Source organism: Nipponia nippon, unplaced genomic scaffold, assembly GCF_047370975.1.
Source record: "Nipponia nippon isolate SJK-2023a ecotype South Korea unplaced genomic scaffold, ASM4737097v1 scaffold_31, whole genome shotgun sequence".
NCBI classification, from domain to species: Eukaryota; Metazoa; Chordata; class Aves; order Pelecaniformes; family Threskiornithidae; genus Nipponia; species Nipponia nippon.
Window position 1 is genome coordinate 4,186,994 of NW_028262349.1, and position 277,932 is coordinate 4,464,925.

At 50.7% G+C, this 277,932-nt stretch overlaps 9 protein-coding genes and 2 long non-coding RNA genes across 31 annotated transcripts; 5 read left to right on the forward strand and 6 right to left on the reverse strand.

Annotated features, from left to right (window-relative positions):
- The first annotated feature begins 292 nt into the window (after positions 1 to 292).
- ACSBG2 (acyl-CoA synthetase bubblegum family member 2) lies at positions 293 to 24,871 on the forward strand. Of its 5 annotated transcripts, XM_087768909.1 has the most exons (22): positions 293 to 676; positions 760 to 812; positions 1,844 to 2,141; positions 2,325 to 2,509; positions 2,592 to 2,815; positions 3,132 to 3,235; positions 3,342 to 3,476; positions 4,122 to 4,372; positions 11,523 to 11,652; positions 14,148 to 14,227; positions 14,813 to 15,054; positions 16,070 to 16,158; positions 16,765 to 16,885; positions 17,340 to 17,420; positions 17,921 to 18,070; positions 18,262 to 18,438; positions 19,042 to 19,223; positions 19,509 to 19,742; positions 20,458 to 20,675; positions 21,593 to 21,732; positions 22,683 to 22,929; positions 23,312 to 24,871. In XM_087768909.1, the coding sequence occupies exons 9-22, from the start codon at positions 11,528 to 11,530 to the stop codon at positions 23,425 to 23,427; spliced, it is 2,202 nt and encodes a 733-aa protein (XP_087625035.1). In that variant the 5' UTR covers positions 293 to 676; positions 760 to 812; positions 1,844 to 2,141; positions 2,325 to 2,509; positions 2,592 to 2,815; positions 3,132 to 3,235; positions 3,342 to 3,476; positions 4,122 to 4,372; positions 11,523 to 11,527; the 3' UTR covers positions 23,428 to 24,871. The 5 variants fall into 5 exon arrangements, with proteins under 5 accessions (XP_087625035.1, XP_087625036.1, XP_087625038.1 ...); XM_087768912.1 differs by lacking the exons at positions 293 to 676; positions 760 to 812; positions 1,844 to 2,141; ... (3 more) ...; positions 3,342 to 3,476; positions 4,122 to 4,372 and adding exons at positions 6,891 to 6,960; positions 8,761 to 8,883; XM_087768911.1 differs by lacking the exons at positions 293 to 676; positions 760 to 812; positions 1,844 to 2,141; ... (3 more) ...; positions 3,342 to 3,476; positions 4,122 to 4,372 and adding exons at positions 6,898 to 6,960; positions 8,764 to 8,883.
- Positions 24,872 to 25,396: 525 nt separating this feature from the next.
- On the reverse strand, positions 25,397 to 57,778 carry MLLT1 (MLLT1 super elongation complex subunit). 7 transcript variants are annotated; one of them, XR_015707267.1, is made up of 13 exons: positions 57,631 to 57,778; positions 54,379 to 54,559; positions 51,543 to 51,625; positions 42,551 to 42,694; positions 40,834 to 40,959; positions 38,549 to 39,095; positions 34,799 to 34,894; positions 33,873 to 33,984; positions 32,494 to 32,593; positions 32,200 to 32,271; positions 30,309 to 30,380; positions 27,585 to 29,797; positions 25,397 to 25,900 (listed from the first exon to the last, which is right to left on the reverse strand). XR_015707267.1 is itself a non-coding variant. In XM_087768914.1 (12 exons), the coding sequence occupies exons 1-12, from the start codon at positions 57,640 to 57,642 to the stop codon at positions 29,669 to 29,671; spliced, it is 1,665 nt and encodes a 554-aa protein (XP_087625040.1). In that variant the 5' UTR covers positions 57,643 to 57,778; the 3' UTR covers positions 26,515 to 29,668. The 7 variants fall into 7 exon arrangements, 4 of the variants coding, with proteins under 4 accessions (XP_087625040.1, XP_087625039.1, XP_087625041.1 ...); XR_015707266.1 differs by having other exon boundaries at positions 25,397 to 25,958; XR_015707265.1 differs by lacking the exon at positions 25,397 to 25,900 and having other exon boundaries at positions 26,515 to 27,754; positions 28,856 to 29,797.
- Positions 30,391 to 33,866, forward strand: LOC148054350 (uncharacterized). The gene is made up of 3 exons (XR_015707268.1): positions 30,391 to 30,861; positions 32,699 to 32,861; positions 33,116 to 33,866. It is a non-coding gene; the product is annotated as an uncharacterized LOC148054350 (long non-coding RNA).
- Positions 57,779 to 72,371: 14,593 nt separating the features above from the next.
- ACER1 (alkaline ceramidase 1) lies at positions 72,372 to 82,500 on the reverse strand. The gene is made up of 6 exons (XM_009471936.1): positions 82,408 to 82,500; positions 75,893 to 76,007; positions 75,376 to 75,514; positions 74,093 to 74,230; positions 73,358 to 73,495; positions 72,372 to 72,540 (listed from the first exon to the last, which is right to left on the reverse strand). The coding sequence occupies exons 1-6, from the start codon at positions 82,498 to 82,500 to the stop codon at positions 72,372 to 72,374; spliced, it is 792 nt and encodes a 263-aa protein (XP_009470211.1).
- Positions 82,501 to 91,773: 9,273 nt separating this feature from the next.
- On the reverse strand, positions 91,774 to 96,678 carry LOC148054351 (uncharacterized). Its single transcript, XR_015707319.1, has 3 exons — positions 96,446 to 96,678; positions 94,883 to 94,966; positions 91,774 to 94,759 (listed from the first exon to the last, which is right to left on the reverse strand). It is a non-coding gene; the product is annotated as an uncharacterized LOC148054351 (long non-coding RNA).
- An 807-nt stretch (positions 96,679 to 97,485) lies between these two features.
- Positions 97,486 to 106,002, forward strand: LOC104018766 (acidic leucine-rich nuclear phosphoprotein 32 family member B). 3 transcript variants are annotated; one of them, XM_087769035.1, is made up of 7 exons: positions 97,486 to 97,642; positions 100,169 to 100,318; positions 100,843 to 100,965; positions 102,104 to 102,302; positions 102,629 to 102,750; positions 103,186 to 103,240; positions 104,099 to 106,002. In XM_087769035.1, the coding sequence occupies exons 1-7, from the start codon at positions 97,589 to 97,591 to the stop codon at positions 104,185 to 104,187; spliced, it is 792 nt and encodes a 263-aa protein (XP_087625161.1). In that variant the 5' UTR covers positions 97,486 to 97,588; the 3' UTR covers positions 104,188 to 106,002. The 3 variants fall into 3 exon arrangements, with proteins under 3 accessions (XP_087625161.1, XP_087625162.1, XP_087625163.1); XM_087769036.1 differs by having other exon boundaries at positions 102,632 to 102,750; XM_087769037.1 differs by lacking the exon at positions 97,486 to 97,642 and adding an exon at positions 98,469 to 99,440.
- Positions 106,003 to 108,212: 2,210 nt separating this feature from the next.
- On the reverse strand, positions 108,213 to 116,968 carry ZNF414 (zinc finger protein 414). Of its 3 annotated transcripts, XM_087769032.1 has the most exons (10): positions 116,854 to 116,936; positions 115,996 to 116,043; positions 112,063 to 112,196; positions 111,517 to 111,618; positions 111,324 to 111,431; positions 110,972 to 111,077; positions 110,219 to 110,742; positions 109,800 to 109,850; positions 108,943 to 109,101; positions 108,213 to 108,638 (listed from the first exon to the last, which is right to left on the reverse strand). In XM_087769032.1, exons 3-10 carry the CDS (start codon positions 112,130 to 112,132, stop codon positions 108,562 to 108,564), a joined length of 1,197 nt encoding a protein of 398 aa, XP_087625158.1. In that variant the 5' UTR covers positions 112,133 to 112,196; positions 115,996 to 116,043; positions 116,854 to 116,936; the 3' UTR covers positions 108,213 to 108,561. The 3 variants fall into 3 exon arrangements, with proteins under 3 accessions (XP_087625158.1, XP_087625157.1, XP_087625160.1); XM_087769031.1 differs by lacking the exon at positions 115,996 to 116,043 and having other exon boundaries at positions 116,854 to 116,968; XM_087769034.1 differs by lacking the exons at positions 109,800 to 109,850; positions 115,996 to 116,043 and having other exon boundaries at positions 116,854 to 116,968.
- A 753-nt stretch (positions 116,969 to 117,721) lies between these two features.
- On the reverse strand, positions 117,722 to 134,656 carry MYO1F (myosin IF). Its single transcript, XM_009471946.2, has 28 exons — positions 134,224 to 134,656; positions 130,168 to 130,305; positions 128,173 to 128,262; positions 127,606 to 127,700; positions 126,876 to 126,963; positions 126,556 to 126,645; positions 126,261 to 126,392; positions 126,049 to 126,183; positions 125,841 to 125,973; positions 125,259 to 125,455; positions 125,045 to 125,125; positions 124,742 to 124,828; positions 124,490 to 124,576; positions 124,074 to 124,241; positions 123,906 to 123,991; positions 123,437 to 123,518; positions 123,223 to 123,329; positions 122,793 to 122,891; positions 122,575 to 122,719; positions 122,275 to 122,389; positions 121,422 to 121,591; positions 121,145 to 121,290; positions 120,667 to 120,813; positions 120,437 to 120,585; positions 120,053 to 120,136; positions 119,713 to 119,914; positions 119,215 to 119,381; positions 117,722 to 119,121 (listed from the first exon to the last, which is right to left on the reverse strand). The coding sequence occupies exons 1-28, from the start codon at positions 134,224 to 134,226 to the stop codon at positions 119,045 to 119,047; spliced, it is 3,300 nt and encodes a 1,099-aa protein (XP_009470221.2). The 5' UTR covers positions 134,227 to 134,656; the 3' UTR covers positions 117,722 to 119,044.
- Positions 134,657 to 135,590: 934 nt separating this feature from the next.
- ADAMTS10 (ADAM metallopeptidase with thrombospondin type 1 motif 10) lies at positions 135,591 to 214,455 on the reverse strand. Of its 5 annotated transcripts, XM_087769049.1 has the most exons (28): positions 214,412 to 214,455; positions 213,918 to 213,978; positions 196,288 to 196,566; positions 195,042 to 195,177; positions 183,357 to 183,695; positions 177,616 to 177,980; positions 172,532 to 172,691; positions 170,206 to 170,423; positions 168,872 to 168,955; positions 168,348 to 168,493; positions 165,312 to 165,355; positions 163,970 to 164,075; positions 163,654 to 163,800; positions 161,612 to 161,753; positions 158,005 to 158,112; positions 154,665 to 154,810; positions 154,163 to 154,226; positions 153,217 to 153,319; positions 146,246 to 146,379; positions 145,255 to 145,378; positions 144,614 to 144,694; positions 142,988 to 143,151; positions 142,430 to 142,556; positions 141,337 to 141,466; positions 140,583 to 140,787; positions 140,181 to 140,357; positions 139,293 to 139,449; positions 135,591 to 138,878 (listed from the first exon to the last, which is right to left on the reverse strand). In XM_087769049.1, exons 5-28 carry the CDS (start codon positions 183,442 to 183,444, stop codon positions 138,769 to 138,771), a joined length of 3,330 nt encoding a protein of 1,109 aa, XP_087625175.1. In that variant the 5' UTR covers positions 183,445 to 183,695; positions 195,042 to 195,177; positions 196,288 to 196,566; positions 213,918 to 213,978; positions 214,412 to 214,455; the 3' UTR covers positions 135,591 to 138,768. The 5 variants fall into 5 exon arrangements, with proteins under 5 accessions (XP_087625175.1, XP_087625173.1, XP_009470222.1 ...); XM_087769047.1 differs by lacking the exon at positions 195,042 to 195,177; XM_009471947.2 differs by lacking the exons at positions 195,042 to 195,177; positions 196,288 to 196,566; positions 213,918 to 213,978; positions 214,412 to 214,455 and adding an exon at positions 192,941 to 193,027.
- On the forward strand, positions 201,561 to 230,320 carry ZAP70 (zeta chain of T cell receptor associated protein kinase 70). Of its 2 annotated transcripts, none has more exons than XM_009471948.2 (13): positions 201,561 to 201,728; positions 219,199 to 219,655; positions 221,000 to 221,160; positions 221,795 to 221,933; positions 223,509 to 223,587; positions 224,327 to 224,367; positions 225,569 to 225,617; positions 226,205 to 226,385; positions 227,077 to 227,283; positions 227,547 to 227,739; positions 228,279 to 228,419; positions 228,952 to 229,064; positions 229,423 to 230,320. In XM_009471948.2, the coding sequence occupies exons 2-13, from the start codon at positions 219,254 to 219,256 to the stop codon at positions 229,544 to 229,546; spliced, it is 1,830 nt and encodes a 609-aa protein (XP_009470223.2). In that variant the 5' UTR covers positions 201,561 to 201,728; positions 219,199 to 219,253; the 3' UTR covers positions 229,547 to 230,320. The 2 variants fall into 2 exon arrangements, with proteins under 2 accessions (XP_009470223.2, XP_087625178.1); XM_087769052.1 differs by lacking the exon at positions 201,561 to 201,728 and adding an exon at positions 217,785 to 218,322.
- An 18,126-nt stretch (positions 230,321 to 248,446) lies between these two features.
- Positions 248,447 to 266,489, forward strand: NFILZ (NFIL3 like basic leucine zipper). Of its 2 annotated transcripts, none has more exons than XM_087769596.1 (3): positions 248,447 to 248,582; positions 262,135 to 262,288; positions 265,568 to 266,489. In XM_087769596.1, the coding sequence occupies exon 3, from the start codon at positions 265,590 to 265,592 to the stop codon at positions 266,487 to 266,489; it is 900 nt and encodes a 299-aa protein (XP_087625722.1). In that variant the 5' UTR covers positions 248,447 to 248,582; positions 262,135 to 262,288; positions 265,568 to 265,589. The 2 variants fall into 2 exon arrangements, with proteins under 2 accessions (XP_087625722.1, XP_087625723.1); XM_087769597.1 differs by lacking the exon at positions 248,447 to 248,582 and adding an exon at positions 254,364 to 254,482.
- Positions 266,490 to 277,932: the final 11,443 nt, after the last annotated feature.

The following is a 277,932-nucleotide window of genomic DNA, read 5'->3' on the forward strand; positions in this document are numbered from 1 at the left end:
AAGCTATTTACGTGATTTAAGCTGTATCAGCTGCTTTTGCCTGCAATGATTTAGCAAACATTTATGCATCAGCAAATCAACGGGGCTGACAATCAGCAGATGCGGCTTGGGATGAGAACTTTGCTCCTCATCTGCTGGACCTGCCAGCAGTGTGATCTGCTGTTTAAGATGCCTGACTCTGCACTCAGGTAGGTGGGAAGAGCTGCTGGGTTTCTGTCCCAGCGGCCTGCCAGGAGAAGGATCGCAGCAAACAGCTTCAGCTGTATTTAAGGGAGGTGTAGCCGAGTCTTTAAGGTTGTGAGGGACAGGCCGTGTTTGTCCTCACCTTTCCATTCCAGCTCTCTGCCAAAAGCCATCATCTGCCCAGCAATGCCAAGAGAAAGGGACGTGTGCTTTGGCCACCTCCATGCAAAGCCTGGCTTCGTAGCCTCGACCAGCAGAGAAGCGAGTCTGAGCTGTGGCACTGTGAACGGCAGCAGCCAAGGTAAAGGGGGGGCAATGAAAGGCAAGAACTGTTTCAACGAGCCATCGGATGAGGGAGAATTTTCTTCTAAAAAAAAAAAATCACTGTTGGGAGTTGTGTCCTGTATGGGCATAGCTTGCTGTCCTGTGGGACCGACGAGCAATAGGGCGACGACCACACGGCTGGATATAGTGTAACTCCCACGCTGGCCAGGTAAGTTGGGGGGGAATTACTCTGCAAACCAGACTGGGGGAGGACAGCCACTTTCTATCCGCCTGCCTTGTGAATGTTTTCAGTGTTTCAGGTCACTTCTTCCATCCTGAACTGGAATGAAAAGTTGAAGTCTTAGGTAAGTTTGGAACCCGAATATTAAACAGAAAGGTTCAGCTTGTTCCTATGGGGAAGTTCAACATGCTCATGACTGTGAGCACTTTAAAGTTCTGTCACTTTTTTACTATGATGAGTTTATGTTTAAAAACCACAGAAAAATATTAAGTAGCCCTGTGGATTATTAACATTTCAGACTGAATTGCAGGTGCATAGGTCTTGCACCGCACGCCAGCTACAGTCAACCATCATCAGCAACTTCCCTGCTCGTATTGTCTCACCGCGAACGCAACGGTATCTGGGCTCGGCGTAATCAAGTGATCGAGCCTGTTTCCGTGTTGCTATCTCTTACTTTGGTTACACATTCATCCCTTTCCTGGTTACAACACAGTTTAAATGGGGAGGACAGACAGTGAACAGCCTTGTTCTGCTTTGGGCTAGATCTGCCTGGTAAACATTGTGACACCGTTGCAACAAAGTCCCTTGGCTTGGGAACGTGGAAGCGAGCCCGCTGTTCTCATCCTACAGCAGCAAGAGAAAAGATATAATTCTTTCGTTTATTGAAATTCTGGAGATGCAATTGGTTTTTTTTCTGAGGTGCTGGAAACAACTCTTCTACGTGTAACTTCTGTATGCATCTCATTTTGGAGCAAATGGCTTTCCATCAAACTCTTCTCAAAAGTGGAATTACCTGTGGGCATAAATAGCATTGCAATTTGGTTTTAGCTTTAATGGTCAGAGGATATAGGCAATGCCTCCGAAGAGAGGTGATATCTAGCATCAAACTAAATTAATACAGAGGCTAGAAATTCTAATTCTCCACTGCCTTTCACGCTTTACAAATGTGTATGCCACATATTACACTTTGCATGTTGTGTAAAACAACGGACAGCCTTTGCCTATACTGCGTTGTTTCAAAATCCACTAGCGTGCAGGTTTTAATGAGTATTAAAAAAATAAAAAGGTGTTTGTGCCTACGACAGACAGGGCAAATACTCCTTGCTCCAGTTTTATTGATGAGAACAAAACCGCAGAAGAGTCATGTTGTTACAGGCTGAGGCAGCAGAGGTCAGTTATCCGCAGGCGTGTTCTGGCGCAGACTCCTTGGCGTTGGTGAAGCTATGTTGATTTGTGACAGCTGAGCGTCGGATATGAATCTAGAACTTAATTTGGTATGGGATTTTAGCATGCGTGTGTCTTTTTTTTATTGTGTGGAGGTTTTGGGGGGTTTTGTGGTTTGTTTTTTTTGTTTTTTTTTGTTTGTTTTTTTTTTTTCCAGAGGCACCTACACCTATTTGCTGTAGACCCTTTGACATGACCAGAGAGATGCTGCAAGTCCTTGGTGGGAAAGGTAACATAACCTGTTTAAGTTTAGAAATGACTATGCTATAAACAGACTCTTCTGTCTCCCTTTGTTCCTCGTGACTGCGTGTTTACCAGCATATTTTCTCAGAGCGTTCGTTCTCCTCTTGTTGCGCTTCATGTGGAAATTTCTAAACTAGTGTATTGCCCCCCCCCGGCTGTTATCTTTCAGGTCAACGTCCTGAGGTGCAACTACTTCTCGGGTTGAGTCATTTGCTCCCAGTGACTCTGGAGTTGGAAACTGGTGAGCGTTGTCGGAGGAATGCTAGCCCAGAATAGCTTACGGATCCAATGCCAGGGCTGGTTGGGAAGGGGGACAAACGTGAAAAGTTGTGTAAACTGTCTTGGGTCATTTAGGTAGGCAGATATGACTTGCTCCATACGGGGAATGATGAAGCTGAAGAAGAAACTTATTTCCACTCTCTCTCTGTGTTCACAGCTGTATAAAGAGATGATTCTTTGCTTGAGATAGGAAAGAACTTGCAAATGGAATTTCTTCTGTCTCACCAGAAAGCGGAGTGATGTTCTGTAGGTCACAGGAAGTTTGTGGCCAAGATGAAGAACGCGGCTCTCGGCAGCAGCCAGCCTGCGCCTCACCAACAAACTAACCCCTGTCAGGAAGGAGCGTGCTGGCTGTACATCAGCATTTCTAACCACAGTCAGGTGATTTGACACGCACAAGCCTGAAGTACCACGGCCCCAATCTGCATTTATCCTGGGTCTTGTCAAGGCACTTATCCTACTGCTCTTGTCTTGTGAGGGACGCCTCTGTCCTCGATGGCATCTTCCTCCACCTTAGTCTTCTGCCGCAGCATGTTAAATACCTGCAAATGTCCAGGCAGGATAGAAACATGAAGGAATCATAGAATCGTTTAGGTTGGAAAAGACCCTTAAGATCATAGAGTCCAACCGTTAACCTAACACTACCAAGTCCACCACTAAACCCCGTCCCTAAGTGCCACGTCCACACGTCTTTCAGATACCTCCAGGAGTGTGGCTACACTCAGGAAAAGGTGCCATATTGCAGCAGTCGACAAGCCGTAATGTCCCAGGCACAGACAACCAAGATGCTGCTGTCCTACTGTAAGTGATCCAAGCAGACCATTAAATGGATCGAAATCATGCAATGTATCTGCATTTTCAACTCCCTGCAATATCTGGGTGTCCTCACCATAAAATTTACCAACAGGAACAAAATGGGTTCTGTGGAGTTTTTGGTCCCCCCTTCGAGGTCAAGCCTGTCTCATCAACAGAGCTCGAGGCCGTTTAACCTGCAGCCACCTCCCCCTCTCCCACGATCTCGTGTCACAAACACGATTTAAAGGTAATGTCAACCTTTGATTGCTAAGAGTGACTCTAATGGAAAGGCATCTTCAAAGGGGAAGGTGTTTTAGTGTTTCTTGAATGCTCCACATTTGCCTGGTATCTTCTGGAAGCTCCACAGGCAGACTCTGTAGCCAAGAACTCTTCCCCAGCTCTCACACTTCGTGACCTGCCTTTTCTAAGGGCAGCAGATATGACGGTTCTTCAAACCTGTCTCAAACCACAATTATAACTTTATACTAGTCTTTGACAATTTATTTTATTTGGATAATCTATATTAACACTCTAATGTGGGCTGATCATTTAGACAACGCATTTCATTTGTTAGGTCTGCTTTACAGAGCCAAACACCAAGGCACTATGCTCGCTTCTCTGCTCCTTCACTGTAAAATACACAGGTTTGCTTTAGATGTTGATCTTGGCAGGACGCACGCCACAGGGCACGACTTCTTCTGCAGAGCTATGCTGATTGGCATCAGATGAGAAACTGGCCTTTATTCCCTTTGAAGTCCCAGAGACTGAAAATGTCTATGCAGAGAGCAGATATTATTATACTTTTCTTTACTTCTCTCCTCCCTGTAGCCAACAAATGCAGGACTAAGACATGTATTTAATGCTTTTTTTTCTCCCCCCCCCCCCCCGCCAGTATACATAACTTATGCTGGTTGCAATTTTCATGGCATGAAAGTTCAGTAAGATCCGTCATGAGCCAGTGACTGGAACAACTGATACCTGCAAAGACTTTCCAGTCCTTCCTGGCCTAGCCAGCCATTGCTAAAATTAACCCCAGAGGAGCGATTCTGTACCGCGTTAATAGTTCCTGGAGCTTCTTGGGCCACTCTGTTCTTGGTGCCTCGGAAAGTGAGAACCCTGGGACTCCGCTCGAGTTAATTGCTAGTAAGTATAGAGCCAGCAAAGGCGATACTTGACAAAGAGTGCAGTCACTCTGGGGCATTTGCTAGTTCAAGCTTAACTCCATGTTTGTTTATAAAGGGCTGGGCTGTGCTATCACCAATCAATAATAAGCGTTCTTGTAGTTACGCCAAGGTATAAGCTGATCCCCTGCAGGCAGTGAGAACGGTCCCTCTCCTCCCCGTGGCAGAGCTGCCTGAGGACCATCTGCGCTTATCTTTGCTCTTGTCTGGTCCTTCACCAGTAACGCGGTCCTTTGGTCCCGGAACCGATGGGAGTTTTGCAAACGCCGTGGCAGCTACCTTGGTAGTGATGCAACCTCAGTTTGATAGACAAGGACACCGGGAGCACAAAAAAGCAGCTTGCCCTAGGTAATTTGTTGGCTCAGGGCATCACTAAAAATAGAACTGGTTACTCCTGCCACTTCAGTTAACCTTTGGGCTGTGTCACTGAATCTTTTCTTGGTTCGCTGAGAATTACATGCCCCTCGTCAGCACAGCAGGTACTGGCTAACGACCAAGGCATGACTGGAGTAAGAGGGTTAGCGGTCTGCTAAGTTTACAGATCTCCCCGACTTTCCGGATGCCATCTGTATCCTTGGTCTTCAGAATAAATTTGCCATCTGAATCAAAGCAGAGCCGTAGATTGGCAATGGATTTGGGCAGGCTGCAGAGAGGAGCAGATGAGATAGCTGGGGCAGGGAGAGGAGTGCAGTGAAGCTGCAAGGGAAGGCTCAGACTGAGATAGCAAACAGCTGACAAAGCAAGAACTCTTGGGTGCCTGGACCTGCAGACAGCACGGTGCAGGGCTCCTGGGGCTGACTTAGAATCACAGAATTGTTTAGGTTGGAAAAGACCTTTAGGATCATCAAGTCCAACCGCTAACCCAGCACTGCCAAGCCCACCACTAAACTGTGTCCCTAAGCACCACATCTCCCTGGCGTTTAAATCCCCCCAGGGATGGGGACTCAGCCCCTGCCCTGGGCAGCCTGGGCCAGGGCCTGACAGCCCTTTCGGGGAAGAAGTTTTTCCCAGTATCCAACCTAACCCTGCCCTAGCGCAGCTTGAGGCCGTTCCCTCTCGTCCCATTGCTTGCTCCTGGGGAGAAGAGACTGACACCCCCGGCTCCAGCCTCCTTTCAGGCCGTTGCAGAGAGCGATGAGGGCTCCCCTCAGCCTCCTCTTCTCCAGGCTGAGCCCCCCCAGCTCCCCCAGCCGCTCCTCCCCAGCCTTGGGCTCCAGCCCCTGCCCCAGCCTCGCTGCCCTGCTCTGGCCACGCTCCAGCCCCTCCGTGTCCTTCTTGGGGTGAGGGGCCCAGCCTGAGCACAGGATTCGAGGGGCGGCCTCCCCAGTGCCCAGCACAGGGGGACGATCCCGGCCCTGCTCCTGCTGGCCACGCTGCTCCTGATACAAGACAGCAGTCACCCTCTCTCTGTGCTGTTGCTGTTTTGCAGCTGCAATATCCTCAGTGTTGTTCTGTCCTCTGGAAATGCCGCTGCTCCAGCTGCGGCCCCAGCCTTCTGGCAGGAGCTTCTCTCATGACATATTCCTTAGGTTTGCTCATCAACTAAATGGCGTGAACCATACCCTCCCCACCCCGTGTGAGTGGGGAGTATCTGGGGGGGGAGGGAGAGAAGAATTTGCAGGAAAAAAACGTTTGGAAATTCTCGGTCGCAAAAGTCATCTGACGGATACAGCTGTTCTGCTAACAGGATAAACAAAATTCTGGCTTTTCCGCAACTTTTATCAGCTAGAAACAACTGAGGACAGTTCGATGATCTACCTGACCATAACCTTTAAAAAAAATAAATTAAAAAATGTGCCATGGGACTTCAGTTTCAATAAGCAAGACCCAGGGAGGGCAGGAGATGGTGGAGCTTCTGCCCCAGGCCTGGTAACGAGGTTCCCGCTGCCTCCACAGCCAGAACCGCCCGACGCTGGTGCCCGCGATGCTGCTCGGCGCAGATCCAGCCCCTTTCCTTCGCTTGTGCTGAACAGAAACCAGCAGTGCACCGTTTCTCTTCCTCTCGCTTTTATTTCTCCTTGCTGGGCAGATAAGGCCGCCCAGCAGCGCGCCACAGGCAGAAACGCCTCACGCTTGCAGCGGCTTATCGATTTCTGAGGCGCAGAAACCGGTTGCGGGGTGACCGTGAGGCGATTCACGCCTCTCCCACCGCCTCGCTGGCTCAGCCCGTCCTGCCTTCGGCCTGCGGGAGCCGAGGGCTGCCCGGAGGGGCCGCGGTGCTCGGCCCGGAGCCGATAACCGATGCTCGGCGGCGGTCGCGCCTCCAGAGGCGGCCCGGCGGCGGGGCAACGACCGCGGGTGACCTCCGCCGCCGCGGGAAGGGAGGTGGGCGGGGCCTCGCCGCCTTCCGACGGCCGCCTCGCCCAATGGGGCGGCGGCGCGGGGTCTTTCGAGGGGGGGAAGGGGCGGGGCGGAGGGGGAGGGACCCGCCCTTTCTGGGCGGTGGCCCCGCCCCTCGCTACGAGCGCTCTAAAGGGCCCCGCGTGGCGGCGCGCGGCAGCTGCTGTAGCGCCGCGTGGGGGGTTCGCCGCGCGCCCGCCGGCTCCTGAGGTAACGGCGCGTGCGCGCGCGGGGGGCGGCGGCGGCGTCCCACGCGCGCCGTTCCCGCCTTCCCCTCGCGGTCGGCTGCGCGTGGCGGGGGCGGTGTTCATCGCGGCGCGGGAAAGGCAGGGCGGGAAACGCGCCGGCGCCCACGCGAGTCGTGACGGGCCCGCCCAGGGGAGGGGGGCGGCGGCGGGGGGGGGGGCTTCGCGGGGGTCGCGGCTCCGCGGGCCCGGTCTGGCCGTGCCCACGCCGTGGCCCCGGGAGCCTCTGGGTGTCCCGAGCGGGAGGCTGGCACGGGTGCCGAGCCCGCCCGTCTCGGGGGTTCCGCGCTGGAATTAACCTTTCCGCCGAGTTCTCTCGACGCCCCTGTCACGAGTGGGGCGGCCTGGCCCACGGGGCCAAAATACTTGGAGGTTTTTGGTTAAATAAACCCACGGTGCGTTGGGGGCCCGCCTGGGTGTCAGGGGAGCAGCGCCGTGGGCCGAGGCTGCACGAGTGGGCCGAGGCGAAGGCCCGTCCCTTCCCCGCGGGCCGCTGCCACCGGTCCCACCCCGGTGAGATACCGTGAGGTGGCTTGGGATGCTCCGGTACCGCTCCGAGCTTGGCTGGGCTTCAAGTGGAGAGAAGGCCTCGGGTGGCGTGGAAGCTGGCAGAAACACGGGTGGTGCGTCTCCGAAAACTCATCCCCGTGCCCTCTGCCTGGGGGGATTTCCCACCCGCGGGCAAACGGGCACAGATGGCTCGGTAAGGCGAACAGCTGTGTAAGAAAGAGGAACTTACAACAGCCTCCTGTGAGTCACACCGCTCCTCCGGGACACCGGGATATTTTAGGTGAATTCCCCAGCAAACGGTGTAAAATTTAGAATAAGGAGTTACCGCGGTGGCCTGCGTGGCTGAGGAGCTGCACGGTGCTGAAGCCTCTGGTGCCGGCCCACGCCGGTGCCCTTCTCCAGCTGACGAAGCGATGGTCTGTGGGCAGCTGTGCTCAGCCGAAGCGCAGCTCTGACGGCGCTGCGGCGGGGTCGAGTATCTGCCTGCAGTCCTGTCGTTCGTTTAAGATCTTCGGTATCATCCTTAGAGGGGTTTGGGTTATTTTTCCTCATGTTCTCTCTGCTCCTGCACCAGGAGGGCATCGCATAATTTCCCAGCACAGCCGTTCGCTGACCTGTGGTCAGTGGTGCAGCCCAGGAGAAAACCTTTAGTGCTTAGGAAGTTTTTTATCGCTGCCCTTTTCAAAATGGAATTTATCTAAAAGAGGAAGAGTGGGTTGCTTGGCTTCTGTTTCCTCACTTAATAAATCTTTAAAGAAAACAAAGGAAGAAAGAGGCCAAGTTTCAGTTTTGGTGGAAATGTGGAAAGGCAGCAAGATAATGTGGCAGTCTCCTAAAGCTGATCTGCGCAGTGCAAATTGGACCGGATCAGAGGTGGTGGATTTACCAGTAAAAAGAAAAGAAATCAGCAACAGGGAGCGAAGCGGGCCGTGCTGGAAAAGGCCGAGGTGGCTGATGAACACATGCAGTAATTGAAATTGGAACTGATGTTTTTGAAGCTCTGTGTGTGTTTTAAGTAAAGGCCTGTTCAGAGCCTAGTATAAATGAAACCTTCACGCCTGTCCCGTTGAGTGTCACGAGTTTTCACGTAGTCAAACTTCTGTTTTGTCAGTGAGGCTCCGCAGCGGTTTCAATGAAATCGTTCACGAACTTCCACTTCTTCTAGGGAACAGCACTCCCTCAAAGCAGAAGATGCTTTGTATTTCAATGGCTTAAATTGTCACACAGGCTTAATTAAAAGGGAGGTTTCTTTCAGCAGGTTTTTGTTTGGGTGTGTGTTCTTCGCGTTCCTGAACTTCTGTGGTGCATCGCAGTGTGTTAACTCCCCTGGAAACGGCGTGGGGCAGGAGAGGATCGTTCGTGATCCCGTTCACCCCCGGTGAGCTACCGTGAGCGTTAAGCCGGGCTCTGGTGAGCGCGTGTGGGTTTTCCAGTGGCTTGTGTAGCATAGCTTTGCTTGGAACTGAGCTACAGGGAAGGACGGGGCCAGCTGCAGTGCTCAGCAGAGCTAGCCAGAGTATATATATTGCCACATTTTTGTTTCTAACCTGAGTTTATTATGTAAAATCCATGACTGACTTGGGATTCCTATGACCTGTGTTCACAAGGAAGCTTGTATAACCAGGCTGCACTTCAGCTTTCTGGTCCGTGGTGCAAGCGTGCCTTGGGGACCCCAAAAGCTCTGCTGCTGCATGTGCAGGGAGGTGCTGTTGCTCTCCAGGTGCCAAGGGCCGTGTGGCATTGACATCTAGATTCTCCTTGCAGAACCCATCCCACTGGATGTGACAGTGATGTCCTGCTGCGTCTCCTTGCACTTTCAGCTTGTGCAGCCTCGTGTCCTTGATCTTTGTGCCGTACCTGGTGTGCCCACACTTGGGAACCAAACGCCCATCAGCAAGAGACCCTGCTGCCAGGGTTTTACCCCATGCAGGGGTCTCGGTGAAGAGCACATGCGCAGCGCAGCGAGGGCAGCATGCAGTTACAGTCTCCGCTGTGAAATGCTTTTTCCTCCTGAGTGACTGGGGGTGAGGCACAAACCCGCAGCCTACCAGCTGAAACGCTTGTCTGGGAGATGAGGCTTCTGCCTTTCTTTGCCCAACGTGTTTCCAACCAACCTCTGCCTCCCACGAGCTCGCCAGGCTGTGGTGCGAGATAGCTGGCGTGAGGACACCTCCACCCTTTCCCTTGAAACTTTCTGGCTGCATTCAAGAGCAGACGGCAGGAGAAAGGCTGTAGTTAGTGCAGAGAGAAAAGCCTCCTTCAGGGACACAGGGGAGCCTTAAACCCCTTGGTGTGGGGCGCTGGGAAGGAATGTGGGTACGGTATTGCGAAAGGGGGTCAGGCCTGATGACAGCTTCTACGGTACGTTCCTCCTCGCCTCGTGCCTGGGTCTCTCCTTGAGCAAGAGAGGCGGCGGTGACACCTCCAGCAGGCACCACGCAGTCTGGTAACCGGCGTGCTCTTCTGGATGTGGGTTTGAGCTCCTCCAGGCTGGGGAGGGAACTAAACCCAGGTTTCACAGGTCTGGGTGGCTGCTCCTAGCACAGGGCTGCTCTGCAGAGAAAATGCCCTTTTTTTCACAGCTGTCTTATTAAAAAAAAAAAAAAACAAAACCCAAAAAACCCAGAATAAACCACTCTGGTGTTTTAGCCTAGAATGGGGCGTTGGGCGACGTCTGCTGATTATCTCAGAGCTTCAGAGATGGGACTTCTGGAGACATCCTTTTCTCAGCTGCTTGTGAATTAAAATATTTTTGCATTGTGGATTGTAGGCTGTGGCAGAGCGTGGTGTGAGCAGCAACGTGTCCTTGCGTAGACGAGGAAGCGGAAGGGGGGGACGTGCTTTCCTGGGCTGGAGGCAGGTCTGCCTGCTGTGAATTGTGGCTGGGCACGGCTTTCCCCACCCATCAGGGGCAGAAGGCTGCCGCTCGGCTGTGTCGGATTCGTTAGATAAAAGGGCTCTTTCCTTTTGCTCCTGTCTGTCGTCATTCAGACAAACACGCTCTTCACGTTGCCTGCTTTAAATCGCGTCTGTCTAAGGCAGGTACAAAATAGCAAGCTAAAATCCACTTTTTAAAAAGATCAAGGATAATGAGATTCATCTCCAATCAGTTAGAAATTCCTTGAAACAAAGCTCAGCCTGTCAAGTCATAAGCATCAAACTCTTTTGACAAATGTAAGCCTTAAATAAACTTAAGTATAGTAAATATACTTAAATAAACCCAAGACTGCTCTCAGTGTTAGACTCTTCATTTAGGTGCTGAAATCCCCTAACGACAAAGTGCTGAGAGCAGCGTAGGAGCCGCGGAAAACACAGCAGCTGCAAAAGCGCCGATTTTTACGCGAACAGGTTAAATCCCCGGGGTGTCCTGGGGCCGTGTCCCCCAGGGGGGACCCCAAAGCCCTGGCGTGCCCGAGGCTGGTGGGCAGGCGCGGAGCCAGAGCTTCCTTAAGAGGCGGCGGTGTGGGGTGACGAGCCGCTTCCAATTGCGAGGCAGGCACCACATGACATAAGATGCTCCAGATCTGCCTCCTGGGCGCTAGTTTAAAAATAAAAGATATTACACGTCGTCGTCCTTGGCGCTGGTCTGGAGCGGCTGCGGGAGGAGAGGCTGCACAAAGGCGGAGGCGATGCGTTGTAAGGCTGGGCCCGGAGCCCGGCGGTGCTGGGTTTTGGGGGGGTGGGGGGTCTGAGAGCCGAGTGGGAATATTTGGGACAAAGGGAATGTAAAATTTAAATTGTTAGGCTCGCGGTGTTCTTTCAAAGCTGTAATTGTCACGCTCATTTTTGGATGAGGGAATGGATGTATCATCTACCGCTGATCAGGTTTTTCGAATGAACCGAGCGCGGTGCGGAGCGCACTGCGTCCGCTGTTAGGATTTACCGTATTCCATGCAAATACAGGAGTCTCGAGTCATGCCTGCTTTGGGATTGCCTCGGTCAGATAGCTACATCAGCAGAAGCTGATTTTACTGTAGCGTTTGATTGCATTTTAATTTTTAAGACCTGTTTTTACAGGGACAATGCTGTGTGAGTCAGACGCACGTATGGCACTTGCGGAACCGGTCCCCACGGCTTATTTTAATTCGGATCTTCAAGGGAACCGTGAGGTGTCACTGGATGATGTACTGCTCAACTCTTCAACGAGGTTTGTGTAATTTAAGATTTTATTTTCTGTGGTGACCTGTGTACGTAGGATAGAGTGTGTATTCTATCGTGCTTACTTAGATTAATTAAGATTTTTTTTTTTTGAAGAAATTTCAAGCAGTTGTTACAACTTCCAAAATCCAAAAGCTGAATCTACCATCTCACCCTCTCAAAAGAGGAGGAACAGAATTAAATTTGCTGTGCATAGCTACCACACAGAGTACAGAGCTTGAAGTAGCGTGCGTTTAACGTAAACTTAAAGCACGGGAATGGCAGAATATATTCTGCATAGTCAGAAAGATCCCCTCTTACAAAGGAACTTCACGTGATTGTTAATTCTATGAAATTGGGAGGGCCCTGACCAAACACTTAGAACACCCAGCAAGTACTACATTGTTTGTGAAGTGTTGCTGTACTGTAAACAGAGAGGTGTGCCTCTGTAAGGGATAGTTTGTGTGCGGTACCTATGCTGATTTTTATCCAACTCCTGTTAGTCTGCCTGTAAATCTAAGGAGCCTCTTACTAGAGAGCAGACGGGAAGCTGAAGGTCTGTATGTCACCACAGGGTAATGGGATATGGCTGACAAAAAACTCTTTACCTCATTTTTTTCAGGCTGCATTTGAACAATGTGTAGTAAGGGGGAGAAAAAGATGACGTGATTCACTGTAAGGGAAATAGCTGGGGCTTTTTTGCTTATATTACTGGGTCGCTTGCATGCTTTGATCATAAAAGCTAGTGGAGAAATGGTGCAGATCTGTTGCAACTGAGGATTAATTTGTGCTGAAAAATGTTCTGAATAATGAGGAGGAAACACGTAGTAGGGAACATCTTGTAATCCCTTTGTGGGAAATAAAGAAAAAAAAAATATTTACTTCCCTCTGGTTTCTGGCTTGCAGATCAGTTAGGAGAAGCAGTTCTGCTTTTGGACAGTAATGGGAGTAGCAATGTCAAATCTTCTCTGTGCCTTAAACCCTCGCATCTGCCCGAAGCAATAAGAGCTGACTCTCCCCTAGAAATGCAGAGAAAACATAAAGCAGAGGGAAGCGATTGACCCCTTACGCTGAAATTCCCACAGTGCCTTGTGCTGACTTGTCTGCTCTCTGGTCTAGTAGAAAGGGAAGACAACGTGGGGCTCGGCGGGAACCCTGCTGGGATGAGGCCGAGGAGGTTGCATGGGACCAGAGGAGCTCCTGCCTGTCTGCCGGCGTGGTCCGATGGCGACAGGCAGAGGTATCGGGGCTTCTTTTTGCCCCGGAGCTGCCCCTGCGGAGGGCTGGGGCCGTTGTGATGTCAGGGGCCTGCAGCCCTTCTAGAAGACCTGGGGGTCAGTGCTAGAGAGAAACCTTGCACCAAACATTGCCATGGGGAAGAGTAAACACCTAGCGCTGGCATGAAGAAAGAAACACCTTCGTGATGGCCTGGAGCGAAGGGCCCCGGGAGGGCTCTTCGGCAAGGCAAGATGGGAGCTTTGGTTCTCTGGAATATAATCCTGGGTCGACTGAACCTTGGACCTTAGTGCTATGGTGATGGTACAGGCAGGGTACTGCCCAGGGTAGGGGAACAAGCGTCATCTGCCTGTGGGTTGGAGGAGGGTGGGGTGCCCTTCCAGGGAGCAGAGCACAGGGGCTCAAATACCGAATCTCAGGGGGTCTGGTTTCCAACCTGTGGTCTGAAGTGGGACGTGCGACTTGATTATTCCTTATCCTTGTCACTTATGGCTGTGAGAAAGTCTGTCTTGGAAAGGGACGGAGGAAGAACACTGTTCTACAGATGCAGGCAGGTGGCACCTCACCAGATCTTGCAAGGATGAAAATAAAAGGGGCAACTTTTTGCTGGCCCCTGGTGAGGAGCGTGGCTGAAGCAGACGGGGATGGGCCTGTTTGTGTTTCTTCACAAACATCTGGTGGGAGCCCGATGCACTGACTTTACTGGGAATACCTAAGAACAAGATTTCCTGTTAAATCAATTTCCCGCTCTTCGGCTGGCCCAGCCTTCCGCAGGAAAGCTCTGCGCGTTTCCTCGCAGGGTGACTGGCGGGGGGGTTGCTGCTCCGCCGCTGGGGCCTCCCCTTCCTTAGGCTCGCACATGGCAGGCAGGAGATGAGCACCAGACCCGTGTCCCCCTTCCTGCCCTCCTCCTCCTCACCACTGTAGACTCTTTGTTTCAGGCACCTAGAGCAGACCTGTGGTATTAAATTATCACTGTTTTCTGGATGACGTGTTATGGATTCTTCTGCAGCTTATCTGAAATGATAGCTACAGTTAGGACAACATACATGCGTTTAAAAGCAGTGCGGGCAAAGCTTGCACACTCTGGGAGCGACCTGTTTCGTTGCCGTAGCCATGCGGGCTAGTAAAATTAATAAAATCATCTGCAGAACATCGGGAACCACTAATCTTTGTTTGACATCCAAGGTCTAATATAATTAAGTGATGGAGCAAGAGTGCCTGAGGTGTTCTTCAGCCTACCCAGGACTGATTGCTTTTGCCTTGCAGAACTGTTGAGATCCACAACACTGAGGCAGTTGAAGATATTAAGACAGAGGGATGTCAGGCAGACACGCTTGGCTTCAAAGGTAAGTGGAAAGAATTTTTAGTTACTGTGGTGTGCATAAAATTATTATTGAAATGAGAGAGGAATTTATCAAACCGTAACAATGGAAGAACCACCTCAAATTGCAGGATGGTTTGTCCAGAAGCCTCTTGAACTTTGACTTTAAAGCACAGATGTGCTTCAAGGAGTAAAATAGGTAGTGTCTCCGCCTAATGTTTATCTACCAGGCAATAATGTGCAACTGTCAGTCCTCCTTAAAAAAAAAAAAAACCTAAAAGAAAAAAAGCACCGTGTATGTGATTGTTGCAGGAAGCTGCCACCTTACCAGCACAAGAGCTTTAGAGCAGCAAAGCAGGTTAGAGGGGGATGCAGAGGGGAAATGTTTAACAAAATTTTGAAAGTGCTTTAGAGGCTTCATCTGTTTGTCCTGGTCTAAAATACTGGGAGTTGTATGGCAAACTGGCCAAGAATAAAAGGTCAAAAAAGGGGGGCGGGAGGGGGTATACTAGCATTTGCTTTCATATGTTTGATACTTGTATTTATATTTCTGTTATGGCAGCAGGCAATTTCTAAATATAAGATGCTGAACACTTTTCTTTCAAACCAGCCTCTTCCCCTCCTACCTCCAGCGTGTGGACAACACAACGAGATGGAGAGGTCAGACTGAGGATGGACGAAGAGGGCATAGGCAGTGAGGCACCGAAGACCGTTCACGACCTTTTCCAGGAAGCTGCTAGTAAATATGGTGATTATTACGCCCTTGCATCCAAGAAGGGTGGCCAGTGGATAAAACTAACATACAAAATGTACTATGACGAGTGCTGGAAAGCAGCAAAAAGCTTTCTGAAGGTAAGCTTTTGATGAATTCTGCTCCTCCTTCAGTTGAGTCTGTTTAACTGCTGAAATGGCTGTGGTCAACTATATCTTAAACATGGAAATTTGCTGAGTGAGTCTTAAAGTGACAGGGAAATACCTGAACATGCCGTGAACGGCTCAGTAATTACCGCAGGGTTTTTGTTTGAATTTCTTGCAAGTTGCTTCCACATTCAAGTAAGAAAAAGTATGTAAGGAAACATTTAAAGAGAGGTGTTTGAGGTATATGTCAAACCTCGACAACACCCCTCATGAGGCATGTAAATTTTAGTCTTTCTAAGAAAAAACTTGAAGGGATGCTTCTGAATCACTTAAATGTCCAAAGTGGCTGAGCCTTTTGCCTGTACTGTTGGGAGTTAAGACACTCAGAGAGAGAAACCAACATTACATGCACTTACTGTTACATTATGAAGTCCTATTTCTTGAAGTTAAGGCCGCTCTGTTTTTACTGCTACGATGGGATCTTCCAGTCTCCATAATTCCAATCTGGAACAAAACCAGAGAATGGCTGAAGGAGATTTAAAGGCTGGGACTTCAACAGCTGGAATTTCATAGCAAAGTGCCTCTGACTGCCATTGCAACCTGTTGCTCTTGTCATTATCGATATCTGACGTATCTAACCTGGACTAAATGTCTCAGTAGGTGTGGTCTAACTTAACCTCTTACCTCCTCATTCCTGTCCTAAAGGGAACCAATAACTGCCTGGGTTGCAGGTTTATAATACCGTTAGTGTCAGTGAGGTAGTCCTACTGAGTGCAGACCTAAGCAAATCCTTTTTTTCTTGCCTGCTGATAAAGTGGTGGGACAGTGTCTGATGTGAAATTTAACTGGTTCTGTGTTAGGTCTTAGGAAGTTTTTCAGTGTGAATTACTGTGTATAATAGCGTGAACTTTTCCCTTGACGTTATGCTCGCAGCAGAGATCTGTAAATTAACTCTAAGCATTCTTCAAAGGAAAAACAAGATTGCTGTAATCTCCTCTCTTGCTTACAGCTGGGACTAGAGCGTTTCCATGGAGTGTGCATCTTGGGATTTAATTCCGCAGAGTGGTTTATTGCTGACATTGGAGCTATCCTTGCAGGGTAAGAATGAGTGGTGTGTCTCTCAATGTGCATTTTGCTTTAGCACTCAGATAGCAATTTCAGTATTCATGTGAGAAGCAGGTTTTGATTAAAAAAAAAACCCAAACACAACAAAACAAACCACAAAGAAGCAGAACAAAACCAGCTGCTTATATTTGAATTTAATGAAGATAGCTATAATCTAAACTCTCTCTTTACTTCATTATGAATTAATGAGACAAAAATTAATTTTTTTTTTTTAGCCAGGTGCTTCTCTCAAAATAAGATGAACAGTAGGTTAATCCAAAAGCATGCTTACTTACACTGTCATTAAAAATATGATGGGAAATGCCAGAGAATCACAGCGCTGGATTTTGATGGCCTTCTTCCACCTGAGACGTTTTGGTTCCTTACACCATTCTGCCATTTCCCATGCCCCAGAACAGAGCCTTTGCTCTTGGAATTAAGCCCTCCACTCTTTGTTGGTGTTTCATGGGATATTCTTCCTAAAATTTTTCCTCTGTAAAGTTTGAAATGGTCTGAAATTTGCCAGCAACTCCACTTATTCTCTAATTCTGTGTTCTGTTTTTCTGTTTTGGTTTTTTTTTTTTTGCTTTTCTTTTGTAGTGGATTTGCTGTCGGTATCTACACTACAAACTCTCCTGAGGCCTGTCATTATGTAGCAGAGAACTGTAGTGCTAACGTTCTGGTTGTGGAAAACCATAAACAGCTGCAGAAAATCTTAGAAGTAAGTATACTTTTTAAATGGCTGGGGGCTACAGCGTCTTATTGACAGATGCGGGAGGGTGATAACCTGAGGGAAATGCTGGATCTGAAAGCAGAGGTGAACTGATTTCAGCCTACTTGGTGGGCTCCCTGTTCAAGCCAGATGAGGAGCCACTAGTGCTAAATCTTGTGAGAGGCTGAATGGTGGCTCCACAGCTTAGCAAAGCCTCGAGCTTCAAATATGAGAAGCCAAAACGAACAATGGAGCATCCCCTAGGTTGTCTGCAACATCCCAGTCAAAATGATTACTGTCTCTAGTGAGGCTTCCCGGTTCTCTTTCAGTAACAGAGATGAGATTCTCTTAGTGTTACTTTAAAATGGCAAGTAGCAGTAGCCTGTTAAGTGGTGGGTTACTTAGGCTTAAAAGGGACAGGCAGGATTTGCTCCTTCTAAACAAATCTCCCTTCTTAACACAGATTCAGGATAAACTACCTCATCTGAAAGCTATTATCCAGTATGGGGAAGAGCTAAAAGAGAAGAGACCAAATCTGTACTCTGTAAGTACTGGGCATCTTCATGGCTTGTAAATACTGGCTGTGTTTAGCTGATGGCTTGCAAGCAATCTTCCACGGGACTGTCATGTGAGCTTACATTGGTTTTAGTGAGGGATCACTTGCCTCACTGAAGCAGATGTCTACTGTTGTGCAAACCTCAATAATCCATGTTGCAAGGGAGGGTTTTAGCGTATTGCCCTCTGCAAGGCAGCCTCGGGTCCCACAGTTACTCCAGCTCAGCACTCCCAGTGAATATCAGGGTTGCTGCAGAGCTATAAGCTTCCTCGGGGTGGGTCCGTCTCCTTTTCTGCCTCTCGCCATGCCTCTTGTGGCAGCCAGAAAACATTGTGGGGCTGACAGTGCTTATGTACAGCCTCTTCCAGATTCTGCCAGAGGTTTGGATGTAGGAAACTGTTTCCTTCTCTTCATGCGTAGCAAAGGGTTTAATTTCACGTGTGAACGATAGCCTACAAAGTGACTGAGCTCCTCTCTTACATATACAGTGGAGCGAGTTCATGGACCTTGGCAAAGATGTTCCAGATACTCAGCTCCGACAAATCATTGAGTCGCAGAAGCCTAACCAGTGCTGTACACTAATATATACCTCGGGGACAACTGGACAGCCGAAGGGAGTAATGCTCAGTCACGACAACGTAAGTATCCTTTTGGATAAACGCCCGTTCTGTGGCCTTAGGTGGGTACCGAGGGAGGGCAGAGATCAGCTGAAAAACGTGCCTGATGTTAAGATCAGGGGAAGTCATAGACTTGTTTTGTGAGCTGCGTGTTCGGTGTTGTGCCTGCTCGAAGAGCTGTCACCTCATACTAATGTGGGTTCTTGTTACAGCTGACGTGGACGGCATCGGCGGCGGGGCGTTTCATTATGCTGACAGATGCTAAAGAAAAGCAGGAACTGGTGGTCAGCTATCTGCCCCTCAGTCATATTGCTGCACAGATGTCAGATATTTGGTCGGCAATGACATTCGGTGTGCAAGTTTTCTTTGCTCAACCAGATGCATTGAAGGTAAAAACATAAGAGAATAAAAATCGTAAACCCATCCACCTGCTTGTAGCTGAGGTGGGTGCTTTGAAATGAACGTCGCTGACTTATCTCGTGGTTCTGAAAGCTGTGCTAGCTCAGTTTATTTGTGTAGTGAGTGATTGCTCCTGTTTAAGGATCTGTTGGTTTGACAAATACAGCCACTCTGACCTTTGCCTTTTGACTCTGTATTGCAAGCTCGGATGAGCTGACCACGCACTTCACAACTAGGAGCTTCTTGGTGTCTCACCTGACACCAGTCCTCCACCCTGACGGCTTGGTTGAGCAACGGCTTTGTGTTTGCTCTGTCCACATTGCAAAATGCCACCCCCATTAAATCTGTGTCCTGAGAAGAGAACGTTTCTTCCCTCGGTGCTGTGTCAGCGCTGGCACTGAAAGCATCGACCCTTGCTGTCTTCTCAAAACCACTGTGGCATTTGAATGCTTTCTCTCGGTGGCACTGCAGTTGAAAATGAGCAATTCCTCAAAATCGGTGGCAGAGTCCTAAGCTTCGGCTAGTGACCAGTGCTGAGCTGAAGGCTGCAGTGAAGCACTCCTGAAAGCTGTATTAAATTCTGCTTTGCTCAGGGCACCTTGGTAGACACCCTGCGGGAAGTGAGGCCAACGGCTTTCCTGGGAGTTCCTCGTGTCTGGGAAAAAATGGAAGAAAAAATGAAATCCATCGGCGCAAAATCGTCAGCGTTCAGAAGAAAAGTGGCGGCGTGGGCCAAGGGAGTCGGGTTGCAGACAAACCTGAAGTGGATGAATGGGTAATGGTGAACTACGCTTAAGGGACGTTACAAATATCAGGAGAACTTTACTATCCGATCAGGAATTACATCCCATGTAAAAGGCCAGGCTTGTGGCCAGTAAAAGCCAAAGGTAGCGCTTGGACCAGAGGGTGAGCAGCAAGGGCTGGAGGGGGAAATAATTTTTTTTTACTATTCAGTAAAATATTTTTATTTTATTCAAACTAAAATAGGAGGAGGATGAAAGGAGGAAGGGGAGAAGTTCTATTTGACGACTGAGCTCTTGTAACCATTTTTCTCCTCCAGGTATTCTGAAGTCCCGATGAACTTCCGCTTAGCCAGGCACTTGGTGTACAAGAAAGTGCGGAAGGCCATTGGGCTGGACCGGTGCACAAAGTGCTACACGGGCGCTGCTCCCATTACCAGAGAGACGCTGGAATTTTTTTTAAGTCTGAACATTCCTGTGTTTGAGCTGTACGGCATGAGCGAGAGCTCTGGGCCTCACACAGTCTCTCTACCTCACGCGTTCAAGCTGACCAGGTAAAGCTCTTTCTGCGAGTAGAGCGCTGCTGGCTGGGAGGAGGAGTTGCTTTAAGGTTTCTCCTGCATCTGGCATCTCCATCTCGCCTGCTGCAGCTCATCCCCAGAGCCTTGTGGCCAGTAAAAAGTCGCTAGGGAGCCAGTTCCTTTGGCCGCATCTCGCAGATGAAGAGATCTGCCAAGGGCAACAGCAGCATTACTTAAATGTAACTGGATCTGGATTCTCTAGAAACTGAGGACCAAGCGAGGGATTGATGGGAAGAAGGAAGAATTACTAACTCTAGCCTGCAGTTCACTTTAATGTCAAATGAATAAATGCAGTAAGAGTGTGCCGTTGCTTTGAACGGCTTGTTCAGTTCCCAGGGGTTTGGTCTGCAGAGTAAATACCACCATCAGTAAAAGTTTGCTGCCAAGGACATAAATCTTCTAATTCAAAGCTCAGGTGTTTGAGAACAATGAGTGGAAAACACCAGGTGTGTGAGCACTGATCTCCCTGCAATAACAGCTGCTTCTGTGCATCCCCTTACATAAGCAGATGCCTTTTAAGTTTAGAAGTTCCTTGCTGAAGCAGTTGTAACAAAAAGCTGCCTGGCTTTGTTCAAACACTTTAGCTTGAGAGGGTGCTGCTATAATCTTACTCTGCTGCTCAGCTATTGAATTTAGAAAAAAAAAAAAAAAAAAAGCGCCACGGGTTTGTGTTTGTGCTCTCTCTAAGCTGTGGAAAGGAAATCACGGGCTGCCGGACACTGATTCACAAGCCAGATGGAGATGGCAACGGGGAGATCTGCTTCTCAGGAAGGCACATCTTCATGGGCTATTTGAACATGGAAGAAAAAACCAAAGAGGCAATTGATGAAGATGGCTGGCTGCATTCGGGGGACCTTGGCAAGCACGATAAAGATGGATTCCTCTACATCACTGGCAGAATTAAAGGTAATGCATCCCCTCACTCTGTTGTCTTGAGGTTACGCGGTCCTATGTGTTCAGACCCTGCCAGTTACGTGGTTGTGGCTTGCACAGAAGAATATTTAAATAACTCTTCTGAGGTTTTTAATGTGAGTATGGCCGCAGCGTGTCCTGCCACTGAGCCTGTGACCTGGTGGGTGATGGGCGGAGAGGGATGACCTCTGAAACCACTGTGTGTTTACAAAGCAAGGAAGAAATCCTCTGATCTCAGAAGCAGTAGTTAATGCTTTGTTGCTTCTTTTACGGTGCCAGACCTGTCCAGGTCCCTCCAGCTTCAGCTAGCTTTGCTAGGTAGCCTCTGAGAAAACAGTAGCTTGACACTGTTGTGAAAATGGCTCGCAGCAATGCAGTTCTTGGGACAGCGCTTTGGCCAACCCCAAACAAATCCAATTTCATGCAAGACTTAAGACATCAGAGAGAGAAATGGTCACGCAAAGGGGCTGCCTTAAGAAATCTGTAGAAGACAGCCAAGAAGGGCAGGCCCCCCTCTGCTCTGTATCGCACCGCCTAACTTCAAAAACTCCGCTTTGCCTCAGCAAATTTTTTACTTAAAAGTTTCTGAACAGCTCGGGAACCAGCTTATGTGCCTTAGAGTCTCGGGTGACCGTGGCAGGGTACCGAGGTGCTCGCACGCCACACCCCGCATTCCCAAACTGCAAACCTCTCTGCAGCATCGGAGCAGCTTTTGCAATGCTGGTTGTGTGCACGCCCCCGGCTCGTCTCTCCTAGCCCGACTGGAGTCCGTCTGGTTTGCTGCCTTCCCCAGGTGCGGGGGCACAGACTCACTATTTGATCTGGTAGACACAAAGGAGCTATGAAGTCATTTCAGATTGTGAAGGAAGGGGGAAAAACTAAGCATTAATCGAGATTTGGCTGTTTTCCAGAGCTCATCATTACTGCAGGAGGTGAGAACATTCCTCCCGTTCCGATCGAGGATGCTGTAAAAGATGCTGTCCCCATCATCAGCAATGCAATGTTGGTTGGAGACAAAGCAAAATTCCTTGCTATGCTTCTAACGCTGAAGGTAAGGGAAACCAGGATGGGAATCCACCTGTGTTGCTAAACGTTTAATTCCAGCGAGGAAGATATCGTTACACATTTTTACAGTGTCTTCTAGAGACAGGAGGCATCATGGAGCATGACTTGTAGCTGAGTTGCAAACAGCAGTTGTAACTGTACAGAAAAATGAGCGTTGCCACTTGATCAGGCGATCAGGTTCTCTTGCTCAGGGCAGCTGTTTCTCTCTGTACCGGGTAGGGCAAGAAAGCAGAAAGAAACAGAAGTAAAAGACCTAAAAGACTGAAAAAAGAAACCCTTCTGCTCTTCTTACCCCTATTTCAGTGTCTCCCGGAGCAGTCTGGGCAGTAACGAGCTGTCAGTGATTTAAGACACTGGCTTTAAACTCCACAGTGACGCATCTGGGGTGGCCTGTGCTGGCTTCTGCCTAGCGACCCTGCAGGCTGGCGGTTTTTCAGGACAGTGCTAATTGCTCGTTAGCGAGACCGGCGGCCAACCTCCTCGCCCCTGTGCGAGACACCGAGCCAGGCCCTGGAGGTGGTGGTCGTGCGCTTGTCTTGGTCGGGTGCCGCACGTGTTGACGTCCAACAGACTGCTGCGCTCCTGCGGCGTGCAGGGAAGTAAAGCTGTGGTCCAGAAAAAAGGGATCGACGTGGGATAGCGCGAGAGGAATTTGGAAGATGGGCTCTGTACCCAGCTTGCTCCTTGGTATCGACGTGGCTGTTGAGCACGCGGAGAGCTGAAGGGGTTTCATCTGCGTTTTGCCTCAACGAGCTTTTATTTGAAGCAGTGGTGGTTTGCATCAAGCATATGAAGATTGCAGTGGTTGATTAATTGGCCAATTAGTACCAGGGTGGGGAAGGAGGCAGGCAGCTTCCCGTGGCTGTGAGGCGTTTTAGTACGAAGGGAACTGAGTGGCTACCGCTGTAAAGTTCCCTGTTCTGACTTGTCTTGCAGTGCAACGTAGATGTAGAAACTGGCGAGCCGGGAGACGATCTCACTCCAGAAGCTATTGAGTACTGCCAGAAACTGGGCAGCAAGGCTACGAAAGTCTCCGAGATCATCAGCAGCAAGGACAAGGCTGTCTACGCGGCTATCCAGAAGGGAATTGCGGCAGTCAACGAGGGAGCTGTCTCGAATGCTCAGAAAGTCCAGAAGTGGGTCCTTCTGGAGAAGGACTTCTCTCTCTTCGGTGGAGAGCTTGGTGAGTGGCGGGCGGGGCGCTTGGGGTCACCCCCTCACCCCGTCCTTGGGTGGCGAACGGACAGCGCAACCGGAGCTGCCCGCGCCCTTCCTCGCCGTGGCTTTTCCCTGTCAGAGTTCTGGGGAGGGCGGGATGAATTCCCACTCCCGCCCGGCAGAACGGAGCTGAGCAGCGCTTACCCTTGGTTCTGTCTTGTCTGCTGCAGGATGGTTCTCCGGTTTCTATTCACAGGGGAAGGAAGGGAGATTTTAATAATCATAAAGAGAAATGTAGAGGTCAATGTCTGTTCAGTCTTCCTCCAGGCTTGCTTCACTCACATATTGAGCTACGTCTCCAAACGGTACCGTCACCATTAAAACCTTGTGCTGTATTTGTCCCGCAGGCCCGACGATGAAGCTGAAGAGACCGGTGGTGGCCCAGAAGTACAAAGAGCAAATCGCTCAGTTTTACGCGGATGCGGATACACCTACCACAACCGAGACGGCGCTTCGGCCGTAGCGCCCAGGCTTTGGGCCGTGGACTGAAGCGAGCCTGGAGGCCGATTCCCCGGCCGCCAGCCGGGCGCCGCAGGAAGGGTCCCCTGGGCTCTGCTGAAATAAATGAGGCTGGGTCACCACGCAGCCCTTCTGCATCGCGTAACTGTGCGCGTTTTGGCCCGCGTACTGCCGTGTGGTGAGCGTGTTCGTGCCCAGTGTTTGCCTGTGTCTGTGCTCTAATGCTGAGACATTCCTGAACGTCTCTGCTATTTCGCTGTTTTTTGTCTTTCCCCTTCTGCGAGGGCAGTACAATGTTTACCTTCAATCCATGTTACACGTCACGTTTTAACCAAAGTTTTCTTTTCCTGCGCTGAATGTAAAACAATCGGGAACTGCAATTTTCCTGCTGAGGGAGCAAGGCCGATTTCTTTTTATAGCGGTGCCCTTCTCTCCCCCCGATGCACGTTTAACTGCATGCTGATGACATCCGAATCATTTTACATCTCTCTACCTGCAAACTGTCTCCTCTCCAAGGTGAGGAACGCTGTGTGACTCACACGCTGCCTCGGCGTTTGCTGGGTTTGTCTGTGCAATATTTTGAGTCTGTTTTATTTTCTTGAGTTATAATGAAGCCATAAATTGTGGTGTTGAAGTAGTGTACATGGCCTGTGTTCTGTGAAGCGTTTTACGCAAGGGATTATTTATAAGGCTGTATAAAAACGGGTGTGAAATCTGGCTGTAGTCTTACAATCACAGAAACGCTGTTCTGGGGTGGAACTCCGGGCCGGGCTGAGGCTTTGTCCCTGCGCTCAGAGAGAGGAGACGGGGTCGGGGCTCCAGTCGCTCAAAGGGCCGCGGGCACCCACTGCAGCAGCTGTGGAGGCCCTGTACGCCAAATTCACTGAAGGCAGGATGGGGGGAGCCGGCCCCGGAGCTGGGGGAAAGCTCCTGAACGTCTCTTCTGAAGGGTTCTGCAAGGCTTGTTCCAGTCTGCCCAGTGCCTGGAGGGACGCTCATCCCGACAGCGAATGAAGGATCGCTTGTCAAAGGGCTCGTTTCAAACTAGGAATCGTTACCTGGATGCAAGTGGAGCTGGATTCGGGTGCCCGTGGCCAAGGGAGGGGCCCCAGGAGAGGGCGAGAGGCACCTCCACGCTGCCGAACACCGCAAACGGCTCCAGCGAGCCCCGGCCCCAGCTCCCCGCGGCTCTGTTCTACAGCACGGCCTTGTACCAAAGCCTGCTGGTGGGGGGCATTCGCAGTGCCTGGACCCGGGCACCTTAGGCGGGGGTTTAACCTAAAACTTGGTGCAATCCCACTCGCCCGGGTGCCTGCAGCAGCTGTACGGAAGGGGGGCAGCGCGCTATCAGCGCCGCTGCTCTTGTGCGAAGGCGCGTGCTTGGCTGTACGAATATGAGGTGTCTCCGCTGTTCAGGGCAATGCCGAATAAATAAACTCTGCCGCTTGCGTCTCCGCACTCCAGTGATTTCTGCAAGGTAAGGTTGAGGCCAGGGTCCAAGGCGACAGGGGGGCGAGCAGCAGGAGGGCTGTTGGCCTTATCGCAGGGTGAGCAGCAGCCAGAGCCGCCGCCTCGATTGCTGACGAGGCTGAGGATGCTCCCCGCCGCAGCAGCGGGAGGAGACCGGGGCACACAAAACCCCACGGAGCAGAGCCTTAGGCCGAGCTCAGCTTGGGGCCTGCTCGCTCCACCTTGCGCTCGCGGCTCCCTCCGGCGAAGCGCAGGGAACCAAGCGCGAAGCTGCAGTGGCAACAGGGTTTAAGCCACCGACTTCAAGCTCCAACAGCCAAAGGCGAGCCCCGGACCGAGCCCGCCTCAAACATGTTTCCTTTTCCTTTGTTTTTCACCTCGGCAGAGCCGAAGAGCAGCCGAGTGCCGTACCGCCTTCCGTATTCCTATACGGAAATAACGAGGCGCTTCGGGAGAGCCTCGGTGCTGTCCAGGGAGAAGCAATACAACAAACAAACACACACACTTGAAGTTTTACTTTTCCATCTTACTTTATTTCACTTTTTCTAGAAAATTCCTCCATAGTTCCACAAATTTAACAAAAAGTTTAAAATTCAGGACAAACAATCCTGTAACGTATTACAAACATGATTTTTTTTTTTTTTTTAATCTTGAAGTTAGTCTTGGGCCAGCTGAATTTCTTACAGCTGAGTGAAGAACTCATTTCCCAACACAACTTTTAAAATCCTCAAGTGACAAGGTATTTAATACCTCGGCTCTAGGCAGAAATACAATTAAAAATTATCTAGAAGTTGAAGTACTTACATTTTTCTTTAGGAGTGCAAACTCATCTCGTCCGTTTTTGATGGCTATTTCGCGCCCCCAGGAAAGCACTACCCCTCGATTTTCCTCGTTTTGGAAGCAACGCTCCTACAAGGTGCACAACGGTTGTCTACGGCATCGCCACGAGCGCCGGGCGCGCGGAGAGAAGCGTCGTCCGAGAACGCCGCCAACGCGACAGCCGAAACCTGCAGAACCAGAGCGACTCGGGCCTCTGCTGGCGGAGAACGTGACGGGGCAAGCTCCCTAAGGGAAGTTTAAACCTCTCTCACCATCAAATACGTTCAAGATCGGACAAAAACTGCTTCTGGATTGTTGCATCAATTGCTTTGCTAGTTCTGACGCTACCACCGCGCACAGCAACAGAAGAACTGGTGGCAAAATCATTGCACTTCCATGTTTTCAGCCTGACCGCGGCACAGCCAGCCTCGCTACCTCCGTGTCCAATACTCCTCAGCTGCTGTTTCGGGATCCAGCCAGCCTTACTAGCCTTTTTTTTTTTTTTTTTTTTAATAGTAAATGTCAGTAATCAAAGCCTCAAGGCTTAATACATACGCAGACCAAGACGACAGGAAAATGCTCCCGACCCCTCTTTTGCCCTTCAATGCAACGGCCAAGGACAAAGGAAAAGCTGTGTCCTGATCTCACCTCCAACACGGTTCAGTTCAAAGCAACTCTGAAAGCCTTCGGACTGACCAGCACTGGCTCGTGCCGTCAGTAACAAGATGAAGGACACTGAAAAGTAACAGAATTCTGTCCATTTTCCTTGGAAAAACCATTATGGCTAGAAGTCAATTTTGGATATTTTTTTTTTTCCTTTTTTTTTTTTTTAACAACGCAAGCTACTACACATCCTCGAAGACCTGAAGCAATGCTGACAGCAGCACTGCCACCTCCTTCCTATAGAACAATAATCCATCCATGCTCTCAAGAGTGACACAAGAACAAACACTTTATCCACAAATACCTGTACACGGCATGTTCAGAACAGCATTCAGCCAGCCTAGAGAATCTACACAGGGAACTCGTTCATATGTAACTAGAAGGGGACACAAGATGAGGCCCAAATGCGACCATTCTTTGTTTGCAGAGTCATTCCTCCTGTGGTCCCCGACGCTACCACATACCCCAAAAAACAACAACTCTGTAGAACAACTAAGTACTTGCAAGAAACCTTGTAGTAACAAATCAGCATGTGCACACAATGGAAAAGAACTATTGCTGGGGGAACAATCCTAGTTCAGGTTTTCAAGGACATTATAAACAGTCTAAAAAAAAAAAAAAAAATCCTTGTGTAAAATACTTCTTATAAAAACCAAACAAAATTCCTATCAATGCTCATTAGACTTCACGAAGAAAGTCGGTTCCAGGACAGGACGATGCCACAGCCGCGGGCGGGAGCCCCAGGCGCTTCCAGCCAGGGTCAGGAACACGCTCCCACACGTGTTCTTGGAGTGGCCAGGAGCAGCGTCACCATTCAGATCTTAACGCGAGAAGGGGGCAGAAGGGAGGTGGCACCTCCGATCCCTCGTGGGGTAACTCTGGAGGCTACTGCTAGTCCCAGGAGAAATGCTGCCAGGGTGGGTGGCTCGGATGCAACGGCTGTGGGGACAAGTTACCCGGGTGGAGAGAGGAGGCAAAGACCTCGGGAGATCTCAGGCTGAGGCTGGCTACCGCCGCTGCTCCTACTGCTTCGGGGACAGGACAACGTCACCCACCTCACCCTTCGCAGGGGGCAGCGGGCAGGAGGCACCGCGCGCCAGGGGCCGCTACGCAAGCCCAGGGAGCCAAGTTTGGGGCCGTAGCGACCGCACAAGGCTTGCCTCCTCCACGCCACAGACCCAACAGAGACCATGAGCGGTTCGCACGTACCCACCACGCCTAACACAGCACAGGGGCGAGTCTGCGACACTCGTGGACCGCGTCTGCCGTCCTCCGCCGCGGTGCATCCCACGGCCAACCAAGACAGAACCGTAGCTCCTCCTCTTCCCGCTGTCCTCCACCTTCTCCGTGTACGTTTGCGCACAGGGTTTCTATCCAGGCTTGGCGTTGTCCATCAAGAAAGAAAACAGCTGAGATCACTGTCATGACAGGGTTTGCACCTGGCATGAGCTTGATTTTTTTTTTTATATATATATATATATATACACACACACACACACACACACAAGACACATGAAAGATGGTACAAAGACAAAATTAATGGGAATCGGGTCAACATGACCCAACTCAAACAAGCTTATCATCATATTGCCACTTAAGTTGATTAGTTGCAACATTTCCATGATAAAGAAAGGGGTAACCCAAAACAAGGGACTGCAATTTCATAATGGAGAAGGGACAGCAAACCCTGGAGCGATGCAACCCCCCCAGCTCCCACAGGTACGGAGGTCCGCTCGTGAGCGGAGGGCTCCTCCGGACCGCTGCTCTCCTCCTCGCTGCCTGCAGCCCACTTAACATTTGGCAAAAGCTTACACGCTGATTGGAAAAACTGAGCAATTCTTCAAAAAAATACTGAGTTTAGGGAACGGGAGGGTAATACAGTTTTGATGAAAGCTACAGGACTTTCTTCACACCCACCTAGACAACACCTGGAAGTCAATACTAGTTGAACTAGAAATACATGAGAGGTTCTGGATTAGTGTTTTCCGTTTCCTGCCGTTTCTTGAACGGGCAGCGGGGCGGGAGAGGGAGGAGGAAACAAACCTGACTTCACCTGGTTTTTACATCAGCGTTTTCCAGGTATGTCCCAAGACAAAATTCTCCCTTGTTTTGGTTTTCCCAAAGTACAGCCACTACTATAGGGGCCACTGTAGGAGATTCCTCTTTGAGAACATAGAACAAAACCAATCACGTATTTTGGCAAAGTTATTAAACACTGACAAATGAAAAGACGACAGGTGAGCCCCTTCCAGAGCACAAAATGCTTTGAAGATTGCTGTTCAGCTTTCATACACTAAAAATTGTCCACAAGAGGCATTTTAACAAACAAAGTCAAATCTTATTAAGCGCCCTTCCCCTGCCATAGCCATTAAAAAACATAACAGAAAAACACACCCTTAAGATCATAAGACCCAACTAGGCCCTTCTTATACATACAGTACATACATATATATAATATATATATAAAATATACAGCTTACAGTTTTGTAGTCCTATTACAGTTAAAGCAGACTGAAAGGAGTGAGACTTTGTTTAGGAGCTCAGATCAACAAACAAGACATCTCAAAACCCCAGCGGGAGACAGCAGATTCTAGAGGCCTCTTCAAAGAGCACGAACTGTCTCTGCAGGAAGCTGAAGGCCCTGCGCGTGGAACGATGCCCTGGAGGAATCGGGAGCCAAATTACAGCAGTGCTCTGTACCAAACCGCGGCAGAACTAACTTGCGAGTGATCAAAACTGGAATCTGTCCACTTTCCTCTGCAGCAGACCAGCAGGACCCCTGGGAAGCCTCCTCTGTCATCAGTCTCTCGGCTAGCTTTGTAAAAGCCAATCTTGCTTACACAGCACGAACGCTTCTTCACAGAGCTGGAGGAAACGGGACTCACTAGAGCTCTCCGCAGGCAGGCTGGTCCCTAGATTTGGTGAAGAAAACATCGTCCACACTTCTTCGGATCTCAGAGACGCCTGAAAATGTGCTCTTAAAACACAGTTTCTTGAAGTAAAACCAAAAAGGTCACGCTGTGCAGCTAAGTGCAGCACGTCTTTTGCTCTACTTAGGACCTGTGCCCAAGCGTACTTATGAAGCTAGGGAGGACAGACTCAGCAATACGGGCGCTTGTTTGAAGCCTACAAGAAAGTGCAGCTGGCTGTGCATTCATAGAGCATGGCTGTTCTCTAAGGCAGTGCTTCGGGTGAATCAAGAGAATAAGAAGGCCTAGTTCCATGGGTTCGTTTCCTGGTACCAATAAACGGGATTTCTGGTTTCAAAAGCAGCCTGCTTCTAAGGCCAAGCGTCATGTTGCTACTGCTTCCAAGTAGCTCTGCAGCTTACGGACGGTCGTCTCATCCAAGGAGAAGAGGTCAAAGTCAAAGGTTGTGTTGGTAACATTAAAATGCCCGGTTTCCTCAATGAGATTTACAATCTGTACAGAAAGGAGACAAGCAAAGATGTATACAGAGACCCCATAAAGATTAAGTACGGCAGAAAGGCCAGCAGATACAGAGCAACCCATCCAGTCCTCTTCTCATCCCTTTAGAGTAGCTCCAGAGAGGAGGATGTCTCACAACATGACGGGAATCTCCCAAAAAAGCAAACCAGCTCCGCCTGCATGCCTGGCTAGCTCCGTCCCAAAAGTGACATGGGCACATTTCTTTCCTTTTAAATTAGACCAAGAGCGCCCAGCTTTGGGACCACTACCAGGGTGGCAGAGGGAAGATGCACAAACCACAGTTCTGTATCTTTTCCAACAAAAATGTTGCATGCACATCTGATTTCTTTTTTTTCTACATATCTTTGCTTTCAGACTGAACCAGACCCCTCGTGAAGGAGAGGCCAGTGAAAGGTCAAGCATCTCAGGGGTCCGGCTGAGACCCTTGGACACAAAGATTACCAGGGTACAACGGTTTGCCAGAAAGCTGACAAATGATCTCTACCTGCTGTAGCACATTGCGCTCTCGTAGTGCCATTAGTCGCCTGTGAAGCTCCACTAATTCATCAGTGTAGGCCTGTAAAGGAGGCATGAACAGAAATAGTGACATATGTGGCATGTTGGTATGACTGCCAAAGTGACTTTCCTAGTGAGGATCAGAGGAACTTGAGGCCCTTTCAGACATGTTCCTATTCCCAATTTTTCCCTAAATTTTTTACTGCCTCCTCCATCCGTATCAAGTAGTGGGAGACTAAAGACTTCACATAAATATGGATGGTCTGAAGACCATCAGCAGGACTATTTAATGACACCATTAAACAAACAATTAACCCGCTTTAAGAAGTGGTCAGAACTTTTGAGCTTAGAGGACCTCAACAAGGTGAAGTTCATCTCTGTGAACTTCAGTGTGGGTTCTTCATCAGCGGGTTGTACTAATAAGCTACTCATTACCTGAAAATACCTGCACCGCTGCTCAGTGACCAACGCCCCAGCAACCTGCTGAGCAATGATCTGTGTTTCAGTAAGGAAAAAATTCTTCGAGTGCACTGTATTCCCAGGTAATTTTACATACACCACAATGGGAAGCCCAGGATTGTTTACAAGCTCAACATTTTAATTGTTCTTGTATAAGGATGATTTGGTTGTTGGTTTTGTTTGGGGTTTTTTGGGGTTTTTTTTTGTTTTTTTCATTTAGGCAGCCAACAAGGCAAGCTTCTGTTGGCACACTATTGCTCACAGGGGATAGATTCTTATCTGTAAAGCTGCCCCAGAGTTGTTCACGTCTGTATCAGCAAAACTGAACTCATTTAAGTAATTGTACCAAGGCAAAAAAACCACCAAACCCCCAAAAAAACCAAAAGATCCAAACCCCATGAAATATACCCCTCCCCAGCACATTCATGCAGAGAAAAGCATTCTTCCCGAAACACCCAAACGGTACTGAACGCTATGCTTGCTGGGAGAGCTAGTATCTTTTGTAAAACCTCTGGCAGCTGGAAAAGCTGATGGTATTTCAGGCGCTCTCTTCAGTGGGTCTCAAGGGTGTCCCCTTCTATCTATATTAAGTAGTCTAATAAAAGATACTATTACCTACAAACCTTGCCTCAGCTAAGCCATCTCAGCTATGGTTAACAGTATTTAGTGGTCAAAGACTTTGTAGCTAGCAGGAGGCTCAGACGCAAGTATCTCAAGATCACACTTAAGACCTAACGTTAAGGGATTAACCTGTGCTGCATTCTCCTGTTGAAGAACTATTCAAACACACAAGTGAGAGCTGCAGCCTGATTCTTTGATTACCTCAAGGACCTCAATGATTAGACTAAGGAAAAGTATTAAGCTCCCATTTGATTGATTTCTTTAAAAAAAAAAAAAAACCAAACACGGTGGGAGAACCTTCTGGACAACTGGGGGGTTTTGGCTATTTGCTTGTGAGTTAGCCGTGCTTTAGGAGCATGTACGCTGCTCACCTTTCCTTGGAGGCAAGGAAGAAGGGAATTTCACTGAACAAAGGTTTCAACTAAACCAGCAAAGCAGAACATCAAACAATCTTTAATTTGTAAGATCAAAGACAGTTGAAAATTGCTGTTTAATGAAGAGGCACTCGCCACTGCAGCAGCAGCCAGATCATTGGTTCAGACAAAGGGCAAACAAATAAAACAATTTTAACATTTTGCATGTGGAAACGACCTGGGGGTCCATCTATTTAACAGACACACAGTTTCTGCAGCGTCATTCTCCAAATTCTGTCCTTTCAACATCTGGTTTTCATTATACTCAAGCTTTTAACCTGTCAAGGCAGAACCATCTGAACAGGCTAGGCTGATTCAAATTGTTTTCTACACAGAAATGTTAGTGAGCATCCCACAGTTCTATGATATGTAAATCCTCAAACATACCTTGTCATATGTTCCCTTCTTCAGGATCTTCTCTGGCTTGTTACAAGACTCTGGGCTTTTTCTTCCAGATGCCTGAGGGTAAAAGAAATCAACATTAGGGCCAAAACGAGCTCAGACAACATGGTGGCTTAATGGTTTGGATGCACAGCACTGAGCAGAGAAATTACCTGTCTGATGAAGACAGTGAGATAGGGAAAATTTGGTGCAAGTCAGAACTAACACCATGGACTGAACACAATGCAGGAACCAAGAGTGGTGGAAAGCAGCATTGTATGGGCGTGTAGGATGCAATACCTTATTATTTGCTGGGGGCAGTTTCTGACCAGGAGGTGGCTCTCGACTTGGCAGGCAGGAATCTGCACTGTTATCGCTGTCGCTGTCACTAAGGCTCAGTCTGAAAAACAAGCAGCAGAGAATTAGCATCACCAGGTAACAGGAAACTTACTTAGCTGTCAACTGAACCACACAGAGTTAAGTGAAATTCTCTTCTTTATTATAGACTACTGAATTGTCTGGGAGAAATGGTCAGTCTGCAATTTCCAAGATTTCTTTTTTCCCAGCTGACGTCGCCTTTGCCATCTTCCATTCCCTGAGCAGGCAGAGGAGGGAGCTTTAGTTTACCCATTACAGCCAGTAATGTCCAAGTCCCTTAGGACAACTGAGTAAGTACCACCTGATTTTCATTTTGGGGATTCATTCCAAGGTCACCGAGTCCCTGCATGAGGCTTACCAACACCTCCACTGAGAACACAGGCAAAAAAAAAAAAAAAAAAAAAAAAAAGGCATTTAGTGTTTCTGTTGTGACCTTTGAGGTTTACTGTTTATTCTCATTCTTCTTGTGGCACTACAGATGTATTATAGCAGGTATCCTACTTCTGATAAGCCTGAAAGACTGTTTATTACCTATCCCCTAAAGGTCTAAAAAGTATCCTTCAAAGTCTCTCGATTCCTCTTTAGTTGGATATGACAGAGCGCACCAACAGATTTTTTTGTTTGGTTTTTTTTGGTGAACGCAAGCATCATTTGAAATTTGCAGCTGCTATCTGGGCCAAGCATTTGGCTTCAAATATTCAGCCTGAGACTCGAGGTTTTGGCTACAACAGCATTTCCTGAAGGGAGAAGGATGAAATTCAACTATTTCCACTGACTAAAACAGGAAACAGCTGTTAATCAAGTCCCATAGGAGTCAAGTAACCAACTGTCAGCACGCGCTATTGGCAAAGGCTAAGACTTCTCAGTGTTGTATCAGTTGTGTGCAGTAAGAGCAGTACACATGCTGACAGCCTCCACAACACTTCTCTAATCTCGACAGATCAAAGGTGTCACACACCCTTCAGCCCAGCAGAGATCTGAAGATGACAATTAGGTGACTATTTTAAGGGGCACAGTCACCAACACCTGCAAGCTCAACACATACCCAGTGGCTTCCTCCCTTGGAGCTCCGGTGATTCCTCCACATCCAATTCTGTTCTCACCCTGCTGTTTTCATCAGCTCTGTCCCCCCACCCCGTGCTAAGTACTCCACACATCTGCCCTCTCTCCTTCTCTCACACTTTCCTCTCACGCATAGCCCCCATCACTTTGATTCCTCCCTCCAAATGGAGGGCACACAAAAATACCAAACGTGGAGGACAAAAAGACAACAAACATCTTTCTTCCTGATTTGTTACCACCTGGAATCCCGGCTGACTGGGTTTGCTTTGACGGCTGCCTCTTCTCCAGAGGAGCTGTCATCATCATCTGACTCCTCCGACTGCAGATCTTCCACCATGGAGCGCAGCGGGCCTGGGATCAGAGGGGAGAAAGCAATTCAGCACTAGGACATGTGCAGCAGAACTCCGTCCGAGCCAGCTGATCTAAACTGGATTAGTTATTATTAAGATACACCAAAATTTCTCATTAAAATGTCACTGGTATTTTCATTTTGCACAAAGATATTGCTAAAAGACACTGTATTCCAGTCTCAAAACTAAAGCAGAGTTGACAAACTTTACAACTGCTGTAAAGCCATCCTAGCCTCCCCCCAAATCCTCCCCCTCTCTTCCGAAATGAAAGCAAAAGGACGCATTTTTCATGCATTTGGGGACTATTTTAGATGTCACTCAAGAGACAGTACTTGTAGCAACACAGCATTTGCTAAGGTTAGAGCATTTACTATTGCTGCAGTATATCTCTTTGGATTATCAGTGTCTGAAAAAGAAGCTATGGTATGCACTGACAAAGTGATGAATGTCATGTTTATAATTTTTAATAAAACATATATGAGACTGGAGGAGAAATATTCTGGTGACACTATAGATCAAGCAGCAGCACACACATCTATAAACCAAGGCAGAAACCAAAGTCAACAGGGAAAGAACCAAATCCAGAGAGATACCCTACTCATAAATCAACTGCCAAAACAAGAAAAATACTTGTTCATGATTACGCTGTCACATTATTGCCTTTTCTTGCTGAAGCGTCACAGCTTCAACACATGGCTGCATACAAGAAACTGTATTAGCCTTATATATGGTGCTGGGGAAACAGATCTAATTCTCATGAGCCTTTTAAGGTTACGCACGGAAGATTTTAACAAAATTTATTTCTTGCAACACACCTTGACTGTGGTTCTGAGATGGCTCGAAATCAGAGTCAGAGCTGGAGTCGGAGCTGGAGCTGGAGTTGGAAGGGCTGGACTGGACAGACTTAACCCCCCATAAAAGGGAAAAAAAGAAAAAGAATCTTAACCTTTCTAATCTGGAAAACCAGCGCAGCGCACAAAGCACAGTGAGACAGAAGCATTTGAATGCCCTACAACATCATACATCACTGAATACAGTTCTTGGAATTACAGAAAATATACAAGATGCAAGGTGAATAAAAACGACATTGATGAAAACTTTGGCACGCTGTAGCTCAGCACTCCGGGGCAGTTTCAAATAGCCTCAGGTGATGAAATATAGCATCTGAAAAACGTCCAAGTGAAAAAACCCTTACTTTGAAATGTGAAAGGTGACCAGCATACAACCTAGAACAATTACCAAAGCCCTCTTAAAAAGTGTATTTATTGTAACCCACCAACATTCCCTCTGAACACCTCGCACTGAGCATGAAACATGGAAAGGATGCCTAGCCTAACTAGCTCGCTTGACTCCAAAATTAGCTCTAATTTATTACTATACCCTCAAAACAGTTGTTTCTACACCAATTTGAGCAATCCACTGTACTGTTTCCAGTTTATTGTGAAAACGTAACGGAAAACAGATATACTCTACCGAAACCAACTCCACTGACTGCCAGTATTCAGCAGAAATGCCAGGAGCATACTATGCAGTACGAGTAAAAAGATATGATGAACCACTGCTAATAACAGCATCGAGAAACAAAGTTTTCGTGCTAGGTATGTTTTTAACATAAAACCAGATATCGTGCGGCAATCACCTGCTTTAGCTTATAGGACCACGAGGTGGCAGCGAAGGCTAAATCAAGGACTTCATCCCTAATAGCTGCAGCGACTATTACAATACTCTTAAAGGGGGTTTTGTTACTCAGTAGGATCTAGTTTAAAAGATTCTCAATAATATTATCTTACCTTTTTAAAAGTAATTCCCTCGAAATTTAGCATTTCAATTTCATTGCACCATTCCTGGGAATCTACCTATTACTTCCACTACCAAATCCTAGTAAAATCACACATTCGCATTGATCAATCAACTTTATTGCAGAAATTGTTAATACTATAAAAACATTGTAAACAGACAGAAAGAGGCCCATCAGCAGCTTTGGGCATTAATAAGTGAAAGTGGTGGCAGGACTTTCATCCCTTCCCTATAATTTGTCACCCAAGTACTGTTAAGAGTTTCATTTATTCGACTGTAAGAAGGCAGGGAAAAATGTCAAAAAGGGGTATTACCACCCTTGTGAATTATTCAGTAGCAAAGGAGAATAATTTAATAATTCCAGCACCTGATAGATTGGCACATTGCAGCAGCTCTATTTGTTTAGAAAAATTACAACACGAAAGTAAAGAGCAATATTTTCGAGATAAGGGAGCACAGCTCTTGTGTCTTACCCACAGATTCAATCCTAACATCCTTCATTCCTGATAATCTAGCAGGTGTTCCCTTAAAATGACTTAACAGGACCTAAGGAGCAGAAGTTGGAAGTCGTACAGACCCACGTCCCACTTTTTGCCATTAACCCTATCAGCTATTTCAACCGTTTCGGAGGCACCCAGCTGGACATGCTCTGCATGCTCAGGCTGCAGTTACTGTCACCGTGATATGACAAAAGCACATGCCGACAATGGAAAAAAGCAATCCTGCCCTCACATCTCAGCCTCTCCCTTTTGTCAGCACTAGCATTAGGCAGCCAAGCATGAGGCCAGCTCAGGGAATTGGACTTGATGGGGGAAGGAAAAAAAAAATAAAAGGAAAAAAAAAAAGAAAGGACAACTAACTTTCAGCGGGAGCTGAAATGGAAGGAGAAACTCCTCCAGCCCATTGCAAAGTCACACGAGCTCTCGTGCCAGCAGCACAAATGAGAGCAAGACTGTTCCTTTCAACAGCAGCCTGCAAAGATGTCAACTCAAAGCAATCGTGGAGTTGCAGCCTCAGAGCATGTTGCACAATACGTTGGCTGCAGCAGCAAAGCTGATTTAAGAGTTTCCGGGCCCCGGTCCACCTCCAGCTGCTCATTCGCTTTAGTGATGTGGCTTACCACACAGATGCACAAACAGCTGTACCAGTACAAACGATGGAGTAGCAAACTGCAGCATTGGGAGCAAAAAGAACCCCCCGGGGTGGAAAAGGAACTCAAACAGTCTTCTCTGCTGATGCCAATGCATTATACAGTTATACCCTTAAGCTTCAAGTTCCACAGAAACCTAAGCTGATCTGACTGCAGCTGCCACAGTTCCCCCTCCATCACACCGAGTATTCCTACCCTCCTTCTGGGCTAGCACTCAAATACCTCTGTCAAGCATCCAAGAGACACGAGCGCTGGTGCAAGAGAGGACACAGAAGCATACAAAGCTTGGCGGGGGCAGGACGGGACTGCAGCAGACACCGTGGAACCACAACCAGAGTTTGTGGTTTCACGGAACAGTCTGAACAGCGCTATCAGCTTACAGCTGCATGGCGACTCCCGAGGGGATGACGACACCTACGAAATACTGAAGTACAAGACACTCGGGACTTCATAGAGAGCAGCAGAGTACCGAAGCCTGCAGTCAGGGCCACATATCTTGTATAGAAACGAGGAGCTTGCTACAAGCGATGCGCTTCAGGTATAAGGCTAAAAGTGGAGAGGAGCCGCTTCTTTTTAATGCGCAAGCTACACATTTAATCAATCTGGAAAAAAATCTTTGCCAAGTAACTTGAATTAACGCTTCCCCAATAAACTCTTCTACTGGGAATCTTTTGCAAAAAAATCCTTTCTGAAATAAACACATCAATACTTACTGGATCGTGGTGCTGATTAAATCATAATACGAATTGTCCCAAGAAGATTTATTCTAGTAAAACAAATCTTTCTAGAAGTGGTCAGTAGGAAGTAGTTCAAAAATTCATGTGATATTATCCTGCAAATCCTATTAAAAGATACATGGCTTCTTTATAGCAAATACAAAATATACAAGCTAAAAGTAGCGAGAGTCCGGATTTAAGTTGTGTCCTTCCCCTCCTACTTTTTTTTTTTTTGCCTTCTTTTGGAAAACTATTTTTAGAGGACAGAGGGTGAGGAATGTTCTTAGTTGTAAAAAGGAAAAAAATATTTAGACAGCTTTTAAAAATAGTAGTACAATAACATAATTTGTTTTATATTTTACAACACAACTTATTTAGGTTTAGTGGCATGTGGTTGTATTTTGAGCTTTAGCCAATAGCACATTTCTTACAGACCATGTCAGGAACAGGGTTTTTTATTTACATTTTAATACTGGGTTTTTTTTTCAGAAACAAAACTGAAATTCTTTCCTCCTGTTCTGATTTAAGATCACGTTCAAAACCATTATGTTATCATAAGCAGGTAGGAAGTGTATCTACGCCTACTATGCTCTAGCTCTATAAATGTCACTGCACTGCAAGGGATGAACGAGAGACCAGAACCTTAAACTCAACCTTTAGGTAACTCTGCCTACAGATAAATCTAAATAGAACTGCATATCTGAAACAGGAGGTAAACCAGGTAGCAGTAATGATTAATACTGATAGGATTTTCCAAGATTTTTATTTGAGATACAACCCAGCCTAAGCATTTGCTGATCTGGTTCTCTGTCTCATCTGAGGGAATATTTTTCAACATCTTTTTCATGCCGAGATTTAAGCAGCACACTTAAAAATTCTGGTAAAGGACAAATCCCTACTCACCTCTGACTTGAAAGAAGTTTCATCCTCTGAATTTGACTCCTCCATCTCCACAGGCTTTTTGATCTCCTTGGCCTCACTTTCAGATTTTACCTTTTCCACTTTGGCATTCATCTTCTCCTTGGTTTGTTTCTTCTCTGGGTATGAGGAAGACGAGGTTCTGGGAGATGTCCCTAGGATATTCTTTACCCCTTTGGAGCTACTCTTTTTTTGTTTTTTGGCACTAGGCTTTGGTGACTCCACGTTGGAGGGCCTCTTGCTGGAAGACTTTAACTCCGGCTGTGGCCCACCCTTTGGAGAAGTGTTCTCCAGTTTGGTCTCCTTCACGGCCAGTTTTGGTTCCTTGAAAGCAGCTTTTGGAGGTGCCTTCTCCTCCTTAGGCAGTTTGTTCTCAGTTGGTTTTCTGGAGGAGTCCTTCAAAGGCTTGTTTTGTTCTCTTTCAAGGTCTTTGGAGGAGTTTTTACTCTCAGAGTCTTTTCTTGGCCTCTCTCTGTGCTCCTTGGTTACTTTGTGTGGCTTAGATGCCTTGCTACTTTCCTTGTTTGCATCCTACAATTCAGTAACAGAAACATGCAAGCTAGGTATGAAATTGAAGCTCTGCACAGAATTATAAAACACATTCTCATAAATCACACTGAAGCATTTGTTTCATGTAGACATCCACCCACAGCTGCCTAATGCACTTATCTGCCTCTGAGTATCCAGATTTCCCTGAAGCTGAGGGACAGACATTGACAGTAGGCACTTAAACATCTACATTAGGACAGGATGAAACACATCTCGAACGCCTGTTCCTTTCCACGGCCTATAGAAGGAGGCCTATAAACACCTATAGATGTTTAGTTCAGATTTAATCTGCAGGGTTAACATCTGAAGCCATATAAGAGGAAACTAGCTCTAGCCGTGTTACACAAAGCTATACTTCACACCACGTTTTAGGGGAAAAAAACCCCAGCAACTAAAGAGATTTTTTTTTTAAGGTTAAATCACATCCATGGCAAATGCAAGCTATGTGCACAGCGTAGCCCCAACTCACCACATCAGCCACACCAGAGCTTGACAAAAACCTGAATGTCCCCACAACCACAAGAGAGCCAAAGTCTCCGATATCAGCAGGCATTTTATCACCTTTAATAAGAGCTTTAAGACACCAGTCATTAGGACCCTGCCTATCCTACGAGTCAGGTACGCATGAAGGCAAAGGAGCACTTCCCTTTGCGAATTACATGTGAACACAAAACACTTCTAGAAGTGGGTCTTGTGGGGAGACACTGGAGCATGAACTGGAGACGCTGAGGCGCAAACCCACGTGCACCTCTGAGGGCAACCTGGAGAAGAGCAGCAGGAGACTATTGTCTCTTTAGCTACTGGCAATTTTCACCAGAGCTTGGGTCAGAGCCCTTTATTTCTCTTCCATCTTCTCTGTTTTCTAATGCTTAATTCCTGACCAAAATTAAATCCACCACTAATAGATAAGTCATCTTTATTCTGTTTCATAACATCAACATCAGAAGACACGACCGAAGCGCCAGAAGTGTTTAGAGCCCTGAACAAAATGGATATCAGAATTGAATTACACCATGAAATGAATTACCGTTAATATTTGTGACTGTTCAGGCTGATAAAGTGTATCTAATCTGCTTCAAAACACACTGCCTGTGGATTGTTTCTCTTATGTAGAATCACACAAAAATAGCTTCATCACACAAGTGAAAAAAAGAAAACTTAAGCTGCTTCTGAAGTCTCAAAAACTAGATACTGCTGGATGCAAACATCACATCTTGCAATCACTAGTTTGACCAAGTGCAGTATATTTTATGTTCTTTACACCACTACGCTAAGTTGTCCTAGTGACAGAGGAAGTGCAGACTCTCTACTCAGCCTTGCTGCTAAGAGAAACAACGACTTTGAGCACAGCTTTACGTGAGAGAGAGAGAAAGATCCACATAATTCATCCTCAGCATCAAGGGTACAAGCCAGAACAATCAGGACTTCATTCAACTTTATCTGCTATAGCAGATCAGGAGGAAGATATGGTTCACCAAAAAATGCCAATCTCGGACATTTAATTTTCTTTTCAAAGTTTCCCTGGAGAGAAGTCTAGCAAATCATAAAAAGGCCTCCTAAATTATTATAAGTTCCAGACCATTAGCTAGTGAACTACAGAGTAAAAGGAAGACGTTTGCAGCATTAGAAGTAGCCAGAAACAGCTGCTAAACAAACTCTTAGCAGCACATCCTAAAAGACTTCTTCACCTCAGGGTGACACAAAAGCATGCTTCGCTGACCTTTGACCCATGGGATGGTTTGGTCTTCTTGGGATCAGAGAAGGCAGAGAGCGGTATTGTGGGTAACATCGGATAATCGGGACTTGGCCTTGAAACAGTTTCTGCTCCTTCTGGCATTACCATCACCTAGTAATAAAGAGGAGAAAAATTATGTATGAGTAACGCTGCATGGACTGTTAACACATGATTATGTTAAGTCACTTGCTCAATTAACACACTATTATTCATCTTCTGAATGTTTTTTCCCCTGCTTAAAGGCCATAAAAAGATATTGTCTAGGTAATGCTCAGTTTCAAGGCGACTCCTCAAATACAGAACATTAAAACCACAAAAAAATGAAAGGCGACATGCAATATCAAGTATCTTTCCCAAAGGGAACTCCAATATTCTGAGCACAAGCAGGCAATAAAGCTCTGGTCAAGAACTGTGTGTTCTGCCGCAAATGGTCTTATCCTGCAAAAGGGCAGCAAGGTAAATCCGGAAGGAATGAGCAAGACTTCATCAATTTAGGAGAAACTGAAATCACTCATTCAGGGGGGAAAAAAAAAAAAAAAAAAGCAGGCCTTGGGTCTCTCCCTTGACAAGATCTTAACACCAAGCCCTGAGCTCCATGAAACACTTTCTTCTTACCTCCTCTATATTCTGTCAGAATAATCACAGATGAAACGCCTCAATCCATAAGGAATACAATAATATACTATGAAAGTCCTAGAAAGCTAATGATGTTCTAGCCATCCTGTGGCTGAAATAAGCACTCTCCTCTTTGTGCCCAATATGGAAAAGCACTGGCACACTGAGGAAGATCTGGACAGACCCGCTTGGAATACTTGCCACTCTTGAGATTTATTATTGACAAACTTACCCACAGCTTTTTACTTTAATTTTTCAGGCTAGAAACATGGTTTTTTCAGAAGAAAATTTTGCCAGCAATTAAGACCATCTTGAATAAAGTTCTCAAACAGAACATAATTATACATTACCATATATGGGGGTGTCTCAGAATACAGTCTTGACATTCTCTGTCTGGTTAAAAACTTCATGCACTTTGTGGCTTGCACTAATTTGCCTAGATCTTGTAGACATCGCTTATTGAGTCTGTCACTGCATATTACTTTCCCAGTAGTAAGACTGCATCCACTGTAGCGACCCGTATCTTATTGTGCCTTCAAGAGTATATCTGGTTTTTCCCTCCCACACCCATTTTCACTCTAAATTCTAATGCTTTTCCTTAATTTTTTTATTATCTAAGCCACAAGCAGCCGACCTCAGGTTTAGAGGATATTTAGTGACCAGGAAGTGCTAAGTATTAAGCTCTCCTGTGGCAAAAATGAGCAAGGAACACACTGGAAGCCTCTCCCTTTTCTATACTGATACAGCTCACGACACTAGGAAGGTCACAGATAACTGTAACTGCCTGATGGACAGCGTGCAACATCCACAGAAGATTTCCATTTCCAGAGGGGTTTTAGTGCTTTGATATTAATGGTCACATTTAAATTGAAAATGAAGTACCACCAATCACATAAGCAATGGTTTAGTTCTGCTTCAAGTGCTGCAGTCGTATAACCGGGCGTAAAAACTGCCTGGGTCATCCTTTAGATCAACACAGAAAACTGCAGCCTGCTGGGCTGCAGCTAAAAAGGAACCCCAGAGCCAAACGAGATCACTACACGTTTTAGCAGAACCTCTTCGAATCTCCAGTCCCTCTGGCACTTACCCCTCCAGCCCTAATGAGCTTGCGTCTGAATTCCTTGGTGGGGTTGTTGAAAGTCAGTTTCTCACAACGAAGGTGGTTCACAGGTGGATTTCCCTCCAAATTTAAGAACAGGTCGTATGTGAAACAAACCTTTTTCGGCTCCTCCTAAAAACAAGACAGACATTCGGAAAAACGGAAGAAGCTTGGCAAGCACACTAAGGCAGAGGATTCAAACACTCACTGCTGAAAATCCCAAATAAACCACGAAGTGTTGCATTCACAGAGTTTTTCATCATGAGATCAGAGAGCTAGAAATTAAACTATTTGTGCCTGAAGTGCCCGAAGTTACCATACCGTTAATCAGAAACTCACGCACAGCTTTTCACTGCAAAAGCAACACACGGACAAGGACACTGCCTGTCAATTGTCTGTTTAAAGCCGTTCAAGTCTTCCTAGGAAAGCAGATTCACAAGCTTTATCCACTATTCTGTTTTCACTGAAATTCAGGTCCTGTCTCCTTTGGGAAGCAACTGAACTGTAAGTATCAATATTAAGAAAAGCATAATCCTTTATTTAGAGAAGGAACAACTTCTGAACTCACAGGATTTCTGCGGGTACTGAGAAAAGATTAAATGCAATGGTAAAAGGATGACTCGTTTTGTAAAATCCTTTTCAATATGCATATTGCAGGGGCTGAATGGGAAGATATCCTAGGCTTTTGAACTTTCCAAGGGCACTTTCACTGAAGAAATCTGGAGTTTGTATGCATGTTGGGGATCATCTGCGCCTCACTGGTTTTGTTCCACCTGCTGCAGAAGCACAGCAAACACTCTGCATTTGCAGTACAGAATGGAAGAAATCTCTTCCTTTTTTTCCCCTCCCGAAATTGCAAATATTGCATCCTGCTTGTATATTACAAATATCGAGGTGATATTTCCCGATATTATCTTGTATTCTGCATTTCAAGATGAAAACTCAAAATGTGGCAAAAGAGACTCTCCTGCAAACCACACAGAGCCTTACAGTATGTTCCGTATTTACATGAATGCATCCCACATGCCTCATTCAATGCGCAACATCAAGCGGCTGCACAGCAGTCTTTTCCACAATTCACATCCAGCAGCTCGATTTCCTGGTGTAGTTGCATTGTTGTACGGGAACAGACGCCGCAGGCTTCTAGCCCAAGCCATTAGATTTGCTGAAAATAGGTTGAAGCGTCAAACAGCTTCAGACCACACTGATTCCTGCTGTTTGCTTGGTGGATACTAACGTCGCTAAAGAAGCCATTTCTTGTACAAACTATACCTCTAATAATAAAAAGTATGGTAGTCACACCTTGTTTACATCAAAATCAGTACCCTATGCCCACCTGGGAGTCAAGTTCTTGGGTCTTGACTCCCCAAACAGGGGAAGGCAGACATCTAAGCAGACACATACAATAGAAGAGTCTCACTTGTTAAAAGCAAGGACATGCTACCAACACGAGGGTCTTCAGACCCTCTTTTGGCAAAGTCCTGAAGAATCCACGCACACTTGAAAGGGTTCAATGTCTACTGAAACAGATGAATGGGAAGAAGAAGAAAAATACTTGCAAAATACACTGCATTGTCATTTTCCTCTTGTGCTACAACCACTCTCATTAACTGAATCATTAGCGAGCTCTGCATGTGCGTGCTTACACTGGAGTTCAAACAGCAGCTGTAGAGGGTCCCTCAAAGTCTAATAAACTTAAATGAAGGATGAAGAGAAATCCAAATGTGGCCTAAGAACCGTTTCTAAAATGCTTTTCCTAGTTTACAACACAGAATAAATTGATCTCGGATATATCAGCAAAAGAAGGCTTTAGTCAAAAGCTGTTATGCCATTACATTGTCAGAGCTCTGCTTTGTCATTTGCCTGTTCGCTTTCAGAGCGGGAGAGGGGCAGCAGATTAATTTCCCTCCTATTTTTTACAGAGTCTCAAAAGCATCAGAGAACCTCCCAAATATTTATCGTACCTCTGTTGACAAGCTTCCACTTTTTGTAAAATTAAGACAATTTTTCAATGTGATTTTTCTCCAACTCAGAGATCACGACTGCCCTGGGAACCGAGCCCTAGCCAAGTACCGTGATCATTAAAATATCCTTTGTATTGTCTCAGGCCATCAGAAACCCCCCACCCAAGTGAATAGTTACGATTACAGCACTCCTAAAAGAAGGAGTACAAAAGTCTCAAAGCAAAAAGCTGCAAATAAACATTCTTTCCTTTACTGCCTTCGCTGACAGCTAATGATTACGGCTCAAGACACTCCAAAGCTTAACCCATCTGGTCCTCCCTAAAAGGTTCTTCCCTCCAAACAACCATCAAGGGGGGGGGGGGGGGGGGGCGGGCATGGGAAAGAAGGAAAGAAAAAGAAAAAAAGAAAACTGAGGAAAACCTCTCTCAATTGACCTGGACCTACACATCCTCTAACTTTAAATGGAAAGCCACACTGAATCCACGGTGCCACACTTCAAAGCCTTTCTAAATAACGTCTTGGGATCTACACATCCTGCTGCTTGGAGTCGCAACGGAGCGTAGGTACTTTTTCACTCTACGAAATTAGGTCCAGGCAGTCTGTTCTCATACTGTAACAGCACTTTACATACTCCTCCTTGAGTAGCAACTACATGGGCAAGCCAAGCTTTACTCTTAGATGATTCCACCTCCTGACACTAAACCCTCGATGCCAACAAGTAAAACTGAAAAGGGGAGAGGCTTACTTTCTGTGGGTATTTTATTGCTCTCTGAGACCATAAGCTTTTCTAAAGGGCCTTACTGCCAAGAAGGGCTTTAGAAAGGATGGATCACCTCCATTTCTAACTGGGAGATATTGCTGTCATTCAGATTAAAATTCAATGGTCAATTTGCAGACGAAATGGTTAACCTGATACGGCATCTCTGAGCAAGCCACCTTAGAACCTCAGTTTATACCTGCCCCTTAAATCTCACGATGCCAGAGAATTCAACTAGAAGCGCGTACCACAAAGCTAGCACCAAGCTTCATTTGCTGTGAATTCCCCCCCCCCCAGTGAATCCCCCCAGTCCACCTCCAGCCTCCAAAGCAGAGTATGTTACGCTTTATTTTTCCTGTTTTCCAGCTTCCTGTCCCCACTGCACTGTTAAAAACAGCGAAGTTGCTTCATTTTTCTTCTGAGTTCTGAAGTAATGGGTTAAAGTTCTTTTGGCACTTTTCGTAAGAGGAGGAATTTTTCAAAGTCTGTTGTTAAAATTTCCTTGTCCTGTTTTTAAGGCAGGGTGTGCCCTTTGCCACTTAAACACAAATCAAAAGAATTTCACTGGTAGCGTGCACATAAAGCTCATAAATCACTTTTAGAAAGCCATAAAACAAAATTATCTGCAAAAATCTAGCACACCAAGGAAGCAGACTCATGGTTATTCAATAACTATAACATCTAACACTACTTCCCTTTTGCCATAGATCCAGCCTGACAGAGTCATTTATCCGTGACCGGTTCATAACGTCTGTATAAATGAAACCCCCTTTCCAGGCTCGTACAACCCGTTTGACTAGTCTTCCACCCCGCTTAGAGACAGGACATTTAAAAGTGAATAGCCCAATATTCATTTTTTGAAGCAAGTAGCCTTATGTTACACTCGGCTAACAAGTCCATGGAACACCCCTATCTTTTATGAGATTCTACAGGGTTAAGTAAAATAGCAGAGAACAGCATTTTGGAACTCTCCCCCATCTGAAGCCTATTACTTTGTTTGAAAATTAGGAAAATATACTCACTGCTCAAAGACAAGCATGTAATAGTCTACTAGCTCGTATAAATACATGATATATGATGCTGGCATGGCTAATAAAGCTGCTACGTTCGACAACGCTTCCTTGCCAGGCACTGCGACCTATTCAGCATATGGAGATGCCTATCAATGTGCCACACTGAACGGCTACTGAAACACACACAGCCCAGGTGTTTTGGCCAGGAAAACAGTCTGCTCAGATAGAAGAATGGGTAAACTGATAATACATATGAATTTAGGACAGAAAATGGTAAAAAAAAAAAAAAAAAAAAAGATTCACCACTCAGCAGCAGCACAAAAGAAAGTGCTGCAGGTTTGGTAAGACAATACAGAACAGACCTAAAAAATGTGAGCAACAAATGCTTCCACTTAAAGGCTAGCCAAAATGACAAGTTTTACCCCTCCCTCCACAACTTTCAGCAACACTGAATAAATATGAACAGGTTAAATCTAGTCGTCCTTTCCTCAAACCTGTGCAGACTCTGCCCCAATAACACGGCAATTTGTTAAATAAAATCAAATGTCTCATGCAAACACGGCCTCTTCAGCACCCTTCCTTAGCAGTATTTCACAAGCCAATACCTTCCTGACGGCACAGCCCTGACGCGCAGTTCTAACCGACCCCCAGTTGCACCTTCCCTGCCGTATGTGCACCCCACGTACAATGTCTCCACTGAGTTCCCACTTTGAAACACAAATCATTTTTCCCTTCTCTAATATTTTTCTATGTATTTTATATATCACACCTATAAATACTGCAGAAGGGGTAAAATATGCATGATTTTATTTTGAACCTAACTGGAAAAATCAAACGGATTTCTCTGCTTTCTTTGCTTATCTCCCTTTTCACTAATAGAAAAAGCCTAAGTTACATGTATCCATTATGTAAATACTGGAAGCCTTTTATCTCTAGCAGTGAAACTGGGAGGTAGTATCTTTAAAGAGACTTTAATACAACATCTTATCCATGTTGCATTAATATCATCTGCCTTATGTCAGAATAGCATGGAAGTATACCAGACCTTTAGCTTTTGTTGGAGGGGGGAGGATTCATCTGATTTGATTAGGATGCAAAAAATGTAACAGGGGATGAATACCAAAGTCATACCTGTATTACAGTCTCCGGATTACACCATATGCCGCTATAAGAGATGTATCTGGAGACAACAATAAGGCCATGAAAAAAGCCTCAAGACTGTTGAAATTGAGTGGGGGAGAGGGAAGGGGAAGAGCAGCAGAAAAACAGCAATGCATTTATTGTGCCCAGTTTGTATTGATCCAAGCACCAGAAGCCACTAACAGCAGCCCTCATTATAGGAACACAAAGGATTTAAAAATAAAAATAGCATACTAACATTTTCAGTCCAACAATCCCAAATGATCCACTATCATTAGTCAACTGTGCTTTCAAACGCTTTATCATTCGACCTACTGAGACCCTGCCATTTGTTTTTCTGGTTCAGTTACAGAAGCAAAGGCTCTAGCAGGCCACCAATATCAAACGCGACTGCAAGTCCTGGGCTCTATACAGGCCACTGCGGCTCTCTAGAAAGCTCAGATAAACAAACCGTCCAGGTTCCCAGCAATACGCAAAATACACATTCTGTAATTCATATGACAAGACTAAGAGAGCACGCACTTACTGAGGAACTGAATTACAGCACAGGAAGGACAAACACATGCCAACAAGGCATAACTCTGTTTGTAGAGGATAACAACAGGCTCTTGCGCCTTTTTTAACACTCTGCTGACACTCCCGTGTCTTGACAGAAAGGCACCAAAAGCTTCAGCAGGGCCAAGAGCACTGACTGCTACCCCAAACAGCCAACAACAGTACCAAAAAGAGAGCACTCCAGCACAAAGAGTTCACGGGCAGTTTTATACAAAGTTGTCCAAACAAAAATCCCTGATGCAGTTCATTAAAACCGTTCTTAAGTCGTTCTTAGTAAAACTGTTCCTTAGCAGTGAACAGGCTCATGTTTCTTTAGCCAAAGCAAAGAGTACACTGGCTCTGACAACCACTATTTATCATTCTAGTAACAAATTAGAACAGGGAAAGGAAATGGCTAAGAAGGAGGCTTAAACTGTGGAAAAAAAAATTTCAGCCAACCATGGCAAAGATCAACCTCCACGGAGCAGTTCACTCCTCCTTCAAATCCTCTCTCTTCTCACCTTTACAAAGCCAAACATGCATCGATAAACAAATCCCAAAGCCTTTGCAACTCTTGTTTCAACTGACAGGACGCACATCAGCAAAAACGTGCTAGAATGCAGGGAGCATATGGCCAGAAAGACCCACCCGACTCCCCCTGCCCAGCCACCTACGAAACAGCGCTTTCTACCCAACCCCAGAATCAATCCGTAACATCTACTTGAAAAGAGTTATTCAAGGATGAGTCCCAAATGCTGGAATCAATTCAGGCAAATTCAGAACAATATATGCTCTACACACAACAGCTGATCCCCACCAGTGTCAACAGGTTTACAGAGATCAGAGTGAGCATATGGTCTCCAAGTAGCAAAGACTTATTTATTTGGTGCTTTAATGTCACATTCTTTAATGCAGGAGAAAACAGGCTGTGTTCTAAGCCTTTGCCATTCCTCCTCTTTCCCAGTCTTCTTCATTTCTACTACATCCCAGCCTTGGCTTATCTTTTGTCTTTGCATTTCTATCTCTGCAGAAGAATTTACCTCTTACATTTCCTTCAACTCCACTTACTGAAAATAATCATAGCTCTTAGTATTTCAAGACGGCATTATCGCTGGGCAATAGCAGTCAAAGGAGCCAAATTCCTCACATCGTCAGGCAGCTTCTAAGCTTCCAGCAATCATCAGTACCGTGCTTAACTTCCAAATGTGCAGAGAATAGAACATTTGCTGACATAAGGATGGAAAAATTACTTTTAAGCAGTAAAAGCAAATTTCAAACAACTTCAGCGTAGCTCACGGATTTCAAGTTCACGGTTGAACCTGGGAACATGTCTCTGTTCAAATGATGCGCTGAAGGACAGAAGCGATCACATCTTCCCTCAACCACCGCTTGCCCCAATTTAATAATGGGAGGCGCTGTCTGTAACTCCTTAATTAGTCAATTTATCAGTCAGCTTAAAAGTGGAAAAGAACTTCTCCACAATGCATGCATCTAAAAAGCAGGGCAAAGATGAGTATTTTGAAGATTCGTATTTTTGAAAACAAGTCTGCAACTAAAACTGTTTTCTTATTTATTTTTCATCTTTCTGAAGACCAAAATGCCAAAACCAGACGGCCTTCTCCTAAACTAACTGCTACTTCCATTGTTTCCACTAAGAAGAGACCACCTATTTCCCTTATTTATAAAAGCCACCCTACCCCTAACGCTAGAAAGAACAAGTATGCAGTCACGTGTTTATAGAAACAATGAGAAGCGATGACCCCTGTGGGTGTGAAACCAAGCTATACTCAGAAAAGCTGCCGGGTCCATATTCTGTGAGGAGCATATGAATATAAAGGACAGAGAAAGAAATCATACAAATGCAGATGACAGTCATCGCTAACAAGTGCACCTACAAAAAAATACAGGAGAGGCAGAAATGAGAGAGAAAGATCTGAGGACTTGTGAAAGACAAAGCCATCGGAGACCTGCAGGGAAAAGGCAAGTGTGAGAAAAGACTGGGGGAAGGAAGGCAGGAAAAATAAAAGGTAAGAGTAGAAACAAAACGTAGTTCACCCATCACAGTCATTCGAGATTCCCCTCACAAGGGGTCGGTGTGGAGGAGATGACATTTTTTGGTCAGGAATGTAAAGGTAGATTTTGAACCTGAATTAAGCCAACATACAGTGCAGATGAAGAGTTTCCTGACTTCCATCCAAAACCTCAGAAAAGCCACCAGAAGACAAACTACTTTTAAGCTTTTGAGGTTTTTTCCCTGCATTCAAGTCGTAGTTTTCAGTGTTTGCCAAAAAAGCTGCTTCTATCAACAACTTTCGTCCCCTGCCCTCTAACTGCCATTTCTCTTCACATCCTTTTGGCTTACCCCACCCACCCAAAAGAAAGTTGTGGGCAAAACGTTCCCAGGTTTAGAAGACAAGTCTTCTTGTGGTTCAGTCTCATTATTTGGCTTATTACTCAGACTCATAAAGTGGGGTAAGAGCAATGCGGTAGGCCAAAAAACCAAACTGAAACGGTAATTATTCATAAATGACACTGCCAGGAGAGTATTCTGTGCTAGACTGGGGTGAGAAGGAAACGATAGACGGATACGTTTGTGGGAGGTATGATGGAAGGGATGCTGCGAAGCTAAAGAGAATTAGGTTGTTTTATGTGGTCTGCTGTCAACAAAACCTGGGGTAACGGCTTGTGCTTGGAGGGTTGAGGGGGGCAGGGGTGAGAGCATACATTATAGTGATGCGGCTTAATGGTCAAATTTTGGTTTATCTAGGTTCCCTCTTAGGGATAACAGGCAGAGCATTTTTTAAATTTTATTTAAGTAGTGATCAAATCCAGAAAGATTCGGTATTCATGTTTAACAAAACAGTTTAACTGAAACTGACTTAACATGAACACAAGTGCCCAAGTGTCTGTTTTCATAACCTTCTTCAAGCCATGTAGCATGCGACCTCTGCGGTAAGACTTAAAGCAAGCAATAAATCCCAAATTTTAACTTTCGTATACTTGTTGGCAACACATCTTAAGATCTAAAATATTTAGTGTTTTCTTTTTGGAAGAGTACTGAATCAGAAGGACAATATTTTTAGCTGTAAATTCTGTCCTATATATGCAAATCTTTGTCTTGGGCCTATACAAATTTTATACCTCTACAGCTAACATAATAAGATTGCAAATAAAAAATGGATTTTTTTTAATATATTGCCCATCAACACAGTATTTACAAATGTTTATAAAATCAGTGGTTTATGTTTATTTACTTCCCTATTTGCATAAAATATTTTAAACTGCTTTATTATTATCCATGCTAGAGAAGCTTGTTACCCATGGTACAACCTCTGTTCAGAATCTCTAGGACCATCACACTGTCCTGATATTACCTTTCTATACAATTCCATTTCTGCCAAAGCTTTCTTTTGAAGTCTGGCAGGAGCTTGCAACTCCCAGTTAAATTCTATTTATTAGACTAATAAAAAACACACACATAAAACAGTCACATAATTTAGAGTCTTTCTGTCAGGCAGTTTCAGGCTCTGGCACAGCTCAAAACAATTAGAAGACCAGAAATCAGATTCTACCTTATTTTTGAAGTACACTTCAATAGGCATAATGAAGCCTGCGTAGCCAGACTCTTCCACTTTGTAAGGGGGCTCCTTGCACACTGAAAAGAGAACAAACAAATGTTAACTTTGAATATAACGCAACTTAATCTGAGCCAAAAAGGAGTTGCAGGATGAGAAATGGGCCTCTGACAACTCAGGACACATTTAAAGCCGTGACCTTTGTGGAAAAAACAAAATAAGATGGTGGTCATGAGCTTAGTTAAGAACATGAAAATCTGTTCTTAGCTCCTCCCATGGAAAGGAAACATAAACCACGCCATGCCAGAGTCTCAGTGAGATTCTTCCCCCCCCTTTTGCAGTGAGATACAATTACATTTCTGTGCTGTTCCACAACAATGCAAACTGCCAGTTAAAGCTGTCTTGAAAAAAAAAGGCGAAGACCCAAAGGGGGGGAACTTGAACAGTACAGAAAGGTAAAGTTTACTTTGATGCCAACATTTATTAATCAAAACACTACACCGTGCGAGCGGATATTTTTTTTTTTTTCCCTTGAAACACTCTCTTGCAATGCTCAATCTTCATAATTACATAACAGCCATACTACAAGCTGCTGCATCCAAACCTCGTAGCAAACCTGAAGGGCAGGTAAGCGCTGCTATTTACTTCACATACAAGGAAACGGAGAAAGGTTAAATAGCTTGCCACTAAGGTCACAGTGCTGCCTACTGCAGAAACATCGATTACAAAAGTTAATCGCTTCTAAGAAATTAATCTACGTGTTTCCTGCCTCAGTTCCCCCATCCCGCTACCTGTTGTATCTTCATGCTACTGAATCCTCCCTGTCATCTACCGCTGCATTTCAGTAGGGTGACAGCCAACTCAAAGGATTCTAGGATCATTTCTTTGCCCATGACATAGCTACACATAACAGCTGCCAGAAGAACCATGAGACCAACACAGATATTCTCCCTCTCAGGAACCGGATGCACTTGCATATAATTTATGCACTACAATATATGTAAATAAAGTCAATTAAGTAATTAGAGGAATTCAGTGCAAATCTTTTTACTTTCTCTAAAGAATTCCAAGTAATTAATATGATTAGGAAACAGTACCTCGAACCTAAAAAGCACACAAATTATTTTCCTTTAATGTAGATATATTATCCTCAGCTCTAAGCACTTCTACCGTCATTAAGGTGCTAGAAAGCAGTACTCAAAATTCCACTGTGAAAAAAGAGCATATCTAAAAATAACAAAAATCTCTAGACTTGCTTTAACTTGAATTTCATATAAGAACCCTATCATTAAGGGGGAAAAGCCCAAAACCAAAGAACAGTGCCAATATGGCAGCGGGAATCTTAAGACTATCTGCCAAGCAGCCTTTGTTCCTTTGCCGCTCTATTCTAACAAATTAAAATTACTACACAAGCAATCTGCTAGCAGCACAAGCCTACCTTCACCAGTAGATTTTGCTCCAAGTAAGAGCGAACCATCTGAAGAAACCCTTCAAACAAAGCTAGAAATAGTATGCGTCTGCCATACGATTTATGTACAACGCAGACACACTTTGGTCAAAAGCAAGCTGGCATTATGAGCAAGCTTAAGAAAGCACGCAAAACCTAGAGACTGGAAAACTGTCTCTTTAAAGGTAGATGATATAGCAACCGACTGAGCAAAGACCATGTACTATCCCAACACGGTTGTTTGTAATAAAGTAATTACACCAGATGACAAGAATTGTAGCACAGCAGATTGTAACTTTTATTCTATAAATTAGCTTTCAGCTCGGCATTGCACTTGCTTATCATACATCAGTTTTACTACATCAATTCGAAGGAGAGATTATTAACATACAGACTAGATTCACATCCTTATGAGCTGAACACCTTTGAGTTACTTTCCACCGTGGACTCTCACAAATAACCAATGTAGTAGGTAGTCCTAAGACATCCTGCGTGACCAGGAGTCTTCCAAAGAAATAATTTCAAAGAATGCAGATTACGAAGTAATTTACAGCAATATGCTTAGGCAGCCAGCATTCCGCGTAACACTACATAATAATAACACTGCAGACGCAGTTACACAATCTTAAGCAGACCTAAGTCTTTGCTGCTGCCGAAAAGGGCAATTCCTGCTCCTCCACCTCAACCATGTGTTCCTGCTGCCCCGTGCCAAGAATAAGGTTCATGTTGCTGCACAGTCAGAAAGAGCAATGAACAGATCCAGCAAAAATAACTCCACAATTTGTATGCTCTCCCCAGCCTTGCTGACTGCACAGTGCTTGCACACATATGTGCAGCTGGAACACACAGCCAGTGGCAAAACAACCACCACCCCTTTGGCATCATTGATTTCTGCTGGCTTAAATACTACCTGAATTGGCATGCGAGACTAGAAACTGCAAGAATCCTGACGGCTACTTAATGACCAATGCAAAAGTCTGCATGCTCCAGTATGTATACGAGCCCTGTATGTGAGCATCCCTCACCCATCACATGCTTCCAGCTTGTGTTGGCAAATATTAACAAACCGAACCCATCCTTCCCATTTTGCAACATGAATTATCTTCTGCTGTCACTAACTGTCTGGAGAATCTGCATGTACTAATGCTTAAATAAGAGGAGAAAGCACCTCACCTCCAGCCCTTTTGTCAGAAGAAAGGTCCCATTCTTCCTGACCTTCCTCAAACAAAGATGGTAAAGGTTAAAGCTGAAGCGCACGCAATGTACATTTTGTTCTTCTTTAAAGAGATATTTTACAGAAAAGCGACAGTCCAAGACAACCTTGACTCGCACAATGCTCTTTCATACAGAGGAGACCTAACAATACATCTTCAAAAATACACTCACCTCGCTTGGGTTTTGGGAAGCTCTCATGTAGCCGAAAGACCACCCTTTCCACAAAATGCTGGATGTCGCACTGCTCCGGGCCACGGACAAACACCATCCAGTCATGAGTAAACCCTTCGGTGGTGGGCTTTTTCCGCAGTTGGGCTCGGTGCCCCAGCTCCAATTTTACTTGAACCGTGCACTGTTTTAGGATAGAGGTAAGACTATAAGCAAAATGAAACAGCTTACATGTTATGCATACTGCTGAGCCCCACAGACAGAAGACGCTAGATCACCACGGGGGGGAATACAACAGCCTCCACAGACAGATTAGTGTAATTCTGAAAACTACAGTGTCGTCAACAGAAAAGGTATCATAAAAATAGCTCCTAGCACCATTTCATACCTATCTTCTTCCTAATATTAGCATTGCAGAGAAAACAGCTTTAGAAGAGGGATAGGTTTATCTGCCTCACTTATCAACTAAATTGTCAGCAAAGTCCTAATTGCGGAATCTTTATTTCTAGCAAGTGTCAGAGACAGAACTTGATGTTCACAGCTTACAGAATTCACAGCACTGACAGAAAACTAATCTTAAACCAGGAAAAATTAGATCATGAATTGGTGGTTTATGATATTCCCTGGAATATGTAATACATTAGAATACAGCTATGATGCTCCTTGTATTCTTTTAAATGTATTTTATTAACGCACTTTCAAAGACCAAGCCTAACATATAGCATGCCTGCACAATACCCAACACTAAAATGACCTAATTCTGATTCGCACTCCCAAATCCTACTCTAATTGTAGAATAACAGAGAGGGTGTATTCAGTGTCTCACCCAAAGCACAAAAATCCCATTAAATATCTTAAAAATGAGATTAAATTAATTGTGAAGATCCACATATTATTGCAGACTTCACAGTCAGAAGAAAGCAAATGAATTAAACAGATGTAACAGAGGAAAGGCAAACATGATTCAGACACAAGTTAAAGCAAGCAAATCTTAGATTTGTAGAAACAGGGAATAACACCTAAAGTATCCGACTACGTACTAATTTTGTGCATATACATTATACAAACCAGACCCGTAGCATATTGATCTCAAACTAAACCCAACAAAATCCAGCTTCAGCAACTGGAAGCTTATAAAAAAGGGGGCAGTTTTTAGTCCTTACTCCCGTCTTCACCTAAGACTTGAAAATAAGCGTGTTGTTCTTTCCAGCAATTCTCAATTACCATTGGGAGAGGCAACATTATTTGTCATTGCCTATATTAGAGGTGGACACAGACCCAAACTGAGGGCATGATGTTAGACAATGAATATAGAAAGAGCGAGCTTCCCGAGATCTAGACAAACGTTTAGGAAAAGTATTATCCTCATTTTCCCATTGAGGAACTGCAACAAGGAGTATGACCGTGATTAACGCTCAAAAAACATTTTGCATATCCAACCTGGCATTTTATGGGAATGTGATTTTCAGAGCATGGTTAATACTTGCTGAGAAAGCGTAAGTCTCTCAATCTCAGTATTCTTTTCTTTGTAAAAAGATCACACAGGAGGTCTACAGAGTACCAGGCATCAAAGCTCGACCTCCCAAATTGCAGTCCAGTTCTAATTTCCACTATAAGCCTTAGCACACTCTTTCAGGCAGTTATCTTTATGGCAAAATACCTTCAGCTGCCATCCAACACATCAATTCTCAGGGACAAACTTATCTAATTAATTGCTTCACCTGTTTTCCTACAACATTTCTTTATGTTACCTTCCCCTGCAAGTTCTCTTGGCAGGCCATTTTTTCCCATTCTGCGCTTTAGGGCTTATCTATGCTGGCTCCATCTCGCTCCTGCGCTAAAAACGAAGGTACGCGGCCGTCTGTTCTTTCATGTTGTATTAAGGCATAAGAAAAGAGGCAAGGTGTGTTTCACTCAAAGCACAGCAACCTCTCCTACGGTGGAAGAGCATTATGTGGAGACAGTCTGCCGAAATCCCAAGCTCGCACAGGAGACTGCTCGCAGGCCTGCTTTATCTGGGATACTTCCCACAGTGTTCACACAAGCGTTCACATCAACTGAGCCAGTCTGTTCGGCAGCTTCACGTTATCGATTCCATAATTACCCTTTAAATTGTGCTACTGTTGCCAGTTACTACCCCTCTCCAGAGAAGTGCAAATGACTGTCAGTCTACAGAATTTGCCTTTCTAGTTGAAACGGCTGAGAAATTTTAGCTGAGAAACAGATGGGATTATGTGGAAGAGAACAAAATTAAACATAAAAGAGAACTGTTTAACTGAGAGTGAAAGTTGTACTTGCTATACTCCTCACATATCGGTCCAATTAACAATCGCTACGAATTAAGCCAGAAGTTGAAACACATTTGAAAATAAGATCTCCCAGCATAACAAACATCCGAAGTTGCTCCACTGAAAATGGAGGGTTTTTTTTTTTTCCAAGCGTGTCTCTCAACAAAGGGAAATCAGGATCCTATTCAAACAATTTGTAATAATACAAAGGAGTCTGCTTTTCAACTTCTCAATAAACATTCTGAAGGCTGCTCCGGGTTTTTGTTTGATGTGCTAATTGCCTGAAAGCCATAACCAGCTTCCATTCGCTCTCCTTTGGCTGATTATTCAAAGGATAGCGGGGCTCACCTCCTGAACCTCAGGCTCGTAGGTAACCTGTTACCAGCTCGCCTGCACTCGCACACAAAAGGCCTGAGCCAGCCTGCTCCGGATCACCTCAGGTAAACTTCCAGCATCCATCCCCGCCCGCTGCAGCGCCGCAGCGACCCGGCCGCTACCAGGCGGCTTCCCACCGCCTCCCGGCGCGGTAATAACTCTCCCGGTGGCATTAACCCTTTGCAGCGCGGCTGATGGGGGTAATAACGCCGGCACCACCCCTCCCCGTAAATAAGCCCGGGCAGGAATTTGCGGGAAATGCTGCTGCCACCCCCCGCCGCGGGCGAGGCTGCAGCGCGGCCGCCCATGAAGGAGCGAGGGCTGCGCAAACCCCCCCCGCCCCAAAAAAGGGGGTGCGGGGTGGGGAGGAGGTGTGCCTCCCCAAAGGGGGGGCGATGCCCCCCAACACCACCGGGGGATCAACCCCCCCCTCCTCCAGGACGGAGGTGGGGGTGCGCCCGATACAGCCCCCTCCCCCCCCCCGGTGCAGGGGGGCCCGATCCCTCCCCACGCGTGCCCCCCACTGCGGGGGGGGGGGAAAGGGAGGGGCCGAGGGGCCCCACCCCCACGGCGGCGCGGCCGCTCCCCTCACCTGATTGTCCATGGCTGGGCGCAGCGCCGCGGGCCCCGCTCGCTCGCTCGCTCGCTCACTCCCGCCGCGGCGGTTTCGCTGGCCGGTCGGCGGGGAGGGGGGGTGTCTCTTCCCCCCCCTCTCTTCCCCCCCCTTCTACGACCGAAGCCGCTCTCCGTCCCCCCCCACCCCCCTCCCCGCCGCCTCGGCCGCCGCCGCCTTCTCGGTCGCGGCCCCTCACGGCCCCGCCGCCGCCGCTCGCCTCATTGTGTGTCACTCACAGGCACCAGCCCCGCCACCCCCCCGGCGCCCGCCCCGCGGAACCGGAAACCGACGCCATCAGAGAGGCACCCGCCCGCCGCCAATAGCCGCGTCGCCTCACGCCTGGAGGCGGGGCTTCCGCCCGGGCGCCGCCGATCTCCCCCGCCTCCGCATGATGGGCAGCAGCTATGCCCAATCGGCGGCGGGCGGGCTGCCGAGGGGGCGGGGGTGGGGCGGGGCCTGCGCTGGGTCAAGCGGGTGGTGGGAGGGAGCGGGGCCTCGCCGCCTCCTCCGCCCCCCCCCCCCCCCGCGGCGGGCGCGGCGCTGCGGCGCGCTCCTGCCCTGCGGCGTGGCCGGGCTCGGGCTCGGGCCCGCGCCCCGTTCCCGGGCGCCCTTCCCGGGCCTGTCCCCCGGCCGGCACGGGGACCAAGCGCTTGGGCCTTGTTGTGCGCCCCGGCCGCGCCAACCCGCCCCTTTTCCCTCCCTCGGCCCACGCTTCCCCGCCGCTGGCGGCAGCGAATCTCACCCGTTTATTAATTTCCTACACAAATGAGCTGGGAACAAGGGAAACCACAGCTCCCAGTACAGCGGCCGCGGCAGTCTGGAATGGCTGGGCAGGGCTGAGCCTTGGCTGGGGAGGAGGCTGGCGGCACTGCTCGCCCTCGGTTCTCCTTGTTCTCCCTCAGCCTCTGCTCACTTCCCCTCCATCTCTCCCCCATCGTCTTCCCTCGGTCTCATTCTTCACCTCACTGTTCTTCATTTTCCCTCAATACTCCCCGTTTCTCTCTTTATCCCTCATTTCTCAGTTTCTCTCATTTTCTCCTCCCTTGTTTCCCTTTGCTCTCCTTCATTCTCCCTTGTGATCCCTCATTTTCCCCTTGCTCTCATTTCCTCTCAACTACCCTCAGTCTCCCTCATTTCCCCCTTGGTCTCTCACATTTTCTCTCCGTTTCATTTCCCCCTCAGTCTCCTTCATTTCCCCGCAATTTCTCTCATTTTTCCCCTCAGTCTTCCTCATTTTCTCTCAGTTTCCGTTTCCCCCTCGGTCTCCCTCATTTTCTTATTTTCCTCTCAGTTTCAATTTCCCACCTCAGTCTCCCTCATTTTCCCTCAGTTTCAATTTCCCCCCTCAGGTTCCCTCATTTCCCCTCATTTTCTTATTTCCCCACCTCGCTCTCCCTCATTTCCCCCCTCAGTCTCCCTCATTTTCCCTCAGTTCCTCTTATTTCTTCCCCCCAGTCTTCCACATTTTCTCTCAGTTCCCATTTCCCCCTTGGTCTCCCTCATTTCCCCTCATTTTCTTATTTTCCTCTCTGTTCCCATTTCCCTCCTTGGTCTCCCTCATTTCCCCTCATTTTCTTATTCCCCCCCTCGCTCTCCCTCATTTTCTCTCAGTCTCCCTCATTTTCCCTCAATTCCCATTTCCCCTCAGTCTCCCTCATTTTCTCTCAGTTTCAATTCCCCCCCCCCCCCCCGGTCTCCCTCATTTTCCCTCAGTTCCTCTTATTTCTCCCCCCAAGTCTTCCACATTTTCTCTCAGTTCCCATTTCCCCCTTCGGTCTCCCTCATTTCCCCTCATGTTCTTATTTTCCTCTCAGTTCCCATTTCCCCCTCGGTCTCCCTCATTTCCCCTCAGCCTCCCTCATTTTCTCTCAGTTTCAATTTCCCCCCGGTCTCCCTCATTTCCCCTCAGTTTCTCTCATTTTCCCCCTCAGTCTCCCTCATTTTCCCTCCGTTCCCCTTTCCCCCTCGCTCTCCCTCATTTCCCCCCTCCGCTTCTCTCGTTTCTCCTCTTGTCCCTCGCGTTCCCCCCATCCTCCCGCAGTTCCCCTCACCTTCCCGCCTCTCCCCGCTTCCCCCCGGGCTCTGCCCGCCGCCCCCTCCGGCCGCCGCCGCCCTCCGGCCCGGGCCTCGCCCGCCCAGCGGCGCCTTCCCCGCCGGCGGCCGTGCCGCGATGGAGACGGCGGGGGAGAGGGGTGTTCGCTGCAGGGGAAACAATATCTCGTTTTCTGGTCTGTAGCGGGGGGTATTTGCAATGCAAATGGGCCCAGGGATTCCTTCAGTGAGGCGGTGGTTATCAGCCGCAGGCTCAGCTGGGTGACGAGCCCGGAGGTCACTGTCCTGGCTGAGAAAGGAGCTGCTGGCTGCGACGGAGGCATCATTAAAAGCCGCCCGCCCTGCAGACGCGGTTTTCTCAGCACCGCTGCTGACTCTGAGCGTGACATTTGCATCTGAAAAGTGGGTTTTGTTTACCTTTTCTTCGAGCTCTAAATGACAAGTTATTGCGCTCGATTTTTCTGAGCCTTAAATTAACGGCGGCAGTGTCGTTACAAGTGTGATTTGTGACTGTTTCGGAGCAAATTTTCTTTTAGATGCAAGGCAGGATTTTTTTCTTCGCGCAAGTTTCTTGTTCGAAATAGTTTGTTGATCTCTGTAAGGCAGCAGAAAAATGCGTGTTAGCCAATAACGCTGCGTGTGTTGCTAACTGATAGCCACAGGCAAGGATTAATCGGTTCCCAAATCATTCTAAAGAGCCAGTTTACCTCATCAACCTGATAGAGGATATTAGTAAAGCAAAATGCTTAATCGCTTCAGTTAACAGCAACAACAACAAAAAAGAGCCTGATTTGGATTCTTTTAAGTGCCCCGGTTTTAATTTTCCATGTTTCTGTCTGATGCGGTCCCAAGAGATCTCCTCGGACAGTCTCTTTTCTTCTCCATTGAGACAGGGCCTCTTTCTCGTCGAGTTCTCATTGATATCTTTAATTGTGGACATTATTCCCATGCACATGACTCTCAGGTCTAAATCTTTTATTTTCTAACTCCCAGTGCTAGCTATTCACCCACAGCCTCCTCACAGTCCTTGGTGGCTACGTGCTCCCGGGCCTGAATCTTTTCTGGAAATGTCTTTGTCTTTCCCAGGTTTGACTCCGCTCTTGCTCTGTTGCATTTCTTCCTTGTGCAAGAGATGTTGCACAGACACACAAGACCCTGAACTTTTCCCTTGCCTGAAAAATTCCTGTTACTTCCTCTGAAACATCATTAGAATTTGCTTTTTATTTTAATTTCCATCGATGACGATTTTTCTCTGCCTTTATTTTTGCCCAGCCTGGTGTTAACGGTTGTTTTCATGGTTTCCCGATGCAGGACCTGGACTGCCCTCCCACCTCAGCACACCCGTCTTTACTTCTGCTGCTTTGGACACCAGTCGCTCCTCCGGCTTTCAGCTGCTCTATGGCCTGGGGTGGGATCCGAGCAAGGACTCAGACACTTCCAAGTCAGGGATGGGAAACCCAGAGTCAGCTTCCACGGCATCTCAGGCGGGCAGCGCAACGCCCCGCCGTTAAACCGCGCTGTACTGAAGAAGCTGTGGTGCCCCATTCAGAGTAAGCACATCGTTATATTGACGCCTGCTCCAAGCCAGCACCCCAGGGCTCTGTGCTGGGACAAGTGGAGTGGATTAGTTTAAAACATGCTGGGGTAGCTCTTTAGATTCAACTGCGAAAATACTCAAAGAGAGAAATTCCTATAACCAGCCTTTGCTCCACTAGCAGTTCCCAGTTCTGAATGGTTTCCAGCCCAAGGACTGATCAAGCTCACCCCCGATTTTCTTTTCAAGCTCCCCCCCAAAAAAAAATCACAGCCAAGGGTAGAAAATTTGCCAGGCTCTATGGGAGCGCGTTGGGAGTTTCAGGTGCCGGGGAAGGTGGAGCCAGCAGCCATCCAGGCTCCTCCAAACTTCTAATTTTGCGGGGACATCTCAAGCTAACGAGCTGTCAGCTGAGTGCCTTCGCACCCAAGGCAGCCGTGGGCTGAGCTCCTGTTTCTTTATATCTATTCCAGCAACTTCTGGGTTTTGCAATAAGCGTCTGCAAATCCAATTAGCGTCTTTCTTTGTGGTACTGTATGCTGGCAGAGATCTGCTGTGTTGCTGCCATCTACAGTAGGGCCAGTGCCAATGGATAAGAAACAGATCTTATTTGCATATTCAAATATGCAAATGAAACATGACAGCTCTCCCTAATTTTTGTTTGGGCTTTTTATTTTTCTTCCCAGAGCCTTGCTTCAAAGATCCTTGTCTTGGACTGAAAGGTGTGTGTTTAATCTGGCTTGGCCCACGGTAGGGGACTGTGCCAAGGACTGGTTCTGTCCCCTGAGAGTTGGGGATGGTGGAAAATAAAGTGGAAAAAAGACTTTGCACTGCGCTTGTCCCTGCCTTGGCTGGGTAAATGCAGGGATGGGAAAGATTTCTGGGGTGTTTCCCCCAGCACAAGCTAAGCGACAGTCTTGGGAGGGTACAACACGTCCTTTCTCTTTCCCGCTGGTACACCCCACGGCTGCTGTACAGGCCAAACCTGGCAGGTCTTGGGGAGCATGGCTGACGGAGGCAACGACCGCGGTGTTGGGGAAGGGATGAGTCCCAGTGCTTTGGGGGGGGAAAGTCATGGTGAGTGCAAGCTGGGGCAGCCCAGCCCACGCTGGGGCGTCCGCAGACACCTCCTGGGAGAGGCCTGGCCGGCAGGCGCTGAACTGCGACAGAGCCCACTCCGGGTTTTCCGAGGCTCTGCCTGGCAAGCAGGCAAACTCGAGGCACCTCTCCTTCCTCCCGTGCTGCTCCCCAACTCCTCCTCGGCTCCTCCTCTCTGCGGGAACACGACATTGACCCCCGAACACACACAGCTCCCCCAGACAATCCCACTTGCCGTGCAACCCAAGGTGCCCAAACTGCTTATTCGCCAGCCTCCGTGCAACACCTCATCTTGCAGCAAAAGTACTTTCCTGTTGGCTTAGCATGGCTCATTGGGGTGGCTGGCTCTACGTCCGCTGTGAGGCCCCGTCGCCGATTTATAGGTGTGCGTCTGTATGTTTGCGGCTTGCCCTTCCTATCCCTGGAGAAACACGTTTGTTTCACCGTTTGTTGTCATTTATTATTATTTTCTTGTTACCGATTTAGTTGCCTCTTCCCTTTTTCCACTCTGAACTGAGGACCACAAGTTCTGTGGTCAGCCTGTGCTTGGAGTGGCTTGGACACCAGCCAGCCAACAAGCAAGGCTGTCTCCAGCACTTAAAGAGTCAGGCAGTGTAGAAAAATGATCATCTTGTAATAGTCCCAGGGATTTAAAGAATAAGACACAAATCTTGCATTTGAGCAGCATTTCTCTGAGAAAATATATGCCTCCACTTTGTGTCCATGTGCAACGTGACTGAGTGGAAAGACCCCTAAGCTCTCTCCTGGACGTGTGCAAGTCACTTCTGCCTTCTCCTACCGGCTGCAAAGTGATTATAGTGATCTTCATCTACTTTCGTGAAGCACATCCGATGAGCAAAATACTCTGTGGCATTTCCAAGATGAATGTACCTGCAGTTGAAACAAAAAACTGATGATATTTTAGGTAATAAGGGGCAGATGTCTTTCTCCTGGTACTTACCATGGCTTTGCCAGCAGCAGCCCTTACTTACAGCCGCAGAAAATGTTCTGAACCCGAAGTCAAGAGAGGATTCAGTTTCTCTGGGTGCACCGAGGGGAGCTGGGTGTTGCTTTGGTTTGTCTGTGGCCTTTGTTGCCTTTAGTTCGTGGCACAGGCTCACCCCAGGGCTTGTCCGTGCGGGCTGCCAGGGAGAAAACCAAACAGGTAGTGACAGCGGGAGAAGCCGTGAGTGAAGAGGAGTCAGTTCTGCAGCGATGCTTGTTCTGGTGTAGCAGGGCTTCTGGTTTGCTAATCAGCATTGGGATCCCTGCAGGGAAGCGTGATCGTTCGAATCAGCTGTTAATCCTAGCAATATTTATTCTTCTAAAAATGATTTTGTTTTGCCTGCTCTCTGCCTTCCCATCCTTCTCTGGTTCACACTCCACACTACAGTATTCACAGCACACATTTAACACCACGGTAGTACAGCAAAAGTCCAGATTGTTAATAGCCAAAAACTCTGATTGCCAAAAAGATACTCCTAGCAACTACCAGCTGCATCTGGGAAAAATTACAGACAGCTTGGAAATTCTTTAGTTCCCTTATTAATGAAGGACTTAGTAGAAAAAAAAACCGCCACACTGTAATACAGTTTAGCTTAACTAAGTTCTTTAGTGCCTGAGGAAAATCTAAATTATAGCGTACTACAGCTACTGAAAAATGCAAAAGGCTTTTAACGTACAATAACTCTCCTAACCAGAAGGAAGAGGGAAAATTTTCTTAGTAAGCGGGAACACAATGAGAATTTATTTTATTCTTTCTGTGTATTTAGTGCTGGTGAAAAGAGCCAGATGAATAGTCACAAATACGTCATGTCCCTTGCAGATGCAACATGGGCAGCACAAGCGTCCTCAAACTGCCCCGCCAACGTGCTTCAATTCTGAATGAGAAGGACCAGCTTTCTGGGTGAGAAAGGAGTCTGCCTCTATTCAGTCCCTGACCCCTCTGCTCAAAGCTGTTAATGAAGGGGCCTCATTAACACCAAAGGTGAGCTTGGCATTATAATGTAGCTCCTGGTCCACTGCAGGCTAAATTGACACCTATCAATTCGTTTCGCCTGGCTATTGAGCAGCCGTCGGATGACGGTACCTTTCCCTTGTGCTCTACAGACAGAGGTCAGGTTTGGCCAAGTGATGTAACGGGCTGCGTCGTGCCAAACCCGCCAGCCGGCTGGACCTGCCGCGAAGAGCATTTCACAGCCTGGATTTGTCCAACGCTGAATACGAGCTGCTGGCAGAAGTGCAGGCTGGAGAAGACGGGCCCAGGCACCTTATGCGCCCGTTGGAGCAAACACAATCACGGTACAATAGGAGGGAGTGAGATTCACTGCCGAAATTTGTGTCTGCTTTGCGTGGGGCTTCTTTTGGTTGATTCCAAAGTCATTGAAAGGTGCTCGTCTCAGAGGCCACCTTCTGACTGGTGACTGTCACCCTAGACGGGATAACTTTTAGGCCACTGAAAAATACCAGATGGGGGAAAAAATAGCTTGAAAAATAGGACATGACAGGAGGAGATCAGTAGGAGAGTCTGACCAGCACCAAAAAGCCTGTTCTGAATTGTTTTATGTATTGAAGAGTCCAAAAAGCAAGTAGGAAATACTATCGCAGACAAATATACTGTCTGAGATATAAGATAACCTCTTCCCAGGCATTCCCAGTGTTTGGAGTTTCCTAGGGCTCTAATGCAGCAGTCCGGTGGCCGCACACTCGTGCTTGCCATGTTTCTGAGCATGCTGAGCTCTGGCTCACATTGTGTGGTGCCTTTTCCTCTTGAGACTGGTGTTTCTGCTATTTCCAACCTCAGTAAGTCAGCTCAGTGGTTTTCAGAGCAACTGGCCATTCCCACCATCAGCAGATACCCAGCCTGGTGGTTTGCTCCTCTCTACACTCAGAGCAGATTGTGAGACATCCCAGAGCTGGCAGCGCAGCGTTTCAGAGCCTGTAACATTCAAATCGGGATGAATTTCTGATTTTTGTGGATTCTGGGTCAGCTGCTCCATGACAGATTCCAGCAAAACTAAGCTGTTACTGATTTAAGCTGTTTTGCTGGAATGATATGAAATGAGCTTTCACCTGTCTACGTAGCAACTGGAGGTGGGGTTGCCACATATGTAAATGTATGCAAACCACCTCTAATCTAGCTAACTCAGGTACGACAGCAGCTCAGATAATACCCCACACTGCAGTACGGGCTATGCAAACTTGCCTGTGACTCAGGGAATTTGGCTGGCCCTACCATGCTGAAATTTATCCCACTGAAACTTAATCATTATCGCTGATACCGCTACCTGTGAGACAATAGTGCACCTGATTGCAGCGAAGTCATACCTTAGCAGTGTGGCACGTCTCAAATGCCTCGGAGCTTATTTTTGTTGCATAAAGGCCCAGCCAGGGCAGTTTCAAGGGAGTCAGGTTGGAATATAAAGCGACGTACACATGCGACAAATACCATTTCGACCAACACAGGGAGAGCTGAGAATTGTCTCTGCAGCTACACTGTGGAGGCAGAGCTGTAACAAATTCTTTCCCTTTGTTACTCAAGCATCAGAATAAGGCGTGTAATACACGCTCATGAGTGAATCCATTACACATACATTTTATATGCCATCAATATTTTACATAGATGAAGAATACAACCAATTTGGACACATTTCATGCAATTTTGAAATGCATTATGTAAACATTGCAGATGCAGGCCATTTTCTTCCGTTGCCTGTGCATTTTTATATGCTATGAAATCTATTTTAAATATATGCGTGAAATGTGTCATGAAACATCTGACATATGTGGAAAACATATTACTGTACCGTATGGGCAGTGTATAAGGTCGCTCATGAACAGCTTGAAAACAGCAATCATTTGCATATGGATATATAGCTGTTTATATGATGATACCATCGTAAGGGAGTAAGGGGTATGTCCCAGGTCCACGTAAGTGGGTCCCAGGTCCCAACGTCGGTACTGTTGGGCTCGTGATGAGTAAAGTTACGAGAACAAATACAAATCGCTAAAGTGGTTGGTGCCTGGAAATTTTCATCCGTTCCTCATAACAGAGCAATTCATACTTTTGTGAAAGGTAAGGCACAGTAAGCAGCAGAGTGAAATCATGTTTTTAGTGACCCTTTGCTCCGCCAGATTTGGATCATTAAAAGCCATCCTTGTTCAAGGCACTTTTTGGCTGTTACAGAGCAGATCCTGTTCTCCCTTTCAAGCATCCACTTTGGACCGGTCTGGCCCTCTGGGCTGAACAGAGTTAGTACGCTTCGGGGATGGTACAAATGGGGTCAGACCCTGTCTTTAATCTATATGTATGTCTTTCCCTAAGGATGGTAAATGTTATTCAATGTTACATGAGTAAATCTTTAGGTCTGATAGGATGATTCACGATGAATAACAAATTCAACTTGTTGCCATTTTTGCTCTGTTACACAGATTTGATTTTGATTTCACTTGGCAGTGCTGTGGTGGATGTTAATACTTGGCAATATTAGGATAGTAAACAACAAAACCTCACGTATATTAATCTTTGCATTTTCACGTTACAGTTCTGTCGTGGTTTAACCCCAGCCGGCAACTCAGCACCACCCAGCCGCTCGCTCGCTCCTCCCCGGTGGGATGGGGGAGAGAATCGGAAGGGTAAAAGTGAGACAAACTCGTGGGTTAAGATAATGACAGTTTAATAGGTAAAGCAAAAGCCGCGCACGCAAGCAAAGCAAAACAAGGAATTCAGTCACTACATCCTATCGGCAGGCAGGTGCTCAGCCATCGCCAGGAAAGCAGGGCTCCATCGCGCGTAACGGTGACTTGGGAAGACAAACGCCATCACCCCGAATGTCCCCCCTTCCTTCTTCTTCCCCCAGCTTTACATGCTGAGCCTGACGCCGTATGGTGTGGGACATCCCTGGGGTCAGCTGGGGTCAGCTGTCCCAGCCGTGTCCCCTCCCTGCTCCTTGTGCCCCCCAGCCTCCTCGCTGGTGGGGTGGGGGGAGAGGCAGAAAAGGCCTTGACTCTGTGTCAGCGCTGCTCAGCAGGAACTAAAACATCTCTGTGTTATCAACACTGTTTCCAGCACAAATTCAAAACACAGCCCCACACCGGCTACTGTGAAGACAATTAACTCTATCCCAGCCGAAACCAGCACAAGTTCTTCATTGATTAATTTTTAAATTGGTCCCAGAAAGCACTTGGAGAAATATTGCAGTTTGCACTTTATTGGCATTACATGGCACTATTTCTGGCTCCAGCCCAGCAAAATATATTCTTAAGTGCAAGCAAGTGCCATTGATATCAATGGAATTATTCATATTCTTAAAATTAAACATATGCTTAAGCATTTTAGTGAACTGAGACAGCTGGTCTCTTATGGAAGGCCTATCTAAATAAATGCAGCATCGATTGCAGATTGTGAATTTTATAACCCGATGCACAATTGAACGTTGCTTTTGGTGAATGCTTCAGCATCTGAGCTAAGCCTTTGCCTTTTGTTAAATATTTGTGACAGTGAAACTAAGTGCGCCATTTCAGAACAACCTGATTCAGCTTTACGTTTAAACACATTTATAAAAAAACCATGTGCTTAAGTGAGCTCATGAATCAGGACCCAAGTGGCTGAATGTTCATAGAAAGTGAATATAAAAAAGTGGAGAATGGCCCTAATTGAAACCATGTTTTGAGCTGTAATGTGAAGGCACAGAAAAATTAATCCTTCCATTTTAGGTATTTTGATAGCAGCCATTACTAGAGAATTGGAGTTATTGGAACCACTTTGTCAGACAAATGTGAACGGCTTGTTTTTCTTCTGAAAACAGCAGTGAGAATGTTTTACTAAGTGGAACCACATCATGGGGTTTTATAGAAACAGACAAAGAGATCATTTGATCTTCTGATTAAAAATAATGTTTTTCTCAACTGATTTATTTGCCCATGTAATGGCCGTGCTTCTCCTTACTGAGAAGTGACTTTTACCCACATCTCCTCTATGATCACTGGTCAAAACCAGCCCTGATTATGTGTGCAGCCACCGTGTGAGCTAATACACACCGACATAGGCAGGGGACCTCAAGACCCTGACTGCTGCAAACACGGTGACAGAATATTTGCTGAAATACGACTTTCAGCTAATCAGGACCTGATACCTTTCATCTGTCCAAACAGCCATCAACATCTGGAAAATCCTGGCATTTGTTTATGTCCCTATGGCTGATTTTGTCTTATATGAAAAACGGATAGCAAGGACGTTGGTAAAACAGTGAAGAAAAAAAAAAGAAACATCTTTCCTAGCAGTTGCGAGGTGGGTGTAACAGACTTGCCAGCCCCTGAGCTGGAAATCCTGTGTCAAACCTCAAAAGTAGCACTTAGAGTTGAAAGGACAAGACTTTTAGAGGCAATAATTCTTGGAGCTTATCTCTTTCCTTCCTGGGTTTCTTAGCCCTTTGTGTTCGTGGTTTCCAACTTTTGATTGCAGACCTAGGAGGTTAAAATTAAAGAAATCAAAGCTGAATCAATGTTGGTTTAACATGACTCCAGCAGAGGGTTCTTTAAATCAATCGTAAAGATTGCCAGGCTGGCAATAAAATCCCAGGACCTAGCGACATCCATTCCGTGTTTCAAAACTATTATCTTCTTTCTCTTTGAGACAGTTAACAAATAAAGATCTTTTGCAAAAGGCATAAGAGACATTCCAGTGAAGCAATTTCTTCTCCTGGCATTGTTAAGAGCAAGGACTGGGTTATTATTAATTACTTTTGCATTATTTATGCAGGTCCATGAATGTGCAATGTCTTTTACAGATAAATCACTCTGCCTTGAAAAGTTTCCAGTCTGCGAGCCAAATCCTGCAGTGTAAATCTGTAACAGCAGGAGGCAATTCGGTGCAGCAGAACAGGTAAGCGTTAATGCTTGATGCTGCAGGACTGGTGTGTTATCAACACTATTAATTCATTTGTGTTGCAATTGCACCAAACAGACTCAACTGATGCCGTTGTGTCACAACGTCTTTAATCTGGCATCAGTTGAAAGGAGCAGCCTCTATCCTCTTCCTCATTCCTGCTCCTTCTCTTGCCTCTTTTCTTGTGGTTTAGGCAGCCACATGGCGAACCAAATCAGGGAAATGATCCGGGTTAGGGCTCATCTGGCAAAAATAAGGAAAGGTTTAATTTTGACCAGGCCTAACTCAGATCCCCGAGTGCAGGGTTTGCAGCTCTTCCTGCCCTGCCTGTTTTCCTGTGGTGCTCCGCTGAGCGAGCTGGCTGCGTGCACGCCGAGAGGCACTCACACGGCCAAGGGTCCCGGTGCAGAAGGTACCGTCAGAACTCCCCGCGGCCTTGGAGGGGTTGAGAAGATGCCACTGGTGCCTTTCGCCCTCTGAGGGCTCCCAGCTTTACCCGTTCAGCGTGCTGGTCATCCCTGCGGGGCCCCTTTCAGCTCAAGGCAAAAATGCCCTGACTCATCCCTTTGATAGCCCCGCTCTTTTTTATGGGGTATTTGTCAGCTCGGCACTGCACGCTGCGCCCCACGAGCTGGAGCCGTGGCTCCCTGGCAGGAAGGACAGAGCATCCCCAGCAGCTCAGGGATCTTTTGGAGGTGCCGCCCCAGCCTCAGATAACCCTGTGCAGCCCTGGGGATGCCCAGACCACAGTCACACACTGGTGTCAGGGCTGCTTCGCTTTCTCAGGCTACAGCCCCGCTTGGAGCAGGAGGCCCTGCCTCGGGCGCTGCAGTCCTTTTAAAGCTGCTTTGTGGGTTTCTTTTCTTTTCTCTCTTTCTTTTTTTTTTCCCCCCCAGGTTCCCAGGGCTGGGGATTCAGCTTCTGGCTTCATCCAGAAATCCCTGAGGGTTTCAGATCCCCACGAGGCCTCTCAATGTCTTGATCTGCTTGAATAGGCATTTTTAACACGGCCCCGGCTGTCATCAGGGCCTGTTACAGTCACTCAACTGCAGCAACATTGTTCTCAAGGCAGCGGCGCCTGGGACACCTCCCTTATTACCATACCGCACGGGGGATTTTGCTGCTGGGTTTCTGTGCCGAGCATCACACCGGCTCCAAGGCCAGAGACGGCCAATTAGCCCTCCTCGCCCATACCCCAGCCTCCATCCCTTCGTGGCTCTCAGCATCTCCGGCCCGCAGGGCTGCTGGCGCCTGTCCATCTCCGAGGGTCCTGTCGGAGGTGAAGGTGACCCCCTTTTCCTGTGCCAGGCTCCCTGGCAACGCGGCCTTTCTTTTCCAGCGGCCTCCTCCACCCCCTGACGGGGAAAGGGGCTGTGAAAGCCCCGCTGCACTTTTGAACTTGCTGCCGGCGCGCTCAGTGGCTGCGCAGGGCAGCGCCGACGGAGGGGCCGAGCCCAGCGGGGACCCGGTGCAATTGCCCAGAAGTTATTAATAGGCTGTAGAAGAATGTGATGGGCTGGGGAAGGGGTGAGGCGGGGGGGGGAGCAAGAGGGAGCGAAACGGGGAGGGTCAGCAAAAGGGAGATGGGGTGATGAGTCGAGAGGCAAGAGTGATGGCATGCAGGAGAGACAAAGAGGCAAACAGAGGAGGAGATGGGCACCAGCACGGGCACACAAAGGCTGGAGCTCTGAGTCCCCCTGTCCTGCACCTTGTGCACGTGTCTCGTCGGTGGCCGTGCTGGCAGAGAGGTGTCTGACCCCGGTGCCGGGCGACGGAGAGGGCAGGGGGACCAGGCCTGGGGGTTCAGTCCTTGCGCAAGGCATCCCTTTCCCGAAATGAAATATTGCTCGGGGTTCATGAGCCAAATTTGCCATCTAGTGGCTCCGGGGACCATTGCAGAGGGACCCACGAGGCAGCAGCGGCCACGGGAGGGCCACGGCACAGGCGCTGTGTGGCACGCTGCGCAGCACCCTCTGCCTCAGAGGTTAAGCCCAGAGTGTTTCTGCTTTTGCTTCGCTCACAGGGGCCCAAAAAGCCTGTGGTCCCTGGAGTGACATTACCTTGTTATGGCTGCATTGCGGGGAGCCGGCCTCAGCCACCCTGCCAGCTCTCCAGAGACAGTCCCCGCTGGCTGGGCGAGGACCCAGGCCCACCACATGGTTCAACTCGCCACTGTACTGCAGCAAGGCTTGGAGCACAAGAGCGTGTCCCGTGGCTGCGAGAGCAACTTCTTCACTGTTAGACTGCGGGGAGAACCTGGAAAGCTTCGCTTTGTACCCGTGGCACAGCAGTGATGTTTTTCTGAGGCTTTACATCTTCTCTTTGTTCTTGCAAAGGTACCAACCCATTTATCTAAGGTACTGGCTCCTCACCTCACTCTCTGCCACCAGCCAGCCCTTTCAGCAAGCAGAGGGGTCTCCAAGTTACACATGGCCATCGGAGACCATCAGAGCTGGGGAGGAACAAGGGCCACTGGGAGCTGAAGAAGGGGTAGAGCCTGGGGTAGAGCACCCCAGGCAGGACCTGGGCCAGCAGAGCCTCTTTTGGGCTGTCGGCCAGGAGGATTTCTCTTTATAAACAGCTCTCCCTAGGGCAGAGAGCGCTTTGGCTGCCCTGTCTGTGGGAGTGACTGGCAGATAACAGGGCATGTGGTGCAGTCAGGGGAAAGAAAGGGGCTCAGTGCAAGTCAGTGTCCATAGCTTTAATGCACAGGTCTCCTGAGCAACACCACATACGTCAATAAATAAAATTAATAATAATAATTAGAGCAGCCCCAACAAACCCAGCTGTCACCAGTTTGGCTTCTGTGTTCTCCGCTGTGCCCTTGTCAGCAAGGGGTGCCAGCGCTTGACTAATGCAGAAGATGCAGAAGCAGCACCGTCTCCCTCCCCTTCTCAGTGGGGATCTGCTGGAGGAGGAGATCTTCAGTTCCCTGGACGCCAGTCTGGGCAGAGTCTTCCAAGGCACCTGTGGGCTCCCACCCTGCTTCATGCCCAGCATCACGAGGCCTCAGCTGCTCCCTGCCCCATCCGCTAGCCACATTGCCCTTGTCTGAGGAACAGGCGCACAGCCGAGGTCTTCCCCATGCAGACGCACACGTGTGCATCGCGCACCCCGTGCCTGAGGGATGCCTGAGGGCAACCGGCTCTAGCACTGCTTGTGGGATTCCTCCAGGGCAACGTAAGGCACCGCGACAGGCCACGAGTCGCTGGGCCAAAATCCTAGCTTTGGCTTGAATGATGGCATCTCGTAGTTGACGTCAAAGTAGATGACCAGTGGGCAGCAGTATAGGAGGGACATGGCTATCAGTATATGCCTGGCAAGCAAACCAAAAAAACATGTGTTGGACAGGGGTAACTACATCTGCTCCTCCTGCACCTTGTAGCGGTGTGCGGCTGGCATTGCCACCGTGAGGCTAGAGCCAAGGGGTACGGCAGTGGCAGGCAAAGGTCCCAATCCCATGATGCACGAGGACTGCAGGGAGTGTGGGTCCTGCAGGGTTTGTGCCTATGGGGAAATCCCAGGAGAGCTCTGTGAGCTGGGGCTGGGACAATTCCTTGCGCAGAGGGGATGGGATATAGGGGACTTAAGCCCCAAACCAACCCACCCATTCCACCTTCCCTGGCCGGGCCTAGCAGCGCTGGGTGTCTGTCCCAGTCATCCCAGTGGTTTGTGAGGATGAATCTGAGCAGGCGCGCTGTGTGCAGCACTTACAGCCACACTTGGCCAGGCACTGAAATGTCTTGCTCAAGCAAATCACTCTTTCATTTTGGCTATTAAAATAATTCAAAGAACATTGCACTTCATGCAGCTTCCTGGGAGCAGATGCAGCCCTTTGAAAGCAAGCTGCTTACCTGGAGCGACTTTTAGAACAATTTCACTTGCAAAACACCGTTTGGCTGGTGCGGAGGAAGGAAGGGATATTAAACAGTGATTAGGACCAAATCCTTGGGCTGGGGCCAGGGTGAGGAGCAGCGTCAATCACAACAGAGGAAAGGAGGAGAGGGCTGGGTAGAGATGCGGCTGCTCCCTGGTCGAGTATCACATCCCTGCTGCCATCTCTCCTTAGCTGTGGCCCTTCAGCCCCTGAAATATTTGGACTGAGGTTCCTGCCTCTGCGCTGGAGCCCTTACCAGAAGCTGTGGAAGTAGGGGAAGTTGATCGCCTGCCAGAGCCCACAGAGCCACCTGTCGCTTATCCAGCTGCTGATGGCCAGTACCCAGCACACAACCATGGCTGCGGCCGTCCAGTGAACCCTTTTGTCATTGCACCTGGAAGACACAGTGAGGGAGAGGGAATGGAGTATTGTGTTGGAAGGAAAGACAGTTTTAAAGAGGGCTGGTTCCTGTCTGCAAGTGCTAATGGAACAGAGCAAAAGCCAGCGAGTTTCTTCTGGAGAGTATTCATCAGACCACAAGAACTAGAGAAGTGTGGCTCTGCAGAGGGGGTTTCTGACTTTCTGTGGGTGAGGTTGATGCTAGGAGATGCCAGGGAACTCTTGTCTTTCTTCCCAGATCCTGGGGGGTTCTCCCAACCCCACGCTGGTTCCCAAATCCCCCACAAAGGGGAAAGAGCTGCCGAGATGGCAGCTGAGGAGGAGAACATGCACTCGTCCCATGGATTGTCCCCATTCTGCGTGGCACCTGGGCCAGATGGCCTTCTTGTACCCCACTGCCCACAGTGCCGTCTATGCCTTTTCCTGGGTCCCTCCCAGGCTGCCCCAATTCTTTGCAGAGCTGATAGTCCAAACACGTGGCTGATGAAGTCTTGGGCTCCATTCACTGTTGTGCACAGAGTCACTGCCACGTGTGAGCCTGCCAGGAGCGTGCAATGGACCTACAGATGACCCCTCTCAGCCCCCTCCTTACTTTTTCAGCTCACACCATGTCAGGTACAGCAGGTGGAAGGCGATGCAGTTGAGCGCATAGGCATTGAATGCTGGTTTGATGAAGGACATCAAGGTACTGATCACGGTGGTGACACCAGTCAACCAGAAGAAATGCTTCCTAAAGGGAGTTGGGAGCAAGTGTCAATGCCCTCGAGGTTCACAGCATGGAAGGATAAGGATGGGAGAGGTCCTGCTTATTCCCAGAGAGAGGAAACCCTTCTCCAGCACCTCCAATCTGTTTGCACATGGCTGATCTCAGCCTCTGCAGTAGTCCTGGCAGGAAGGCTGGGGTATCTGTTTATATCTGTGCTTTGCCAAAAGCCCCCCAGTTAGTCCATGACGGAGCGGGGAACACAGCCCAGAAGGTAACTTGTGCACTTTCATGGTGCTGCCAGAGATGAGCATCGAGAGGCAAAGGCATCGGGAGCTTTGCACAGGGAAGGGCTGCAAAGCAGGAGTCCCAGCAGTGGCGGGCAGGGGCTTGAGCCGTGCAAACATGCAGATTTGGGCTGACTGAACAACAATAGGGCTCAGAGGGGCCTTTCACATGCAAATCCCGTCCCAAGTCCCTTCCCCTCTCCCCCAGCCAAGTCTCCACAGTGAACTCCTGGTGACCCCCACTATGGCATGGGAAGAGCAGACTTGGAGCAGGCCTTTGCGAGGCTTCTAACTGGGCTGGCTCAGAGGGCTCCAGCAAGCCTGCCAGGATAAGACCATCCTTTGAGCAAAGCCCTGCTGGGTTCCTGTTTCTGCTGATCCATGCTCACTCAGTATCCCTATCCTTTCTGCTGAGCTCCAATAGCCCAGCCAGCCCTCCTGCAAACAACCTTTGAAATGTGGGGTGCTGACTTGGATCAGCTTGTCCTATGGGAAACCCCATCAGCCTCCAGGGAAAGCTCTCTGTGGATGGCAGGCGATGCTATGACAGTTTGACAGCATGGGTAATTGAATGTCAGTGCTCAGGAACATTTAATTTCCTGATTAATTTTGAAATTCTCCATGCAAAGTTTCCTCTGCAGCTTCGCAAAGACAAGCAGCTCCAGTTGACAGGACGGCATTTCCCTGTGGGAAGGTTTTTTACTCTTCCTCTGTCAGCACATCCACCACTGAGTGATGGAGGGTCTGGTCCCAAAGCAAACTGCAGGAACCTCAACGCTGACCCCTTGCAGGGCTGTGGGCTGGGATCTGTGGGTCACATGCACCAATGTCCGTGTCCCAGCCTTCCCCTCAGGGCCTGCAACCCTGTCTCCCTGTGAGTCGTACCTGCTCTTGATGCATCTGGGGAAGTGAACCCTTGGGTACCAAAAGGAATATGCCACAGCCAGCGTCCAGAGGATGGAGAGCTCATCCAAGAGTTGTCCCACGTAGCTCAGGGTCATGTGAAAGTACATGGAAAAGATGCCTGCAAGGAGCAAGGACAGCTTGTGTCAGCAAAGCTCTGTCCTTGCAGAAGCCCGTCTGGCCTGGGGAGTTCTTGGGGGCCATTCCTAAAGACACACCGTTCCTGAAGGGCAGGGCATGGACCTGGGCATTAATGGAGACTTGAGTGAGTCAGTCCACACAGCACCACAAGGATTTACTGGGCTGGAAGCTGTGCGTCCACAGCCAGCAGGAACCATGAGCTGCAGGGCTTCAAACAGACGCGGCTGTTTGGTTTCCCACTCCAGCTTGCCCCTGTGCTTTGGCCACTAAGAACCAGCCTCCAAAGCCAAAGGTATCATGAATGAGCAGTTGGATACCCTGGCAACCTGTCTGGTCTTCTCACAACCTTGGCACCCACCTACGCAGAAGAGCAGGCCAGAGAAGAAATACAAGGGCAAGGCACGCTGCTGACGGTACTGCCGGTTCAGGTAGAGCAGGGCAGGAGAAAGGATAAAGAAGCTTACATTGCTGATCTGAAAAACAAGAGGCACATTCAGCTTATTGCATGATCTTGGGCAAGTCCCATCCCACCACGTACCTCAGTATCTTCACGTGCAAAGAGGATACTGATCTCTAATGGAAAGCATCGCGGGGAGGCAGGTATTACTCTTGGCACGGGGAGAGCGCAGAGGCGTTTCTCGAGAAGCGAGGATGGAACTGGAAGGACAGCTATTGCTGTGACAGCAATGGCTGCAGACATCTGTGCTCTCCCTCCAAGCACCTCTGGGGCCAGCAAGCCCCAGATAAGCTGGTGTGCCCCTTTTGGGTGATGGTTTAACTTCAGCTGCCCAGTGTCTTCAAGCAAGCTTCCAAAGCCCTTCTGTTTGCAGCCTCTTCTGTCAACCCAGCCCTCCCCAAAACCCCCTGGATGGCTTCTGCCCCTTTTGGTCAGCAGGCAGCCCCCTGTGAGGGACTGGGTGAGTGTGAGGAGCTGGGCCACCCCAGCAAGCCACAGTCAGGGAAAACACTGTTAACTGGGAGTGGGTGCGGTGGAGGGCAGCAGGACGTTGGTAGGTGGGAACAGGACGGAGGTGACATCCTGTAGTGTCATGTGCGAACCCTCCTGGCCTGGGGAGGGGAGGTATTCTGGACACTAGTAATTACATGAAGTCATAAACCTCCTTTAAACATACCTAGCAATTGAATGCAGCGAAATTATTCTGCCCTGATTTCCAACTCTGCAAAATTGCTCCATTGACAGACTTTGATTTGTCTGGGGAGGAGGGGATGGTACTGGGGCTCAGCCTGCTGCTGCTGCCTGGCCTGGTTGAAGGTGCCAGTGCCTCGGGGAACGGCAGATGCTGATGGGCAAAATGTGGGAGCTGGGGAGGAGCAGCGAGTGCCCAAAGCCTGGACCTGTCTGCTGGATCAGGCCTGCTCCACCCTCCAGCTACGGGGGAATGAAGTTTGAAATAATCCTTACCCTCTGTGGGTTCTTATCCTGGCTTTTTCACCTGATTTTGCAAACTCAGTAGAGGGATATCATGGGGATGCACAGCCTCCCCAGGGAAAATCTTTCTTGCTCGTGAAATGTTGGGACCACGGTGCCACATTTTACCTGCCAGGCAGCTTTTTGGGGCTTTGGAAGAGCAGGGCAGAGCCATCTGCTAAAATGCCATTTGGCAAGACACCAGGGTGACATTTGTCTCACCCTGACAATCCTTTTCCTTTCATCTTCCAGCTAGATGCTGACCCAGACCCCAAGCCTGGAATCTGACCTCCACAGCTGGAGTCTCACCCCTCAGCAGCCCTTACATGCACCAGGTAAACTGCAAAATCCATGCTTGGCTTGTGATATCCAATGGGATCTGAGTTTATGGTAACAGGGCTGCAAATCACAGGGATGTTGTCATATATATGAAACACACCCTCTCATATTCCAGAGGGAAACACAATTCACGCTTAATGTAAGGCCTCTATTCCCCTTAACACCTGGAGATTAATCTTGAATTTCACTAAGGCTTTCATGAAACAAGTTGATGCTCCCATTAACAGCAATTCTCAGGCCAAGTGTATTGGTTTTCTATAGGTGCTTAGAGCCAAATCCAGGCCTGTTCCCATTCCAGCTATGAAAAGAGAAGTGCTGGTCCCACTTGCACACTTGAGGTCAAACTGTTCGGAAATGATCGAGAAACCAAACCGTGTGTTAAAGTAACAACTGTGTTGCAAACATTTCTTTTCCTGTGAAAGGCTTTTGGAAGACAAGCAGGGATAGCAAGAAGAGAGAAAATGCTTGCAGAAAAGGCAACAGTATGCAAGTGCCAGCATGCACATCAAAGTGAGGAAATGCGGGAATTCGAGATTGCGTATGGAGAGGTCTGAATCCCTGCTGCAGTGGGCATTGCAACAGTGCCATTAATTACATGATAGCAATACTATCACTTTATTAATTCAGTACGAGATGTGCAAGATCAGATACCAGAGGGGAGTGATAATCAGGGGAACTGTGCCAATAGAGTCGAAAAGATAAGAGTGATTCCTTGCAGGGCAGCCAAACTCAGAGCTTGGGGGAGAGCCGCTACAAAACCGCATCTGTGGGGGACACAGGGTCTTCATCACTCGTCGGATCCAAGCCCTGATTTGTAAGTGCTGTCTTATATCTTCCCTTTAGGATGTGGCAAGCTCCATCTCAAATGTGGTTAGGAGGGTTTTGCTCCCAGTACTCCCATTAGGAAATTTTTCCAGAGTCTCTGCTCATGCTGAGGCCCCCCAGCATGGCTTCTACTTACACCTAGCCGGGCCATACTGGCCAGGAGGCACCAGCTCGCTCTGCCCAGGATGCCAGGGAGATAAGAGAGTGGTGATGGAGCCGAGGTGTGATTTGACCTGTGAGAGTGACTTAGCCCTGTGGTTTTCTACTCTGTGAGCTCACAGCCACGTCCCACTTCCTAACAAGTGTGAGTTATTGCTCCAGGTGCCTAAGCCAAGCCCCCCTACACTGGCATTTGCTTCTTTCCCTAGGAGAAAGGCGAGACTGGGATCAGCGACATGGCCCTGATCCTGGTGCATTAGCAGGATCATGGGAAAGGACCCAGGGCTTGTGCAACTCAGTACTTTGCAACCTAAGATGGAGGGAGAGACTTGCAGAGAACCTGTTTGCATCTCCATCCATGACAGGGTGAGAACAAGCCTCCGATACGGATTGGGATGGGAGATGCTGGTTTGCAGAGCTCTGAGCATGGCAACAGCGCACTAGCAGCCAAGGCATGTTCTGGTCCTTACTCAAGACAGGCATTTTCTGCAGTGAAAGGAGATTTCTGCAAGACTCATTGGAGTGCATTCATTCATTTAAAGGCCAGCAAACCAGCTTTAGCTGATAGAAAAGCCCACAGGGCCAAAGACAGAAGTGAATATCTCAGAGGCTCTCCAGACCTGTATAGCAAGTTCCTAATAGGCAGACCTGTGTAGCAGAAGATGAGGCTGTGTGTCCTGACATCGCAATGTCACGCCAGTGCTTTGGGGCAGGAAACAGCTGTTTGTCTAGTGTTTGCAGAGCGCCGGGCAAGGACCTGCCGTACTCCTGCACAGGACTTTCTGGGCAGGCGAGAGCGCGATGCGTCTGCGATGCCACGGGGTTGCTGAGCCCGTGCAGAGGGCTGGGGCGCATGCCACAGCTCTGACACACTCTGAAAGTGAATGCTTCTCTGGGCATATCTAGGTAATTTGCACCTGCAGTTGAGCTTATCTCCACCGATTGATGAAGCATCCGGGAGCTCTGGATACACAGCAGTGTCAGAGCTCCTGCTGCTTTGCCAGAGAGACTGCTGAGAATTTGGGTGTCATTACCAGCATCTTGGATCAGTCATTTCAGGAAAGAAATGAGGGCAGAAAGACAAGTCCCTGACTGATGACCCTCATGTAGCACAATACTGTTCTCCTACGAACAGCCAGAAGACAATAATTTTCTGGGTCACTGAGTCACTATAAATAGTTAGTTCTTTGTTGCTGAACTGCATCCAATCACGAGCCACCATGTATTATTAGGTACTTAAAGATACTGTTTACATTCTTTGCTCATACCCTTGGTGCTTATTTCTAATAAAAAGCATCCAACCCAAGCAGGCCTGCGAGAGAGTGCGGCTGGCATAGAGGAATTCTCAGCAGCACATTGGTGCTGCTGGCACAAAACTACCCTGCTGGAGTCCCAGGCAGTGTTGGGAAGAAGATGTGGAAGAAGATGCTCCGTTAGGAAGCCCTGCTGATTTAGTGATTCAGGAGTCTCCGGTAGGAGCTGGCTGGATTCCCAGCTAGTCTAAAACTCTGGCAAAGTGATGCTGAAGTCAATATTGACATAATTATCTCAGGGCAGGCCAGTGAGATGAGGCCCGTAAAGCTTGCCACAGGGAGGAAGCAATCTGAATATGGGGAACAAATGAATGGAGGAGAAAAGAGAATGAGATCCAGGCTGCTAGGATCACATCTGAGATAGCACCCAGAGCCTCAGCTGGATCTGCAACATGCTGCCAGCCAGCAGGGATAGCTAGGGATCTCAGTCTGGTCCGATTTCTGTAGTACCTTTATGTACCTTTAGGGCACAGCACAAGGAGCCTGATCCTGCGAGAGAGCCCAGAGCATGACGAGGGCTCCCCTGGTGCTGCTGCAAGGGGTGAGAGCCAGGCAATGCCAGCCACCGTCTGCAGGCTGATGAAGGGGTGATGCCCACGTAAGTGATGCTCCTGCCCGCTTTTGGTTACAAGGTCTGGCCCTGAGCACAGTGCAGCCTTTGGGGCTGTTGTCAGATGCTCAGACAGCAGCAGTTTTTAGGAAGGTTTGCTCTTTTGTCTCCCCTTGTTCGGACAGGAGATCACATGCCAGCCCTGATGCAGGCAGCTGTCAAGGCAGGTTTGGATCTCCGTTGCTTTCTTTAATCAAGAGTCACATCTTAAGACAGAAACTGCAGAAGTGGTACCCTCCGCCTGCACAGGCACTCTGCTGAGCTCCGTGGACTGGTAGAAGCAAGCCTGGCAAGAAGGAGATCAGTGCAGAGACCAAAAAAAGCTCTCTGCTGTGAAAGAGGTGTCCTGTGTTCACATACAGGGAGGAACAAGGGCTAGTTTAGTCACTGGAAAAAATCCTGCAGGTTTTGCTCTGCCCACATCTCTCTGTGTTCCTCGGTATCGCACTAGTTTGCATCTGTGCGGAAACATGCGTTGGAGAAGTTTTCGTCTCCTAGAGGAAAGCTGTGTCTCAGTCCTACGTAGTGCAAATTCATCCGGACAAGCCTGGTGCCTCGAAGGTGGTGTAGTATGGAAACACGGGAGACGGCTGTGGCTAGTAGGGACCTCAGTCCAGAACTAGGCACCTGGGTAAGATTTTGAGGAATAGCTAGGTAATTTGGAAACCTGTGCCACAAAGCAACTCAGGCAGCTAAGAGTTAATGTTTTAGGGGAATTAGAGGGCTGTGGGTCCTAAGAAAGACAGTTATGCATCTGGCCACACCAACTGGTGTCTAGCAGTGTGCCGCAGAGAAGTTAGACACGTAAGTGCTTTTGGAAATCTCCTGAGATACTTCTTGGTGTGTTAAGGATCCTGAGCCACTTTGACAGTCTGGGCGTAAATCAGGATCCTTGTGAAAATGGGGTCTCAGCTCCAAAGACACATTTGAAAAATGCTGCCTATCAACTAAACTAGGAGGTTAGGCAAATTTATTTCCCAGAACGATTTCTGATTAAAAAATAACTTTCAGACTTCCTGCTCTTTGTGGAAATCAGCCCCTCTCCAGTGTTGCCAGTGACACTCCAAAACACAGAGGCATTTGGCATCTCCAGCTACATTTGAAATGCTGATGTGAATATAAGTGATTTCTGTACCTCCTTGCTAGTTATGCCTTGCTCTGCAGCTCTGAGCCCATCCAACAGGGATGCAGTGCCAGTACACAGGCGACAGCACAACACACTCAGTTGGATGCCAGAGGGAAGCAGGGTTTGGTCTGGACTGGCAGGTCTTTATTTGTTAACTGTCTCAAAGAGAAGTGACTATATACAGCCCGAGCACCACTCCTCTGAGACCCTGGCTGGGCAATTAGAGCTTGGGAGCTGTGGGACTCGGGTGAGGGAATTATTGTTATTATAGGTAATTTATTAAAAGCAGGAAATGCTTTAAAAAAAGAGGAAGAGACATTTCCATGAGAACAAGAACTTCTAGTGTTAGACAGTAATTGCTAAAAGTCATAAACAAAGCCTTTGGAAGGTTGTAAATCCACATGCCTCACACCCCTGCTAGCCTGTAATTGCACTGAGGTAGAAGGACATGCTTGCAGAGACCGGTTATCCACCGAGTCCTCTGCAGACAGATATGGATGCTTCTAGCCACGCTTGAGCCAGGAGGCTGTGTTCAAGGGACTGGCACTGGATGGAGTCTGAATTATAAAGGATCATAGGAGGTGAAACTGGCTCACGCATCAGCTTTCCTCTGTCTTGAGTTCCGGATTCCCAACCTGCTTGACACGGTTCATGCAAGTGCTGTCTCTCATTTTGCCACTCCTGTACATTTAGCTGGAATATATGAGCCCTGTGTGGGACTTACCCCAGTTGGCAGGAGAGCTGCAGGACTGGTATAACAGGATCTCACAAATCTGGGCTAAGGAGCACCGCCACGGTTTTCTCTCTCTTCCCCACACGTGCCAGAAGTACCCCTGACCCCAGCTCGTTTTGTGAGCAACTGGCTGTTGTAAGCAGTAAAAGGCCCATGATTTACCTGAAGCTCAGAAAACGTTCCCCATACCAGCACCCTCCAACACTAGGAAGTTCAAGGGAGTGAGCAGGAGAAGAGAAAACAAGGTTGTCCCATCGCATCTCCTAAAAGCAGCTCCTGAGTGCCCGGAGTCAGTTACCTTCGCGCACCAGCCTGCCCTTCGGATGCGCCCACACTCACCGTGTTGTAGTACTCCGCAATGACCGTCGAGCGCTCAAAGTTGCCTTCACACCAGTCGACCTCGGCGCTCTGGTAGGAAAATATGTTCGGCATTGTTGGGCCACCTTTGCAAAAGGGAGAGGAGCGGGTTAGTTTTGCACCTGGGGAAGGAGTGTGCTGCACACCCAAGGGGAAAGGGGAGAAGTGTAGTCTGCCTGCCTGCCTCCTGCACGCACACGTGCTCGCGTTATACCAGCCTGCGCAAGCACAGCATCCTTACCTTCCTATGAAAGACTCATCCTCTTCCCACCACGCATCATATTGCGGAATATTTCCTTCTCTCTCCCCGTGACGGAGGAGTGACAAATCACCCTAGGAAATGTTCTTGAGCTCTGAGCCTGGGAATGGTCGCCACAGCCTCATCCATGGCATTAACGTCTCTCATCAGGGCTCGTCACTGCCACACGATGCTTTCCCATTTCAGCCCTGTCCTTGTCACCCTGTCTTCTCCCTTCTCTTCACTTTCTTTATGACTCAGATCTTTCTGCCAAGAGAGCTTCCCTGTACTTTGTGGGCTGTGAGATATACCTTTTGGGAGTGGACACCTCCACAGGGTTTATTGCTCATTGGCTCTGCTCTCCTGAGTTGTTTCTCAGCATCTTCCTGAGGGCTGGAGTTCACCTTATGCAAGCTCAACCCTGGAGCACCAGCGCAGACCCTGGGTATTACCAGAGTCCTGGGTGCACAGAGCAAAGGCATTGGGAGGTGTCTCTTCAGTGGCAGCAATTTCACTTTCAGTGTGCTCCATGCAAGCCCCATCCTGGTTTCCCAGTGAAAGGCATCAGAGCTTCACACGTCGGGTGGGGTCTCCACTGCCAGGTCCCCCAGCCTGGCCTCTGGCAGTGGCAGAAGCTGCAGTTACAAGTGGGATTCTAAAAAAAATCTAACCTTTTGCCTGTTTTTCTTCCCCATACCAAAGACTTTCCTATCCTCAGTGTGAGTGTCATTTCTCAGCCCTCTTCTATTCATTTGAAGAAGTTCTGGTCAAGTTTCCTATTTGGCATATTTTGTTTCAGATCCTTGAGACTTTGGAGCTATTTTAGAAGCTGATAGATGGGTGCCAGCCTTAGAGGTGTTTGGAAACACCATCCAAACCCTAGCAGCTGGGTATTTGGTACACAACAGCCACAGAAATTCCCTGGAACTAAGCAGTTAAGTCCCTGGATGCAGTGTTGAACTGACCCATCTGGCTGTGCTTCTCTAGATCTGCAGAATGAGCAGGTACCAGGGTGACACCAGGCATCTCTGAGCTCTTGAGGCACTGGTAGGGTAAGGGGTGGAAAACAAAGCTTTCTTTTCTTTGAAAATCCTTTCAGCTGTCTAATGCAAGGAAAGGAAGTTTATCTTAAAACCACTCATCAGTTGATCATGTTCTTGTGGAGAAACAGTCAAGTCCCTGTTTACACTGGCGTCAACTGAGCAACACCACCAAGTTCAGCAGTTACTGTAGGTGTGCAGTGGTGTGGAGCTACCACAGCTTCCTCTGCTTATCTTCCCAAGAAGAAGTTCAAAGGGAGAACACGCAGGAGTGTAACACCAATACAAAGAAGGTCTTCTGTAACCTCCTGCTCCAACCAGATAAACTGACTTGTGGATAAACGTCCACCGTTCTTTTACAATTGCAAGTTAATGATGCCCTCCCTTTAATCCAGGCTGGCTGGTTCCCCAGAGCAGGTGAGATCACAGCTACAGAAGAAAAATAAAATAGATGGCAGGCAGATTGGTTTGAGGTCTGACTCTTCATAATCTTGGATTTCCATGTGCTCATTCGCAACACAGTGACTCTCTCCTGGTCCCTGGTGCTCTGCGTTATGCTTTTACAGCAATGCAAGTGGTTGCGTAGGGTAAAGAAAGAATCATACCCAAGATGGTATATCCCATCTCCTAGCTGAACAGACCTCAGTCAAGAGATGGTGAAGGGATGGAGGAGACACGAGACAGGAGAAGAAAAAGGGAACAGAAAAATCGAAGCAGCGACCAGAGTGCCCAGTGGCTGCTGGCTTGCTGCTCGCCTCTCATCCCAGCCTGGCTTACCTGTGTTCCCTTGAGACGGACCAGCACTGCTTCCACGCGGTGAGGTGAAGCGTCAGGAGCTCCAAGGATTCCAGCAAAGCTGGAGCAGTAACCTGCCCTGCTGCTCTAGCTCTGAAGGAGTGCCCACGGTGTGAGCTCACCGGGAGCAGCCGCCAGGAAATACCCTTGCTCCGTCGCTAGCGTTGGGATGAGACAAGACCCATGCACACCCTCCAGGCAAACCTTCCCGTCCCCCAAAGGAAACATATTGGCTGGAGGGTTTATATCTGTGCACCCAAATGGGCAGGGGCAGAGAGGGAGGGCAGAGAAGCGTGAGCTGGAAACGTTGGAAGAGCGGGTAGAAATGCAGTCTGAAATCATCGGCGTGCCCCTAGGCAGGTTACCTGCACACACGCACACACCCCAATCCTAACCCTGTTTTTCCCAGGGGAGCGACTGATCCATACAGCCTCCCTTGCAGAGCTGGTTAAAAAAAAATAAAACCATTTTCACCAAAAAGCATGTGGCAAGCTGATGCTGCCTCATTTTCAGGGGTTAAATTCGAGCCACTTTTCAACTTTTCCCCAACCACTGTTTTATTATCAAAAATAATTTTATTATCAAATCATACTTCTTCTAGCTAGTTTACTTTGTTTTTTAGTTAAAGAATTGGCTGAATGGGACACTTTAGGGACTGCTTTGCAAACATTTTCCTCCTGAATCCCTTTCAAGATGTCAAGAAAATTGGCAGCAATTAAACTTTCCCCAAAATGAACATTTTCTCCTCCGTGTAGGGTTGGGAAAAGAAGAAATATGTTGCTTTCTTAAACATAAAAGCCTATTATTTGGTCAGTTCTTCCTGTTGGAGCAAGGGAGACACCACGTTCAGCATCACAGGGCAGGGTCAGACCAAGATCCAAGGCGTCCCTGTCCCTGTTCTTGTGCTCCCTGAAGAGCAGGGATGAAACAGCAGCCTTTTCTGTGACACTTCAGATTGGCCCTGGGGACTGGCTCTTTGGGAAGCTTAGCCATTTATTTTGATACTTCTATAAAAAGGAGCGTACCTGGGAGACCTGAGCTGTGCAACACCTCCTAAAGATGCCAGGGCTTACAAAAGCCTCACAAATCCACATGCATTTTGAAATGAGAGGGTAATTAACCACTGAAGCAGCTCATATTACAACATGGTGGAGCCTCCGTTACATGCAACTAAGTCAAGGCTGGATGTCTTTCGAGGACAGATAATGAGTCTTGAAGCAGAAGATCAGAGGCAATCCCCAGCAAGCTGTTCTCACCCACTGGATGGCTGCACTGCAGTGTCCGTGTTGAGGAAGTCTGGGGTGAATTTGCTTCTAAGAAATTCACTTATGTGCTGGTTTCGGCTGGGATAGAGTTAATTTTCTCCATAGTAGCTGGTGTGGGGCTGTGTTTTGGATTTGTGCTGGAAACAGTGTTGATAACACAGGGAGTTTTTTGTTTATTGCTGAGCAGCGCTGACACAGAGTCAAGGCCTTTTCTGCCTCTCCCCCCACCCCACCAGCGAGGAGGCTGGGGGGCACAAGGAGCTGGGAGGGGACACGGCTGGGACAGCTGACCCCAGCTGACCCCAGGGATGTCCCACACCATACGGCGTCAGGCTCAGCATGTAAAGCTGGGGGAAGAAGAAGGAAGGGGGGACATTCGGGGTGATGGCGTTTGTCTTCCTAAGTCACCGTTACCCGTGATGGATCCCTGCTTTCCTGGCGATGGCTGAGCACCTGCCTGCCGATAGGATGTAGTGACTGAATTCCTTGTTTTGCTTTGCTTGCGTGCGCGGCTTTTGCTTTATCTGTTAAACTGTCGTTATCTCAACCCACGAATTTTCTCACTTTTACCCTTCCGATTCTCTCCCCCATCCCACCGGGGAGGAGTGAGCGAGCGGCTGGGTGGTGCTGAGTTGCCGGCTGGGGTTAAACCACGACAACTTGCAACTCCTGAATGGACCTTGCGCGTAGGAAACTGAGTTCGCATGCTGAAAGAAGGTACCCAGTTCCCCGGGGGATCTCGGTGAGAAACAAGTGGTGACTTGCCCATCCCACTGTGAAGGGAGGCAGGTGAGGTACAGTGTTGGCCAGGGAAGGTGGCAAAGGTGGATTTGAAAATAAGACGGATCGTTGCCCAGGCACATGATGCCTGGCCTATGTGAATATCTTTGAAAAGAATGAGTTTTCCCACCCCAAAACCTCTGGCATCCTTGACATGAGCAAAGCACCCAAGCATCACTGATACATCCTGTGCCACACAGTGAATAAATAACTAGGGAGGATGTCATGAATCCACATCTTCCCTGATTCATCAATAACTAGCATTCGGGTCATAGAGAGGCTGATTTCCTGGTGAGTCCTCCTTCCCAGCTCCTCCTAATGGTTACATCCTCCTGCCTGTGGTCAGAAGCACCTGGGATGCTGAGGATGCTGAGGATGCTGACACGGGGGTGGGCTGGGGAGATGGGGGTGCCCAGGGAGCACAGGGGTGAACCTTTCTGGGCCTCATGTGAGAGTTACACAGAGAGACTCCCCTAATCACTTCTTGTATTTGAGACTTCTTTCTCTCAAAGCTTCACCCAAAGTCTTCACCTCCTTGCTAAGACTTGCTGGCTCCTCTCCACCTGTCTTCTCACATACGGCATCTCAGATGTGTCTCTTCTGCACCAGGATCTGCAAGGAAACCGCCTGGATGAGGTTTGTTCCTCATCCCGTCCCCTTCCCACTCCCTGGGACTGATGCCGTCTTGCAAGACCCTACATCCCAGGCAACGTCCCAGGCTTTGTGATATGGGACATGCTTTAATCTGGAGAGCCTCATCCCAGCTCCTCTGCCTCTCCGTCATCCCTTGGGCAGGCAGTGGGGTCCGAAGGTACAGCACCGAGACAGCTGAGAGCAGGCAGCGGAAGGGGCAGGGGCTTTCATGGGAGCTGAGCCTGCAGCCTCAGGGCCCAGCTGCAAGCGTTTCGTACCTGTGTACTCACAAGCCGTGGTGAGGAAGCAGTTCTGCTGCTGCCGCCACCAAAACAGGGAAGTGGGGACTCTGGCAAGCAAGTTTGGGAAAATCCAGTTGCTTATCTTGAGGCTGGTCCTGCCTTCCTTGTCCTATGGCACCTGGGATGGAGGCTTCCACCTGATGACAAGGGATTTTTTAAAAAGCCCACTTGGAGAAGCTGTGGCTCAGAGGCACGTGTCTTTACGGATTGCCTTGGCTGGTGCGGGGCTGTGACTGTGGGCAGAGGGGCAGTAACAAACAGCCGGGGCAGGGAGGGTGAGGTGGGAGTGCTGGCATCCCACATCCCCGCTGCTGTTTGCCCAGCAAGCGTGAGTCAGAGCCCTGCGGTGGAAGGAGACGAAGTGACTTAGCCCCATTCTCACAGGGAGGCAGTGGGCGGGTCGGGAAGGGAACCCAGGCATTTTGGCTCACGGGTGCCCTGCTGCATCGCTCTGCCGGTGTCCGGGAAGGCCCTGAAGCAGCCTGGACAGGCTCCGTCCCGCTGCCAGCTCCTTTGCTTTTGGTACGTGACTTTAACTCTGGGGCCGCAATTTCATGCTTCCAGGTATAAAAACACAGGCAGGTGACCTGGGAGCCTTGCTAATGCTGAACAGTTAGATAATCCCTGTCATTCATGGCTCCACAGGGCAGGAATTGTGTCCTCTGCTTGGTTTTGAACCTGTTTAGCAAATCACGGTCTGGAAGAAATAATAACAGCAGCAGGAGACACGCTAAAGCTGGATGTGCTTTACACAGCCAGATGAAAGCGTTCGTCTCCATTGCTGCTGTATAGCCTAGCGGGAGCAATGTACCCGTTCTCATTCACATCTGCAGAGCTGTAAATATCTGTGTTTCTTCGCCAGGTAGGGCAGGGGCTCCAGGCAACCAAAAAGCATCGGTAGCAACAGCAAAGGCAGCTTGCACCCCACGCGAGGCGTGGCTTTAAAGTCCCGAATGTCTGAAACACCTGCTCTTTACAACATCACGGCCCTGGTACTTGTGCAAGTCAGCCTGCAGAGGAGCAGAGCACAAGCCTTGTCAGGCCCCAGAGGGCTGCTCTCAGGGTCCAAGAGAAATTCCCCGCCAATCCATCATCATTGAGCAATCACCCAGGCACTCTATTATCTTTACTCCAGGCAGGATGCCACAGCAGTTAACCCAACCGTCTTTGCCAATCTGACCACCCTGTGCTTGTTTTGAACTACAGAGAGGTTTAAAACAAATGTCTTAATTGCTAATAGTAACAACAATAACAGTAATAATTAAAGGAAGTTCTCCCAGTGCTGTCATCTGTCACATGCGCTTCTCGGGGCAGTTGTGTATACGCTGCAGAGGCTCTGCCTTACGTAACTCAGCAGGAGCTGCTGGATCTGCAGGGGCTAAGCAGAGACTTTTCTCATTCTCCCCTTCTTGTAGATGAAAATATAAGCTATCTACATCAGGAGAGAGAAAAATCACCTTATTGTTAGCAATGCTGTAACAGCACAACCAGGGCTCTCCCACTTAGGTGCAGGCCACAGACACAGCGAGGGCTGCCGTGAGTCCCAGAAGGCTTCGAATTGAGCAGACACAGAGCAGGGAGGCACCTCTTGCCAAACCAAACCCCTGCGTCAGGGAGGCACCTCTTGCCAAACCAAACCCCTGCATCTAGCACCTTTTCACCCTTTCTTACTTGCAGGAATCTTGCCTCTGAAGAGATGTGAAAATGGAAGGAGATGAAGAGAAAGTTCCTTTTTGCTTGGGCTGAGCCTGCAGCTTTACATCAAGCTGGCAGAAGCTTGGCAGTGCTTTGCACCCAAGTAACTGTGTTTATCTAATGTTGCAATCCTTTCTCAGAGTGGAGCAAAGCTTTGGCAGGAGATAGCGATGGTTTGTGCAAGTTCTGCGAGAGACTTAACAGCAGAGTCTGCAACAGGCCCTGGGAACCACAGGCTTCTTCATCCTGGGCTGTCCTGGGGCTCGCAAGGGGGAGACCCCCCGGCCCCTCTTTGCTCTCTGCTCCCCACTGGGCAGAAAGCAGGAGCTGCTGTCTCTGGTTCAGGGAGAAGCTTCATCTCAGTTCGTGGTGAAGGATGGGGTAAAGCTTGGGGAATCAGTGCCTTCGTTAAAACTCTGTAAGCGCCTAAGAAGGCAGACCACAGGTTTGTCTCTGACCCTGTCAGTGGTTTGTTGGAAGGAATGTAAGAAGGAAGGCAAGCAGGAAATAATCCTGCCCCATCTTCTGGTGGTCAGGGACTTAATGCTTCCTTAGCTGGAGGTCCTGACCCCTCATATTTAACCAGTCAGAACAGACCAATCCTGCATATGTTTATCTCAAGCTTTTAAAGGTTATTTTTTGAGGTCATATCCTGTGGCAATGAGCTCCAGTTAAATTAGGTGCTGGGTGAAAAAGTACCTCCTTTTGCCCATCTGCTGCAGTGGGTGCCCTCCAGCTGGGTCACTTCTGGAGTGGGAAATCACGCGGAGTTGTTGGCCCCTTCGCTGCACCTCCCTGCAACCTCTCCGTCCCACCCCAGTCGTTCCCAGTGCACATCCCTGGGTCTTGTCTAGTTCCCCATCTCTGTTCAAAGGAGCGCATCCCATCCCAGGTGCTTTGAAACCTCTGTCTGCCTACAAAAATAAAGGGAGACTAATATTTAACACAGTCTCTCTTTGTGCATTATTTTGAAAACCGAAATTCGGTGTGAGTGCCTCATGGGCGCACAAGAGGGGTTGTTGTAACAAGGACATGGTGACACTTAGAAGCACCACTAGAAAAACCTCTTGGAAGAGTTTGTCACCCGAAATAGCAAAGCCTGAGAAGGGCACAGGAATGGCCCCAGCAGCCCCGGGGCAGATCCGGCAGGAGCGCGTGCAGGGGCCGCGTCCCACTCCCTTCATTCTTGGTTTGGTGCCTGGGCTCTGGCACCACGAGGAAAACCCTCTCCATCCTCCTGCAGCCACCGCCTGGCACAAACCTCCCTCTTATTTCCGAAAGCAGATGAGATTCCCTCATAGCAGAGAGCATCCCTTGTGACTCAAACCCAACCCCGACAGATAACAAGCAACGCTTGTGTCCTCCTGCGAGCTATTTAACAGCGGCTGTCTGTGTGCCCGTGCCCAGGCAGTGGTCTGAGCGCAGCTGCCTGCACAATAAAACACGTTCACGTCGAGACCACGCCGCTCTCCTGCAGATCCCGTTCTTGGTGGCCTTAACGCAGAGCTGGATGCGCCCCTGAAGACGGCTCTGTGCTCGCTCCGTAGGACGCTCCTGATGCCATTTGCTGGGTTGTGCCAGCCCTGATCTGTTGGCAAGAGTGTGCCCTTCTCCCAGCGCCTGCCCCAGGGACGCTGCTGGCAGTCACCAGACACGGGAACTGATGGGCCGGACTCTGGGGAGAAGCTGGCTGGGAACGCGCCTTCCATTGAACATTCATCCCTTCCCACGCCGGCCCTCGCCAGCACAGACATCTCCTTTACTCATTTAATAACTCCCCATTTCTTGACTATGTTGTTTGCTTTTTTAATTTCCGGCTTTCCCTGGGAACCCAGAGGGACTAAAAACCATCTCTGAATAATAAAACCAACCAGTCCTGAGAGTTTAAGAGCCTGTAGGCAACTCAGCGGTAAATCCGAAGGGCCCAAAATAACCCCAGGTTGGTGCAATTCATTTGACTTCCTGCTTGCACCAGGGCTGAGTTTGGCTCCGAAATAGCTCTGAGGTGTAAAATCGGCCCTGCCTGCCTCCAGCCCGATCCACCCGCCCCGTCCCGTCTCCGAAGGCACGCGGGGCATGCGAGGGGCCGACGCCGTGCTGTCGTGCGGCCACAGCCGGGGTGTGTGAGGCTGGAGCGTGTGCCGCCCGGCGTGGCGCGAAGGAGGGAGCCCACAGGGCTCTCCCGTGTTTCGTTGCCGGTGCGGGGCTGTTTCCCAAGCTCAGCTGCACCCCGAGCAGCACCCACCTGCGAGGGTTTCTGCCCACACCCTTTGCAGAGGGGGTGAGCGGGTTGCACAACGGCGGGTGATGGCGGAGGAGGCTGCTCTGGGAACCCAGCCTCCAGGCTAGGTCCTTGCCTATCTCCCCAGCACAGCCCTGCTGAGACTGGGAAACTGGGAGGGAACTGGGGGACGGAGCCATCCTACCTGCAGTGCATCTCTCCCCGTGGCACCTGTGGGACTATTTCCCAAAGAGCAGAGTTTCCCAGATCCTATTTTCATGTCCTGAAATCTCAGCACAGACAGTGAGCGGAGCACAGCGGCCCCCCTCGTGCTCTGGCATGGCGGAGGTGATGAGGATGAACTCCAGCTCATCCGGGGATGCTTTTATTGCAATGTTACTCCTGTGAGTAACCAGAATATTAACATCAACTTTGCAAATTAGGGGCAAGTGCAGCTCTGACTGTGGTAACAAACTGAAAAATCTTGTTCACGGACATTCTCCAGACAAGACAAATAGGTGGAGGGGCAGGATTTTGAAGCCTGGAAGCAGGAAGTCTTGCAGCATCGGAGCTGGGGGGTAGCGAGGTATGTAAACCCGGGCCAGAGAAGGGAAAGACCTCCGGGCTCGCCCATCGATGCCCACCCTGCACAGAAATGTCACGAGCTAGCTGAGACCCGATGCAGTTGAAGCATAATCCAGGTGGCAGGAAAATGGTGCAGGGACAGGACATGGTCTTGGTGATATTCCGAAGAAGGTGGATATTGTTTCAACTGCATATTTTTGAGATATAAAGCAAAGAGCGGTGGCGTTTGAGAATCCTACACACAGCCTTCATGTCTGTTTGCTTGCCTGTGTCATAAGTCCTTCTGGACTGAAGTGCCCGCTGCAGCTCTTGGGGGGCGAGGGGTGTTTCACGGGGTTCCCCAGAGGTGTCCATCCCAGCAGACACAGCATCACTTAATCCTAACATCAGGGGTGCATCCTGGGGCCTGAGGCACCTGAAGGCCATTTCCCAACTGTGTCGCATGCCTTTTGTAAGCTTTTGGGAGAGGTTTTCTCTGTGGTCTCTCTGGATATTGGCTCCTTTACAGGGGATCCAAAATCCGGCGGTAGCGTAAAGCAGCAATAGCCGTGATGGTGGTTCCTGGCGCTGTCCTTGCTTGGTCCAGCTGAGCTGGGAGACATTGCAGAGTTGGTAAAAACAGTAATTAACCACCACCCTTCTTTTTTTACCAACTATTGCAAATAGCCTGGGGTTTCTGGGGCAGCGTGGAGGTGATAACTCCCAGTGTGGGGTGAGGTGGGCACAGTGCCTGCCTGGCCGAAGGCAGCCCTGTCTCCCCAAATCCCACCCCGGGTAGTTCCCTGCTGCCTCTCTTTCTTCTCCCTGGGGTTGTAGCCAGGCCCATTCCCACCCTGTGTTTCCAAGGCACTGACTGCGATGGAAAAGATGCTGGGAGAAGCTGGTCGGAAGGGCACCGGCTCTCCGCAGGGTGGTGGCGGATAAAACCTTCCCCGCTACGCGGCTCAGCTTCCCTATCAGGGGTTCGAACAGCGATCTGCAAGATGCCTCCAGATCTGCTTAGAGATAGGACCTGGGTGTTTTTCTACGGTTATGAGGGCATAAAGATGCCAATATCCACAGCTAATTACTGCAGGGCAAAGCTAATTACTGCAGTGCGGAGAGAATAAGCCACCCTGGGCTGAGGAGCCCCTGGACTGGGAAAATGAATGCCATCTTCAGGGAGTCCGAAGGAACCTGCCTGCCGCCTGCGTGTTTCAAACCAGGTACAGCCTGTCACAAGGGACAGGACGTGACAGGTACGTTCCAGGGAAAATGGTTGGATTTTCTTTTTCAGTCACTGACTGGCTGATAAAATATTAAGGTGCAAACCACCTGGCTTGCAAAGCCCTTGCCATGCAGAAAGCGCAAGAGGGATGGGCCGATATCCCTGCCGCACCATTAAGAGAATCACCAATAAAGGAGAAACACTGCAAATATGAAAGAATCCTGCCTTTATCCTACGCTGGGGAAATACTGTGCGTAGACCGGAGTGCCAGCCCCACGCCTCTCTCTCTGCTGGGGTACTAATCCTGCGCGCTCTCAGAAAGACGGTGTTCGGGTCAGAGGCAAACCCAGGCACATCTTTTTTTCTGGAAGTGCCTCCTTCTCCCTGCTGCCTTTTGGGAGCCCCCAGACAACAACTCCTGTTTCAGGCACTTCTGCTAAGTGCCTGGAGGGAGGCTGGTGGCATCCAAACCCTTCGGGCACCTCTGTCTTGACCAAAAAAATATGGAAAGCTGCCTGGCCATCACGCATCCCATGGAGAAGGGTTGCGGAGCCCAGGCGGAGGCACCAGCACTGGCTTTGCCCCAAATCAGGACCACTTTCAGCCACGCTCGGGCTCTCCTTCTGCAGAGGCGTTTGCTCCTGCTCCCACTCTCCCCCGGGTCCTCCCCAGGACCCCCCAGGGCCGGGCTCCAGCCTCGCCGGGGCCCCGCTCCCGCATGGCCGGGGGGATGCTTCCCTCTGCCGGCCCCGCCGCAGCCCTGCAGCCCCGGGAGCCGGCGGGCACGACCCGGCCGGGAAGCGGAGGGACAGGGGGTCCCCGGGGGCCCAGCACATCAGGCCCTGCAAGTTTGAGATTCCCCCATTTCCACCAGCAAAAACAAACAAACAAACAAACCAAAACCATGGGAATTTCGTCTAAAGGCCACCGAGGGCTGCGTTAACCTTATCTGCCTCCTCCTTGGGGGGTTCTTGGGGTGCACGAGGGCACTGGTTTTTTGGTCTCCCAGTCGATGCCTTACTGGCCTAGGCTGCCCAGGGCAGGGGCTGAGTCCCCATCCCTGGAGGGATTTAAAAGCCGGGGAGGTGTGGTGCTTGGGGACATGGTTTAGTGGTGGCCTTGGCAGTGCTGGGTTAACGGTTGGACTTGATGATCTTAAGGGTCTTTTCCAACCTAAATGATTCTATGATTGGCTTGTAAATCTTCAGTGAAATTGCCTGATCACATTTTCCAGAGATCACTGAATACCCCCAAACCACCCCCAAGGTCTCTGGAGCAAGTCCCCTTGGTGGAACAGCTCCGCCGTGCAGGGACCGGCCCTCGCTGGGGGTTGTGCAGCTCCTGGCTCCCGTGGGAGAAGCCATCGCAGCTGATTTGGTGTGCCCATTGCTCTCCTGGGCCTGGATCCCAGTACATCCCAGCAGGACCAGCTTCTGGGGATCTACAGCTGCCGGGAGATCTGGGGGATTCTTGTCCCTGGTTTGAGGACAGGAAAGTACGGCGTGGTGAGAAGATCCTTGCGGCGCAGACAGCCGTAACGGCCCGTTTATACAGGATTCGCTCTCAGGAGGCACTGGGGAGGAATGAAGTAGTTAAAGCAGTGCAAAACGCAAGCAGATAATATTGTGTTGTATAATAGACAGATAATACGTTATTCCGAGCATCTGTGCTCCAGCTTGCGTGAAAAGCTGCAGACCTGAATTTCAACCCATGTCAGCATTTACGGTCCAGCCTTCCAGTTGCTGTCACTCGCACAGTAAATTACCAGCTTCGCGTTAATCTGCCCAAACATAGAAAATCTAGATCAGTTTAAATGCGTCTACCAGACATCAAATACCAGAGGCAGCTTTAAAATCAATTCGGCTAAATCAGAGCAGGGTTTTGTATTTTAAGACAAACATAAAGCCTAGCTCCCGAGGGAGCGCAGCCCAGGGGAGGGGAGATAAAGCCACCCTGGGACGGGAGGGGAAGGGGGGGAGCATTGTTTTCTACAAAGAACAGGAAACGAGCCTCAAAGAGGACATGAAAGAGACCTTAAAACAAATGCAGATCAGCAAGGGGGGACCTCTGGGCTCATCTCCCAGCTGCTCTGCCCAGGGGCAGCCTGCAGAACCTGCTGCTGTGGCCAGTGGGTTGGGGGGGCTCGGAGAGGGGCGATCTGGGGACCCCTTGGGTTCTGGGACCTGGCTCCGGGTAGGTCCCAGTGAAGCCGAAAAGGGCCAAGAGGAGCCTGGGTTCACCCTGCGAAGGAGTGCAACCCGGTTACGGTTGGACTCGGTGATCTTACGGTTGGACTCGATGATCTTAAAGGTCTTTTCCAACCTAAATGATTCTATGATTCTATGCCCCGCTTGCTGCTTCGCCCGTGGGGATGTGATTAACCCGGACAGGGCAGTAAGAGGATGCTCTGGGCCTTGCAGCCAGGCCCATCCCAGCCGTGCCTGCTCTCCCTGCTCCTTTGGAGCCCCGCCACACCGCCCGTCATCTGCCCACCTCCACGCAGCCCCGGTGCTGGGTGTTTCGGGGAGAGCTCCTTAGGGGCACGCCAAGCAGAGGGGTAACTGGTGCGGTGCCCCCCGGGCTGCTCGCCCCACGGCAGAGCACCGGCAGCTCTCTGGCGTGCAGCTGGGCTGGAGAAACTGAGACCGGGGGAGATCAGAGATGCAAAAAATGCACCAACGTTAAAGGCAGTTTTTCTTCGTGGAGGTGTCCCTTATCTGCTTTGAAAAACCCCTGGGTTTGGCCCCTTCAGAGCTCAAACCCCTCTGCTAATGTCACTGTTTCATTTTGCTACTCCTAATAAAATAAGGTTCATGTTAGAGCCAACTGGCAAAAATTAACTGCAATGTACCAGAAAGCCATTTCCTCCCCTACAAGGCAAGCCAGTGGCCTGCTGCCAAAGGGGACAATGAGGGACTATGAGGCTGGTCCTGTGAGCCCTCGTGTTCCTGTTTACTCGGAGGCTTGGATCGTTGATCAGAGAGATTTCTCTGGATATTTTTTAAGATAATTTTTCATGAAGTCATCGCCAGCAGTGCCCACATCCTGCAGGAATCTTCCTCCTGCGGGGTCCTTGGGAGCGGTGGCACCGTGTTGTGGTGGAGGACCTTTCCGAGCCCCGGGGAGCGAGTCCCACCGGTTCCGCTGCACCCTTTGCGCGCAGCTGGGCCTGACAGCACCCGCCATGAACCTCCCAGGCTGCGGCCGCCCCGCTAACCCTCGCCTCGCCCGTCCCGTGACGGCGGGATTCCCAGCTCACCGTGTTTGCTCCCGGAGCACAGCCCTGGCCAGGGCAAGCCGCGGGCCTCTGTGGAGGAGAGAAGGGAAAACCGTCATTGTAACCCTCACAGTAACGAGGGAGTTCCCGCCATTATCTCGTCCTTCCTTCAGCAGAAAGCCGGACCAACGCCCCGGCTTTATCAGCCTGCCCGGCTGCGGCACCGCTGGCGGGCGTAGCCTCAGCAGCGGCCAAAAAAGGAGGCCTGGCATGGGGACGGGGACGTGATGCTGGGGGTGGGAATGTGGTGCTTGGGGATGGGAACGTGGGGCTGGGAATGTGGTGCTTAGGGATGGGAATGTGGGGCTGGAGATGAGAATGTGGTGCCTGGGGTTGGGAACTGGTGCTGGGGGTGGGAATGTGGTGCTGGGGATGGGAATGTGGTGCTTAAGGATGGGAATGTGCTGCTGGGAATGTGGTGCTTGGGGTTGGGAATGTGGTGCTGGGGTTGGGAATGTGGTGCCTGGGGTTAGGAACGTGGCCTGGGGTTGGGAACGTGGTGCTGGGGGTGAGAATGTGGTGCTGGGGATGGGAATGTGGTGCTGGGGATGGGAATGTGTGGTGCTTAGGGACAGGAATGTGGGGCTGGGGATGGGAATGTGGGGCTGGGGATGGGAACGTGGTGCCTGGGGTTGGGAATGTGGTGCTTGGGGATTGGAACATGGTGCTTGAGGACGGGAACGTGGCGTTGGAGACAGGAAGACGGTGCCTGGGGACTGGAACATGGCACTGGAGACGGGCAGATGGTGCCTGGGGATGGCAGTCTGGCGCCGGGGACGGGAAGATGGTGCCTGGGGACGGGAACGCGGCGCTGGGGACGGGAACATGGCGCCACGGGTGGGACCCGGGCCCCGCGGCCGGGGGCTCCGTGCGCCGCCCCCGAGCTGAGCCGCGGCGGGGCGGAGCGGGGCCGACAGGGGGCGCTGCCGCGCGGGAGCGGCGCGGCGCGCGGCCGGCAGGGGGCGCGGCGCGCGCCGCCTTTGTTGCCGTTGGCGCCTTCCTCTGCCCAGGCGGCGGCGGCGGCGGCGCGCGCGGGCTCGGGCGGGCGCGGGGCGGGGCGGCGGGAGCGGAGCGGCGCGGGGAGCTCGGGGCGGCGCGGCGGGCTCGGCTCGGGGCGGCGGGAGGATGGAGATGAAGAAGCGGTTGACGCTGGAGCTGCGCAACAAGAAACCGGGAGAGGTACCGAGGCCTCGGAGCGCGTGGCGGGGGGACCGGGCGGGCACGTGCTGCGGGGGGGGGGGGCGGGGGCGGCGGCAGGGGAGGCCCGCGGGGGTCCTGCACCGTGAGAGGGGGGCGAGGGGGGGAGGTTGGGGGGTGCGGAGCGCGGCGGCCCCCCCCCCCCCCCCCGGCATGGCGGCGCGCACGTGCGCGGCGGGGCCCGGCCCGGCCCGGGGCGGTGGCGGCGGCCGGTCCCGTCCCGTCCCGTCCCGTCCCGCAGCGGGGGGCGTTGGGCGGCGGGGGCGGCCGGGCCGGCCCGGGCCGGGCCGGGTCGCGCCGGCTCCCGCCGCTCCGGGGCCGCCGAGCAAGGCCGGTGCGGCCCCGCGCAGCCATGGCGGCTCGGCCATGTTAGCGGCCTCCCGGGCCTGCCCCGGCCCGCCCCACCAGGGCCCGGGCTCCCCGCGGGGCGCGCTCGGGCCGGGCCCGGGGCTCCCCCCAGCCCCGGGGGGCGCCGGGGGCCGCGCTGTCAGAGCCGCCTCCGCGCCGGGCGGGCAGCGGGCGTCCCGGCGGTGCGGGGCCCGAGCGGGGCCTCCCGCCAACCCCGCAGGCCCGGGGGGGAGCTGGGTGCCGGGGCGCGGGCGCGCAGGGCCCTCGGGACGGGGCTGAGGCGGCAACGGAGCCGCCCGGGCCCCGCCGACGCCCGCCTGGCCTCAGCTTGCCGCCTCCCGGCGAGGGCGTCCCGCCCGGCGGGGTGAGGGGAGCCGGCCGCTCCCCTCCGCTGGCAGCCATGGGGCCGGGCCCGGGGCTTCGCAGCCTCTCGAAGCCTTTCGCTTCGCCCTTCAGGCCGCTGCTCCCGGAGCCCCGGGCCCCTTATCTAGGCCAGGCCGGCAGCCCCGCTCGCCGCCTTGCAGTGAGATAGCTGGTGGCTGTCACTCGGCGTGGGGACGGCGGCGTGCGGCCCTGGGCAGCTTCAAGCCAAGCCTGAGGAACATGGGGCCTAAGTGGAGCTTTTGGTAGAGATGAAGGATGCTTTGTGGATAGCCAAGGGATTTTCCAGAACGATTTGCGCCGTGTCCCCCCGAGGCTGCGAGCTGCAGGTCTCCTCTAGTTTGACACCAGGGATTGGAGCGGCTGGCACGCTGCGGAGGCGAGCGGGGTCACAGCCAGTGTGCCCTGCGACCAAAGCGGGTGCGAGCCAGCGTTGCTGCTGGAAGAAGCCGTCCTGGCTGCTTCGTCCTGCTGCAGTGCTTGCTCTGCGGTCCGGGGCAGGGCTCCGGTCCGGGTTAAAGCTGGTCTTGGCCTGGTTACTTCATAACCTGGTAACGCTCAGGCTCGCCTCTGCGCCCGCGCCAACAAAGCGACAGCGGCGGAGGGCTGGCCACCTTTTCACCCACCATGGTGACAGAGTCTTGGTTCAGTAGGAGACTGGGAGTTGGGAGCAAAACGAGTGCGGCTACAAAACTCCTGGCTGAGCCTGTTTGCTGCTTAACTGGGAGCCCTGACCAGCGATGCCACTTCTGGAGTTCTAAGCATTAATTCGTTCGCAGCTTGTGCTGCAAAGGCGGCACAGCAGCCCTGAAACTCTGCTGCCAGTAAGGCAAAGTGATTTTAAAATGACTCCGTAACAGTTGGCTGATCTGAGGAAGAGAGGTAAAATGGGAGCGCTGTGAAGGAGGAATTTGGAGAGCATCACGAGCCTTCTGGCTGATTTTTGCATCTTGCTGTGAAGAACGTGTGGGGTAAAAGCAAGTTTTGGAAGTGGCCTGTGAGAGCTGGGGCATGAGCGCTCGCCTGCGCTTTGGGGAGAGGGGGATGCCAGGTACGTTTACGCTCCAGGTGTTTGGGGGGGAGCAGTGCTGTGCTGGTGCTTCGTGGTCCGAATGCCATAGGGGTTGATTTTTATGCTGAATTACCGGGTGGCGATGGCTTCTGTGTGTGTAGTCTGTGCTGGGCAAAATATTACATGCCATCAGTGGTCCTGCACTACGAGCCCGAGGTCGACCTCATCTGCTTAGAGCTGCATAGCCAGGCGTGTCACTTCTGCGTGGAGACTGTCACAGGGAAACAACTCCTCTGGAGGCAGGTTTTCCAGCACCCCGGTGGCGTGGGGGAGAAAGCTGAAGGGGACAAAACCAGATGACCTTGTTTGGCCTCTTGTGGGTGAAGCCCAAAGCATGACTCTGAAAGCTTTTTGATGCCTTGTGCGTGAAATGTGATGCAACCTCATGGTTCAACCCCTTCATGCTTCTTGGTGGGGAAGGTGGACCTTGGTTGGAGCCGCAGGGTGCAGGGTGGTGCAGCGCTCGCATGTCGCGTGGCTCGGGCTTAAAGGGTGAAGTCCTAACCACCATGAGGGATTCTCACCTTGTGCCCTCGCAAAGGTTATTTGGCTTTAAGATCTTGCGTGCCCCTTAATGTGTGTAAGGAGGACCTTCAGACACACGTGCTGCTTTGGAGTGTTGGTTACTCCACCTGATCTCAGCTTGGCAGACTCGAGGTGAGGCTTGGCTGGGTGTGATGACAGCTGCTGGGTGTTTCTGTTGGCAGGTGAAGGAGCTGGTTCTTGATAACTGCCGTTCAGACGATGGGAAGATCGTTGGTCTCTCTTCAGATTTCGAGAACCTGGAGTTCCTCAGCATGATCAACATCAACTTGCTGTCTGTCTCCAATCTCCCCAAACTCAACAAACTGCGGAAGGTGAGTCAGAGCTGTGGTCCCATCTCCAGCAGTCCTTGCTGTGAGACTTCTGCTGTCCTGTTCCTGGTGACACTTGTTTTTCCTGCATTTGCCAGAAAAAGGCCATTTGATTTTGCTTTTTCCTCTGCAGCCTACAACCTGAGCAAGTGAGAGAGGTGGTTTTTTAGTACGCAATAAAATGCGTTTGAGCTTGTTATATGTTTAGCATCCTTCCTCTCTTGCTTTGGCTGTTGTGCTACTGTCAGAAGCTTCAGGAACATCATAAATATTTTGGACTTTAGAACATGTGGTTACAGCTAAGAGGACACGTACCCCTGTGTCCTGCAGTACGGAGGTGGCTGGGAGTGCTGCGTTACTGCCGGAAAGGGGTTTCAAGTAAAAATTTGAACGGCTGCTCTACGGCGTGGTCTAATGAACAGGGTCGGGAACTTGGGTGCCCGTTGTAGTCCGGTTCTCAGGGCAATTTTATTCCCCATGTCACAAGCCGAGACACTTTGTGACCATGTGATGTTCCCTTCTGGCAGCTGGAGCTGAGTGATAACAGGATTTCTGGTGGCCTTGAAGTTCTAGCAGAGAGAACTCCTAACCTGACACACTTGAATCTAAGCGGCAACAAGATCAAAGACATCAATACCCTGGAGCCCTTGGTGAGTGGAAGGCTGTGCTGGAATCTCAGGGATGACGCTGTTTCCTTTGGGGAGCGTGTCTGCGCAGCAGAAGTCCAACGTCTCGGTACCTGTTCCAACAGCACTTCGTGGTTCTGATGGGAACAGATGAGTGGGTCCAATTTGAGGCTGGGCTAATAGTTAATGGCTCCTCTGTCTGGAAAACCAGCAGCCAGTTGCTAAAAGAAGCATGAAATTGGGCTGGATGAGTAAAACTGTGGATGCAGTGCTCAGTGTCCATCTGAGAAAGGACCATTAATGGGTCGGATGCAGTGCGAGGTAGGTGGCACCTGGGGTGTCATGGAGATGAGTTGCTTGGACGCCAGTGAGGGTGTCCATCGCATCAGTCCAAAGGCGCTGTTGTGATCCTTGTGATCTTGATGATCTTAAAGGTCTTTTCCAACCGAACTGATTCTGTGATTGGGCTGGGCTGAGACCCTCTCGCCCTGGGTGCTGTCACAGCATGCGTTGCAGGGGGTTCCCGTTGCATCTGAACTGCCCCAGAGAGGGCTCTTGCCCTGTGATCCTGGCTCTGTAGCTGAAAGGGCTGAGCTGGGGCATTTCCTTCATTAGCTGTTGCCTTTGGTCCCTCTGTCCCCTCTAGAAAGAGCTTGAAACTCTTTTACTCCTCCGTTGCGAGACCTGGTGCATGGTGCGATGGCCTGAGCGGGAGAGCTGCTGTGGCTGTGCTGAAGGGCACACGGGGCGCAGCATGCAGGCGCTGCACTTTGGTCTCCCTCTCTTGTGCTCTCGGGTATTTTGCCTGATGTTTTGGGCAGGATGAGGCCGGCTCAGGGATTCCTCCTGCTGGGGAAGCTGGGCTTTCTGTGCTTGTTGCCCACCCCATTCAGAAGGGAGTAAGATTTGCAAATGGTTTCACAGGGAGCTGGCTCCAACTAGGAGGAAAGTAGGAAACTAAGACAGAGGAGTTGAAAAGAAATCTTTGCCTGCAGTTAGCAAGAGCAGTAACTTCTCTCCATCTGAGGAGCACATGGTGCAAATAATGCATGCAAAGACACTTCTGTACTAGATGTGGGTAGCAAACCAGCTGTCCTCGGATGGCTGCCTGATCTTCAAACAGTGTCAACTTGTAAATAATCTAATGAATTGATCTTTGCAGAAAAAGTTGCCGAACCTGCATAGTTTGGACCTCTTCAACTGTGAGGTGACAATGCTCATCAACTACCGGGAGAGTGTGTTCACCCTTCTGCCCCAGCTCACCTACCTAGACGGGTTTGATGCTGATGACCAGGAAGCCCCTGACTCAGACCCTGAAGCAGATGGGGATGGACTGGAAGATGAGTATGAGAATGGGGAAGGTGAGGATTTTCTCCTCTTGGTTTTCTTGCTGGCGAACAACCCCTTTTTCCCTTTCTGCATGGTGATGTTGCTAAATAAATGGTGATTATAACTTGCCACGGAAGTAGGGGCTGTCTGGGTGACCCCGCTCCCTCCCTTGGCAGGCTCCGTAAGAAGTGAGACTTGCTGCGAGCTGACGGGGCTCGTTGCTGGCGCTCCTCGTGCATGCTTGTCCTGCGTGATTGCCTGCCCGTTGCTCACGTAGCACTGGGGTTGGAGGTGCGAGCCCATTGTCTGGGAGTAGCGAGGGAGAACTGTAACGCTTACCTCCCTCTCCTCTTGGTAGAAGGTGAGGAAGAGGATGATGATGAGGAGGAAGATGATTTGGATGAAGAAGTCATTGATGATGAAGAAGATGAAGATGATGATCTGGAAGGTGAAGAGGAGGAGGACGGAGTAGATGATGAGGTGAGACTTTCTGTCATCGGTGTAAAGCCGCAGCACCACGTTGCTGTGTTTGGTAGCGTGTTTGTCCCTTGATCTGGTGACCCACCTGAGGAGATGTCACCGATGCCTCTGTGGGCAGACCCGAGGAGTGCTGCCGTGCACTCTGACTTTTCCCGTACACCTTTTGGCTCGTGGTCCACAGAGTCTGCCAGTTCAGACTTGTTTATTGCTCAGCCTGGTGCTTCCCGTGGCTTCAGGTGCTAAAGCCGTACAGCCCCCTCCGTAGGGACGCGGGAAGCTATTTAGGAACCGGCAACTTCTCCCCGCTCGGCTTGTACCTGCCACCCTGAGGCCCGAGTGGGGCAGGAGCAGAGGTGAAGGAAGATGTTGCTGTGGAATGAAACTTTGCTCGTGGGATTGTGGTTCCTGCAACAAAGCGTCTTGTTTTGACTCCAGGAGGAAGATGAGGAGGAGGATGGTGAGGATGATGAAGAAGATGAAGCTGATGATGGTGAGTCAAATCCTAACAAACTAAGTGCTTGCAAAGCTGCCTCAACAGTCTCACACGCTGGCTGTTTTTGTGGAGCTCCCCAAGGTTCAGTGCAGCGCTGTCGTTGCCTGCAGCTTTTCCCTGGTAGGAAGCGCAGCGTTTCTGCTTACGGGCACCGCTGAAGCTGTTGCTTCTGCCTAAGCTGGCTGTGGGATAGTGGTTATAACCAAAGGGTCACACAGTGGTGATGGGGAAACAGGTTTCCGTACCTCCCAATACCACCCAAGCTGGGTAAGTCTGCCAAATATTAAACGGGCAAATTGCCTAGAAAACCAGTTCTAAGCTTGAATTGATAGTCTGAAGCAGGGCTTCTGTCGCAGAAGCTCACGTTAGTAGTGTGCGTGAGGAAATGCTCTTGGAGACATGTTCCTCTCTCCTCTCAGCTGTAGAGAGGAAGGTAGAGCCGAGCTTCTTGATGTGAGTTCAGATTCCTTTGGTTATAACAAACTATAAACGCCTGAGTGAATGTTGACAGAACATAGCGGGCAGCGTGACTTCAAATTATCTTGTATGAGCTTGGTCAGAAGTGGCTGAATTCTGCAGATGCTGCGGTTTTGGGGGTGCTCAACAAAAAAAGCCCGTTTTCAGGCAGCTGTTGAAATGTGGGGTGCTTGGAGGGCATAGAAAATAGTTAATGTCTCGTGCTAGTGCAGGCTTTTCTGGGTGCCATGAGAAACTGGGCAGGGTGGATCTCTGCTCCGTAATGGTGCCAGTCTGTGCTTGTTCACCAGCAAGCTGTGGCTGACGCGGCTTGAAGCCACAGCTCAAATGCTGTTCCGCAAGACTGAACAGAGCTTCACGCTTCACCTCTTTTTGCAGACCTTCCACGAGGGGAAAAGAGAAAACGAAATCTAGAGGATGAAGGAGAGGAAGATCCGGAAGACGAAGAGGACGATGAGGATGACTGATCCAAGCGAGCCAATCAGTTTTACAGACTATGACTGTGCTTGTCTTAACCTCCCCGTTGTGTCTATGTGAGACTGTAAATCCCCATCTCCCACTCCTCCCCCCTTTGTATGGCTGCAGCGTCCACAATATATTTTTTTAAGATGTAGAATACTGTAGGCATTCAGGGGAATCTTCCATACCAGGCTCACTTTCTCACAAGTATCTCATGACCAAAGGCTTTCTCCGTTCTGTGGTTTGTGCAGCAGTTTGCAAAAAAAAAAAAAAAAAAAAAAAAAGAAAAAAAAAAAAGAAAAAAATTTCCTCCTAGGGTATCTTTCGTGTCTGAAATCAGCCTTGCCACACTGGACCCAGAGCTCCAGCTCGCCACCCTGCCTGACAGCAAAGAAGGCGTGTTTGCTATCCGCATGCCCTCAGACCAGCTTTCTGAAGACGCTTGAGCCATCTTGAGCAGTGGGTGCAAATCTGGTTCATCTAAATGGACTCAAAGCGAATGATCACTGAGCTCTCTCTGATCAGAAATAATGGTGATGTGGTCTCTGGAGATGCTTGAAGATACTTTAGTGCTGGGGACGTGGGGTGCCTGGGGTCTTGGGGAGGGGGGGTTGGCTGCTTGCAAGACCTGGTACCTCTGACGATGCACCTTGCAGTAGCCCTGCACTTGCTTTCCTATTTTTTTATCAACTGGAATATTTTTCCCGGTGGCCACTTAATAGCTTTCACTTGGATGTCCCAGTAAGTCTGATTTTTGCGGCTGTGAGCGTCTTTGCCGTGATGACGCTTCTCGTCACCCCGTAGCAGCCTCTGCCTTTAGGAAGAGATAGGAAATAGCAGGTGAAGGGATACTGCACTTCTGTCAAACTCCATTTCACACTGTACAGAACACGTTCAACCAGTATCACTGTGATGCACCTAACTCGGCGTTCCCCGGGAGACCGTGTTAGCCTATATATTCTCAGGGTCCTTCTGCTAGCCAGTACCAGCTCTGGACAGTTGTCTCGGCGCTAGCCTGGTGTACGCATCCTCCTCCTCTTTCCTTTTCAGCGTGAAGAGAAGTGCATTGATCAGAAATCCAGCTCTCTCCCACCCGTGTTTGTGCTCTGCGGGAGCGCAGAGGGTGCCGCACAGCACGTGTCCCCCCACCCCGCCGTGGCTGGAAGGAGGAAAGGGGGAATTCAGGCAGGCGTAGCTCTCCGCCGGAGGGTTTCTGCCCCCTTGCCCACCCTTCCTCTGCCTGGAGGTGTTCAGCTGGCCCAGCCGTTAGCTTCTGGGGAGAACTGACCCCGTGGCATCCAAGGGATGGTAACTGCTCGGTGCTGGGGCGGGAGTAACTGCTGTTCCTCCCGCTGTTGAGGCTCTCCGCGGGTGCAGACGCACTGGCACTTTGTGGCGTTCCCAGTGGTTGCTCTGGGCAATCTGTCGGCACCCGGCGCTCGGAGGTGAGACTCGCAGCGGTTCCTTCAGAGGAGTGGTGTGTGTTGCAGCACATCCGAGTTTCTGTTGCTTTGTTCTGTTCTTGCTGTTGTCTCTTGCATTGTACAGTAGCTGTAACCGTTTGGAGAAGAACTAGTCCTGTAAAATGCAAACTGAGTAACTTATAAATGTTAAAGGAATTTTTAAAAGAAATTTCAGAGCAGCAGTTACTTCTAATTTTTCCCTGCATTTTTAGCAGATTGTATGGATTTTATATTAGCCTAGTAACTGTCAGGTTTTGATTGGTCAGACTAGTCCCAGAAATAAGGATCTCCAGCCCTTTTGTATCTTTTGTTACAAAATTTGGATAAAACTTTTAATAAAGACTTCAGTTTTTAAAAATCCATTGCAATGAACGTTGTCTTCGCTGCCTCTGCTCTAGGACCATCCGAGCTGCAGCCAGCCTGCAGGAACACTTGGTGGAAGTGTCGGGGCGGTTTTTCTTGAGTCTCTTCTGGGAGCGGTGGCTGTCGTGCCCCCAGCATGGCCTGGCTTTGCTCTCAGCCCTGGCTGGGTGGATGCTCGGTAAGTGCAGCTCGGCTGGTGGGGCTGATTTGGGAGCGGCAGGGCTGCTGGTGGGGTGGGGATGGGGTCGGAGCGGGGGCTCTGGTGTGGTGTGGAGTGGCACAGACCATCCTGATGCAGCTGAGTCCTGGCACGAATGCATCTGCAGGACCTGCACGGGAAGGGGCAGCGCCTGCTGTGCTGCTCTTTCTGCCTTTGCAGGTGCTGCAGCCAGGCTTGCAGGCTCAGGGGAAGCCTGGGGAAAGGTCCCGCTGCCGGGTTTTAGGGCAGGCACCTGCGTTCTGCCCTGGAGGAGGAAACGGTGTTCAGGTATCAATGCAAGGCAGGGAGGAGGAACCCCACTGCGGGCTGGGCTGGGGGGTCAGGGCAGCTGCCTGGGGCTGGGGGGTCCGAGCTGTGCCCGATGCCATGGTGCTCCCCCCGCGCTGGGGGTCGGAGGGGTCCCTCGTCCTGCTGGGGCTGCATGGTCCTGCTCTGGCTCTGTAACGAGTTGTGGCTCCATCGGGTCTCAGCAGCCAGGGGCTTCAGCTCAGGCTTCTCACTTCAGCAGGTCTGTCCTCCTGCCTGGGGTGAGCGGGGGTCCGTGCTGGATGGCGGGGGGCCCTGCGTGGACCAGAGCTGGGAGGCAGAACAGCGCTGTGGCCGCTCCCAGGCCTGCTCCCCACTGCTGGCTTGGGAGGGGCTGCCACCCCTGCCTGCCCAGCCCTCCCACCCTGGGTGAGGGACCCCCCCCTTCAAATACAGCCTCGCCGCCCCCTCCCCACCCAGACACAGGGCTGCGGGGCCCTCCCACTCGCTCCTGTGCATGGAGGCAGTGGCACTGGAGCTGCAGCTTGGTCTGTCCGGCCCAGTCTGTCCGTCCAGCTGGCTTTCTGCTTCCCCTGGTTTCTCTCCATCCTTGTCCAGGGCCAGTGTTGCCTCTGGCTGGTGACTCTCCCAGGGCCCAGTCCCCACCAGTGGGCTGGAGAAGGCATCATGGAGAGGCTGCCCAACGCAGGGCTGCAGGCAGGAGTGAACCACGTTGGTCCGTGATGCTGCCCGCCCGTGTGCAGGGATTGCAGCAGGAGGAAGGCACATGTGCCCCGGCCACGCTGCCGTCGGCCCCTCCTGCGCCTCCATCACGGGGCCCAGCTGCGGACGCTGGGGCTCTGCTCGGTGCCCCCCTGCTTGGCGTACGCACGGGAGGCTGCGTGATTATTGCTGCCAGAAACAGGCAGGGCTGGGCAGGGGAGGTGGGAGGGGGAAGCCCCCCCTCCCCGGGACCTGTGTTCTGGGGTGAATGTGCCTGGGAAAGGGGCAGCTCCACAGGTGAGAGCCAGGGCTGAAGTGTGGGGAAAAAATAATTCCCCTGGGGTTTGTGTCCCCTCCCGGGGTTGGTGGCAGCACCCAACCGCAGGGTGCGGAGCAGCAGGGTGCCGGCGCTCCTGTCCTTTGCTCCGTCAGTGGCTGGCGCCTGGCCAGCGAGGCAGCATGGGCTGGCATGCGGCAGCATGCCTTCACTCAAACCAGTTTGGAGCAAACTTTTCACCTCACTGGGATGGGGCCGGCGCCTGCACAGGCAAAGCGGGACTCGGGGAACCCTGGGGTGAGAATGCGCGGCTGCTGAGCTCCCACGGAGGGGGTGCAGGGGGTTGTGCAGCCCCCAGGGCTGTGGACCAGGGCACGGAAGAGCCGTTGGGGTGGAGCAGGGGCCTGTTCTCCACTTGCTGCCTGGTGCCAAGTCGCCTCCTGGCACCTCTGGCAGTGGTGGGGTGGGGACAGCCACCGAGGCCAGCCAGGTGCTGGAGAAGGGTGCTGAGGTCCTCCCTGGTTTGGGTGCCCAAGCTGGGGCGGGGGGGGGGGGGGGCACAGCTGGCAGAAGCTCCAACTCTGCTTCTCGGGAGCCATTCATGGTTTGGGATGTGTTGACGCACACCCTGCACCCCCCAACTTGCCCCCTCCTTTGGGTGGGGGCCATCCTTCGGGGCGGCACTCCCCCATCGCCCCCAGCCGCCGCAGGGACCGACAGAGGCTTTCCTGGCTGCCGCTCCTGTACAATTCCCATTTATTATTTCAAGACCTCAATCCAGAGAAGTCCACTAACTCCTGAGCAACCTACTAGGCTCACCCCAGAGCCCCTGGAGCTGAAGCAACGAAACCTTTAGGGGAGGGAGATGCAGGGTTCCAGGGGCTTAGAGTTTCCGAAAATAAAAGGGAGGCTAGAAATTCAAGAGAAAAAAAAACACCCCTTGCTCTGCCACCCCATGCTGGGGGATGCTCCCGGTACCCAGGAAGGGGCCCCTGTCCCAGCGCGGTGGCACGGGGCTGTGCGGTGCCCCCCTGCCCGGCCGGGGGAGGGATGGGGAGGCGCAGGAGCAGTCCCGTGGGAGCCAGGGCCATCAGAGCTGGGAGTACACGGAGTTCTCCATCTCCGGCGTCAGCTTGGCATGGAAGGAGGTGATGCCCACCCCAAAATCTGGAGGGAGAAGGAAGAGAGCTGTCAGCATCGCAGCCGATCCCCTTGCATCCCAGTTCCCATGGGAGGCTGCCTGGGGGCTGGCACCCAGTGGAGGGGGCATGGGGGGCACACGGACTGCCCAGGGCATCATTGCAGGCTGGGGAGCCAGGAGCTGGAGCCTGGTGCTCACTACAGCGGCCTGTCACCCCCTGCTCCAGGACAGAGGGAAGGGGGTACGTGTTGGCCATGCAGGGCAGGCCGAGCCCACTCCCCGTGAGTATCCTGGCAGCCGAGGTCCCTCCGGCCACCCCCCAAGCCGTACCCATCTCTGCGTCCAGGCGCGCGGGCGGCGGGGGGTTCTTGCGGTGGTCCTCGATGTGCAGGGTCATCTCCTCCCGCGAGGCGGTGGAGTAGGGGCACTGCATGCAGGTGTAGCGGCCCCGCGTGTGCTCCCACACGATGCGGCTGTTGGAGGAGTGCCCTGCAAGGACGGGCGAGGAGGGAAGCACAGCGCTCGCCCGCCAGCCCCCCAACCACAGCCGGGGGAGCTGTGCCCAGGAGCCCCCTCCCACCAGTGAGAGCCACACAAAGCAGCAGCATAGGGTGCAGGGCAGGCGGTCCTGGGTGCTGCTGCATCGTGCTGGGTGCCATGGGGCTCGGATCGGCCGGTGCTATGGGGGCAGGAGCCCCTCTGCTCCGAGCCCCACATGCACAGAGGTCCCCTCCCCACGGGGGGAACCCCAAATCTGGGAGCAGGGAGCAAGGCTGTGCCCCCTGGCCCCAACCTCCCTTTGCCCATCGCCTCTCTGCGCCACATGGAGCCAAGGGCAGCGGTTTCCAGCCTGGCCTCGGGGCTGGGGCGACTGGGGGGGGGGCTTGAGCCCAAGCAGCTGCTGCAGCTCCTCCTCCTGCTGCTTCCGCCCGCGGGCGCCGGAGGAACCAGGCTGGGCTGTTCCCGGGGGGGTGCAGCCAGCGACCCCCCGCCGTCTCCAACCCTACCTGGGCAGCATCCCCTCTCCGCGCAGCTCCCAAAAACAAGGGAGCCCGCCCTCCCCCTCTGCTCTCTGGGGAGCATTGCGGCACCCCATGGGGCCTCTCCCATCCCCTGCGGCCCTCCCCACCGCCCACCACCCCCCCAGTGACAGAAAGCACCCCCCAACCAGTAGGTGCCAAACTAACCTGGAGTCACTCCTGAGCCAAAGCATGGGAGGAGTGGGCTGACACTCACACCTGCGGAGGGAATCGAGGGGCAAGACAAGCATTAGGTCTTCCCCTCCCTGGGGGGGGGACGTGGGGGGGCAGGCCTGGCCCGGCCCCCCGCCTCGCACCCCCAGCACGCCGGGGAGCAGCAGGGCCGGGAAAATTTAGAGGCTTGGTTTTTTTTGGTGGTTGCTGGTGCTTTCTCCAATCGAGCATCCCCGTGGGTGGGATGGAGTGGGGTGTTGGAGGTGGGATGGGGCTGGGGGGGGGCCAGGGTGGCCCTGTGTGGGGCCAGGAGGAGGGGGATCCTCAGCTGGCCAACGGCGGGTCCTCCTCCGGGAGCTGCTGGTCAAGGCAGGAGCAGAAGAAGGTTTGCCCAAACGGCCCCGCGCGCTCACCTTGGCTTTTCTTCCAGACGGCGTTGGAGACGGGGGGACCGTGGCCCGGCACGTAGGGCCGGAGGCGATGCTGCGCCGGGGGCTGGGGCAAGCTGTAGGGCGAAGGGTGCACGTAGGACAGGAACGGCCCTGGCACCGAGGAGGGGGGTGGCCCCGAGAACCGAGTCAAGGACGACGGCCCGAAAAGGCTGGGCTCCAACAGCGGGAAGGGGTGGGGGGCCGGCGAGACCAGCGGCAGCGCCTCCAGCGAGCCAGGCAGCTCGGGGAGGCTGGTGGGGAGCGCGGCAGGGGCTGCCGGGGCAATGTCCGCGCCGGGGAGGATGGCTTCTTTCTCCGGGGGCCGGAGCTTGGGCAGCCCCTCGGGTGGCTTGGCCGGGGGCTCCTTCTCCAGGGCAGAGGTAGCAGGCAGGACGGGCTTGTCGGCTTTGGGGGGCGGCGCGGGGCTGCTGGCGCTGTCGGAGCAGACGTGCAGGTGCTTGAAGAGGGAGCGGTGCGTCCGGAAGCGCAGCATGCAGTTCTCACACCTGCGGGGCCGGGGAGGTGACGTCAGCAGCAGCGCTCCCCTCTGCATCACCCCCCCGCACCCCGGCCCCGGGGTCTGCCGCTGAGATGGGGGGGTCTGCAAAGGGGGGAGCCCCTGTGCTCGGGGCTGTTTGGGAGCTGCCGGGTGCTCCCAGATAGGACACTGCAGGAGGGGTCTGCAGGGACATGGCAGGGCGGCATGGGATGGGGACGGGGACCAGCGGGACTCACTTGAAGTAGCGGTTTGGCTTGTAGTGCACCTTCATGTGGGCCATGAGGTCCTGCATGCTGGGGAAGGTCTCTGTGCAGCCCAGTGTGGGGCACTGGAAGGTTTTGCCTGAGCAAAGAAATAGGGCAGAAATTCAGCAACAGCCCGGCTGCGCTGCACCCCCTGGGGCTGGGGGCAGCCCCACCAGTGGGTCTCCAGCACCTCCCATGCTCTCCCCACTCCCGTCCAGTGCTGTGCAGCACCTCCCGGAGGCACAGGCACCCCCACCAGTGCTGCCTCAGCTTCAAGCCCTGCTTTACCACCTCCCAGCCAAAAAAGGGCACCATGGAGCGACGCAGAGTGTCCTGGCCTTACCCTCGAGGGACTGCGTGGGTCTGTAGTGGACCTTCAGGTGGTCCATCAGCTCCTGCATGCTGGGGAAGGCCAGTTTGCAGCCATAGCTTGAGCACTGGTAGTGCTTGCCTGGAAGGAGACAGATCCATTGGCCTCGTCCCTGCCCCAGCCCGTTGCTGTCACCTCCCTGGGGCAGGGCTGGGGCTCAGCTCACCTGGGACAGGTCTGCGCTTCAGTGACCGCAGGTCCTGGGCTGGGGTCCCTCCGCTCCCCGCCACCGGCATCGGGCCACCAGGCAGAGCCGCTTCGCTGCAACCTGCCGGGATGAGGCTGTTAGGCAGCGGGCACCAGCTGCCACGGGCAGAGCGGGCAGCGCAGGCAGCACCAAACCTCAGCCCCTGCCTAAACCACGTCCCTCTGTGCCCTCCTTCCTACCCTTTACAAACAGGGGTGCAGGCAACTGGGGGGGGGGGTCTGGCTTGGAAGGGACCAGAGAGGCAGGAGCCCTCCAGGGTGGTTAGAGACGGGAGGGGCTTTGCTCTAGAAAAAGCTGCTGGTATGAAGGCAAAGCCTGCTGGTGTCTTGAACACGCTGGGTGATGCCACATGCATACCCCCACCCCCCCCACCTCCCCTCAGGGTGCTCCCCCTCTGGGGTGGGATTTGGCCAAAGGGACCTCACATCAACAGGAGCAAAGGCTTCTCCTCCACGTCCTGCCCCGACTCCTCTCGCCAACCCCCCCGTGGCACGAGGGACTCACCTGCCCCCTCTCCGGCGTATTTACCCCCCAGGGAGAAGGTGGGCACTGCCTCATCCTTCTCCATCTTCATGGCCTGGCCAGTGGTGGGCACGGGATGAGGTGCGCGCCGCCGACAGCGTCTTCTCCTGTTGATGCTACACCGAGTGCAAGAGCAAGAGGTTAAAGCCCAGCATGGAGCCATGTCGACTGCCTCCTCCTCCTCCTCCTCGGCGCCCTGTGGCTGTGGGACCGACCCTCCCGCCTGGGGACCTCCTGGGCCAAGCTGGTCATGGCTTCACAGGAGCTTTGCAGCATCTCTGCAGGAGGGACACGCTGCAAATGCAGCACTTCGCCCTGGGCCGGGCTTTGAAGCCAGAGTCGTCGCCAACCCTTCCCGCTTCTCCTGTCCCAGGGGTGGTCCACGACCCCCCCCAAAAGGTCCCCCCCCAAGCTGCCATCTGCCCCATGCATCGCCAGACTCCCGCTTCGTGGTAAGGTCCAGCCTACAGCATCGATACTCAAAAATCCCCCCCAAACCCACAGGACCCCCGTCCCTGCCAAGGTGATGCAGCTCCGGCACCATCGAAGTAGGGACTGCAGGAGCTGCTCCAGCCTCCCTTGCTCCTGGCCACGACTGTCCGGGCCGAGGGTCTCGCTGGGTGCTCCCCCCACCCGCAGTTTCGAAGGGTTTTCCAGCCAAAAGGAGCAGCAGGTCCCATTGTGTGACCAGGAGCATCGGCAGCAGGGCCTGATGCCCAGCTGATGGGCGTGTGGGGGTGGCTCCCTCACACACCCTACATCAGACGGTCCCCAAAATGAAACTGACCTGGCCTCATGGAGCCTCGGCACGAGGCTTCGACATGCAAAAGCCAAATACTAACCCTCAGTAAAAAACATCCGAAAAGTCCCTCACTTTGGGAGACTTCTCAATAGTGTCTTAACGTCAAAGTTAAAAAGAAAACAATAATAATAATAATAATAATAATAATAATAATAATAATAATAATAATAATAATAATAATAATAATAGCAGCACTGGGGCTGCAGAGTGGCTGCAACATGTACATCTGCAGTTGGTCAGAAGGTTAATGTTTCCCCAAGAGCTCAATGACTCCCAAGACAAGTGTCCCTGGGGATCAGCCACCTCTGTCCCCCCTGGCCTCGCCGGAGCTGCCCGTTAGCATCTGCTCAAGAGGCATTTTCCCAGTTTTTCCCATCCAGCGCTGCTCCCGGCCGGCTGCGCACAGCGGGGCTTTAGCCTGGTGAAGGCGAGCTGAGCGGCTGTTACTGCAGCAACCGGCGTCGCTGGGACTGCAACCCAGTGGGCAATAAATCAGAGTGGGGGGGGGAAAATCCATGTGGGATTATTTCTCTGGCCACCCCCAGGCTTGCAGCTTTGTTTGGGGGTTGCACTGCTTTTCTTTTTTGTTGTTGCTTTCTCAGTTTGGCGGCTTCTGCCGGTGCTGCGGGATGCAACCTGTGCCAAGGCCAGGACTGGCTGGAGGGGGGTCGGCCCCAGAGGGGGGGTTTGGGGCAGCGCCGGGGCTGACCGTGTCCTGGGAGGGGAAATTCAGCCCTGGTGGAGGGGTTGGTTTGCTCGGTCTGCACGAAGTGGCACGGCCGGGGCAGGGTAAACACTGCGCAGAAAGTTCATGGCAGCTTTGATGGAGCTTTGTTTTATCAGGAGGGGGAAATGCAGTTTTGCTGGGAAAAAAAGTCTCAGGAATATGAGACTTTCTCCTTTTCTCAAGGGAGAAAGCATTCAAAGTATCGAGGCAGGTCTGCGTCTTCCTGCTCAGCCCCTTGTGCAGCGTCCGTGTGGCACCGCCACGTTTCGGTGGCTGCCCTGAAGCCGTGGAGCTTCGGCGCTGCTGGAGGGTTTCTTCGTAGCACAAGTCCTTGAGACTGGAGCGAATCACCCCCAGGTCCCCGCTTCCCCGCTGGAGATGCTGCCTCCAGGTCAATCCTTGATGCCCCCACCTTCCCCAGGGCCTGCTGACGGTCCCCCAGGGACCGCTGGTCTCTGGTGGCCTCCAGATGAGGCCATAAGGGAGCAGGATGCCCGTGCCCGCTGCACCAAGAGCTCAGCAGGAGCACAGGCAATTTTTTTCAAGTCCATTTTTCAAGAAACCAGGAAATTCTTGCTCGGCAGCACGGCAGCAGGGCTGCTGGCTCCCCGGGGCAGAGAGCTCCCAGTGCTCCAGCGTCAAACCCAGCGGCTCCTTCGCATGTCACAGCTTGTGCTGAAACCTCCCTCCTCTCCATCTCGGATGCGCTGTCTGATGCTGCTCTCCATTTCCCAGTGGCAGGCGGTACCCCAAAGATGCGTTTTAAGCTGATTTTTGTCTGGAAAACCTGGGAAAATGCCTCTTGAGCGGATACTAACGGGCAGGTCTGGTGAGGGTGCACCTCATTGCAGCCAGCGCGCCTGAGCATGCCTGTGCCCGGCTCGCGGCCCTGCCGACGTCCCACCAGGGCAAAGCTGTTCAACGCGGGTGTGCTTTCGGCAGCGGACATGACGGCAGCACCGTAGAATCGCCGTACGCTCAGCCCAGGCCCTGGTTTTCAGGGAGCTGGGGGCACCTGTATCATTTTGCTGTTATTTGTCACCTCCCGCGGGATGACGTCCAACACTTTTCATCCTCCAGGACCCTTCGTTCTGCAACCCTGAGCACGATGCTCTGACCCGGGTGCTGCTGACCTGCCATTGTCCCCGTCCCCAGGGACCCTAGGTGGCCACCAGAGATGTGACTCCCCCAGTGTCGGTGCAAACCCTGCCCTGCAAACCTGAATCTCAGAGCCACCGCAAATTCGGCATCACTTTTTGAAGGGTTTTCCTGCCACAGGTTCAGTCTCCCTGAAAACCTGCTGGCACCAAACTCCCTCGCTCCAGCCCCTGCGGAGAACGGGGACCCAGGAAAAGTCCTTTCATGGGGCTGATGGCAATGAGGTGAACGGGAGGGCTTGCAGCTACCGGTCACCCAGAGCAGCCACTGGTGCTGATTCAGTTAATAATGAATACAGCTCATCTCCCTCAAACGAACCAGGGGGTTTATACATATCGCCAAGCACAGAAGACTTTTACAAACCCACCCTGGGAGGATAAATGGGACAAATAATCCTATTTGATCATCTCCGCATGGTCTATGGCCAGAGGTTGCAGAGGCTTCCCGAAACGCAGCTCCTCGGCGTCGGAGATGAGAGACAAAGGCTCCGAACAAGGGGCTCATGTGATCGCTCAGCCGGTGAGCGCCGAGCGGCGCGGAGGGAGGAAGCGCAGGCTGTGACAGCAGCACGGCTCCTGCCGGCGCGGCGAGCCCCCCGCCCACCCCGGCACGCGCTCTGGCCACTGGTCACGGGGTTAAAATGCATGTCGTAAATCAAAATGCACGTCGTAAATTCTCCTGTTGCCTTCAGATATCACAGGGAGCCCTGCAAGAGTTGGCGTGGCAGGGGGGAAGATGCTCCGAGCATCTCTGCCGCCCGGCAGCCCCTGCCTCACAGCCACAGCCTTCGCGATGCCCACCACAACTTGGGTGCCCTAATCCCAGCTTGGGCTGGAGTAAAGCCGCTGCCTCGATGTTTTACCCCTCCACCTTGCTCTGAGGGCAGGCTCCTTGCTTTCCAACTCAGAAAATCTGCCCGGAGAGCCCCACAGAGCCCACCCTGAACCCCACCGCAGCTGCTGCCGGTGGCAGCGTGGGCATCCACGGAGGTGAGCGCCGAGCCTTGTGCACAGCCACCGTGCCATGTCCCCACGGCGGCCGCAGGGGCAGCTCGGCTGAGGCCCTTCAGTGGTTCCTTGGGAAACATCTTCCAGCCTTCCCCGCAGAGCCGCCCCTGCCATCCCCCCGGCTTGCTCCCAGCCATCGGCGACCCGGGTGACGTGCGAACGGGGGAGAGCCGTGCTACCATTTCCCCATGTGCCCGCACCATCCTGGCGCCCACCTTTACCTGCCTGCCCGCAGCCGGCCGATCCACCGGGCTACATCAGCTCTTCAGCTGGAAAAAAAAACCTTTTTCCTTTCAGGAGCCATCCGGGGAGGACAAACCTTCCTCCCTGAGCCCAGACAAAGCTGCCCCTCGAGCGGGCGGCCCTGGCCTCGGTCAAGTTCACACCGCGGCCAAGGTGCGGGACCCCCTCGCTCCAGCAGCAGAGGAGCAGCCGCATCCCCCAGCCCCTGACAGCAACAAAGCGGCTCCCACGTGTGTGGGAAGATGCAGAGACCCCGGGGAGACCCTGGCAGGCGCAGCCCCGGGATGCTCGGGGTGGCGAAGCGGGTCCCGGTGCTCCCACGGGCCACACACGCCTGCAAAGAGCGGGGGCTAACAGCTCTCGTGGCTAGCTGTGCCCGTGCTACTAGCCCCACAGGTAGTAACCCCCACAGCTAGCAGCCCCCCATGGGGCGCACCCCCATGGTTAGTGGTTTCTGTGGCTATTAGCCACCAATGGATAATACACCCATGGCTAGTAGCCTCTGCGGGCAGTAACACAGGCATGGCTAGCAGCCCCACGGCTAGTCGCCCCACGGGTTAGTGGCCCCCGTAGCCTGCAGCCCCCCGTGGGCAGCAGCCCCACGGCTGGTGCCCGCCCCCCCGGCGCACCCCCCCGCCGCCCCCGCCGCACCTCCCAGCTCCCTGCAAAGCCCCGGCACCGCGGGCCCGGTACCCGCTCCGGTACCGCCGCTGCCCCGGGGCCGGTACATCCCCGGGGCCGGTGCTCCCCTCCCGGGGCCGGTCCCCCCGCCCGGGTCCCGGTGCTGCCCCCCGGTGCCGCCCCCCGGTGCCGGCCCGTCCCGTCCCCGCACGTACCGGGGCTGCGGCGGGGCCGGCGCCGCCCGGGGCGCGCATCAGCGGCGGCGCGGCCGCGGGGCCATTTTCTGCACGGAGCTGTCGCGAGAGCGGGGGGAGGAGGAGGAGGAGGACGGGGGGGGGAGGAAGGAGCGGTGCGGAAGGGGGGGCGGGGGCTGCGGGGGGGCGGCCCGCCCCGGCCCCGCCCCGGCCCGGTGCCCACCGGCTTTTTTTCCCGGGTGTTTTTGCAGCCCCCCCCCCGCCCCCGCCCCTGCCCCATGCCGGCAGCGGGAGCGCTCCGCACCCCAGCGCTGGGGGCGGCTGGAATATCCCGGGCTTCTCGGAGCATCCCGGGCTTCTCGGAGCATCCCGGGGTCTGGAGCATCCCGGGGGCCTCGGAGCATCCCGGGCCCTTGGAGCACCCCAGGCCCTTGGAGCATCCCGGGGCTCTCAGAGCACCCTGAGCTTCTTGGGAAGCCCTGGACCCCTTAGAGCATCCCAGGGCACCCCAAGCTTTTTGGAGCTCCCCAAACCCCTCAGAGCACCCTGGACTCCTTAGGGTGTCCCAGAGTCCTCTGAGCACCCCAAGTTCCTCGAAGCACCCTGGGCTCCTTGGAGCACCCCCAGCCCATCAGATCACGCATGGCCCCTAAGGGCAGCCCAAGCCCCTTGGAACCCCCCAGGACCTTCAAAGCAAATGGAGACCCCCAAGACCCTCGGAGCCCCTCCGAGCCCCTCAGAGCACCCAGAGCCCCTCGGAGCACCCCAGTGAGTGCCACCAGGGCTGAGTGGGAGCATCCCACTTGCACAACACCCACTGCTGGGGTGCTGCACCCCCCCCAGCCCCACAGAAGGGCTGGAAGGCACAGGAAGGTGTTTCCTAAATCCCTGGAGTTTCTAAAGCCAATTTTTTTTCGTTAAAATAAAACCAGAGGCTCTGCCTGCTTCCCTCCACCAAGCTCAGCATTGCAAGACTCCTAAAACCCTGTGATTTACAACAAAAATCACCTCAAGGACCACAGGGGTCATAAGAACCCATAACGGGGAGGGGCCCAAGTGCCATTTGCAGTGTGGGGCCGTGCAGGACTTCACATCCCAGCAGCCTCCTGCCCTGTGCCGTCCCCACCCTGCAGGAAACAGGGTCCCCTGAACCCCTCTATAGCCCCTCATCTCTGGGGCAGGGGGTCTGCCTGCCAGGGGGGCGGCCTCGGGGGGGCTGTGGGAGGGAGGAAGAGGAGGGCTGGGATGCGAGGCTGAGGCAGGGCCGCGCAGGAGCGGGCTGTCGTCACTTCCTCCGGCCGCCCGGCGCAGGGCCCGACGGGGGGAGTGGGGAGCAGGGGGCAGGCAGGGACAAGCCCCGACATGTCGGCACCGTTCGTCCCTCTCCCTGCTGCAAACCTCCTGAACAACCCTGGGTCAGACTCAGCCCTCCCCCCCCAGCCCTGGCTGTCCCCCTGTCCCGGGGGGTCAGGGCAAAGAGGGCCCCCCCGAACCCTGGAGCCTGTGCAGCCGAGGACAGCGGTTTCCACCCCATGCATCGACCCTATGAGAAATCAGGGAACAGCGATGGCGCCCCAGTCCTGCTGCGCCCCGTTGCCCTGCTTTGCCTCGCTGCTGCCCCGGCAGCTCCGGGCCAGCTGCACCAAGAGGTCCAGAGTCACGCCTGGATGTGGAGACACCTGATCCCGTTTTCTGTGTTCAGCATCTTCTGGATGGTTCAACATGGGGAGAATGGGGCTGTATCCAACATGTGTCCGCCCACGTCCCTTCGTGGGGACACGTGGGTGCAGGGCTCTTGTCGCAGGGCCAGCGGGAGCCACAGGCCGGCACCAGGGTGAAATACAAACGCTGGGTTCAATTTTTGAACCACAGTTCAATTTTTGTACCACAGTGATTAACAGTAATCCTGTTCATACCATACAATCACTGAAGCAGTTCCACTCCCAGGCTACAAACCAGCAGTAAAGAGCAAGTCCTTGCTGCAGGAAGGTCACCATCTAAAGCAGCTGCGGGATTCAGTGGTTGGCACCGGCACAGCTCAGCAGCCAGCACAGGCCAGGGGGGCTCGCGAGGAAGCGCTCGCTCAATGCCAGCGTCGGTGGAGAACTGTTGCGGAGCCGCCGCTGGCCCCTTCGGCACGGCCTCGGCGGAGCTGGGGTGGGAGGATGGTGACCCCCTCCTTGCCTCCGGCCATGCGGCTGCTGCGCCTGGCTCAGATCTTCTGCACGTAGTTCCCAGGGAAAAGCCCTTCCTTGCCGTGCAGCCGGCCTTTCCACCAGCCAGAGATATCTGGGAAAGGGGGAAAAAAAGAGCCGGGTCAGGCATGGTGCTGTCGTGGGGCACAGCGGGGAGGAGCTGGGCAGGGCGGGAACCCGCCGGTACCTTCCAGCAGGATGTCAATGATGTCCCCTACGTTGAAGCTGAGCTCGTCCACGTCCTGCCCGATGTACTGGTAGAGCGCCTGGCAGCGCGGCGTGGCCGCCTTGGGCTGTGGCTTGGGACGCCCGGCCGGGGGTGGCCGCTGGCTCAGGCTTCGCCGGCGCTGCATGCTGCGGGAGCGAGAGAAACAGCATTTACACCAGGGAGAGCGGGACGGCGCAGGATGTGCCGCACCCTTCTTCCCACCCTGCTCTCCCCCACCGACGTGGTGCTCTGTGCCTGCAGCTCAGCTGGGTCCTCCCAGTGCAGGGAACTGGGAGAACTGGGGTATGCAAGAGCCCGTCCTGCCAGCAAGGGCAGATTGCCCTGATCTGGTTGGGCTGTTGCTCGGTTGGGCAGCTGAGCTGCCTAGAGGGAAAAGAGCATCTCCTGGGACCGGCAGCAGTGGGAGGGGAGGATGGGGCAGCGGGCAGGGGACGTGGGTGCAGGTACAGGACCTACCCGGCCACGCCCTGGTCAGGCACGTTGAGGAAATCCATGTTCTGCTCGGACGGGGGCCGTGTCTTCTGCTGGCGGGTGGCGTGCCGGGCAGGCAGTGCTGCAGCTGGTGGCCCCCGCGCCTGCTTCTGGGGCGCTGAGTAGGTGTCCCGCTGAGCCCGGCCATCGCTGCGTGGGAACTGGGGTGCCCCATTCCTGCAGGCACCTGGAAGACCGCCCCCGGGGATGGTGCATTACAGGGGGCCTGTGCTCAGCCTGCACCCCTCCAGGAGCTCAGCGTTGGCTGGAGCCAGGCTGGGGTCCCTCCCCCCCAGCACCCCCCTTTCGGCACTGCCCTCCTCACCTCTGGGTGCCGGTGGGGCGCTTCGGGAGGGCGCCGGACACCTGCTGCCTCCTTTGCTCTGCGTTGCCCCCTTCCTTGTGGGCTCTGGGGGGATACAAGCTCCCCGTTAGTTGATGGTCCTTGGAGCCAGCCAGGGGGGGCTGCCCCTGCAGTTTGCCCCTGTAGTTTGCCCCCACAGTTTGCCCCCGGCCACCCTTTTCCCTGAAATTCCCCGTGCTGCCCCATCACCTGAGCAGAAGCGGGTCCCTCCTGGGTGAAACACAAACCCCACAGGGCTGGAGTACACACTGGCTCGTCCCCATGTCCCCAAGCCTCTGTCCATGCCATGCAGCCCTGGCACTCCTGTCCCCCCGACCGCTGCCACCCGGGCACCCTGGCACTCACTGGCATTCCTGGGGAGCCCATCTCCAATGCTGACTGTAAGGGTTTTGCCTCCGGCTTTGAGGGCAGCCACGTCGCCCTGTCCTCTGATGAAGGTGACGTTGCGGGTGCCGCCACCGCCCCAGCCCTCCTTCTTCACCCGAAACTGTAGTCTGGGGGAGAGAGAGGGGCCGTGAGGCCATGGGGATGGGACCCTGTCCTGCTTTGTCACCCCTCCCGGCCTCCATCCTTACGTGTCCTTGAAGGAGAGGCACAGCTTGGTGCGGGTGAGCTCCTCGTAGCGTTTGCACAGCAGGCTGATCAGCTCCGTCTTGAAGATGGACTCCAAGAAATTGTCGGCATTGTTCTCGTGGAGGATGAAGAAATCATCCTGCCTGGTGCTGGGGGAACAACCCCAGCGCGGGGGCATAAGCGGGGCAAGGCTGGTGCTAGCCAGCGCTGGGGGGGAGCTGGAAGACCCCACTGGGCCTTGGTCACCCCGAGCAAATTTGGAGGGTCATTTAGCTGGAAACCTCCCTGGCCTCCAAAGCTCCATCTGCAAAGCACGCTGCAGGGAGCCTTCTCCCCACAGCCCGATGCCCCGTTGCCTCCATGGGCGAGGGGCTGGGGCCTGGTGGGGAGCACCGGTGCACAGAGGGGCTGGTGGGGCTGGTGGGTGAAGCCCGACTGCACGGACCACCCTGCCCGCGGAGCCTGTGCTAAGGGACGCACCTCAGCGAGACGCCGCTCACCGCCTGGAGCTCCACCTTCTTCTTGAGCACCTCCTTGATCTGCCCCTTCTCAGGACCTTTCTTCACCTTCTCCCGCCCGATCAGGTAGAAGTACTTGGGGGTGAGGATGAAGTCCCGCTTGATGGGCTGGGAAAGGGCAGGAGGAGGGGGTGAGGGCATGTTTTTAGGGAGGCATGAGCCCTGCACACATCCCACCCAAGGGCAGCCACCATAAGCCATGTCTTGGCCTGTCCCAAACCCCAAGTGGCTCCACGTACCTTGAACCTCCGGTCATACTTCGTGATGGAGTCGGCGAAGTCTATCCTCTCCCGCTTGGCCAGGAACTGGCGCAGCTCCGGCCGCTCCTCCATGCCCAGGTAATCACCCACGAAATTCCTGTTAATGCTGTTTCTCCTCCGCTCTTTGAAGTTGTAGAGGATGTTGGAGGCTGCGTGGGACCCCAAAGTGATGCCGGTCAGCAGGGCTCTGCGCCGGTGGCTCAGCCCTCGGCCCCTGCCTGCCTGCCCTCCCAAACTGGCTACAGGAGCTGTGGGAGCCATCGCAGACTGTGGCAGCAAGAAGCGGGGCTTGTTTTATGCCACAGGAGGAATCTGAGCTGCTTGAGCTTGGATGGCTTTGAAACCCGTTAATAACCCTCAAAAAAACATGTGCTGTGGGAGGGAGGGAGGGACCTAGCTGCTTTCTGGGTTTTCCCCCTTGATTTTTCACTGCATGCTTGGAAGGGTGGAAAAACACCCTCGATGGGGTCAGGCGGTGACCACTGGCCTTTCCCATCCCTCTGCAAATGCTGATTCTCAGCTACTCCTCTCTGTCTCAGCGCAGGCAATGAAATGCAGAGCAAGACAGTGAGAGGCTCTGGTTTCTGTCCTATGGCCCCTCCCAGGAATGGAAATAGGAGCAAAAAATCCATGCTCTCCTTTAAGATGTAGGAAAAGACCCCAGGCATCTCATGGTCTGGTCCCTCCTCACCCCCCTCCTCATTAGTGCCGCAATTAGGAAGGAGCTGGGCTGCCGCTCTCCTGCCGCTCTGGCAGCTGGGCTGTCCCCAGCGAAGGGCACCCTAAAAGGGGTGCTGGGGTGCCGGTGTACCCATCACTTGCCCGGCCTTACCCTCTTCTCGCATCTGCTCATATTTCCGGATGGCGATGTGCCGGCGCCAGGCCTTCTGGATCACCCGGGCAAAGCCGTCGAATTTCCGCTCCCTCATCTCTTCAAGGAGGAAGAGCTGGGGGGGACACGGGGTGCTGAGCCCAGCCGGCCAGGGGCTGCTCAGTCCCCATGCTGCATCACTTCTCCAGCATGTCGGCACCCCAAACCATCCCCAGCGTTGCCCAAAGCGATGCTCGGCTGTGTGCAGCATCCCCTGGGGATGCTGGGTTGCGGGGTGAGTGGCAGAGCTGGGCCACCTACCGATTCGGGGTTCTTGACAAACACCTTGGTCCGACCCATCTGGTACTGGTCCGGGTCCATGTTGACAGAGCGCAGCAAGTGCTGCACCCCTTGCCGCTCGTCCCCGCGCCAGGATGGCCATGTCTCGGGGGTGAGGATGGCGTAGCTGCCAGGACAGGGGACGTGAGTTGTGGCTAGGCTGCGGACACCCGCCATCCCCCGTCCCGGCGGTCGCTCACCGTTGCAGGAATTTGTGGAAGAGGCGGCGGTAGGCGAAACCTGCCCGGCGCACCCGGATGTTCTCCTTCAGCCCCAGGTACTCGACTTGGTGTTTCACCCTGTGGAGCCAGGAGGGACACGCTCGGCGTGGGATGGCAGGTCGGTGGGCGACCTACCCAGACCCCTTGGCCACCGCTTTGTACAGGGCCTCAGCTGTGCACGCATGAGAGCTTCTTGGGGCTCAGATGGAGCCTCTGGGTGATGCATGTAGGGTCCCCGCACACTCCTCAGCACCTACCTCGTGCTCTCCTGGGTCTGTGGGCAGCACAGAGGGACCAGACCCAGGGTGCAGTTTTTGGAGGAAAGTCGGTCCTGGCCACATCTCTATGGCCGGGTCCTGTTCCCCAGGCTCTGTGGGCTCACTGATACATTGCGAGGGGCCTCTGTTACCTGCTCTCCTCCCAGTCCCGGGGTTTCTTGGTCTCGTTGGGCTTGATGCAGCGGATGTAGTGTGGCGTGCACTTCATTAGCGTGTTCACCAGGTCATTAGCCTGTTTCTGTTGCAAGGATCGACCTCTGTAGTGTTGTTAAAGGTGTTGGTGGGAGCCCATCACCCTGCTGCCACCCCAGAGGCAGCTACTGTCCTGCTACCTCTGGGACGTACCTTGATTTTGGAGCCCGCGGTGGTCGGTCGTCCCTTTTTGTCAGAATCAAGCTTTTCTGGGAAAAGCATCTGGATGAAACCACTGAAAGGCAGGTGACAGTCCCCGGGTGAGAGCTGCCAGGCTCCCCAAGCTCAGCACACGCTGAGCTGGAACCAGCTCCAGCTCTGCTCTCTGCTGCTGGAAAATCCTGCACCGTGGCTCAGCCCGTCCCCCTGACTGCCCCCAGGCCGAGCAGCATTGGTGCTGGTGGGCGAGCACCCCTCTGCCCAGCCCTGCAGCCCCTGGGTGCCGCTGCACTCGATGGGTAGATGCCACCAGTGCCTGCAGGGCAATGCAGGATGCTGAGCACCCCAAGCTGTGGCTCCAGCAGAGGCAGGACCAACAAAGCTTTATGGTCTGGATGTTGAGGATGCTCTGCCCCAGCCCTTTTGGGGAGGCCCCTGGGACCGCAGCGCTGCCAGGACTCACTATTCGCTGCTTTGCATGAGCTCAATCAAGTCAGTGAAGAGCACATCCCGGTTGCGCTCGCAGAAGCCGTTCACATCGTAGGAGACCTGGGGACACGAGGAGAGCTCAGTCCCCTGCCGCTGTGGCCGGGTCCGTGGGGTGCTGGGTGCGGGGTGTGGGGTGCCGTACCTTGCCTGCATAGTGGTGGATGACGAAGCCCGAGCTCCAGCTGTTGAAGTGCTCGTGGGTGCCCACAGCTGCCTGCAGCTTCTGCAGCAGGGTCTGGTCTGCCCCCTCACCAGTGGCATGCATCGTGGCACAGACGTCGTCCAGGACGCTCATGATCCCAGGGGGATTCTGGGAGAGGGAGGGTGAAGCCATGGGTGTCCAAAGGCTGCATCTGCCTGTGCTCAAGTGCCCTGCACTGGTCAAAGCTGCTTTGTGCTGAACTGCAGCTTAGGTTAAGGATGCAGAGATGCTCCTCTCCCTGGCAGGACTGGCTTCTGCCACCCGTCCTCGACAGCACCCAGCCCATCCAGCGTCCCCCTCCCTGGGTGCCTTGACTCCCCGAGAAAGCCTTCCCCGGAGGAGAGGGCCCCACTCACCAGCTTGTTCTCTATCAGGTCGCACACCACCTTGTTGTTGAAGTACTGGATCTGGGTCCACTTGATCCCCTCCTGCACGTATTCCTCCTGGGGAAGCACAGGGAGAGCTGGGTGAGCTCCTGACCCATGGGATATGCTGCAGCCGCCCTGCTTCGTCTGTGGTGCTGGGACTGGCCCGCGGCAGGAGTGCAGGGTGCAGAAATTGGGGCATTGGTGCAGCCCTGCAGCCCCCCCAGCCCAGCCCTGTTGTACCTGCTCTGCCTTCAAGGTCAGCTCTATGAAGATCTGCTGCAGCTTCTCATTCACAAAGTTAATGCAGAATTGCTCAAAGCCATTTTTCTGCAAAAGGACAGGAGATGAAAGAGAAGATGGGGCTGAGTTGGCTTCTGCGCCTCTCATCGCATTGGGGGGACCCTAAACACCTTTGGGTGCTGTTCCAGGGACCCTTCTTGGGGCCATCGACCGCTAACAGCCCCCTGCTGCAGCCGCTCTCCTTGTTGCATGAGCAGGGAAGGACATCCCCCAGCTGGGCTCCTACAGCAAAGCAACACATACCTGGAATATTTCAAAGCCGTAGATGTCCAACACCCCGATGCTGTACTCCTCATACGGCTTCTGCATAGCCCGGTTGATAGACTGCAGGGAGAGACGGGACAAGCCACCTTCATCGGGGGCTTAGGGCGATGGGACCGGCTGCACATGGGAGCAGATGGCAAGCATCTCCTCCATGCCAGAGCCGTGCTTGGCCCAGCCCGCCGGGACCACACACCTCCACGAGAAAGTCGAAGACGCGCGCGTAGAGCCCCTTGGCCAGGGCATCCCGGGTGTAAGCTGCCTGCTCCACGTTGAGGGTGACGGTGATGGACTCGGAGCGGCCGCCCCACTTGCTGTCCATTTTCCTGCTGGTGACCTTCTCATTGAGGCGGTCCTGGTCGATCCCCAGCAGGTAGGCAGGGAAGGCCAGGGCTGGGCAGAGGGGGGGGGGGGGCGGTCAGGGCTGCCTGCTCCCCGTACATGCCCGGCACACTGCCCACAGCCGCTGCTGGACCCCCCCAGCCCCGTCTGAGTGCAAAGGACAGCAGCGGTGAGGTGACTGGGCACGTGGGACGTGGTACTCCCTCTGCTAAATCCCAGCAAGTGACTCCTGGCATCCATCCCCTTGCTAATTAAGCTCTGGTTGTGTCATTTGCTCGCTGCCTCAGTTTCCCCGTGTCTAACGCGGGGAAGATGCTGATGCTGCCTCTCTCCTCTGCCAGGGGATTTGTGCTACAGAGAGTTTGCAATTCATTGTCAAGGGTCTCTGCGAGCGTCCCCACTTGTCCCCCTGAAGCAGGGGGAGCTGGCTACTCACAGTTAGCATTTTCCACCCGAGCATAGTTGCCTTCCTCCCGAAAGCTGATGTTTCCCAGGTGGAGGATCCCTGCCACGATCTGCAGCACCAGCTGCTGGTCCTCGCCCCGGATGCCGATAACCTGCATGGCGTTCTGGGGGCACGGGGAGCCTGTCAGCCCCTGCCTGGCCGCAGACGGCTTTGGGGACTTCCCCTCCCAGGCACTCACCATGGTCTCATGGAAGTCGCTGCGGTCGTCCGTGCCCTCCACCTGGTATGTGTCCGACTGGTTCAGGTAGTAATAATAATCCGGGCTCATGATGCCCAGGTTCTGCCGCTGCTCTTGGGACGCCCCTTCGATGAGCTGGGAGAGAAACGGGAGCTGCGGTTACCCGGCCCCTGGCCACCGCAGCAGCCCGGCCGGCTCCATGCCCCCCGTACCTGATAGTAGATGTGGAAATTCCTCTCGCACTCGTTCTGGCTCACCACCCGTGACTTCTCCAGCAGAAAGTTGGAGATCTTCCCCCCATCAGGTTCGCCGCCCCGGCTGAACTGGATCTCGAAGTACTTCCCCTGCCCCAGCACAGGTCCCGCTCAGAGCCGCGGCCCCGGCCGTCGGGACTCCTCACTGCCCCCGGCCCTGGCTTCTCTCCCCCATCTCCCACCATGCTAGGAGCATTGCTGGGACGGATCCTGGCCGCGGCGCTGACCCTTTGCACCTGCCCTGGTGACTTACAAAGCGGCTGGAGTTGTTGTTCCGGACGGTTTTGGCATTTCCGAAGGCTTCCAGTAGCGGGTTGGACTGCAGGATGATGTCCTTCACGTGCTGGGGGCAGAGGAGGGAGAGGGCTGAGGAGGGGGGGCCACACGCCTGCACCCCACTGCAGCAGCCCTGCCTCGGGGCTGAGGACAGACCCGGGGCTTTGCGTGTCCCCAGCCCTGCAGCCGGGGCTGCTCCGCGTGCCACCAGCAGATGAGGGGAGCAGGGGGCTGAGGCGGCGGGACGTGGCTGGGAGATGAAGTGAAGCGCGGCGGTGCTGTGCCAGGCAGCCATACCTGCACTTTCTCGCCACCGCCGGACACTTTGGAGATGTAGCCCATGATGTATTTTGCTGCCACTGTTTTCCCGGCCCCGCTTTCTCCACTGTGCAAATGTCAAAGCAGAAGAGATGTGAAGTGGCCCCCACCAGAGTCACCTGTCCTGGGGTGCTTCAGGGTGGGATGCTGGAGCAGGGCCGGGGGGTGATGGCGGGTGACGGGGCTGTGGCCTCCCTCCTGCCGTGTACTCTGAGTGTGTGACAGCGCTAACGCGGGGGACGGGGCTGCCTGGGTGCTCTGGGGGTGCTCGCGGATATAACTGGGACCAGAGCAAGGCTGGGCGATGAGCTGCTCTGGGAAATGTTGGATTTCTTGTTGCTGGATTTTGGAGGGGAGGAGGGAGACTTGGGAGCCTCAAGGGGAAGTCTCTGGCCTTGCCCCACATCCTGACCATTTCCCTTGCAACACTCAGCCGGAAAAACACGTTGCACAAGGCCCAGTCCCTCACTGGGACAACCCGGTCGTAGCCCTGGCTGATGCTCATGGCCCAGGATGCCGGGGTCCCTCCAGGCACCCCCACCCACTGGGTTCCCCAGGACCCACCACTGGGCTTCAGCTGCCTCTCACTGCTGCCAGGCTGCTGTGTTTAGCCAGGATGCCCCTGGGATGTGGGGAGAAGGGGTGATGGGGGCAGCTGGCCCTGGACCAGTGGCACAGGGTCCCCAGCTGCGGCCCGCGTACCCCTTACCTGATGATGACGCACTGGTTCTCCCCGTCGATCAGCATGTTACGGTACATGTTGTCAGTCAGAGCATAGATATGTGGGGGATTTTCATACTGAGCCTAAACAGGGGACAAGGACAGCAGCACTAAGCAGAGAGCAGACATCTGTCCCCCGCACTCAGCGCCCTCCCCAAAACCCCTTAACTCTGCCCATGCATTGCACAAGGCAGTGGCACATAGCAGGGATGGGGAATTAATCTCTTGCCACAAACATGAGCTAATCAGCAGCGTGTCAGATGCTTTTTCAACTCCCCTCCTCCTTGGGAAGCTCGTTGTGGCAGAGCTAGTGGCTCGGGCTGGATTTTACCATGTTTGGGTCGCTTTGGTGTGTATTTGTGAGCTGAATTTCCCAGGAATGTGGATCTGCGCCTGAGTCCTGTTACATCAATGTGTTTGGGAGCACTGAACCCTGCAGCACCCAAAGGGCTAGGGAGGATGGGGAAGCTCACAGGACACCCCTGAGGTGTTTTGCACCGAATTAAACCCAGTGAACCCCTGGCCAACCCCGCCAGCCGGCGCGCAGCAGCCTCACCGCCCCCTGGTACAGCTCGATCTCCCGGTCGGTGAAGTACGGCATCTGCTTGAAGGGGTTGACGGAGATGAGCACCGGCCCGATGTAGGTCTGAGCAGCAGGTTAAGGTCCATGCGTCCTTTCTCGTGTCTCCCCTTCCTTCCCCCACTCACGGCATCAGGAGGCAGCATCAGCGCGAGCAATGGAAAGAAAGTGGTTGGGGGGTCCCTGCCTCTTCCTGGAAGCTGCATCAGGAATACCATGAGGGTTTCCAGCTTGGGTGCAGAGCCGACACCACGACTTGGTGCTCTCTCAGCCACAGGGCCTCAGTGCTTCGCTCCCTCAGCCCCAGGGCATCCCCCCCAGTGTGGCCAGCACAGGGTACAGCATCCCCTCAGCTCCCCAGCCTCTGGCTGAGGATCAGTGGCATCTCCAGCATCCTGCAGCCTCCTGGCTTTCACCTTCTGCTCAGCTGCTCATGCTCCACCCACGACTTTTGCAGCAGGAGATCATCTCCATTTTACAGCCAGGGAAACTGAGGCACCGAGAGGGGAGAAACCACAGGCTCCTGCCTTTCCCCAGCCACCGAACCACTCCACCTCCTTCAGCCCCTGCCTGCAGCTTTCCCGGGTCAACCAGGTGTGGGCAGGGGAATGGAAAAGCAGTGAGCTGCACCTGGAAATGATGCAGCAGCAGGATGGGGATGAGCCCCTGGCACCCCGGGGCAGGTGCTGGGGAGGTGGAGGTGAGGGATGGAGCAGTGTTACCCTGAGCCCTCGGTGTCATATTTTCGGCCCACCTGACAGCAGGGGTGGGGGAAGAGCAGCCAAAGAGGCAGGAAGAGAGGGGCTTTTCTGGGAAATGCAGAAGCGTGGGGTGTTGAGTCATGGCTAGATGGGGGCCCTGCGTGCAGCAGCACAAAAAAAAGGAAGAGAGATGCTGCATGGGGTATTTTTTCCTCCAAAAAAAAAAAGCCAACCCCAAACCCAACCCCTAAACACATTTAAAGCCCCAGGGCTGACAAAAGAGTGGGGAGGATGGCTGCGTCACCGCTGGTCTGGGACAGAGCATCGCCTTGTAAGGATAGAGCTGCATCTTCAGGGAAACCACAACCACTTGCAGTGGTGTGAGCAAGCAACTCAGCCCCACTGCCACTCGAGACCCCACCGTGCCTGGCTCTGCACGGCAGGGATTTTGTCCTCTTTCCCACCAGAGCTGGCCGCCCACCAGAGCTGGGGTGCAGGCGAAGCAGGTGTGATGGTGCCGGGGCGCTGAGCTGGCTGCATTCCCAAACAGGTGTGGGATGAGCAAGGCAAGGGCTCAGCGCCTTGAATCGTGGGTGTGGGGACACCACACCGCATCGTGGAGCCTGAGAGCCACTGAGTCTCATGCACGGTGCTCAGCTGTGTCAACCCTGCGATGGGAGCCAGCGACTGCAACACTGGGCAGGGTGGGAGCTTTGCACCCTGCGCTGGTTTGATGGTGTCCTACGTGGCCCGACACCGGTGGCAAGTGAGGGGTGGCACCTCCTCCCTGTGTCTGCAGGGATGCTTCCGCTCCGTCCAGGGTTTGCTTGGATTTGCTGTGGGTGCAGAGCAGCCAGGGCACACTGTGGGCGCCAGGGGGTTGGGTGACACCAACAGGGGATGATGGCCACTACTGCCACTGGGCTCCAGCCCCCTTGGCACAGGCAGGCGGGTCTCCAGTGTGCAGGAGCAGTGGGAGACAGCAGATGGGGGGCTTTGCTCAGTGCTCTTGGCTTTGACAAAGGAAGGACCAAAGTGGGTCCTGGGGCATGGCAGGATGGGGGTCACAGTTGCAGTGTCTCTGCCGAGTGCAACTCAGTTTGGGAATGGTGGCATTCCTCCAGCCAGCCCCAATCTTGTCCCACCACCGTGTGGGGACGGGACACTCTGCAAGCATTGAGGCAGCCCCAGTTTGGCCCATGCCCTGGCAAAACCTTGGAGCACAGCCCTGCCACTCCCTGTCCCTGTCCCGCTGCCCCGGGAAGGATACAAAGATGTAATCGTCCATAAAACGCTTCTTGAGGTTCTCCACGATGGCCTCCTCGGAGATCTTGGAGAGCAGGACCATGTCGTCCACGCCGCTCTGCTTGACATTGTGGCTCTGCCAGTGGAAGCGCTCCTTGCTGCCCTGTGGAGAGAGGGCCACAGCGACTGCACCAGGGCCACCACCGATGGGAGCGGGGCTCCAGGCCTGGATCTGTCCCCAGCTCCCCCTGAGCTGCTGGTAGCAGCCCCACCCCAGCTGTGGCTCCAAAACGGACACCTTCAGGTGTGCAAAGAGCAGCGGTTTGGCCACACTGGGAACTTGCAAAGCTCAAAATCCCAGCGCTGCTGCCCCTGGGCTTGCCCCCTCCCTCTGTCCGGATCCTGTCCCACCGCAGGTCTGGTACCCTGGAGAGGAGCAGCTGGGGCGATGACAGCCTGTGGGCATGTTTGTAACATCACCCCTGCTTGTTGCAGAGGTGACAAAGGACTAAAGAAGCAATTGCTGCACAGAGTCTGCTTATGAGTCAAAGGGGCAGCAAAAATAAGCCAGGGGAAGGGCAAAAATTGCAGCCAGTGGGGGCATCCCCAGCACTGCGCATCCCCTGTGCCCCCGCATCCCTTTTGCACCAGGGCAGAGGTGCGACTGTGCCCCCGTCACCCTTTCCTCCCTGCCCATGGAGATGCCAGCACCCGCTTTCCAGCCGCCCCCCAGCTTGCCCGGCTCTGTCCTCCCAGGGCCGTGGGGAAGCAGGAAAACTGTGGGCTGTGATTTAAGCCCTTGAGGGGCTAAACACAGCCCTGGGCTGGGAGGGGAGGGTAAGAGTTCACCATGCAAAAAGAAAACTACTCAAAGGCCCCCTGTCCTTGATGATGCAGAGGAAACTTGCTGAACACAGCTGCAGCGCCTGCATGGCCCCCGGCGCGGTTCCTGGAGGGGACACCCCATCTGGACCTGCCCACGGCTCCTCTGTGCCCGTCCCACGGCCCCCGCAGTTCTGCTTTCACCCCAGTGCTCCCGGCACCAATTTCACTTCTCCTCCCCTTGTCACCCCCGGCCTCTTACTCTTTCCATTTCCCTTTTCTTCTCTTCCCCTTTTGTTTCATTTTCCTATTGGCTCTCAAGATTTCAGGCCTCTGGACCCTGACACCTTTGCACCTTCCCTTCTGCCCCTGATTTTCTCAGGCTGCCCACAGCCCCCCTGGATGCTCAGCACAACCCGGCACTATCGCGATGAGGGACAGAGGGAACGTCACAGAGCATGGAGGAGCTTGGCAGCATTGTGCTGCTCCTCCCAGCCACCTCCCTCCCTGCTGGGCTGCTGAGCTCTGCAACCCAAAATACCATCCCTGCCCCCCAAAACCCAAGTGCCACTCAAGCCCCCATAGCTGGTGGAGGGGCTTTTGGCTTTGTTGTCCCACTACCTTCCCTTGGGACGCATGGACCTGGGTCAGGGGGGAATTGGGGCTGCTCATGCAGCCTGAAGCCACGTGGGGAGCTTCTCCTCTTCCTCCTGTTTGTTGCTTATGGGCCTTTTTCTTGCCTTCCCCTCTTCTTCCTCGCCTCCATGCTAATAAGCCCCTAGAAAAGCCACTCGGAAAAACGCAGGTGGGCTCAGTCATCCACTCCAGGTCACCGTGCTGTCACCCAGGGAGCTGTCGGTGACCCCAGGAGCTGCCCAGCTTCAACCCAACCTGGCCAAAACCTTGTGCTTCAGGTGGAGAGGAGCAGGTCGGGAACAGTCCATGGGGAGCCTGACACCTCGGTTCCCTGTCCCCTGCCTCCATCGCCCTGAGCCCTCTGGCGCAGGCACCCTGGGCTTGCATGGCTGGTTATGACACCAAATTAAGGCAAATATGAGCATTTCCTGTATTGCAAGCTCGGCGCTTTTGAGCTGACACCCAGAGTTTCTCCTTCAGTCAAACGAGTGCTCAGAGCTGTCAGTGGCGAGCGCATGCCCTCATGACACCTCCTCTTCCTCTGGGCTCAGGTTAGGTGCTTTCCTGGCTCAGTCGGGGCACCTGAAGCAGCACAGCTGCAGGGAAAACACCAGCTCGCTTTAAATGAACGTTTTGTCCCGGATATCTGCAGGGCCGTAGTTGTTTCCACCCTGTTTCTGAGAGCCCAAAGTCTGCCTGGCTTTCCTCAGCATGTCCTGAGGGGTGGCACGGGGGGTTCACGGGACCAGGGCTCACTAAGCTGGGTAAAAGCCTTGTGGGGAGGATGAAGAGCAATGATGCTCCTCGAAACTGCTGCATTGCCTGAGCTCAGCGCCCAGCAAGCCCTTGCGGGACGAGGGCTGCAGGCAGCATCCCTGCAAGGAGCGGGGGCACAAACTGAATTTGCTTTCAGAGGTTTGGGGCAGTGGTTCTTCAGTCCCCCTCTCCGTTCCAGGCCAAAGCGAGGGATGAGCAAGGAAGCAGCAGCTCGACAGCCACTGCCGTGGGGCTCTGCAGGGAAGGGGACTGATGGGTGGTCTGGACCAAACGCTTCTGTGAGGCCTTTTCATCCTCAAGCTGGGTGGGGAGCAGCTTTCAGCAGCCCTTGGCCTAGGCTTCCAGGTGCAGTTTGCAGCCACTTTGCACAAGTGACTTTGCTCTGCTGGTGGCCCCATGCATGATGGGTGCACGCGTGGGGACCCCCATCAGGACCCCCATGAGCGCCCCAGCTGAGGGCTGCGGGATGGGGACCGTCACCACCGCAGGATGCAGCCAGTGCTCACGATAGCATCACTGAGGCAGGGAGGGGAGCGGCCCTGCGGATTGCAAAACGTCATCTGTTTTTCTTCAAAGCTCAGGTCTCAGCCATCAAAAAAACCCTACAAGTCCTAAGTGGGGAGCGGACGCAGCCCAAGGAGGCACCTTCTGTCTCAAGACAGGGCAAGCCCAGATGCAGCCAACACCTTAAAACCACCGGAAACCTTGAGAAGAGCAGCGCAAGGTGTTGCATCGCTGCCACAACCCCACCAGCTCTGAGGCACAGGCAGCGTTTGGGGATGGGGCGTTTCCCCCAGCATTTTGGGGATGGGGGCTGACCCCAGCAGAGTCGGGGTCGTGGCTGCGGAGCCCCACGGCCCTTCGTGAAGCCACAAAACCTCTTCAAGTCTCGGGTGGCGGTGGGGAGGGGACTGTATTCATGTCTTGTGGGGGACAGCATCTGAGCAGCCTCTCAGAGGTGGCAACCACAACTGTGGGTGGGAGAAGGCTCTGTTTCAGCCTGGCCACCATCCCCTTCCTGGCTGGGTGGAAATGTCTGGGGACAGCATCACTCCGAGACACGGAGGGAGCAGAGCCGTGTGTTGAAGGATGCGGCTGCGGCCACACTGTGCAAACCCTTACTCCGTGCCTGAGCATCTCCCTAATTTTGAGAGCATTCATCTTCCTCTTCTGCCTCCAGATCAACTCCCAGCTGCCCTTCCAACAGCCCCGTTCCCTGCCTGTGGTCCCTGTTCCCCGCATGTGCCAAGGTGCACGGTCCGACCCTGGGAACCAGCACCCAAAGGGTCCTTCCCGGCTTGAGCCAGTGTGGGGGGTACAGCTGCCCCTGGCAGCCCCTGTGCTCTGCCTGTACGACGCTTTGCCCACACCCTGCCGGCACCATGAGCGCTGAAACCAGAAGCACTGATGGGAAGTTGGGCCAAGAGGAACACGAGGGTTCTCCTGTGGGTACTGCACCATCGACAGGCAAAATCAAGCCCACTTTGTATCAGCCCAGCCTCACCACCTGGTGCCCTCCATCCTGCTTGGGTCAGTGCTTCTGGGGGCACCGACCTTGCACCCAGCACCCAGCCCCAGCTGCTCCCCACCACTGCACCCTGTGCCAGTGCCTCACCCAGCCCCAGCTCTGCTCCCTGTCCCCAGGCTTGGGCAGCACCCTCCCCGCTCCAGCAGGGACTTCGGGTGGGCTCCTGGCACCTCCTGGAAAGCAGCAAGGGACCACGATGGGTGCAGGAAAGGACAGGGCTGAGATAGCCCTGAGGTGGCAGAAAGAGAAGGTGACGTCCCCAGGGTGCCCGAGGGAGACAGGGTGGGGGAGCCCACTGAGGGCCCCGCTTGCACTCACCATGGTGTCCCTGCGTCTTGCCCCTGTGGATGGGATGCTCGGGGCTCCTGTCACCGATGGCCCAGGTCCATCTCAAAGCACTTCGCTTTTGTGTTTCTGCTGCAACTACAAATGGCAACTAATTTTTTTTTTTTTCCCTCCTCCCACTTCCTCATTTCGTGCCTGTTTGCTGGGGGTGGGGAAGATGAGGTCGGCTCTCTGCTGTCAGGGGGAACCTTGGGGTGGCCCTGCCCAGGGTGACCACCACCTCTCCTGCAGATGGGTGCTGCTGGTGCTGGGGGTCACCGACCTGGGTAAGCAAGTGGATGCTGGGTGGAGTCCGGCAGGGATGCTCAGAGCCTCTACAAAACCTATCGCCCCCTCCCTGAGGTGACAGTTTGATGTGTCCCCCTCCAGGGGTGGCCAGTCAGTGCTGCGGGATGCTCTGCTTTAAGGTGGTTTTAGGAGCAAGATGCTTTTGGTTGCTGCTTTTTTTCAGGTCTTTTGAGTAAAAAAGGCCACACTTGAGGAAATGTTTTGGCTACAAATGGGCCAAAGCCATTTCAGAAAGACCATCGCTGGAGCTGCATGGGGGATAAGAGTGGGGCTCCCCGCGGGGGACGTCCATGGTGGTGTCCCCACAATGACTGCAGAGCCGGTGCTCCTGCAAACCCTGCACACACATGGACCTGTCTTCATGCAACAGCCCTGATGTGCAAATGCACTTGTGCAAGCCCCAGCTCATTGCGATGGTACCGCAACGCGGACCCCAGGCTATGTGTGGAGAGCCCGTCACGCTGAGCGGTTCTGGCCCTACCCAAGACTCTATTGGCATGGGCCCAGCTTCTTGGCAGTGGTCAGCCCTTCACAGAAAGCAGCCAAGAGGATGCAAAGAAAACAGGTATGCTGTAGCAGGAAGCCGAGGCCTGAGCACAGGTCTCCACCGCCATGTCCCCACTGTCCCCTGCAGACCTGCCATCCTGAGATGGCCCCTCCGCTCCCCCAGCATGGCAGCAGCAGAGCCCACAAACTCGGGAACTGGCACCCACAGGGCTCAGCCTGCCGCTGCTGCAGCAAGTCCGCGCCGGCTCCGCATGCACACAGAGCAAGGGCTGTCCATGCCCGGCAGCACTCAGTTGCTGCACAGCCCACCCCGGGGCTGCGCTCCCCTCGATCCATCCTGCTGGCACCTGCTATGGTTCCCAGTGACCGAGACGGTGGGCAGCCATCCAGCCCCATCGCCCTGGCAGGACACCCCTCCTTCTTGGGTATTGGAGAGGTTCGAAGTCCAAGATTTAAGGGAGCATGGGGAAAGCAGGGAGATTTCCAGGGAAAGGAAAGGTCTGACGCCATGTGGGGACAACACTTGTCCATTTTACACACAGAGATCCCATAACCACTATTTATTTTTTTTAACCATACATTGGCCTCTGCATTGCCGAGCAGAGGGTGCTGGCTGGAGTGCTCAACCTCCCACCAGGGCCATGGCTGGAGGAGAGCAGATATCACCAACCAGCAGGGTCTGATCTGAAATTTATGGCAAATTCTGCAAATGCCAGGCTTGGGGCAGCCCACCAGCCTTAGTGCGGCTGGCCTGCATGTGCCTCCCAGCCATCAATCAATCAATTAATCTCCATCCATTCATCAGTCTCCCTTGAAACATGGTGGAGCTTCAAGTGCTGCTTGGGTTCTTCCTCCCCATCCTGCACTGCCCTGCTGCCCCCCAGACATTCATAGGGTTTCTCCCCTGCTCTTTCCAGTGTGCAGGTAGCACAGCAGCACTGGGAGCTGGTCATGCTACGGAGAGCATCCGCGGCGAATACACACCCTGTGCTGGGCACGTCTCTCACCAGCAGAGTTTGCAGAAGACGGAGGATCAAAGCGTTCCCGAGATCGCTGCTCCTCAAATAAACCTGTTTTAACCTTGGCCTTGTGAGACTTTTTGGGCAGCACTGGGGGGGAATAGATGGAACAAGAGGGGGCAACACTTTGTCAAGGCCTAGCACACAAGACCAGGTCAGCACCCTTAGCTTTAAACAGGGAACACGATTAAGCCTTGTTTTGGGAACTGCCTCTTCTGAATACCAGCTCAGTTACTCACAGCCAGGTTAGAATCATAGACTCACAGAATGGTTTGGGTTGGAAGGGACTTTTAAAGGCCGTCCAGTCCAACCCCCTGCCCTGAGCAGGGGCATCTTCCACTAGAGCAGGTTGCTCACAGCCCCATCCAACCTGACCTTGAGTGCTTCCAGGGATGGAGCATCCACCACCTCTCTGGGCAACTGGTCCCAGTGTTTCACCACCCTCATCGTAAAAAAATTTCTTCTTTATCTAGTCTGAATCTCCCCTCTTGCAGTGTAAAACCATTACCCCTTGTCCTATAGCTACAGGCCCTACTAAAGAGTCTGCCCTCTGGTTCTCCAAAGCCACGAGACATGGTGCAAACCCTGAGCCCAAGGGATTCAGGGAAGCATCAGCGGTGTTTCAGTTCACAGACATGGAGTTCTTCAAACAACCCTCCCCCCAAAAAAATCCCATACCAGCATTACGAATACAGGGTCCGTGTCCCTGGGGTGCACAGCCAACTTGGGAGGGGCCTGCCATGGGAAAGGCTGTTCCGACATGCCACGCAGCAGCTCTGGGCGAATCTGCATCTCCCCGACCCGCTCCTGTCGCTTGGGCTGCAGGGGAAACCATCCCCTGCTGCCCAAACCCCTCCTTCAGCATGAGCACCAGGAGCATCGTGGTGTGGGGCTCGAGAAACAAGACTGGGATGAGAAGCTGCGCCCGGGATCGTAGCTACTCCTTTATTATAAATCATGCCGTTACGTCGCTCCTCCTCAGAGTTAGTATTTTAAACATTTTTCATTATATATATCTCTATATAAAAAGGTGAAAACACCCCCTCCCCTCACCAAAATGTCAGAATGGAGCATGGCACCAGGAAGGAAGACAAATGAAGGCCCGCTCGACAGCCAAATGGGATTTGCTGAGCACCAGAGAAGCTGTGATCGGCTGATGAGCGGGTAAAAACACAGAGTAACACATGAGGGTTGGCAGGGCGGAGAGGTTTGCTCTGGGGAAAGAGGGCTGCCCGCCTCCCTGCACTGTACAGATGACCCCCAAAGGGAAAAGAACATGGCTTTGGATGAGATTTCCCACCTTTGTGACGTAGAAAGGCCAGAAAGTAATAATAATAATCGTAATCATAATAATAACAAAAAGCACATACTTTGTAGATTTGAAATTCAGGTCTCCTCCGCAGGCTGTGGTGGCCCATGGAGAAGGCATGTGTGGCCCAGATTTGGCCAGGAGGTGACCTGGAGGAATTTCAAGCCTGCTCTTTTCCCATCACTGGAGGTCTCCTGGGGGTAGAGTTGCGGGTGGCACTGGGACCGGCACCCCGAGGCCACAGCAGCATGCAGCGAGGCTGCCTTTGGAGGCAAAGCACCTTTTGGAGGCAAAGCACCTTTAGAATTAAAGCACCTTTAGAGGCAAAGCAGCCGTGGAGGCCGTGGCGTTCGCTGGGGAGGGCCCTGCCAGGACCAGGCAGACTGGTCCTGAGTCACGGCTCGGCAATGGGGACACTGTGACCAAGACAGTTCTCGTCCTGCATCCTCCTTTGCTTTGCTTCCCACAGCCCGGCATGACCTTGACACCCGTTAAACGACTGCAACCCCAAGCACACCTTGGCCCTGACCTCAGCTCATGCTTTGAGGTGTTTCTGGAATAAAAAATGGTCATAATAGTGACAAGGGCTTTAAGGAAAAATAGGGGGACAGCCCAATCAAAGTGGGTTGTTAAGAGAGTTTGAATAACCCCCTCTCCCAGTTAAACTGGTGTCACCGCTCTGCTCACTGAATGACCTGCTCTCTGTCCCCTGCTGCGTGTCCCAGGGTGACAGGATGCAAACCAAGAGAACAAAATTCCTGCTCCAACCCCACTCCCCATGGCAGCTCATCTTCATCCCTCGCCCAGAAGCCACAAGCCACACTTGTCACCCGTGGCACCTGAAACCTCCTCCCTGTCTCCCCTGGGATGCCCGAGGGAAAGGCAGCAGCCCCTGATGTGCTCAGCATCCGCGGGGACGCCCCACTGTGGACCACGATGCCCTGTGATGCCCTCGGGACACGGGCATGGAACAGGATGAGGCAGGAGTGGGGCGAGTGGTGCCGCTTCAGTGGCTGTCTCAGCGCCTGCAGGACTTGGGTCCACTACTAATAAATAACAATGTCAGAATTTCAAGTAATGTCCCTGCTGCCGCGCTCTGCCCAGCTTCTCCCTCTCCCACCGCTCATCCACTGGCTCCTGTCGCACTGGGCTGTGACGATGTCTGCAGCGGCTGGCAGTGGTTTAACTGGGAACTTGCCATTGTGAAGCTCGGGGGCGAAGGGTGCATGTCTTTGGGGGGACGGGTTTGGGTGACGCCGGCTCCCACTGGAAGCACGACCAGTGTCTGTGTTGGACCCAGGAGAGATTCCCAGGGCGGAGAGGAAGGGCATGGTTCGACAGCCCTCCAGCGCAGCTTTTGCCTTCCAGTTTTCCCACAGGGGTCACGCTGTGTCCCTAGTGCCCCTGGCATGTTTTACAGCACATCTGTCGGAAGTAGGTCCGGCTGCAGAACTTGAACTTCAGGACGAGCGGGCAGTAGGCCACCTTGTTCACATCCTTGCACTCTGGATGGGCGACAGAGGGAAGCAGGGTTACAGCTGCCTTGGGGGTGAGGAGCCCTACGGGGAGACTTCTAACCAGCCCTTTGCAAGCTCCTTTTGCACCCCGATGCCCAGCTCCTGAAGGCTGTTTGCCAGGAAGCAGCAAGATGCAGCCGTGCTGAAGAAGCTACTGAGACCCTCGCTACTGAAAGCCTCTCTTTGCCAAGGTGCAGTTACTTCATTTATCAGGGTCACAGCATGCCAGTTTGGCCTGGGACCAGAGGGGACAGCACCAGGTCTCCCCACAAGAGCCTTACTCCACAGCACAGCACCTAGAGCCCAAACTGGGCTGTGCTGGCTCCGATGTCCCTGTACCGCGTGGCCCCCAAGGCTGGCAGTGCTCTGCATTTCCCTCCCCAGTCCCCCTGTCTACCTCACCTTCAGGGTTGTCCGTAGGTCCTGATTCACACTTGGTCTCGCACTGCTGCATGCTGGGTGGCTGCAGGGTCTCCATGCAGTCGCTGGACGGCTGCCCAGTGTGAGCCAGGCACTGGACGGATCTTCTTTGCTGGCCAAGGCCACACTGTGCAGAGCACTGCCGGGAAAGAGCACAGCATAGAGGTGCAGTGGCCACCAAGGCTTTAATAATGCGGGGGGAGAGGGCATGGCCAGATCCTAGGAGGTGCAAAGGGTGCTGGATGCAGTCGTCCCTTCCCTCACCAGAAGCTGCAGGGACCTCACCGGCACAGCTGAGCGCTGTGGCCCCGCTTCCTGAAAAGCTTGGTTCGAAGCTCCAGGGCTCAGTGAGGGTCTCTCCATCCAGCCCTAAATCACCGGCCTTTCCCAGGCCTCCTGCACCCCGATGTCACCCTGCAGCTCAAGGGGTCTTAGAGGGAAGGAAGGACTGTCAGCATCACCCTGCTGCAGGCGCAGGGCTGGACTGTGGCAGGTGGACCAGCGGTGACCCCGTTTGCAGCCAGCCCAGCCCACCTCTGCATCCCATTGCTCCCACTGCACTGCACTGCTCCCCATCCTCACTGCCCTGCTGCCCCCCAGATACCCGTCGGGGCCCTCCCATGATTTCTGTGGGGCCCAGCTAGGCCCGGGAGACTCCCTGGGTCAGCTGTGTGCTTGGGCCGCCATCACAGTGGCCTCCTGAGCCAAGGTGGGGCAAAGAACACTGCCATGGAGTCCTGCTGCCCCCCAGATAGTTGTGGTGGCCACGCTGGGTTCTGGCAGGTAAAAGCCTCATGTGCACTAGGATTTGAGGGGCTGGGGAGGCAGAGTCTTCTCCTTCAATAACCCCATGGAAAGGCTTGTCCCTACCTCTCCCCACTCGCCAGTCACCCAGCGCGGTGGTGGGCAGCGCCGCAGGTTGCATCTCATGCTGGTCGGGGGCTTGGAGCCTTCGTAGCACTGGGAGGTGGGAAGTGTTGCACTGTGGTCACCGCTCTTGCAGAGGACAATGCGGTGGCGGAAACCTGGCCCACAGCTTGGGGTGCACTGCGAAGAGAGGACACACACGGTCAGGATGTACGGCAGAGAGAGGCAGCTCTGGCTCTCCCCACCAGTGCTCCCACCTTGCCTGTCTCCTGAGCTACAAGACCATTTCCCACATTACGCTCTCCATGGTCAGCAGCCATCACCGATGCTCTGGCCTAGTGACTGACACTGTCCTCCTAAGGACCAGTGCCATCAGAGAGGTGATGGCTGATGTTAAGCACTCACCTCAGACCAGTCCAGGGCAACCCACTCTGGAGGGCACGTCTGATTATTGCAAGGCTCAAGCATCTTTGGCCGTGGATGGGTGCAAGAAGCATCATCCAAGGTCTTCTCCTCGGTGGCAGAGATCTTACGCTTGCAGAAGACGCTGCGTGTGCGGACGCCTTCGTTGCAACTTCGGCTGCATTCAGACCAGTTCCCAATCACCCAGCTGGAGACAGGTAAAACAGCAAAGCTTGCGAGGGGCACAGTGGTCCGTGCTTGTTCTCATACTCCTGCACACAGCCTTATTCCTACTCTGGCCGCAGCCTCCCAGGCAGCTCTGTCTGAACTACAGAGTTCCTCCACATCTCCCCTTCCCCTTCAAGACTGGGGCAAAGGCCAGCCAAGGAGGGGCTGGGATAAATTCTGAGGGACTGTCCTTTGTTTGGCACCAAAGGACCAGATGGGGACGGCTCCTTTCTGCAAGTAGCACAGCAGTGGAGGGAGGAGATCACGCTACAGAGACCATCCTTGGCCAACGCACCATGTGCTCGGCACATCTCTCACCGAGCAAGGCACGGTGTAGCCTCGTGCACAGAGCGCTGCGGTAGAGACAGGTTTCTGCTCCCTGCATCGCTGCTGCCCCTTCTCCGCAGTGACGCACTTGGGCTGTGGCAGGGGACTCTGACTTGGGAATGACAGAGAGGGGGAAATTTCACCCTCCACACTGTTTTTTCCACCCACACTCCCTTGATCTGCTCCAAGCCATGGTACTCACGCTGGAGGGCACGGTTCGGTATTGCATGGCCTCTGTCGCTCTGGCATTTTGGTTTCAGGGCTACAGAAATGGTTGAAGACGGTTGAGCCATCAGAAAGTTTCTTGCATACCACAGACTGGGTCTGGCTGCCTGCCAAGAAAAAGAGGCAAAGAGGAAAGAGAGGAGGACCCTGAGGCTAGCGCTGAGCCAGGCTGCAGGTACGAGTCCCCCCGAGCTCCTGCAAGGGCAATGGGACAGGGCAGCCACTTGTCACTGCACCTCGTCAAGCCTGAACCTACTTCTCTATTCATAACCAAGGCCTCCTTTGCCTCTAACATCTCCAGAAAAGAATGGATGGGGTGAAGGCTTACCAGCCAGGGCAGGACCCAGCAGAGTTTGCAGAGAAGGGAGGATCAAAGCGTTCCAAGGATCTCGTCCTCAAATAAACCTGTTCTAACCTTGGCCTTGTGAGACTTTCTGGGCAGCACTGGGGGGAATAGCTGGAACAAGAGGGGGCAACACTTCGTCGAGGCCTAGCATGCAAGACCAGGTCAGGGCCCTTAGCTTTAAACAGGGAACATGATTAAGCCTTGCTTTTGAAACTGCCTCTCCCTTTTTCTGAATACCAGCTCAGTCACCCGCAGCCAGGTTTGCCAGATCCAGGAGACACGGCACAAACCTTTGTGTCAACCCCCACAGGAACCAGCACAAGGGATTCAGGGAAGCATCAGCGGTGCTTCAGTTCACAGACATGTAGATCTGAAGGCCAGAGAGCCTGTTGTGATCAGCTAACCTGTCCTGCATCACGCAAATAAATGAATTTCAAGCATATCATGCCACCTTCCATCACCTCTACCGCTTACACTGCAGTCCAGCTGAAGAACGGCATCCAGGTTCTTTGCCCTGACACTCTGCCCACAAGATCATGCTGACTGACACCAGCTCGCATGTAGCTGAGTGCAGGGTGGGAATATGTAGAAACCCGAGAGCTCCTTTCGAGCAAAGCAGATGCTAATGTCCGTGCACTGTCTCATGTGGCCCAGACACAGTGCATGGGAGTCACAGGAGTACAGACACGTGTCCCCTCCCAGCCGACACGGGGTCAAACCTCACCCCCTGCACACAGTGCTGAGCATTTGGTCCACGGGGTGTAGTGCCAGGAGTACTGGTTCGAAGCATCCCTGCCGATGGGTGCGTTGAACTTGTACCGGATCCCCTGCAGCTCTGTCCGCACAAGGACCTGCAGAGAAAGGCACCACCGAGGCATCATGGTGTGACTGTCCAGCACGGTCGTGACTGTCTGTATGGCATCCCATGACCTCAGCGCACTCTCTAAAATCCAGGGCAGCTGAAATCTCCCCCCCTTCCCTTTCCAGTCCCTTCCAGCATTGACATGGCAGCCACCAGTGATGACAGTGGTGCAGCCGCGAAGGTGGCATGATCAAAGAAAAAGCTCCTGTGCACTTACAGATCGAATTGTGCCAAAGCCTGGCAGATTAGGGATAGAGACCTGAGAATTTAGCCCCGTTTACCCCTGATCTCTGTGCCCCTTTACTCCAGACAGCAAGGACAGAGGCTGATTAGCTCCAGTTCCCATGTAGTCATGGCAAGGTCTCTTTAGCCCAGACCAGGCCCATACCAGGTGGGGTATGAAGGAACCATGTTACCAACCATGACAAAGAGGGTGATGTTGGTGGGTCCCAAGGCCTCCAGGGACTCAGGCTCCTCTGGGGATCTCCTGTAGTGGAATGTCGTGCCTGCGATGTCAAAGCGCCGCGGGGGGTCGATGGAGAGCTTCCCATTGATGTAATACTCGCCGCTCTCCCCTCTCAGCGCTGCGAGGGCAGAGGAGCAAGGGTTAGCAGAAAGGCTGAACGCACCTGGACCCAGCTTTGGCTGGGTGCTTCTCATCTCCCAGGCTCAGAACACTGCTACAACAGAGGGAAAATATCATCAGCCTCCTTTTACAGGGAGGGAATAGGTGGGCAAATAAAGTAGGTGCCTGGGTCAGGGTCACAGAAAGCCACTAGCAGAGGTGGGACTAAGGTACCCATCCTCTTGTCTCAGCCTGCTTGCCACTTCACTGTGGAAGGATGATGCTGCCGGGAGCCCAGCCAGCTGCCCAGGGCGGTGATGGGGACACTTGGCAGCGTGACAAGCTGTGGCCAGGAAGCCAGGCTCAAATCCAGCTGTGCAAACTGGGTCTTGGCTGCTGGGGCTACTGGAGGAGGCCGGTCCCCAGGAGCCCGGCTGTGCTTGCCCAAGCGAGTCGCTAGAGGGAGATGGGCTCGCTTGCTCGCTCCTGCTCGCATTCCCACGCTCTCCCTGCTTGCTCTCTGCCACCAACACTGTGCTGGCACCCAGTTCTGCATCACTCCTGCCCTCGCTGCTGGCAACGACCTCAGTGCCAAGATGTTCTAGAGCAGGGAGGATTCTTTATACTAATGAGGATGGAGGGTGCTCCCTCCCTTCCCACTGGGGCACAGGGACAATTCCTGGAGTGGGAGAGACTGGTGGCAGCAGTCAATAGAGACATGAGCTTGGGCTGTGCCTCCAGTGCACAGAAATCCAGTTTGGATGGACACGAGGAGTCCCCAGTACACCTGGGCTGGGCAGGGAGGGATGTTGGCATCCCCGAACCCAGCAAAGGGAGCTGGCCTGGAGGGATGCTATCAAGGAGAGCCCCGCTGCGGCCTCCCACCGGTGCCGGCATTTGGGCAGGCTCCTGCTCCTGGAGAGCCACTGCCGAGGCACCAGGCAGCAAGCCAGCAGTGACCACCCCTGCCCACCTCTCCGTGACCACAGTCCATCGCTTGGAGGACAGAAAGAAAAGACAAGGGGAAAGAAAAAAGCCTGTAGTAAAAACCAGCCAGAGTCTGGCTGGAAAATTAAGCCCAAGGAAAATGTGAGCAGGTCTATTTTTAATCCCCAGCCCAACATGCTGGCGGAGGGGGGAATGCCAAGGAGCCACAGGCAGCGCCAGGAACAGCGGGGTGTGGGGTTTGCTCAGGGTTACGCTGCTGAACACTGAGCGCGGGACGGAGGCAGCACCACAGCGAGACAGGGGCTGTGTGTGCCACATTGCCATGGCCCACATTGGCCTGGGACACACCACCCCGCCAGCAGGCCCTGCTGCCTTCCTCTGCCCCCAGCCCCAAACTTGGACCCCCAACCCTGTCCTCTGCTGCAGTGGGAGGTTTTCTGTGCTGGGCCTTTACCACACCCTATTAACTGCAGGCAAATAGCAGAGCAATGAGTGTCTGGCTGGGATTTCAGTGTCCCCCAGCTGCATCTCACCTAGGTAGTTGATGGAGAGGTTCAGCTCCCGGATGTCAATGTGGACGGAGCCCTTGGGAATCTGGATCACCTCCTCGTAACCTGTGAGACAACCCCGGGCCGGTGAGCAGTGATGCTCAGCCTCCGAGCCCGGAGCCAACCCTGCCCTGAGCTGGATGGGAGCGTGTGCCACCCTGTTACCCATGGGTTAAACACTAAATGAGATGCTAGCAGTGCAGAGGTGTTTGTTCAGCCACCCACTGCAATTAAATGGAAAAAGCACGATGGCCCGCCAGGACAGTGGCTTGCTTGCTTTGCAATGCGGGCTCTTGTGATGGGACTGGCTGTGCTGGGGAGGTGCTGTGCAGCTGGGATCTCTACGGGCATCTCCACAGCCTGGCTTGAGGGCAGCATGAGCTGGGGAGCAGGGAAAGAGCTTGGCGCTCTGTGTCAGGGACTTGAGTGCCAGCAGTGGCTGGGTCACAGCTTGGTCAGTGAACAGGAGCGATTTGCTCCCTGCTTGCAGCCTGGTCCTACCCTTTGGGGTGTTTCCCTGGGATACATCCCTGCCTGTCCTGCGCATCCCCAGGAGCAGGTGAAGCCGAGGAGGGACTCAAGGGTGGGTGACGCCGGCTGTGCTGGCCAGGCTGCTTGCTCCCTACCTCCCTCCGGCAGGGACTGGTTGAAGACGCCCTCAACGGTCTCACAGGAGCTGCCGTCTCCCCCACACACGCGACACTTGTCCTCCTTTGAGTCAGAGCCCAGGACACGGTCGCAGCCCACATGCTGGAGGAAGGAGCAGCAGGGAATTAGCCGTCCTGGTGGGGCTTTGTCCTCCCCAAACCTGACCTGCAGCATCCCGGGGAGCAGGGAACTTCCCTGGGCTCCACCTCACTCCCCTCCATTGCACCGTACACCAGGCAGGGCTCAGTAACACCACCTCTGCCCAGCTCCACCTTTCTGCCACCCCTCTCCAGGGACAGCCCTGGAGGGGTCTCTCTCCAAGGCTGGGGGGCACAGGCAGAGATGCTGTGGCTGTGGGACAAGGCAGAGGTTAGAGTGCCTGTCTTGAGCTGGTAGAGCTGCAGCAGCCCAAGGAGAGCCGTGTCCCCGCAGCACCAGTATCGCGGTAGCGAGCCCACATGAAGCCTCCAGATCTGCCCTGCTGCCGCCGTACGTGGGCTAGCAAGCGGGTCACCAGCAGGGCTGTGGCTACCTGTGGTGCAATCCCCCTTTTGTTCCACAGTATATTCAGCCCCATAGAGACAAAGAGATCCCAGAGACACAGGAAGGGAGACAGACAGAGACAGAGGGAGCCTGTCTGCCTGCCGGTGGACATTCACCACTCCCACAGTGCTTTCTTATAATTAAACTTTTATAGCCCTCCAGATCCCATTTCAGGGAAATATCAAGTGCCTGGGACTACACGATCTGTAAATGCAGAGACCCATCGCTAACGCAGGCCAACGTGGCACCCATGGAGAGCAGATGGGCACAAGCCTAAGGTGGATGTGCTCCTGCTCCCGCAGGTGAACCAGGTGCCCGGGCAGAGGGATGCCTGTGTCTGTGCGGGCATGTGGAGGGCAGCGCTCCCCTGTCTGGGGGACTGCCCTCGGCTCCCCCTCCCAAGCCTGTCCCAGACCCCGGCAGCACCTTGCACTCCCCGTTGACGCAGATGTCGTTGGAGTCCTGCCGGCACGGTGTCCCGTCCACCACGGCTGCAGCTCGTTCTGTGTAGAAGTTGAAACCCTCAGCCAGGCAGTTGAGGGAACAGGCTTTCACACCCCCTGGGAAAGAAGCAGAGGTTCAAATGATGTTGCCAAGGAGAGAAAGGAAAGAAGGGAAGAGCCAGACCTGGATAATGGCTGCCTTACCCTCGGCCTCCCCAAGCCTCCATCCTGTGCCTGGCCCACTGCACAGCTCTGGGTACCCAGGAGGATGTCCCTGCCGAGTGGAGGGACCCACGAAGGGACCCAGACACCCTCCTTACTGATCAGCACTGAGCCAAGGCCCTTGAACCGGACACCGACACATGGTGAGACACTGTCCCTTCTGCACAGCCTGGGAAACACGGGCTGTATGTGATGGGGAAGGAAACAAATTGACTTGTTCTTATCTGGTGTCAGTCACTCCTAGGCCTCCTGGCACTTTACAAGGGCTGTCGACACCCTTGTGCCCATTTTACAAAGAGGGAAACTGAGGCAGCAGCTCTTAAGCAACTTGTCCAAGGTTTTTCAGCTACTAGACCAGAGCAACCATTTCTTTCTGTTCAAGGCTGGTGGATACTGAGTCCTTTACAGCAAAAATGACGACAACAGCATGAGGACGAAGGAGAAGGATGCCCAAGTTATAGCTAAAATACCTGCTTCCCAATGCCCCTTGCCAAAGCACTGCCTAAGGAGCAGAGGCTGGATATCTGGATATTGGCTTATGGTGCCTGGGAGCGGGATGTGCGACCGGTTATGGAAGGAGACACCTGAGCAGAGCAGTTTCCTGCCTCCTGTCACTGGATTTTATCAAATGCTGGTGCAGATCGCAGCATTTGCTGCCTTTACTGAGCGTCCCAAGGAGACTCAACAGCCTGCATGACCCTGGCAGAGAGATGCATGCCTGAGTAGTGGTAGTTCGCTCCTGCAGGCACCAGCAACAGTTGTGAGCTGTGTGCCAGAGCTGGGAAGCACCTAGATTGGGAGCAAGCGAAATCTGCAAAACTTGAAGCTTGATACAGCACATCAAATGGGCAGATGGAGGGGAGGAGTGGCCCAGCTGTGCCTGGGAGCATCCAAAAGCAGCTTGGGGGGAAGAAAGAGCAAAGCCGGGAGAGGGAGGAACAGGAGGAGACACGAGAGGGGAATTCAGCAGCTTGGAGGCATGCTGTCGAGCAGGCTGCCTGGGCAAGCCCCTAGAGAAGGCACTCAATCAATCCTCCTTCTGGAGAGCCAACCCCCTCCACAGCACCCCGGGGTCTCCCCCGCCAGGCGAGGGAGCTCCAGGGCCGCCCAGGGGGACAACACAGGCATGAGCCCGAAAACTCACAGCCATTTAACCATGGCATGCCTGGACCCCAGGTCTGTCCAGCCAGACCTCAGGTGCAAAACATCACCAGCAAGGTAAGAACACACGAGTCACAAGGGATCTACGCTGCCTACGGGATCTCCCAGCTTGGAGAGGCTGTGCCTCCGAGCCCCACTGGCAGCCACACACCTTGTGCATGCAACTCTCCCACCAGCCTGGGAGAGAGGCTTGTGTGGGCCCTTCCTGAGACCTATCTGTGATTTAGCCAGTGCTTTCTGGTTTGGGAGCATCTCTCCTGCCGGTGGCCTTGCTCCTGGCAGTGCAGCGGTGCGCTCCGTCGGCTGCGGAGGACCCTTCGTCCCTGCCCGCATGCAGCTCTCTAAGGCCGCGCTCTCTCCTGCCATCACTGGAGTGCAGGGCAGACTATGCAATGAAGCAGAGCTGAGAAACAGCCAGAAATTTGGGCTTTCATTTCAGGGCGCTCAGATGGGTTTGCTAAGCTATTCACATGCACTCCCTATTCCTTTCCTTGTCTCCAGCTACAAGGAAAAGCAAGACCCACTGCAGACACCTTGCTGCAGTTCCCTGGTGGGCAGCTAACCCCTGCCACAGCCTGTTTCTGCCTCTCTCCCAGCCCTGGCTCCGTTTTAGTAGCTCCCAACTAGCTGCATGATCCTCCTTTCTATCATAACTCCCCACCGCTGCTGCCCCATGCCCAGGCTGGTGCCCAGCCTCCTCCAGCAGCAAGCAGCCCCGAGTGTAATCGTCACAGCCTCGAAAGAGAAGCCTGTGGGGAAAACAGGAATGAAAAACACAAACAAGCTGGAGGGGAAAAAAAAAGAAAGAAAAAAGGGAAAATAAAAGATCGGGGATTGGCAGCACGAGGCCAAATCTATTCCTTTGTCTTAAGTGCCCTGACTCTGTTACAGGGCTGCAAAAATGGTGTGAGTTCATGAACTCAGCTCATTGCAGAGCCAGGAGTGTTCACGGGGAATTGCCCTCCCCTTGCTGCAGCCCAGGACGATTCATGCATGCCTAAATCCCTAACAATTTAACCATCTTTTGAGGCGAAATCAGCAGAGAGGGAGGAAAGCACGTGGAAGAGAGCAAGCCCTCCATGCTGGGACAGTTGCTCTGGTTCCAGCCCACCACTGGCAAAGACCCATTGCTGCTGATGCAGGCCCTGTATCCCAGTGGCCGCGAGCATCTCGTGTGTGTAGAGGGAGCCTGGGAAGCAGCCGCTGAGCAGGGGGAACTCAGCACCCATCACTGTCCTGCCTGCAAGAGCTGATAGCGGGTGCTGGACTTGGGGTCCATGCACGGAGCTGGGACTTGAGGTCCTGTGGTCACACTGCCACCCAGCTGCTGCTCTGTGTGGAATGAATCTCTGCAGGCTCTCCTCATCTAGTGAGTTAGGAAAGGTGCAGGATTAGTTGCAGGTGCAGGATTTCTGCCCTTAAAAGAAAAAGTCTTATGGAAGAGAAATGGGGAGAGGGAGAATGAAGGAGGAAGGGGGAGACAGAGGGACGACCCTGCATTGGTATCTGCATACTGACTGCGGCTGCTCCAGCGAGCCAGCTGGGCCACCTGAGCTCAGGTCCAGTCCCCAACACACCCTCCCTGGTGACAACTTCCAGGCAGGATCTGCCCTTGGCAGCCAGGTCACGCTCCCACCGATCAGAGGAAAGGGGGCTGGTATCACTGCCCAGCATCTGTCGGGAACTGGACTTTGCTTGGCACTCAGCTGGCCAAGAGGTACTCAGGTGGTCTGGGCATCAGCTTCTCCTTGTTAAGGTGGTTCCTTAAAAAGGCACCTTTCTAAAGGCCTAGACCAGTGACAACTGTGTGTCCCCATGACAGCAACACTGACCTGTCCAGGGTGAGTTTTGGACCCCAGAAGGATCCTCTGAAACAGCATGACATGCCTTGACATTCCTGGAGATGGGAATTAAGGACGGTATTTTCACCAACAACCAGGATCCAGCCCCTCCTCTCCCAACGTGTGAATGGTTTGATGGGAGCTGTGCTTTTTGGGGTGGGAGCCTTAGGTCTGGCAGAGCAAGGCAGTGCTCTGCATCCTCCCAGGCCGGCTCGCTGCTGCCCAGTGGTACCCACATCTGCAGGGCACAAGTGGGATCCTCAGCACAAGCCCCTTGAGACATTTGGCAGCAGAGGGGCAGGAGAGGCTCTGCAGTGCCCGTTGTCACCTGTGCAAGGTGGGTCCACCACCACGGGAGAAGAGCCCACTTCCACAGAATGAGTGGGACCCCCTCAGCCTGCCCACTGCCTGGTGAATGTTACTAATTGACTGGGAAATGAGCAGCAGACAAGATCATACAACCCCAAAGAGCACGGGGGCTGCCATAAACACTGTGCAGGTCCCCAGCCCCCAGAGAGGCGAACCCCCCCAGCCACACATTGGAGAGACCTGCCCACCCTTCGCTTTGGGCCGAGCAGTCCAAGGTCAGCAACAGCCAAGTCTGCCACAAGTACTCCTTTTGATTTTTAATATAGCTATTAAAAGAGAATAGAATATTTTCGGTTGGCTATGTGGTGCCTCAGAGGATGTTCTGTTCCTGCCGCCTGCGCTGTGCCATAGAGGAATTAATACGCATTACCATTTATGATGAGCAATCTCCTGTTTTCTCCAAGACCCTGCTCCTCCCCATCTCTCTCCCAGCCCTGTGAGCTGCTCCACTCTCCCTTGGCTCTTGCATCCGCCAAAAGCAAAATGAATAACTAAGCGAATAAAGCAAAATAAACAAACAATTAAAGCCACATTCCACGAGGTATCTGCTGACTGTTGAGCTCCGAAAGCCTGAGCTCAGCATTTCTCGCTGGTCTTGCGATCCTGGGGTCTGGGCTCCAGGACCGTTATAAATCACTGCCAGAAAAACACGCTGTACTGGCCCTGCGTAAAACCCGACCTCAACTTGCCAGTGACCTGGTGGCTGGTGTCAGGCTTTCAGCGGGTGGCTCCTTCCCTTCCCAAATTCCCTGCGGGATCGGTGCCCTCCCCCATCCAAGCCAGTGGGGTACTCCTTGTCTTCAGGGTGGGGGTGCTCTGTGCCCAGGACATTTCCCCAAAACGATGTGGGGCCAGTGTCTGATGGGCAAATGGCACAAGCGCCCCTGCACCACCGCACCTTTCGGCAACGGGATGGCTCAAGGGTGCAGTGCCAAAGGCAGTGGCTGAGCTGAGCAGGGAAAGAAGCTCAGCAGAGGGCCAGGGTGGTGAACATGTGGGGACATGTGCCCAAAAGCAACCTGAAGAGCAGATATGCTACCAGCTGGAAGGCAGAATGCCTGGGGACGAGGCTGCCAACAAGGATGGATCCTGGGGGGGCTGCTTGTGCCAGTGGGGAGGGAGGGACTGACACCTGCCACCCCGGAGCTCTCTGGGCACCACTGGAAGAGCCCAGGAGGGAGTGAGGGAGATGATGGCCAGCCCTCATTGCCTCCTCGATGCTGGGGTAGGGATGCCTGCTAGCACAGGGGCTGCAGGGGCAAAACATGGGTCCTGAGAGCAAACCACCTGTGGGAAGGGGAAGACAAGAGGGGGCTGTTCCCTGGAGGTCTGATCTACAACATGGAGAGGGTGGAGGTGCAAGGGACGCTCCCCACCTCCCCCCCAGATGTATCTCTGACACCCAAATGACACCAAGTATCACAAAATCCCGCAGGCAAGTGAAGATGCAAGTACTCGTGCTGCTGAAGTCATAGTCATAGAATCACAGAGGGGTCTGGGTTGGAAGGGACCTTCAAAGACCACCAAGTCCAAACCCCCTTGCTGCGGGCAGGGACATCTTCCACTAGGTCAGATTGCTCAAAGTCCCATCCAACCTGACCTTGAGCACTTCCAGGGAGGGGGCATCCACAGCTTCTCTGGGCAACCTGTTCCAGTGTCTCACTACCCTCATCGTACACCATTTCTTTCTTACGTCCACTCTAAACCTACCCTCTTTCCATTTAAGACTGTTGCGCCTTGTCCTGTCACTACAGGCCTTGGTAAAAAAAGTCTCTCTCTGTCTTAGAAGCCCCCTTAATGTATCAGATGGCTGCAATCCGCTCTCCCCAATCCTGACAGAGCGCCCAGACTTGGGCAAAAAAGTTCATAGGTAGAGTGGAACAGTGATGATGCCTTACCACCTCCACGGTCCCAACTGATCTGAGGGTCCAGTGTGGACAGCCCATGCTATGAAAATCTGATCCTGCTAATCCTGGCTGACAGCTCCCAGGCAGGTGGGTGTCAGCGCACATGATTTTTCAAGAGCTGGGAGACGGGTGCTCTCCCTGCCATGGGCTTGGCTCCCAGAACAGGCTGAGGAGCTGCAGCTTCCAGCACCTCTCTACTTGTGTGAATGTGTCTCAGTTTCCCTACCTGGGCCATTGCAGAAGAAGACAGTGATACCCTTTGACACTGAATAAACAAAACATAACTGCTAAACAACACGGCTCCTCGTGACCATTACCCACAGCCAACTTGGAGAGCTGAGACAGGGAGCTCCCAAATCCCTTCAAGACATGATCATGCCCATGCTCACAGCCTCCCGGGAAGGGGGTAGGTTTCATCACCTTACTTTATGGAAGAGGAAGCTGAAGCAGAGAGAGAGGAAGGGGCTTTTTTTGGAAGCCAAAGCAAAAATTCCTGTCAGAGCCAGATTACAATTCAAGGGCTGATGTTCAACTGGCCTACCGTCCCCTGGACTCAAACCACTGGGCCATGCCTGGGGAAGAGAGAGGTTCGAGCGAGGGCAGATCCAGCCTGCGGGGCTGTCTTCCACCTTGGCATCCATTAGGGTCTTTGTGTGACTTACTGCTTTGCAATTTTATTACATTTTTATTGATCCATCCCCTGCAGCCTCAGCACATCTGCTCCAGCTGCAGGAGCCCCACTGGGAGGTGTGCTTATTTACACAGCTGCGAAGGATTTCCCCAGTCAAGTTCATTAACTACATGAAGGAGACGCACTGTTCTTTCTCATTATTAAGAAATTTCTGCCACAGAGGTCTCCTCCTGCCCCCTCTCCTCGCTAGACACTTCTGCAGGACACAGGAGGACTGACCTTGGGAAGAGGGGAGTGCTGCTCTTCGGAGGATCCACCAGTTCATCTGCCTTCTGCCCGTGCAGGAATTGGAAGCTTTACCTGCCTACGCAGGGAAGGCTGCCCTTGTTCTCCCCATCAGGTACCAGATACTAGCAACTCCCTTCTCTTGCCTGTCTTCCTCGACAGACTCAAGGAAAGAATGTTAAACAGCTCTGGTGCTGCTGGAATTGTTTCTAGCAAAGCAATGAAGTTAAAGAGCAATTGCATAGGCGTAGGTGACCCAGGGCATGGCAGGACCATCACGGGCCAGCACCAGGGGCAGCTGCCTGGAGGGATGCACATCGATCCACAGTCGCGTGAAGGGGAAGCAGCACACCCCAGGGACACAGAGCGGGCAGCCTGCGGGACCTGGGCTAGCAGAGATGGTGACTAACTGCCCACCAGACCACTTGGACCACAAGACCTGTCCCTGCAGAGAACGGGGGAGAGCCCGTTCAGCCTGTACAGCCCTGTTCCAGTTCTGCCTGAGCCAAGGGATGCTCAGCCCAGCCCCAGCACTCACCTCCACGGTACGTCTTCCAGGTGTAGTACTTCCCTCGGAAGGGGACGTTATCGAATTCAGCACACTGCAGCTCTCTGAAGTCCTGGGAGCCCGGCGGGCAGTCCTGTGGCCACACAGCCAGCGATCAGCATGTTGGTGGGAGCAGCCTGCCTTATCTGCTAGGAGGGCAGGAGCTGCTACAGGGCTCCCAGCTGCGACTAACACCAGCCCTTCTAGGAGATGGACACCAGCCCTGACAACTGGACACTGTTACAGTATGGCAGGAGCATCCTTCCTGCAAAGCTAAACACTATTTGAAGACTAACGGCATGAGCCGTTGGGCCCCAGCTGGTCTGTCTGCAGATGCAACACTTGCTCTTGCAAGCAATTCTTTAAAAGCTAGGTGCAAAGCCCAGGGGAAGCAATGGGGAGCCATCTATTTTCCTCACTACCAGCCTGTGGATGTTAAAGCTACCATTTCCCAGGTCCAAAGCTTCACTGAGCTTCCCTGCAGCACAGTTATTCCTCTTTGCTCCCCTTGAGGTTTAACCCCCAGCCCTGGGAAGCGGGGTGCTACAGCGTGTTTCATGATGTGCTCTCACCTGACCAGGCCTGCACTTGCAGCCTGTGAGAGACAACGGCTGTCATGTCAGTGCTGAAAGCCTCTGATCTCTCCCCCTTTTCCTCATTATCTTTTCAGGCCCCTTCTTGATGCCGAAGCCCTGCAGGTACATACCTCCCACCCACCCTCTGAGCCAGCTCGCAGCCGGTGCAGGTGTGCATCGTCCTGCTTGGCTTTCCCCATTGCAGGATTGCTGCCGGCACAGCATGGCTCACCCCTCCTCCCATAGGTCCCACAGCTGCACGCAATGCCCTGCAGCCGTGCTGCAACACAGCGCTGCCTACCCCACCAGCAAAGCCCTGCTAGCCCACCACCGCTCCCCTCCCTGAGCCCACCGGTACTCACGTCGGTGTTGCAGGACCGGTACCGCTTCCGCTCTCCCAAGCAGTACTTCCCTCCAATCGTGGGCCTGCCAAACCGGGAAAAAGACGGGAGAACCAGCTCAGGGCAGTGAGCCGTGTTTGTGGCAGGCAGCTGCCCCAAGCTTGCAGAAGCACCACGGCTTTTCCCAACCCTGCACCACTGCAAGGATGGATCCTGCCTGGAGGGGCTATTGCAGAAGTACAGCCCCCCAGCAGACTTCACACGCTCAGCTGCAAGCGCACAGTGCACTTGTCCAAGTGGCTTTGGGTCTGTGGCTGCAGACCCAACACCAAAGGCAAAAGCATCGAGCTGCTGTGAAAGCAGGACATGGGATTTGCGTGCAGGAGCTGAGATCCTCCTGGGAACTGAGTGCAGAGCTGCGCAGGCACCTGGCTGCTGCCTTCCCCACTAGCCTGAACAGCGATGCCGTGCAGGCAGGACAAGGCAGGGCCACGCCGACATGGCCACGTGCACATACACCTACCGAGGGCTGTCACAGTGGCGAATGGATGACGATACGCCTCCGCCGCATGTCCTGCTGCACTCTCCCCAGGACGACCAGGCTCCCCAGGCACCATCCACGCCCTCCGGTCGGGTGCCGAAAGGCACACACTCCCTCTTGTAGCACCACTGGGGAAAGACAGAGCTTCAAACACCCTGAGCACAGTTTCCTCCTCCCAGGGCGCTTCCCAGCCTCTATCAGACATGGCAGCCAGTTCAGAGCTGGGATCTGGTTTGATCCTGTGAAATCTGAACTCAGAGCCGTGCTGGCTTTGGAGTCAAGTTCTCCACTGCAGAGGGCATTCGCCTCTCCCCAGGCACCCTCTCCTCTGAGTCACAGCGTCACCATTTGTGCACGCTGTGTACTCGGGGTTCGCAGGGATGCTGGGACCAGTGCCCCCACTCCAAACCCTTGGTGTACCGTCCTGTGGGGCAGGCGGCCATGGGCAAGTGGGTCACATCCCCACTTCTCCTCTAAAGGGGTCCTGGGCACCCGGGTCAATCAGGGTGACACACGTTGTGAACAGGGACACATCAGAGCACACACCTCACTGCCTAAAAAAGCACACAGCAGTGAGTCCCAGGAGGGACCTGGACGGGAGCTGCTGCTGCTGAGCGGCAGGGCCAGGATCCCTGGGGGGTACGGACACTTCCACTGCCAGCTGCTTCCTCCCAGGATGGAGTGAATTTTGTATGTGTACTGGGAGCTCAAGTTGTGGTTAATCTGTTCAAATGACCCAATCTGCAGAAGGTCCAGGTTAAAATAAAGTTTTGATTGTAACAACAACATTGTTGTGTCATTGTCCTGCTGAGGATCCCTAAAGAATCATCCTGTCTCCATCCTGTTGGCGACAGATGCTCACGCAAACTTGCCTATGAAATATTTCCCTCGGACCTGGAAAGCGTCCCGCATCCCCTGGAGTCAACAGTGACGCAAGGAGCGGGACACTGCCAGACCCGCTGCCGTTCTCTGGGCACGGTGCCGGACACCATGCCTCGGGGGCTGAGATAATCCCAGGAAGGAAGAAACTGCTGTGTGCTCCTTCCAGGGGCTGATAACCCACCCTGGAGCTGCTGGCACAGCCTCTCCCAGCTCCTGAGCCAGGCACTCCACGGGCAGCACAGCCGGCAGGGAAAAAGGAACCATGGCCTCCCAGGACACCCAGCTAGCGACCTCCTTGCACACGAGTGCCTTTCCAAAGGTGCGATCCCATGCAGAGGAGATGCTCTGCAGGCACAGACTTTCTGGTGTCCCTGTTGATGCTCCAGATTGGAGGTACAGGGGCTGCAGCTTTTGCGGGAAGGAACCAGGAGCCTGCTCAGGGCTCCTGAAAGCGTCTGTGATGGGCTCTACCCTTGCGTCTGGGCTGCTGGGAGCAGACCCTGGCTCGCTTTCCTGCAGCAAGCATGGACATGTGCTGGCTGTGAGACCAGATACGAGTTGGGGGCATGCGGGGAGGGAGGATGCATAATGAAAGGCATCCTCACAGGGTGCACTGACCACAACCTGCATAACAAGTGCTTCATTAATGGAAATTAAAAAAAAAAAAAAAAAAGAGAAAAGAAAACCAAAACAGACAGGGAAGGAGCCAGCAAGACAGTGAACCTGCTGCCTGAGGAGCCAGGCTGCTGGGGGCACCCCTAGGGCAGCAGAAACTACCACAAGCTCTGGGCCTGAAGTCACCCACTGTGGGTTCTTGGGGTAAGATAGGTGAAGCCATAAAAACCACAGGGGATCAGTTAAAATAAAATGGAGAATTTGGGAGGAGAAAACAACCAGAGGCATGGGATGTGGGCACAGCCACCATCCAAGAGAGCTTGGCTCAGTCTTCCCCTGCCACTGCTTCCCCAGTTGGATGGCAGAGCACAGAAACTCACCCTATCTCTCCTGTAATCTTGCATACCGTAAATAGCTTCTGTGCCCTGATCCTTCCCTCTGCTCTCTCCAGCTAGAAAGGGAGAAGCCAGGGTAGACCTCAGAGAGCTGCTCCAGCCAAGGGTTGGCATCTGGAGTGGTGTCAGTCGCCCGTCCGGCGAGCACAGGGGCCACCAGCTGGGGACGGTGTAGAAACTTAATACAAAGGTGTATCTTCTTTCATCCAAGGATATCAAATCACTTCTGAAGCATGAATTAATACATAAGGATAAAGAGAAGCACAGGAAGGTAACTGGGGGTTCAAACTGAGTCAGTATCTTCAGTGGGAATAGCTCCCATGAGTCCTGGGGGCTGTGACTGCTTGTCCCTTCACTTCTCTTAGAACTTCTGAAGAACCCCGGTTAAAAAGCAACTAGTGAGTGGGGGAAAAAAAAAAAGAGATATTTAAAAGTGGGAAAAGCTTGTAAAAAAGGATCACCAGTAGAAAAAAATGGCCATTGTATATGGTGAATCTCCAGCAGCAGGGATGTTCAGCCCCAGGAGCTGTCTGCCCCTTTTCAATCTAATTTCCAGCAAAACTAAGAAAGACAACTGTTTGCAAAGAATAATGCATTTGTCAAAGCCATCCTCTTTCCTGCACATCAGCTTCTCCAGCTTCTTAAGGATTTGAAATTATTCTTTTATTTCTTGGGAATTATTTTTCCTCTAGCAGAAAAACACATGTCCATTTAATGGAAAATGTCCCAGCCCTGATTCTCCATTGTCCCAATTATTATTCAGTTTGCAGAGGCACTTTAACAGTGTTACACACTTGCTTTATATTAGCACAAATGGGTGTAGGAGGTGCAGGGAATGAAGCGATATGAACAATCAAGTAAAAATTCACTTTCAAAATATGTGGTCATGAAAAATCCTACCCTCCCCTCTCAGCTGAGTCTGAAAAATAAAGGTTTCATCATATCTAGCCTTGTGAGGCATTGTCACAAGTTCCTCTGAAAGCATGTTACAAACCCATTGTCCCTCCTGGGGAAACTGGGGCAAAAATCACTTTTCTCAGGACAGCCAGGAGACCTTAGCAGACCTGAGAACAAGATGTTCATCTAAAGCATACGCCATAGCTTGACGTCACCTTACTGTGCCTCCTAGCCGAGACCAAGAAGCTCGCTGGAGCAGGGACTTCCTATTCTGCGTTTCCACCAATATGCAAGGTGATCTGCACTTCGGGGTGATTATGTGCCCCTGGGCTCCTTGGCACATCGCAGCCTCCCTCCGTGCTGGTGGGGAGGGTGGGGGTGGCTCCCGGCTCTGGGAGGCAAGGGAGGACAGGCTGGTGGGTGCTCTTAAATCAACTCCGTGCTTACCAACACAAACAATAATCCCAGTTATTGCTGGAAGAGGGATTCAAGTAGTCACTGTCAACTCGCTACGGTGCCCCCAGCTTCCTTACCCCCTTTTCAATGGTGTTGGTTTGGCATATGGTCCCCTCAGCAGCAGGGATGCTGTTGGTTATGCAGCGGTTGCTTTTACTCAGACACCATAACTCACTGCAGACTTCCTGGAAAGAGAGAGATTTTGGGGGAGAGAGGGGGAGGGAGGAAGAAAGAGACAAAGAAACAAAGCCGAGATTAGGATTCGCTTGTGCTAGGGGCTGCGAGGCCGGGGCAGCAGCATGCCTGTGTGCTTGAGAAGCACCAGCTGGGCTGGGACACAGGGACAGGAGTGTTTTCAGCATGGTGGGGGGAAAATGAGATAAAATCTCGCAAGGCGTTGCAGCTGCAGCCACCCCAAGGCCACCGACAGCTCACCCCCTTCTCTGGACTAAGCCTAAGAACCTCTCCTGCAGCTGGGGTTCTCTGGATTTGGAGGTTTCACTGTGCCAGAGCCGGCTCCCCCGCCAGCGTGAGCAGACAAACCTGGTCTTTGTGCCACAGAGGACACATCCCCTTGGACATCCCGGTGAGTCCCGAGCTAATCCCGCTGTGCTCCAGCTGACCCCTCTCCCCACGGCTGAGGGACGTTCTCTTTTTTGGGTCTGTGCAGTGGAGGCCGAGCACAAGGGCCCATTCCTAGCACCTGCCATGAGCATCCCTGCACCACATGGGTCCAGATCTGCCACATGGATCTGGATCTGCCTCTGCGGGAAGCTGGGACTCCCCGGGAGCATCAACACGGCACATCTGTCATCTCCTGCTACAGGAATGCACTGCAGGTCACAGCATGTCAGTGCATACTGATTATCTCCAGCCAGCCCAACAGTCCTAAAAGGAAGACTCCTCTGGAAGATTTAAAGCTGTTTTCGGAATAATCAAAGTAATGCCAGACACTGAGCTAGACCTTAAGCAGAAGTGGGCACTTCTGCTCTCTGTCTCTGCTAGGTGCAGTTGGGTCCACGGAGTGATACTGGGCTGAGAACTCCAGACCTCTTTCCAGGAGGTTTCCTGAGCCGCAGATCCTGAGTTTCAGCCCATCCTGACCTCTCAGAGCGCCAGCAAACAAAAAGCTTCCCCTGGCTGTGCCAGAACCCACCCAAAAAGGTTCACGACAGAGATTCTGCAAAGTTGTCACAGCTGCTAAATCAGAAAGTCCAGGCCCTTTGAACCTGCTCTGCCACTAAATCAACCAGGCTGGTCTTCTACACCTGCGAACCGCAAAGCAACACCTAAAATCCAGAGCTGAGTTTCCTGCCAGGTCTCCATCCTGCTCCTATTCCTACTGAAACAAGCCCATGGAAAGCTTGCTGCTTTTCAGAAAGCAGCTTGCCGTGACTTAGGTTATACTTGAAAGTATTAAACAGGTTCACATTTTCAACGAAGGAAACTGTCTCGAGATGTGAGAGCAGAGCCCGAACAGCCACGGCTGCTGCTAATGTGCTCCCAGCACACGTCGCTGCCGCTGTCGGTGCACACCAATGCCACTGCACGGGCTGAAGGACCCGACGTGCTCTGTGCTGCATGCTCCAGTGCCAGCACAGAGACCGCCTGGCCTCCTGCCTGCCCCTACGGCAGCTTGACCTACGACAGCTCCTGCTGGCCGCCTGCCTCAAGTCAGGTAGCAGCCTGTTCATCACGCCTCCGGGCTTGGTTCAGCCTTCCAGCAAGGCATTCCTTTGCCCCGCCAAGGGCTGTGCTCTAAATAGCAGCCGATACCCCCACAGGACAAACTGACTCAACAACTTGGAATCCTCTGTGCTGGTACCAAGAGGGATGAAAAGATGAGCCTGGGATTTCTCTGCTTCCCTCCTGTTCTTGGGGTTGTGATAGCAGAGTGACACAGGGCAAGCTGGCAAAGGAAAATACTGCGGAGTCTGCACCGAGGACTGCAGCTCCGAGATGCAAAGGAATTTTGGTTCCCAACTCCTTCGCCAAAGCCCAGCTGCAGCTGGCTTTAACCAGTGAAAGGAGAAAGTCTTTCCCATCTTCAAAAGGCATCTACCCCTCCATACTGCTCTTGGAGAGCCAGCGTGACTACTGGGAAGCAGGAGCTCCTGTATAGTCTCTTCTCTCTGTCTCACCAAGGGAGAGGACTTCCCAGCTTCAACCAGTGACATCTGTTCATTCTGTCCTCATCGTAACTATTAATCACCCGCTCTGTACTGGCATGGAGGAAGGGATCCTGCTGTGTTTGTGCCATCACCCTGGAGCCTGTTTATATGGGGCACAGGATGGGTGGACTTACACGTTTACCCAGATTTATCTGCACACACTTGAGCCCTTACGCCCTTTGGGTTTCTCCCAAACAACACACGAGACAGGCTGGGCTCGAAGGGTCATCACAAGGACATCTTGTGCTTTTGTGATACTTGTATATATACAGGAAGCGTCTGCCCATTTTAAAAATTAGCTGGGAAACAGGCATGTAAACGTGGAAAGTTTCCATTCCACTGCCTCTGGCTCAGCTGAGGAGGGGCACAGATCTGACATCAGATACCACGACCACAGTATTCGGACCCAGACTTCTCCTGTTGCGGCTCTGGGCATCTCACGAGACTGCATCTGCCCCGTGTCCAGTGGGCTCTGGGCTCCTGGGCCATGTCAAAAGACAGCACTGGACCAGGGAGAGCCAAGCTTTTCCCTTTGTTCACCAAGACGAGCTGGTGAGACCACCAGGAGGTGGTTTAGTGTTTAACCATGATAAGTAGATGAACACTCAGACTGATAAACTGGTTCACATTAAGTCACTTCAATGGCAGCACTGGGCTTGGATTTACATGGTTGCAAGAGAAACTAAACCCTGATCTGATGGGTTTCCTCCTTCACAGCCTTCCAGGGCTTGGACTGGGGTGGGTACACATACACGTGTGTTCATCAGACAACACAGCTGCCCATCTATCTCACTGCTGGCTCCTCTGTTTTCTCTAGGGGAAAGTGGATGCGTTAGACTTCAATTCGCCCTTTAGTGCAGACGCTTCCCCCTCACCACTATGCTCAGATAGTTGGCAATGTCCAGTATGTTAAGAACAGCAAAACGTCAGGCTGAGATCTTTTCTCCTGAAACCACCTTTCCTTTCAGTGGTTTCCTGGATGCAAAGATCAGGGGATGGCAGCATGATGGCAGGAGTGGCTTAGGTGGGCAGCTGTCCCCAGGACAGACCTACAGCACATCGACCCACCTCACCTGGAAGAAAGAAGTTTCTCCTCCTAAGTTTGTGCGAGCAGCATAATGACTTCTAGTAATGATTATGAAAAATATGTCTATGTACAAACCCCCACTGAGAGAGGAGTCTGGATGAGGGGACTGCAACTTGGCTTTCAGCTGCAACCCTTGGCGTCCAGCAGTAGCTGAGGTATAAGACAGAGGTAAGAGATCTCTTCCCATGGGAATAATCTGACCAAAACTGAGCTGGGGTCAACCTTTGTGGATGGGAAACGACCTCCTCTGTCCTCTCACAGGGAAGCAAGGCAAAAAGCTCACAGGGAACGTGCCAGTGCCCTTCATTTGAAGCAGGACAGCAAAGCGATGTGGGCAGCAGAGGAATGGCCCCATGGCCCCTTTGCCCTTGTAGTCCCCGTCCTCCACCCCCTGGGAACCGATAGTAAAGCAGGAAGGCTCTCTACCCCGTATTTACACTGGCGAGATTTAACTCCGTACTGGAAACGGCACTGCTCGTCTGCATCGTAGGCCTGTCCTGGAGCCACCGTTGGGTAGATAAAGTCTTGCTTGGGAGGAGCATTGTTCAGGCATAATCCCATCCCAGAGCTGGAAACAAGAGATGAGAATCAGAGCTCAGAAGGAGTTGTAGGAGAGCATCGCGGTGGAGGACCAGCAGCAGGCATTCCTGGCTCCACATGGGCCGAGCTTTCACATGCTTGGCTGCTTGAGGGGATAACTCTACCACTCTCCTTTGGGCCAAACTGGTGCTCTGAAGTTTTTCTCTCTGTGCCGTTGGGGCTGGGAACCACATGCTTCTTTCTAGGCAACTCTAGAAGTTTTAATCTGAGGGTTTTGCAGGCTATCGCCAGCCCCTGGTTGTCCCGACAGGTCCCTGGGTCCAGCAGAGAACGCGTGGCAGTGTGCAGGCAGGCACGTACCCAGGACCCCCAGGGCGGTGGGTAGGTGGAGGGACTGCCCTCCCACCCCACAGCTGCAGAGCCCAAGCTGAGAGCAACTGGAGGTGCTGAGCACACAGAGCCCCTGCTCTCCAAGCCCGGCCTTCTGCATGCCAGGGCGGTGGGTAGGTGGAGGGACTGCCTTCCCACCCCACAGCTGCAGAGCCCAAGCTGAGAGCAACTGGAGGTGCTGAGCACACAGAGCCCCTGCTCTCCAAGCCCGGCCTTCTGCATGCCAGAGCTTTGTAGGAGCATCCAAATTTTGCAAGAAACACGCCTTTCCCTCCCCCTTCCTTGCTGCTCTCTGAGCTCTCCCTAAATCAAGGCCACTGTCACCACTCCCCCAGCCCTGTGTCCTGGGGTCTTGCACGCACCACGGCCCCATCTCGGCGGAGGCTCCTGGGGCTGCGCTCAGGCGGAGGCGGCCAGCACGAACCGTGGAGAGGGCCGACATGAACTCACTGTCCTCCGCCAGCCCTGCCGAGACTTCAGGGTTACCTGAGGACAAGGCAGCCTCTGCCACGGTGCTTTCCCGGCACTGTCCGTGCAACGTGCCTTGCTGCGGTGCACGTCCAGGGGTCAAGAGCGAGGGGGATAGGTTTTGCTGCAGCCAAACGTGAGCTGCCAGATGTGGGATTTGGTGATGAGCTGTGCGGTTTGGCCAAGCTTTGCGGGCCAGCAGGGGAGGCGGCAGCCCCTCGGGGAGGCTTGCCTTCGCTGCCCCTCTCGCAGCATTACAACAGCAGTGTCTCCGGTAGAGGTCTGGTATTCACGCTCCCCAGGGACTTCCCACCACAGTGACCCCACACACTTGCTTCTTCCAGTTGTGACTCAAGTTCTACCCCGTCCTTCTATTAGGTAGTGCCTGTATCCTACCAAAAACCATACCAAAATTGATCCTGACTGCTTGTTTTGTGATAGAAACCTTGGGGACTGCCTGAACCCTGGATGAGAAGCTCTTTCAGGCTGCAGAGGCGTGACTTAGGCAAGGTGACAATATCGAAACTCTGGGACTTAGGAGCCTAAATGCCTTCTCCTGAATGCTGAAGGTGCTTTGGAAAAAAAAAAAAAACCAAACCCTTTCTCCTATGTTGCTTGTTCACACCTGAAAACTCCCCTCCTCAGTGTCTGGAGAAGCTGCCTACACCATGCAGACCCAGTCCCGTCTCCAGATCCTCCTCCCCCACCACACCAACCCTTCTCTGCAATTCCTGGCTGAACTTCAGAAACATCCAAATTCCTCCAGAAGCTATTCATTTGTGAAGTTTCTGGAAGCGGGGAACCTAAATAAAGGTCTCACAGCTGCAAGGTAAATGGGGTTAGTATCTTCAGCAGGCAAGCAAACCATGGGAAAGTCTAAAGGAAGGAAGGAAAGCACGTGCCTCTTGGGATAGGATGAGGTGCTGGGAGACAAGACAGAAGGTGCATGGGCTGTGTGCTTTGGGGGTTTTTCTTTGGCTTTACCCACTCCTCACAAGTGACTGTGAGAGGTTGGAGGTGTGTACTGGTTGCGAGGTAGAAGGAAGGGCAAGGTGAGATGGATTCCTTACTCCAGGAAGCTGGTGATGTAATCCCTGCTGCACGTCGACCATACAAACGGGTTGGTCTTCATGGTGATGTGAGCAGCCATGAGCTTGGCTGTTTCTTGCCCACGGGAGCCACAGCTGTTGCCGACCCCATCATGATTCATGCCAAACCTAGAAACCATCACCAAGGCAATAGAGAGATGATCAGCTGCTGCATTTTGGACACATCTGTATCATCTGTAGGAAGGATTTTTCAGCTCCTCAGTTTGGCAGGAACAAGCCAACAGGGGCCCTTCCTTGTGATGGCCACTCCCAGGCACTCCTCTCGCACAGTACTCACGTGTGGCCGATCTCGTGGGCAATGGTGAAGGCTGTGGCCAGGCCAATGTCCTCATTGATGCTGCAGCTTCGTTCTCGTTCGCACATCCCGCCAACGGGGGCCAGGCCTAGGGAAGCCAGACAGAGCTGTCACACAGGGTCAGCACAAAGCATCTGCAGGAGACACGGGTGGTATTTGGGGACTGAGGTGCTTCACACTGACTAACACTGAGCATAGCCTGCTGTCAATAACAGGTTTCTTCCCACTGGTTGCACTGGGCTTTGGGATGGACCCATGGCTCTTATGGACTGTAGGCATATGGTCACTCAGACTGTCAACTAAATTAACAATGGCAGGCTCAGAAATGGGTCAAAATCCTCTGAATTTCATAACCAATCCGCAGACTGTGTGCAGAGGGGGAGCAGTCCTTGTCACAACACTGGCACTGCTGGTGGGGGAACCTGAGATCAGCTGCACCAGCACTTGGGCATCTGAACTCAGCCAGGGCAGCCCAGACGACTGAGTAAGCCAGGATCCAACCTGACCATCTGCACTTCGTTCTGGCTGACACCCACCATAATCAGGAATCCAGCCTGACTCCATCCAGAGGGCTGGATCATGCAGAAATCCCCCCTGAATTGCAGCAGCAGATCCCCCCAACCCTCTGCCCATACATAGTTCCACCACCACAGGCTGTGCCCACTGCACCGGGCCAGGGAAGGAATAGTCTCTCTTAAAGGAAGGAATCGAGCCATCATGGCACCTCCAGCCTCAACCTCCTTCCCAGGTACCTCGCCTGCAGCCGCATCAGGTCAGAGATCCACCAACTTTTCCTTTTTAACTGCAGTGATTCAGAGCAGTAATCCCTCCCTGACTGCTTAGTCTAGACCAGGGCAAGACAAATTAGGAGCTACAGCCAGAGAGAGCTGCAGGGTCTGTCTGCGTCTAGCAGTTTAAATAAAGAACTCCCTTTATAGTCATCACAAAAAAGTCTTATTTCTCTCTGCTAAGCCAGGAATACTCCACTAGGCTATGGACCAGCCTTCGATGCGAGCGGTTCTTAATCATCAGGCTGGACCTGACCCAGGGATATAACGGAGAAGTGTTCCAGAGCCCATCCGTCCTCTGGGTTGCTGCTTTTAGTGTTTACAGAAGTAAGTGAGGAGGCTACACAGTCGAGCAGGCTGGAAACCACTGGCCTGTTCCTGGCTCTGCTGCCAGTGCTCGCGGTAGTGTTGGGCAAGCGCTTCCCCTCAGCCTGCTCACTAGGAAAGGGGGATGGCACAGCCCGCCCTCGCCACGCTCCCGAAGATGCGTGTGCCGGTGAGAAATGCTGCTGAAGGGGCAGCAAAATCCAACCTACCCAGGGTGCCGCACGGTTTATTCTTGTAGATGCAAATGTCGTATCTGCAAAGAACAGAAGGCAGCATTAAGAACACTCACAATTTTGGTGGCTCCAAAATAGCGCATCTCCATTTTACTGATGTGTTCACATCCAAAACACTTCAAACATCAGCCCATGGTTGATGCAACACTTCTGGAATGGAAAGTACCAACTGCAACAGGTAAGACGCCTCTGATCCGTATTGTACAACACTCACTTTCCTCAGGCTGAGACTCACTGTGGATTTTTAACGATAGCTCCTGTCCCTTAACTATGGGGCAGTGCCGAGTGGGGTCAGAGGTTTGGTTTTGATGAAACGTGGTGAATCAGCAGGGATAACACTATTCCAGCCTCGAAGCTCTTTGGGTTTGGGTGGATGGTCCAGCTCTGCTCACTAGCACCCAGTGCACTCCTGGGATCCAGCCACTTCTCTCCTGGGAGGCACAGGGCTCAGGGATCTGCCCCAGCAGCGCAGGGTGGAAGAGGACAGGGCCGGCCTCCCGTCTGTAAACTCAGGTCCCTTGCAGCAAATCACATCAATCAAATCTGTAATTCTGAAATTTTTTTTAAAAAATAAGGAAAACATTTCAGTTTGAAAACATGTTCCATTTCAAAACCCACTGTGGTTTCATTAAAATGCTAAAGTGATTTTTTATATTTTTTTTTCAGTGTAGTTCTTTACTGAGAATTTTCCAAACAAATTCAATATGGGTTGATTCAAGATGACTCTTCCCTCTGTTCCTGGCCTCGACTTCCAGCCATTGCATCAAGGAATCGCCTGTTTGCACATCGTTAGCCGCGTACAAGGAAAAGCTAAACGAGGACAGCAAAGTAAAATCTCCTCCAAATTGAAATGCAGCACCCTCGCAATGGGACGCGGCAGCAGCTCCAAAAGAGACCAGTTTGGGCCAGAAAGTGAATATTATCATTTAATTGTGGAGACAAACCACATGCCCTCCCTGCCTCTGTTCAAATACCTTCTCCAGAAGGTGAGACTCCCCATACATTTGGGTCTTTGCAAAACCCGGGCTGAAAGGGGCAAGGTTAAGGTTGGAATGTGCATAAGGCGGGCAGCTGGGGGGACTGGTGGCAGCCGGGCTGGGATGCCCCAGAGCTGGGTTGAGGTGCTGCTCTTTAGCCCTGAGGTGCATTTCAACCTGAGTGTGAGCTGGTCTTGGAGCATCGAGGATGCTGACCGCGGTGTGGGTTTGGGGGACACCTGCACAGCGAACAGGACCATCCGACATTGCTCGCCCCAGCCGCCCCATGGGGACGAGAGTAGGGAGGAAGCAAGCTGATAGCACACGATGGGTTAAGCGTAATGCATTCCTGGTGATGGCTCCTGTCCCTTTGGCCCCTGGCGCTCTCTGGAAGTGTCCAAACCTTTCACCCCCGGCAGGAAACCGAGCGAGTGAAAAACATTTGTTGCTTTGTTTTGAGTGAATACTGTTAAAGCCTTCGGAGGCTCTGGTTTGACACGTCCCTGCAAGAGAAAAAAGCCCGCAGCTCAGCAAGATGTTATCGGGAGACGGGGAATTTATTAGAGACGGGGCCGGATGCGCTGGTGCTGTCCAAGCCTGGCGCGGCCAGCCGGCGAGTCGCTTCGGGTTAGCTCAAACATCTGGTGGGAGGCCGAAGAATTCGGAGCCGGCGTTTGCATCCCACACGTGTGGCGGGAGGGAAGGAAAAGCAGATGCCGTAGCCCCAGGAGGGTGAAAAGCTGGGGCCAAGGGGCCTTTCGCTCACTCTTCCCTAGTGCTTTCGAGCTCTCATCTCACAAGCTCCCCAGGAGGGATGCACCAGGCAGCTCTCACGAGCTCCCTGGGAGGGATACGCCAGGCTGCACATGGCTCCCGCCACCGCCGGGAACTGGAGCTGAAGAGCAGTGCATGGCGCCAACGAAACCAGCTCCCGCTTGGAGGCTCCCCTCTCCAGCGCTTTCGTTTTATGACTTTCTTCCACTCCGCAAGCGGAGGAAAAAAGGCACAAACAAATCTTGGGTTTTCCTTTGGCTTCTCCCCAGGCTGCTGCCCCTCTGCCCAAGCAGGGTTTATGCGGGCACTGGAGAGCCGGTGTCCCAGGCACAACAGGCAGCACTGCCAAGAGCTGCCTCTCAGTGCCCTTCATCCCCTTTGTCCTTCCAGCTCTCCCTTCGGCATCCTCTGTCCTCCCAGCTGCCCCCCTGTTCCTTCCACTGTCCCTGTTGTCGTCTCTGCATCTTCTCTCCTTCTGACCATCTGTCTGTCCTTTCAGCTGTCCCTCCTGTACCCTCTGTTGCTCCAGGCTCAAGCACCCATCTATTCTGACAGGGGTTATTTGTCCTGCGTGTGAAGGTTCAGACCCCTTCACCCAGCTCTGGAGGTCTAATTCAGCATCCAGGTTGAGCTGATGACCTGGATTGTTGTTACAGGAGCACAGAAACACAGGCAGGGCAGGACTGCTCTTGTCCTAAGGGAATTGGGATGAAGTCACTACTTCAAGGGTGTCCATCAGCTACCAAGGAGAGAGTTCAGCCCTACATGTAGGCACCTAAAATGAGATGAGCCAGATCCCATACTGGCTGGAGACACTCTGTCACTGTTATGACACTCAGGTCCCACTTATATCCTCTTCTCCATCTGTCACAGCAGGGGCAGACAGCGCGCTCTGTTTCAGTAGGATGCCTGATGCTCCATGACTCCGGGGTGGGTTCCCACACATGCCCAACAGTGCTGTACACACTGTGCCATTGACTTTTGGTGCACAAATACCCGTGGCTGCAAACTAAGCTCCTTGAGAGCACAACAAAGACTGAGGGAAGACACTGGAGGATGATAACTATCTGAACTGCCATAATCTGCATCGCTGCAAGGGAACGGGCAAGTGGCCAGCCTGAGGGACAGCCGCTGCCAGGCAGCTTGCGGGGAGCACATGGGAAGGAAGCCTCGGATGAACCACTTGGACAGAGATAGAGCACAGCTGGACAGAGGACACCCTCCATGAGGACAGCGCTGCCAGGGCCGGGCTCAGCCTTACCTGGTGATCAGCACCGCAGTGTCGTGGTTGGCTATGCCATTCTCGGGGATCGCGTTCCCATTGCCATTCCTGTTCACAATGGATTTCTGCCACTTGCAGAAGCTGTCCAGGGATTTCCCAGCATGGTGGTTAATCTCCAGTGTGGGCTGGAATGGAAGCAGTATGACGGTGTGTTCCCAGGAAAGCTCTGATATGAAGGCACTGCCTATTCCCATGTCAGCAGAGCACTGACACCACTCCAGATGCCCCCACCTTTTCAGGGAGGCCATGGCAAAGCAGGACTTTAGGAGGACTAAAGCTACTTAAACCTCCCTAAAGCCACCTTATAGAAACAGTCCTCAAAGTCCCAGAGGTCTCCTTAGCCCATAGCCTGAACCCAGTCCTCAGCTGCCATTGAGAGGATGCGGTGCACCCAGCAGACTGCACTGGGGGCATCTCCCGGGGGTGACATCCAGGGGGAACACACAGACCCACGAAGGAAGTGCAGACGCATGACAGAAGTGGCTCAGCAAAGCCCACCTTACCTGATCCTCGGTGAGGAGAATCAGCCGGGTCACCAGGATATTGACAATATTGCCCAGACTCGAGTCCTGGAAAAGTTTGGCAACCTGACCTCCAAGAAACAAGAAAAGACGAGTCTTAAAAATGAGCTCGCTGGCTGGGTGACAATGCAATCGGCGTGTGAGCTGGCACGTGCTGGGCACCTGGTGGAGGGAAACAGGGCTGCTTCATCAGTGTGGGCTGCAGGGTCTGAACACAACCTTTTTAGAAAGCAGAAATGGGTATGGGACTCCACATTACCATTTGGATTGCAGAGCCTCCTAAACCATGTTCAGACCTCGGTGTCCCCTTCTGGGGAGATTCGAGCAGTGAAGCTCACATCCCACAGCACCTGCTACTTGCCTGGAGCTCAGGTGGGGAAGCCCCATGGTTCTGGCATTACGCAGCCACGGGGACGAAGCTTTGCTGACTGCCCATCGGCAGGGAATGACACAGCATCTCTCAGAAATCTGCCGCCACACGATGGGTGTTTTGCAGCAGATGAAACAGTATTGTTTTAAAATCTGGCATCTGCTTTAGAAACGCAAACAGAGCAAGCCATGAAAAGAGATCCTGCAGAGGACAGGACAAAGAACCATCACAGAGGGGCTTTCATTGGTTTGATGGATAACTTCCAAGCCTATCTCACCTCACAGGAGGATTCAGCATGGCCAATTCAGGCTGTTAATGCATCTAGCCTGGTATCCTGCCGCCAGCAATGACCCAAATCTGATGCTGCAGAGGAAGCTCCTCTGCAGTAACCCAGAGACACGGGCAGCGCAGTATGGAAGAACGAGGGTATTTCTCCCTACCCCTCACGCTGATCAACCCCCAAGCGTGAGAGCTCACTGTCCTTATGCTTTCCCATGTGTTTCTCAGCTTGGCTGGCCCTATTTGCAATGCTAATTTGAGATGAGAGATGCTGCTCAAAGAAAGGGCTTTGTTCTCCCAGTCCAGATCTGGCCTGTAGCATGGTCAGACGGGCCAGAGTTTACCTCTCCTACAGTGCTTCCCCTATACAACACAGAGTCCCTACAGGCTCCAGAGTATCACTGCTCATGAGAAGCAGCAGCATGTCAGGATTTTTGACCTAAATGTCTTGCTCTGGGGATGGGGAAAAGCTACTGCTATCCTGGAACAGATCCGATTTCCCCACTGCATTCCCATCCCACTTGTCTTGCAGAAAAAGCACATGGCACCCTCTGCCAAACCCAGACATTTGGGATGACGAACAAGATTTATTCCTGCTTGCTCTCTGCTGCTGGGTGTGTGAGGCCCTGGGGTCCCCCAAGGTTCATGATGTGGTTATAACACTTACAATATTCATGATGGCCAGGATGTACTGCTCTATGTCCCGCCGCCCGTGGTACCCCACCATCATTTTGTCAGCCACCACCAGGGTCTCCACATAGCGCTCCGTGCTGACAGATCTCTTCAGGGGCAGCTGGCCTCGCTGGCTGTGGTTGCCCGACGGCTTCAGAGGGGAGGGCTTCAGCGTCCGCAGCCACCAGTGTCTCCCTTTCCAGGGCTTCTCATCTGAGGAGGGAAAGAGATTTTTCTGTTGCCCTCCAGCAGCAATTCAGCAGCACACAGAGGCGAGGGGTGCACAGTATAAGCTTGGCTTCAGGGAAGGAAAGGCCATTGCAAGGCTCTTTATGTACCATACACGGACCCAGCAAATGTCCCCACTGCCATCGGCTGGATCTGCTGAGCTCTTCCTACTGCAGCCCAGGGTTGTCCCCATGCTCCTGCCAGCCCCGCTGCCCACCCGCCTGCCCTCCTGCCCTCCTGCCCAGGCGCTGCACGCAGAGGCCCTGCCCTCGCCTCTGTCGTCCTGCTGCGGCAACCCCACGCACGTCACTGCCTCCACGCTGCAAGGCCCTGCCCTCGCCTCTGTCACAGGAAAGAGCGGTGTGGATTTAGAAACTACACAGACATAATCTGAAAATAAAGCCATTGCAGATCATTTCCTCTTTATTTTTCCTGCCAGGACCTGAATTTAGGACTTGGCTTTTCCTCCACAGAAATGGCTGCAGACTCCAAAGCAGCAGCAGCAGGTTTGTAGGACTTTGCTCCAGGCTTCAAGTGCTACTGACCCGACCCTGGAGATGTCCTCAGCAGGGCCATCAGCTCCAAACCCACAGCATGGAGACCACCATGGGGCAGGAGAGCTGACTGGGAGATTACAACTGGTCTTCTACCCTGCCAGGAGAGGTGGCTGAATCCCCCTCCTCTGCTCTGATGCTGGATCATCAAACGTCCAGCAAGACCGGGAAGACAGGCAGATCACAGGTGGCCCCACATCCTATCAGCGCCAGCCGATCAGAGGGAGCTTGTGGGGGTGCTCGGGGCCCAGCTGTGCCAGGCAGGTCGGGACAGGTCCAGCCTGCGGGGCGAGGGGATGGGGCGGCTTTGCTGGGGCCAGTTGCGATGTGGTTGTTCTGAACTGTATTTGGCCTGTGGCTCCCACTGCATGGTCTTTGCTTTCCAAGAAGCAATTAGGAACAGGCTAACTTTTGTCTGGAAGCCGGGGAACGTGGCAAGGAGTCAGCAGAAGGGGAGTTTGCTGGCGCTTCGTCCAACGTGACTTTGGAAGCTGGGACAGGAGGAGCCGGGCCAGGGAAGCACAGGTTGTCTCCAGAGATGCTGGCAGCTCTGGGGACACTCAGAGCCTGCTCAGAGCAGGCTGGCAGTGCCCTGGTGTCTCCAGAGGCTCCGTCCCTTCCAGTGATTCCTCATCTGGTCAAGTGTCACCACTGGGGCACTGGATGAACATCCTGAAGTGACACACAAACCTGCCAGGAGCAACTAGGAACAGCTCTGCTTCTGCATCCACAAACTCTAATTCATAAAATGCGAGCTGGACCCTCTGCAGGGATGGCATCTCCTCTCATCCTTACGGAGCGAGGGGAAGCCTCTGTAAAGTGAGGGAGCAGCATCCTGTGTGCATGCAACATTTTGGATAGAGGGAGAAACTTTGTACATTCACAAGGGCTGGGGATTTCAGCCAGGCTCTGGGACACAGACCGACTGCTGGCAAAGATGAGAAGGGCACAGGCATGTGGGGAGATGCCAGGGCAGACCTGTGCAGGTCCTTTAGGAAGTCAAAGGCCTGTAAGCATAGAAATGGGGTAGATGTGCAATTGCCATTCTCTATAAATGTCTCCCAGAGCCCACTGTGACTAACCAGATCCCACATCCCACCCTACAAGGCATCTTTCCGCCTGGTCTCTAACAGCAGCAGGTGTATCTCAATGTGGACACAGTCTTCAGTGACTAAAATCCAAAGACAAGTCTCTGCTGAACATGCGTAAGCTATGATTTCTCAATGCCTTGTAAATTAGCCAAATCTGGGAGGATTTTTCTTAAGAACAATAAGAGGCAGTTTTTTCTCTTCTATTCCATGCTCTATTTACAAATTTAAAAGCCCTGCTGTGAAGAAGAGGGTACAAGAGCTTTCCAAAGACCAGACCACCAGAAATCCTTAACATGGGTAAAAGTAAATACATAGAACTTTCTTGAATGCAGGAGATAAATTTGGTTCTTTGCCATATAGAGCAGTGTGGACCTTTAAAGCGTGGTCTACCGGGACCTTCCCAGCCTGCACTGGGATGGATTGAGGATGTGTTGGTGGGTACAGATACCTAGCACACCACAGGCTGCATCCATGTGTGGGTACTGGAGAGACGATCGCTTGTACACGACGTGGGGGCTGCCCTTGCCCTCGCTCCCTGTGCTGACATTGGCTCCTGGGCTCAGGGGTTCAATGAAATATTCCTCCTCATCTGCGACGATCACCCCGTGCTGCAGAAGGAAAGAAACGGAAGGCAATAAAAGAGGTAGAGAGAAAACTGAGTGACATACCAGTGGCTTCTCATAATGAGTTTTCTGATGATTAACGACTGAATTTCTGGGGGCTGACAAATACTTTTGAGAATGTGAAGGAATCCTTCATTTACGCACAAACACTGAACTATATGAACCTACAGACCAGAGAAAACCGAACCAGATGGTCGTGGATGCCTTGGGACATCTGTGTTCACTAAAGTCCTCTGGAAATCACAGTCTTTCCTTGCAAAATTATGAATAAGTTGTTTCCTATTCCACCCACTCAGTCTAATTGAGAGCTGTCTGTGGGATCCTAAATACCACACCTTCAAACAGCAGCACAACTCAGCAGTGAGATCTACCTCCTATATTTTTCAACCTCACCAACAAACCTTCAAAAGCAGCTCAGGACCATTACCACCAGCTGGGAAACTCGGGAACGGAGCTGCAGGGAAGTGTAGATGCTCAGAGGCTTTTGAGAAACACACTGAATCTTTAAAATCTGAAGTCCGATTAGCAGTAAGGCAACCAGCGGGAGCCACAACCTTTCTCTGCAGCCTGAAACCTGCGTTGTGCCCTGTAGGCATCACTGCCCCTTTTACACCTCTGACTGGCCACCTCAGTCAGATAATCTTGTTTCTGCTCCCTTAGTTGGTTTTTGTTGTTCTCCCTTATTCTTTTCTTTGACTGAATGAATCTCAGCTGTGAGTCCACACTTTGCTCTCTGTGAGTGGACCCACGCATGAGACAGTGACGACTGGGCAGAAGACCCCAGCAGGATGAGCAGCCAAACCCACCCAGTGCTTGCAAGATCTCTCCTCTGCAGCTGGTCCTATCCTCACAGCAAGCTTTCCCTCTACCTAAAAGGTCTGAGCAACCTAAAAAGTTTCTGGCAGCCCAACACGATACAAGTAGAAGCTCCAATGCCATAACAGCTCCTGGCACTGAATCTCACCTAACGCCTAGAAATGTGGGTGTGCTATCAGCTGAACTTCACCAGCAAGCAACCGAGGCACAGAAACATGCTTGACATTGCTCAAGCAGGACAAGAAGTATCCCAAAAGTCTAAAGACCCACGTTACCTGGCTGTCTTCTCACTCCCTGTGTGCAAGCATAGCTCTGGGTGCAGAGACACCCCCGTTCTGCCATCAGCTCTGCACCGGTGTTGTTCTTTGGATGTCACAGCACTTTACTAGCTCCCCTCTATGCAAGGGGGACAGGAGCCCTGATCTGCCAGGATGGGGAGTGGGGAAGCAGGTCTCTCCAAAACATGTTGAGGTCCTTGCATAGAAGGCACCACCTGCGTAACAGCATTATTACTGGGCGTTCATGGGGGAGAGCCTCTCTGGGGTGGACGCTGCCTCTGTAATAGGTCTCTCCCCCTCTCCCTCCCTGCCATGAAAGCTGAATCGGGGCAGTGTGTGCACAGCGAAGTCCCCATCTCCAGAGTGCCGGGGGATTTCCTCCTGCACCAGGCTCTGTTGCTCTTGGCTCAGCTCCACCTTTTCAAACACAAGCGAGGTACTGTGAGGTTAGCCTGGCGAGGGCTCTGGCGGAAAGCTGAGTGTCGGCCTGCGAAGCCAGCTGGCTGCCGGCTTTGTGGGACGGGGAGAAGGAGGTCACCACCGGCTTGGGGTAGAGCAGCAGGAGAGGAGAGCACGTCCTGCCTGAAGACCATGTACCGCTAGAAAAGGGCCATTCTTACTTAAACCCGGAGACTCTGCAGAGCGTGAGAGGCAGGAGGCTCCACCGCCTGCCTGGCATCCTTCGGCAATGAAGCTCGGCCATCACAGGAGTCTGAAAACTGCCCCATCGCTGACCCCAAAGACCAAGCTCTGAGGTCTGGGCCCTGGACATGACACAAGCCTGTTGAAAGGGGGCGGCAAGAAGCCCTTGGAGAGATCCCTGTGGTTTGTGGGGGAGCTAAACTGGATATCCTGTCTATGATTCACTCAGGTCATCTGCAGAGCAAGGATGGTTTATGATATTAGCTTATAACCACACTTAAGAAAAGCACCATCACATACTGCAATTCCGCTCTCCCACCTCCTTGTACATACACAGGAGCAGCTCAGCGTTAGCCTCAGCAGTGCAGCCATCTGCCTTGCTCCAAGCATTTAATGTTCATGCTGACTTCAGGAGGGCTTTTCAGGTGAAAGCACAATTTCAGCACAGACACACAGGGTTGAAAACCTGGCCTTTAAACTGTCCTTTGATGAGCTCTGACACAAGAGGTAAGAGAGCGGCATTTCTTTCCTAAAGTTGTCTTCTCCTCACTGCAATTTGTTTGACGGTAGGACGGGTCCTTGGGATCTCGTGCAGCCAGTGGGATGAAATATAGCTTTGATTAAGACAGGGACTTCAGCTCCCGGCCAGGCTGAAGCAAAGCTGCCTGGGCTGCTCCCTGCAGGCTCCAGCTGCTTCGTGCTTGGCCCTGCTGGCAGCTGACGACTCTGCGTGTTTTGGAAAATGGAGCATTTTACCCTTTGCTTTTGATAGCTTAAGCCTGGGTGACTTTCCCCCTGCTCAGCCTGAAGCGCAGCATGGCGTGCCCTCCACGGGCGATGCGTGGGGTGAGCCACGCTGCCTGCCTGCCCTCAGGCTGGGGTGATGGTACTTGTGGCTGGGAAGATGAGTCAACGCCCAGATATTGGCATTCCAAAGCTGGGGTGCCATAAGGTGCAAGATACATCATGGGTGTTTGAAAACAAAGCAGTTTACAGTTGTACACCTTGCAGACACAGAAATTGCTTAAGGATGTGGGAGTTTGAGGACAGGAGGATGGCTTCGGGCTTGTTCCTCATTTTCACAGCTTTGTGTTGGACACTTCTGTGGATGCAATCATCTCTTTCCCTCCTCCTCGTGCGCAACTCACCCCGTAATCAGCACCTGGTCCCTGCTTGTGCCCATTCAACAACACAACACACAACCCCCTTTGCATCATCAGTGAGTCAAGTCTGCGCAAACATGGGTCACCGTGGGCAGCCCCCCCTCAGCACGTGTCAGCATGAACCTGAACCTTGAGACTTCAGCAACTGCAGACCCTCTTCTCTCCTTACCTGTCCCCTCCAAAGCGGACTGATGCCTGCCTGGAGGGGAGCATGCTGAGGGATGGCACGAGCGGATCAGCTGTTACTGATCAACCAGAGCTCTGCAAAGGTCTTCTCTGGTGGCACATACAGCCCCCATTCTGCAGCTAAAAAGATGCCAGACTCCTCTTGTCCAAATTCCTGACTCTATCATCCTCACTAACCCAAAAGACCTCCTCCCCGCTCCTTGCTGATGTCCATAGCTCTTGAGGGCAGAAGGACAGAGTTCAGGAAAAGGAGAGGTTGTTGGATAACCCTCCATCCCTCTTTGTGCCTGGCTGCATTTTCCTCCAGACAGCCCCTGGTATCTCTCCAGAGCTAAACACAGCCTGTGGACTAAATTATACAAGTATAAGTGCTGCTGGGCCACTGCTTGCCCTGGACTTACTGCCCTCTGAAGTGGGAAGGTAGGCTAATGCCAGATCCCTTCTGAGCCAGCGGCATCCAGCTCACCCTTCAGTGCTTTTGTGAACACCAGTAAATTGCCTAGGACTTCAGCAGAGTTTCCATATCTAAACAAAGGGCTAACTAGGGAACCAAGAGTTTATGCAGCTCTGATTTTTGGCTGTGAGATAGAAACATTAGACTTTATGATATAATGAGTCAGAATCTCATTTTTGTTAATAACCCACAGCACTGTTCTGGCAGTGTAATTTAGCAATAAATCAAACATGAATTCTTTCCCATTTGGAAGCTCTTCCACACTGCTAGAATACTGCTAAGAGGTGGGGCTGTAGCATAAATATGAATCTGGCCTACAGAGTCTTTTTCTACACGTTACCGCTCTAAGGGAGCCATCATCCTTGGGATTCACTAACAGGGTATGTTTGCTCCATCCCTCCATCTGGCAGGTCATGAAGTGTGCTTCGTGAGCCAGAAATATCAGAAAATTACAGAAAAATAAGGATGGAAGTCCTTAGTCTATTCCCAATGCTGGAAGAGCTAATGAATCATACCTGGAGTATTTTTGAGAGGCATTTGTCTGGCTTAGTCTTAAAGATCTCCAACGATGTAGGGCCCACGTACTCTCCAAGCAATCTAGTCCAGAGCTCAGCTATCCTTACCACTAATGTCTACCATTAAGCTTTCTTGCTGGTATTTAAGACCATGACGTCCAGTCCTAGCTGTCAGGGTGTGCAAAATCAATCATTCTCACCCTCTTCACAGCAGCCTTGCTGTTTGTGAGGAATGCCATCTTGTCCCTTCTTGATGTTCTCTTTTTCATATTGAAAAACTGATTATTTCAGGTTTTTCCCCCAGAAGTCACATTTTTAGCTCCTGAAATCTAGACAGAAGTGACTGGAAACCCCAGGAATGTATCTGCAATTGTAAGGATCTGAATGCACTTTTGACATTCCCAGTTGTGCTGTGAAATTCCTGCCCTCCTGCACTTCTTCCTCACTAGCACATGCGAAACATTATCTGTTGCTGTTGGAAGTGGAGGGGAGAGTTCTGTGAGAGCCAGAATAACAGTCTAGAGCTTGGATTATCCCATTCCAATTAAAATCAATGGAAAAATGCCCACTGACTTTGGTAGAAACTGGACTACAAGCAAAACATGGATCAGGAACCCCGACAGATGTAATGACGGGATGTGGCTGCCTTCACCCTCAGCTGACTTTTGATGCCATGTGCAATATTCTAGCTTGACACCAACCCCATGCCTTTCCCACCACCATGGACCCACCTGCTGGGACCCAAACCAGGTTGCACTTCTACAGCAAAGATCAAAGAGGCTGCAATCAGCTCTGCTTTATGGGCAGCTCTAGTTGTTAGCACTGCCTTTGGCTGGGCAAAATACAGAGACTCACCAGTCCATTGCAGTTGCTGATGGCGACCTTTGAGTTCAGGTACTGATCCTGCAAGTGGCCCGCGTAGTGGCAGTCTTCGTGGAAATCATGTTGCCAGTCCACGCCATCTCGCTTCCAGTATTCGACAGTGAAGTGCTCAGCCAGCAGGTTGGAGTGCAGTGTCAGGTTGAGGAGGAACTGGGTTCGGTGGGCAGAGACTTTGTAGAAAACCTGCTGCTCAGATGGCTCGTAGGGCAAGGAACCCAGACTGCGCCGAGGACGTTGCTTCAGCTGGCTTCTCACATCAAAGGTAAGGAAGTCCCCGTTTTGGTCCACTTGGATGGGGAACGCAATTTCATAGTGATCGAGGCTGGAGAGGAACTCCTCTGGGAAGGGAAAGAAAACACAGGAGGAATGACATTCTGCAAAGAGAGTCAGAATAAAACACCCAGCGACTTCAGCAGGGAGTCGGCTGCACCTGAGCACAACTGAGCTGGTCCTGGACACAGGACAGGGTCCTGGCACAGAGGATCTGCTTTGTCCAGGCTGCAGGACCCTTGGGGTATTCCCAAAGGCCTTCAGCCTACAGAGCCTTGGGGTATAAATAGGCCTTGAGCCTATGGAGCCTAATCTTCTTCCTCTGCAGGTGATGGGGAGAAACAGACTGGTCCAAGGGGCCATTCAGGACACCCAGATTCTGGATGTGGACCTGGACTATCCCCCATCTCTCCATCTCCACTGGGCAGAGGGACTCCAGGTTGTGCTGGATCCTCCAATCCTGTGGTTTGGAGGGTTATTTTAACCTGGATCCTCTCAGTAACAAAGCTAGCAATAGGGTCTCTTCAAAACAAGCCAGAACAAGCCTTGAAGCGACAATGTCTCAGGAGAAGAAAGTCTTGCTAAGGAACCGTGGGGTTCTTCAGAACATAACTTCACTAACTCTGCTTTGGTAACTCGCATAACAACAGCACCAGACCAGCCTCCCCGATCACAGCTGCATTAGGTACTGGGCATCCTCCTAAGAGGCACAAAGACAATGTCCTTGCAATGCCAATCGTGCGATCAAAATAAGAAAGAGGGTAACCAGAATTTCCCAGCTGTGCTGAAAAGGCAGCAAGAACAGAAGGCAGACATCCTGATTCCTCAGCCAGGTCTCTATCTATGACACCATCCTGCCTTCCTCGCTCACCAGCTTGGTGCTTTTTATCATTATCAGCCTGGCTTAGCACCTTCTCTTGGGGCACTTGAGTTTTTGAGCCTGTCTCGTACCACTTAGGAAATGTGGTCTGACAAGGTCAGTGTCCAAAATGTCTGCCCGCACTCACACAGTAATGCAGCGCTTTTGGCTGTCAAAGAAATTGGCACTCTGCAACCTCTACAGAAATTTCTCCTTTTCCAAGCAAAATGTCACGGGGACTGCCAGACTGGATCTGACTGGAGGTCCAGCTGTCTCTGACAGCCCTCGGTACCAGAGGCTTCACAGGAAGATGTAAAAAATCAGGCACTGGACAGGACAGCTCACTCCATCACAGCATGTTCTTCTGAACCTCATGGCTGGAGGTTTCCTCATGGAGTGGGAGAGGATTTGCCCTCTTTTCACTCTGGAATATTCTTACTGTGCTTTCTGCATCCTATTTGTAGTTGTTTCCTAAGCAAACGGGAGAGGCCAGGCTGCTCCAGGGTGGCTGCATTTTGCCTGGCTCCACAGCACCCATCTTCAAAGCCTTCCCAGCCATCATAAATTTGGACTCCAAATTACACTTTTACCACATGGCAGCACTGGAAAGTTTCCTTTTCCTCTAGTGTGTTTTCCAGTGTGGGAGCCTGACAGAGTGGTTTCCTTGGCCACTGGTAATGGGACAGTCCTTCCCACCAGCTGGGTTTAGGGGTTAGCTCCCATCCTTCCAAACCATAAGCACTTCTGGCATCTCTCCCTTGCCTCAAGAAGCCAGAAATAATTATTATTTTTTTAACTTCCTGTGCTCCAGCTTCTCCTGCATCACACCGCCTTGCGTGCAATGCAGCCAGGCAAACAAGAGTGACTATTTGCACTTAAGCTATGACCTCAGGCTTGGAAAAATTTGCTGTCGGAAGTGTCTTGTTTTTCTTTTTCCCTCTCTGCAGTCCACATGGGCTTGCAAAATAGCGATTCGGAAGGAGGTTTGTGCACACAGTGGCTAGGAAGGGCCTGGGACCCTGGGCTGCGGTCTCTGATCCCGACCTGCACGGTACGTCCAGGAGGATAAAACGTGCCCAGAGCCTGGGGGTGAGGTTGTGTGTGAGAACCTGCTTTTGCTGTAGTGCCAGTCACCATGCATCCTCTCAGGGACGTCACTCTGGAACCTGAGGCACAGGAACAAAGATCTAAGAGCAGTGCCCTGCATCACATGAATGTTTTAGGAAGTGATGCTTTAGAGTGGGGATGACACAAATGGGAAAAAAATAACAGAGACTTTCAACACAAAGAAGAAGCCAGTGTCCTCGTCCAGTGTTACAGCTGGCTCCTTCCTCTCCTCTAAAAATGTAAAAGATTAGATTAGGCTCTAAGAGATTAGGACCTCTTTTACTTCCTAACCCTGTGTGTTCCACCCAACATCACAGATGTTCCCTTATTCCCTCATTTGCTCATCTCTGCCTTGGTCATTCTCCCCATATTACAGACCATACTAGGAGCTCCCAACAGCAAGAGTGGCACTGTTTGACCCTTCCTTCCTTCCTTCCTCCCAGAAAAGCCATCATGTTCCCTCTGCCCTCTCAGCCACTTCATGCTGTATTAATAGATCTTGGCCTGAAACATGCAGTACTGCACCCACTGTATCAGAAGGGTTTGCACTGGTGATAAGCAGCCTGGTGTTTCCAGAGAGCTGTCAAACTGCTTCGGAAGAGATGCTATAAAAAGCCTTTCTCCAGCAAAACCTGCCCATGGCTGTGTGGGACACTGGGCACCCTTGGAGGACCACAGACCTCCCAGGACAGGGCAAGGGAGAAAGCGGGGGAGCAGGAAGGATGGGGTGTAGGGAGAGGTACCTCGCTGCCCCATTTTTGGTGGAAAGGGAGCACACATCTCCAGGGGCAGGGACAGCAGAGGAAGGGAAAGGGCACAGGGGAGGTAGAGGGCTAAGCTGAACAAAAAGAAGAAGAGAGGGAAGGTGAAAGTGGAGGAGGGAGGAATTTGTTCCCTCCTCGTATGCTTACCATTGCCTCTCTCATTACAGACCTGCTTAAAGGATGAAAAGGAAGCACATGTTTGCTCTGGTCTTGTCACCAGAGCAAAGAGGAGCCCCAGCTGCAGCCCAGACACGATTCCTAAGGGACGGCTGTGGAAAATGCTATGGGATCCCATGGCTTCAGGCTGCCCCTAGCATTGTGTCTGTCTCACTACATCCTCCAAGGGTCCATCGGTTTACATGTGAGCCGGGAGCAGTGAGGTTAGCCTCACCTAATGTTCTATAAAACAGAGAACATCTAATCTATCACTATGGTTAAACTAAGGCACTGGCAGAAAATTTCCTTTTGATTAAAAACCATTCAGCAATGGTGGGCATGTGCTGAATCCTTGGTCCATTGTTTCAGCTGCTGTTCCCTGCACTGTTAAAAACAGCAGCCTGAGTGTACACGTTACATCTGAATCTCATTACATCTCTGCTGGCTTGAAGAGGCCTTCAATGCTGGACTGCTATTTCCCACAAAGATAATTACAGCTTATGACTATGATACCTTAATCTTTTTCCTGCATGAAATAAATACACTGATGTGGAGTTGTGCACACGGGGCACGTGAATCCTGCTCCACTGTTAACTGGAGCAAGTTACTTGGTCAAAATCAGTGGCTTGTTGAAAACACTGCCCTTTATTCTCCGTGCCTCCAACTGCTAAGAGGAGATAACAGCATTTCACCCTCTTGAAAGGGTGTTGTGAGGATTATGTACTTACTATCTCAGCAGCGTGGTGAAGAGAAGTGTTGAGCAACATCAATAGCCTGACGCCAACCGTTCCGGATGCAGGGAGCCAAAAAAAGCGCTCTGACAGCAAGAGGGGCCCATGGGGAAGCCTGACCCTCAGGACTGGACAGGGACTGGGGAGGGGACAGGCTGCAATCCCCGGCTTGGCGCTCCCACGGCACCAAGCTCCCAGCAACATCACGGGCTCAGACTCATCCCCCAGACCTGCTCAGGAGAAGCCAGTATCTAGGAAAGCACAAATGCATTAACTAATTTTGATGAGCCCTCGGGTTTAGACTGAGGCGTATTAGCAAACGGTGTGGGGACTCGTGAGCGAGGGAGGATCTGAGCCGCTGTGAGTCAGGATGGAGGCAATCTGGCAGCGAAGTCCTCATCAGAGCGTCGCTGCGCTGCGAACGCGGTGCTGCAGATGGAGAGAGGTGTGAACTGACGGATGCGGGAAGCCCAGAACAGTCACCCCAGGCATTGCCAGAGGCTTTGGCGAAAAGGACCAGAAACTGTGTGTGTTTCAGATTCAAGAAAATCTGCCTGTGTAACCTTGCACGTTGCACAGCGCCTGCACAGCACGCAGCTCTGTGTCTGACTGTCTCTCCTTTCACCCAGCACAAGCTGCGGTACGGCAGTGCCCCATGTTTAACAATGAGACGGTGTTCAGACCCAGGACAGCACGTGGCTTTCGGTTGCCTATGTTCCTCTTTCCAGTTCTGCTTCACAAGACAACCCACAGCCATCCTAACTACAGCCCGATGACATTGCGCTACTCAAGAGCCAGGGTACATCGCCGGCTTTGGTCCTACTGCAATTCATCTGGGCACACGTGGTATTTCAGGATTATGGCTGCCTAAGTACGCTGCTGAGGTTTTAACACCTTGCACAGATAAATGTCTAACTTCAGAGCCCTTTCTTCTTACCTCTGGTGCCTAATGGGAGTGTTCATATTGCCTCTTAAGAATGTGCAGAAATACAGCATGGGCAGATAACACAGGGTAGTTAAATTGCTTAATACCAGTGCTGTATTTATACTCTAGGCTGGGTACGAGGCAGTCCACCTCACTTTCCAGCCCCTTCACTCCTAACCTGGAATAAAATCATGTACAAAGGCACAAATCTGTGTGCAAGAGACCCACGTTCTACTTTCCTTGCAATCACTTGCATGTGCAGCTCTGTATTTAAATACAAGACCATTAGAAACACACAGACATACAAGACAGGTACAAAGTGCTCACGCCTGAGCAGGTTTGAGCATTTACTAATGGTAGCACTTACAGAAACGTGTGCACAAACTAAAACTGCTCCTCCAGCAGCACACATCTGTCCAGACTCAGCTGTATTTGTATGATCCAGCAGAGACCTCATCCCTGCACACGCAGAGGACTGCTCACAAGCGCACCGGCTGGCTGCACACACACAACCCTTGTAACAAAGCCTCTATTCATCCGAGGATGCGCCACTCCACCCGAGTGGAAGGGGAGCTTCCTCTATTGCTACCACATCCCCTTTGCTTTCTAAGCCTGTACGTGGCTCTCATCTTACACGGACCCTACTGTTCGGAATCCTACAAAAAGTCAAGGAGCGTAACATCCGAGAGCAAAACACATCCTTTCCTCAGAGGTCAACGGAAAACACCTGCAAATTCAGCAGGAGGAGCTTTACTGCAGCACAGCAAGCAGAACAGAGTTCGGGGTGTTTCCACCTACTCCCCAGCACAACATTATCATAATAACCTCCCCCGGGGTCATCATTAGGGTTTCTGCCAGCGGAGGTGGGTGGATCCAGCTCCCCTCCCCACAGAGATCCCTACCTTGCGACTGGAATGTGTAACCGGGAAAGTTGCACACAGCTGCAGTGAAGATGACAGTCCACATGAGAAGCCTCCAAGCTATTGCCATGGTTAGCGATGCTTGTCTCAGTGCAGGGAGTAATGTGCCAGCCGAAAGGGCGCTGTCCCAACATGTCTCTCCCTCGGCCACCGCTTATGTAGAGACAGGAGTCCTCGGTCCCTCCGCAGGCATCCTCGGCCGCTCCGTGCTCTCCCGAAAGCAGTGAGGCCGACGGTGTCTTTGCAGCGTGCTGTGCCCGAGCCAGCGCAGCGGGGTCAGCATGGGCTAATTCGAACAGCAGGCTCTCGGTGGCATTGCCCCTGTGGAGGAGAGGGTGGGGATGAGTCAACGGGAGAGACGGGCAGAGGGGAAACAAAGGATGGAGAAGGACACGAGGGAGAAAACAGTGTGCAGGGTGAACAAGGAAAGCCTGATCTTAGAGAAGGGAAGAGTGAGATGGAAAGAAAGAGAAAGGAAGGAGAGAAAAGGATGGGAAGCAAACGCAAATGCAATTAACCACATCAGTTCACAGCATCGGAAAGCCACATTATCCTGCTACAGGGACACTGCACACCCGGGTGCTCTCCCAGAGGTGAACCCTGCTCCCAGCGCAGCCTCTGCACTACTCTGACAGTGGCACTAAAGGTCTGTTATGTACCTTATACCGGAGAAAAGGAGCTCAGAATAATTAGGAACCCTTTGTCCTGTGGCAATGCCCACAACGAAGCGCAGACCGAACAGCAACCTGGTCTCAGTTACCTGATCCCTTAAAGGACAGCACGGAATAAAAGCATTAGCGGGGTGGTAGTGAGCAGCAACCAAGAAATCCTTTCTACTCCAGTTCCCCCGGCTTTAAAATACACTTTAATGACCATCACTGCACTGAGAGAAGCGCACTTGCTCTCAGAGCGTATTGGCTGAACCTAAAAAAGTGATTGAAAACAAAGGACCCATTCAGTGAACTCACCCTTACCCTCAGCTCTATCCACAAATGGATCATGAGATTCCAATTGTATTTGTTATTTAAAATGATTTGCTAATTGCTTCAGTGAAAGATTTTTGGCTTGCGGATAATTTCCACTCAGACTGAGGCAATTATACGAAACTCGCATAGTGCTGGAGAGTTGCATAAAGCCTGTGGTTTTTGTTTCTATCCAGCGATTAGATGACGTATGCAATGAATATGGCACATACCTAACTACCGCCTGGAGAATCCCAAATATCTGAACAGCGATGCTCTGCTCGAGAGCAGCCCCGCAGCAAAATGCAAAAGCTCCTGCAAAGGCAACAGATAAATACATACTGAAGTCTGCCTTCAGACCGGTGATGCAGCCACGACTTGCACAGCAGCAGACGGCGTGGGGAGAGGCAGGACGGATGCTCCTGAGCTGCTGGGAAGATAAGGCTGGGCTGGAGACGGGAGGATGGTGCTCTTTGCAAAGGTGTCAATAGCCATGGCATGTGTGTGGTCCTCATCCCAGTAAGAAAACACTTGGAATAACATCATTAACCCTTGCCTTGCTCTGCTCTTGTGTGTTTTAAATAGCAAAGACTAACTACTGGCTAGAGCGCAGGGCAGGAGAGCCTGGTTCCTCCTTGGGTCTGCCACGCTCTCCCCTTCACCTCATGTTCCCAGGGGAGTCTGCAATTTATTTCTACTTCTGCTTTCCCATCTTTACTACACAGTTAATGTTATTTGTGCTACGGGGGCTTGGAATAACACCCATCACCAGAGACTACAGAGGCGAGGTACAAGAAGAAACCAGAGAGATGATTCCTGCCCCAATAATTAATCTAAATAAGTTAATGATTTTTTTCCTTACCAGACAGAACTGCCGGGAGGATTAATATGTGTCTTTAAATCACAATTTGGAGTTTCTTATTTTAAATATTAAGATTTTTAACTGTTTATTTACAGTTAAAAATGGCCAAAGACCATCAGTGAGGCCTTGGGATGGTCTCCTCAGTCACATCTGGTGCCACTTGCCAGGTTGGTTTCTGCAAAGCCCAGACACAACACCCATGACAGCAGCCTCGCAGAGTGCACACGCAATCAGCAACCATGAGAATAAGCTGCCTTACTGGGGAAAAACTGTCTAAAATCTTGTCTCAGGCTGCTCCAATCACTGGCAACAGGTAAAGGGAAACAGGCAGTGGAGGCAAGAGGGTTGGCAGGACTTCTTCTGCCCTCTTCCACCATGACACGAGGATGCTGAGATTAGCACTGCAGGTCCATGAGGCCATGTCCACCTGGTGACAGCATCCTTTGTAGCATCACCCCCTGGCTGCGGCGCAGAGAGGGCAGAGCTGGGGCTGCAGCAATGCACGGCCAAGCACTGCGGCTGCTGCGAGCTGCTCTGTGCCTGCTCCCCGCGGGGCTGCGGGAAGTGAACTGGAAAAGGGAGAAGGCGAAACGAAAGCCGGGCGTGCTGCGGCCCTCTCCTAAGTCAGCATTTTTCAGCATCTATTAAAGCTCGAGATTCCAGCTTTTAAATCCTGTCACGGCTCCAAGGTCTGCGGACAGAAAGCTGCTCAGCTGAAGTATATTTTCTCCTGGGCTTCACACTACTAATTTTTCTTGTTTTCCAGCTGTTGAACCTGCTTCCTCAAGGCTGTCATTATTTCCTGTCCTTCCTCCGCGACCCTGAGCGGTGGCAGTCGCGACTGGTTCCCTCGTCTCCCCTCTGCTCTTCCCCTTCAGCCCCAGCTCCTCGGCATCCCCCGGCACAGGGGCTGGGAGAGAGCTGCAGGCGCAGAGACCCCGCGGCCCTGACCTTGGGGGATGGAGGCATGTTTGAAGCAGCACATGTCAGGAATTACAGCTGCAAAATTCCCGTAAGCTGGGCTGGGGGCAGGGCCCGGCTTTCATTCCTCTACGCACATGGCAAGGAAAACATGGCCCCTTCCCAGCGGCGCTTCGCTTCTGAGACCCCGATGAGCCCGTCTCCTGCAAGAGAAGGACCCGTAACAAGAAGGAGAGGGCTGGAGGAGCGCGGGCTCCACGGCTGCTTCAATACATAAAAAGTTTTCCATAACCTCAGTTTTCACATTTTGCTTTCTGAGCAGCCGCGACCGGCAGGCACGGACAAGCCCGAGGAGCCCAGGCCCATGCTGGGGGCAGCGGGACGCTGGGGTCTCGTGGGCCAGGATGGAGGGGCTGCAGGGAGGCCAGGGGCACAGGGTGACCTCTCCGGTCTCGTGCCTCCCTCGCTTGGGCCGGTTCTGATTTGCTCCTTCCCGAGGAATTCGTTGTCCTTGGCAGGCGCCCCGCAAGCGGCTGACGCTCCCCGCTCCCTGCGCCAAGGTGGCTTTCGCCCCGTGAACCCGTGGGCCGGGCCGGGCCGCCCGCGCAAGGAGGCGGCGGCGGTGGGGATGAGGGGAGCGGGGGCCGATGCCACCGGGGCCGGTGGCGGCTTCGAGGTCGCCTCTTCCCACACCAAAAACCCACGAGAAGCAGGAGGGCTGGGGAGGGGGTTTAAAATTCAAGCTGGAATAAAGCAAAGAGAAGAGGAAAAAAAGAAAAACAGATGACAACTGTTACTAATTTCAACATCGGGGCTGCAGACAGAATTCCCTGAAAGCCCGGCTTTTTTGGCCAGGGAGGCAGCTTTATGGGAAGGTAATAGGAAGCAGATGGGCTCTGCTCGGGGCCAAGAGGAAGGTTCAAGGTGCCTCCTAGTGCAGAGAAGAGGAATTTAACTGCTTTTAAAGATGCAGGGCCCGGCAGCTTCCAGGTTTCTCATCCAACTTTTGCAAATTATGAGCTCAGGTGTCCTTTTCCCTTTTTTGAGAAAGAAATAAATACAAACACAGATTTCTGCTTCCAGCTTTCCCCAGTGGGAGGAAATACTTGCAGTGCACCCCCCTAGCCCCCAGCCCTTCCACTGACATCTTCCCGACACGCAGTGCCTGTGAGCAGCGAGAGCAGTGCCCCGCGGCCACACCGCTTCACCCTGAAGAGTGTTTCTGGGCTGTGCTATTAGTGACGGCGTTAACAAATTAATGAAAGTCACCGGCCCTCATGGTTACTTCTTCTTTCTTCTGTAAAACGGGGTACTGGCACTTTCCAACCATGGCAGGGTTATCACAACGCCATGTCCCACAGCTTGGCCAGCTTCAGCCCCAGCTCTCTCCTGACCCCACCAAGGGATAAGCGGGACTTCAGACCCTGCAGGAGGGCAACTACGTGGCCACAATGCACAGCCCCTGCAAACACAGCACCATAGAGATTTCTGCTCCTCCATCCACTCCAACTTGAAATCGTTCAAAGTTATCACTGGGGGGAAGAGCTGCAAACACACGGCTTGCTCCATGGGCCTTATTTTCTTTGGAAACCAAGCTAAATACGGTAGGGACTGCAGGGTGCTGGGCTGTGTGGCTCCTGGGCCACGCCAGTGCCATGGAGAGGCACCTGGCAGCAGCATCACCAGATTTCTCAGGCTTGCCCGCCACCTGCACGGACCCCTGCTCCGCACAGCGGGCTGTTACCTACTGGCTGTTATCACAGCTTCCCACTGCGGCCACACAGCAAACCTCACAGTGCCTGTAGCTCATGGATGTCAATCCTAAAATTGCCATGTTTTCTGAAAAAACAGCCCTCCTCTTACCTGCTGCCACTGCTTCATGGGGGCCCACAAGTTTTGGCTGTAAACCCTCGGCTGAAACCTACTTCCCAAATACTGCCGCAAGGCAAAAGGACAAATCCTCTGCGTGGTCTCAGGGACTGTCCCCATTTCAGCCCATACTGCTCTGCTCAGGGGACCCTCAGAAAACTGCCATGTGCCTGTTGCCGCAGGGACAAGTGCCATCACAGCAAGGTGACACTGAGACCACCAGCCTCATCTCCACCTCCCTGCAAGAGCAAGTGTACAGGGGGGCTCACAAAAACCATGAGGGCTGAGGAAATCGTTTAACTGGGGACTGGAACGTCTTAAAAGCAAAAGCCTTGGTGAGCTCTGCCAGGCAGTGGCCGAAAGAAGCCCTGCCCGGGGCTCCAGGGACAACTCAATGTCCTCACTGCATGTTTGTGTGGTCAGCCTCGCAGAGAGCTGCACGTGCCAGTGGCCACCCCAGGCATCAAGGTCTCCAGCATGCATCCGAAGGCACCTAGCAGAAAGCCACCCCCAGTGACCCAGGCCAGCCTTTTCGGCATAAGAAAACACACAGTCAGATGTCTCCAGCCAGATATAAAAAACCCCACATACCAAAACCAGAGTCTTCAAGGAAAACTAGTAATTTTCTCGCACTTTCAACCAAGCCCATCAAACATCAACTTCCATGTAGCCGATCTGCATGCTTAATTTACCAGGCTTCTTGGTCCAGATCGGAGGAGCGGGCAATGTCGGCCAGTCACTACCGTAGCAAGAAATCAGAGTTCAGCCCTTACAGCCAGGCATGGACAGGACCTGTTTACAGTTCATGGCCAAAGGGGACATCTCCTTGCTCTCCCCCACTGCACCCAGCCGCTCTCTGTACCGCCAGCTCTGCCATCTCCACCAGTGCCTCTGGCCTCTCCTTGCTGTTTGCAAGAGGGGAGGGGAAGGGCAGTGGGGGATGAGGAAAGCCACCGACGACACTCCTGCCTCCTTTCCTTGAAACCGCTCCCAGATCACTTCTCACCATTTCTACATCCCTCCTTCTCATCACCTCGACTCTGCACACCCCAGGGTACGGCAATAGGCAGGTCCCTCCCTCCAGGCGCTGGGTTGCCGATGCAGCTGTGTGCTCGCTGCCGGCCGGGGGCTGCTGGCCCACCACGCTCCCCTGGGGTGCCGGGCGTTTCATGCGTGTGCAGTCACCACCCCAGCTCCCGGCAGGTTCCTGCACGTTCCTGAGGACACACTGCACCTCCTGCGGCAGGGGGTGAGAGGCCAGGCGGGTGGTGAGCACGCGAGTGGATGCAAAGCTTCCTGAGACCTCCCTGGCTTTCAGCGAGAGACCGTCCTGATATTCCCGACAAAATATTTGGCTGGACTGCTAAGTTGAAAACATGCTGAGTTGCAGATGGCAGAAGTCTTTTTGCAGTCATCCTGCCAGCATGACAGGACTTCCACTGGGAAGTCGTTTCTCAGTCGTTTCTCAGCTCTAGTGTAGCATTATGGGTTAAAACCAGAAAAATCAGCATTAACTAATCAGCAGCTCGCTGCTAGGAGCATCGGCTGCAGAATGCGAAAAATGGGTTAAAGTCACAGGTCTGCAGAACTGAAAACAAGAGCTTGAACCTTAATCTGCTTTGCTGTTCCAAGCCTGGCCTCTCTGGGGGCACGGCAAGCAAAGAATTAGAAACACGTAGCTATCACTGTTCACCAGAAAACAGCAGCCTCCAGCCATGGGATGGTTACTGCCTACACTGCTCTACAGCAACCCTTTAGGATCCCCTCGCCATCCCTCTGGTTGCTCCAGTTATCAAGCCCACACTGGAGTAAGGAGAAGGGCTTTTGCCTTTCCCTTTCTTGCTGGCATCCACCAGGCTGAGAGGGGACCTACAACACCCGCTGCAGCCCACCTTGCTTGTAAGGGCTCTTCCGTCTCACCCTAAGAGCGGTTCTTTGCAGACACCCATCCCAGCGACTGCAGGGTCAAATTTAGTTTGCCTGGAGGAGAAATGCTGCTTTCACACTGTCAAAGTAAGATTCAACCCCGTCCAAAGGCGCTCACCAGCAATGTGGGAAATCCAGACATGCTGCCAGTCTGAACCCGAGGCGCGAGGGTTCTGAGCCCGGGTCTCCGTCCCCCTGCCAGCACCCCGGTACGAGCCTGGGTGAGCAGGAGAACACCCTCGCTGCCTTCGGACCACCAGCTCCCTCGCCTAGGCTCACTGCTGCACTCCACGCCGGGCCCTGCTGTGCTCTAGCCGGGCACACCCTCTATCCCTTTGTACAAGCAAGCTTCACAGGGGTTTGGGCTCACTCCAGGACTGTGTGGGAGTATTTTTTTTTTTTTTAAAACACGGGAATTGTTTTACAGTCAAGTCTATTCAGCGCAATCTAAGTGAGGAAAGGACTGAATTACCCCCTTGCTCCTCTCCAAAATCCAGTGGGATCTTTAATTTCACCAGCAAAGGGGCAAAAGAAACGCATGACAAAGCGAGGGCACACAAGTGGAGAGCTGGGAGCACCGACCTCTCTCTGACACTGACTGCTTTGCTTTCTGGAAATACTATCTCTCTGTTATATAAGGATCTGGCCCTATCTGGAAAGCTGGGGTCATTGCATTTCTCCAAGCGTGGTAAAATGCTCGGAGGTCCTCAACAGGAAAGCATGAGAGAAGTGCCAGGTCCTATCATCATCAGGGAGGGGTGTTTGGCACGGGGCAGCGCGAGCGCCAGGGCTGAGCCCAAATCTAGCTGCTAGACCAGCCAACTTCAGCCAGATGTAAGGTGGCTACCGAGCAACCCAATGCTTCCAGCCTTGGACTTCTTTTGTTTTAAGGAGATGACTCCACCAAGCAGGTCCACTTTCAGACGGGACTTATGCAATAGTTTGGAGCCGCTCCATGTGACCCAGACTTGCTGGCCCCCTGCCACCACTCTCCTTGCTGGCTTCAGCCATGCACAAAACAGCAGAATTAAAAAGACGACAGTGCGGTCATTAAAAGAAAGTGCATCTCGCCTACCATACAGTGACCCTGCCAACTACACACGTGCACCATGCACGTAAGTACGCACGTGTCATCCACATGCACGCAGACCTTGAATGCAGCTGTTTGTGTGTGTGGCTATGCATGAGGATACATGCTATCTGTACGTACATACACACTACCTGCAGGCACGTCTGTGTTCGGTACTCACATAACTCTCTGCGTGCCATCATGCACCACCGATACCTCTGGATATGCCATGCACAAATGCTGTTTTTATATCTGGCATCTCCATGTCTGCGTGACTGCCTTCTGCTTTCATAAAACTACCCCTTCTCTCTGTGGGTTCAGCGCAGCCAGGAGAGAATCCAGATCTCCTGGGCCTCCGCACAAGCAACTCCCTCCCCGTGCTCCTACTGTTCTCCCTGCACCACCATGGAGCAAGCAACATGGCTCTGCTGTGCTCGGGATGCCAGGAGACTGCCCCAGGCCCTCAGAACGGCCAGGAGTGCTCACACTTCTGAGCAGGCAGGGAAGCAGACGCGGCCACTGCAACAGCCCGGCACAGCCATCTGCATCCCGGCAGAGCTGGCTCCCACAGCAGCCCTTCAGCAGTCTTTGTGCTTACACAACACAGCAACACAAGGCACCGAGCCCTGGGGTTGCATAAAGACAAACACCCTCTTGTGCCAACACTGAGCTCCACTCACCTGCACAGCCGCCACCGGCTCTCTCCAGAGGGAACTGGTCTGAGAAAGGGATGTGCTGTTTGTCCCAGTTCAGGCAGTAGCATGTTTTATACATGTTATATACCTCACAAAGACTTGTCACAGCTCACATGCTAAGTGTGGCACCCTAAATTTGACTCCTTCATCAACCTGGCCTTAGGGCAGGGCCATACCCCACACATCTGTAGTGTACCTGTGCTGGGACCCTCCGACAAAGACATGTCTGGTCATCAGACTGGAAGTGCTATGCTAGAGAGCAGAGCCCCACAACAGCCTTCCTCATCGCCTGCCATAGCACATACATCCATGGTGCAGCACAGTCTCATATGCTGAAGCTGGAGAGACAAGAGAGCCCCACCGAGCTTCCCAAGAAGAGCATCTGAGGTGACTCCTGTTACCCAGAAGGGCTGTGAGAAGCACCACAGGACCTGCAGCAAGCACAGAGATCAGCAGCTCCTTCTACCGTGACCACGGCACAGCATCCCCACAGCACAGCTAACACTGAACCCAGCAATAGCACAGTCCTGGACAGAGGAAGGGATCCACAGCATTGCCTGTCTCCAGCGCCCGTTGCTGATTGGGTCCTGCCCAGACTAAATCAAAGAATAACTGCGGTTGGAAGGGACTCGAGGGGATCTCTGGTCCCATCCCACTCTCAGAACAGGGTTAACTTTGACATTAGATCAGGTTTGGATCACAAAACCCAGGCTGCCTCAGGGGGTCACATACCAAAGTGGTTTGGAGGAAACGCAGTGAGCTGTGGAGCGGGACCCTGAAGCAGCAAAGTCAGCTTGGACCATGCTGCCCTTCCAGGAAATCAGAAACATGTCCTTTCAGAGAAGCGGCTCCATTGTGGTGACACAAAGAAAGGGAGAGGAGCCCTGGCTGACCAGAGAGGTGGCTCGTCCTGATCTGCTCTACCCGCCTCACTGCCTGCTTGGCTGTGCGCTTCCAGTGCCTCAGGACCGAGATCCTCCCTCTGCAGACGTGCAGGCAGCGCCCAGCCTCCCAGGGCACTGAGAGCACGATAATGCAAACACACAGCCTAGCTTCTGCCGCCGTCCCCGTAGCCTCCTTGCCTTTCAAAGTCTGCCTGCAAGCAGGTGAATGCTACTGGCTTCGTTTCACAGCAGGGCAAACCAAGGCAAGCAGTCTGTGCAAGAGGATGGGCACCCCCCCATGCAATCACCCTGGGGCCCCCTTTGTGCAAGGCAGCATGACCATGACAGCGAGCACCCACAGAACCCAAGACACATTACCACGGAGGAACATGCCGGGGAGCTCTGCAGCAGGATGAATTCTTGCAGACCGCATCGGGCTATGGACTCCATCCAGCCCTTACAGATCTGGAAGATCTGCAGATCGTTTCCAGGCTCCGGCTCCCTTAAGCGAACTCCGTGAGATCTGCTGTGCAGAGAGTTTATGGGCCCTTTTTCCCCTCCCTGCAGGTTCTCTGTTCAGGGAAACATATGGCCCAGATGGTTTGGATTTGATGGGGTATGGCAGGGTGCAACAGAAAATATGCCGACTCACAACCATGTGTGGCTTCCTAACAAGCTGCAGCCCTAAGGCCAGCGAGTACATTTCTCTGTGCCCAGCCGTGGAGGAGCTGCCTTCGTTCATGGCCAGGGAATGAAGAGCCACTAACCCCGATAGCTCTGAACTCATCGTTTGCAGTGTGGTTTTGACTGAAGCCACTTCGGGGTGTAGTCTTGGTCCTGTTGAGGTCAATGGCACAACTCTCACAGCGGGAGGCCAGGATTTCACCCATGAGTTCAGCTCAGCTGGAACCAACATTTTATGAATGTTTGAGTTCAGAAGGATTTGCAGAACTGCACAGGAATGGATTCATTTTAACTCATTTTCCCTTTAAAATTAAGCTACGATGGAAGAGTAGGAAACACAATAGCAGTAACGGTGGGTTGGGATGATAAACAGCAGTGTAAAGACGCTGAATAGTCAGACATGGCATACCCCAAGTATTCTTTTCCCAGCCTGGGAGAATGCAGAAGGTAAGAGAGTAGCAGCAGTGGAGCAGCTGGATGGAGACCCTGCACTTCACACGTGCCACTGACATTGCTCCATTGAAGTCAGATGGAGCTAAAATATTTTGGCAGTTTCTCAGTGGAGAATCTCCCAATTTTTGAATTGGTTGCAGACTTAATTGAAGGCACTCACAGTAACCAAGATGGGAAAATTTGCTTTGATGGTGTCCCTTTAAAACCTCCTTCAGTGTTGAAAAATGAGTCTGTATCCAGGCTGGTGGTTTTCCATGTTTCTCACTCCCCAGTCACTGCATGAGATTCGACCTGCTTACAGATTCCTAGGAAATGTTTGTAACTACTCGCCCTGCAAACATTTCCTATGGTGGTGGGGTCAAGCAAAGATCTTTTTGACTTGCATATCTTCAGCACATCTGAGCTGACATCATCCAAGTCACTAGTGAATTGTTTCTGAAAACTTGACAAATTTGGTCTAAATTCTGTTTGTTTTAAGTTCATGTGTGTTAACTTGAGATCTAGGCAGGACAGGACGTGACAAACACATCCTGTGGTGTTTCTGGCTTAGAACGAACTAATTGCTGGAAACTTGGCAAGAAAAGTGGTTTTTGGAGTTGGGGGTTTCAGATAAGCTTTAGATAAGTGCTCGAACAGAATCATCCCCTGGGTGGGCCTGATGCAGCCTGCGCTGAAAAGCCCTCCACAGAGCGGCTCCTCTGGGCAGCTGAGCCCACGCTGTCTCTGGACCAGGGCTTCACATGGTGATAAGCACACTTATTCCTCCCCGCAACAGTCTCTGGGTGGCCTTGAGCCATCGGCGATAACAGAGCCTCTCACGTTACAGGTTTGCAAGTTGGTACTTAAAAGGCCTCTCGCATGACTAGCGGACACTGTTTATGTTGAGCAGGCAATACCTTCCCTTAGGGCTACACTTCACCCCATCAGCTCAGTCGCAGCTTATCAGGGTCTTCCTCTGCCAAATGAAACAGTTCAGCCCCTGAGTCTTATCGGGAAAAGCATGATTTACAGGAGATGACAGGACCTTTCCCATTCCACCCAACAAGCAGCTGCTTGGGGAATGCAACTGGAGACGCACCGACGAGTGCTGGAGGTTTTAGGGATCTAAGGAGGAGAAGGAAAGGAGAGGGTGCTGCCGTGGGGCGAAGCAGGAACAACGGGAAGCCAAGGATGGAGCAACCAGAGTACTCGGCACGTTCCATATATGGAGAAACTTCATGACACTGGAACAACCTCCCAAGAACTGGAGGAAGCCTCACTGACGGAGGCATTTCAGACTAGTCTGGGCAAGGCTATGGCGAGCAGAGCAGAGGGAACACCCCTGTGCAGGCTGGGGAATTACCTGGGCGCCTGACAAAGCATTTCCCCTTCTACCATCCGCAGCATGGGGGGAGACCAGAAATGAACAAAGACTTCAAAAATCTTCCTGCTATCACCCGTCATGCACTGGAGCGCACGCTGTCATCACGTGAGCTCTGCTAACAAGAATATTAATGAACAGAATAAGAAACAGATCTCTGGTGCGGCTGAGCTATCTGCAGCCAATATGGGTATTGGCATGGACTGAAACAGGAAAACAAACGCCCCCTGAGGTTTACATCCCTGCATACACTTGACCAGAAAAGTCCCCCAAAACGAGCCTCCGTTTTGAAATTTTAAATTTTGCCGCACAGCCGCGGCTGGCGCCGAAGCAGGGTACCTGCCCCGGAGCGCAGCTCTGACCAGCACGGCTCCACGCTTCCCTCTTGGTTTGATTCTTCCCCTCTGGAAGATATTTGCCAAGGTTATTTTATAAACTCCTTTCTATTTATAGCACAGCTTCTTCAGCTCTAATGAGATAATCTTCTGGCATTTCACCACCACTAATATTTACTTTGATGTTTAAAATAACATGTTCTGAGGGATTGATCTTTTTAAAAAAACCTTTAAAACATAATCAAAGCAAAGAAATATATGGCTAGTGCAACGGGGTCAAATGCCTGGTGATGCACACGAAGTTAATGACATTGCAACTTTTTCAGGGCAGACAGTTTATAATCCTCTGACCACATCATACAGGAGGAAAAGAGGCATTGGCAGCTCCTGAAGATGGAGAGAGGCAGCGAAAGAGGGAGCGCAATATGCGTTTATTCTCAGGAATGAAGACAGCAAGGAATGTATAATTCTGCAGTAGGGATTATAGCTGTTGCTTTCTGTAATTGAGAGTTTCGCCCACAGCAGCTCTGCATAAGAGAATTATATTTTAGAGCAGCAAACATGCGATCAGATGGCTTAATGCAATAAAAAAAGCGTGGGGATGGGGGAGGCGAGGGAGACAGCGCGCGAGTGCAGATGCCTGACTCCTGCTGTCTGCAGACACTTTGAAACACAACCCTGCGTTTTTATGGAAACTCTGAATGTTGGAGAAGGGTGAACATGGTTTTCATTCTCATAAATGTTTTTCCAGCGTGCAATGCTCTTCAGGCTCATTCCTTCTCCAGGGAGACGGTTCTGATTTCAAAGAACATTCGCATTCCCTCCACCCCAGACCACCCCACTCCAACCTCAAAGAGTCTTCTCTGGAAAAATTATTTTAAAGAGTGTTTTACCTTTTCTAGTGTTTTCCCTTCTTTCTTCTTTTTCCCCTTTTAATTCCTTGAGCTTCTTTTTTTTTTTTTTCTTTTTCCCAGCAGCAGCCAAAGGCTTCTCTCTCCCCCTCAGTCCTGTGCGTGTCAGAAAGTTTCCAGGCTGAGGGTTTATGTCGCCTTCCTCAATAACCTTCTTCTGTCAGACTCAGGCAGCGCTGGAGCTAGAGGCTTTGCTAAAAAGTCTCCTTTCAGGAAGTGAGCAGTAATAAGAGAGCGGCTCAGAGGCAGCATGTATAGGGGCTGCTCAAAAAAAAAAAAAAAAAAAAAAAGAAAAAAAAAAAAAAAACTTTGCTCAGGAATTTTGCCAGGATTATCAAAAAAAAAAAAAAAAAAAATCCCCAAACCCACAAGGCTGTAAAAGTCCCGCCCTGACTGCTGACATCAGTGCAGAAGGCAGGTCTTGCCTGCAACAGTATAAAACTAATCAGCTAAGCCTTTCTGCAAAGGAGCAAGCAGCGATCTTTCCTGGGCAGCCCCGGCTGTGAGCAGAGCCCAGAGGCGATGCAGGCAGCTCCCTGGCCGATAAAACACCCCAATAAAAGCAATAAAGCAAAGAGGTCATGCTGACGGTGGCAGACAGCAGACAAAACAGATAAAGCAAGCCAGGATTTTTGGCTTTTGTTTTTTTCCCCCAACAACGAACAACACTCCCATCCTTCATTTTAACCATAGCTTTCAAAATGCTTTTAAAAAGCCAGTGCATGTCTGATGAAATGGCCTTAACAAAGGCAGCTGTGCTCTACGGTAATGTTAGGTATTGGCTTTAAATTTAAAAAAGCCCTCAAGAATTTGCTAATGTTTTAAGAAGTCCCCTCCCGAGTTACATCATTTTCGCCCTGCTGGCTCTTGTGATGCCATAATTTCTCTTGTTCTGCTGCCACCGTGGAGTGTCCTACAGAGGACAATGCATTTCTAAAGTAAAGAACAAACACTGCAAATAATAAAATACTGCTTGTTTAAAAACAAAGCCCTCTCAGGACACATAAAACAATAAGCAACAATAAAGGGCAGGAGCTCATTTCCTTCTTCCTTCTGAAGTCGCCTTTGAGATTAGAAAACTGAATACGTGAGCCTTGGTAAAGAGAGAATTACCTGGCAATTCTGCAAATATCATAAAAACGAGCCCTTCCAAATTGCCATGTGCTGCCCTGCTTTTCTCTGGATACAGAGAGAAGCCCTGAGGAAGGACACAGGGAAAGGACAGCAGCACCAGGCAGCAGACCTCCAGCCTGAGCCCATCAGTGGGGACAGAGGGACCCCAAAATCATCCCCAAGGAGGCTTTTAGTAGAAGAGAACTTGAATGAAGAGTAAGGGGGTGAAAAGTTGCCAGGGGAAGATGTAACCTAAGTCTTAGACCAAGCTCCCTGGACATGAGACCTTCTCTGCCCAGGAGCAGATTGCAAGAGGGGGCTCTGGAGGGTTTGCAGCCCTGTGAAGTGTGGTGTGGATGCCGAGCCTGCAGGACAGCTAGCCCCGCCAGACTGCGTGTCCTGCCATGGCCCTTCTAGGTAGGTATGTTGCCAAATCCACAGGATCCGGCCCTGGGACAGGCCTGAGCAGCCAGGGCTCTTGGCGATGGTCCTGGGTGCCACCCAGGCTGACCCAGCACTAGTCTGTAACCCTCTGACCATTAGATGGGAATGGAGAAAGGAAAAACCACAAAGGCCTGGCCAGCCCTACGTCCTAATCGGATGCTGGCCATGGGCTGCTTAAGAAAAGGGATTAAGAAAAAAGCAAGAAGCTGTGATACTTTTTGCGGTATATCCTCCTATACCCTCTATCAGTAAATGAAGTGCAAGGCTGAACCTAGGCCAGAAGCTGTATCTTTGCATTTAACAGCCATAATTCATTTTCTTCCATGAATTTGTGCAAATCCTTACTGAACTCCACTCCTCAGATGGTGCAGCAGTGCAACCTGAGCAGGAGATGCCTGGGAGAGACCTCCTGAGCCTCTGCTGGTCTCGAAGTAATCTGTATTGCCTGCTAGGCATGCCCATCCTAACAGCCCTGAGAAAACAGGGAAAAACATCCTTTGCTCCCAGAAGGAGATGCCTGATGGTGGGAGTTCAGAGCCCCCGGCTCCACTCCCAGTGCTGCCCCAGTCCCTGGGCATCCCAACGCAAGCACGAGGGCAACTCTTTACAGGCATTCAGACTGGAAAGGCCTGGCTCTCCATTTGAAAACTGAGTTCAAAGGGACTGCAATTGCTGGGCTGGATTTTTGGCCAGTTCCCTGGCTGGGTGGAAAGAGCAGTTTCCTTCCTCCCCAGGCCGTGCTAGCCATTGTCTGAGCCCCCAAAGCACATACATAAGAGATCAACTAAACAAAGTATTTCGGGTTTAATTGAATGATGCCGCTTCTGGCCAGGGAAAAACTAATTGCTCAAAGCATGGCCCAGTGCCATGGCAGGGGCTTTCTGTCTGCTGAAGCTTGTCTTCAAACACACTCGGTGCGTAATGAAGAGGGACAGAGGCTGCAGATGCCCATCTTCCCTGCTCAGCAGTGAGCGGCTCGGTGCTGCCTGTCCCTCTCCCTTCCCAAGGAAGCTTGCTTTTCCCTGATGTGCAGGGTCTCTAGTCCCTCCTAGATAGTAAATATAGTGCTAGAGACTCCTGACACACAATCTGTGTGCTTGGGGCCAACCGCCCCCAGCCCTGTACCCGAAAGCAGTACTGCTCTGAGGATCCGCTCATACTCATACCAGGCCATGCAAACTCCTCAGCTCAAAAACCAGGGCTTACTCCAGTCTGGACCTGTCTCTGAAGGGGTGATGGAGCCACCTTGGAGCTGCACACACCTTCCCAAGCCAAGGCCCCCATCACCTACACAAAAGCCCAGAAAATGGAGAAAGGTAAAGGGACCAGATACTCACAGAAAAGAGGCAGAGGGTATTGGACTCTGCCTGAAAAAAAAAAAGGTTTCACAGGCAACCGACAGCCACTACAATTCATCTCCAACATCAAACAGTGCCAGCCGGACGCTTCCTCTCTTTCTAGGAGGAGGAGACGATGATGCACTTCCAGGAGATGCTTGAAATCCTCTCCCTCTGGCTCCCCTGCATCTTCACTCGCTCCTGGGATGGAGGGGAGCCCTGTGCTCAGCACAGCACCAGGACCCAGTCCCTGAAGCTGAGCAGCCCGGTGACACTGCACCCTCCTGTGGCTACACGTGGCAGAGGCTGCGCGCTCAGATCTTGCGAGGTCCAGGCTCAGCACCAGGCTGGTAGAAACCCTGCAGGGATGATACACTGAACCCTGGGGAAGCACAAAGCGCAACACTTCCAGGCAAACTTGGCACCCTCGCTTCTCAGTGGTGCTGGCCGATGCCCAGATGTATCCAGCATGCCCAGCTGCAGCACCAGCTTGCACGACACTGAGGCCAGTGGTCATTTTAAGGCTTATAAGGCTGCAAACTCTGTCCTGGTAGCCATTAAAACACATAGGGAAAGATGCTGAGGCCTGATGAGTTAATTTTGTATAACCATTTTGTACACAAAATAAAAAAAAACTCTCTCTTGCTGTGTCTAAACTGCAGGGCCTGGGCAAAGTTCCCAGCACTGGCTCTACATCACAGTCTGGCCCCAAGTCCGTGTTGGGACTAGCTACTTAGCCACTGACTAACCCTTTTTATGGTTGTACAGTACCTAACACAACAACGCTCCATTCAGTCTTTTAGGTACTGCTGCAATAAACAAACTACTCTGCTTTGTTTGTAGCCCAAATACTGCAGATCGAGAACCTGCAAGTGAAACCAGCTGCAAACAAATGTTTTTGTTTCTCCACTAGTGTAGAGACATGCAAACTAATTGCCCAACAGTAAAACTCAGTTTAATTAATCCCAGATGTTAGATAAAATTGGGTTGGTGTCTCCCAAACTTGTAATTCCAGCTTGAAAGAGCCACCACTACCTTTGAAAGCGCAGTGGTCAGTGATTACCAAGATCATTGTACATTGCCTAAACTTTGTGGGGATTTTGGGCAAAGGACAAATGTGCAGGTGAGCCTTGATGAGGGCTCAGGATTGAGAGCTCTCTGCTCGCACTGCAAGGTTGGGTGTGTTGGGATGCTGCATTTTCACCGTTGTAAGCTGCCTAAGTGACTCATCCCTTCTATCTGAGGATCTCACCTTGTCCTTGGAAAAACCTTTAATATGGATTTCTGAGTAAACATCATGTACAGCTCCATGTCAAAAGGTAAACAAAGGGCTCCTCAAGGGAGATTTGGGAATGAAATTCCATACAGTTGAGTAATGCTCAAGGATAGCTTGCATTTTTGCGTATCTAACCCTATTACTGTATGTTTTTATTCCAGTGAGTCTTGAACATCAGCAAGCTCAACCTGCCGTGATCAGGGCCCTAGTCCCAACTTTTACAGTACTGAGTCTTCTGCCTGCAACAGCAAAATACTTCAGGATTGCCCATGCATCTCTTTGGGGCACCTCTTTGCATTCAGCAGAAAGAGGTCATGGCACTGTAGCCTTTCTCCCCAGTCACCAAAAGCTGGCACTGAACACTGACCTTTTACCCATCTCTTCCAGGCTAATGAGCTGTCAAGTAGCAGTAACCTGTTTGCTGTGGCTCGTGATGAAACATGGAAACTTTTCCCTTCCAGAAAGGGAGACATGTCCCTGAGGAGCAGCTGAAAACCCTGCCAAAAATAAGCACCGTTTGGTGGGACTGGTGTTGGATGGTTCCCAGCCCAGCTGTTAGTGTTATGGCCATTTTGGCACTACAAAGAGCTAATCAGAAAGCAGAGCAGGAAAAACAGTCTAGGAGAGGCTTCTTGGGTTACTGAGCCTTGGTCTTGACCATCGCAAATGGTCACTCCAAAGCAGCCCTACACAGAGGGCCTTTCTCAGTAGCCTCTAGCCTGCATGTGGGAAAGCCAAAGAAACTAAGCTCTCCTTACCCCCTTGTGACTTCCAAAGGACACACTATGGCATGGCAGAGGTAGTTGTGCAAAAAGGCTTACTACCCCATGAACATCTGTTCAATGGGCAAGAAGAAAGCTTTGCTCTCCAGGAAATGTCTTCCCCCAACACGTTTGTTTAAATGTTGGTGCTCTTCACCACCTTCCTCTGATTTGTTTTCTTCCATAGGAGACCCATGCCCTGGCGCTGAGAAGGTCTCAGAGCTTTTTCACTCTTCAGAACTACACAGCTTTTATTTTCTCTTCTTTCCTTTCCTGTGCAACAAGGAAATAGGTCACATTTCAAAGAAACCAGCAAACGGAGGTTAGCGAACGCCAGACAGCTCGCTGGATAGTGTGGCCCGTTCCCTTCTCATCTTCCAAAATCAAGACATTTCTCACTTGCCGAAGAACGTTTTCCCTCTTCTTTCCTTTCTTTCTTCAAAATTGCTGTAACGAAGCCCCAACAAGACATCCTGCCCATCTGCAAACCAGGTAAGACGCACTTTTTTTGCTGTTGGTAGCTTTGGTAGCTGTTACGCGACATGGCTGCTTTCTTTCTTGTCTCGTACCTTTCTTCACACCGTGGTAGCATCAGGGGTTTAGTGGCGGGAGGGGAGATCCTGTGAAATGTTGGCATTAGTAGGCCCAGATTAATTCATCCTGCAACCCCTCTAGCTTTTCTACTGATTACTCCACTGGTTCAGGAAAAAAACTGGTGTAAGTTAGGGGGCATCATACTCTTTTTGAAGTTACCGGGTATTTAGATAGGTCAGAAGATGCTGAAATGATGGCTTGTAGTCCAATATTCAGGGCCAGCCATTCTCTTCCCTTTACCTCTGGACATGACATCAAAACTTGTCTCCTCTGCAAGTTTGTCTTTCAACTGCCTGCAAGCCTCAGTGGCAATGTGGGAAGACTGGGGATACTTGGCACCTGCTGAATAATGCTCCAAATACTCGAGAAGGACTTCAGAGATTTCCTACTGACAAATGTAACAACAAGTACACTCAAAAACAGAGGCCTCGGGCAAACTCACATTTACTTCCTTTAATTTCTTTGTCATCTCGTCTGTTATTGCTCTGCACTTTTCTGTGAAAACAGGCACAGTTCCAAGTCCCACCAATTCAAGCACAGTCCGTGGTGTATGGAATAAACTAGAACAAAGGAAAGTTGAGATTATACCTCAGAAAACATTTCCTAATGGGCAGATCTGTTAGACTGTGGAATAAACACCACGAGGACGCAAGGGAAACCCATCACATGGGCAGAACTGGAGAGGGGACTGGAGAAAGGATCAGGCAGAAGGCTCCTTCGCTGGCAGGGGGATGAACAAACTGATCTACAAGGTTATGTTTTCTGATATATTTACGATTTTTGTAGTTTCAACCTTTCATCATCCTTTTTCCTCTTGAGAAAAAGGACTCAAGTCTCTGAAAAGCTTGCTGATGCTCCTGGGAGCAGGATTTCCTAAACAAACATGGATGATGCCACAGCAGTATTTAGAATCCACACATAGATGCATGTCGGTGTTTAATGACTTTAAAAGTTAATTCCCATTAAGACCTTAACCAGAAAGAGTTTCTTGAGAACTCTCAGATAGCGATGATTATGCCACAGTCTCTGTACTGCCCCGTAAGGCAACCAGCTTCACAAAGAGCAGAAAACCTTTGAAGCACCAGGCTCTGTACGTAACCTAAGCCCACTCAACCAGCTACATAAAACTTGGCTTGAACAGCAAAAGTCTGGGAGGGCCAATGTGGTCAGAAAGGACAACACGTGTCAGTTAAGCCAAGCTTTGACTCACACAAACCCCGAGCAGGTGGGACCGGCAGCACAAAAGCAGAGATGCCAATGGCAAAGGATGCCACTGAGATGATTTTTTTTTCCACCTCTAGCAATTGTGTAGGTTTGAGTTCAGTAACATGACTGGGAACAGAAAGATACATAAAGCAGCTGTTAGTAGGGCAGGCACTACCAAGGGGCAATGCAGAAAATTAACCTGGAGGGCTGGAAATGCACAAAAGTACAGATAGCTGTTACCAAGTAATTTAAAGCCCCACACACTTAGTTTAGCACTTGCTTTCCCAGGAATCTTTGGTAACTCATATGGTAGCATTAGATGGGCTATATCAAACAGACTAGGTTATGAGTTAAAGTATAATACTCATTTAGTCATTTCCTCACCAGTGCAGGAATGTGCATTTTTAAACACAGTTTTGATCACTGAATGTGCTTATTTAGTCTTGTAATACCCCCCGAGGTGCCAGGAAAGGCCCTGCTGGGTATGGAATTGAATGGGCACAGCAGAGACCAGGGCCAGGCTGGAGAGAGCCCAGAACACAAGACTGATACCAGGGGCCATGCAGAACATGGGCAGCTTTCTACAAACTCCATACAGAGCCAGCAAACAAAGTTACAGCCACTGTAAGGGAGGTAGTAAGGATAAAGCATGAACTGAGATAACTTAGATAACTCTACTTCCCTAAATCCTATTCAAATAGTTGGAACAAAAATCCTTTGCTGTTATTATTTAAAATAAACAAAAAGCCCTGTGCAGATCTAGCCCATTATTTCTCTGTGCCCCAGTTTTATACTTGGAAAACAGAGATAGCAAGCTGCCTGGTAGTGGAGCATTTCAACACTCAGAACGGACCTTTTCACATAGGAAATGACTGATTGTGAATGCAAACTTCCACTGCCACTTGCAAGTCGTACGCTTTGCCCAAATGCGTGCTGGTCACATGCAAACACATACTTATCCTTCAGAGCTAATAAGCTTTTCCAAGAAGAACAGAACTGGTGAAGTCCAAGTCTTTAGCTTCCCCTGCCTCCCGTTGTATTCATTTTCCTCTTCAGGAATTTCCTAAGACCACCCTGTAATCCTGCGCAGTCTGAAGTTTATGTTTAATCCTCATAACATACACGAGTAAAGGAATAGTCTCACTCTGCTTTGCAATAATGTTCAAAGAAATCCTGAACAGCAGCAGTAAGGCAAAGTTTGTGCTCCCGCTCTGATGAAGACCTATCAAGACCGTCACTAACCATCAGGACAGTATTTTACACCTGTGGTTTTGCAAGCTAAGCTAGAACTTGCAGAATTCCTCTCCTTGTTGCAGATTAGATTTCAAGCTCAGATTCATCTTTTGTCTTTTAAAACTCCAAACAGAACAACAGATCCTTAATAAACTTTGCTGTCAAGTTGCAGATGACTGTTAGGCTCTGAGCTGTCTTTCCACTTTATTTGCCTAGTTTATAACCTTAAAGCCGGGAGCTGCCAGGTCTGCCAGTGCAGTGCCCTTGGCTCCAGTCAGACACAGTGTAGCTCACCACTGCTCTGGCCCTTTTCTACAGATCTGGGAAGATATTTCCAGGGATGTTAAACATGCCCGTGCCAATACAAGAACCATCTCCACTTACCTGTGGCTACTTTAGTGACTAGCAAGTGCCAAAGAGCAAGTGTGGGGCCCTTAAATTCATCACCTAACAGAGCGTTTTCAGAAGACCATGGTGAAGTGTGACCTCAAACTGCTTCTGACTGTTGAAAGGAACAGGGTTGCTAATTGCTATCGTCTCCCAGTTCATATCAGGGCAGCTTAGCCAAAGACCTAGTTTCATAAGTCACAGAGGACTGAAGCCTCTTAAGGCAGCCTGCGTAACAGCCTTTGGCTTCCAACAGGATCGGGGTGCCTGATTTTCTGCAATTCTGCTGATCAATGCCTGCCTCTGCATTACGTTCACCGTGCAGAGATATCTGAGCTGGCTTACGGACTGGAAACTTCTGGCTGCGGTCACCCCATGCAATACTAATGCAGTATCTTTGCAGGCAATAGGTGTTAAAGGCAACCACAGCTACTAAACACTTCTCCATGCCATTAGCCGGACCCTGCATGAGCTGAGCAGCCGATTCACCCAGGACCTTCTGCAGGGGCATCAGAACACAGGGATCCTTTGCAGCAACCTGGTATTTGGACACTACACCTGAGCATGCAAAAAACCGCCCTCACGGGACTGAAGCTATTAGCAACTGCATAGATAATCTGGACCTAAAGGGATGGCAGGAGGGTTTATAAACTTCTCTCAGCTGATGACAGAATTACTTTAGCAGGGACAGATGCACATAAGCCACAGAGTATGAATGCTATAGTTGAAACTTTAGGCAAGACCTGTCACTTGTACCTTGGGACATATACATAGCTCTTTTTATTCTGAATGATCCTAAAGTACATCAGAAAGCAATCAGTTCATATCCCAGGTGCTCCTGGGGGGATGAGACAACGCACAATTTTTGCAGCAAGTCAATAACTCAAACAGATTTAGGGGCCTGGCACAATAAATGAGGTAAGAAGTTTCAGATGATGCTGTATTTTTCTGAAAATTCCATGGGATTTTAAAACAGCACAAGAAACTTCAGTTCTGAGCCTCATTGGCCATAATAAAACATGCATAAAGATGACAAACTGACTCTTTTTCCAAGTCCCACCCTAGATCATCCAGAGATGCAATGTGCATACTGTGATAGGCAGCATAATGTGAAAGCAAGCGTGTTACTTGGGAGAACTCCAGCCCACGGCATTACCGTGGCATGAGCTCTTCTGCCTCCGTCAGCTTCCTCATCTGCAGGAGAGGGATCATCAATATCATCCCTCAGCTGCCTAGAAATATAGAAGAATTGAAAGGTGGCACATGGGTGCAGAGCACATTCACCATCAGCACATTTTCAAGGATCAAAGTTCTCCTCACCCTGGACGAAACCTGGGGTAAAGCCTTTGAAGGGACAGGGAACAGTCCCGACTCTTCGAATTGCTCGCTACCTGCCAGGTTTTCCAGTTGAGAGCACTGAAGCACAGCAAGGTTACAAAGAAGACGAGCTATTTTAAAGCCTGCCTGGACACATACTGAGAAAATCCTCTGTTGCAAGAGTTAAAAGCCCGAAGCAGAACATTGAGCCTTCCAACGCTCAATGAACACTCCCAGTTCATCTGCTGGGAGCGTTGGCAGGGCTACTCAGATCTCCACTAGCACTGCAGCAGGATGGAGTCGATGGGATGCACTGGATTCTGCCCGGGGCTGCTAGAAGGGTCCTGGGTCAGGCAGCGCTGGGATGAGCTGCAGAACTGCAAAGCAGAAACGACTGAGCAGCAAAACAACTGAGCTGCCATTTCTGGCGTTACGTTAACCACTAACTATGAGTATTCAAGCACCTGGTTAATAATTAGTGAACAGTCTCAAACCTTATTTCATGAGGATTTGATCAAAAAAAGTCACTCTTCCCAAGCACTTAGAGTTGTTGCTGCCTGTCAACAATTAATTGGTCAGAAAAGCAGATGACAAAGACAAAGCTGGAAGAGATACCAGACCCATCATCTCTCAGTCATTGACTCAAATCCTGAGCTCAAATCTCAGAAAAAGTCCTTCTGCATCTGAGATGCCTAACACCACTGCGTTTTGCCCAGGTTCCCTCTCATTTTGGCCAAAAAGAAGAGGAGACTGAAGCCAGCTGAGTATTTTAAACCCTTAAAGTCTTTTAAAAAAAAAACCAAAACCAACTTATTTGTGCTTCTGAAAAGCCCCTAAATAATCCCTCAGCAGAAGCCTATTAAGTAACAAAGTTACGATAGGTTGGGGCAGTGAAGAACAGATTATTCAGTTTTTTCCTTGCCCATCTGCTATCCTGCTCCTACCTGCCTCTTCTCCATCTCACTAGAAAACTCCCAGTGTGCGGCTCTGGAGCAGATCACACCGGAACCTAACAAATTGTTAAAATCTGCAGGGCAGGTGGAAAGTTAGCAGAATTTTTTTTTTTTTTTTTAAATGAAAGCAATGACCCTTTTCCCGTGAGATGTTTGTGCAGATTACTGAAGATTACTTGTGAAGACATACACATATGGTTTGCCCCTCATTTCTTATCTGAGATCATAATCGTTCATGCACAGAGCTAAGGCGGCAGAGGTAGTAGTACCCAGCATAAATATTATATGACGAGAGCCTTATTTTATTAAGCTAATACAGCCCTAGGGAGGAGTGGGAGACTATGCATATTTCTACAAACCAGTGGAATAAACATCCTCCCCAAATCCTACCTCAGATATTCAAGGTCCTGTAGCCATTGTCATATCAAGTGATAAAGGACAGAGGGGTCTTGGTGAGGGTCCTCCCAGAGTCAAACTGTGCAGACGGGTACTCAGCACAGACTCCAGTGCTGTGGCTGAGCTGGGAAAGGAGCCAGCAATACTGCCCCAAGAAACATAATTTTGATGCAGGAACAGACAATAGTCTAGAGAAAAGCCCTACAGCCACAGCCAAATGTGGCAATGCATGCCGGAGGCACAGGCAAAATTTTCGGGGGCTTTCAGTGCTGCCTGCATCTCTCTGAAATCATGTTACAAGGGCAGGGTTAAACAGCACCGGGCACTTCTGGGAACTCAGCTGGGTGCACACAGGGCAGGACATGCCCTGCACAGCTGCCAGTGCCCTGGCTTCCCTGGGACCTGGAAGGATTTCCACTTGGTCTCTGCTGAGAGTGCCGAAGAAAAGCCTATTTGCAACTAATTGTTGCTGCTGAGACACACCCGCTATGAAGCGGGCTACGAGAGCAGCAACAATTCTGCTAGCAGTGCCCAAACAACTGCCAGGCGGGAACATCCAGCCTGTCCCACCATGGCTGCATGCAATCCAGCAGCCTAGAGGGCTCTGCAGCACAAAGCCCCGTTCCTTGGGCCACGATGTTCTCCTTGGAGAATTTATTTTCCTGGGTTATTGGCATCTCACACACCCAGCTGACAAGGGGAGGCTGCAGGAGGGTGAAGCAGAAGCTAAGTGACCAGAAGGTTTTCTGTAAGATGGCGTTAACCCTCTGGTGTCTTGCATCCAAGAGAGAAAAGAGGATGGGTGCTTGCAACAGGATGTTCAGCTGGAAGGTTAGCTCAAAGATAGTTTTGCTTGGTGGAAAAGTTAAGGGAGATGGTGCATTTTGCCCATGGTAAGAAGAACAGACTGAGCACAGGTAGATATTGATTAACGCAACCTCCTGTTGACAGCACAGAAAGGACAAAAGCTAAGAACTTCCCAGACCATGGAGAATGAGCTATTTTTTCACCTTAGTCGTCATGTAGCTGATCACTGAGCCACATTATAAAAATGTGCAGGAGAATATTTACCACTGTGCATGTAACCCTAGTTTGCAAGCAAGGAGAGGACTTCATTCTCATTTCAGACCCTGATGTTCAACAAAAGACCACCAAAAACGTCAACAGCGGAAGCAAAATGCTTCTGCATTCAGTGTTTTTCAGTTTTCCACAGAACATTGGCTGAACTGGAAATTACGTTGGCCAGAGAAAGAAATTGAAAGTATTATTTTCCCTAATGGAACTCAGAATTGCAGAAATTAGATATGGGAAAGTCCTATTAGCTCATCCCAGTTTCTTCCTGCCTGTGGAGGATTGTTCCCTACAGTACATTTTCTGATCCAGTGTTAAGTGACTAGCAATGGGACTTCCACTCTTTCCCCTGTTCCACATCCTGATGGATCTTCTTGTTAGGAAATGTTCCTTGATAACCAGACTTACTTTCCACTGATGAATATCTTCTCCTTTATCCCCATATCATCTTATCGGTGCATCCAAAACAGCTTTTCCTCTCTGAAAGATGGTCACGCGCTTCTACCTTGCTCTCAGATTTTCCCGTCATGCTTCGTCAACAACTAATGTGCGTACTCCATCCCTAAGAGCTGTACTCATTAATCAGTCCAGTCAGGCCCTTCATCGCTTTCATTGCTCTCTCCTGATCTTGCCATGTTTCCAACATTTCTTGTATCAAATCACCTACTGAAATAAGTAATCTCAATAACACCAAGGTGGTGGGATCATGTTCGCCACCAGTACTGAACCACATGGGTGGGTTTTTTTTTTTTTTTAAGTGTGTTTACTTTTAAACTGCAGGAACTATGCTTTGGTCTGTTCCATGTAAACAAAACTCATCTTTGCATGTCTGAGAAGCAATGAGTGCACCCAGTGTTCTGCCAGCCTCTTCCCCACCTGGCAGCAGCTTTCATCCACTCTACTTACAGTAATATTTTGTTCATAAAAGCAAGCGCTACGGCTGCAGCGCCGGTGGCAAACACCAGGTGCCCAACACATTCATTTTGTCATGTTTGGATCTGCTGCTAGCCCCCTTCGCCTGGGCTTTCAAAGCGAGATTGAGAAACCCTGTGACTCATGACCATTAGAGCCCATGGCACTTACTGCAAGCACAGAGAAGATGCTTTGGTGTCTCAGCCAACTTTTGAGTTCAATATTTATACTCTGCCTGCCTACATCCCCTCTAGTAGTCCTAGAGAAGGTTGTCTCCCTGTTTCAGGCACTCCTGTGCCAGCACTGCGGAGCACAAAAGCTGCCATGTCCCATATTGGGGGTAGCTGCATTGGAAGATGAGGATGAACCATCTCTAACGTTTGCTTCAGAGATGTTCGGAGAGCCGCTGCAGCAATGCCGGCTCCGTACGTGTGAGCTGTAACATACACCCGACATGCCCCCAAGCAGAACCCCCTGTCCAGTGGCTGTGTACAGTTATGGGGCAGCTCAGGGCACATGGAAGCCTCTGTCCGGGCCAAAGCTCAGGTACCAACACATGGCACTGACACAGCACCAGTACAACCCAGCTCAGCACTGGCTTGAATGGCAACTGTCTGCTTCCCACCCCCATCCATCCTCCTCCTCCTCCTCTCTGAGGGGGACTTGCAAAGCTCTGGGGATGGCTTCAGAGGAGGATTATAAACCAGAATAAGCTTATAAAGTGCTACATCTGCATAGAGATATTGTCCAGAGTGAGAATACCTTAAAATTACACCTTGTATAGTAGACAGAGGAAAAGCAGGGTATCTTTAGACAGACCAATCAATGTCTGACAATATCTGCCATAGGAAACAGCCCAATGACCGAAGCAGAGAGTCTGCGCTCAGTAGGGAGATGTTACTGACGGAAACACAGTAACTGTTTCCTCTCCAGGCTAAATTAAGGCAGAATGATTAAAGGCCTGAAACCCGACCAGCAGCAAAGCACTAGCCTACAAGTCCGATGCAATGCATTTTCACTGAATCAAGTTTTAACTCATATGAAGCATTTAAGAGGAACTCTTAACTGAAGGTTGGCCAGCAGGTGGGTGAGCCCCCCCATGTTACATCCAGACAGCTCCTCTCCCTCCCCAGTAGACCCGATAACACAGCACGCTATCAAGTACAGTACAAAAAGTCAGCACCCCATCAGGAAGGCATCATAGCCCAGTGGCTGCAGAGCCTTGTACACCAGGAGCCAAGGAACAAGCTGTTGGAGCTCTATACCCAACTTGATCACAACTGCACGCACAACAGTCCTCCTCTCCTCAGTTTGCCTCTATCTCCTCCTCCCCCTGCCTCTTCTTCCTGGGCTTTTCGAGGCAAAGACTGCACACTCGTATGCAGCGCAGGCAGTTGCTGTGATCTTTCAGGGAGTCTCTAGGCATTGCAAAAAATAAATGCTGCTAAACTTTAAGCTCAGCTATTACATTTATTTTTAAATGGCAAAGGCAAAGCATAAATGCAGATGTTTATGTAACAAGCACTGTCATTTTGTGGTTGGAAATAGACTTGTCAGCCACTTCACCACCCAGAGCAGGGAGGCGGGCAGAGGTGAGAAGGTGCATTGCTCAGAGCAGCATCGAACCTGCTCACCAGGTTTCAGTTCTTCCAGAGAAGGTACCCGCTCGGCACCATCAGAAGGACCCATGCCAGTGCAGGACACAATAAATTTATTTCCAGTAAGACTGATCACAGCCAGTGCTCTTGCACTGATGCGGCTCAAAGCCCTCTGTGTCACCTTTACTGCACCCTGCTGAGGGCTGCGCTACTCGTAGTAGTGCCAAGAATGGACTCAAGCCACAGACTCACCATCAATCCCTCACATAAATCTCTCATTTAATCTTTCTGCAGCTTGCCACCGCCCAAATGCTCTGTACTGGCAGGAGTCAATCTCTAGGCCCGCGATGTTGTCTGCTAAGTTTTTATTTCAGCAAAAGCCCGTCACAAGGCAGGGAAGCCAGGTAGAAGCAAGCAAAAAATCAGAGCCCTTCTCCTCCAACTTTATGCATAAGTAACTGCAGTTTTCTGTCATTGGCTCCATGAAACCATCTGCTAGACCCAAAACCCAGAGGATCCCGATGGAGTACCAACACCAGCTCCACCTTGGTGGCAGGAACAAGCTCTGTGCTTACTCATCCCCAGGACAAACATCTCGCCATCATTTGTTTAGACGCAATGACCAATAGCTGAGTTATCGGACCACAAGAGCACTGGGGATGCCAGGCAGGAAACTGCACGTACTGTGGTGTTTAACTATGTACATTAGACCCTAATTAAAAGCTGTTCAGGATCAATGGGTCTGGAGCCAGGAGTGTTTTCAGTGGCTCTACAAAGGATCAGCAGGGTGTTTTCACAGCCTTCCAAACTAAATTCACATGCAACAGATGTCCTAAGGCAGCTTGCGCTCAACACAGTGACTTTGCTTTACCCCATCACACAGCAGTGTCACCCTGCTCGTGGACCCCAGCACCCCACCTATTCCAGAGCTGCCCTGAGAGGGAAGCTGCTCACCAGGGACATTTGGCTTGTGAGAAGATACTACTACAAACCAGTAGTAGGGGCAGCTCTAAGGGCAGCTGCGTGTGGCACCAAAACTCGGGTTTCTGTTCCTGCACTAACCCAACCACTGACGCCTACCGCAAAGCTCTCCTCTTCTCTGTGCGGGATGCAGGGGTCAGGGTACTTGTGCCTGTCTGCATCACTGGATATTCCTGAAATGTTAATGTCAGCTTGAGTTTAAACAAAGAACCACATTCAGTTAAATTTTCTGTGCCCCTCATTGCAGCATTTTAAGAAAAATATGGTTCTTTACATTTTGATTTTTCAGGGTCTGCCAGGATCTCCTACCTAGGATAAACACTTGCTGAGGGATCTTTTCATGGAAGAGAAGCACTAGATAAAGAACCAATACCCCTTTTCTTAGGGAAAGAGCCAAGTATTTAGCCCAAACTCCTATAGTTCGTGGCAGAACTAGAGTCAGCTCTGTGGCCAGTGATCACCCAGTGCAAAGCAGACTAAGGGCTCTGCTCTGTGCCGCACTCCTTGGGTGTCGAGGAGCATACAGAGATCCACATGGTTGGCTGTCTTTCCACCCACACTCCCCAAGCAGTGTACAACCAGAGAACAAGGTTTTAGTAAGAGACAGGTGCACTCTGCTAGAAAGAGCATGTGATACACCATGGGCATGACCACACGTAAATAGGAAACAAGTTCACGCATACAATTCACCTCTGTTAATCCAGAAGTAGTAACATACCATGTGCGTGTTTCAGAGACCCATTGGTATTTCCTACTGCAATATTCTCACTGTGCTTTGGATCAGGGGACTGCACTCTGCCTGTTTGACTCCCCTGCTATGGCACCACAGAAATATCTGCCCGGTCTCCTGCGGGGAGGCACTGAGCCCTGCCTCATGCTACCCCTAAGGCAGCTGCATTGCAGGCATCAGTGGAAAAACTCAGAGGAAGCAGGGTAACACCAGAAAACTGCTTTCCGGGAACAAGGCAATCCCAGCCGTTAAAACAACAGCTTGAACAAAAAGAGGCAGATAGTTATACCCACCAGGCCCCATGCAGGTGGCCTTCTCCCTCCCCAGCCCCCTCCCCGTCTCCTGCTCTCAAAGCTAGAGGAGCAAATTGCTTCCGCTCATTAGCATTTGACAAATAACCACAGAAGGAAAACAAGTCCCCAGCAGGATATGAATGAGCTCAGGCCTTTATTGCCATCTGACTGCACCAAACAAGCATGTCATCAATTTTCCATGCTCTATTGCACTGTTTCTCCCTTTTGGAGACGGATGAGCACCCTTGCCCACTTGGGCAGGTTCAGAGTGGCCAAGTCAAAACAGAGCAGCAAGAAGGAATGATCTGAGAGCTGCAAGGTGGGAGCAGAGGTGACACATGGCAACTTTGGAGCCTCTGGGCACAGATACAAGTGTCAGGCTGGCTCTGCAGGGAGGGCTGTGAGCAGCGTGCTCATGCACTGACCCCTCAAACACTAACTGCAAGCAAGAGCACTGGCTTGTGGGAATAAATGTTTTAACAGAGCTGAGGCGACCCAAGGCAGCCTGCCTAGCTCAGATCCTGGATGGAAGGAGGCACAGAAAACCAGTCACCCAGTAGCCCTGCCACTGAGTCAGCACTGGCTGCTTCTAGCATACATGTACCATAAGACCAAGACCACAAGCATTTGAGCAGAGCCATTGCCTCTATTTGTTTTTGATCTCCAGTAATACTGTGATGGGGTGGCACGAGGTCTCTGGCCAAGGATTTAGAAGGGGGAAGAGGGGTACTGATCTCCACGGTACCAGCTTTTCTCAAAGCCTGTCTCTGGTACAGTCCTGACACTGTTTAGGAGCCTTCACATTGAGTGCATCACAGGAGCGCCAGGTCCCTCCTTGGGCTTTGCAAGTGCTGCTCTGGAATTTAACATTTTTCCTTCCAAGAAGGAGTGTGGACTGTCCCTGAGGCCAAATGGCTCTCATGCTCCACTTCAAAGGGGGAGGAGGTATATGAAGCATTTCTGCACCTGGCCTGGGACCCACAGGCAGTGGAGGGGCAGTTTGGACTTACCTGCTTGCTTCAAGGACAGCAAGAGCAGACAAGGTCCTTAGTGGAAGTCAGGCAGGTTTTTCTGTGTAAACACAACCATTTCAGGCAGGACTGAGTCAGTAATACTCACTGAGAAGTAGAAAAGATTATTATCTTGACATGCAAGCAGAAGGCACACTATGAGCACACACATAAATGGGCTCACACTTTCATAAACTCCCACTCACACATAATTCAAGTGTTAATAAATGGTTGGGTAACTGAGGTTTTAATGAGTAGTCAGCAGGGAGGTTAGGAAAGCAGTTATAGCCAGGAATGTAAGTGCTCATGAGGAAATCTTGGGAAGAGCTGCCATGGAGTACATAAATAAGAATTAAACATTAATCAAGAACAATTAGAAGAGTGTAGTCAAGGCAATACAACGTTCAGGTTTTTCTTTAAACTCAGGAGCATTTCAAGTTGAATCAATGTAATTTCAAGTCTTTTGTTATTTAAGATTTAAAAAAAACACGTGCCTGAGCTCCAGGAATCAGCTCTTCAGCTCATCCTCTTGCACAGTGCCAGCTGCTCCTGGGAAGAACGACTTAGAAAGGGAACTTGTACGCTGTAGACATTTTTCAGCCCTTCACATCTTTGACCAGGCTCTCCGCTGTAAATCTAGTTCTCAGATCAAATCAGGAACAACAGAAGGGAATCCAGGGGAAGGGATGGGGGATAGCTGCTCTGGGGAAGCCAGAAAGTCCCTGTACATGCCCATTACCTCTGCAGGTATAGAAGGAAGCAGCTGCTGCTTGAAGCTCGCTCTCCTTTCTGCCATCCCTCTCTGTACCTCACCCTGCTCCCACCTCTAAATCCTGCCTACACATTTGCTCTGCCACAGCCTCTGCTCATCAGGCAGAGCCCCACTCCTCCAGCCAGCCACCCCTCCGTGGGGACCAGCAGAGCTCCTGCAGCCACTCCTGGAGAGCTCAGTAAACAACAGGGGGGCTGAAATGATCTAGGGTACAAACCTTTACTCAGTGCTTTCCTAAAGCACTGAAAAGAAGGGGCTGTAAACAGCACCATAAGAAAGCACATTTATTCTTTCATTAACTGCAGGTGGGTCTAGGCAAGGCACCAGGAGATTTCCTTCCCATGAGGTGATCAAAGAGGCCAGTTCACACCAGGAGGAGACAAGAAGGCAGCACCAGTCAGTTAGGAGCTCAGGAGAGAACTGATGCCCTGCACCCACCCAGGTGCCTTCACCCATGCAGTGCTCCTGCCTGCAGGGCAGGCAAGCCCCCAAGGCTGGGCTGCTCCCCCTGTCCATCAGCAACCCCCCCCAGCTGCCTGTGCCACAGCTCAAACCCCCCAACACCCTCAGCCCTGGGGGGCAGCAGAAGCGACCCACAGAGGAGCTTAGAGACCCCAGTTCCCATCAGACAGGCTGACCTGACCTTTCAGCAATGCCACAGGCACATTTACCATGGCGGATCTTATTTTCAGTTACCTCTTTCCCCACTCCCAATTAAACACCTTTTAGAGAATTGTTCAAAACACCCTCCCCACATTGCCAAGACAAACCTCAGCAGCAGCTCCTACCACAACCTCCAAAGCACACAACCCCACCCTGACCCCCTTTTATAGCCCTGCAGGCTGGTTCCCCATCACATGCTTCCCACCCTCCAGCCCTCCCAGCTCTCTCCCTGATCTCCCCTGGGCAGGTCCATCCTCTACCCCAGGCTCACCCAGCCACCTTAAAGGGACAGCCCAGCCAGCCAGGGCTGTGTTATAAGGGATTATTGCTGCCAGGACTATGATACAGAAAATATGGTCCTAACAGCATGCTAAAGTTTGCCAGTGCCTCTTCCGGCTTCATCAGTGCACCCTGCTGCTCTTGGGGACTGGCTCTGGATTCACACAAAGTGGTTCTGCTGTTCTGAGAAATTATAAAATCAAACCAGTTCCTGACGGTTCTTGTCTGATCTAAGTAAAAGCAAGTGGCCAGCTATATATAGATTTGATTGACTGACATCTCAATAGCTTCCTGCCTGGCTTTCCTGTGTGTCATGGTACACAGATCCGAATACTTTTTACGTGGGTGTTACTTTTTTCAGTGCATCTTCACATCGTAACACCAACTTGCAAACATGGCCATTATCACAGGAGCCCTGGTTTTATGGCTGTTCTCCCTGAGTGCTGTTTCTAACCCGGGGGAGCACCCGAAGCCAGCAGGAACACCTGGCATCTGGGTCGCTGCAGCCCAAGGGACAGAGATTAAGCAGGTGCTGGAAAAATCAGGTCCTGTTACTTGAAATTAATAGTAGTGTCCCTTGCACAGCTTCTTCCAGGCACTAGTTTGTTATGTTCATAAAAACAATCCGTGAAATCGGTTCTCATTTTCATCTGCACTTTACAGCGCGGGAAAACAAAGTTGTGTGAGGTTTGTGCAGGTCTGTTGAGGTGGTATCGGGGTTGCTCAGGTCCACCCAGAGGCAGTGCTGAGGAACAGAGCTGCAGTTTGGAAAAGGAGCTTAGCTACGGCCAGAAGACCCTGGGCTGGTGTATGGGCAACAGAAAGAGCCAGGATGGTAGGACAAACTTTTTAAAAGCAAGAACTTTAGAGAGGCTATAAATCATCCTGTTCAAATCTGCTCTCAGACTCCAGGGGGACTTTCTCTCATGGCTTGGGACTTATAAGTTTTTTCTAATAAGGGCAATTTTCTAATAGTGTTCATGTGTGGCAGCAAGGCTTGTATGAAATGGGTGGCATAGCCTGAACCAACCTCTTATCCCTGGGTTCACTCTCATATCTCCGTGAGGCCTTCTTGACTTGCAGCCCTGTGCTTGGAGAAGAAAAACAGTCTGTTTATAACAGAACCGCCTGTGTAGGCAGCTGGAAACTTTGTGGGAGCTCGGTGGTGATCAATGGCTTCTGCCATCTCATTTTCGCCTGTCTGAACAATTCTCAAACATGTTCCATTTGCTGTGATGTTCTGGTTCTGGACTTTCCAGAAAAGGGAATCAGCATGTTTGGGTGCAGTGTCCTTGTACCTAATTACTGTTTATCCCAGGTAGCTAGTGGAAATTAGCAGTACATGAAGAAGGCCATTGACCTTCCACTGCCCACTCAGCGCTTCCTCTTCCTTGACTCGTGAACGTGACTCATGAGCCTGACTCTGCAGTTAAAACCAAGAGCTGCCATCCTGGCTGCTCACATCCTTCAGCCCACCTTCCTGGGACCTGCCCTCCCCTGGGACAGGGCTGAGGTTGGGAAGACCTGGCAGCCATCTCGTCTCAGGAGCTGAACCTGGGCGATGCGCCTGTCCAGTGTCTGGGCTGCTTTGATAACTGGAGGCATCAAGGGATCAGGACGTTTGCTTTAGTTCCAAGCGCTGACTCCAGTTAGGGTTTGAGCTACAGCGTGTTTTCATTTGCCTTCTGTGTCCCAGACTGGCAGGTCTGCCAAGACCCCACTTTGCTTCATTTGATGAATTTGATGAAAGGGGCTTCACAGCTCAGGCTTATTTGTGCTGCGCCTGGTACAGTTTACGCTAGTCCCGTACCCAAGCTGCAAACGCCACTGACGGCTTCCTGTTGTGGTTTCCTGCCTCGGCTGAAACTCCTCCTCGGCGGAGCCTGCTCTCCCTTCCTGTTCTCATCAGGGCCATTTCTGGGCTTAATGAAGACAACAAACAAATAGGTAGAGAAGAGTCTGGTTGCCATAAATCCAGCTCCCCGTGGGTCTTTGCTGTTGTAGGCTGAGCAGAGTAGGGTGCACAGAGCAGAACGGTTTCTCCTGAGCAGTTTCCTCCTGACGCCTATCCCGTTCCTGCCCATACAAAGCACGTATCCAGCCAGCCCCTTCCCAGCTCCAGCAGTCCCAGAGTCTGGCAGGAGGCAGCCCCATCGCTATGCTGCTGAGCGGGCTGTGGCAGGCTGGGTGAGACGGAGCAGGGCTGACCACCAGCCCAGGCACAGCTCCAGCCACTGCCTGAGAGCAGAGGCCACTTCTGGAAGAGCACAGTGGGCCCAGCCCATTGGGCAGCGACTTCTCCCATCATATTCAGAAATGAGAGCTACATTGGGAAGAATCAGGGCAAATACCCATCGTGCTGGCCGAAGAGCCAGTGTTTTCTTTACTCTGAACGCGAGTGACGCATTTGCGGGAAACGCAGATGGAGAAAAACACTCTCATCTTTTTGGGGTCAGCATCTGTGCAACGACAAAATCGAAGATCAGGCTCCAGGGAACAAATGAGACCCTTTGAATATGAGACAGTTTCCATTAATCACCGGAAATTGGCTTCTCTTTGTGGGTGGGATTTTAGATGATTTGATACAAGACCTATAGCTCTTTGGCAGAAGGGGCTCTGCAGTGACGCAGTCAACAAAGTGCCATTTCTTGCTGGATTCCCACCACGAACTGGTGCTGCAGCAGCACGGCGGTAGGTTCATTTCTGGGTTTAGGCTGTTCTGAACCGGGGGCTCCAGTTGCACGTTGCAGCTCAACAGAGACGGTGGGATTAAACTCACTTTGTGGTGATGGCTGGCCACATCTGAGCTCCGGCCTTCTTTGGAGCATGTGCACAGTGTAGAAATAGGAACTGCCAAACGGGATCAGAGTATCGGCCAAATCCAGAAACCAGCCAGAGTCAGGTATTGTGGGAAAAAATCCATAAATTTTTCAGAAGACAATTAGAGGAAGGTTTCTTCTTGGTCTGTCAACTGATGGTTAATGTCTGCCCAGAAGCACTTGGGTTTATCTTTATCTCCTTTTGCTGTGTTTGGTGCAATTGTGTATCTAAATGTTTTTTTGACATTTAATATCCATCTCATGTTTTAATCTTATTCCGTTTAAGATTTTGGCCTTATAGACCCTCATGGCAAAACTAATTTATTCAGAGAGGCAAAAGAATTTCCTTTTATTGTGAACAGGGCTGGAGAGAAAATGGTAGGAAGTCAAAGCTAAAAGCTTCGGGATGGAGGTAAGAAGCACATTTTTAATAGGGACGGTAATTAACCATTGGAACAATTCACTGAGGATTCAGTGCATTCTCTATTGCTTGAAATCTTTAAATCAAGATCAGATGGATTTTTACTTACACTTTCTAGCTGCATTCAGGGCAGGATAGAGGAATCACCTTGGAATTCTCTGGCTGGGGATATGCATGCACCCACTGCTACTCTCCATGCGATGTTTGAAATGACACTACAGATCGTCAGCTGAGGGCTGAAGAACCTCTAGGCAGACAAGTCTGAATTCCAATTAAACCTTTTTGCAAAATTACGTGTCAGTGAAGAACTTTGCTTCTTTCTTTCAGATTGCGCACCAGCAACGTGTGAGCCGACCCGGTAAGTCCCGGTAAGCGTGCAGAGATGCCAGATGCTGCTGCTCACCTGCCCTTTTACTATGGCAGCATTGCCAGGTCAGAAGCAGAGGAGCACCTCAAGCTGGCGGGGATGTCGGATGGCCTGTTTCTGCTGCGGCAATGCCTGCGCAGTCTCGGGGGGTATGTGCTCTCCATGGTCTGCAACCTGCAGTTTTACCATTACGCCATTGAGCGCCAGATGAACGGTACCTATGCCATTGCGGGGGGCAAAGCGCACTGTGGGCCGGAGGAGCTCTGTGAGTTTTACTCCAAGGATGCCGACGGGCTCTGCTGCACCCTCCGCAAGCCCTGCAACCGCCCCAGTGGTGTGGAGCCCCAGCCTGGTGTCTTCGACAGCATGAGGGACAATATGGTGCGCGAATATGTCCGACAGACATGGAAACTAGAGGTACTGGCCATTGCCGAAGGTGGTGTGGGACTGGGCAAGGAGTGCTCCCTGGGGGCTTACTGCTGCTTGCCGCCCTGACCTCCTCTGTCGCTGTCATCCCCCTCTTACAGCATGGTAAAGCCAGGTCCTTCTCCTCGGAGGCTGCTGGCACTAAGAGCAGTCTTAAATCTCTCTCTTTTCCAGTTTCTTCTTCAGAAACAGGTCTAAACATCTTTCCAAGCCTTCAGACTCTTCCTCTGAACAGCTTGTGTTGTGTCTGCTCTGCAGGGCGTTGGAGCTCTCTGCCCACTTTGCAAGCATTTCCCCATGTGCCATTTGCTCCTCTGCAGCACACGGGACGCTCGCTGCAGTTAGACCATCACTCTCCATGTGAGGTGTCTGTGCCTCCATAACACTGTGCTGAAGATGTAATGAAACCAGACTTAAATTCTTGCTCAGGTTTTCCTCGCTCTTTGAAGTCAGTGGAGGTTTTGCCCATGAGACTGAGGTACTGGGTACTGGATCAGGTCTGTCTGTTATTTAAATTTAAAAATAGCTACAGACAGGCTCCTGCATTTTATTGCAGACTGGAATATATATAATATATGAATAAGGCAAAACGCTGTAAGTGGTCACACTGGCAGCCACGTAATTAATTTCCTTCTACCTGCTGTCACCTCGAGAGTGGCTACTCAGACACTTCCAGGTCCTCTCAGGAAGATAGCTCAGGCATTCTCTTCATGGAGCCTTCCCATGAAAGATCTCTAAATTTGGCCTATTTTAGACCAAAGGTGCTTTACAAAATGAGGTATCTATGGGGTTTCTCCTTGAAGCTGATCTGTGGACACTGGTAGATAACACAAAGGACATTGCCACCTACTGGCAAACGAAAAACTACAGTTGTTTATAAAATATGTGGGGCCAGTAAAATTAACTTAGGGTCTCCCACATGATTTCCAGACTGCACTGCTCTTGACAAGTTGTAGTGTTTGGGGACAGTGAGCAGCCAGGAAGGCAGAGGCACCAGAAAGAGGTCCTGCTCTCCCAGGAATGCAAGGCTGAAAGACACCCTGCAAGCCTGACGTCAAGGTCCCCCATATGAATATGATACCTTCTCTCTTCCCTCACCAGCAAGTCAATGGACTTCAGCTGGATTTGAGGGATGGGATCAGTTTAAATAAGCAAGAAATCCTGCTCTGCAGCAGAACAGAATTCAACTCACTATTGGTGTACGCATGATTAAGGCCACAAGCACTTCAGTTACGAAACCTTCCAAGTTTCCTGTGTCATCTGCCCAAAACTGTGCTGAAGCCATGCAACAATGCAGCAGAGTGGCAGGAGGCCTCATTTCTCACTCTCTTCCAGGGCGATGCACTCGAACAGGCCATCATAAGTCAGGCTCCACAGGTGGAGAAGCTCATCGCCACCACAGCCCATGAGAGGATGCCCTGGTACCATGGCAGCATCGCCCGGGATGAAGCTGAACGGAGGCTCTACTCTGGGGCACAACCTGATGGGAAGTTCCTGTGAGTATGCAAAACCCTGGCAGATGCTGTGACCCCTCTACTTTTTACCATTTCCCCACCTCCACTACCCTGTAGTTATCTGTTTCGTGTGACAGTTCCTGAGAGGAGGTTTAGCTGAATATGGTCAGACTGTGGTTACAGATCTTTCAAAGACAGGGTCTGACACCTCAAACATATTATTGTCCAGAGAGTGTCTGGCCTCCATGAAGGGCCAATCTTGAGCTTTATTTATGTCTTATATTTAGATATCTTCACAGAGTATGCTTGTTAATGCACCAGATGATATGAGATATAGGGTTCAGTAGGTGAAGACATTTAACACTGACATGTAGACAACATATGGCCAATAAAATACAGGAGAAAGCATTTGCTCTGCATCTCTGCTGAGGTGAGGCAGCCCTTCATTTAATGATCTCCTGAAAGAGTGAGGGAAAGACAGAATTAGCTGCAGAGGGTGGAGGAGAGGGACAAGAGACTGAAGGTGAAGGGTCCCTCCTCAGCCTCCACAGAGGGGTGTCAGGAAGGTTGCAATTCCAACAGTGGGATGCTCACCCAGCGACCCACCACCGCTGCAGCCATGATAATTTGCAGGGCAAAACCTAGAGTTGCTTTTAATAGTTCTCCTTCCTACCAGGCTGAGAGAAAGGAAGGAGAATGGTGCCTATGCCCTCTCCCTCATCTACGGCAAAACAGTGTATCACTATCGGATAGACCAGGACAAGTCTGGCAAGTACTCCATCCCCGAGGGGACCAAGTTCGACACGCTCTGGCAGGTACTGTACTGTGGGATGCTGACCACTGGTGTCCTAATACAGCGAAGGCACTTTTCCCTTGTTATAGCTGCCCATGCCTTGAGGGACAGGAAAGGTCATGTGGAGGTTTAAAGGCTTTAAGACTGTACATGGGTGGTTGTAGCCCCTTCCAGAAAACACTTACATTCTCTGGGGTCTGGCTGTCTAACAGCTCACCTCATTGTATTCATTTCTGTGCACTCCTAGCTAAGTAGATCTAAGTCTGGGATATCACAGCAGCTCTAAAATAGTGCTGGCTTTACCACTGCCCTCATGCTTTACACCAGTGTAGTGCCTTTCCAAGTAAACAAGAGGATTAGTGCTTTTAATTTCTAGCTTTAAGCCAGGATACTTGAGATGGTTATGCTAATGACACTTGCGTCCCCTCAGCAAGCATCACACATTCAGCCACAGCGTGCACCTCGGACCTCTGCCTGCAGCAAGCCCTGATGAGATTGCTCATCCCAGGCTGTCCCTCTCGCATGTCCCCCACACTGCTCCTGGACCAGCAAAACTGTGGCGTGCAGATTGCCAATTTATTTTCCAAGTGACTGACTTCTGTGCAAAGAGTAGGGGAGGCCAGAAGTCTCAAGCCAGCTGCCAAAATCTTTACGTGACAGAAGATCCAAGTGCCAGGAGACACATCCTATCACCCCTGAGAGTCAGGGGCTTTGGGAAGTGGAGATGGCTGTGATGCCCCAGCAGTCCTCGTGAGGGTGGGGCAGGGTTTTTAGGGAATGTGACACATGGCCCAGCAGCTTTTGGCACTGCTGGGGAGTCGCATGTCCCTCCAGAGCCCAGCTCTGCCCCGTGGCACACAACTTGGACCGGCTCCAGGGGACGGATACTAGTGCTTCCTCCTGGGCAGGGCTGGCGGGGGGACGGTAACTCTGTTTTGCTGAATTTTTTAAATTCCCAGGACTGTTTTCACTCTGAATTTGATTGAAAACAAAGACTTTGGGGCATTTTTATGGAAACAGAACCATGCCAGGCTCCCAATTGCAGATGAAATCTGAGCCAGACAGGAGGGGAAGAGAAAGCCTCGTCTCCCCTGCGGTCTGGTGGCCAGGGGCTGGTCTGGTTGTCTCCAGCCAGAGTCAAATCCCCATTGTGCTTGAACCAGTGGTTGCTGCAGTGAAAAACTGCCCGGGATCCACAGAGCTAACCCTGGGGTTCCTCTGGGAAAGCAAAAGGTTTCTCTCAGGCTTTATGAAACACAACACAATTTAAAAATCTTTCTGGCTGGGACAAAAATAACATTACACTGAAAATGCTCTACCCAGCTCTCCTACTGGAGATTTTCCTTTTGTCTTTCTGTGGTCCTTATCTAACTTCCCAAGTTCTTCCCAGCTCTGGCAGATATCCAGGTATGCAAGCGCTTGTTTTAGGAGATCTCTGAGTGCACAGATAGGAGAGGAGAGAAAGAAATAGTCAAGTCCCTGTCTGCCATAAATCTGAAAGAAATCATTACCATAAGCCACACAAATTGCCTGCAAAAAAAAAAAGAGATTATTTTCTCCTCGCAATAATCTCTTTTTCCTCTGATTCCTTTCCCAGTTGGTGGAGTACCTAAAACTCAAACCGGACGGGCTGATTTTCTACCTGAGGGAAACCTGCCCCAACCCCAACATGCCAGGTGAGCTGATGTCTCTCAGTGCCATCCTTGGCCTTGGTTTACCACCGAGTGGGGCCAGTTTGAGCAGCGCCAACCCAAGTTTCCTTTATCGTGTCTAACCTTGCTCAGACCCTGGCAGTCTGGAGGGAACGGTGAGGTCTCTTCTCCTCTGGCAAACTGGGCAAGTCTCACATCATGTTGTCTGCTGAAAGTGGCCACTCTCTAGGCCTGGCTTAGGGTGGCCCAAAGACAGGAGCAGATGGGGGGAATCAGTGCTCCAAATGGAGTAGCCACTTCTGGTGCCAAACAGACGGCTTCTGAAAAATTACTTGCTTTTTAGGCAGCAGGAAACAACATGTCCTGCAAGTCTGGCTCCTGGTGGGTCTCTTGAGCTGAACACTCAAAACCATAGGTCACTTTGTCCTGGACCAAGTATCACAAATGTCACTTCAGAGCCTTCCCGTGGGACCCCTGCTCTCCTAGGCAGGGGGTCTGGGGTACAGCTCAGCCAGTCCATGGGACCGATGGAGACTGTAGGGCCCTCCAGTGGGCCTGCACCTCCCCTGAAGGCTGCTCTGGGAATAACGCCCACATCCAGGCCTGTTTCCACACCTTTTTTGGCTAAAGCTGTGGAAACTGGCCTTTGTAGGGGAGGGGATCAGACCCAGCCATCCACACAGTCCTTCAAGGACTGATGCTCTGACGGTGCTTGGGGCATAGGCAAACTCTTAATAACAACTTCTCTCTCCTGATTCCACAGCGTCTGCAGCACCGGTTCCACCAACCCACCCCTCTGTGAGCGTAAGTTTTGGGGAGGATCTGTTTGTTGGTACCTCAGTAGTTTAATGTTATTGTGTTTCAGGCTTGCTGATCAAACTCTGCTCTTCTTTAAAAGGCAATCATTCAAATGGAATATATTAAGCCCAGCTGCAATGTTGTCCCCTTTCCAGCTTGGATGGGGATGAGGAATAGCTGGGCACAGCTACCATTAGAGCTGAAAATGGTTTCCATTCATACTGCACTCCTTGCAACATGTGGGCCTGTCCTTGGGGAGCTCTCTCCCCCCTGCCCTCCTTGCCAGGCAGGAGCGAGGAAGACGTGGTTGGATTCTGGGAACACTCAGCCTTGCTGCTGGCCGCTGGCCTCTGGCCAGGTCTTTGTGCTCCCTCTGCGTCCCTGGCCTCGGGGTACGTCTGGGCTCAGTCACCGCTCTGAGTGCCGAGCAGTGTTGAAACCAGCTAGTTTGGGCTATACAAGCAGCCCATCCCAGAGCCCAGTGGAGGCTAAAGAAAGGCCTGAGCATTCACCCATCTTCTCAGAGAGCTTTCACAATCTGCGGTGGGCTTTCATGTTGCAGCCACTTCGCTGCAAGCAGCACTGGCATTCAAAGCTGTGCTGGACAAATGCGTACCATACCACTTTGTTGTTGTCTGCGTTTGGGACAGTGGCTGTTTACAGAGTCCGTGTGTGCTCACCGGGGCCACTCTTCAGGCAGGCAGGTGTGCTGGCTGCAAGCTGAGCTGCCTCTGGGCTTCCCTTCGCTCTCTGCCTCAAAACAAGCTGCAAAGACTTGGCTGGGATGACCCCTGCTGCTGCAGGAGACTTGTCACTTTGGGATAGGGAAAGCAGAGGGGGCAGAGAGCAAAATTCACCCCTGTGTGCATGCCCCTCGCTGCTTGGGTAAACACAGGGGCCTCAGCACCTCACCCTGCACAGCCCGCAGGCTGGGTTACTGAAGGCAATGCTGCACTCAGGCTCCATGGCAGTGAATCTCCCCAGGGTCTGATCCCTGCTGTGCAGCTGCAGTGGGGGTACCTGCCAGCCAGGACTGGAAGGGGTGATACCACTGCAATTTCTTGTGCCCGCCTCAAGGCCTTTTAAAGGAAGTCACCAGCTGGGGCTCTGTGGGCTGCAGAGGCTCCCCATCCCTCTCCTCTCCCATTTCAGACTGAAGCACTTTCCCCTGGCTGCATTATCCACTTTATCCTCACTTCTTTTCCAGAGAAACCTTGGGCCTCTCAATGCAGATGGATACACGCCAGAGCCTGTAGGTGAGCATCTTTGAAAGCCCTCTCCTCTTAACAGGAGAAGAGAGGACCTGGGGATGCCACAGGAACCATGGGGGTTACCTGACACATCTGTATCACCTTCTGGTCAAAGAGCAGTGCTACAAAGCCCCTTTCTTACAAAGGCACCCAGAAGCATCCCACCCATTTCAGGGCAAAACTGTTTGCCCACGCCCAGCGCCCAATAAATCAAGCCCTGTCCCATTCCCCATCATACCCAGTAAATCAAGCCCTGGCCCATTCCCCATTTTCCATCCTGCCTACTAAATACTCAGTGTATTCAGTTACATTTCAGTGGGGTGAAGTCATGCACGTGCCCAGGTCCTGCAGGGTCTGCTGTCTGGAGTGGGAATGCTCAAACACCTCTCCCCATCCTGGCTTCTTCAGCAGCTGTGACAGGAGAGACCATGGGTTGTGAAAGGAAGGGAGATGCCCAGGAGGGAGGCTTGAATGCTGGAGCTTGAAGGAGAATTGGCCAAGAGACTAGAGAAAACCTCCCCAACCAGTGAGGGAGAGAGGGACGGGGAAGGATATGTTGTTTACAGCTATTAAAAACTGTATCTCTCGGGAAGGTGGAGGAAAGTCACGCCTGCTACCCATGGACACTAGTGTCTACGAGAGCCCATACAGTGACCCTGAAGAACTGAAGGATAAGAAGCTTTTCCTGAAGAGGGACCACCTGATGATTGATGAAGTGGAATTGGGGGCAGGAAACTTTGGCTGCGTCAAGAAAGGAGTCTACAAAATGAGAAAGTGAGTGCTGCCCTGAAGGATGCCGAGGAAGCGGTAGGAGGATGCTCCAGGCTGAGCTCAGACGTGTCCCCAGCTATCCTGTTTCTAGCTAGATGGACCCTAAAGTGATAATGGGGTGGAGATGTAAGAGATACTCTGGAAGGTCAGTGATGACTTTCCACAGACTTTCAGTGACAGCCTCATTGCCCTGAGAGTGTAATCTGCACTGCACAGTCCCGGGCATAAGACTGCCACTTCTGAAGGCATTTGCTGGGCTCAGAGGAGCAAGTCCATGCTTCTGAGGTCATCTTGGTCCATGTCAGGGCAAAGGAGTGAGACTGAAGAGACGTGTGATCCTCTGTCATTGGTTGAGTTCACAAAGATGGCTTTTGCCCACTTTGTGCCTGAGTTTCCCCCTTGAAAAATGGCAATGACGATGTGGATCTCACTGTGTGAGATGATGCGCCTTCAGGTCTACACATGGCAAATACTGGCCTACACTTATAAGGGTGAGGTGATCCTTTTCTCTTCGGCCTTCTAGCAGGCCTGGGATACCAGTATTGTGCAGGGCTCTGCCAAAACAGGCTACCGAGATTGCCGTTGAGAGATCAAACAGTATCACATGAGAAGTGGTTTGCATTCCTGGCTGTGATACGGGAGTTCAGCTGCTGTTTAATTCATCCCATGTGTGTTCCTCTTGCGCCCTGTGCAGGAAGCAGATAGATGTGGCCATAAAGGTGCTGAAGAGCAACAATGAGAAAACAGTGAAGGATGAAATGATGAAGGAAGCCCAGATCATGCATCAGCTGGACAACCCCTACATTGTCCGCATGATTGGGGTCTGCGAGGCAGAGTCCCTGATGCTCGTCATGGAGATGGCTTCTGGAGGGCCACTCAACAAGTTCTTGTCTTCCAAGAAGTGAGTACTGAATAAAATGTGGCTGGCTGATTTTCTGCACTTCTCATCAAACTCCCTTCTGCCAGGGGAGCCTGGCTTTGTAGGTGGAGGGAAGCTGATAGCAGAAAGAGATGTCTTTTCATGTGAGGTAATAGGGACTGATGCTTCTGGAGCGGAGATGTCCACATTCATTCTCTCTTGCAGCTAGAAAGCTTGGAGGTGACTGTGGTGTGGCGAATAATGGCAGATCTTTTATTACTGCATTGTCCTTTCATCTTCCCCAGAGACGAGATTACAGTCAGCAATATTGTGGAGCTGATGCACCAAGTATCCATGGGGATGAAGTACTTGGAGGAAAAAAACTTTGTCCACAGGGACCTGGCAGCCAGAAATGTCCTGCTGGTCAACCAGCATTATGCCAAGATCAGTGACTTTGGACTCTCCAAGGCTCTTGGCGCTGATGACAGCTACTACAAGGTAAGTGTAAGCACAGCGAAGCATCCCGATAGCTAGCAGGAGCACTCCTAACTGGGGGGCTGAGACCCCCAGAGGCAGGGGGGTCTGGACTCTTCCCAGGACCCCTGCTGCACTCTGGCTGGCCTCACTGCTGCCACATTAAAACGGGCTTTGCAAAGCTCCGTGTGGCAAGGAGGAAATTCAGACGGATGCAGAGGCAGTGAGGGGGATGCAGTGCAGTGGGATGACAGGAGAGAGGAGCCAGAGCAGAGAGCAGGGAAGAGAAGGTGATGAAGAGTGAGCCAGGGCTGATCTTCCCAGCAGGTTGCACTGCGGGACAGCATCCTGCACCCAGGGATGGCTGAGCAGGGCCAGTGAGACAGCAGGGCCTGGGCCGGGGCTTGGGGCTCGGGGCCTTGAGCTCCCAGCCCAGGGCAAGGGGATTTTTTTCAGCAGCGTGGGATTGCATTTGACACAAACATTTAGCAAAGCAGAATTCCAGTTCAGCTCAGAGCAGTCTGTGTCTCAGAGTGGAAATGTTTCTCTTTGCTTTGCTACAGGCCAGGACAGCAGGAAAGTGGCCCTTGAAATGGTATGCCCCAGAGTGCATCCTCTATCACAAGTTCTCCAGCAAGAGTGATGTATGGAGCTATGGCGTGACCATGTGGGAGGCCTTCAGCTACGGGCAGAAACCGTACAAGGTGAGGCAGAGCTGGGTCCACCGCGGATGGATGCCACAGTCTCGTCTCTCACTCTATAACAGGCTGACACACACTGAAACTACAATTTCTGTTTCCTTGAGCGGGTGCTCTTCCCACTGTTGAACAGAGGGGAAAGGAGACAGGCTTGCTTCCACTTCACAAAAGGCACAAATTAGATTATTTGGATCCTGCAGCTTTGTGTTCATTTAAGGGAGAAGAAACAGAAAACAAAACAAATTAATCTGGGCTTGAATCTAAGCAGATCTTCTCTTTGACCCTTCTGCTCACTTGCAGAGCTGAAAAATCGGTTGCTCAGCCACTGCTCTGCTAAGGCTTGGGATGGGATCTGCAGGCTGGGCTGGCCACAATGCGAGACACCACTGCTGGGTGCCAGGGTTGAAAACAGTGACTGTATGGGGTGTGTGGTGCATCGATCCAAAGCATTACCCCAGGCCCAGCTCTCATCTGCCTCTTTAATCCTGCTGCCAGCTCCAAAAACATTAAAGCATTTTCCCATTTGATACTATCCTAGAAAATGAAAGGGCCAGAGGTCATCAGCTTCATAGAGCAAGGGAAGCGCATGGACTGCCCCACAGACTGCCCGGCAGAGATTTATGCCCTCATGCAGCAATGCTGGACCTACAGGTAAGGCTTTCAGTAGTTCAACTCGTTGCTGGGTGGCAGGTCCATGAGAAGAGCACACACTGTCTGGATGGTGGCAACACAAAGCAAACGGTGTCTCCTGCCCTGGCTTCATTCCATGGTCTATGATGAATGATGCTCCAATTTCGTTATTATCATACCCCTCCATTTGCCTGTACCAACCCTGGAAGATGTCAGAGCCTCTGCACCTTTGCCCCTTTCCATCCCAGAAAAGTCTCAGCCGCCCTCCTAAGCCCTGGTACAACTGGGCTCCTGTTCTTCCCCAAGTTCTTCTGTGCTTGGTTGCACAGTCCACTTTTGTCCTTCTGTTGACTCTATTTGTTCCTTTCTGCCCTTGCAGATGGGAAGAGCGTCCAGGATTTATTTCTGTGGAAAACACAATCCGCTCCTACTACTACAGTATTGCTGCCAAGACAGAAAATGGGCCAGAGACAGAGGACAAGTCAAAAGCAACTCTTCCTTGAGTTTCGCTCTCTACTCAACACACACCTTTCCCACATGGGACCTGGAAAGGCTCTCTGCGAATTTTTGCTTTAATCTCTCAAATGCCAGTTTTGTTTCTCAAGTAGTTCCAGAACTAAGAACCTGGGCGACGATGCTGTCACAGCAGATAAGGGCACTCAGCTGTGCCTCATGTCTCCAAACAGCCAGCCACGACTTACATCTCCAGCCTGACCCAGCACAGGACAGTACAGACAGTATTATAGTTCCTTCTTACCCACTTCCAAAACTATCCCAGGACCTCAGAGCTTAATGCCTACCAGGCTCACTAAGGATGAACTATGTTGGCTCCAGCAGACCTGGATTTTTCCAGATCCCTTAAAAAACAATTATTTCACAGGAAACCATGAAGTACACATTTCTGGTGAGGTTTGCATGGGGCAGGACCCAGGACAGGGAGCCATCAAGTCCCCTTCCCCTTGGCTTAGGGCAAGAAGCAGCTGGTGCTGCTCGCTCCCAGCAGAGACGGGGAGGAGCAGTGGGGCAGAGCTGCACGGTGCCACTGCTTTGTCCTGTTCGCACCCTGCCAGCCACAGCTCTTACACCCCAGGGCACTGTCATGTGCCTGTTCAGCGCAGAGCACAGTGTATATGCCCCCTGCATGGCTACAGCCCTCCAAGCTGGTTGTAACTCCTGAAACAACTAAATTCCCAGGACCCATTGCTCACCTCCTGGGTCCCATGTGGCCCCTCTGTGCTACTGAAATGAACATTTTGCTTTTCAAGCCTGAAAACTGATCACCCTGTAAATAAAGTATTCTATATTTTTAACATACCTATTACTCAGACTATTGAACTACCATAAATGTTTGCAACTGCTTCAAGCTAACAAGAAAATAATTGTAATTTCCCTCCACTAGGCCAGGGTTTCCCTCCTTGGTGCTCTCCATAACCCTGCAGAGTCACCAACCTGGTCACCCTTGGGCTGGCTTTACCGCAGAGCTAGAGCTTTCTTGCAGCTTTCTTGCAGCTACTGGCATATACAGCAGCTCAGCTGAGTCCACCGTGAAAACCCACCTATTAAGGCTTGTACTGGTCTACCCCTGCCCCTGGATTACCCATGTTGGGGGGACTGTGGTCTGCACTGTTGCAGAGAACAGGGTGGTTGTGAAGGCTGGGGAAGTGGGGGAAGCAGAAGATCAGAGCCCTGAGATACAGTGAATAGAAAACCTTATCTCTCACCATCTTCTGGTTATCCGAAAGCCACACAGTAGCTCACACAGAGTACCTTGTCCTGGAGGTAAAATAAACAGCTACAGCCCGGGCCAGGGCACAGCCCTTATCTAAAACCTTAATGGGAGGTGGATTTGATCTGAAGACAACGGTTCCTGGGGAGCATTCAGCTATGAGGCCTAAATTGCCCTCTCCGTGCAGCCTGTTTAAGCACTCAGAGAACTTAGGTCTGGTGAAAAACAAGTGTTCCCCTCTCCTTGCTTAGACTACAGCCTCTGGCAATACCAACTATTTACACGCCAAGGCATTTTCTCCCTCTAATTGTCCTGTATGCTTGAGAACTATGGACATATTATCCCTACCAGTAGAGGGGAAAACAGAGGTATCAGAGGGGAAAGTGGCTTGTTCCTGTTTGTTCAGTGAGTTAGTGGCAGAGACCAAAAAAAAAAAAAAAAAATTATCTCCTGTGTCATGTTTTCCTCCCAGAGAAAGCAGATATTTTGCTGGGAAAGAGAAGGTTTGATGTGCTTACTGCTTGAAAACCACTGCCAAAACATTTTGTTTAGACTTTTCTTTCGAAACAAATCCATTTTCCGGTTTGAAATGATTTCTCATTTTAAATTTTCAGCTAGCTTGTTGCTGGTATTTTTTCAAATGGGGAAGGAAAGTACCAGAGAAGTCATATCCCCAGAGGAGCTTCTGGTTTAGTTGGAGACAATTTCAAGCAAGTGTGTGTGCACACACCCTGACAGACAGAATGTAAATCCCTCGAGATCATGCCACACGAGTGAGGGGCAGGGGCTTCTCCTCTGGAAAGCCATCTAGGCTGTGGATGTTGCTCTGGCTGTTCCAAGAGCATCACAAAATGTCAGGAGTTGCTGTGGGGGAAAAAAGGGAGTGAGACAACCAGGACCTGAAGTCACAGGGCTCTGTGACTCCTGGATCTTTGTGACTCCTGCTTTTGGCATGCGCAAGGTCTGACAGTCACCCCCGAGGGGAATCTCCTTTGACTTCAGGCACTGCCTCCCTCCTGGGCATCCCCAGTCTGCCATTGCAGAAGGGGCTCAGCCCCCTCTGTAAGACACATCTCTGGATCCCACAGTGCAACGGCCCTGCAGACCGGAACAGTCCCTCCTCTTCCCCATCCACAGCATGGATATATTCAGCTCTGTCCTCTCTCCTCGCCAAATATTGAAATACTTTGTTGACTGATCCCGGAGGCACTGGGTGTTCAAGCAAGAGCTGTGTCACTGATAAGATAAAGGCATAGGCACAGACATAGGCACAGAGTTAGCACAGACTCAGAGCTCAGTGCCCTATGGCTGCTTCTGCTCTCCCACAAACTTCCTCAAATCCTCTCTTTTCTTACTGACCTCTCCTTACCTCCTTCTCCCCACTCCCCCCATTTCCCTCTGTTTTACCTGAATCTTTAAAGCTCTTCTGATTCTTACGCTCTCCATCTTGCAAGGGAAAAGATGAATTTCATCTTCTAACTAAGCACCTGCAGTGATAACATGAGACATGATAAAGTATCAGTAATCATGTCTGATCAACACTATGTAACACTCCATCATATCACCGATGCGCATCTATCTCATTCCAACCTATCTTATCACCAATAAGCCTATCTTATCACCAGTACATGCCTATTTATCAATTGCACTGCGATATCACAAGCACATACTGACCTTTCTATCTCTTTCAGCTATCTAGGCACTTTCATTTTGTTCAGCAGCACAGCAGCTACGTGACTAACACAGCTCTCCGCTCACTGACCTCTATATCATACCCCTAAGTAATTTACTGAACCATTGCAAAAGCACATTTTCAAAGCTTAGCGCTGGATATTTTCCCCTCTCTCCCCAAGAAGTGCTGCCTGTGAGGTTCCTCAGGGCACGGCTCAGTGCTGCCAGGGGGACTCCTGCTTTGCTGCTGGGCTGTCCTCTTTCCCATGAGCCTGGTCAGCAGTTAAGCTGCTCGGTTTTGGCTGCTTTCTGGGCCTTAGGTATTTCTGAATAGCAAAGAAGGCAGAACTAGAGGCACTAGGCAGAGAGAGGGGACCAGCCTGAGAGAAGAGCACTGGCAGGCTCCATGGCAGCTGTCTCCATGCACCCTTGCTGAGATGAGTTACTGCAGCACGCAGACCTGCTCCGTCTTTGGGGAAAGGGCACGTTTGCATTTTCAAGATCTCTGTCCTGCTGGATGGCTCCAGCTGTTGGCAACTTGGAGACACTGCAAGGGCAGGGCACAGACCTACTCACTGTCCTCACCTGTCTTGTTACGAAAGGTCTGGCAACCATGAAGTCACAGAATGCTTTGGTCCTGCCCTAATAAAATACACCTTAAAATCGCAGACTTCTTCATAAAAATCAGATGAATCACTGATCCTACACTGTCCACTTCTCTCCCTCCATGATAGGGGATCAGCTTGATTTTAACTACAGCGGAGGGAAGTGAGACAAGGCAAGGATACGACTTGTCTGTGGTTGTGCAGGGGCCTGGAAGAAAAGCTCCCATCCACCTTCACCTGTTTTCATATTTTCATCTCCAGATGATGTCTTCATTTATGTTCAAAGGCCTTCATGGTTCAGAGAAGCTGAACAAGCCAAATGATGCCCCAGCACAGAGTGACATCACATGCATCACTCAGCAGTGGCCCAGAATTAGCCAAGTCTTATTGTAGAGGCTTTTACCATCAACCCATTGCACATGAAGAAAAAAGGATGTGCAAGGCACTGGAAGATACAAGCCTAAGTGCAAAATTAGATGGTCTTCACTGACAAGAGGAGAGCAAGTGATGGAGCTGGTTTAGATATTAACAAGTATCCAAGTCCTGAGGAAAAGAAACTCTTTTCACAGCAGAAGGAAATTACTTATTTTGCCACCAAGAAATCTGGTAGAGCAGGTGAGACTTAGACTGAGCCAAAAGGCCCTTTCTTCTTTTGTCTCTAGTTTTTTTAATGTTACCTTGGTTTTACCCATCAGATAGAAAGCTCTGTGCTGGCAGAGGAAACTGTAAACATGTCTTCACAAGTGTTTTTTTTTGATCAGCAACAGAAATCTTGGAAAATAAGAGAGGTGCTGGTACTGGCTGAGAGGCTGTTGGGCAGCAGTAGGAAACTCAGCATTGCTCATCTTTTCTGGCTTCACACGATCCCATTTGAGGACAGGAGCAAGCTTGCAGCGTGAGGACAGGCACGGGGCCCCTGTCTGCCTGAGTGACCAGCCAGAGCCACAGCACAGAGTCAGGCCCTGCAGCGAGCAAGGCGATGCAGAGAGGCATCAGACAGACACTGTGTCATGAAGAGAGGCTATTTTTGTCCCTAGCTGCCAGCAAACAGTATAAGCAGTGACAGGTGGTTTCAGCAGCTAATTCTCTGTGTCAGTTTTTGTGGCCTTAAGCAATCAACTTTGATCAATGTAAGATGTTGCTCTGTTTGATTTGCACAGGCAAATCAGGGTACGGTGGCTGGTGTTCCCACTGCCTCTTCAAGGCTTCTGCTCTGGTAAGATGGCAGTTTCAGAGCCTTGTTCATAAAGCCTGGAGGACTTGTGGATACCCAGCAATTTGGCTCTCGATCGGAGGTCCCCTTATGTCCCGTCCTCCCTACCTCCTCAACTCACTGGCCCTCCCTGCCCGTGACCTCCAGCCCATGCTTCCACTTGCAGCTCCGGGACAGGGTGAAGCAGCCTCTCACAGAGCAAAGACTTCACAGTCCAGAGTTACTGGGTGTTGAAAGGTTAAATAACCCACTCCTTCAGTAAATATATTTTACTATTAAATTCATCTGTTAAGTAACCAACCAGTTTGTTGTTGCTGTTGCTGTAAAGGGTTTGCTTTTCTTCTTTGGTAGCCTGGCTGGGGCATTAGGCTGTCTGCAACATTGTCTGGGCAGCAAAAGAAAAAACAGCTCCAGAAAGAAACTTTATGAACTAAAATGGCATTTGATCCATTTCTGTCCTTTTTTTTTAATCAGATTTTGTCAGAAATGTTGAAAGAGGGTAAAATATAGGGTTGTCTGGACAGTCTCTGTAGGTACATTCAGCATATCCCAGCTGTGCCGAGGCCAGTGAGGGCAGCAGTCTCCAAAAAAGGTGACAGAGCTGGCAGAGAAATGAGAACAGTTTCCTTCCACCGGCAAAGCGTAGCTGCAGAGAGCCCTGCTGTGGCTGAAGGAACTTGTGTTCTGGCCTTCATGGGCTGGAGGGCTCTTTGTATGTGCTTCCCCTTGTAGATCAAAGCCTGAGCACATCCCCTGCAAGGTTCTGCCCTCCAGCAGAGTCCTTCTGCACCTCGCTCCCAAGGGACCTCAGCTCATGCAGGGCTGTGCAGGGACTGCTTCTCCAGAACGAAACCACGGCTGCAGGCCCAGCAGCTGCAGTACTGCTATTACTCACAGCATTCTTCAATAAACTAATCAATGTGGCTGTTTTGTGTCCTCCCAAACACTCCCATCGTTCAGAGTTTGGCTGTGCTGCTCCTAAAGCTTGTACATGTATGCGCTTGCCTGCAGAGCGATTTTAAGTCCAACTGTCCTCGAGAGAAGGCAGCTGGTGGTCTCGCAGTCTGTCTGAAGTCTGTGGATTTTTGCTGTTGGGAGCCCACCTGCATCTTGCATCAAAACCTGAATATATCCCTTGCAGATTCAGAAACAGTGGTGGGCTTGGCACAATGCAGGAAGGAAAGGCAAGGCTACGACAATGCAGCACGTTTGGCCTGAGGCTGAGCTTGGCTTGAGGTCCTTGCCCTCACTGTTGAAGCTCTAAGCTTGGCTGCAGAGCCTGTTTTGGTCAGGGGAGAGCTAGCCGGTGTGCTGCACCAGTGGCGGTGCCTCTGACGTGCAGAAGGATGGAGTGGCAAGCGACAACATTACTCAAACCCATTTCTCAAGTGCTGAGTGGCCGTTCCCAGTTTAGATTGGAGCGCAGGCCCACAAAGGCTCCCTGTCTGTAAAGCACCTACCAGCACCTCCCTGAGCTAAGGCTGGGGCTCAGAGTCCTGCAGGAGCTGAGGAGTTCAGCTGAGAGGCTGCTGACTGTCCCATCCCAGCTGAGGCAGAGTCAGGTATGGCTGCTCTTCTCTGCTGCTCTGCTCAGGACCTGCATCCCACCCTCCGAAGGTGGCAGATGGACCGTGGCAAGGAGGAGTGAGTGAGGCAGGCTGGCACTCACCAGTATGAACAGAGAGACAGAAACCACTGCTGCTGGCCAGTGATTGTTGCTTCTCCATGAGTCTGGTGTCTCTCACAGCCAAGACCCATGGGCTGCCTTCTCCCCTGGACAGGCCCACAGCAGGTCAGTAGCGTCATCAGGCTTGAACACAGGCCAAACACAGGGTAGGCAGCTGCCTCCACTCATAGTTAGAAGCTGGCAGGAGTCAGCACCTTGCCCTCCTTGCTGATTATGTATGGGCCACAGAACAGCAAATTCTTCATTATGCTCTCTGGTGCTGGAATTTGACTAATCCACAGAAACTCAGTCCCTCTCTTGGGAAGACTTCTCAGCATTGTGGTGAGGTTCAAATATTTCTCCCCCTGAGGATGCGAAGCACCAACCTCCCCATGCACATCTGAACTTCCACTGGCAACAGAGCAGAAGTACAGAGCAGGGTTATGCGGGAAGGACAGAAGAGACCAAAGTATTAGGGGACGTACTGTGGGTGGCAGTTGTGAGCAGACAGGGTAAAATGGGGAAGAAAACATCTCCCCCTGCTTTATTTTCAGAGCTTGCTCCTGGAGCTGGAAATCATGTTACCAACACAGATGAATGGACACCACCTTCTGCTGCATAAAACATGCACTACTGACAACTTGTTGTGGTTTAACCCCAGCCGGCAACTAAACACCACCCAGCCGCTCACTCACTCCCCCCCGGTGGGATGGGGGAGAGAATCGGAAGAGTAAAAGTGAGAAAATTCGTGGGTTGAGATAATGACAGTTTAATATGTAAAGCAAAAGCTGCGCATGCAAGCAAAGCAAAACAAGGAATTCATTCACTCCTTCCCATGGGCAGGCAGGTGCTCAGCCATCGCCAGGAAAGCAGGGCTCCATCACGCGTAATGGTGACTTGGGAAGACAAACGCCATCACCCCGAACGTCCCCCCTTCCTTCTTCTTCCCCCAGCTTTACACGCTGAGCCTGACGCCATAGGGTATGGAACAGCCCTTGGGCCAGTCTGGGTCACCGTCCTGGCTGTGCCTCCTCCCAGCTTCTTGTGCACTGGGCAGAGCATGGGAAACTGAAAAGTTCTTGACTAGTAGAAACACTACTTAGCAATAACTAAAACATCAGCGTGTTATCAACACTATTCTCACACTAAATCCAAAACACAGCACTATACCAGCCACTAGGAAGAAAATTAACTCTATCCCAGCTGAAACCAGGACACAACTATAATAACAGTAACTCTGAATTGAACGGCAAAGTAAACCATGGACAATTTCAGTGGGATGAAAAATCACGACGAAGGAATCAAAAGAGATTTTAAAAATAAAACATCCAACTCTGGGAGCCAGAGAGCATCTGGTCACAGGGCTGTCCCCATACAGGGAGGGAGCTGTGAAAGCTGGTACCTAACTGGTGTCTTGGCCTCCATGGGCCAGTCAGCTGGGAAAGCTTGTAGCCACAGAGCCAGAAAGTCCAGGGACAAGTAGGCAGATGGGTAAGCTGGCAGGAGTGGAGGCAGGCTTGCCCATCAGACAGCCTGCCCAAGGCTTGCTTTGTTTCCACTGAAAGCTTTGACGGAATCAAAACCTTTCCACAGAACATTTCAATTCAGTCTAATCAGCATTTTCAGATGGAAAACTCTTCTGTAGGAAAATTTCCATCCAACCCAAGTCATTTACTCCCAGGGCAAATGAGTATAATGTGGGTGTAAAGCACGGTCGTGTCAGAGATTAACAGTTGCCACATCCTTCGGCATGATGTAAATAGGGATGTGGTGTAACAGGTAATGGAGAACCAGCTCTCTCCCCAGACCTACAGCATTAGTGTGCCGTGTCATCCTGGACAAACTTAAGAAATTGATTTTGGCCCCGTGTCAGTGAATTTTGGGAAATAGGCTGTCATGTCAAACAGTCAAGAGCCCTGGACCTAAAGTAAATAGGAAATCCTGTCTCGGCCTGGAGAAGTATGTGGACATCCATCTCTGCCTTTTAGATATCTCTCTGCCTTTTTTGTTCCCCAGAGCAATGCTTTCCAGAAATATACAGTTAACCTAATCCTTTGCAAATTCGCTTCATTGTTACATGGCAATGCCCTACTCATTTGCAGTTTTAACACAGGATATTCTACTGTAGCAAATCTTACAGAAAGTAATGGTTTTATTTGCAAGTAAGAAGCATAGCAAGTACCTACGTGGGAAATACTAGAAAGCGCAGGCTTTAATTTCCAGACTGGGAAGCAGCATTGATGCTTTCTCCTCTAGCAGGAAAGATTAATAAACAAACTGGCTTAACTAATGGTGTAAAGCAAGGATCACAAACTTGGTCCTTTACCAACTCTGACACCAGGTTTGAGTGTAATATTTGCATCAGTGCAACTGTTTGATTATGTTACAACTTTCACCAGCATGCTTCCAAATGTGTATACAACCACATTGTTTAAAGGCTTCATAAGCCAGGACATTTTAGTCCCACTTCTGTGCAGGTGCTTATATTACACAGATACTATGGTGAAAGTGATAGTGTGATCTTTTTGGCACCTATGCAAGCCATACTTTCAAAAAAGAACTCAAGATCTTTGTGGAAATAAATAAGAGAATCACAAAATATACTGTCTTGCTCCAGCCGTTATAATAGAAAATTTAACTAGTGGATAGTCAAACACTTTAACAAAGCAAAATGAAAGTACTGATATGGAAAAAAATTGCAATGATTAATAAAAGATAAAACATATCATACAATCAGTGGAAAAGGGGAAAGCGGTATGTTTTGTGTGTTTGTGCTTCAACTGATATGAAGAGAAACAAGGATGGAAAAAGTGTTTTATGGACCATAAATGGGTTAAAAAACAGACACAGGAAGACAGATACTGAATCATGCTAGCAGTTCACCTAGTACAGCATCCATTTTCCCAAACGTAAAGCAGCAAAGAATCAGCGAAGAGAAAGAAACTGTACAGAAGCCTAAGACTTGATATTTAGGGCAGCCTGTTTTAACACCTCCAGTGCTGTTTTGGCATATTCAGAAAAATCACAAATATACTTACACTGGGAGGAGCTGCAAAGATATAGCAAAGGTGGAGAAGGATCAGAGAAGTTACTAAGTAGGAGCAGAAATAATTACATGGGTTCAGATACAGAAAGCGGAAAGTAAGGAAGTCTTTTTGTGATATAATATAAAATACCCAGAACAATCCACTCTTGGAGAGGGCTAGGAATTTAGCAAAGGGCAGTTAAGACTTTCACACAGTGAAAATTTCAGATTATATTCTGAGGCAAGTATAAACTATAGGAACCACACTTTAAAGGTGATATTTTAGTCCACTTTGCCATCTTTAATCTTCCATTTCAGGTAAATTCATCTGTTTCGTCTCTGTTAATGTGACTTCAGAAATGAACAAAAATCTCCCCTCTAGGTTTTCTTAATTAGGTTTTCTAAATCAATTACCCTACTTGATTGTAGCTTCCCCTAGTCAAAAACTCCTGCTCTTTTCACTATGATTTAGGGATTTTCAACCTTGCTTCTCTGAAAGGAGCCCCATTTGCTTCCCATACCCCACCTGTTTTGCCCTCCTCTACGCAGGGGTCAGAGCCCAGAAGAGGATGGAGAAAGCCAGCTTGCCAGGATGGAAAAGGGAGCTCACACTGATGGAGAAGAAGGACACAGCATCCATAGTTCTCCCTCTGTCATCAGGATCAGGATGCCTTAGCACGGTCACAGACTCTAGAAGACGAATGTAGGGGAAAACAGATTTCATAGGTAGAGTTCAAATGAAGAGGGAATTAAGTGATGGGAATTTGTGGAGATCATTCTTCCCAGAGAGTCAATGGAAGGAGGATGTAAATGTTCCTTTTGAGCAGTTTCCAAAGGACAACGTGACTTACAGTCAGAAAAAGTCTAATCTTCATTTTCCCATTCTGCACTTCGTTTTTGACCCTTCTAACTGCAGAATAACATCTCTGTGGCACATTGTGTGTGTGCAGAAATTGTCAGGCATGTTTTTGCCCTGGCATGTGTAGATAACATTTTGTGTGTGTGCCTATAGACACATGAACACAAGGACACTCGTGTACAGGTCTGTGTTTTTATGCACACAATAACAAAGGCTGTACTTTTGGTTGCATTGTTCGTGCACTAGCTATTATCTACCCAGAATGGAAACCTCCTAGTCCTTCCAACCTCGTAACTACAGTGAATGTGAACTCCTGGGCTCTCCCTGGTGTCTGTGATTTAAGTGTTATGAGAAAACCTATTTCTTTCCCCACATACACCCATCCCCTTCCCAACCTGTTCATTTTTTAAAACCCTGTTTACTTTATTGAGCTGCATGAACTGATTGATAAACTGCCCTGATGCAAGTAATGAAAAGTCTGTATTTCCCGTGTATTATAGTGACATGCTGCACAGGATGAGGCAGCATATTTCAAATCCAATTTTTGGTGATGTAGCAGTAAAATATACAAGTGGGTAAACTCAGCTGTGTTGCATTTAGAAGAATTGCTAAATGATACAAATCCTAGTTCAGACGTGGACAAATGCTGGCACGCACTTGTCAACATACAGAGGGGATATTCGTGCAGTCACTCACCATTGCCACAGCCCTGCCTGAGAGAGCAGTCAGAGCTCCAGGTTTAGGTCCCCACTTCCCAACTAGCTCAAAATCTCGAGCAAATCTTAATTCCTCTTTGCTGCAAGTGGAAGCAGAATTTTGCGTCCATGTTGTAGCACTAACATCACAGCAATGTAGAAAAATAATCGAGAATTTCAATAGGCTATTCAAATGAGAAGTGCAGGAAAGATTTAAGTGAACCATGGGAAGATATCACTGATTGGAAATAGTTTTTATACTATTTTCATTTAAAAATCCACAAAGTAACCTTACAAAATCCTCTTATCCACCCAGGTTCTTCTTTTATAGACTCCAGTACTGTATTGTGTACGTGCCCAAACATTGGGCTATGGGAGTTGTATTTCTCAAAGAACTGAACAAGTAAACTTACTGTTTGTAAGCTTATTGTTTTTATTTTTATTGCAGTTTTATGAATCTAAATATGCAAGTCAACAGGTAGAGATTCTGGGAAATTGGGTAGATCAAACAATAGTAAGACGGGAACTAAGTCAAACAGAGACTAACTTACTTGATTTAGATCACATAATGCATCAAAATTACTACATGCCAGGTTTATACCTTAACCACAGCAGCATCCTTTCTCCCATATAGCTGTCTTATTGGAAATGCTCAGGGACAGCTTTTTGTACATTACCTCCTACACAGATGGGGCCGGTTTTCAGAACAGCAACACTTTCAGCCACAAACATAGGGAAAAGGTTTGCAGAACAGCTCTGCACCCACACTCACAAGTTTTGTTTATCATGAACAAAAACTTTATGAAAGTCATTTTGGCAGTTGGCTTCCTTTGAAAATCCAGCCTTTGCTATTAGAGAGGAAAGGAAGTCAAAGACTGGTTTTACTCCACAGTTTTCTGGTACGTGACCCTGAATAACTGCTTCCTCTGTCTGAATTTTTTTTCCCTGCCCCATTCTGCTCAGTCTCATTGGTGCTGTTTTAAAGGGCTGTTTTCCCACATATATATAGCTATCACAATGAATGCCTGTTTTAATTTGCCCCTAGTAAGAAGTGTCACAAATCCTGATGTTTGGATGTTTATCATCAAACTCCTTTGCCTAGGATCTTTGACCGTTCTCCATGCAACTGTTCTGATGGTTCTCATTTTCGCTGGCCATAAAGCATGCAATGACATTTCTACTCCACGTTAGCACGAGCACACACGTGTACAAACTTCGGTAACGGCACAGAAATGCTCGTTTATTTAGATGGGATGCTCTAATTTTGTGCTTCGACTTCAAGGGGAGAATTGCAACCATAAATGAAACTTCAGGCCTCAGCTCCCACATCAAGAGGATCTTAAAGTATCTGTTCCTTTAAACATCTACCCTTAAGTAGGCTTTTGAGAATGTGACTCTCTCTCAGTAGACATCTGTACATGAAAGGAGTAGATTCTCAGCTCAGCCTAGGGTCATTACTGGAGTATAGAGTAAGGAGTGCATTTCTGCTGAGCAGAAAGTATGGTCTGTGTCTCTGAAAGCCAAGAAGGTGAGGACAGGTAGAGGGAGGGTGGAAGAAGAGTTTCCTAAGAGAATAAAAAGAGGAAGAGCGCAATCTTTCTGATTATGCTTGGGTTTGACACACAGCCGCCATGTGAAGCCACTTCAGTCCCTCTCCCTGCAGTTTGCAAGCTTCCTGCAGCACCTTTGCTCTTGTCTCACTAAGCCCACAAAATCCTCTCTGCTGGGAAATGGCAAAGGGGACTCTTTGGGTGTCCTGTGGGTATGAATAATCCAGTGAAAAATCCTCCCTCTGCTCTGCCTCGCTCCAAGAGCTGCCTGCTGCAGTCAGAAAAGCACATGCCTCTTGTGCTGCCCCCATTTCATCCTGAGTTGTTTGAATAGCAGCATCCTTTAGCCTAGCAACGAAACGGTAAAATGCTGGCACGCCCTGGTCCCAGAATGACAGTGCTGACACTACAGATGTCAGAGTGTTTTAATACCAGAAGCTGCTGCCAGCTCTTAAACAATGGCTCAGGCATGACAGAAGGGACCACGGAGCTTTCCAGCCCCTCAGGCCAAATACTTCCCAGGGATGAATCCTGCCAAAATCTTTGACTGAATGCGCAGGACTGCAGTGATAGAAGCAAAATCCATCCTAATTCAAAAAACCTCCAAGACCAGAGTAGTGAGAACCCAGCTAAGTGTTACCACCCTTGCAGTCCAAATCCAAATCACCATCCATCCTTCTCCGGTTCTGGCTGAGTTTTCTCACCTCATGTGGCAGCAAGGTCCAGAGCTTACTCTTATATGAAGGTTTTTGCTTCATTTAGGCTAAAATGTGTAGTGTCTTGTTATTAAGTCCCTGCAGTAATTGGCAGAACAGTATGAGAAGCTGTAGCCAGGGTCTATTCTTCTTGGTAGCTGGGGTGAATGACCACTGAAGGCAGCTATCCCCTAAAAATGCTGCTGTGGCACTTTCTACCCCCTCTCCTTCTCTGCTGCCAGCATGCAAGTAATTCCTCTTGAAGTCAGTAAAACGTCCGTACAGGTAAAGCCCAGCTCAGCTGGAATAAAGGTGGTGGCAGAGCAGTGATTTTTTTGCTGGGGTTCAAGGGAAGAGTGCACAGAAGCCGAAAGGGAGGTAAGCCCATGGTCTTGAGTGCAAAGGAGGAACACTCTGTGGTTGCTCATGTGGGTACATGGGTGAGGTGAGGTTTTGAAGATGAGGTTCAGATACAGCATCTCACCAGGAAAGGTGAGACTTAACATGACATTTGCAGGTTTCCTGCTATTCCTGTAACAGCGCTAAGTGTGCTCAGCTCTACCTTGAGTTAGTAAGAGAAACAGAGAGGAACTGCATGTCTGGGAGCCACAAAAGAACCCCCAGGGAAGCTGGGCAGATGTTGTCCTTGCAGCAAAAAAATCTAGCAGTCCCATGACTATGTATTTAGAGTTGCTTATAAATTTTCTGTTCCTGGCAATGATTTTGACAACAGAAAACAGAAAAAGGTTTTGGCTTTTTTGAGAAGTTTTTCTTCACAACCTTTGGAGGCACTCTTAAAACTACATGTCTGAAAAGTAAGAAACTATTTGGGGATCTTTTGACTGCAATGTTTTGATTGTCCAAGCTGAAAACCACTGGGGAGAGGGAGAAGAAATAAGAGAGGTTTTCAAACTTCTATTATGAAAATTCTATTTTAATTGAAAATTGCTACTTGCTGTGGAAAACTTCTACTTGATGAACACATACATTTCTGTATGTTCAAACATGGTTTGAACAAAACATTTCACACAGCTCTTTTCATGCCCACAGCACACAGCAGACTGCGACAGGGGAGCCATGGGATGAAATTACCTGATCTCTGAAAATTTGAAACGTAGGCAATCCGCTAGAGAAACGCCGCTTGCTTTTACAACCTGATGTGATGGGCTAATCCCTGTTCACTGCGCATATCCTTAAAAATGCTTTTTATTCTTATCTGTTTTCATAATTAACAATCCACTTTAAACATGTAGCATTTTGCCTCTAACTTCTAGAGATCTTTAGGTCAGAATCTCCTTTCTTCACAGATAAAAAACAGTCGTCGCAAAATCAGCATTTTCTGAAGGAAAATTTCTCTCTCACAAGACAAAAATAACCCCACAGCATTATTTCCCATTGGAAAAAATGAAACAAAATATTTTATTCTCAGCATGGTTAAAATTTATATTGTTTGGTCTGTCAAGCCTGACAGAAGTATTAATTTTCAGTTCCACTCTGCTTTGAACTGCATCCATATGCAGTGGCCATTGCTCATTAATGAGTCCTGGTGCAGATGCCTCATGCCCTCGTTCCCCTTTTGGCACAGCTCCCTGGCGGGCTGGCAGCCCTGTCTCTGTGGTGTTTTCTGGCTGAACCGCCACACCACATCACGTTGCACAATGAAGAATGAAGCCTGCTGGGGAACCCAGCCCACAGAGAACAGGGATGCGAGGGCACCAGATTCCCATGACAGGCTATTTCAGGAAAACCCACTTGTGAATGGGATGTTGCCTTGGGAACTGCACAGTAAAATTCATCTGCAATAGTTACGTTCAAAAGAAGTGACATGATATATGTTACATATCCAGCAGTGCATGAGGGAGCATTCAGCACCTACACTGGTTCGTGCTTGGGTTGAATGTGTGCGGTTGATACGTACTGCCAATGATTTGAGGCAATGTTGGTGTGTTGTTGCAATTAAAAAAAAAAAAAAAAGAATTGGAGGTGATCACTGATCTTCTGTGATCAGATTCATGGTTTTCTCACAAGAATACATGCTCCTGAAGCATGCTATGTTAGTGTTGAAAAAAAATCTGTGAAGGTTGATCATGATTTAGAGGGTCTGGGAAAAAAGAGGTTTGTCAGTGATAACAGAATAGCAATGGATAGTCTACATCTCCAGACCCTACAAGTTACTTCCTCACAAATGCTGAGTCCTGGGTTTATTTTCCTATTCTGGGGCAATCTGAAGGGCTTTGCATCCGCAACAGCCTGCTCACAAAAGGCATTATGCTGTTTCTGACTGGCATTCCTAACTCTAATCTTAAAGCAGGAATACAGACTGATCTGGTAGCACTGTAGCTCTCATCCAGATTACTTGCCTTACGCTGCCTTTATGCCCAATGCAGAGAAAGATGCTAAGATTATTTTTTTTTTCTTCTCAAGATAATAATCTAAAATAGATCAGATCACTCACGCCCTACAGAAGTCTGTTTTTCTCCATTCACTATAAGAGGAATCTTAGAGGATAGGTCCATATGTAGAAACCCTGCTTTTGCAGATATCTAAAGCTAAATGTCATCAGTAGTGTCCTGATTCCCACTTTTGGGAGCAATGAGGGAGAAGAGTGACCTCTACAGCTCAGCCCCTTCCCAGGCCTGCTGTCCTGGGAGGAAGGATTTGTTCTCTCCCTTGCTCACACTAATCCTAAAAAAAAGATTTAAGCCAAACTTAAGGAAACATGGCTACTTCATATATACAAGTGCCCGTGTCCCTCAGGCTGAAATTTTACTGCTGAAGGCTAAAGGAAAGTCAGTTTAAAAATAAAATAAAGCTAAAGCTAAACATCCAGAGAGGCTTTAAAATGTGTTACACAGAAGACTGAGACCTCGGTTCCTTGGTTCCTTCAACACTTTTGCAAATTTTAATTCATATTGGTTAAAAAGGCAAACAAGCTATACTCCGGCAATTTTAACTTCATCTGATTGAAAAGCAAGATTCGGTAAAAGCTAACGCCCACTGCTATCAGTGAAACCAAAATGAATCAAAATTTTCCCTGCAACTGGGATGGTTCAAACGCAGTCGTACAATACAGGACTTCTGGTAAGACTCCTGTCCCTTCCTGTGGTTGGAGGACTTTGGTAGCTAAACCAGTGCGCACTGCAAACGCGTGCCGGTGGGCAGCACAGACTTGCACATACGGCCAGGCACGTTTGCCTGGGAAGAGGCACATTAATTTTTACTATGAAACAGTCCACCCTGACGGCGTACGAGGCCACCTTCTCCACACTGCTACTTTTAAGAGTTTGTACCAGCATGTCTCCAATCCCGTTTGTACCCCTCCAGCTGAGAGGCTCAGCTCTCTTACACTCTGTCTCCAAGGATCAGAGTGGACTAGGTTGGACACCTGGGACCCAGGGCAGTATTTATGCTTTCAGCAAACATTTATTTCACTCCAGTGCAGCTCAGTGTTTCTTCTTTGGTGTCCACCAGGTGGCACAGGCTCCTGGCAGGTTTACAAACAGGTAATGGAGCAGCAGACCACAAAGGTGATTTCTACTTTTCTGGACTGCACTGACTCCTCAGCAGGGCCAGTTCCTTGTTTTTCTGTCCTCGGGGTATGCACACAAAGTTTCACGCCTGTATCAACAGAGTTTCATCACTGTATTACAACAGAACACAAAAGCACAAATAAGATCCTAGCGCTGCCAAGGCAGGTGCAGCATGTACCATACGTGCAAAACAAAATCTGCCATCTAAACAATGATTATCCTCACTTTATTGATCTGGAATTTCAATCTATAGAGAGATACCACTGACTTGCCTGAAGCCTCAGACCCATGCCCATCATCTGCCCCTTCTTCGTGATACGCGTTGCAGGGTGAGTCCTGATCCAAAGCAAACTATTGCCTGGCTTGTATCTGGATTTCCTCACCAAGGGAAGAAGCTGGTTCATTCTAAACTACCACCAATGAGCAAACCTCCCACGAGCTGTGGAGCACAGGATATAGCGCCTGCTTAGAACAGTAGCAGAAACATCAGTGAAGGATGCTGTAATCTGCTATTTTGAAGAATTCAGAGGGAGAATTCAATTGATTAGAATCAATTAATTAGCTGTGGCTGTCTTTAGGACAGTATTTTGCTGTGTGCTAATACTTCACTCATCAATAATGAAACATATCCAAAAACAATGGTGGGAAGGAGAACCATGGAGGGAGACAAGGAATCAACGCCACATCCCATGGGAAAGAGCAAGTCCCCAGCATCACCCGCAGGTCCATCGCACTGACTGCTGCCCCCAGATAACTGTTTTTGCTTGTATTCTCCACAAGGATTTTAGAGTTCCTGCACAAAACTTTGTAAGTTGTGCCAGCATTTGGAGGGGTAACAACTTTTAGGTCCTATAGATCAGCTCTTGGAGGATTTCACATGGCACATAAGTATGTAACATCTCCCATGTCACAGATGAGGCACAAGAGGCATCAGTGTCGCAATAACGGCTCCACCTTCCCCTCATGATGGAAGCAGGGACGCCTTTGCCTCCCACCAGTCCGCACGACCTCAGCGCCTCCTCAGCTGCCGCCTTTGTGTTGTGCAAACTTGTTCTTATGTGAGGGAAGAGTGCCATAAATACTCCAACATGCTCTAAAAAAGGTATATTAAAACTCTTCACATACCTCAAGGGCGCAGCCACCTCAGCAAGGGAGCCCCTCTCCCCCTGGGCAGGCTGACAGGGCAGGCAGCAGCTGGGTGCAGCCCACAGGGCAAGCAGCAGGAGGCCCAGCACAGCTGATTTTATCAGCTTCTGGGGATTTAAAGGCAAATCCCAGCCCTGGCTTCTGACAGAAAATAACAAGATTGGCCTAGGCAGCAGGTTGCCATGTTCAGCAGCGACTGGCCCCCCTGTCTCCCAAGAAGCCAGCCAGTGCTGCGAGCATGGCTGCGTCAGGACGTCAAATGTGTCTCCCCTGAGGGAAGGCACCTCGCTAAGGCCTCCATGGAGCATGCAGGGCCTGAGGCAGGGAGAGACCCTTCTCCGGGGCTCCTTGTCGCTGCAGGCTGGGTGGGCAAACCTCAGAGGCGGGAGAGGGTGGAGGAAGGGGTGAGGTGGTGGGAGAGGGCGGCTGCTGGGTGCTGGGCTGGCAGGGAAGGAGGGCTCTGCCAGGGGTGCCTTGAGGCAGAAGGGATGCAGCCTTGAATCTCCCTATTTATTTGTGCTGTACTGACTTGCCCTGCCTCTTTTTTAAAGTGAGATTTATCTGGCTGCAGCCATCGAGCCCTCCTCCTCTTCATGTCGCACCGGTGCCCGCCACCCCATGGAGCTCCCCTGTGCCTCCCTCGGCTCGGCTGGGCAAGGCGCCTGTCGCCTGGCTTTCTGAGTGACTCAACACCTACAGCAGCTTTTTAAACGTCAAGCGCAGCAGCGAGGCCACCGCCCTCGCTGCCACTGCTGGGGCTGACAGGCTGACACGCTTTTTCGGTGTAAATGCTAACGGGAAGCTCGAAAGCAGCTGTGTTGCTGGCGGGAGCCACCTGACACCCACCCCACCCCCCCCCCAGTGATGCCGCCTGCTCTGCCACCGCATGTCACCGCCTCTTACGTAATCACTACATGACTCCAGCTTTCCTGGGACCTGGTTATGCAAAAAAGCAAGCAAAAAAAAAAAAAAAAGCCCCAAAAAAATCCTCACTGACCCACTGACATGTTTCTCAGTGCAGGGCTGTCACAAGCGGGTGTGCGGTGAGGCAGCGTTCAGCAGAAGAGGAGTTTGTCATCTTCCTCTCACCTTGCCTGGGTGGCTCTTGGGTGAGGATCCAATGCCGGATGACTCTGGGTGTCACGTCCAATCCGCAAGGTAAGTCCTGGCCAGGATGGTGAGAGGGAGTTCACGGCGTTGGGGCTTTTCCAGGTGTTGTGGGGCAAAGGCGGCAGCAATACCCTACCAGAAAACCGTTTCTGGGCTTGTCCCTAGACGCGTGCTAGCTTTCCTGAAAAGTGAATGACTTTCGGTGTGAAAATTGCTGGCTTTTTTCTTTTTTAATCTTTTTTAAATCTTGTTTGGTTTTTTAAATCTTTTTTCATCTTATTTTTTTTTTCTCTTTTATCTTTCCCTTTTTCCTTTTTTCTTCTTTCTCCTTCCTTTCTCTCTCTCTCTCTCCCTTATATATTCTCCCTATGCACTCTGTGCTTCCCCCCAGCTGTCCCTGAATTTATCTTTCTTTAAACTTCTGACATTCCGCACTCCTCCCTGCCACGCCTGCCAACACACCGACACCTGTATGCGCACACACATGGATGCACACACACTTACCATATTGCAATGCCCGATATCTTCCTCCCTAGTTTCTCTTCCCATCCTCAGGGGGAGTGATGGAGGTGGTTACATTTGTAGATTTTGTTGTATGCTTCTACTATGTTTGCCTAGTTGTCAAGTTGGACATTTTTGTTGCCTGTTCTTTCCTATGTGCTTACTTTGGTTCAGTCTCCTCTTCACATCAGAAACACCAACGTTCATGCACTTGCACATGCCTGGCTAAGGACTAGGACTAAGGAGTAATTTGTTTTCTGCATTGGGCAGATTGGTGTTGTTTCTAGAGCATCACCTGGTGTCTGTATGGCAGCCAGCACAGCAGTAGAGCTTGATAATAACATAGTGAATGTAAGGTGCTGGATTTGCAGCCCTGAAGAGAGGGGTCGGCACCATCTCTCTAGAGGAGCCACAGTAGAAAGGTGGCTTCCTTGGAGAGGACCTTCTGCCGGCGGCTCCCACCCTGGCAGAAGGACCTACCTCGCAGTGGATGGAGCCCTTTGCAAGTCTCTGCACAAAGTTTCGCTTGCAGAGGTGACGAGGCCAGGAAAGGCAGTTGGCCTTAGTGACACCAGTGGTTAGTATGGAGTGAATGATTGCCTAGGCCAAGAACAACTCCTGTCACGGAGGTCCCTGTATGATATCGGCGTTTGCTCAACTTTGTTTTAACCGTGGCAAACTCTGCTGTGAATTTCCTAATCTAGTGAGCTTGCACTGAAAGCACAACCTGTTTTGTTCCAGCTGGTCTGTATGTGCTTCAAACCTTTTGCTTCCATCTCCCTGTCTCCTCATCCTCTCCTTCCCTGGTCTAAATTTCTCCTGTGAGACTTTTGGCCAGTTTTTGGCAGTGTTGGAGTCCCTAGATGCAAACCTCTTCTGAACACCTCATCCTTTATGTCACAGTCTGTGTAAAAACACAACATTAGAAAATTGGCTTTCCCTTTGCTTGCTCTGTATAGGGAAGATATTGATGTATATGCCCTTTGCCATGTCCCTTACAGTATCAGAAGCACTGAGAACCAGGATAGAAAATACAAATGATCCAGGCATTGAAAACTGTTAAAAAATTAGTAACACCATGTAGGACTGTTTGTTTCTTTCTGTCATTGCTCAGCTTGTAACGTGGTTTCTTGGGTTCACAAAGTTTCTGGGGACAAGCCTTTTCCTCTCTTGCTTTAAAAACCCTTTTGCATCTAATTTCAAAGACAGGGAGGGGTTGTTGTCATTTCCCTCTCTCCCTCTCAGACTTCCCCTTCTGTAGCAAGTTTGAGAGAAAAAGACAGAAAACTATTCCGAAGGCACACAGGATTTATATAAAGGCAGGTGATAGATATTTATTATACCTGGAGGAAGGTGTAACATTATTGTGTGTTATTTCTGAAGGCTGTGATGAAATAGTGCTCATTTTGAATTTTAAAGCTGACAGTTGTCATGAAATTTTTATATGAAGAAAAGGTGTATTTAATCCCCCTCCTTCTGCCTGAGGTTCACTGTCCTTATTTTGCTTCAGCAAAACAATGAATTTTACAGTGAAGAAAATAACACATTAAATATTTTAATTTTATGAATTGAGGAAAGTGATAAACGGCACAGTTATGAACTTAGAGGATTCGCTAACCTCCACTTCAGAGGCAGTCTTCAGTATTAGAAGCACTTCAAAGTGGCAGGGATATCTGCAGCCAGGGCTGAACACTACCGCATGGTCTGTAAGCACAAAACCAAAGGCTGTGCCTTGAAGCCACTTCTCCTACTGGCTTTCAGTGAACTCCAAAACACAGTATTTCCTCCCCTGCGGGCAAAAGTATGCCCAGAGTTTCTCTTTGATGTTGTTACCATTAATTAAAATGCAGGAGAACTGGGAATTTGATGTCAATAGGCCTTGAGAATTACTCCTGAAAAGAGGTCTTGCTGCCTTGGAGTAATTGACTCCCCTGGGCACGCTGTGCATCCCTTACCACACAAAAATCATGGTACATTCCAACTCTTTCAGGTCACTGCGGTAGTAATGGCCCTTTCTTTGCTCTTTGTCTAATGTTAAACCCAATATTCTTTGTATACGTTATAGTCATTGCAAAAAAAAAAAAAAAAAAAAAAAAAAGCTGAAATGCAAAAGAAAATGAAACTGCCATCCTGAATTCTGTGGAATTAACCAAATTTCCCCTTCTACGTAAGTGTCAAGATTGTAGATATAAAATGCAAGTTAATGAAACAGTGTAAATTTGTTGAAAAAGCTAGTGAGTCTCATATGAGAGAGATGTATATCTATCTGGATGTTGCAAATCTGCCAAACCTCAATCTGCTGTTCATAATCACTTCGTTATTTATATAAGCAACATAAAATGCAGTTCCAGCTACAGAATCTTGTTATTGCTAGCAGACACATATGAACAGTAAACTAGTATCAAAAGCATGCTAAAAAACTCTTCCTGAAGATTTTTAATGAAATTCTCTGAAAAGTTATGTCATTAGATAAATAAATTAAGACTGTGGGAGGAACTCTCACATTCACTGACTTTCAACACCAGTGGCGTGTACTTAGCTGAGAAATTAAAAGATGCGGTTTTTTTTCCTTAAAATTTGAATTTTCAAAATCTCCTTGGATCTAAGCATTTACCAGGACACTTTGATGAGGTTTACAGAAGGATTTAAAAGCACCAGCTCTAACTTCTTCTAATTTTCTTTAATAGTTCATGCTATTGCTTCTGAACCTTTTGATGTCTATGCCTCTTCCCAGCCACCCAACCCTTGTACCTGATACTCCAGCTCACCTTCATTCCCATTTGGCTCTGGGATTTCTTGAATCGTAAGACAGTTCACATTTTCAGCTCACCAGATTTAGAGGGCTTATTAAGTTTCAGTGTGGTTTAGACACACATATATCTAAATAGTTTTGGAAAATAGGTTGTAGAGACCTCAAATTGTTACTGCTACAATGCCTCATCTTGTTTACATTCTTTGTGTTCTGCTCCTGAATTTCACAGGTTATTTTTGAGAATGGGAGTAAGATTATTTCAATTGCTTTTGCAAGTTGTATTTTCTGTCGTTACAGATTTTAGGCAGCAGATTGGTCTAGCAGAAGCAACCAGTTCATAAGGCATACTTTTTTTTAAGCAAATTTAAATTAACATAATGTATATGATAACACGCATCCATATTGTTTGACAATGTATTAAGAACTACAAAGACAGGAAAGGAAATCAGCCCTTGGGTATTTTTAGACTTCACAGATTACAACTGAGTGAATTTTTTGCAAGAGACTACATTCAAAAAAACAACACCACATTAGTGACCAAAACCTGTTTCTAAGAGTTCCACTGGCAAATAATTTTGACTAAAAATAAAAAGGGGAAGCTGTTTTTAGGAAGACTCAAAATGCTTCTAACCATCTTCAACTTCAAATTTACCACGCAAAATGTAATTTCAAAACATCATTTTTGTGTTGAAATTGATCAATTCCTTATGAGAGAAAATGGTTAACTATCCTGAAACATTTAATTTGAGATAAAACCAAAATGCTTTCTCTTGATCCCATAGAAACAGTTTTGCAGCTCTTCAATTCAGCCATGGCAAGAACTCTTGTAGGGCATTCCAACATGAGCTGCACTTTGCACTTGAAGAGGGAATTCAGGTATATAAATAGAGGGACAAGAGTCATGCAGTCAGTATAATGAGATCAAAACTGCAGCTTCAGAGAGAGCAACACAATTTTGTATATTTTTTTGTACATTTTTTACATTCCCATCAAAACCTTTTCTTCTGCTCTGTATAGCTAATACCTACATGGCAGAATTTGGACGTGGGCAGCAGATCCGCTTCTCCTATCGAAAGACAATGATGATGCTTGAGAGCAGGTTTTGCTACCCACATGCAAAATCTAGTATATTGTGAGTATAGAGGTCTGAGCAGTATAAAATGTGAAATTCCAGTTTGCTGCGTTCTTTCTAGTGGGAGAGAATGAAGCTTTGAATGAAGGACACTGGTCTTGTCGTGTCAGCGTAGCTGAAACATCGAAGTAGCCACTACCCAAAACTAGTTTATATATGAGGTGTGGACATTTTAAACAAGAAGATTGTTTTTAATGTATAATATTGAAAATAATTAATAGCCAGCATTGCTTTTGATTTTTAGAGAGTGTGACAGTAAATAACTATTCTGCTGATTAAAAAAAACTGTGAGAAGGACATTTCTCGGGTCCTCCCAGACCAAGAAGCGAGCACTGAGAGCCACCCAAAGGTTGGAACCTCCTCTTTCTACATGCAGCAAATGCTCTTGCTGTATCATACAGAACAGAAGACTTAACATTTTTGAAATATCTAGGTATGGTAAATTTTTTACTGCTCTAAATTTGAACTTTGCTGTGCTGTGGCTTATGACAGGCTAAATTTCTTAGAGACATTCAAAGATTTGTTGAGAGAAAGAAAATGCAGTTCATAAGTGTACTGCATGCCAGTTATCCCATATCTAGCATCTCTGCTTATCAGAAATAATTATTGCAATAATTAACTGTAGACTTCCATGCCAGTATGAGTGGAATAATCTGCAGATATCAGGCAGTATTTCAGAAAAGACTAATGACTCCAGACTCTGACATTTCTGGTTGCCAAACGTTAACAGGCTTCATTTAAAAAGACTGCTTTTTAAATTCAGGCATCCTTTAAGATGTCTCAGAACTACAGTCCTCTAATAAAGAGACTTTAAATCATGAACTATTCTAATAAAACATTCCGGTTCTAACTTTAAAAGATGTCTTCTTTGCAGCGTATTTTTAAAAGCTAAATTCAAGTGATATTGAGTGGTAAAATAAAAATGTGAAGAACTTTTGGTTTTGTTTTGGTTTGTTTGTGGGGTTGTTTTTTCGTTGTTGTTTTTGAAGGGAAGCTTTCTATTTGCCTTGGTTTTGAGACTCCTCAGTGTTACAGTTTTAATCCTCTGCATCTACAAGAACTAAACACATTTTTCTCTAATTGAAAGCTGAGACTCTACCTAATGAGGTAACTTCAGCTAGCAGAGGCTTTCAGGAAAACAGCTATTACAAAAGTCTTATTAAGCTTCAGGATTTTTTGCCTGAGCGATTCTGAAACATCTGTCCACCTGCAAGCAATAACCCAAGGACCCGGCCTCATCCTTATGATTCCTGCCCTGACTTTTTCACTGAAACACAAGCCTCTAGAGCACAATCCAGTTTTTGCTGTTTAGCCTTTCTCACTCCTTGTAATTTGTCTCACAGTTTCCCCTGGCTGCAGTGTTGTTCTCTGCTTCCTGGCTAGGTTATTGTGTAGTATTGGTTTGACGTGTGCTCTCACTGTGCTACCATGTCAATGTGGCCGCGGCAACTAGGGGAGTTGAGTTGACTCCCTTGAGTTTCGGTCTTCGGGGAGTCAAGGACTGGTCCCGTGTTCCTGGGGATCTCTCAGAACCTACAGCCTCTGGCAGGTGAAAATGCTTTGGTGAGTAATCTGACGTGTGCCTAGCTGAAATCTGTGCCAAGGTCACAGCTTCCTTCTTTTTCAAACCTGTGCAATAAGTCGGATAAGATGCAGTTAAGAGCAGAAAGTCAGATAAGATGCAGTTAACAGCAGAATTTGGCTTTGTGTTTTGAGAAGGAAGAGTATCTTTATTTTCTTGTGGAGTCAAGCAGTTTAGGCAGAAATTCCCACTGCTTCCATCTAGCGAAAGTGTACTGTGAATATTAATATTGCAAGGAATAACCCAAGGGATGGAAGAGATAGTTCATTGTCTTTTGCTGGTTTCTGGAAAGACTATTATACTCTGGCTGCTGATTTCTGCTGCTTTGGCAGAAATCTGGAATGAGTTGTACAGCATTAGTCGAGGCACTCCAGATTTGACTCTAGTGTAGTTTCAGACAAAACCTGAGTCCTAATTTAAAGCCTTATCTTCTTTTCTGATGATTTCAAAAGGAAACTGCAGCAATCAGTTTGAATCTGGAAAAATTATTTCTAGGACTGGACCATGTGAATTTACATAAGCATTTCACTTTAGTTACCCAGAAGTAAGTATTTTGAATCTGATAAAGCACTGATAAACACCCTGTTGCGTTGGGCACAGAGAAACTCAATGATTTGGGACTGAAATTAGGAGTTTCATCTTTAGTACATGTGGGCTGTCACCGGTTCTGTGTATTGTAGAAACTCAGGCAGAAGTGGCCAATGCATGACTCTGCCTTGCAAAATCTTCAAAAGTTTCGTTTATTTCCTGTGATAGCAGAGTGAAAGGTAAACTTCTGACAGAAAATCTTGATATTAACAATTGGTGAATGAGATGTGGTCACATTCTGCAGTGAGTGCCCTTTGCACGCACGTATGAGCGGAGGAGGCCTGACAGCCTTCAAGACAAGCCAGTAGTGATGGCTTACTTCCTTTAAAATAAAAAAGGAAAGCTTTTAAGAGAGCATCGGATCCTTTGACAGGACTTCTGCAGAAGAACACAAGGATGGGAGTCTTCCTGCCAGAAAACGATGAGAAAGGTGCCGTGTGCAGAAATTTGTGGCCCTTGAGGTGCTGCACTCCTGAACTGCTAAATATTTCTATACATCTTAGTGTGAATGGTTTCTATTTTGTGATCATCAGTTTTTCATTCTTAAACAGGAGGGTAAGCAATGAGATGAGTTTTATTTAGGTTCTGCAAAAACTTTTGTAAATGGGATGCTATGATCAGTCCTGTATTCTGAAAGTGATTGTGCTGGAATTAGGAACAGGAAAAGACTGGGAGAAAGGATGGAAGAGCTTGACTTTGGTTTGTCTACTTAAAGCAAAATAATTTCTTAGGGCTGGAATCTGGATGACAGCACTGGTGGGTTAGCAAAACCCCGTGGGGCTCTACTGCGTATGTCTGTCACTATGGCTCAGCGATAAACTGAGGGCCTAATTCTAAGTTTTCTATATAAGGAATAATTTGTGACTGCTGATGTAAGTGACTGCATAACGAGCAGGAGAATGGGGAATGAAGCAGGTCCTGGAAGTTTTACTGGCTGAAAAAAAATATTTTGCATTGGGCGTTTTGAAACAGGTATATGAAAAGATGAAGAAAGGAATAGGGAATATCAAATATAGGAGAAGGCTGTCTTTCCTGATGACTGGTGTTTGCAGGGGAATGGATTTTGCAAATGGCGGAGAGGTCCTTGTTTTTATCAGGATTTGTTCTGCTTTTCCTCTTAAAGTATCGTTACAGTGGTATCTTTGCAGCTTCTGCAGAGCGCGGGATTTTTTCATTTGCAAATGATTCCACTACGTTTTTAAAATAGGAATTTCATGTACCCTCAAGACCTACTAACCACGGATGATTGCATCTAGGAAAGATTAGAAATGTGTTCAATTCTTTCCTGGTGGTTCTTGACTTCTAATTTCCAAGAGAGAAAGCCACTGACTTGCTAAGGTCAACGGCAGCCCTGCTTAAGCCAGCATTTGTGGCCTTGTCTCAGAAAAAGCTCTTAGGCTCTGCTTAATTTTAAACACATGCTTAGTTCTCATTGATTTTGTAACCTACAATGACATTCTTGTGCTACGGAGAGTAAGGGACTTACCTTTGGGTCTGGACTGCCTCTCACACTTTCCTCATGATGAGGCGTCACCTCTGGGGTAGCCTTCAGATAATTATGAGCTTTATCTTTGTGAATCGATCTTCACTTTTAAAAAAACTACTGCAACAGCAGTTTTTGTCAGGTTCAGTATGAACCGGATGGAATTTTCCATCCCTCTGGGTAGGCAGAGAGAGGTGGAGAGCAGATGCAGGGCTGCACGTACTGCCAGCGGCACGCTGCACATGAGCATCCATCTGCTTGTTCACCCGGAGCCAGACGTGTGAGTTCCTGGGCTAGTTCTCTTCTTCTCCCGTCAGTCGTGTGAGTGAAAATCTGCTGACTGGAAAAGACTTACTGCTGAGTTACACCAAGGTACATGCAGCCACACCTTGCCGGTTCCTGTTAGTGCAGCAGACCAAAAGCTGCCACTAAAAATATCCATGCGGAAGAATTAACATGTTCATACCTGCCATCTACGCTGCTGTGCAGCGTAACAGTTTTATGTGTTATTTACTGCTTTTCTACAAACGATGTGATGCAGATCTGATACAGTATGGTCTGGTCCTGCAAATCTGTGCGCTGTGTGCTTAAGCATGTTCTCAGTAAGCGAGCTTTGGTAGTAAATGTAGGCTGGTCATGGTAGCATTGCCAAATTGAGCTTGCTGGCATTAGTTAGCTTGGGGGAATTCCAGTCTGTCTCAGCCTCGTTGCATCCGAATGAAATAGCTCATATATCTCTGTGCTCCCCTGTGTTGTGCAGTGAAGAAATGGCAAGGGGAAAAAGAACAATTCAGTTATTCGTGCTTTATATGTTCCTGGAACAGGGTCTACCAAGTAGGCGCTGAAACTGAAGGAACAAGACAACTAAAAATGTTTGTAGAATACTCAGTAGTATCCAGAATGTTTTTCAGACATAGCTGGATTTCCAAGGAAAGTTTTAGTTGTTTCAAAAAAAATCAGCAAAAATTATCTGAAAATACTAAGATCTTAATTGTTTTGTGTTTTCAGCTGAAACACTTGAGTTTCCGATTCCGGTATTTCAGAATTCAACTAAACTATCCCCACCAAGCATAATCTGCTGAAAAGTCAATGCTTTCGACCCAAAGTATGAAATAAAGCAGAGGAAGAAAAAGGATTTCTTTAAAGTTCTTTCCCAGAGAAAAAAATAAATGTTTATGAAGTATCTTACATTGAGCCATGGTGTGACAGGGTCAGCTTTCTTGGGTGCAGAGGCAAGCCAAATGGAGCAAACAGCGTGAAGACTTCATTATTCATCAGCAGCATGCATTGAGGCATTTCCAGACCAAGAAATGCAAAATTCTGTTGCTTGCAAAGAACCATTAGTAACTTAGGGGTTTTAAGGGGTTTGCAATACATTTCTAGTCGCACGGTTTGTTGTAGACCCACAGTAAAATTTAGAGGTCAGTTTGTTCCAAATAGAGTAATACCTGAACTGGTTTTGAGGCTAGTTACCATAAGCAATGCAGCCTCAGTAGTGTGGGCTTTGACCACAAGAACTGAGGAATCAAGGAAGGCTTATACAGCTTACAAGCTGTAACACCTAGCAGTTCTGCTGCAGGTGGTTTGGTAATTTTGGGTAGGTTCACATTGTTTGAAGTCTCGTACCTCAAGACCAAAAGGCAAAACTAATTCTACCAAGCCCCTAACAACCAACCTGTTGTGATTAAGCTGAAGAGACAGCAATTTAATATCTTGTAGCCTAGAATTCTAGTACACCAGAAAGTTCAATATATCCTTCAGACTCTGTAGAGAAAAACTTGATTTTCAGGAGTTCATCATCTGTGGTTGTGGCCAGGTTTCAAAAGTGATCCGCTCCAGAGAATCCTTATGGGGTCTTGGAATCTGATTTTCAAACAAGTGCCCAAATGAGTGCAAAGCTTCGGTGGAAACAAGACTTTGGAAAACCTGGCCCGATGGTGAAAATGCTTGATTTTGAAAATCTGTCTGTAAAGGCACTGCAATACATTGACAGACTTGCAGCAACATTTGGCGCTCTGAGCCAACAATCATTTGTGTGTTTTCAAAATAGACACAGAGCAAAATTGTGACTTTGGCATACTGTAGTTGTTTCTGAGTCAGTTTTGCTTTGAATTTGAGTTTAAAGCTACACCTCTAAGAGCAAGTCTTCCATCAGCAGCAGCCACAGAAGTAGTTGGCCTGGAGTTCAGGCATACAGGTCATTAGGGTCTCCTCTGTTTTCTCCTTTTCTGCCTGCTTTAATCAATAGACCATGCTATTTCCCATTGAGATACAAATACCTATTCCTCAATAGCACCTGTTAACCACTGCTTTAGCATGAATGTGAAATACTCAGGAATATGAGTCATTAGACTAATGTCTTTTTATCTTAAATAGGCCAGTAGGTTTAGAGAGTATTGTAAGATACTACCAAACCACAGATTTTTTTTTTTTCTTATTACTAAGGTGAAGAAGCAGCAGCGAGGATCGAAACTTGTTTACTAAGGTGCTTGCAGTGCAGTGTTTGTACAGCGCAGTATTGCTGGTAGAAGTTTTCAGAAGTTTCTGTTGTAAATCATGCCATGCTCACTGGGGCCTGTTTATTATCTCATTTTATCAGAGTAAATTCTGAATAACTCCTGTGGGTTAGATACTGATGTACTAGAGTGGCTTGAGATTAACATCTGAGTTCTGATTTTGTTTAGGATGATATAATTTAAGAGTGAAAAAATAAGCAGCTATCAAGATCCTTTATATTAGCGTAAAGCAAGGGTAGCTTGGCTCAAACTTTGTGCTGCTATAAACTCTTTAAATCCTAAATTCTGTTCCCAGTTTAATTAAGGTAGGTAAATTCCAGTGATGTTTCCATGGATGAGCTCTTATGTATATGGGTGCTGAATCGAGTGTGATAAGGAAGCTGGGAATCAGAGTTTGATTCAAAAATTGTCTGTAGGGTAGTTAATGTCACAATGGAAGTATGTGTTTTATGAAAAATAATTGGAAGCTTTCTTGCCTTTAGTTGCTTAAAGTTATATTGCAAATCAAATACACAGTATGTGCTGAAATCTGTGCATGTCATATGGTTTAGATTTAGGTAGTCCTGCAAGGAGAAGGGAGTTGGACTCGATGATCATTATGGGTGCCTTCCAACTTGAGATATTCTATGATTCTATGTCATGGGAATACCATGGAAAACCAACCATTTTCACTTCAGAGTAAAGAAAAGAAATCTCTAACACAGGGAAGATACACCAAGTCACTTTGCACTTCTATATTACATTTTTTCCTTTTTAATTAAAATATATGTAGATTTCTGCTTGGGTTTTCATTCTTGTGGTTTTAGTTGAGACTAATCCTCTCGGCGGTGTTTTTAAACGAGGCTTCAAACTCAAAAACATTATTGATGGTTGTAGATATGCATTTGTGATATAAATAGGGGGAAATAAACAGACATGCGAAGATTTAAGAAAAAGTTTGCAACTTATAGAAAGGGAATTCATACTAAGAGGTACTAAAATTTAGATACATAGATTAAAAATTCATAAATTAAGAAGAATAAAATATAGATATTCACCATATTAAAATGATTGAATTTTGTATGTAATCCACTTCATCCTCTCTTCTAATCCAAAGAAAAGGTAAGACGCATGACTATAGTTCAGTTCTACAGCATCTATAACCCATTTGCTGGAAATTTATTTAATACTCAAATTCACACAGTATTTTAGGACATAAGAATGGTCAAACTCGGTCAGCTTAAAGGTCTACCTGGCCTGATCTTTGGCCTAATATTTTTTGTGATTCCCTTTTTATTTTTGATTACTACGTTACTGCTACATTATCCTGAGGCAACAAACTCCAAATTTTAATTTTATGTTGGATGAAGATGTGCTTCCTTTTGTTTCTTTGAAATCTATTGCCTGATAATTCCAGCGCATGTTCTTTATTCTTGAGAAATAATGAGTTAGCATCTGTTTACAGAAACTGTTCTGAATCTATGGCTGTTCTGGTTGCCCTTTGCAGGATCTATTCTAATTATACTACATCCTTGGGAAAAAGAATAATCTGAGGGTTGAGGGCTTGACTTAGATCACAGAAAAGTGAGATTCGCCAGCTGTTTTATGAGGCAGTGTGTTTTGATTAAAGAAAAGTGTATATTGTCTTGTAGATCTGCAGTGAATCAGTTCCTGTTAGATATAAGTTTTTCCTGGAGGGCTTTGTACAACCTGCTGGAAAATTCAATTCATCGGAATCTGCTCTGATCTGCTGCTCAGCATGGAGATAAGAGAAAGAAGGGGAGATAGGTCTGAACCAAATCTCTGGAGCCTGAGCCCTAACGTGGTCTTCTGTTAGTGGCAGGAAAGCAGTTTTACGAGAAATGAGGATCTTTCAACCAGGTAGATAGAGTGCATGTACAAAAACCTCAATACAACGTGTCCTCATTTTCACAGAGGTGTAAATGGTTTAGCGTTGGCATTAAACTAGGACATTACACATTTAGCCCTTCACAGCTGATCAGATGCATTGTAGAAGTGGTAAGGATAGTTTTTGTTGCATATCTTCATGTATTTACCAGTCTTTACATAAAAACGTGGCTTGCTTTCTGCCTGCTCAGAGACTGGAAAAGTTCAAAGGCTGCTCTCTCTAGCGAAGTAGGGCTTTGGAAAGATGCTCTGTTTGAACAGAACTAGCAGATTTAGTGCAAATCAGAGATGAAAAATGAAGGAATGCCATCATTTTACAATGGTTTTGGTGCATTCTCTTCTGTTCAGGATGCAGATAACACAGAACATGGCTAATGTTCTGGCAAGACATTAGTAATTGTCTTCTACATTTATAGCCGCAGAAACAACGGATACCAATGCACCTTAGGAAATATTGGTTGCATAATGCACTTGACCATAACGGTTCTACGGTTATTACTAATATTAATGTTTCCACTCATCGTTGCGAGTGCAAGCTGTGTATCACCTTGTGCACTTGATTGCTAGAGTCTGCACTCATGAGGAGTCCCAAGACAAATGTCATGTGGGTATATGTGTGACTTTGTGGGCTGCAGATATAAATAACAGGTAGAGTTTAGACTCTGTGGCCTAAAACTTGACGCTTTCACATATTGGCCCAGCTAAATCTTCATTCCTTGCCCTTAAAAGGCCAGATCCTGCCTCCGATAAAAACTTGCCCTGCCTCCCACTTCACACCCAACCTCCTTCCAAACTTTCCCCACCTCCAAGAAAGTCTAACTGTGCCCTCCCTCTGGTTTGACTCCTGCCTCTTCTCCTGGACTCAACCCTCACTTCTCACTATTTCACTTCCATCTGCTTCGATTCACACAGCATTAAGTTGGGGTCTGAAGAAAATTCCCGCCTCGGCACAATGGATTAGAGTGTGAGGGATTGAACAAATGCGGGAAAGGTTCAACCAATGTGCTGAAATGAGCTTGCTGGAAGGAAAAGTTCAGGTTCATCATTACTTTTTTGTTCTGTATAAAAAATGTCTGGTTTGGGTCCCTTTTATTTCCCACACTTCCCAGCTCTATTGGACAGTGAGTGTTGATTACAGTAATCTTGAAACTTCTTACAGGATCTCCTTATGACAGGCACCAGGAGCAAGAGAAGGACAGGGAGAAAACAAACTACTTCGCCCAATACGAGTTTACACAGTGAAAAAGCCACCTGTTGATCTTTGACTCATTCAACAAAGAAGTCACGTCAAATACTAACGTGAAAAATTCCTGGTAAGTGATTAAGCCCTGAAACAATAGTGTATTTCTGCCTCTTGACGCTGTCAGAAACCACAGGTACACTCACTGAAATTCTCCCTTTGATGCTTTGAGATCAGAAGTAATTTTGATCAAAAGCCGGAGGAATTACCCCAAACATCTTCACGCTAAAGGACATTCTTTGTTTTGGTCTTCAGTTATTCTCAGAACCTTTGCATACTGTTTGAGATCTCAAAGACTTATAGCTAAATTCAAATACATGCATTCCAAATGTATTTAATTACAAAATCACACTGATTTGGACAGAGAATACTTTCATGGAACTTGTCCTGATTTAAACCAGAACAAAACTCTGGTCACACTGAGCAAACTCGGTTAGTGAATAGATGTGGATTTGTCTATTTTGCAGGTCTGCATTGTGCAGAGATCACAGCTGATGACAACCTGCCAATACTGAAGGTCTCTAAATCTGTAAAAATAAATAGCTGACATTTTATCTGCAAGCAGCAGAATATTTAATCAAATAGCTTCCACAGAAGATTAGCATTTTTAGGCTCAGTGTTCACATTTCTGCTGTATGATATGTATGTAACTCTTTGTGTACATGATGGAACTCCTTTACATACATTCTCACATGGTTTGATTTTCAAAATCCTCTAATGATCTTTTATGCCTCATAGAGTGCATAAAAGTGCATAGGGTGCTAGAAGAGTTATGCAAGAAAACAAGGAGAGTACTTTGCTTCCAAAATTTTGTCCTCTCTATGATTTATGAGTTGGATTATTAAGAAATCACTAATCACTCTTGGAAAACTAGACCATTCAAATGTAGTCTTTTACATGAAATTTGGAAAGTGAAGAACACTGGAAATTTTCAAAATGTCTAAACACAAATTACAACTGGACAATGTTTAGGAATTGGGTTTTTTCCACAGATGTGTGAGCTCTTTTGATTAGTGTTGATGTGAATGCTCATGAAGAGGAAGTGGAGCGCCCAAACACGGTTCTTTACCATTTCTGTTTCTGTATGTCCTTCATTGAACTAGTGCCCTTCTGTGTTCAGAGGGACATACTGTCCTTGCCCAAAGTGATGCCCTGAATTATTTTGAATTATATCTTCCCCTTTTGCTTGTAGATGGTTATCAGTCATCAAGAAAAGAGTAATTAATGTCACTCATGCAATAAATTGATTTAGCAAGAATGTTGGCTATTAGTCATGCTGATTATTAGCTGTGTTGATTTTCAGAAAGGTCACAAGCCAGATTTTCACAAGCTCACAGCACCTATCTGCGCGAATGTATATGGCCCAGGCTTTCTGAAGGAGTTTGACTTCTCACTTCACCTGTAGCTCTGAATATGTCCATTTAATTTGATTCCTAAATAGCTGTTTGAAAGCCAAAAATGCTCAAACTGAATGTTCCTGGCTAAAAACTGATTAATACTTGGCTTTTGGATGTTATGTTGATTTTATTGCCTCTGAGTTTGGGCAACTTTCAGCCCGAAACATTTTTGTCTTGGAGTGGGGGGAAACATTTTCAGCTGAAAATGTCAGCCAGCCCTCCTCCTCCCAACACTCTGACCAGCCCTGCCAGGAACCTTGGTGATGTTGTCCCCATGACTCAGAAAAGCACTTTGCAATTATGTAAACAGGTACTATTATTATTCTAGCTATGTGGTGAGCCATGATTGCATTGCAGTGCTAATAAAGTGTACTGCAACCAGCCAGACAGTGCGGAGGGCATCTTGACCACCATTTGTGTGTTGGTCTTTGTGGGTCCCAACAGTCACGTAGTCATGAGGCTAAAGTGAAGGGCCTTGTGCAAGGGCTGTGGGGATCAAAACGTGGCAAATACCAAAGCTTCAGTGCATTAGTTGCTAATCAAAGTGAAACAATTATGGCCTTCTTTACCATTTTAGGGTAATCCTTGAGAGGTGATGGTTTATCAGGTGATGGTTTATCAGGCTCAGTGCTGGCTGCTCCCTCTGGCCCAGCTTTCCGTTAGATGGGACCTAGGTCCTGAGCAGTCTGGCAGTGAAGCATTTCTGAGTGGGATCTTTTCTCTGCTCCTTCCCCATCCACCCTGTAGAGCTGTCATAACAAGCTGTCTCCTCTTGACTCTACAAAGTAGTTTCCCAAAACTTAAGTTAGGCTCACAAGATGTGATTCCTCTCACCAGACCTAAGATGCCCGCAAGGTCTAGATCAGAATTAGTCACTCTGGGCTTTCTTACAGTCAATAGACAACAGTCCAGGGAGCTCAGATGATCAAATGTAAGTGACTACTTCAGGGTAAGATATATGTCATGCTAAGCTCCCTCACTAGGTCGCTGTGAAGGACAGAGGGTGTCTGAGGTGACCACATGCAGCTGCTTACTTCTGGACACTCAGCACAATCCCTCCCACTCTGCCCAGAGGCAGGAGGGTAGATGTGGTTTTCCTGGAAGATCGCCATGTTACAGGAAGCTTGTAGCTTAGATGGGGATGTCTGGAGTGTGATCCCTTATTAATTTAATTCACAAGTTAAACTGTATCATTGGTCTTCTCTGCTAGCTTCTTACCGTAGTCAGGAACGTACCATCATCATTGTCTTCAGAAGGACACTTCTGTGCCAACATTTGGTGCCATACTATTGCTCAGCAGGTACTTGCAAGCTCCTAGATGGCACTTTCATAGTGTTCATCCACATTTGCTTACAGGCCTTTCAAAATCACAAACTTCATCGAATCCAGCTTTCCAGGGTGGGACCAGGGGTTTTAGGGAAAAATGGGGACTGATTAGATGCAGTAGATTTGTAATCCAACTTCAGCTGCTAACTAAGGTATGTAACTGAGGGAAATCAGTTCTTCTGCATGTGTCTGTAAAACAGGGGCAATGAGACTTATTTGCTTGGTAAGAGACCAGTGGGAGATTAGTAGTATGTGAGAGCAATTTTTATTATCTTGATTGAAGTTAGTTAGGCAAAGTGTTTGTGATTGTTCACTGAGTTGGCAAAATATGTCCTTTTTAACTCTGCTCGGTCATACACATTTTTTTGGTACCCCTTGATGGACTTTGCAGACACCAGTGAGATGTGAGTGCACTGATGTGCTGACAGTATTTTGAAAACGTGGCTCCAAAACAACAGAAATAGCTGAGGGAAGCTGTCCTCAGGTCATGTGTGCGTACAGTGCTGTACTTGGTGTTCCTGGTGTGACAGCAACAGAGATAAAACAATCACGTGGCTATATTAATTTATTTGTTGGTATTAATTAATAGCACCTTTAGTGGTAATAGTTTTATGTTCTAATTCTGGCAGAACCCCGGCTGTATTCACGACCATGGAAAACTTCATGGCACCACTGAGCACCATCAGTGAGCTTGCGCTTCAGCAGAGCAAGGATAAGCTCCTCCACAGCAAGGTGAACGGTCCCTCCCGACGCAAGCGGGAGTTCATGCCAGATGAGAAGAAGGACAACATGTACTGGGAGAAGAGGCGCAAGAACAACGAGGCGGCCAAGCGCTCACGGGAGAAGAGGCGCCTCAATGATTTTGCCATGGAGAGCCAGTTGGCTGCTCTCAGCGAGGAGAATGCCATCCTCAGGACAGAGCTGCTGTCCCTGAAGCTGCGCTTTGGGCTCATCAGCCCAGACACCAGCACCTACCAGGGCCCCTCCCTCCAGGACTTCCTGGGAGTTTGTTTCAGAGGGCCCAGAGCGGCCTCCCCACTCCTTGAGGCTGAGCCCTTTGCTGGGGAGTCTTGCTTCTTCACAACAAAGAGCTTTGTGCCGAAGGTGCTGGAGCCAGCTGACTTTTCCTGCAAAACCTTTGGCCCATCCAGAAACAGCCTCAGCTGTGATTTAAAGCCAGCTCCCATGGACACACCTGGCCTTCAGCAGCCAAAGAAGCTTGGTGCAGCCTTCAGATCCACAGTTTGCTCTCCATTCCTCAATTACCACTGCCCAGACAAATACGCTTTCCATTTGCCTTTGTCAGGCAGTGCTTGTTTCTTGTGCCCTTCTCCCTGTCCAGCTGAGGTGAGCAAAGAAAGCGCCACAACTGTCTCTGATGAAGATGATGAGCAACGAGTGCCCAAAACTTCTCCTCTACCCCCATGCAGCCTGCCCTGCCCTTCAGAAGACCATCTGAAGGGCCGAACCTATGCTGCCCTACCTCACAAGCTCCGGATTAAGACCAAAGCCCTCACCAGCTTGGAGGAGAGTGGCCTGGACTCCCACTGAGGCAGCAGAGGAACGGCCCACTGTGGGGCCAATGCAAGACCTTCCAAAGACATGAAGGGTTTGGAAGGAGGGCGGGGGGGGGGGAAAGTCTTATGCTTCAAAAAGGGAAGTAATTTTCTCTGCTTTGCATAAATGATAAAGGAGTTTATAGGGGTGGGCTGCATCACTACAGCACAACTGCAGCTGGCCATGACGTTCATCTTGGTGGGTGAGACCTACCAGACCCCACGGTCACAGTGTGAGTAAGTCTGAGTTTCGCCTGGCTGCTCTGCTCACAAACCAAGCTAAGATTTGAGGTTTGAAGGAACCAGAGGCAGGAAGAGGCTACGACAGTGGAGGTGCTGCCCACACCATGTAACACACCTACAGCTGCTGAGGGTGGCAACCATTTTAATTACCATTGCTTCATCGTTGCCTTCATCCTCACGAATGTGCCCGACGTCTTAATTTCTTGACATTGGAAAATGTGGATGGAACCAGTTTCAGACCCGCCAGCTGTCTGGAGTGAGAAAAAGGGATAGTGATAAAAAGGCAATGGATTCACACTGGCATGAAATGAGAGCAGAACCTAGTCCATTTTATTCCTAGTTTATCATAATTTATCTTCAGAGAGAATGAACTCTTTTTCTCTTTGACTGGACACAGTGCAGTCCAGAAGATAGTTTCATTTATCTTTGCAATGATTATTTTGGAGGACTAAATATTTGTTTTATACTGAAATGCAAAACGTATTTTATTTTTACTTCCTTCTTTGAAATAAGACATTTCCAGAAATGGTATTTCTGTATTTGAAAACATTCTCTCACCTTTAGCTGAGTTGGCTGAACCATTTCCTTTTTTTGGAAATGAATCACTTATAAAATAAAAAAAATAAGCAAAAAGATAATTTATACCAAAATTGTTAATTAACTGAGTAAAATGCATTTCAACATTTTAGATTTTTTTATATGATTTTAAAATTATTTTACCAGCTTTAGATGCAAGTGAGCAACTCAGCTAACATCTGGCTGCTTTATTAATCAGGGTAAATCTCGACTGGCCCAATGCTGGACTCACACTGGATGTACTCATTGATTATTTCTATTTATCAAACTGTGGAAGCTGGAGAGACTGAACTGGAGACCTAGGACTGAAGGTTTCTCTTGAGTTTCAGTGCCTGGCATACTTGCAGCACTCAGAAATAATAGAGGACTATAATACTCATAACTGTAACCTTTTGGGTCCCTGCTGTCACAGAGTGTGCAGCACCACTGGATGAACTGCAGATACGGAGCAGAATGGGTTGGACTTTGCAAAAACAGTAAAGGCCACATCGCTCCTTCAGGGATCTCCTGGATATGGAGGCTCTGATTTCCATCCCTCTGTGAAGGAGGGAGGAACCTTAGAAGCGTACAGTGCCCAGGGCAGGGAGAGAGGTGTCCCAACATGTTCTGCAGGTGGGTCCCCTTTACAGATATAACGCTACCAGTTTGCTCCCCTCCCGAGTCTTCACCCGTGTCAGTTGGGCTGCGGGACATGCTCCCTCCCAACCGAATTTGTACAGTGAGATGTATTGGGAAGCTTCAGCAAAGCGTCGTTGTTGGAAACCTGCTCTCAGACTGGGCAAGCTGTTACTTGGTTCTCACATGGTGCTTCTGCTCCATCCCCAAGCATTCAAGGAGTGCCTGTGCTAAGACATGTCTAGCATCGTCTCCACATTGGTTTTAGCTATTTCTGGTGGCAGGGTTTTCCATCCTGTGTCTCAAGAGACTGCTGTTCCACATCTTCAGACTTTGTTTGATTTTATCTAATGCATTTGGATTCACCCCCTTTCCCCTTCTAAAGCATTTTGCTCCCTTTTACATATGCACATGCTGCATATAGTGTATGTATTCTTTGGGGTATCTGCTTGGACACTTTCCCTGTCCATCCTGCTTTCTGACTGCTTAGCCTTTGGGAAAGTCTGCGCTGCAGCCGTGGCAGCGAGTGCGGAGTAGGTGCAATACAGCTGGAGAACTTTAACCCAGCCGAGGGTTAAAGCACGGGGCTTAGTGTAAGGCAGGAGGCACCTTGAGCTATAGCTATGTTGAGCTGAAAGCCAGCTGAGCCTCAGTGAGCAGTAGCCCCATGAAGGTCTCTAAAGCCTACTTTATGCTGTTCCTCAGTCACCTCAGTTTACGAGCCAAAGATAGTTCTCAGAGATATATCCCAGGTGTATCTGCAACTTCTTGTCCTCAGTTCTCCTTTCGTGTTTTATCGTTTTTCCTACAGCAAGGAGGCTAATGCAGTTCTGATGCTTCTGTGTCTGTCAGTCAGCCCTAAACATTTTTTGACATGTTGGACAAATACAGCCCAATCTGATGGAAGAAGACAGATCTCAAAGAGAATAAACAACTTAACATTGTTCTCCTCTGCCCCAACCATACATTTTCATCTACCATGTCCCTACTGACAGAAAAACTGCATTGCCTGCTCAGCCCTACTGGAAACCAGATAGGACAGTGGGAGCTCAACCTCCTAGCTCAGATCCCTGGGAGTCTCCGCTTCGCCAGTTCTGCTGCTCACAGGACTACCCTGTTCCTTTTCACGTTATGGTGTTCTCACTATCATTTCAGGCTCTGGAGAATAAGGACAATTGTCAAGAGTATTTTTCTAGAAATCATTTTATAGCTAATAAAGAAATGCACCAATAATAAAACCATGTAAAAGGACAAACCATGCTACCTGACATGGGATGTAATAATGCCTCGAATCAGTTTGGAAAAGAGGGCCCTTAATGTGAGCTGTACATAGGGTCATCTGAACTGTGGAGGTATATCAACATGTTGTGCCTAATAAAACTCTGTTTCCAGAAGCTGCGAAAGGTGTATGGGCCTGTCTGTTGGCACTGTATCTGCACTGAACTTTCCTCCTCACGAACAGCCAGCGTGATAAATATATCCCGTGGAGACAAGTCCTGCTCAGCAGGAGCACAGGTAGCGGCAATGAAGGGCACAGATTAAGCAGGCTGTGGGGTACGTACCTTCCTGATTCCTCTGTCCATAAATATGTTTTTCCCCTGTCTGTGTCTATGTTCTCACAGCAGAACCCTCAGTTCTCCACTGCGGAGTCCTGCAGCTTCCGCACTGCCAGTGTGCTGGCCGGTGCGGTGGGGCTCACACAGCTCACCACCGTTTACAGTGATATCCCACAAGGGTCAACCCCGCTCACTGCCCGTCTCTGGCACTTTTGTGCCGAGGTCAGTGCAGGGAAATGGGCAGACCTTTACACTCGCAGCTGCCAAGGCCAGAGCCCCGGGGCTGCAGCATGAGGGGGGCAGCCAGCTCTACCGTACTCGCTGGCATGAAGGGAAACCAGAGCGCTGCAACCGCTCTTCAGGTGTGAAACTTGACACAGTGATGCTTTCAGATCAAAAGAAACCACAAGTGGTTCAATTTCCTGTCCTATTCCCCCTGTCCTCCCTTCCCCTCAGAACAGGTAGGGACAGCCCATAGCAAGAAGGCAGCTTAGAAATTATTTCACTAGAAGAAATTGCCTCCCCCCTACTCCTGCCATTCCCCATCACTGCTGGACCAGCTTTTCTCACTGCTGTGCAGGGCCCTTCTCTGGCTCCGTGAGCCTGCAGCCATTTCAGGGTGCAGCAAGCAGCTGTGAGTGAGCGTTGTGGGGTGCAGGCAGCGGCCTGGCCGTGGCAGCAGAGCTGGGGGTAGGTCAGCTCCCCCTGCTATGTAGGGTGGGCTTGGTGCTCGCAGGGAGGGAGGTAGCCCCCAGGACCTGCCTTCCCTCCCCAGCCCTGCTGCCTGGGGCTCAGGGCGAGACGACCCTGAGAGGTTTAAACCTGCAGGTGCCCAAAGGTGACTTTTTGTGGGGAGCAGGCACAGTTCATCTGAAGACAATGAAGAAATGAGTAATGCTTCCTGTTTGTTGTGTCCCTGCTGTTGCAAAAACCGAGGGCCAAACCTGGAGCCGCGGTTCACAGCGGTGTAGGCTGGCAGGCCCTCACGGAGGGAGCAGGAAGGTGCAACAGCAGCAGGAGAGCATGAAAGGGTGTGACGTGAGACAGCCCCGGCCCCGCACCTGGCTCATCTCACACCTTCTTACAACCCCTTCACCACTATTTCTCTTGCTCCAAGTTTTGTTTTTCCTCCCCTCTGGGGCTGCTTGCCTGGAGGGGATGGAGACAGGGAAGGTGTTTCCCCTCCCTCCACACTTGCATTTCTCCTTTGCTCCCCTGTCCTAGAGAGTTTCCTACTGGTACCTGGGAGAGATCCAGCCATCTCTATTGATTATCCCATCCCCAAGTTGCACATGTAATAACGTCTTCAAATAAGAGCCATTATTGTACTAATCATTTCAGATGATGATAGCTGCAAGGCTTGCCTGGAAGGGAGCTGACCTATTTCCACTCCTGCTCAGGCTTAGAAGTTAATTTATTAACTAATCTTTTTTCCAGAGTAATTTCAGGTAATTTTCAAGCTGGTTAATTACTGGGGTGAGTGTTATATAAAAAAAACCCTCTGTGTGTGTCCTAAGAGGGGGAGGCGAGGAAGATATTTCTTGCCTGTATCTCTTTGGAAACCTATTCTGGCATTTTTTTATCTGTCTACCAGAACAGAAAGGTCAAAAGCAACAGCCTAATTCAGTATCAACTGGCATTTAAGATTATACTGTTGTTTCAACCCATGGTTAAACATGTAAACCAATGCCACAGATTTAATATCATCATTATTTACACTGGAAAATACAGGCCTGTGTTTATCAGTACCACTTGGTGATGTTTATTCTTAGGGCAGAGGTGAAATTTGGAAATTACATTGGGCAAATTACATTTGAAGGCAGAAGCTGTTAAATCTGGCTCTGCACTGCACATTTCCACTGTTTTGCAGCTCCCTCAGGCAGAGGTGTTTTCTTTATAAAATCAAAAATGTAGTTTTTCTCGCTGTGACAGCTGACAGGAGAACAGCCCCCCACGCATGGCCGCTCACTCCACACCTCTGTGCACAAGGGGTTTCGCATCATTAGTGAGTCCCAGGTGCAGATAGGCAGCTTTTTGGGCCAGGAACAGGGCTGAGATGTGGGCCTTCTCCTTTGGCACCTGCCTCCGTGACTGAGCCTGAGAGCATCACCCTCGCACACAGAGAGCCCGATATCCCCCGGGAGCCGAGCCCAGCCCCTGCCACAGCTCACCCTTGCTCCTTTGCCGGGATCAGGAGCACAACCATGGTCCCAGCATGGACCTTCTCCGTTGAGCAAGTCCTGGTGCACGTGGCCAGCCCGGACTGCCCCGAAGCACAGCCGCCGTGAACACTTTCATTCGAAAGCACAACCAGTGGAGGAAGAAATGATATATATAAATATCAGCCTTTTGTTTTGCATAGGAGCTGGTGGTTTCAGCACTTCCCCAGGAAACGAGAGACTTCGCTTCGATTCCTGTCTCTGGCTGCAGGGATTCAAAGCTGCTTCCCAAGAGAAGGGAAACAGCCTGGGCGGGCAGCTCGAGCAGAGACGGGCACCCTCCTCCCTCCCCGCCGGGACTGGGGTGCTGAGGGCTGCAAAGGGAAAGGAGAGGGAGCCAGGGACCGTGGCATTCCCCTCCTTGCAGCGGAGGGAAGAAGGCTGCAGCATTTAAACATTTCACGACACTTCCTTTGCGTTCAGAGCTTAATGCTTTTGTCAGTCACAGGTGAGTCTGGCTTTCTGACTCCTGACGTTGTTTCAATCTGTATTTTTAAAGCAGGCTTTCCCCCTCTTCACACCTCCAGACTTCACAATCAATATATTTTTCTCAAATTAAAAAATATAGCCACTTTGCTATAAAATTTTCAGGTGACGATTTTGCTGATCATAATGGAAAGTGCTCAAAAGCCCCAAACAGATTCCAGGAAATACAGCTTAGATGTTAATTTGAGAGGCACCGTGGTGGCATCTGTTTTCTAGTCAACACGTTTAGTAAGCGGCTGAGAAAAAGCGGGAAAGGGTGAAATGAAAAAGGTGCTGGCATTATAAAGTTATTCAAGCTGGCAAAAGCTGAAAATGACTGAGATGCTCAAAGACTGCAGAAGGTAACGCAGGGGCAATTCAATGATGATAAATAGAAATTAATGCACAAAGGAGAAAGCCATGACCTTAACGAATCATCTTGTAACTGGTAAGTAACAACTAGCACTCTCCAAGGCAGCTCTGCTCTCCTGCTGAGTTCACATCTTCAATGCCGTTTGCCATTCTCGTCCTGCTTCCAAGAAGAGGCAGAAAAGAGAGGGCAATGACAGTGAGCAGAAATGCAGAAGAGCTCTAGTATAGACCCTGGGATTTTGAGTTGGGAAGAGAGGGACATGCTACAGGTATTTAAATATACATCATGGGAGACCTGCAGAATTTGAACATGGAAAAATTGCTCACTGGTTTCCATAACGCAGAACGAGCTGGCACTGAGTGAAAGTGGGCAGAGGCTTTAAAAAAAAGCTGAAGGAAGCATTTTTTCATGCAGCACATGTTTCAATCATGCAACTTGTTACCACAGGATGTTGTGGATATAAACGAGGTCAAAAATCAATGAGACAATTTCAGGGAGGATTAGTCTGTCAGGAGCAATTGAACACTGAAGGGTGGTGAGACTGGCTCAGGACGTCCCCGAAGCACAGCCGGGGGAGCCGGGAGGGCAGGCAATGCTGCCATTGCTCTGCCAGCTTTTTGCTAAGCATCCGCTAGCTTTGGAGACAAGCTGCAAGGCTGGCTGGAGCTGAAGTCTGATCCAAATGGTCCTCCATCCCTGTGCCTCTGAAAAGAAAATTTCTCTGCTGCCAGACAGTGCACACTCCAAAAAAAACCCATCAAGTCTCACATATTTCAGGCACTATTCTTCACACCTTTGTAGTGTTAGGTGGAGAGATGACTACAGAGTCTTCCCTTAAGAGCATGAGTTAATGATGACCTTTAGCTTAGGCTAAGGACCAAAACTGAATCATTATTGACGTAGGAAAAATTAGCAATGACTTCTGGAAAAAGATGCTGCATTCAGAGTACCCTGCTGCCTGACAGACTGTAGAGCCCCTGGGTGTACCTGTGAGGGCAACGCCATTTCAAAGATCTATTTTAAATTTAATCTTGGTTATATTTCCATCATTATAAAATAATTAGAAGGGAAAATTCCAAACCATACACCACTAGCAGTATTAATCATCTGCAAAATGAACTGCCCTCTGCAGTGCATCATGTCCCCCACTCACACAGGAGACCAGACACTGCCATGGGCAGCTAAGACTCAGACTCAAACTGAATTCCTCCCTTCACATCCTATAGGATTCTTCTAGTTTAATCTTGTGTCAGTCCTAGAAAGTTATTTCTCGATAAGTGGGTTGGGGTTTTTTTGTGGAAAAGAAAATAATTGTCATGTTTCTGGTTGGCATTTCCACCATCGGTAATCCCAAGTGACCTTGGCAGCGTCAATGCCTGCAACCCCAGCTTGCACAAGTGTAGCTGGTTTGCAATCCCCCCTGCCCCCCGAGGGCGGTGGGCTCAGTTTCTTTACAAATGCCAGGCAGGGGCTGATGCCCAGTGCCTGGGGGGCTGTTTGCAGTGGGGAGGTGCTGGCATCCAGGTTAGCAGTGGTCAGTTGGACAAGAGTGGGGGAAGGAGGCTGCAGTATCGCCTCTCTGACCCTTGTGGTGGGTTGCAGGTTCCGGACATTGGAGTTAAGGCTGGGTTTTATTGTTTCTTATGCAGAGAGATCATGTGAGGCTAGATTGATCGACCGCAGGCATCAAGAGCATTTCTGCCCCTTATCTCTTGCTGGCCTTATCAGTTGTACAAGAGCTGCTCCTCACATGATCTGCCTGCTGTGCTCTGAGCTGCCTGGATTGCACCCCTATTTCTTTCCTGCTGAACCTTGCTCTTATCTTGATATCCAGGTGCCTTCTTTACATGCTCTGCTACAGTGCTCTGTCTCTGCACTTCTGGCAGGCAGCCCTGTGTGTACATCCCCTGACCAACCTTTTCGCATCTTACCAGTTGTGCAAAATGGTCCCAGTTCTCTTCCTAGCTTAGCTACCCCACTGCTGTTTGGGCAGCATCTGTGCAAACATGGAAAAGTATTTTGAAAAGCTGTGTTTAACAGGAAGGGTATTAGAGATTGTTTATGAAATACCACCAGGAAAACATGCAGGTTTCTTCATGCCCACCTGCAGCACTTTTAGTAGGAATAGGCAGAAACTGATGATCAGAGCCTCAGTAACAGTTTAGTGCACTGTAAGTTGGACAACACAGTGCCTTGGTGCCTGTGGGCTTGGGCTTCCAGGGGACTAAGTCCTATGGTGAAGATGTGCATGACCATGGGCTTCTTGACCTGATTTATCCTATGGGGATTTAGGGATGATAAACTTTAAAATGTCTGTCAAGTCTGCCCATCCTTGCACAGCAAGGTCAGGCTGAAATACAGCTGGAGAAATGGTCTTGAGATACCCACTGGCCATCATCTGGGGCAATCTTCAGCCTCCTGTGTCACCTCAACTGGAGCTTCATCTTGTGGCTTGCAAAAGGATAAAGCAAGTTATGCAGTCTAGCTCCCTTTAATGCAAAACACTGGGAAATGCTGTGTGAATTCCTAATGCCGCCAAATATCCTTGTTTATGTGCAATAATGCTCAGCAATGTGTTAAGATGAAGTGATTATTAGAGGTATCTTGGGTGTGTGGCAGTCAGTATTTATGTAGCTGCCTTCCAGCTTATATCTTTCTCTTATCAGATATTCAGTCTTTTAAATTCGTGCTCAACTATGCAGAAAAAAAGAAGAGAAAAAGAAAGTATACACCCTTACATTAGCCTGTAAATATGATGTAGTAAACGCAACTGAAGAAGTGTGAATACACTAAGCTATTCATCTTTAAGCTGGCTTTCCGATATCAGTTCTTCTGAAGACCACAATCTTTCATTTCTCGCACGTAGTGTTACTCATACTTGATAAGTGTGCTAAAACATCAGAGGGAACTGGGGAGGTTTGACAACTCCTTGACCTCAAGTAAACTACTCAAGTAGCAACACTCCAGGATGAATAAAGCTTGCTTGATTTTTTTTTTTTTTAGACATTAAAAGTCTTTGCAGTTGTGATGTGTTAGGGCTGGCTGTGGGTAAAATAACAGCTCGGTCCCCAAACCTCTAGCAAGAAGTGGAACAAGTGCCTCCAGCCCGACTTCTCCTCGCAGCTGGTGCAGCCCCGGCTCGTTGGTGCAGGCACAGTCCCAGCGCCTTGGTGGATTTTTTTCCTGATTCCCCACTCCTGCGGCAGAGCAGGGAGCTGAGCTCCACTTCCCAGACATCAAGCAGGGTTGTTTGTCTCTCTTTTTGCTTCTTTGTGCCAAACCCTCTTCACTTAGTGATGGCTGCATCAATTAGCTTGGACTAAAGTGTAAACCAAGCCTTCACAGAACCTCCTGAAATGACATTTTTCTGGGTAAAATCCCTCAAACCTCCTCAGAACTCAAGTCTTACTGTGTTGACTTAAACCTGGAAATTGTCTGCTATTTCTGTGCTGCTGTTGTATCTCTCTCTTTGCATGGATCCAGAGCTCTGGGGCTGGCTCACCACTGGTGCTTGCAGAGATCAACACCCACCATCACATCTGGTGCGCAGCTGGAATGGTCTTAAAGGTGTGGAGGACAATATTGGATGTGCAAATGCTGCTTCGGTCCAACAAAACTCCACTTTTTTGACATCTAGCTGGATTCTCTGGCTGCAGTGCTGCCTTCTGTGCCCCAGGTGAGAGGGAAATGCTGCCCAGGCAGATGAGAAGCCTGACAGAGGATTTCTTGCTTGCAGATGAACAAATTACATCGTGGCAAGAGGTGCGAGGAGCATTGTGATTGTGCACGTGTCCGTATCTCTCTGAACGGGAGAAAACACCTGTGTTAACCACATCACTGCACAAGAGCACCAGTGGTGGGATGACAAGCACACAAGAGGAGGCTCCAGTTGTTAGAAATTGGAGGCCCCGTTACATCTTCAGGTTTACCCCTTCCCGTGCTTCTTTTCTGCCCAGCCAGTTGGATGAAGCTGCCATCAGGGCATGGGCAGGGGCACGGCTCCTCCTGCTGCCCTGAGCCTTCCTCCAGTCTAACACCTATGTTTGGTTTCCACATCTGTAGCCCTGAATATTTAGTGGTGACACACAAAGTTGTTGCATTGGCTGCCAGAGGTTACTCGTATGGAAAGGATCAGAAAAAAAAAAAAATCAGGGTTTTATTGATCCCACCTGATTTCCTACAGGACACATCCACATGATGGCAATGCAGCAATCCAGATGTGGCCTCTTGGTCACCCCCAGCTCCAGATGTGCCTGGAACAAAGGACAGTGTCCAGGTGTGATCAGGCACTAACCACTGCGCTCAGCACCACCAGCTCTTTTCCTTCCAATTTTCCATTTTTGTTAGGACTGGTGCCAGCCGTGCAGGGACCCCTCACAGGGGGGACGGACCCAGCGGGGACGGGCTATGGGGACCGCAATCAGCTGAGTGTGCGCAGGACCGGGCTGCACAGCAGTACTGCCATCGTCAGTCCTTGGCCGTGCCACCTCTGTGCCCCTTGCTCTCCAGTTAAAGGACAGGGAAATCCCTCCTGGGCTGTTTTCCTGCACATCAGCAGTTACAGCTGATTAGAGAATTTCTTTTTTCTCCCTTGCGTGCAAAAGATGCGTGAACTGAAAATGGTTTTAATTTTGTCAGTGTTTCCCCCCTTACCCCCCAAAATGTCAAAGGTTTAAATTTTAAGTTGCACCTATTTGCTTCTTGTTTCTGTAACCAAGATGAAAGGGATGATCTTTTTATTGCAATTTGTTTGACAAAAAGTTGGGGTTTTTTTGTGAGGGATAAAATAACCTTTCTAGGAAATGTTTTGCCAGGTACACCCAGGCAGCCAGGAGCTGGCTGGGATTATTTTATTTATTCCCTCATTCCCAGCGTACCTACCTGTCTTTGCTATTCTCCTTCTGGACCAAATGGGAATGCATCTGTGGGGAGGCGAGGCTGAGGAGTACCAGGGACTTATCTCCTACCTGACCTGCTTGTGTTAATGCACTAGTTAGACATGATAAGAAAGTTTTGATATAATCCAGGCACTTTTCCTCATTGTTTCAGCATTTTTCCAGCTAGCATAAATGTACATAGTGTTCCTGAATTGCTCAGCGTTTGTAAATACTGGGAACAAAAAAGCTCAAAAATGAGGAGAAAAAGGAACAGCAATACACAAAATCTGGAAGGGAATAGAAGATGCTCTTGCATTATTTATTTCATGTGTTGAACAAACAGGAAAAAAAAATCTTTTTTGGTAAACACCACTGTGAAATTTAAGCGTGATCTGCTCTTGTAAGCGTCTGCCCACAGCTTGCACCCCAGGCTGCTGTGAAAGCTAAGTGGAGGACCTGTGTTTTAGCCCCGCTATGGCTCTGAAATTCTGAATAACCACACAGTAATATAAAA

What these genes read in the sequence shown, in the direction of transcription:
- ACER1 (XM_009471936.1), bottom strand. Translation starts at nt 82,500, where the DNA reads ATGCCGAACATATTTTCCTACCAGAGCGCCGAGGTCGACTGGTGTGAA. An exon ending in TGGCCTGCTCTTCTGCGTAG is followed by an intron (nt 75,515 to 75,892) that starts GTGGGTGCCAAG and finishes TGCTCCTTGCAG; the next exon opens with GCATCTTTTCCATGTACTTT. An exon ending in CCCAGATGCATCAAGAGCAG is followed by an intron (nt 74,231 to 75,375) that starts GTACGACTCACA and finishes AACTCCCTTTAG; the next exon opens with GAAGCATTTCTTCTGGTTGA.
- MLLT1 (XM_087768913.1), bottom strand. An exon ending in CCAGTCAGCCGGGATTCCAG is followed by an intron (nt 32,594 to 33,872) that starts GTGGTAACAAAT and finishes CTTGTTTTTCAG; the next exon opens with ACTGAGCCTTAGTGACAGCG. An exon ending in AGCGCAATGTGCTACAGCAG is followed by an intron (nt 29,798 to 30,308) that starts GTAGAGATCATT and finishes CTTTCTGTACAG; the next exon opens with ATTGTAAATCTCATTGAGGA.
- ZNF414 (XM_087769031.1), bottom strand. Translation starts at nt 112,132, where the DNA reads ATGAAGATGGAGAAGGATGAGGCAGTGCCCACCTTCTCCCTGGGGGGT. An exon ending in ACCCACGCAGTCCCTCGAGG is followed by an intron (nt 111,078 to 111,323) that starts GTAAGGCCAGGA and finishes TTCTTTGCTCAG; the next exon opens with GCAAAACCTTCCAGTGCCCC. An exon ending in AAGCCAAACCGCTACTTCAA is followed by an intron (nt 110,743 to 110,971) that starts GTGAGTCCCGCT and finishes CCGGCCCCGCAG; the next exon opens with GTGTGAGAACTGCATGCTGC.
- ACSBG2 (XM_009471996.2), top strand. An exon ending in CTGCTCAACTCTTCAACGAG is followed by an intron (nt 11,653 to 14,147) that starts GTTTGTGTAATT and finishes TTTGCCTTGCAG; the next exon opens with AACTGTTGAGATCCACAACA. An exon ending in AACCTGAAGTGGATGAATGG is followed by an intron (nt 19,224 to 19,508) that starts GTAATGGTGAAC and finishes TTTCTCCTCCAG; the next exon opens with GTATTCTGAAGTCCCGATGA.
- LOC104018766 (XM_087769035.1), top strand. Translation starts at nt 97,589, where the DNA reads ATGGAGATGAAGAAGCGGTTGACGCTGGAGCTGCGCAACAAGAAACCG. An exon ending in GCAACAAGAAACCGGGAGAG is followed by an intron (nt 97,643 to 100,168) that starts GTACCGAGGCCT and finishes TTCTGTTGGCAG; the next exon opens with GTGAAGGAGCTGGTTCTTGA. An exon ending in AGAAGATGAAGCTGATGATG is followed by an intron (nt 103,241 to 104,098) that starts GTGAGTCAAATC and finishes CTCTTTTTGCAG; the next exon opens with ACCTTCCACGAGGGGAAAAG.
- ZAP70 (XM_009471948.2), top strand. Translation starts at nt 219,254, where the DNA reads ATGCCAGATGCTGCTGCTCACCTGCCCTTTTACTATGGCAGCATTGCC. An exon ending in CAACCTGATGGGAAGTTCCT is followed by an intron (nt 221,161 to 221,794) that starts GTGAGTATGCAA and finishes CCTTCCTACCAG; the next exon opens with GCTGAGAGAAAGGAAGGAGA. An exon ending in CTGATGACAGCTACTACAAG is followed by an intron (nt 227,740 to 228,278) that starts GTAAGTGTAAGC and finishes GCTTTGCTACAG; the next exon opens with GCCAGGACAGCAGGAAAGTG.
- MYO1F (XM_009471946.2), bottom strand. An exon ending in ACAACAACTCCAGCCGCTTT is followed by an intron (nt 126,393 to 126,555) that starts GTAAGTCACCAG and finishes GTGCTGGGGCAG; the next exon opens with GGGAAGTACTTCGAGATCCA. An exon ending in TGACCTTGAAGGCAGAGCAG is followed by an intron (nt 124,577 to 124,741) that starts GTACAACAGGGC and finishes GTGCTTCCCCAG; the next exon opens with GAGGAATACGTGCAGGAGGG.
- ADAMTS10 (XM_087769047.1), bottom strand. Translation starts at nt 183,444, where the DNA reads ATGGCAATAGCTTGGAGGCTTCTCATGTGGACTGTCATCTTCACTGCA. An exon ending in CTGGAAGACGTACCGTGGAG is followed by an intron (nt 146,380 to 153,216) that starts GTGAGTGCTGGG and finishes CTTCTTTCCCAG; the next exon opens with GGGGTGTGAAAGCCTGTTCC. An exon ending in TGACTGGCGAGTGGGGAGAG is followed by an intron (nt 139,450 to 140,180) that starts GTAGGGACAAGC and finishes CTTTCCCGGCAG; the next exon opens with TGCTCTGCACAGTGTGGCCT.
- NFILZ (XM_087769596.1), top strand. Translation starts at nt 265,590, where the DNA reads ATGGAAAACTTCATGGCACCACTGAGCACCATCAGTGAGCTTGCGCTT.